The following is a 267,163-nucleotide window of genomic DNA, read 5'->3' as shown; positions in this document are numbered from 1 at the left end:
GCTGAAGCCACGGACTGAGACCTTTATGCAAGGATTAAAGACTTAAAAACTAAGACAATAAGGAATGGATTTTCATCACACTGGTTAATTTCTCTGAACATGAATTCACCATTTGGCATACCATGAGAGCAATTGTCTTTGCTCTGTTTACTGGTGAGTCCCAGACAATCCTGGATTTGCCCAGGAGTCTCTATGTCCATACCTGAGTCCAGTCATTTGAACAGCAGCCAGGGACATGGTGAGTAGTAGAGTTCACTATAGTTTGGTGACAAGACACCTTAGGGATTCAAATCTAACTAGCAGAAATATTGAGTTATTGCTATCTGATTGAGTATTGTTTATTTTTGTGGTATAAAATTATTGTCTTTAAAACTTTTCCAGATCAGAATAAGGAAGATGACTGATTGAGTAGACTGCTTGCTACACAGCAGGGGACCAGAGTTCAGATTCCCAGGGACCGAACACACAAATACAAGCACACACAAGCACACACACATTTTAAAAAATCTGTTCACTTTACATCTCAATATCAGCCCCCCCTTCTCCCAGTACCTCCTCACGTAGATCCTCCCCGCATTCCTCCCTCATTTTCTCCTTTGAGAAGATGGAACCCCCCCCCCCATATCTATCCCCTCCACTATCCTATCCCCAACCTGTCCCATCAAGTCACTACAGGATTAGGCATATCCTTTCCCACTGAGGCCAGACAAGGCAGCCCACAGACAGACAGGCAACAGAGTCAGGGACAGCCTTTCCCCTGCTCTAGTTGTTGGGGGACCCACATGAAGACCAAGCTGCACATCTGCTATATATGTCTGTGTGTTTGGAGCGGGGGCGGGGGGAGTAGGTCCAGCCAATGCTTGCTCTTTGGTTGGTGCTTCAGTCTCTGGGAGCCCCCAAGAGTCCAGGTTACTTGACTCCGTTGTCTTCCTGTGGAGTCCCTGTCCTCTTCCTATTCCCCAATCCTTCTCCCAACTCTTCCATAAGACACCCTGAGCTCTGTCTAATGTCTCGCTGTGGTCTCTGCACATCTTTCCATTGGTTGCTGGGTAGAGCCTCTCAGAGGACAGTTATGTGGTACACTATATATATATATATATATATATATATATATATATATATATATATATATATATATATAAAGGTGAAAAAATTCCTTTGCATGGGAGTCAAATTTCTGAAGGTGTCTATGTGTTGCTGTTACATTGAACACCTCACGGCTACTTTTTACTGGTTAAAGGGGATTAGCTTTAATCATCTTCTGCTGAGAGAAGCGTGGGACCGTTTCTTAGGCAAGTCCAAATTTCTCTAAGACTTACAAACAAAGCTGGGGGGCGTAACTTAGTGGGTGAGCACTTTCCTGGCCTTGCATGAGGCCATCAGTTGAAATCTAGCTTGGGGGAGGGGATCATTTGAAACTAGAAGGTAACATTCTGTCTAAGCATGCATCAAGATGGCTGTGCCTCAAGGAGGAGGGTAGTCATTGGGGGAGGGTGTCTTCTACAAAATGTTCGGTTTGGTGCTCTCGGCATTTCAGTTTGGGTGTTTTTACACAATTGGGTGGAGATGGAGGAAGAAAGGAGGCAATACACTTCTTAGAATCAGTTATAGTCTCATCGAAAGGCAGGCTCACTCAGAGCATGGTCCAAGAACCAGAATCCTGGGGATCTAAACCCTACCAGACTCTTGGGGATCTAATGCTGAAAGTGCAGGGCCTCAGGCCCCAGCCCAGAGCTGCAGGGAAATGACCGCAAGAAAGGACAGGTGACTGCCAGACAGACAGCACCGGTGACCACCCGCACTGCTGGAGTCTGAGAAGAGTGACAGAGCAACCGGTCTCTGCCTCAGCTGCACTTGGGACTTTTTGAAGTTTTGAAAAGTCCCAGGGTGCAGTTCAAGGCCAGACGTTAGATCTGTTTAGCTGGAGCTGGAGCATCGAGGTTCTTGACGGTTTTGCAGATGGTTAGAGTATTTTGGTAAGGCTGAGAGCTGCAGGCTTAGTGCGCTGGCACTTCCAGCTTCTTTGTGCTTCTGGCTGGCACTCAGAAGCCTATGGAGTCCTGGTTAGACTTGAAGCCAATTCCTTATAACAGGTACAGGGTATTTGACAGTGTGCTGAGAAGGAAGCGCTCTGCACTGTGTAGTGGACATTTCCTTCCAAATGTATGTATGTATGCGTTTATATCCCTTTTATGTTGTGCCTTAAATATTTACCATGCACTGTGCAAGACAATCATATCCATTATATCTAAGCATCCCACATGTTCTACTAAGCTGTTTTATCCCTAGGGCCCCACAGCTTGTTACTGGGCATTCTTTTTGGAACTTTATTTGGAAGCTGGAACTGAGAAAAGTTAACGCTGTACTCTCAAGGCAGCCCATCGGAAGGACAGGGTTGCCAGGATGTCGGTCTCATCCTCAGTGCTGGCAATGTGGGCTTGCTCAGCAGGAGTTGACGATCCTTTAACCAGTAACCTTCTGTTACTGAGTTGTTTGATGTAACAGAAGCATGTCTGTTGTCTCCAAAACTAAAGCATCTCCCTGACCTAGCTCGTCTGTGCATGGTAATTGTCCCCGAGAAGAATGCCCAGTAGCCAGCTTTCCTGTCCTTACTTAGCCCACTTCAGAACGGCATCCCCTTTGCCAGCACCGATGCTTCCTTTTGAACAAGTATCACAAGGTGAGCCACAGTGTATGCTTCTGGTACTGTGGTGTGGTGCTTTGCAGTTTAAGACTGCCACCTAGTCCTCAGGTCAACGAGAAGAGGCTGTCTACGGCTCATAAAAACGATGATGAGGGATGAGAATATCAGCCTCCAGACATAGTGGGCAGAACACAAATGCCCAAGCCACTAAAAGAGATACCTTGAAGGCTCTGACAGGTGCCCAATTAACACACACACATCTTGTTCCAAGAACAACAAGCCCGTTCATTCGGCCCTCATGGTAACTCTACACGGACCGTCTTACTGATTTCATTTTACAAATGGGGAAGCTGAGGCTGCTTAAGCTACCTGCAGAAGTTTACTGTTAGTAATTTGTGAACTAAGGATTCTGGGGCCTCAGCCAAATCTAGCCCGACACTGCCACCTATAGGTAAGATGAGGTATCACTGTTTACTAAACCTAACAGGGATACAGACCATTCAAAAGTCAAAGTCCTGACTGGAACCAGATTCTCTGCATTCCCCTCCACGTCACAACACCCGTTTTTCATTTAAGGAAATACCTGTGATTAGTGACCGTGGAGTCGGAGAGTTCTGACCTGTTCTTGTCTCAGGAGGTCAGCGGGCACATTCTCATGTTTTCCCAATAAGTCTTGTCAATTTACTCTGCTCAACCTGAGTCAAGATTTGTGAATATGATTGGAGATTCTAAAGGAGGATACTTTCTAGCTTGGGTGTGCATGAGGAAGCATGTAAGCCAGATGGCCGCAAGGGAAGCATCTTGCGACTGTGATGTCATAGCTAGGGATGAGGACAAGGCCAGAATGAAGGTCTTGCTCAAACTTGTCTGATGTTGAGTCTTCCTTTGGTTTTCGGCTTAGGTACCCCCAAGCCTCCTTTGTTGCTGAATTCCCATTGGGTTTTAAGAAACCAAACTTTCTTAGCCTTTGTGTCTGTTCCACTGTACTGTAAGTCACTTCAGGTGAAGAATTTGTTTTTCAAGCTACGGTGAGTGAAGGTCTCACTGCGGAGCTCTTCCTGCAGAGGAAGAGGCAGAGTTGTCTCTAGGTGAGCACAGTGTTCAGATAACTCTTCCACAGAGCATCCAGATGTCACCATCGGGAGAGGGTAGGTGAGGAAAGATGCTGGTGCTGAGTCAGCCCGGGACCTCTCACCCATTTGCATAACTGCATGAAATCCAGTTTATGTCAAATTCAAGGAAAAACCAGCTTTGTTTCCTGCATGTTTGGTGGAAATGCAGTCATGGCTGGTACTAAGAACAGGAAATCGCATTGAGAAATAAAACATGAGCAAACCGATTGTTCTTACTTTGTGCGAAACCATTCCTCCCATGACTCTTCACAAGAATTCAGGAAATTAGCCGGGCACAGTTGGTACATGCATGCCTGCAATCCCTGTACTTGTGAGCATAAGAATTTGACACCAGCCTAAGCTAGATGGGAAAGCCTGCATTTGTAAGATATAAGATATAAGATAAGATATAAAGACTCAGGAAATCCTGTGTAGTGTGACTCAGTCTTCCATGCTGGCCTTGCTTACCAAGGATGGCAGAATTTGGCTCCCTAGATGTTGGAGTGACACATCCCCCAGAGATAACTATCGTAAGGACCCCCTTTAGGCATGTTTCCTTTTGTGTCCACCAATCCTTCTGCTCACTCCAAGATGCTGGGCTCAAGTCTTCTCACTAGTAGGAAGCCTACAAGTATCAAGTGTCCTTCCATGGGACAGAAAGATGGCTCTGTGGATAAACCCTTTGCCCCACAAATGTGTGGACTGGAGTGCAGGTGCACGTCTTCAGCACCAAGGCAAGTGTAGGTTTCATGTGGTGGCATGCCTGTACTCCAAGGAGACAGAGACATTCCATCTTCTAGCTAGACAAACAAGCAAAATCGGTCTGCTCTGGGTTTAGGAAGAGACCCCATCCCAAGATATAAAGTGAAGAGCAACTGATGGAGACATCTGACGTCACCCTCTGGCTTTTACATGCATGTACATACACCACATGTGAGTTCACATTCCTGCAAGCACATGCCGGAGCATGCACAGCTCAGCTCAGCAGATAAAGGTGGCTGCCACAGAGCCTGATGACCTGAGTTGGAGCTCTGGGACCCATATGGTGAAAGGAGAGAGCTGGCTGGCTCTTCCGAGTTGTTCTTAGACCTCTACAGGTACAGCACATGAGCACACCCCTTCACAGCACACACACAAATATTTAAAAGAAAATATAAGTATTATAGACAAACAGAAACTGGATTATCATATACTTCATGAACAATTCTATTATAATATCACTTATCATGAGAACGAATTTACATATTTGAATATGTATTAGCTATATATTTAGGGAAGAGGAAGGTTGCCAAGTACTTACCAAAACTCTTGCTACCGTGTTTACTGTCTGAAGTATATTGGAAATTAAGAACAGATTTTGTTTAACTTAATAAAGTTAACCTGGAAGAAATAGATTATTTTAAACGACAATTTCCCTTGGTACTTATTTGAGGGAAAAAATTGTTTTGTTCTCCAATTAGTTTATTTGTATCAAGTTGAAATCAATAGTAGACTTGCAGTCAAGGATCTCTGAAGGATCATACCTGAGATTGGATACATAGTGTGCATAAAGAGCAATTAAGAGCATCCCGGGGGAGGGGCCGGTTGTTGAAGCTGGAGTGCTCAGGAGGAGCACGGGAGAGGGACGGGGGGGGGGGGGGGGGGGGGGTAGAGGAAGCTAAGAAAGCAGGATTGCTCCGGATTGGATGTTGTCAGGACGGTGCACTGGTGTTCACAGATCTCTCAATTCTTATCTGAACCAAGGAAGATGAAAGTTTAATGAAACATGTCATCAGAGTCACGGATGAGCAGCCACACTGCCTAATCAGGATGGAGGTGGGCTGTTCATCTCTGTAGCTGAGCACGCACACTTCGCGGGTTCAGACTCGGCTGCGGGTCCTTCCTTGGTCATGATCCATCCTGGTTCTGTCTGATACGAGTGTTTTATGAAACTGTCTGTTTCAGAAGAGAACATGAGCAGCAGCTATCTCTTTCTCAAAATCACATCTTTAAGTGTCCAAACACAGAAAGCAAATGTATTCACTAGGCAAAGATAAGGTCCCCAAAGCCTTAATAGGTATTTAGAAATTAAGGAGTAAGTAAGGAATTGATTTTTACCAAGTCAACAGAGGTTTTCGGTATGCAAGTTGATAAAGTTTCCCAATTTCTTCATTTAAATTTGGATAAAATTTTAGAGGTTTTAAAAATAAGATAACCATTTTTCCCTGCTTTTTAAAAAGCTTACAAATATCTTTCCGGCATATTGGTAGATACCTGTGATCTCAGCACTCAGAAAGCAGAGGCTAAGAAGATTCCTGTAAGTTCAGAGCCAGCCGAAGCTACATAAGGAGACTCTGTCTTAACAAACTAACAATACATTCCCTAATTTTTTTTTCATATATGGAATCAGAAATGTTCACAGAGTTTGGGTACGTGGGTGCATGCGTTCTGGATTATGCCTCAGCCAATCCGCATGGCCCTTTCTAAAAGCGAGCACAGAGGCTGAGCAAAGCGCCTACGCCCGCGCTCCCACGGCATGTAAGATGTGGAGCAGCTGCAATTCCGAGTCGTCCTTGGACATACAGGCAACACGAGGAGCTTGAGGCCAGCCTGAGCTACACGAGATCTTCCTATCTCAAAACAAAACAAAGCATAAGGTCAATTAAATCACTGCTCAGACAATAGCTGGCAGGTCTGGAAGCCGAGTGCCAGAGGTTGGTACTGCTGTACCAGCTGTGCATTGAATGTGACTCTGGCGGCCCAACTCCCAGGGTGCACTGCTCTCTGCTCACATCCCTGCTAAGGTCCGCCTCACTCAGGGAGAGTGGCCCTCACCAGGTTCTAGGACTCTTCCTCCCCAGAGGAAACTTAGGACAGAAGAATAAATAAGAAGAACCCCACCACCACCACAGAAGCTCAAAGGATGGCAGTCAGTATCTCTGTCCTTCGGTGGCATCTGCGGATGTCCCTTCTCTGTGGCTGGCACCTCTGATTCTCTAAGAGGCTTTTCTGGTATTGTGAACCAAAAGGCTGGGCCATAATTTCTGCAGCTGTCTATTCACCCAAACCAGGCAACAGAGCACCAAGAGGCACCAAAATGCATCGTATGAGTTGGGTCTTCTGGCATGGAATCCCAAGTAACATTATGTCCAGCCCAAAGATACACTGGGCATGAGGGAATCTGCACATGGCCGTGAAACCTATCCAGGAGTCACCAGCCTGATAGATATTAGAAAACCCCACTACCACTTAGAGGTAATACTGAGAATTCAGAGCCATTATCAGGTATATAGACACCTTGAAACCTGGCCCTTCATATGAAGCAGTGCCCACATCCAGATGAGTGCACAAATTCAACAGACAAAGGATGATGCATTAATGAGCCTGGTTAAAACTGGCCTGAAGGACACATGTGAAATTGGTGCTTTCTCTCCCACCAACTCTGGACTCTTCATGGTTAGAAATTAGTTCTAGGAGCTGGAAAGATGGTTCAGCAGTTAAGAGCACTGACTGTTCTTCCAGAGGTCCTGAGTTCAATTCCCAGCAACCACCTGGTGGCTCACAATCATCTGTAATGGGATCCGATGCCCCCTTCTGGTGTGTCTGAAAAGAATGAAGGTGTATTTGCATACATAAAATAAGTTAATAATCTCCCCATGGCCCAGCCAGCAAGAACAAGTCACCGTCATGAGCCAGACCATCTGACGTCAGAGGAAGCAGAGATACAGGGTGTTCAGTAGGGAATGTGTGTGTTGGCACAGCTGGACTAAATCCATACAATTCAATCCCGACCCGTGGAGCACTCGTGTCTTGACACACCCAACGTGCCTAATAGTTCTTGCTCGAGTGACTTAGAGTGTAGTCACTGACAAAGCAGATCAATGTGACAATCATGGACATCAGTTTAGGTTATAGTACCCCAGGAGGCAGAGGAGACTCTTGAAAAAGTCATGATTGTATATAAATTGCTCAATCCATTTGAGAGGGAATTCTTCTTTGACGAGACTGGGAATGAGCGCTCTCACCAGATCAGTAGTTCCATATGGGTGAATTAAGGTCAGGCTTATTCGCTCTAGCAAGCGCAGTGATTATAATGGGCAAAATTATCCCCTGGTTGCATTTGTAAAATGCAACCATCCGCCAGTCTCATTTGCTTGCTTCAGGAGCCAAGCCATGAAATATAAGCAGTACCATTTTCTTGATCTATGAGACTGGTGCTAATTGTCACTGCCTATCCGTCAGGATACTGTGTGCTTCTGTACAGTGATTGAGCCTAGATAGGTAGCTGGCGAGGATGGTGTATATGCATCCACTGATAGCCTCCACTAGCACAGCTGTTACTCCATGCCAGAAAATGCATCTGCGACAGCCCTCAAGTACACGTATTCCAGTTATAAATCTGGAAACAAAGAAATGACTTCCAGGAGGGTCAGTCCGTGGGTTCACCAAACCAGGAAAAGTACTAAGACTTCCCATGGGATGCGCTCATCTGGCAAGGATCTCGGTCCCCCACTGGTGTGTTCTCAGCATTCCCGACTCCCTTTATAAACGTCAGAGAAGCTGAAGGGTAATTCACACATGACAAAAATCATCAAAACTGTGAGTGCCATTTGACAATATTTGACAAATAGTCACTAGAAATGCAGTTTGTGCCATTCATTCCCAGAGTTCTCTGGTGCTCCAGTCGACCCGTCCCCCTCCCCATCCTGAGCCTCTAGGAAGCATTTTTCTAATTCCCGTTGCTCCAGTTTTATGAATATAAGGATTCTTTGTGATTGAAATCTCGAATCATCAGTTGTCCCCGGTCTGGCTCCTTGAGCACAGAGTGACATTTTTGAAATGCATTCATGTTGACGCGTGAATGAATCGTCTCATAGAGCTCCTCGGTGTTCCGCCAGACCACACAGCTTACTCGGGTCTTCAGAGATGTCTGTGTGTTTGAATTGTTTCCATCTGGGCTCATTTACTGTGAATGAAGCTGCTGTGCGTGTTTTTTGCTAAAGTGCGTAAACAAGTTTGCATTTCCCTTTTTACAAGAAGAAAACTCAGCAGATTGGAATCTGAAATCCTCCTAGACTGGAAGCTCCTTGGACCCTTGAGGCCAAAGAGCTCCTATTTCATTCATTCACTCACTCCTTTGTGTTTGTTTGTTTGTTTGTTTGCTTGCTTGCTTTTTGACAGGATTTCTCTGTGAACCCCTGGATGTCCTGGAACTCACCACAAAGACCAGGCTGGACACAAACTCACGGAGATCCACCTGCCTCTGCCTCTTGAGTGAAGTGGTGGAATTAAAGGCCACTACTGCCTAGCCTAGAGCTACTCTTTCTGAGCCCCCTACAAAGGTCATATTGGGGTAACTAGGTATGTGGTTTGTTCTGTATGGCTTTTGTTTATACTATGGGGTAGTATAATCATTACCACTTCCCCTTTACTGTCAACAGTGTGGAGGAAGATGGAGCCATGGGAGGCTTTATAACTTCATAGGAGTTTGGAAGAGCCTCTTCTGCATGGCTGTAGCTTGAGAAGCCCTGATGTGTTATTTCTCTTGCCCCAAACAAGCTCTCTCCTACCATCCTCTTCTCTTTTTCTTCCTTCTTGTTATCATGGGGCAGTCAGCCATCTTGGTCTCTGAGTCTTGGGGGTGTTGCCAAGCCTGGACACCCCGTATCTAGAAGCTCTACATACCTAACACCTCTCTGCCTTGCTGTCAGGGAACCCTCCAGGGTGCCCTCAGGGAAGGAGCTGAAGCAGCTGTTCAGGGGCTCCGGGATTCACTGACCTTCCTGTTCCAGTGTAGACAGATGTCCTCTCTCATCTCTCAACACACCCGAAGCTCTGCTCTCTTTTTCTCCCCCTCCCACCTGATTCTTCTCAATACATTTATCTTTAGAGAAGCAGAAATCAGAATGACTGTACCTCTAATGACTTCTTCTTTCTAGATTTCCTGGGACAAAGGAGCACAAGAAATAGGAACCAATGAAGGGGAAGTCCAAAGAGGAGCTAAGTATCTCGATAAATTACACCATTGTCTTCGTACCTGGGAGACAACTTATCATGGTCATTTCAGAACTGCTGTCGGTGAAGACTAGAAGGGGGAGAGTGGGGTGAGGGGAGTTTGACAGAGGGAAAGAGGAATGGTGAATCATTGGCTAAATTCTCGGGGTGAAGCTGCAATGGTGAAGGCTCCTTCGAACAGTCATAAAATCCCGAAGGCTGGTAGATTCGAATCAAACTTAATGCCAACCTATGACCTTTGACCTCCACTTAACTCTTCTCATTTCCTAAAATAGCAACCGTGCCCCTGAACAGTGAAGGAGCCATGGCGGCAAGATGGCACCACCTCTGAGGGGACTGAGTTTTCTGTTTCCACTGAACTTGACGTGTCCTGGGTTTCTTTGTATAATACTTCCCTTCTGCATTGGTCCTTACACCCCTGCGTCAGCTTCCCCAGTCTCCCGTGTACAGGGCGTGTACCAACCTGATCACTGGCCCCTCCTTTACGTGTCAAGACAAAAGTGTGCATTGAGACCTTTCTGGGGACCGGCCACACTGATCCCACAGGGGGCTGTAGGTTTGTACTCCCTCCCCCAGCCCCTGCCCCAGCAATGGATAGTGTTCCCCTCTCCCTACCTCCTCAGCAGCATAAGCAGCCATTTGTTTTACTGATCTTGGCCATTGTGACTAAGGTAAGATGAAGTCTCAGAGTAGTTTTAGTTTGTATTTCCCTGCTACCTCAGGCTGTGGGACATTTCTTCACTTGTTTCTTCAACATTTATGTTTCATCGTTTGGGAAATCTCTGTTTAGTTGTATACTGCATGGTTAACTGGGTCGTTTGTTTTTGTGATCATGGGGATATATATATATATATATGTGTGTGTGTGTGTGTGTGTGTGTGTGTGTGTATACACGTATATACATATATATATACATATATGTGTGTGTATATGTATATGTGTGTATACACGTATATACATATATATACACGTATATGTGTGTGTGTGTGTATGTATATGTGTGTGTGTGTGTGTGTGTGTGTGGTGCTGGGGTTGGGTGTATACATATATATATCCTAGTACTAATCCTCTATCAGACGTGTAGTTGGTAATGGTTTTTTCCCATTTTAGAGTCTGCCGCTGTGCTCAAATGATGTTGTGCTTTGCAGCCTCGTGAGGTCCTATTTATTAGCTGTTAGTCTTAGTGTGCTCTCCATGTCCTGTGCAGAAATTCCTTTCCTGTGCCAATGAGTTCAACCTGTTTCCCACTTTCTTATAAAAGAGATTTGAGGGATCTGATCTTAAGTTGAGGTCCTTGATCCACTTGGAGTTGAGTTTTGTATAGGGTGATAGATATGGATCTATCTTCATCTTCTACATGGGGATATCCAGTCTGAAAAGCACCATTTGTTGAAGTTCCTGTCTTCTATCCAGTGTGTATCTTTGGCTTCTTTGTCAAAACCCAGATGGAATTATTTCTTCATTTCAGTTTCACCGAAACATGTGTCTGCTTTTCTGCTAACCCTATGCTGCTTTTTCCCCTATAGCTCTGCAGGAATCTCTGCTTGAATCTGTGCTGGCCAGAGCTCCAGTTCTTTTTCTACGTGGCATTTCTTTTTTAGATATCCTGAAATTTCTGTGTTTCCATATGACGTTAAAAATTGCATTTTCTTTTTATTTTTTCTCAATTTCTGTAAAGAATGGGGCTGGAATTTTGATAGGTGTTACAATGGGTCTGTAGATTGCTTTTGATGGGATGATCATTTTTGCAATATTAATACTACAGATCTCCAAACGTGAGGGACCTCTTCACCTTCTGGTATCGTCCTCAATTTTCTCAATATCTTAAAGCTTTTAGTACACAAATCTTCACCACCAGTCGTGTGAACAGTATTAACTGTGTCACCACAGCCTCGTGTGGGTCTCTTAGCCCAGCACCTCAGCTGTGCTATAGAACTGTTAGCTTGACTGAGTTCCTTTCCTGTCTAAGAGGGCACAGTTCTCAGGCAGTCAAAATGCCCAGGGAGCCTGCAAAAGAAGGGAGAAAAGAAATTTGGGTTGCCACTAGAGGGAGCTACAGTCTACGCCCTAAAATGTGACTGCCTGAGGCTGAGGCATCATATGGTATAAACTTATGTGGTAATGCTTGAATTTCATTAGAAAAAATATTTTTATTAGCTATTCTAATATGTCTATATATTTAATAATAATGCCTACAATTAAATGTATCAATTAAATAGTCAATACATGCTGTAATACATCAATAAAAGAAATGGCAGAGCATGCTGAAATAACAAGAGATGAAATTGGAGCAAAACCAAGCCTAAGCCACTCCAAGCAGAACCCAGGCTCGTTTTCAGTGACAGCATGTCACAGTTATAAGGTCACAGTGACCTGTCCATCTTGTCTCCTCAGAACCTAGAACCTTGCTTGCACGTAGTAGTCACCAAGGAGAATATCTGAAAGGATGAGACAGGATTCTTTTGCACATATGCTCTTATCTGGTTGAACAAGCAAATTCATCAACTATCCCTAATGTCAAACACCAGGAACTTTGATTACCCATAGCCCTTAGGGGTTTCCTGAATGAGCAACTTGAAAATCGGAATTCTGTGGTGCATCGGTGGGAACAGCACCTTCTTTTTTTTTTTAATTTATTTATTTTTAGTTATGTGTATATGTGTGCCTGCTTTTCTGCACATGCATCAAACACAGATACCCTGGAACTAGGGTTACAGATGGCTGTGGGCCACCAAGCTGCTCTTAGGAATGAGACCAAGGTCCTCTGGGAGAATAGCAAGTGCTATTAACAGCCAGGCTGGCCACCTCTCCAGCTATCAGCCCTGCATGTGTTGTAAGCGCCCTCGGTGTAGATCTAAGTCCCAGGAATACACATTCATCTCATGCCCGGCTCAGTCTTCTTCATTTTTGTCATATAGGAATTCCTAAATTAACAAAAATTCCTTCTTCCATGCAAATGTTGCATTGGTGTTACCACTGTGGAAGACTGAAGCTGCCGAAGCAAGGGCCTGGGATAGTGAGACCCTCTCCTTTCACACAGTTCCTCATGCTGTGGTGACCTCCCCCTAACCATAACATTATTTTTGTTGTTACTTCATAATGTTATTTTGATATTGTGTCATAATGTAAATGTGTTTTTTAAGAGGAGGAAGAGAAGGAATATGTTTGTGGGTATGTAGTTAGGTATGAGGAAAGGGGATGCCTCCGCTGGCCCATGCTGAGACATCCCTTCCCCCTGAGGGACCAGCCACATGATTGTATAATATAGAATAGAGTTTATTTGGGACATGGGGAGGGGAGCTAAGAGGGTAGTAGAGACAGAGAAAGGCAGAGACAGAGCAGAGAAATAGAGAGGTAGAGACTGGCCATGAGCACGTGGAGAGAGGGGGAAGAGGTGAGAGGACAGAGCAGTAGCAAGAAGGCAAGAGCAAGAGAGAGCAGAGGGGGCAAACAGCCCCTTTTATAGTGAGCCTGGCATACCTGGCTGTTGCCAGGCAACCGTGGGGCTCAGAGCTTAGACAAAATGCTAACAGTAAATATCTGTGGGTTTTGATCGTCTTAAGAGAGACCCTGTGGAAGGATCGTCCGACCTTCCCCAAAGAGGGACTCTTGTTGAGAGAACAGCTGGTAATCTTTAGGTTTGGCCAGTAGTAGGGTCCCTGGATTTGAGGACCAGCACCTGGACAAGGGGCCAGCAGTGAGGGTGAGGAGTGTTTTGTGTCAAGATATAGAAAAGAAGAGAGAGCATAAACAATCAGTCCCCATTCCAAATTCTAGTCCTATTCAGTGGGGACACCTGTGACTGTGTCAGCAACGTGAGCTCTCCAGTTCACTCTGGGCTTTCTGCTTCAGAAACTCTAGATGGAAGCCCGGTTCTCCATATTTTAGGACATCCTTGTCACACCGGCAACCTCTAAGTTTGAGAACCGTATGCAGTGCCCAAAGCCAGCTGAACCAGGAGAACTTGAAATTCCTGATCCTAAGTTCCTTTGTAGGTTACTGGTTGTACAGTCCCCATAAAGGTAGACCTCTCTTTCACAAATCAAGCAGGATCTTTGGCAAGAAGTCCCTCTTGGGAAATCCCAGAGACCATTAAACAGTTATTTAAATACTTTCTTGATTGCTTAGCAAGCTTCTTTTTCTGCTAAGAAAAAAAAAAAAAAACTCTAAGGAATTACAAGTTAGACATTGGAATTCTCCTGTGGCAGAATAGTAACTACTTAACTTGCTAAATGAGGGGCCTTTACTGGAAAGGGCTATTCATTATAACAGGGGTAGGGTCATGGGTTCACACACAGGACCAAACAGGGAGGGGCAAGTTATAGAAGCCGCCTCTTGCAGAAGGTTGGAGAATCATTCTGAGAATATATGGTGTGTGTTTCCTTTCTTGAAGCTGCTAGGGTTCCTCCATCACCCCTTCCCTTGCTGTACAGTAAAAGCTATAAATTCCAACCTGCCAACCTCCACCTATAAAACACCACCCCATGTTAGTAGTCAGGAACACGATAATGTAGAATTTCTGATTGTAACAACATGGCAGTGGAATGACGTGCAATATATCGAGTATATGCTGACTCTAAAGCCAATTCAAAACTTTCTGTGTAAGGCAAAGGTAAGTTTAAAATGTCCAATAGAAGCCATTTTTAAAGTAGGATTTCAAGCTTAGTTTTATATTGAAAATAAGCTTCAAATTTCCACAGTGCAAAAAGCAGCACTTTTCAAATTAAATTTTTAAAAATAAGGGGAAAAAAACACCTCATATTAAATAGCAACAGAAGCAACCACAAACCAAATAAAACTTCTTAATAAGTATAATGTAAAATCTGGATGTAGCTCTAGTATGGCTTCTGTATTATCAATAGGCAGCCCACCTTGATTGTTCTCTCAGTAAACTTCGATCTGACACGGTACCTGCCATGCCATTTAAAGTGTAACCCATAGCAAATTAAGAATTTTTTAAATGACAAACACCACGATCACCACACAGAAGTTTAGAGGACACCATGAGCCTACCTAACAGCAGCACCCTATTGGTTGCATAGTCTCAAAGGTATGGGAAATTCTTACCATACCTTTAAAATAACACAATTATCACTCAAATATGCACTTCTGTGCACAATGAGGAAAGTTGAGATTGATAGGAAATATTTTTATTATTCATGTAGCAAACTGGAGCTACAGGGAGCTGGGTTTGGGGTTTCATCTTTCCTTGGGTCAGTTTGGATGAAACTCGTGCAGGTTTGGCTTTGGAAAAATGGGTTCTCTTGAGATCAGGGCCTTTAAAGGATACCAGAACAGGCTGGTCTATTTCAAATCGTTACTTTCCTCTCCCCCCTTGAGCATGAGAGGACACGCGAGCGCGCGAGCGCGCGCGCGCGCGCGCGCACACACACACACACACACACACACACACACGTTTACTATAACAACATAGTGGAACCCTGGAGGCAAACTCACAAAAGTTTATGGGTTCCCTAGGACTGGCCCCTCCACTGGGTTTCACCCTCTGCCTTGTCCACACCAAGCCTTCAGAAGTTTATCAGTGGGGGCAGTTCTAGCCTTCCTCCCCCAGCACTGGCTCTCATGGTGGTTTTTGTCCATGTGATTCAACCCAGTTAAGTTGTGACACAGAGTCACAAATGGGGGAACAATGGTCTTCCTTGTAACCTCTCTTCTATCGGTGAGGTTGACTCTTCTGTTTGTTCAGCTACGTGTCGGTGATTGTGTGCCCAAAGGAAACAGTATGCAGAAACCAGAAGCCCAGGAACCAGTCTTGAGTTCTGGTCCAGGAAGGCTCAGCCGAGCACAGACTCCGGGATAGTGGCAGGGCGGTACCCAGGACACAGGCAACTGAACCTCCCAGCTCCGTGACCGTACTCCTTCAGCTCCCATGCTACAGTCTTCTTCACTCACCATAAGCTTTGCTCTCCCTGATGAGGTGCAGTAAATCGGCGTTCACACATGAAATCCAGAAAGAAGAGATGTTTCAAAGTCATCTTCCCCTTGCCCTTTTTATCTTACACACCACTATAAAACAGCAGGAGCCCGCTTTGAGGACACTGGAGAAAGTAAGATGGCGTTCTTCTTGTTGTTAGTTTGCCCTTAATAACTACAATACTTGAGAAGTTGCTGAATCCAAAGTCCTTTAATTGCATGCAACATCCAAAAAATATTCACATCCCGATAGCACCATGATAAAAAAAAAATAAAATAAATGTGTTGTGTGTGTGCATGAGTATGTGGGTAAGTAGCTGACTATTGTCATATTTTTTTTCCAGCTAACATACAAGTTCTCTGTGGGAGGACTGGTTTTGAGATGACTGGTTTTATCTTGACTTGACACAGTTGGAGTCATTTTGGGAGGAGGGAGTCTCAATTGAGAAAATGTATCCGAAAGCCTGTAGGGTATTTTCTTAATTAGCGATTGATGGGGAAGGGCTCAGCTCATGAGCAACAATAAAGCAGGCTGAACAAGCCAGAAGGAACAAGCCAGTAAGAAGGACTCTATGGCCTCGGCTGCAGTTTCTGTCTTCAGGTTCCTGTCCTGTTTGAGCTCCTGCCCTGACTTCCCTCGGTGATGGACTGTAAGTTGAAACTGTAGGTTGAAATAAACCCCCTCTTCCCCACCTTGCTTTTGAACACAAGGTTTCATCAGAGCGATAGAAACTCAGTGACACTCTGTGACCCACTGAAGGTGCCACAGGGCCTCAGACTGGAAAACGAAGACACTGAGATATCAGGCTAGAGATGGGATTTCTGTTGAGGAGATGTGTGGTTTGATCCCTGGGCCACTGGGTGCTCCCTGGAGTCCATTTAAAAGGCACCAGACAGGCGAGTCTATCTGGCTGAGCCACTCAATTCAACTCCACTGATGCAGCTGAGATTCCTCTACAGTAGCGTCCTTGTTCAGCCCTCTGTTTGCGGCAAAACGCGCAGAGCAGTAGGAACTTCTGCCTGCAGGATACAAACAAGCTAGGAGGAAGAAATGTCACATTTCCAGACATGTCTCCAGAGGACTTAGAACATCGAGTTTCTTTAACCTTTTCTTCCCCCACCGCACTGCACCTGACCTATGTACATTTTTCTCTGAACTTCGGTGTAACCGAGAACAACAAACCACGCCCCCTTTCCACACTAAACTGCAGGGCTCCTGGTCACTGGAGAGACTGTCTGCCGGTGTGTTTTTGAAGGGACAGTGTGTAGGGCACCTGGACCATGCCACCAGAGAAACTGGCATGCAACTAGCAAGGTAGAGCAAGTTCAAACCTGGGAACTCTCAGAACTTGAGACTGGCAGGAGTAGAGCTAGGTCCTTCCCAGTTTCCCTGCCTCAGGGCACGCACCCAAGTTGATTGCCAACCAGGTTGTCAAGGGCAGTCAGCCATGCAACCAGCACCTGGACCACCTCTCCATGATAATGAGGCATCTCAGTAACTTTAACCTTCAGCCAATGACCTTCCCTCCCTGGATATTCTCACACCCTTCCACAAAAACTGTACAACCCTTGGTTCACCCAGAATAAAGGGTTTGCCTTTAAACCCACTCGAAATAAAGAAATACGAACAAGCTAATATCATCGCAGAGAGTTGCTTCATTAAAGATCGTCGGAGAAGGACCACATCCCACCTTCACCTGCAATCTTCAGACTCTGCTTCACCTGCTCCTGGCCTAGTGCGCAATGGCATCCGATGGGAGCTGGCGGGGGGGGGGGGGTGTAGAAGTGGACTGTGCACCTGGCCTGAACTAGAACCATTTAGCCCTGTCTTCTCTGAGCCTATGTACTGGTGGTGCCCAGACACCCCAAGAGGAGAGGCAGAACCGGAATAACAACGGTATACTTGAAATATAAAGAGAATGTAAAGCTGACGTCATGTAGCTCAATAAACCATCTTTAAGGCTGTAGTAATTGCCTAATACCAACTGTAGTCACCATTTAATGAGCAGTCACTGTTGCTAGGGCTGGCTGGATCATGTCTGCTTGCTAACCTATAAATAACCAGGGGTAGTATTAGGCTCATTCTATACCCAGGATAGTTCTTTCCCTTTCATTGTCTTCACTCCAGCTACACTTGCTATATCCTCATCTTTGGGTTTTCTGTCCCTTTTCTGCCACTACTGTTTGCATATACCGATTCAGGCCACTCTACCTGGAAGACAGTTTAGAACCGTTTCATGGTATAATTGAACATTGATTGAAATCATTTTCAAATAACATCTGCCTCCAAACTGACACTCTTGAGTTTCGTAAGAACAAGATCTATAAAACATCTTTTTGCTGACTGCTGTATCATGAGGAGCTAGTGCGATACCAGGGACAGGGTAAGAAATCAATAATATAGAGTCCACATATTGGCAGAACTGTGGGCCAGACTCAATTCTGTCTAAGCCCAAAGCCCAGTCCTTTCATGCTGTGGCTTACTGCCTCCAACACAGTCATATTAACTTAGGAAATGAAATATTAAAAAGCTATAAAACCATGCAAAAAATGGAGCACGGCAGTTAATAGCACCATTGTAATTGCAAAGCAGCGGGTTGGATGACATTGCAAAGTCCTTAGCAGCTGGGACTTGTGGAGAATCCCTGTCCTTGTCTATCATGGAGCACAGAACAATCTCTCTCCCTCTCTCTCCCTCTCTCTCCCTCTCTCTCCCTCTCTCTCTCTCTCTCTCTCTCTCTCTCTCTCTCTCTCTCTCTCTCTCTCTCTCTCTCTCTCTCCTCCCTGAGAAATATGTGCGGAGTATTTTGTCTCCTTAGCAGCCTAGCACAGTCTAATTTCTCAGTCAATGTGTAAGCCACTTTCTTCCTGGCACACACATTGTTGGAAAATATTCTATGGTAAAAATAAGAAGTTATGTGTTTCAAAATGGAAGTCACTTTATACTCTTCAATACAGTGGCTTTCTGTTGTTGAAGCTGCAGAGGCATCTGGGTGGTACTTACTCTCTAAGGCAAATCATCTAGCCCTACTCTGTATTCGCCAGAGGACAAAGCTCCTAAAATATTCAGCTACCTGGAAGTTCACGATGACTTGAACATCAATAAAAGTACTGCCTTAATTAAAGCTGTGGGGGATTCTGAAAGGAACTCTCTCCTCATTTATCTCTTTGGTTTTGCCCACAAAGACTTTTTTGAAGCAAAGTTCTAAAATCTGTTTCCACAGAAAAGCTGTCCCACGGTCCTTAAAAAGAAACCGGAAGTGATGTTTATTCTTCAAGTTCTGCATAAATGTCCAGAATTTTCCCATGAGAATTAATCTGTTGTAGTTATTGTAATGTATTACAATATTATGGCAAGATTTCCCAATTATAAACTGTATTTTAAACTTTCACATTGGAAAAATAACATCTGCTGGTCCATTGTAAAGGCAGCTTCCTAAGCAAGGTGGTTTCCAGTTGGGTTTTTGTGGGAATCCCCTCTTTATCAAGGGCTACCCTGCTTCTGCTGGAACTCTAGTTAGTTAGCTGAGTGAAGCCTCAGGGAGGAAATAAATGTGTAAGGCCATGAACCAAACTGACAGGTCAGCTCTGTCCTCCAGTTCACAGAGTTGAAATGGACAATTATTTGTCTCTAAATATTTTCTCTATGTTATAGAGACTTCTAATTATTTTTTAGAAGTCATTTCATCATGGCTTGCAGAAATTACTCAGTCTAATGATGACCCAAATCTCTTTTCTCTTTCTTTTCTGCTTCCTTTTTATATGTGGTCGGAGTGCATTGCAACCCAAGGTTTTTTCTTACTTGCTAATTACTTATATATTGATGAGCATGTAGATATATATGTGAAAAGCACATCCCAAATTTAGTGGATTAAAATATCAGCTTTGGTGTGGCTCAAATTTCTGATTAATTGGCAATGTATATTGCGCTCAGTGGGGCAATTTTCTTGTATCTGCAGTCCTTTGTGAGTTTTTAATCAGCTGTGGGTTGGCTCAGAGCTCTGGGTCTAGGCTGTGGTGGGGGGTAACCAGGCAACTGAGCCAAGAGTCCCTGTCAACCATATACTGACCCAGGCTTGTTTATGTCATCATTGTGAATTTTAAGACCCAAAGCAGGAAGTCCCAGTGAAAAAATAAAATTATTTAAGCCCTGTTTGGTACTCATCCATAGATCAAAACAAATATCAAGACCAAGCTCAGAATTAGTGTAGGTAAATCCATTCAAAGGAGACGTGGTGGCAGTGGGCGTGAGGATAACCAAATCAGATCCATTACTGTAGTTCTTAGTCAGTAGTCACACTGTCCTATTCCAACACTCACACCAGTAACCTAAGTCAAAATCAAAAAACAAACTCAACACCCAAGGAATGCTCTAGAAGCCTTTCTCTCTTCAACCTGAAATTATCAATTGCCAATGTTCATATATCAGGCCTAGAAGATTTTGATAAAGCTTTACAGTAAATAGAGTAAATATGTAGTTAACTCTTAGTATTCCATAGGGAGCCATTATTCGTGCTATTACAAGGCAAAAATAATCAAGGAATGTTTAGAAGTGACAGTCAGGTTGAGTTGTTCTTCCAGCCAATGGTATGGAACTGGTGACACTGCATGTATACGGGACATAAAGGCAGATGTAAATTCGAGTTCCACCTTATATTTGTTTATTGTATCAAGTGCCATTTCAAGTGAGGAAACACTATGATGTACATTTGCTTATTCCAAACATATTTCCCGTCACCATTATTCATTTATGAGTCGATGTAAGACTTCTTGAGCCTCCACATGTGTCTGACATTACTCTGGACACCCAAGACAGCTACTCCTCTGTGTCTGTGATAAAGCACCATGATAAGGGCAACTTCTAGGAGGAAGGGTTTCTTTGGGCTCATGGTTCCAGAGATGAGAGTCCACAGTGGTTGGGAACCATGGCAGCAAACAACGGGCATGGCGGAAGGAGAGGGTGGCCCACCTTCACTGATTCATTTCTGCATCAGGGCTCTCCCACCTAAACTTCCTCAAACAGCACCACCCACTGAGACCAAGTGTTCAAATGCCTGAGACTCTGGGGACATGTCACTCACACCACCGCAGCATCAGCTCTGTCTTGGAGCTTACGTTTTAATGAGAAAATATACAAGATAAAGAAATTACCTGAAATGTAAGATGTGTTTAGGCAATGAGCACCTCCATGCACACAACAACAAAAAAAAAAAGGGTGCTGTGGTAGGGATAGAATGGAGACTTTCTTCAAAAGAGTGTCATCGGGAAGGCCTCCCTGAGAAGTTAGCATTTGAGGGAAAATAGAAACAGTGAGAAGACGCTGTGACCAGAGCAAAGATTTCTTGACAGATGCAGTACCAAGAACTAAGGCAGTAAAGCCGGAACAAGGCTGGTCTGTTCCAGGAGAAAAGCTAAACCTGAAGAAGACTGTACAGGAAACACCAGGAAAGCAGAGAGTCAACAAGGCTGAAAGGGGTGAGCGAGACCTTCTATGTCTTAGTAAGGAGGTCAGATTTAGAGTTCATTCCACAGGTATGGGGCAACCACTAGAAAGGCTTTTAGCAAAGGAAGTTGGTCTGATGCGATGAGAATAGTTTATAGAAGATCCTGCTGGCTGAATGGTACATGAGCAACCGAAGGAAACAGTGAAGGCCGTCGGAGGCCATTGTAGTGTCCAATCCAGGACCGTGCTGTCCTGAAGTAGGGAGAGAGCAGTGGAGATATTGTATCAGGTCTCACCAATTTGCTGGGTATGGGAGGAGAAAAAGAAGGACGGCACCAAGGGCTGACAGAGGCTGGGCCTGCTGAGCCCTGTTCTAGGCTTAGGGGATGAACTAGAGACATACAGGATTCCCGTCTTGATGTGGAGCCAATCAATACTTTGTATGATTTGATAAGTATGACTTATTTAAAAGTTGAGGAGCTTAGAAAAATGAAGTATGATTTAAATGTTATCTTTTTTTTCTTTTTTTTATTAGGTATTTTCCTCATTTACATTTCCAATGCTATCCCAAAAGTCCCCCATACCCACCCCCCCACTCCCCTACCCACCCACTCCCCCTTTTTGGCCCTGGCATTCCAATGTTATCTTTTTAATGTAAGATATCCAGATGGGTAGAATTTAATGAGTAAATAAATATCTGAAGAAAACCCTAGAAGAAAATGCATAAATGGATCATCAGAAAAGCTGTTTATGAAACTCAATTTCAAAATAACAAAGAAAATAGATTTGATTACTTTTTTGAAACTTTCTTATGTCAAGAATATCACAGACAAGACTAGGCTATAAATGAAAAGCCTGGGAAGTCAAGCCACGGCGTATCCAAGGTAGAGTTGTAAGTCTCCTCTGTAAAGACACATTTTAAAGAAGAGGAAGATGGGCAAAGAGAAAATTTCAAAAACAAAAAAAGCGAATATGCAAGGTTAATGTAAGAAAGACTTCGACTTTACTAGTAACTAATTCTGTACACATTTACAGCATTTATCAGCTGAGGATGGTATAAACCTGAATCCCAGCACTAAGGAAATGAACCAAAAGGTCGAGAGTTGGAGACTGGAATAGCTATCAAGTGAGCCCTGTCTCAAAAAATAAAATAAAATAAAATAAAATATGAATTCTAAACTTTCAAACTGGTAATAATTGGAAAGAAGTACAATAACTCATGAACACATATTACCCTAGGATTATGAAATCAATAAATTATTCTTTGGATTAGAAAACTTTTAGAATCTAGAGGCATGGCTAAGGACTTAGCACCTGCTGCTCTTGCAGAGAACCCAGGTTCGGTTCCCAGCACCCACATGGTGACTCGCTACTGTCTGTGACTCCATTGCTGGGGGATCCAATACCCTCTTCTAGCCCCAGCAGGCACAGAAAGCAGATGGTGTCCACACACACAGGCAAAACACCCATGCTCATAAGATAAAAGTAAAATAAATTTTAATATAATTTAAAGTATATACCCTTTTTCATCCTGTTACTTCACTTTGAAGGTTGTAAGGTCGTAACCACAGTTCAGAGCAATTACATGTAAAAATTCGCTGTAGTGTTGTTTAGAAATAAAACTCCCTCTCAATAAGGAACTGCTTAAATAAATAATGCTCTATGCATATGGCATATTACAGTGCCGCTAGTTAAAATACATTGTAAGAAAAAAATTAACCCACCCTGACATATGGTAAATTGTTCACAATATCTTTTATGAGATAAAGATAAGTTATAGAAGAGCAAACTATGCAGCCACCTTCAGATATGTTCCCAGAGTAAATATGTCAGCCATGACAGTCAGCCCGCTGCTTACAATAATTTTATTCCAGAGATAGATTTGTAAATATTTTTGTTTCATTTCTGTGTTTTTGAAATTTTTCACATTGTGCATGCTATATGGCTTTACAGTCTACAGAAAAACTATACATCTACACGAGGATAAAGTATTTAAAGGGAAGGCTGCAGATAAAGGCAGAAACCCAGTGTTGCCCAGACACTGAAAACAAACAGGAGATCCGTTTGAGCACGGGCGACTGGGTGCAGCCAGGATCTGAGCAAGACATTGTAGAAGCAGAGCTGTAAACACTGCAGGTCCTGTTCTTTATCATCCAAAGGTCAGTCCACGCCAGCAACCACACACCAGTATACTGTGAGCCAACGTGGCCAAGCTAGTACAAGTGATGGCCGATACCTCTTTTGACCAATGCCTGTTAAATCTCAAAGCCCCTCACCTTTTTCAATGGCCACAGGCTAACTCGACTGTCTGACCCTTTCTGCGTGAGTTTAGAATCCTATGGAAGGCACCGTATAGACACATCAAACAAGCACTGGGGCTCTAGCGTCATTGTCAGACCTTCAGTTCAGTCAGCATTCCACCTCAGAGAACACAAGTCAAGCCTGCCTCACCTTCTCTTAAAATAATAATACGGCTACCCAAGACCCAATTTAAGTCAGGTGGTCAGGCCAGGCACATGAGCCCTGATGTTGCAAGCTGCCTGGAAGGTTCTGGCACACCCTAAGGGTGTGAGGAAAAAAAAAAAAAGTCTTGGGTGCAAAGGTGCTGGCAGAAAGCCAAGACTAAGGAAAAGAAAATTAAGAAATCACAAGCTGAAAGACAACTTAACTTTTCAAAGACAAAACGCAGAGTCCTAGCTGGAGCCGTTTATCTGCAGCACAGTTGGCTAGCAAAGATCCTGCAGCCTGTCACTGACAAAGGTCCCCACCATCAGTCCACTACTGCAGAGAGCAGGGTACCTGCTGGCCGCAAGGACAGAGTAAACACTCCCAACATGCACTGAGGCACTGGGCGTGGCTCAGGTTGCTCACACCCCCTGCGATGGGCAACCTTGTAATAATTAACTGCCGCTGGGGCTGCGAAACTCTGCCTGGAGCAGCACTGTGGGGCCAGCCATGTGTCCTCCACCCTGACTGCCTGCCTCGGCTCGGAGCAGGTGAGTGATCAGGTGAGTGACAAGGACGCCTTGTCACCCGCAGGCAGCTCCGCCTTCCCACTACTGTAAGGGACAGCTCGCCACCTCAGGCTCCGCGCTGCTTGGTCACAAGAGTCTCCTTTGCCCGGCACAAAAGCAGGTGAACTTGGAGGTTGAAGCGAAGAGCCCCGCTCAGTCCACACACAGGCACACCAGGTAGGGGTGCGGGGAGCATTTGAGAGCGGTCTAGAGAAACTGAAATCCATAGTCAGGAAGCGTAAACCCGTGCGTGCATCAGCGCAACCTGAGCCCTAGTGTGAGTTGGCCTTAAATCAGAATTTTTTTTTCAGAATACTCTCCTGGAGAAGGTAAGCGCGTGAGGGGGTTAGGACACAGTAGTGGGGAGGGGCGTTTGGAGCAGCAAGACCACCCTGCCTTCCCCTTTCCCAAAGAGCCAGCTCGTTGACTTTTACCTTAGCTGCTTCTTGTGTTTCAAGTTTGTCATACATGACTACATCGTAAAGGAAAGACCCTTTAACTTGAGGGGTCAGTTAAATGTTCCTTTCTTCAAGGTAAATCAGCTTCACTGAGAAGGGATTGAGATATAATGAAGACCTCACCAAACAATGTTAGGATGACCGTAATCACAAGGGCATCTGTGAGTTAGCATCCAGATTCTGAAGCTGGAGAGTCATAGGATCAAGCCTTGTGTCTGCTACTTACTAGTTTGTCACTTTGAACGTTACTTCCCATATCTAAGCCTCATAAGTCTGGCATCTATAAAACAAACATGATACCATGTGTCTCAGGGCACTTTAGTGGGGATTAAACAGGTGGCAGTTCTTCCACAAACGGCATCGCATCGTATGTCACCGCCCACAAATCTACAGATCTGTAAAATGGGTGTGACGGGGAGGACAAACTGACCTGAGCTGGACAGACAACACCAGACCCTGAGGATGCTGGAAGAGGAACAGTGCTTGTGAGACTGACCTGGTGACCATGGGCGAGCAGCAGCAGCTCTGTAGTGGTAAAACTGCCTGGCTTCTCCTCACTTCCAAGTGTTTAGCCTACCTGAAGGCCAGTTTAAACTTAAATGTTATCCACTTTTATTTTGTGAAAGTGGTGTTTATTTCTGAGGAAATAAAAAGCATCTGTAGTGAGAAAATTACTATCTATTTTATGCTGTAAAGCCCTGGCCTTTATGCTTCACATGAAAGACTGCATTTGAATGACTTTCATCAAATTAGACTATCTGGGCTAAGCCCTTCTGTTGTAACACATATTGAATGGTTTACAGTCAAATGATGGTGACTTTCTTTATATGCTAACAGTCTGGTGCTCATGCTTTGTCGGGCTCTAACTCTTCAGCTTAAATGACAAGGAAGTGGCTTTTTATTATACGGTGTTGTGTAAAGGACACTTTTGTGACTCTTGCTATGAGTTTTATGAATGTTGCTAAATGGTTTACAATGCAAATCATCATTGTCTTAAATGTTCATTTTTCCACTATAGAATTTGAATTTCCTAATCCACATCTAATGAGATACTGACTGAAGAATTTTGGGTAGATTTCTAATGCCAAGTCAACTGACATTTGTTGTGCTATTGGCTTATAGGATCTAGCAATAACAGTGCAGTTTGGCTTATAAAATAATCTCATTTATTTAGACTACCTCAGAGTAATAACTAAACATTTTTCATCTATTATACTGAATATAAACTGTTGAATACAATTTAAAGTATTTGATTTTATATTCCCTAGTGATATATCAATATAAAAAACAGTGCCCCAAGTAAGATAAATCTGTTTGACTATATTTAATATTTTAATATTGAGATGAATCTCCTTAACCTCATAAAAAACTATCTTCCTAGTTAGCTTATATGCTATACGTATATGTTTATCTGTTGTTCCTAAAATATATAACCCTATATTGCAAATTATAGAATGTTCTAATCAACAACACAGAAAAATAACGAGGGTTGTATGAAATAATAAACTTTTCTAATTATATTTAAAATAGTGCAGATAACATAGCATTAAATGTTGTACACTTAATGTTGACTCCTATTTTAGTTTCCTGAAATGAGTAGCTTATAATTATAATTAAACTAGATGTTTTATGCTAAATCTCCAGTTACTTGTATAAATTCAGGGATTCTGGGGCTTCAGAAACACGGATTTAGGCTTCATGTAAAAAATTTAATTTTTTAAAAAATATTCAAGTCATCCATTCATCTGTTGAAGGACATCCATCAGCCGGTTGGCTTCCTTTCCCTGGCTAGAGTGAACACAGCTGAGCAAGTGTCTCTGGGATGGATGTGGAGTCCTTGGGCATAGGACAGGGACTAGTGGGGCTGGGTCAGGTAGTAATCTAACTTTCAGCTTCTTGAGAATTCTCCATGCCGGATTCCACAGTGGCGACATCGGTTTGCATCCTATCCAACAGTGAATGTGGGGGATCCCTGTCTCCCACATCTTTACCAGCATCTGTTGTCGGTTGTTTTCTTGATCTTGGCCATTTTGACTGGAATACAACACCACCTCTAAATAACTTTAATTTGCATCTCTCTAATTGCTACGAATGTTGAACCCTTTTGAAGATGTATTTTAGCCATTTGCATTTCTTCTTTTGAGAGCTCTCGCTGAGGACTTGTGTGGTTAGTTTTCCTCAACTTAACACAAACCTAGACATGTCTTGGAAGAGGAATTGAGGAATATCAGTTGAGGAATTGCCTTTATCAGATGGGCCTGTAGGCAAGAGTGGGGGCATTTTTTTGATTAATGATTGATGTGGAAAGGCCCATGCTACTGTGGAGATATATATATGGATGTATATATATATACACACACATATATACATGTATAATTTATACATATATACATGTATACATATATACATATATACATATATACATATATAATGTATTATATATCTATATTATAAATTATATGTAATTATTTAATAAAGGATATATAATTATTTAATAAAGGATATATAATTATTTAATACACATATATGTATACATATATAATAATATACACTTATAATTATTTATATGCATACATACATATATACATACATACATCAGGCTGAGCAAACCATAGGGAGCAAGCAAGTAGGCACCATTTCTTCTTGGTCTCAGCTTCAATTCCTGTCTACAGGGTCCTGCCATGAGTTCCTACCCTGACTTCCGTTCATGGTGGATTAGAAACTTTAAGTGTAAATAAAGCCTTTCCTGTCCACATGGTTTTTAGTAATGGTGTTCATCATAGCAATAGAGAGAAAACTAGGACAAATCTGTGTCCTGTTTTTAGCTGGCTCGTTTGTTTTCTTGACTCCTTGGGTTTTTAAATAGTTCTCTATATTCTGGGTATTAACCCTCTAGCAAATGAGTAGCTGGCAAATGCATGTGACCCTGAATGGATTCAGAGGTCAGATTTATAGTTACGGCTCTGTCCATGTACATGGATAATGATAATTTAAGAAGGACAAATTGTGAATTTGAGAGGGGGTAGCATGAGAAGAGTTAGTCAGGGGAGAGAGTAGGTAGAAATGATATAAATGCAATCCGTACTCATGTATAAAAAAAGAAGAATGTGTTTTAGCAAAATAAAAATGAAATATTCAAGTATTGATAACACTGCTTGTGAAAAGCACTTCTCAGTACTCTCTCTGGCATTAGAAATCTATGACAGAGAGCTATTCTTTTGCAAAACTAAACCCATGTCTTTCAAAATAGTGCTCCTCCAACCGCCGGTACCCTGATTCCAGCTGATGGTCTTAGGGATGACTCCTTGTGAGAGGCCAGGACTGTGTGGAAGGCAATGTTCATTGTTACTCAGGGCCCAGTCAGTTTGAGACTTGAAAATGTGTTGGTGATTTTACAGCCAGTAAGTGAATAGGAAAAGTGAGCCATGCCCCTCAGGACATCAGCTTTTAGAATTTCCTTTTGGAACCTCAGAGGCAGCAGAGAATCCTTGAACCTGGCCACCGCAGCTGCAGTTGCTGTCTGAGGGGAAGAAGATGCCTGCAGTCCCCAGTTGATGATCAGCTTGCCTATTCTTCTAATCCTGTTCTCCTCATGTCCCCAAGGCACTCTGAGAGGAATACAGTGCACTGCACGAATGCCATGGAGCCATGCAGTAGAATTTAGGGACATTCGTATGAACGGAGAGCACCAGCCTACTCGAATGGAGTCCAGCCTTTGGACCCATACCATCTTTAGTACTGCCTTAAATTCACGAGTTAAGATTTAAAAAATGTTTAAAACCAGGTATGGTTACACATACCTGTAGTCACAGCACTTTGGAGGTGGAGGAAGGAAGATCAGGAATTCAAGGCCGCTCTTAAATTCTGAGACAACTGACAATCACCTCTACAGCCAAGCCATTGTAGAAGAGAAAAATATAGAGCCAAGCATTTCCTGGAAACCATATTTCTATAAGTCCTTTTCCGTCTTTCAGAAACCGGATGGTGCATGGAGTTACAGACAGTTTAGAGCTACGTCTCGTTTCCCCTAAGAGGTAACTGCTTGCAGCTATGCTCTTCCGTCCTCCAAGTTTTGGAGAAAACATCTTTATTTTAGAGCAAAGTACATATTTGTACACTCCCAATGCTTCTTCAAACTAGAACAACTTTCTCTTAAAAAAAAAATGCCATTTTTATAGACCTTAGTATAATCTCACCTCACAATTAAAATGCATAGCTCTACTTCCCATGTGATACTTCTGGGATTATTTTTGTTTCTTAGTTACTTTCATTGTAGGGAAGTACACGGTAAGATAAGTTTCTTACATATGTTTTAAAAGCGTATGTATGAAATCAAGAGAAAATCATCCTCTTAGAGAGCTTAATTTTTGTTATTAACACTTATTGTTCCCCTATAGGTTTAGTATACTTAATATTTTATGAATTTTTATATGTATGCCTCATAGACTGACTCTAATGATGAAAATGTCATAACAGTCCTGCTGAGAAGAATCTGGTAGTTGACTTAAGGAAAATAACGTCTGGGAAAATGAGGAAAGAGAGCCGTTAAGTGATTAGCAAGCTGTGGGTGATCTATTATAAAAGCCCAGAAGCCAGCAAAATCCTGGGGGCTCAGCAATGTTATTTTGTTTTGGTTTTCTATTTAGCTCTTTTTCAAAGAACCTGACCCACGGGCTAAAAATTCAGCCATAGGCTACATTTCTATGCCCAGCATGGTAGCAACCTCAGAGAAGACACTCAAGAAACAGTTTGTTGGATATTCGGATGAGTGGACCGAAATGTCCACTGTTAAATAAGTAACCACTGAAGGCATCCATGGTTGGGCATGGGACGGCATCTTGACTTGTCTGTTTGCGTTCATTGGGACTTGGTTTCCCTTCCTCCTCCCTGTACCTCTGGCCTCCTCTGGTGACCGGCAAATCCAGGCATGCCTATCTGTAAGCAGGAACACAGAGCTGGAGGAAGTGAACTCCAAATCCCTCTTCATTATTTTCCCAATTCCCGGGGCAGCCCACACACTGGTGCTGTCTGTCACCGTCTCTGAAGGCTCCAGATCTGTCTGCCAGCTAAAAATGATCCTACTTCCCTGGGCATCTCCCATCCCGGCTCCCCTTCATTAAACCTGCCTGTCGTCCCCAGGGCTCTGTCTCTTGAAATCCATCCTATAGGGCAAATTGGAAAGGTAAATAACCAAGCTTATTAAACCAGTGCTCTTATTTTGCATGTGATCTAAGTCAGTCAATTTTCGCCCCTGGGCCTGGTAGTGACAATGACTCACTGTCCAAGCAAAGCGAGTGTTTGTAAAAACCATCCTCCTTCTCAGGCCATAGCCCATTGTGTTCCACCAAAGAACTGGATGCCCGAAGTAGGACCTCAGAAAGTTCTAGACTTACAGTTCTTCTTCCTTGTTTTCCTTCATCCTCTTAAGCTGTGCTTCTTCTTCCTGGGTTTTTGTAATAACTGATTCAAACCTTTAACCTCTCAAGTCTTACTAATTTAGAAGATTTTCATTAGAATGCCCTAAGGCTTCGTTTGCTGAGTCATGGTGACCGGGACTAAGATCCAGAAGGAAAACAATCTGAATTTACAGATCCATGCTTCCCTCTGAGTAAACTAAGTGACTGAGATATTACCATTCTCTTCCTTTTTAGTTATTGGGACTCTCTGAACATTTTATTAAGCAGTTTGGGGATCATACATGTTCAATATTATTTTTGTTCAATTTTCATACCCTACCTACATACACAGTTTTTTAAAATTCTTGTCTACAATTTCTCTTCTTAGCCTTCTTTACCAAGGCTCTATCTTCCGGAGTCTATCTGCTGTGCTTTACTTTAGCACAGATCACAGTCTGACGGTCTGCTTGAACAATGGTTGTTTGGCCTCCATAATGGTATTTCGGACTTTCTATGAACACACAGAGATGGGACTGACAGAAAGCTGATGCAATGAATCTTTGGCCCATCACTTTTTTTTCACTGCGCCGTCACATGGCACTTCCACTGACAGCCTTCACTTCTAAATGTCCTCAGTGCATGATGAGAATTTGCCCTCTGGCTCCTAAATGATGGCTTCTGGGTCATCCTAACAGTGGGAAAGAAAGCTCTCCAGGTCTTGAATTCAGGTTATATTAAAAGTACAGTCAGAGAAAACTTAACGTGCGCTGATGATAAAAGGAAGCCTAATTGGACAGAGGAGAAGAATTGTGGAGCAGGAAGTAGTACAGTTGAGAGGAAGCTGATGCGTCTATTACATCCATGTGGCTCGAAAGGCTGTTAGACGTCTTAGTAGAAACTTGGTGGTAGCATGAGTCTAGAACTCATGTCCTAGCAGGAACTGAGTGGCTTGGTCCACAGAATTGTTTGCTTGGAATTATAGCTAGAGAAGTTAAGCTGGAGTTGACTCTCGAAGCTGCTGGTATTTAAACAGTACATAAGGACGTCAGCAGAACAGACTAAGATGCTGAGAGCCCCAAGGTAACAGGAAAACAGAGCAAAGTCACCATGGCTGTTTCATCTCAGAAGCCTAAGAAGAAAGTATACGGGGGGGGGGGGGGGAATCAGTCTCATCCAATGCTTCTTTGAGACAGACAAAATGGAGAATTTAACAAAGTACAGATGATTCTAGTGTGGAAGGAGAGGCCCTGGATGGGGTAAACTAAACAAATAGATGACAAATAACACCCAAGTAGATCCAGGAGAAAGAAGGTAGTGTTTGGACCACATCACCATCACTGGAGGACCTTGGTATGAGATACCTCCAGTGTTTTGTTGTAGGTTCTAAGAATGAAAAAATATAAAATAATACTCAAGGTTTAGAAGCTAGAACAAAGGTCTGTGTAGCCAGACATTCAGATCCATGAAATCCTGTGGATGTGTGATTGCAATTTGTTAGGCTCCAGGACAAATTGTGTCTTCATTGGAAGACAAAGTAGCATGGAAATGATTGTAGCTAGAATTTGTCCCTTCTGGTTTGAGTCCTCCATGACACAGGCTTTGGCTGGTGGTGTGCCATCGAAGAGTATTCTTAAGTAGAACACCAACCGTGATTTGAACAAGGGAAGCATAAAGAGACATAAGACATAAGTCAGTAATGTCAAGTTTGGAAGCAGAAAGCCAGAATCAGAGCTGTACAGACAACGCAGAAGTAGGGAGATGTAAAAAGGGTCCCCATATGGCTGAGAGGCATCTGGACCCACAGTGAAGATTGCTTTGTGGTCAAGCTGAATAGATGAGGGGAGATTTGATGGTATGAAATTTCCTTGCACAAGACCTGTCACTGAAGAAGTGCTTCAGGGCTGAGTTTGTAAAGATAGGTTTGAGAACAAGTAAAGAAAACGTAAATACCAGGTTAAGAGACTTAGGCTATGTGTACTAAGCAGTAAATCCTGGAAGGCTGGCACTAAGAGAATAATGTAATGGTCAGAACTGTAGAAGAGTCTTAAAAAAAAAACAACACAGTAAACTACTGAGCTTAGATTGTGATGCAAGATGCCTGTGTATAGCAAGGATTTTATAAGACTAGAGGAATAACCATTTAACTATTAGTCTCCTTTCCTTCCTTTCCCTTCCCCTTCTCCCTCTTCTTCTCCTTCTCCCTCCTCTTCTTCTTCTTCTTCTTCTTCTTCTTCTTCTTCTTCTTCTTCTTCTTCTTCTTCTTCTTCTTCTTCTTCTTCTTCTCCTTCTTCCCCTCTTCCTCCTCCTTTTTTTCTTCTTCTTCTTCTCCTCCTTCTTCTTCTTTCTTCTCCTCCTTTCTTCTTCTATGTCTTCTCTTCTTCCTCCTCTTCCTCCTTCTTCTCCCTCTCCTTCTCCTCCTTCCTTCCTCCCTTCTCCTCCTCCTAATCTCGTTGTTCTTGTCCTTCCTCCTCCTCCTCCTCCTCCTCCCCTTCCTCTTCCTCCCCTCCTCTTTTCTTCCTTTCCTCCTTGTATCCCAGGGAACTAGGATATGTAATGTCTTCCATTCTTCTTACCCTACCCAAACAGTCTGCTATGAAAGTAAAAAATATCCCATCTAGGTTCCATTTGTTAAGAAAATTGAAATTTTCTTTCCAGCCAAGCTTTTGATTCTGAATATAGTGCCTATGATTCTTCAGGCTCAAAGCAATGATAGCTGCATATGTATCTATGCAAAACAGACTAAGCAGAAAATATGCTTAATACTTGCTGCTCATACCCTAGTGCCATATATTTGATCTCATAACAGAGATGATTGATGATATCTGATCTCGGGTTCCAGTGCCTGCAGGAGAGTTGGAGCCTGTTGCATCATATGAAGACAGCTCTCTAGCTAGAACTTGACTTCAGGGCCTGGAATCTTGTCCATTTCCAGGGTCCAGCCACTTCTCGTTAGGTTGCTGCAGTATAACGACTGTAATTCCTCACACAGATGTAAAGCCTTCTCATATACATTAAAGATATAAGCAAATACTCAATTTAAGTAAGAAACTAACCTAAGGGTGTCTCCCGGCAGCAAAGCAGTAATACTGTTTTAATGTTTCAGGGCACCCTCAGATCATCTTGGGAAGGGAGAAAGGATGACAGCAATGGATCACCAGTTCCCTTCTTGGATCGTTGTCAATGAGAGCACATCCATAAGCAGGTAACCATACACCATACGCCTGTGTGATATGTGATATGTGATATGTGATATGTGATACATAAGCAGGTAACCATACACCATATGCCTGTGTGATATGTTAGTCTTCCTTAGCCACTGGTAGGCTATGACATTCAGAGCTTCTTAGAATGACCTATGACCAACAAGATCAGTGCTGTGGATCACTAGGTAAGATACTAGCTAAGACTGCTAAGCCATACCCCGTCATAGAATGGCCACTCAGACTTCATAGACTTTTATCTGATTTCACTTAAAATTACATGTCAGGTTTAATAATTCAAACACTCATGAAGACTGATTAAGTTCCTCATAAGTGGTATCACTTCACTCAGAGTTTATTCTGAGGCCATTAATTGCATGTTTAGTCCTTATCTCTTTCGAGTTCTCTGTCTTTGTCTCTGTCTCTGTCTGTCTCTGTCTGTCTGTCTGTCTGTCTGTCTCTCTCTCTCTCTTTCTGTGTGTGTGTGTGTGTGTCTTTCCATTTCTTGCACATTCCATTTTCCTCCTGACGTGAGATTGCATAAGATATGGGCAACATCCTTACCTAATTTCCTATAAACAATAAATAGCGTATTCTATTGCTTTAGGAACAGAAGTTTAAAAACTAGAAAGATGAGAGTTGAACCTGGCTGAGCCAGGGCAGATGCTGAGAAAGAGAAAGTGGTAACACAGACTCAAATGGTACCCAAATGTGCCCAAGTCACAGTGGGTGGGGGGCTGAGGTGAGGGCTGGCTGCCACTGAGGAATGCCAAGGTTGTAAAACAGAGTAGCAAAGCGAATGGGACACAGATGTGGTCAAAAGCCACCGCGAGAGGATAAAGACGAAATGTAAGAGTGGAAAGGAACGTAAAGGGGGACGTTTCCTTCGTTCAGTGCTCAGATGCTTGCTGGCTGCTTGCTGTAGAAGGACTGGACTGAGCACCGAGCATCCACAATAAATCAAACAAAACCCTTACTTTCAAAGGGCAGAGGGTACTGTCAGTGTGAAGATAGACGCTTAGATAAAGGCAACACAAAATAAAGCAGCAACAGTGAATGAAGAATCTGGAGGCGGACAGACAGGGAGGCTCTAATCCAAGGAGGTACTCAAGGAAGGCCGGAGTAAAGACACAGGAGTGGAAGGAAAAGCTTCAGGTAACGGTCATGGACATCCCTCCCTCTGAAACAGATGTATGCTCACAGTACTCATTTACCTGGCCAGCATAGATGAATTAAAGTAGAAAGATGTATGCTCACAGTACTCATTTACCTGGCCAGCATAGATGAATTAAAGTAGAAAGATGTATGCTCACAGTACTCATTTACCTGGCCAGCATAGATGAATTAAAGTAGAAAGATGTATGCTCACAGTACTCATTTACCTGGCCAGCATAGATGAATTAAAGTAGAAAGCGAGTAAGCAAAGCTGAGGGCAGAGACACAGAGGGTCCAGGACAAGAAGACGAGAAGCTTGTCACTGATTTGGAATACGCCAATGAGGAACTGGAGAAACGGCTCCGGGGTTAAGAGCACCGACTGTTCTTCCAGAGCCGGGTCCAATTCCCAGCAACCAGATGGTGGCAGATTTGTAAATTAACTATTTCTAGCCCCACCTAGCTTCCAAATGAGTGAGACTCGGGCTATGATTTATTTCTTTAGCTTTGCACGATTACTGGTTGATTGCCCCTGATCTACTTCTCTAATGCTAGACTGGCTACTTCTCCAGCTGTGTCCCCCAAGTACTTGCTGTGTGTGCTTCTCCCGGGCTATTCCTGCTCCAGCAGGCTGTCCGCAGGCTGCGCTTCACCAGCACAGCCTCTCACTCCGGCTCAGGCATGTGCTCCTGATCCACCATATCGGATGGAGACCTCCTGCTCTCTTTGTCTTCCTACTCCTTCAAGCCCCTTCTCCATTCTCTCTTCTATTCCTCATGGCCCCTGCCTGCGACTGAAATTCCACCTGCTTCTATTCTTTCCAGTAATTGGCTGTAGCCACTTTTATTTAACCAGTAGTTTTAAATGGGGGAGCAAGGTCTACACAGCAAGGACTGGTGGACATGGGAACCAGATCTTGGGGTGCAGAATTCAGCATTCATAAAGCAGCACCAGACCACCCCCAAACACAGATTCTATTTTACAAAGCTGAGGCCACACTGTATCTTTTTTACAGGCCCATCATTAGATTATAAATATTCTCCTGTACCACTGGAGGAAATCCTCCTAAAATGCCTGGAATGATATGGCAGCATTCAGTGACAGAAACACCATCCTTACTTCTGTCTTCACGATGGCTGTAGTTCTGTTTTGACACCTCAAGCTGGTTGGCAGAAATCGCTCTCAATCAATATTTGCAAATAATGTAAGGTTACTTCTACAAATGCCATCAGCTGAAGGTCTCACAGCCTCTTTTATTTTTAACAGGAGTGTTTGGCTCTACTAGTTACAATGTAAATCACTTGAGGTGGGAGCTCCTGATTTTTTTGCATATGTTTTATGACAGTTGCCAGGTGGATGAACCTGGCGTAGGAAGTGATTATTAAATGTGACATAGATGCTCATCCTTAACACTTATGGGTAGTATTAAGAAAATATAAGTATACATGATCTTTGCTTTCACAAATATTACTTAGAGAAAAATAACAAAGGGGAGCAAAATCAATTATAAAATTACTGGCAATGGATAACACTTTAAATTGACCTAAATTATTAAAACAGTAATGCATAATTAGCTCCACAGTACTGCCACAGCCCTCCACCAGACTGTATTTACATTCCTATTTTCTTTCTTTTTGTGGGGGAGGGGAAGGAAGGGTTTATTTTGGCTTGCCAGTGCATCTGTTTTCTTACACATTAGCCTTAACGCCTAATATCTTAACTTAGCATTTCCCCTCTCTGAAAATATTTTGACAAGAGTTTTCAAATACCCAGCTGTAATATAGAGAAAAATGAATGCATTACAAAACCTATGCATATCTATCCCCACAGTGTTACTTATTGGCAATTAAATATGTCACGTGAAACCACACATGGTGGGGGGTGTTCCCAAATATGCTATGATTGAAGTGAGCTTTATTTCTTTTAATCTTTGAATCGGTCAATTGCAGAACTTAGAGTTTTAGCTTCCATAGCATGGATGTCCTTTAGGCCATGGGCTCTATGTGTGCTCACTGGAGCCCTGTATGACTGAGCATCAGCAGGAAGCAGCACCATGCCACAGACACTGTGCATCAAGACATCAAGTGCATCTATGCATCAAGACAGACCTTTTCAGTATGCAGTCTGCGGAGCACTGGATGCTGACTCGGAATTCACCAACAGTGTAGATGCTGGGCTCTGTCCCAGCCCTGGTCAGGTGACTCTCCCGCATGCTGAACTCAGTGAGCTGACCAGAGGAGGAAAAGATGGAGGTCTGGGTGTTTCTAACTTCCTGTCACAAAATTCTCAAAACCATAAAAAGTCTCTGAAAAACTGTCATTGAAAATTATACCAACACTGCTAGCTAATTATGGTATCTGTTATACACACAACTGGCAAACAGCCCCCACTTGTTTACTCTCTCAAAGAGTTTTCAGCTCCCCATCTGCATTTGGCATCGTAGTAAGCAAAACCAGAATTGTCAACATATTAAGGGTTTTTCGTTTGCCTGAACTGAAATACAGGAAAGTGTTAGACGTTGATATTAAAATAGATTTTTAAAATATGAAAAAAGTAGTAGCAACCTAATTGAAAAATTTGGTTTTAGCACATTCGATGAGAATTAACATATGATCAATAAAGCAAGAGGCCCTGTGGGTCATGGCACCACAGCCAGAAAAGCGCTTGTATCTTAGGACTGGGTGACAGTTTGTTTCCAGACCTCCTGACTTAAGGGTGTGGGCACCAGTTCCCTTCATACTCCAGTGACTATGGTTCCAGTTGACGCTTCATTGCCTGGAGTCACCACTGTGCTGGGTGCCCATGCAAATATTCCAAATTAAATATGGTTCCATTTGGTTGCTTTCAAAGAGCCTTCATTCTACCTTTTTAAAATTAGGACACTTGAGAAGTGCGTAAATACCAGCCCTGTATTTAAGACAAACAAAACCAAAAAGTCCACTCCAGTTTCAAATGCCGGTCGGATTTCAGAACCTGTTAGGTTTTTCTGTGCTTCTTAGAAACTGGTATCAACCCCTCACAGGCCAAGAGGCACATGTGTATTCTTGTCCTTAATAAAAAGCTTAATTAGCATGATGTCATAAGTCTGCGTAAAAAGTACATAATTCCTCATAGGTTCTTGTTCCAAGCATGCTAGCTAGCACCCTTTGCTGAAACAAAAGAATCAGCCACCTACATTACAGTTCTAAGCACAAATTATACACAAAGCGACCATGTTCCTGAGGCTGCCTCCTACCTGTTTCAGAGAGCCAGAAGGCATTGTTAAGATGGGAGCCCAGAGTCTCCTGCTCAAAGGAGAGAGCACAGGTCCAGCCAGCCCTGAAAACATATCTATAAATAGACAATATTACTCTCAGGAAGACAGCTTCTAGGTTTAATGAGAATGTGGTACACCTCTCTAAGGTTTTTGGTTTTTGGTTTGTTTTCTTGTTTTTTAAATAAAGAATCAAGAGTTTAAAATGAGCCAGAGACAAAGGGGTTTGAAATGTGCTTAGGACCTCCCCCCCCACCCCTTCCCCTTGCTTTAAAGCATGGACATTTTTCCATGTAGAGACCACTTTTAAATTTTCACAGTATTACTACTGATGGTCTGGTGAAAACAAGAGATTATTTTTAAAAACTGAATGACACACATGGCACTGCATCATAGAAAGTTTAGCAGTGTCACCAGATATGCAGAAAGATGGTGCTTGTTAAAAAAAATTTTATAGCCAATATTTCCCAAGGAGCATATGGATTTTCAGTAGTCATTGGGTATATCAACGGCAGTCCCCGCTACCACCAGTAAAGTTTATCTGCTCTGTAGTCTCTCATTCTATCACTTCAGTGGATTAAAAAACCAAGGTCTTTCCAAGATTTACAGAAACTTGCCCAGAGTCTGAAAGTCAAACTTAAACCCCACCTCAACCCAACCCCCACCCCCGTTTTATGACCTGTATAGAATTTACTTGAATTTCTGATGTCTTCGTTGCACTGGTAAAAAGATATCCACTTTCCTACCCCCAACAGTAGACTGGGATTCAACTTTCCATATTTCAGTCCCTAAACAAATGAGGTCTGAGAGTGTGCTGTGAGCCAGAAGCTGTTGCCTAAATAAAAGCTAGGGTGTTGGAATAAAGCAGGACCCTTCTAGAAGGAGCTTGCTGGCTGACGTTGCAGCTCTCAACTTGCCCAGAAAATTCCCTGGAGGCCAGGCCCTTCCTTGAAGTTCCTGGGTCTGCATTCTGGACTGGGGTGGGGATCTGCATGGCTAAGTTCCCAGATAGTACGGCTGCTGTGCTCTTTGGGAAGTCCCAGTCTTAAGGTGACAAAACAAAGTGAGGTAAACACTCTGGAGGGACAGGATCCCACCTTACTGAGTTCAGGGAGAGACTGGACGGACCAGAGAGAGAGCTAACCACAGGATGAAGAGGCATGTGGTACAGGAAGTCTCCAAATCCTGTAGCCAGTGAGTTACAGCAAGCAACATGTTCCAGGCTAGCTGAGGTACAGGACACATTAAAAATACTTATTTTATTTAAATGGATGTCCTGTCTACATGTATGCAGACCTGGTGCCTACAGAGGCCAGGAGAAGGCTTCTCCTTCTCTGGGAATGGAGTTGTGAGCTTCCCTGTGGATGCTGGGAATCATACTCGTGACCTCTGGAAAAGCAGAAGTTGCTCTTAACCTCCGAGCCATCTCTCCAGATCCAAAAACATCTCTTAAAAGAACACTAAGAAAGAAAACCAGAAGAGGGACCAGGCAAGATCATTCAGTGCCACGATAAGGATCAGAGGATTTTACTCAAAGAGCAAGAGAAAGACATTTAAGGACATTAAACAAAGCCGATGATACCATTGGACGTGTTCTATGCTCAGAGGAGATCCTGTGAGCCATAGATAGGCGTTACTCAGTTGGTTAGTGTATTTCTTTTAAAATGAGAAGTATCAGTAGTCAGAGTCATGAGGGCAAAGCAGGTTATAGTGGCTGCGAGGCTGTTTGCTGTAAAGCTCCCGCCTGGAGCGCCTCCGCTTGCTCAGTGGCCCTGAGAATCATGGGTCAACTTCCAGCAACAATCTCACAGGCCTGGTGAGGCTAGATGGCTTACAGGAAACTAGTGGACTACTTCTCTCAGTAGAATAGCCCAATCGATTCCCACTCCAGAAGGAGCAGGGAGGGCCATCGGAATGAGAAGCACTGTTGCCCTTCATTCTTTACAGGCACAGAGCACTGTTCACACGCAAACCACAATGTTTCACGGCAACACTTGCGCCTGTCCAAACAGTGACCAGTGATGTGTGGCACAGTCCTGTTTACTTTCCAAGCGACTTTTTTTCTTCTTCTTCAAAAATTTCCATTAAACTTTGTTTTAGAAGAGGTGGAAAATTTGAAAGGAGAGTGTCCAGCAGGGGTGAGTGAGGAGCAGGCATTTGGAACCATTCGCCCCGCCCACTACCCGCCCAACTCAGCCAATCCCTCCACTTCTGTAGCACCCTCAGCCTTTCACCCTTGAAGCTGATAGATCCCTGGCTGAACCGACTACAACAGCCGCCTCCTGGGGCTTCCCTTCTGAGATCCATCCTCTTCGAGCTATCAGACGTTCCTCTCTTAACGTGTTTCCATTATCTTGGCTAAACCCTCCAAAGATTTCTTGCTGTGCACATTCCTCAGAAAACCTTCAGAGGCTGGCAGGATCTCTAGAACCTCATTTTGAGCCGCGACCTTTCCTTCAGAAGTGCCCGAGTAGCCCTACACTCAAATCACACATTTGTTTCTGCCTGGAATCTCTTCCTCGCTCTTCCTCTGGCTGGAGGGTCCAGTTACTGAAGTCTCGGCTTACTATCTCAGACCTCCTGAGCCCCGTCTCTCACAAGTCTTCTTCCTAAGCTCGGAGAATCGTGTTTTCTTCTCAGAGATCTTACCCTCTAACAGATTATGGTGTTTCTCGTTCTCTCTCTCTCTCTCTCTCTCTCTCTTTTTCTTCCTTGCTCTCTGCCACAAAGTTATTCTCATCTCAGAAGCCTCCACACTTTGTTCAAGGCTGTACCCTGCTTCTACTACACCTGACACACTTCAGTCCCTCACCAGAGTCCCACTACATAGAACTAAGTATGTAACCAGCCCCAAAGACCTTGCTCGAGCTTCATTATGACTTCACGTGCGTTGTCCTCGGGTCCTGCGTTCTCATCAAGGGGTGAAATGACGGTCCACTTGGTAAAAATCTATTTTGACGCACATACGAATTTAGAGTCATCAGAAGCAATCAGTGCAGTTCTAGTCAGAATGACTACACATCTGAACTGACACTCTCCCCATAGAGAGCCTCCCCCCTCTTTTAACATGAGTTAAACCTGGGTTCTCAGTGCTGTAGATGTAAAAAGAGGGGGGACCCCAAAGTGGGAATCCCCCAGCTGCACTGGCTTCACTGAGGACCTGTTAGGCATGCAGATTCTTACCCATAAGCCTGAGGAGGATTCAACAAAAGAGGTTCCTTAGTTCTAGGCCAACCTGGGCTACATAGTGTGACCCTACTCAAAAAGAAGGCCAAAAAGACTTAGCATTCGAAGCACTAGAAGAGGAAATGTTCCATCTTTCTATCCTGTCCACACCTTGTATGGTTTAGTAGCATCTCTCCAAGTAGCAAGAGCTCTCTCTCCTGGGGTAGAGTTTGCACAGTTGAAACATCTGTCTGAGACTTTCTTGTATTTACCACCTAGTTCTCCACCTCCCAGGCCCTGTGCAGGGGCAACTCTTCATCCTCTAGCATAGATTTTTCTAGAGAAGCAAGGAGTTCCACCTCTTTGAAAAGGACAGAAGCCTCGGGGCATGTGCGCCTGTGCAGGACTCTGATGTCAAGGGAGGCAACATTTACTGCAGTTAAGAGGGCCCTCTGCCCCCCAGCCTCCCAGCTTCCTGACTTTGGAACCCAATCCCTTCATTTGCAATGGAAATGGGCTAACCTACTTTGCTAGTAAAGGAAGGTCTGTGTGCCAGGAGGTAAGGCACTCTTTCTTCCATGTCCCAGCCAGAAAAAGAGGCCCACAGCAAAGAGACCTGGCACCCAGAGTCCCTTCTGGGAGAGGCCCTGATGAAGTGTGTGATTTCAGTTCCAGGATTCCAGGAGGTAGTGAGGGTAAAGTGGGTTCTGAGCCAATGCTTACAGACACCAGTTCCTTAAAATGACAGCGTTAGCTGCCTTACTGATCCGGATTTATTTTCTGGAGTAAATCATATCTCCTGATTCTACCTTTCCAGAGGCAGGCAACCATTTATACTATGAATTGTGGATGTCAATTGTGGAAAATCACGAATATATTGTATACTTAATGCACAGTTTGTAAAGTGTGCAGCTCTACAACCCACAAAATAACACAAACTTAATACCAGCAGTAGCTGATTCTAATAGACTTATATGTTTAACTCTTAGGGGGTTTTTAAGATTTATTTTATTTGTACATGTGCATTTTGTGTGTGTGTGTGTGTGTGTGTGTGTGTGTGTGTGTGTGTGTGTGTGTGTATGCTTGCAAACAAGGACCAGAAGTTTGAGAGCCCCTGAAACCTCAGTTATAGGCAGCTGTGAGCCCACCTGATATGAATGCTGGGAATTAAACTTCAGCCTCTGGTACAGCTCTTAACCTCTAAGCCATCTCTCCAATTCATAGTTGTTTTATAAAACAAAATACAAAATGTTTTAAATTAAGCATTTTGAACTGACCATAGGAAATTGTTAAATAATCTCATTGCTAAAATGTAATATTATGAACACAGTCCACAAAGTAAAGAAAACTAAATGTGAAAATCAAAAAGGTGGGGGTGTTCATATTCGACTCTGGATGAAACAGTCCTGCTCTATAACATGGAAAGATCCACAAAGAATGTCACCCAATGTCAACTTCAAGCTACAGTTCAGTGATCGACTTAACCACCAACATTTTCCAACAAGTCCTTCAGAGAGTGCCACAGATGTAGGGGACATAGCCATGCGTGGCCATGGACCTTACTTGGTACATGATAGTCTCAGAGGTTCACGTTGGGTTATAGCATGTGACAATATCTGTACTTTGTTCATGTTGAATCCAATTTATAAGGATCAAGAATGGAAGAGGGCTCCTTGGTTTCCAGGGAAAGCATAGAAGAACCACCTTATAGGTGCTTTGAACAACTGGAAAAACAAGAGGGGTTGCTATGTTACAACTCAAGTTTGACATCTGTGCATCTCTGGATATGAGGTATAGCTCTCTTCTTCCCATGGTCCTGCCTCATGTTCATGTTTGTTGCATTTGACAAAACTGTGTAAGTGCTTCTTCTAGACAGCTGAATTGTACCGCAAGAAGAGGAATTCATTTCTTGCTAAGTGGCACACGTCATGTTGTGGGTAGCTCCCATCTGCTGAGTGGCTGCAGCTCCAGCCGCAAGGTACAAAGTGCATGTTAGCATCTACAGTTCAGCTGCAGATGCTATTAGTCACTGAAGCCAAGCAGGACTTGAGGGACAGACACCTTGAGTGAAACACACCCTTGGGGCCCCTCCTTCCTGTGCCAGTTCCTCCAGAGCTTGCTAGAGTTATGGCTTGCTTTCCTCCAGAACCCATGCTAGAGAATTCTAGGCCCCCTCAGCACCTCCCGTAATCCCCGCCTCGAAGTGCCAGTGTCAGGGTGCCAATTTCTATGGTGGAAGCTACTGGGCCCATGAGTTCCTTCAGATAGAAGTTGAGTTTGTATAGAAGCTTGACATTTCTCAGTTTAGTAAAAGCATCTTTCCCTTGATGCAGAGTGTGAAGATGCCCTTAAAAACACATGGTATGTACTGTGAGGTAATATTTTACATTCCAAAAGAAATCTCAGATTTCCCCAGAAAGTCAAGATTTGATGACTCATTCAGATGAGTTTCAATCTTATTTTTGTTTCTTTGCCATCTCTGTGGGCTTCTAGACATTCCCAGGTTTATTAAAAGATAAAAATAAAAAATGTTAAAAAGACCAGATGTGTAACTGTTCTGTAAGCAACCATTTTAGAGATTTATCAAAGTATTTGAATGGCCGTGGTCTGTGTTAGGCGAGGACCTATTTGAAAGCTGAGGCAGAAAGAGGCACAACTTCTTTTTATTTGTTAAGAATGGGTCCATTTAAGGGGGCTCTTAAAATCCTGCTTTAAAAAAAAAAACAAAACAAACAAACCAACAACAAAAAAAACCTTGATAGCACTTTTTATGTCCTAGCCATTAGTGTGCTTATTGCAGTTATTTGAAACTCCCTCTAGATTCCAGGTCATCCATATATATGGGACATTCACTCATCTTCCTAGCCTTGATCCTGAGCCTCATTGTTATGATGGCCTCAATCTACCCTGCTGCCTCCACGTTGCCTTGGACTAAAATCTGCCTGCACTGCTGTACCTACTAGCTTTAGTATTGGCCTGTCTTCCTCTCGACTAGAACTTCACCAGTTTCCCATTGCCCAGAGGATGAATCTAAGTTTCTTAAAGCGCCCATTCTTATAAATCCCTGGGACATCCTCAGAGCTGCTCATATAGACTGCAGAAATGATAATATGCTTTGGTAATGTTCCCCTGACCTGATTGGCTTTTCTGGTTGAGTTATTGCCCACCCAGGTTCACCACAGGGACCATCTTGTGCTCACCTTCAACACATGACTTGGGTTTTTGGACTGTGCTCACATAGTGATTCTACTATGTATAATTAAATGGCATTGGGTCAGGTGTTCTGTTACTATGCTTCATTTGAATTTGCAGACACGGAGGACTAAGTCCTGACCCTCTTATAACCCTAGTTTCAACTAATCAACCTGGTATATTAGTGTAATCATAAGCTAACATTTCTTCCCAATGTTATGTCCACCCATCCTTCATTGGGTCCGTAAACTGAAATTGCCTTTCTGGTGAGATGCACAGAGTTAAAAAGGCCTTTGTAGAATGCATTAACCTCTGCTCAGGGACAGAGCATTTCCACTGCATGGTCCTGAGTGATGCTTCAAAGACTTGCACCATTCCACACATGGGGTTTTGCCAGAAGCTGAGGGGTGAGATTACATAAAGCTCCGTGTGCTTTCATAACGATGCTCTGAGCTCAGCATATCTGGACCTGCATCCCTAGTGAACCTGAACTTCTTTGTGCTGCTCTGGCACAAAAGCTTAAAAAGGACAAGCATGCATTTTAGTGGTAGTACAATTTCAAAGGAAGTATCTCACAGTAAGGACCCTAAAGGATCAGAGTAGCCGGTGAGATTTAGAACAGAAATCTTCTTTAACATAAAAAAAATTGAAGTAAGCCATTTGGGAAGGGAAACCCTGGAGGCCTTCACTGGAATTCTTTCTAGGGTCATTGCCCGGAATGTGTGGACCCCTGGAAATGTGCATGCTGGAAATGGCAAGTGAGGAAAAGTGAGTCTGAAAAGCATGTTGTTCTGATTCCAACGTGTAGAAACAGCGTGCATAGAGCCTGTTGTTCAGTGTTCAGTCCGTGTTTGTTGAATAGCAGCTTCTAATAAGCAAGCATCCATTCTGATCAGCAGGAAAGGTCAGCAAGTGAAACCAAGCTGATAGCTCTCGTGGCCCATATGAGAATGGCAAAGGTGTCTGAGGATCAAGGAGATAGAATGGTTTTCAATAAAGAGGTCTGCACAAAATAAGCTTTTTCTCCTTTATCTTGTTACTATTGCTTTTTGTCTTTTGTTTGGTTGGTTTTTAGAAGAGGCTATTCTGATAAGTTTACTTAACCAGTGTTGACTGGTTGTCTACCATGCACTAAACACTCTACTACCGGGGACTGAAAATCTGAACAAAACTTCCAAACATGCCAGCCTCAAGGTGCTTTGTTCTTGTGGGGAAGACAGTACACACAACTAATAAGTTTACAGCCAGACATGGTGGCTCATGCCTTTAATGCTGGCACTTTGGAGGCAGAAGCAGGTGGATCAATAGAAATTCAAGGCTGGCCTGGTCTACACAGTGAATTACAGGCCATCCAAGGCTGCAATAGTAAGACTTGTCTAGGGCTGGAGAGATGGCTCAGAAGTTGAGAGCACTGGCTGCGCTTCCAGAGGTCCTTAGTTCGATTCCCAGCAACTACATGGTGGTTCACAACCATCTGTAGTGTGATCTTGGCACCCTCTTCTGGTGTGCAGGCATATTTGCAAGCAGAACACTGTGCATGATAAATAAATAAATACATACATACATATATAAATACATAAATACATAAATATATCTTTAAAGACTTGTCTCAAAAGAAAAAAAGAAAAGAACAGGAAAGAGAAATAGGAGAGGGAAGGAAGTCAGGAAGTCACATTTATGGATCATTAGAGGATACCTTGGGGGCAAAGGTGAAGGAAGAAAGCAAGAGATGAAATATTGGAAGAGGCAAAGATTTGGAGTAGACGGTCAAGATAGACATTTTTATTAATGGGGAGGGGTAGTTTTATTTTACTTAGTTTTATGTGTATGTGCATGTCATTTTGCTTGCATATATGTTGTTTGTGTTCCATGTACATATAAGGCCCCAGAAGAAAGTATTGGATCCTCTGGATCTGGTGTTATGAACAGTTGTGAGCCAACAAGCAGATGTTGAGAGTAGAACCCAGGTCCTATGGAAGAGCAGCTATTGCTCTCAACCACTGAGCCACCTCTCCAGCCCCGTAGTTGGATTTTGATTAAGTAATTAAAGAAAATGGGTGAATGAGATAGCAATGTGACAGTGGAGAGGGGTTATTCCAGAGGAGCAATCAGCAAATCCAAAGGCCCGAGGACCTGCTGTGTCCAAGAGACATGAAGAAAGTTGAGAGTAGTGACTAAAGGAAAGAATGATGGAACAAGGTCGATAAGGTGACAGACAAGTAGATCAAAACCAGTCTCTCAAGTCACCATAGCAACAGGATGTTGGATTCTATTCTGAGAAGACATTGAAGAGTTTTGAGCAAAGGAGAAAGATGGCTGAGTTCACATTAAAATGGTACCTGTGCTCCCCACAGGATCCAGGATCCACCTCTGCCCCCCACAGGACATACCTATCACCTGTGCCCCTCACAGGGTCCACCTGTCACCTGTGTCCCCAATAAGATCCACCTATCACCTGTGCCCCCCACATGGTCCACCTGTCACCTGTGCCCCCACAAGGTCCACCTGTCATCTGTGCCCCCACAGGGTCCACCTGTCACCTGTGCTCCCCACAAAGTCCACCTGTCACCTGTGCCTCCCACAGGGTCTGCCTGTCACTTGACTGAGATTCCTCTGCAGCAGCAGACATTAGTTAAGCTGACCGCTGTTTTAACATCAAAGAGAACTGTGATGTCATACGTATGTCAGGTGTTTAGTGTCTGGGTGGTTAACTGTTGCGAAACAGGTAGTTAAAATGTTATGAAACAGAACAAAGCAAAATGTAAACCACATTTGCTTCATAGCTGCCTCCTTTGACCAAGATCTTCCACCAGTTCTGCCCTCAGTCACCCCCATGCATTTTAATTACTAATTAGCATATATAATGTGTTAATGTTCTAAGGATGCAAATGTGCTATATTAACTATTCTAAGGCTGAAGATTGATTGTGACTTGTAAATGTTCTTTTTTTTTTTTTTAAGGGAACAACTCAATTATTTACTGGAGACTTATAATGTTTTCTATGAAAACCAGAAAAATCTGCATATACTGTATGGGCAGGTAAGCCCATTAAAGAAAGCAATAGCTTGATTCACAGAGAACAGATTTATATTTATATTCTATAACCATATAGATGTATCAGGGTAGGCTCAAGTCTAGAACCTAATTATACGTGTGGTCCAAAGAAGCTGATAAATCTTTAATTTATGATATTTAATAATGAAAATTTATTCATTTTTTATAGGCTATGTCACAAAATAGTAGGCCTGGGGTGTCTGCAAGTTTCTAAGCATTTTTCGACACAGAAAAGCATACAAGTAATTTTAAGGACGCGTTTGCTTTCTGTCTTAAACATGGAGAATTTCTCAAATATGGATAAGGCTATGAACAGTAAATCCCCTGCTCCCTTGCATTCGTGGCAATGTGTGTGGAGAGGTGTGCACCGTGACACCGTTTGCAGAGAAACACGTGGCCACCTGGGTGGGATTATTACAAGTCATGCTGTAGCTATAAAGCCAAGTTTGAGTTGTTTGTTAAAACGTGTACGTTAAGTTCGAATGGCTGCGTGCTGCCATACAATGACAAAAGTTTAGAAATGTTGGAGAAATACTGTAGTCGTTTATAGTGCCTAACGACTGGTGTCTCACAGTAGCCGTAGTCAATGATTTTTATTATAACTTTTCAGTTTCTATAGTCTCAAAGTTTCTAAAACAATAATAGATTTTAATTAAAAGATTCTTAATATAAAAGAGGTTATATAGATGCTATAAAAGATAAGTTTGAAAAGAAATATGAGAATTGCTTTGTTCTGAATAGTTCATGTATTTGTAAAATACATTACATATACATATATATGTGTTTGCTAATTTTTCTTCATTTACACACTTACTCCTTTTGCTATACTATTTTTATTGTGAATGAGCTCTTCAAAAACTATTTATTTTTCACAAATGCATCTCAATGTTGTGCGTGTGTGTGACATGCATATGAGGCTGCAAGCACACATGCCACACACGCGAGCAGGACGTCTCTGCAATCTCTCCTCTCTTGCTTTGAACCAAGATCTCTCGCTGAACTGGAAGCTTGCAGCTTTGGGCTAAACTGGCTGTTCAGAAAACTCTTGAGCTCAGACTGTCTGCAAACCCCAGCGCTGAGATTATAGACATGCCCGGCTTTTTACACAGGTGTTGGGGCTTTAAACCCAGGTTCCCAGCTCTGTTTTGTATTATAGAGTATGTTTTCATATGCATTCTCTTTCTTTTATTGAGATGGAATCTCAGTATACAGCCCTGGCTGGCCTGGAACTCACAGAGACCCACGGGCCTCTTCTGAGTGCCGATATTAAAGGCATGTGCCACCACCGTTCCTTCATGAACATTCTTTCTTTTTGAACTACATAACGTTATGAGTTGAACTATTCCTGTTTATTCAAATAACTGTTAAATCTCTCAGCAACTATTTATTCTAATTTCTAGTACAGTATACTTTTTAAAGCTGACACATTTTTTTTAATTAAATGGAACTAAAGCAATATAACTCCATCTAATCCAAGAGCCAGAGCTGAGAAAGTGTTTTAATGCGGTATGCCCGTTGGTGCACATGCAAAACACACCATGACTTATTTTGCCAGATATTCTGTTTTAAAAATAAGACTATATCAAAATTAGAATTGGTTTGCAGATAGGCTGAGAAGCTGAATAACCCATCCTGGGAGATGATTAAACTAGAACTAGCTCCGAGAGGCTGACTTTCTACTTCTTCAGTTACAGCGCTTAACTTTCTATAGGCAACGCAAAAACAATGACTATGGGTGATGGCTTCTTCCTTAGACCGAAGACGGACAGCTGATTGTTGAAGGGATGCTGGACATTTTCTGGGGAGTCAAACGACCCATACAGCTGAAAATACAAGATGAGAAGCAAATCTCTTCCTTTGATCTGTTGAACACACCGGAAACCTTTTCCAGCAAAGGGTAAGCTGTCTTCCCTTGTACGTCCTCAAATCGTCTTGTTCTCTGCTTTTGTTGTGTTCTTAGCATGGGTTTCATATACCTGTGCGTGCATGATTATAGACAATCTCACACCAACGCCAACATCAACAATCTCACGCCAATCTCAACATGTCCATCGATTGGTTGTTTGAAAACCATGTCTCTGAGGTTAGGTGACTGTGTAGGATCCCTAGTTACCACCTGGCAGGACCAAAGAAACCTTTGTTCCATGGGCTCTGGAGACCCCTACTGGTGCCCCTTTTGCCCCTTTGGATCCCCCAGGAGACTGCACTAGAAGAGACTAGACAGAACGGCAAGATTTGGATAGTCCCAACGGGACCTCCAAAAACAGAGAAGAAAACTTCAATCTGTCCAGTCCTTGGAACAAAGAACTCGTCTTGCTTTCTGGACAGGAGATTGAATTATGCTCTCATTCAGAACGAGCAGAGCTGTTTAGCAAAGCACAGCAAAGCACATCTGAAGTTCCTTGCACAGGAAAGCTCCCACCCTGCATGGGTGGATGCAACTATAACTTGAATGTTCGGCTTGAGTGGGGTTTTGTTCTTACAATTTGTAGGTTTTTTTTTTTTAATTATCATCATTCAAAATTATACTCTTAAAAGAGCTGGCTTACTTTCTTCTCCATCTTTCACTCCTATCTCATCTTCTGCCACCAAAGTTGTCTTCACAACTCCCACCTTCCCATCCATTACTGGAAGACTTGAGGTTCTCCGAGAGGAGAAAATGGGTGACAGCAGCTAGGATGGTGCATTTGTATAGTCTGATATTTGGCCACAATTAAGGAAAGTTACATACTACCTTGTCACACACACACATACACACACATACCCATGTCCCACCGTGTTTACCTACTCAACAAGTCTCAAATATAATCCTTGAACAGAGCTGAGCACTGTGCAATATTGTAAACATGCCATGCAGTTTCTTATTTTCCTCCGTCCGTCTGTCTGCCCACCTAACAGCCAGCCTGCTGCTTATCCGCAGCCAGTTGTCTAACTCTCCTCCAACAAATTCAAAACATTCCCCTGAAAGCCTTCCAGGATCCCTCGGTCCATACTGAGCAGACTGATATAGCTTCTCTCTCATCTCCAGGGCATACAGTTTGTTGAACTTTTATACATCCTGTCCCCAGCTACAATGGGAGTCTCTAGGTAGCAGGGGACATATCTTACATTGTTTTTGCATCCCAGGGCCCAACTCAAAGAAGTAAGGAAAGAGAGAGGTCAGAGAGAGGGAGAGACAGAGGGGTAAAGAAAGAGACAAAGAGAGATCTATAAGATGATAGACAGAGAAAGAAAGTGTGAGTAGTGGAAGGGAATAAGATCAGATGAAACCTGTAAAGATATGTCACCTGTTTTGTGTGACAAGCTTCTCACCCTCTTCTCACCAGTCTCCCATCCAAGCTATGGGCTGCTGGTGGGCACAGGACATATGCTTGTGAGCACAAATGGAACCACAATCTCGGGCAGCTTGTGAAGTCCAGCATCCCTCAGGTACAAAATAACTGACAAGACCCATCATTCAAATCAGTAGACGCAGTATATAAAAGTGATTGAGCCTTGCTTTAAAATAAAAGAACTATACAAGATATGAACGAAAAATTGTGATCATATTTCGCATCTACCTAAGAACTCATGGCAAATTCCTTCGAGGGGCAGACCCCTTCTGCTATATTCTTTTTGTTTGTTTGTTTGTTTTGTTTTGTTTTGTTTCTTGAGACAGGGTTTCTCTGTATAGCCCTGGATGTCCTGGAACTCACTTTGTAGACCAGGCTGGCCTCGAACTCAGAAATCCACCTGCCTCTGCCTCCCAAATGCTGGGATTAAAGGTGTGAGCCACCACACCCGTTTTTGTTTTTGTTTTTGTTTTTGTTTTTTCCTGCTAAATTCTGATTCCTTCCAGTTCATTAAAACTTCATAAGTGTGCAGTGTTACAGCGATACGTCGAGGAGGTTGGCACTTCTACAGTTGTGATAAGCCACTGTTGTTTTAATAGTTATTCAAAGATATGTTTTAATCTCACCAATTCAACATACTAGCTTTGAATGAAAGACATGGAAATTGCCGGTGAGTTTTAGGAGCCAAGGGTGGGGACAGATCATATGGGTGGTGTTCTTGCCTATGCCACAGCAGATTATAAACTATCACCTTCTCTTGCCTTCTGCAGAGCCCATTTCCCTTAGAACAGTGCTGGTATGCTAGTAACTTTTGGGGGGGGGGGGCGGAAGGGGGTTCGATGCAGGGTTTCTCTGTAACTCTTCTCATCAGCATAGCCAAGCATGACAGAGCAATGGACGGAGGAGAGGATTGTTTGGCCTCACATTTTCTGATGTCCAGACCACCACGGTAGAGAAGGCATGGGAGCTGAAGGGACTCCAGCCAAACAGTAGGAGCTTGAGCCATCATGGCATGCTCATATCTTAGCAAGTTAGGAAGCAGGGAGCTCTGATCCAGGTATCTTCAAGGTCTGACCCCAGGGACTTACTTCTGCAAGCTAGGCCATGGTCTCAAAGACTCCACACAGCACTACCAGTTGAAGGGTCCAAGTGCTCAAACCCACGAACCTGTGGAGTACATCCCAAGTTCAAGCTATAACAGCTTTGGAAGCAAGCAGAAGTTATTTCTCATGATTTAAACTTGAGAAAATACACCTAGACAATTTCATAAGCCTGTGATTCAACAGAATAACCAGACATGTACTAGAACACTGGAGGTATCAGCCTGTCCTTTAGCACAGTAACAAGACTCACTAGAGCATTGTAATTATGCGTCTGCCATGAAACTTCTCATTCTAGTAAGAATTAGCAGGAAGAGACCACACCCCTTATGCATACAGTGCAGACTGACTGATTCATTCTCTCTCTCTCTCTCTCTCTCTCTCTCTCTCTCTCTCTCTCTCTGTCTCTCTTTCACACACACACACACACATACACACACACACACACACACACACACATACACACACACATACACACATGCACACACATACACACACACACATACACACACATACACACACACATACACACACACACATACACACACACACACACACACACACACACACACACACAAGCATGATAGCATTATTTAGTTGGTGCAGTCAGCTTGCTCTTCAGACATGAAGGCACACTGCAGAGAGAATGGCTCTCCCTGGCCTCTCTGTGGTGGCATATAGAGACACCAGAGGCACTGTTCTCTGTGTCCATTCAGTCTTAGGTACTCTCCCTCCCTTGATCACTTCCTCTTAGGTGACTCACTCAAATTCCGGGCCCCATTAAATTGTGTAACGAATTTGACCATTCCCCTCTTTCAAAGCTTCTCTCATTCTTTGTCCGTTTTGGGCATCTATGGTCAGGACTTAACACTGCTGCTCAGACTTACTGTCTCCTGTTGGTGGGTTAGTAGACAACGAAGGACATGGACAGTGTGTGCTCAGCTGCAAGGACTCCAGTTGAGCATCTTTCTATTCCTTGGAGAAAATATTCACTACTGTTATCTTGCTTTAGTCATGTTGGCAGTGAGTCACACTGAGGAAGTATTACCCTAATGGGGATGGTGAAGGTTTAAAAGTACAGCGGTGTGTTTGAGCTCTGACCACTTGCAAGTATGGAAATGACTCTGTAGGAGGGACTTTGATCTCTATCGTATCAGGGCCAAATGTTTTCTTATAGAAATTTTGTGTGTTAAAAGCCAAAATAGACAAGAAGAACCTCACTGGAGTTATTTTTGTTCTCACTGGTTTCCATTTCTATTTTAATATCTCTTTAAAGTCAGTGTTTGCATATTTTAGGCAAGCCATGGCAGAATGAAATAAAGAGCAGGAAGTGAACAGGTGCATATATTTTGTATCAGTAATGTCTTTTTTTTCTTTTGTCATGAATAGGGAAGTAGCAGCATTTTATTTGTCTATCAAATTTCTACCTCCGTTTTATTTTGAAGCCCATACAATCCCTCCCCAGCATTTAGACCCAGTACACTTCCTGGTGTTTAGCCAGAGCAACACAAGCTGTTCCATGTTTGCACATGTTCAATTGTTTGATGTTAAAGTTCTAACCAGTTCTTGCTTGAGAAGTACAGAGAGCCACCCTTAAGCTTAGTCATGTGCACAGTGTATGGAATGCTTCTTGAATTACACACTCCCAAACTGTAAGGAAGTTGTTGTCCACTTCAGCAAGGAGGGGAACACAGGAAAGAGGCCAAAAATGAATCTATTGAGTCATGTCTCAGCCCCGGGGTTTGTGGCACCACACCACTGCACGAAGCGAAGGAAACTGACAGGGTGGCTGTCACATTTGCAGGTCACTGATCAGCTGTGGTGACTATAAGTCATCATGTATAGGAACTTCTGGTCCCCACCCCATAGGAAACAGCATCTGGTTGCTTTGCCTTTTAGTTTTAGGTTCTCATTGGTATCCAGTGCCCTTTGCTCCCCCCTTTCAATGGTTTTTAAACATGACTACTTTTGATTCCTAATATATTGCAAATTGGAGGAAATGTTCAGTTTTCTTCATGCGTATTCTATGGGTCTATGGATCTCATCGTATTCTATGGATTGGATGTGAGTAGAGACTTGTGCTACTAGCAATATAGTTCCTCTACTTCTTGACATGTATTTTGACTGACAATATTTCCAGCTAGTAGAGTTTGCTCGAAGTTTTATTAGCAAATATATTAGGATCATATTATCTACATCTTATAGCTGCTGTAGATCAAATAAGACAAGAGTTACAAAAGGCATCAGGAGAATTCCAAGGTCAGGAGGAAAACAGTAGCTTTGCTTTGTCAACGCCTGCCATTGTTGCTTAAGGCGTTGACTATCCCTGTGCTGTCATTTTCTGTTGCTGTAATAAAGCACCATGGCCAGAAGCATCACAAGGGAGGAATTGTTTCGGCTTTGGTTCCATAAGGATAGAGTCTGTCTTCCAGAGGGACAGGGTCTGTCTTCCAGAGGGACAGGGTCTGTCTTCCAGAGGGACAGGGTCTGTCTTCCAGAGGGACAGGGTCTGTCTTCCAGAGGGACAGGGTCTGTCTTCCAGAGGGATAGGCTCTGTCTTGGCAAGGACAGCCTGGCATGGCTTCAGGAGCAGAAAGCTGGCTGATCACATTGTCATGGACACACAAGGATCAGAGAGAGAGAGAGAGAGACAGAGAGAGATACAGAGATACAGAGAGAGACAAAGAGAGAGGCAGAGAGAGATAGACAGACAGACAGACAGACACAGACACCGAAAGGCTACCAACAACTCTATTCTACCTCATAGTATGATTATTCCCATTTCATAAATGAGGACAGTCAGGCCAAGAGAGGGCGGATATACAACTAACTTGTTTAAGGCCACATATAAAATTAACATAAATGATAACCGCTATAAAGTAAACAGTTGTCATGCTCCTTGTATTCTGGACAGTAAAATGTTTGTAAATTTACTAATACTTTACATGAGATAATCCTAGTGAAGAATATTTTCATACATTTCTATTTTATGAACTGTATTTTTCAAAGCAGTTCAGTCCTTAAAGATAAGTACCATATGTTATCAGGTTAGAGTCACTTTATGTAATTATTTTCATACTGTGGATACTAGATTCATAAGTGTAAATGACAGTTTTCTCGGTTCCCCCAAAACCTTATGAAATATTCATGCATTCATGACTCACATTGGTTTCTACCCTTCCCTCTCTGAACATTACAATTTACAGAACCTATGTAACGCTGCATTTCAGGATATAGCTGAATTATTTTGCCCAAAAACATACAGGGTGTGTTTGAAATGTATGCTTTATCATTCTAGTATGACTGTGATCTTTGTAACACGATAAACTTGTTTGAAATTTGGGTAATGCATCTACCTACAGAGGCCCTCGGCCACAGTGTCACCATTGTAAAGCTGCGACCTAATACGTAGAACTAGTCTCATTTACAAGATTTGTTTCTTCGCAGGAGGATGACTCGCTGGGGAGAATTTGATGACCTTTACCGTATCAGCGAGCTGGACAGGACCCATGTTCTAGCATCTGAAGCCAGGCATTCCCCGGAAGGTTAGTAGCAAAGTCTTATCAGTGTGGTGCATTTTTTAACAACCTAAAACACATAACCATTTGCCTTTTATACAACACTGCTTGATGAGCTCACGCACATGTGCTTCTTAGCGTCGCCGAGAAGCCTGGTAGTGTACGTGTCTCCGTTGCTTTGGTGGCACCCAACAGGCAGCCGCTAGACTAGAGATACTTTGCTTTTATGAAACAGGGGCAAATTCTCTTAAGTCTCTGTATTCCATGAGAGTCATTTCTCAGGAAGAGGAGCTAAGGCCCAGAGTCTGTTATCTTAGGACAGGTCTGATAAGCTTGGCATCAGGACAAAACAGAGATGCAGGCCTGGTCTCATCATTTAGAAGTATTAAATTCATGTAGAAGATACTTGGCTTACCATATCCAGACTGACAGAAAAACAGGTTTATCCAGCTCTTGCAGGCTAAAATTTGGTATACTTTACAACCCCAATAAAGTAAGATTAAAAGACTGGAAATGCCGGTCACGTGGCCACACGAATCCTGAGACACAGCTCACTAGCAGCATTTGCTGCCTGCCAGGCTCACACAGCAAGCACCTAATAAGTCAATGTAAGCCAAGCCAAGCAGTGAACGGCTTGGAACAGCCAGGAAATAGCAGTCATTCTTGTTAATAAAAGCACGCCAGCGTCCCTACGTTGCAAGAAGATAGGCAGCTCAATGATGCGGGCTTGTGGTCTTTATTCTTCCCAGACTATTTATCTTACCACAGCACTCTGACACCATACGCAGACGAAGAGCCGGAATCCCCATTGCTCTACAGGACCATGAGTGAGGCAGCTTTGGTGAGAAAAAGGATGAGGGCCCCAGAGATGTACAGAAAAGATAGAATGGGGGTGCTAAGTAACCACAGAGCCTCTATCAACGGACACGTCTATGACCATGAGGTGAGTTGCAGTTCTACTCAAGAGGAACAATGTCACTCACACTGACAATACTCTTTACTTCAACTTAGCATTCAAGTTAGTAATAACAGCGGTAGCAGATGCCTAACACTCACCCAGGTTTTCTCCGTAGTAACTAATAAGCTAACTTTAAATACAGCCTTATTCGCTTCTTTCTTTGCTACGCACAGATTTAAATTAGGTAGCATGCATAGGCCCAGCTGGTTCAAGCCCGCTGGGCTCCCTGTACCGAGATGGGAGGAAGTAAAGAAAAGGTCCCACTCGTAACTGAGATGCTGTCTGCAATTGATAGCTGCTGGCAAAGGGAAATCCATTTCCTCCAGTGGAATGTCACTGGTGTATCAATCACACTTCAGGGCAGGCCTCACGCCCAGGGATAGCTGGACAACACAAAATTAACTTCATTTTTTTTTTTTTAATGAGAATTGTTGTCTTGCCTGTGTGGAACTGGAGTTTCAAGCAGTTGTGAGCCGCCATGTATGTGCTGGGGATTGAACACTGGTCCTCTGAAAGAGCAGTCAATGCTCTTAACTGCTGAGCCAGCTCTCCAGTCCCGCATTTCAGGGAAGGGTGCTTTTCGTCTCGTTTTGATTTGTTTGGACATTTTTTAGTCTTGTTGATTTTTTTTTTTTTTTTTGGTCTTGAGTTGTTTGTTTTGGGTTTTGTTTTGGGTTTTGTTTGTTTGTTTTTCTTTGTTATTTGAGAGAAAAGGAAGAGAGAACACGAAGCTCAGTGGCTAGGGACGCGAGGAGGATCTGGGAGGAATGGGATGGAAAAACCATGATCGAAATATATTGTGTGAAATTTTTTAAATTAAAAATAAATAAATGAATGAAGAAGCACATACTTGCCAGGCATTGTTACAGAGCTCAGGCTGGTCTCTAGCGCTAAGATTACAGACATGTGCTACCAAACCTAACTTTGAACATATTTTTAATAAACCATCTCATTAATCATAAAACCTCTTCCATGAGGGTGGATATCATTTTCTTCTTTATATATAATCAAAGTTCATAGGCATCAAGCAATTTCTTTTGGGTCACACTGCTGTTAATAGTATTTCTGAACTTGACCCCGCCATATTTGTGTCACGCCAGAACTCAAGTTATTAACCAGTGTGACAGATGAGTTCCATCAGGTGCTGGGTGCTGAATGCATAGATAAGCTTCCTGAGGTGTGGGTACAAAGCGTAAAGAGGAAAGCCAGCACTCCAACAAACAATCAGAGTCACATAAAGGCCCCCACAGAGACGGTATAAAGGCATTCTGAAGCTGCTGGTTTCACCCAGATGTACATCACATTCTGCAATCTGCCCTTTAGGTCTCAAACTTACACACAAGTTGTTTATACAAGTGTGGCCACGGTTTAGATAAAATTTCTGTTCTGACTTGTCTTTTGCTACGATGTGTAAAATGTACACACATCTTTCTATAACACATATAAGACATTTCACATGCCGGAGGTCAGAAACATGTCATCGTTTCTCCCAGAATTCAGAGCTTTTTCATGCCGCAGGGTCTAGCAGTCACTTGTGTCTTCATTCATTTGACAAATACTTATGAGTTCTCTGCCAGAGCTGCAAGTACTCTCAGCACTGACTCTCAGCCCCTAAACATGTGATGTTTATATCCTATAACTTAAAATTCACTCTTAGTACTTGTTATAAGAATTAAGTCAATATTTATGAAGAGCTTAGAACATTTCATATAGTGCTTAGCATTATCATTCATACAATAATAATCATTAAATCTGTGTTTATTTGTGAACACTGTGACATCACAAGGAGTTGCATCATCACTTCTTAGAATTACATCCCCCACCACCACCACTTCAGGTTCAAGATACTGATGTTAGTTAGTTGATAGAGTCTTGAGGTCTCATGTGATTTATTATTGTCTTTTAGACATCCATCTTCACCCCAACTTTCGGATCAGAGACTAAGGTCAGAGCCAATAGTATCATGAGAACTGAAGAAGTAATAAAGCAACTTCTCCAGAAATTTAAGGTAATCCTGACCACTAACCCGAGCTTTACCATGTGCGTAAGTAAAAGCTAATGGCAACACATAAATGCAGTTTTTGGGAAAAGAGCTGAGGGCTGTGAACCAACATCATCTGTTCAACTTTGATGGACGAGAACTTCCTCCAATTTCCTTGGGGTAGCTGTAGCCCAGAAATTCACATTATCCCCCCAGGAGCTGGGAAGATGTCATGCTGACAGTGAAGGGGCAATGGGACACCCCCCCCCAATACTTTGGGTCTAATAACATCATCTGAAACAATTACATTTATTCCATTTTTTTTTCTATTGACAGATTGAGAATAGCCCTCGGGATTTCGCTCTTTACATTATTTTTGGGACAGGAGGTAAGAAAAATTGACCACTGCAGAATGTTAGTTTTCTCTCCATAAGGAAGGCAGAAGAGCCACCTGCATCTGTCAACAAAGGAAAGAAACAGAATCACAAAAGAGAGGAGAGACGGGAAAGGGTTTGTTATCATGGTTGTTGGTTACAGTTTGGGTGTAAGCCTAACACACAGTCTACCACTGAGCTACACTCCCAACCTGGAGAGATGGTTCTTGAGTATCATACATATATCTTCTCCAACTCCAGGGAGAGATAACTTAGGATAAATACCTTCCAGGAGGTTATGATACACGGACTTTGCTTGTATGCCAGACGTTGAGTTGTCTGAGTAGAGGTCAGAATCTCAGGAAGCTGCCCAGGAGGTGTTGGACTCCCTGTGAGTCACCTCTGCACCTAGCTCTTGTCCCTCCTTACCCTCGTGTGTTGGTCATCACAACATGCCACCTCTCTGACCCTGCCACCGAGTCTGACACATCATAAGACTATGAGCTCTCCTTTGGGAAGGAATGCGAACAGAACTCAGGGCTGGGGGCAGCGGGGGATGTGTTTTCAGTAATGGTTCCAGGTCACCAAGAAGCAAGACACTTGGGAATGTCAGCTATGGACGCAGCTGAGGGTGTGAAGCCAGGTGAGCATGAGACTTTAAGATAGAGAGAGGATTCTGCAGCGCTGAGGAGAGGAACAGAACCTGAGGGCTTCCTGTTGCCCCAGACATGGCAGGGGGCAGAAATCAGTGCATGGTGAACGGGAATGGAAACAAGAATAAATCTAATCCAGAGATGAGAAACAGATTTGCTCATCTCGAGGAAGGAGGTGAGAAAAGAAGAGAAGCTGGGGGGCTGGGGGCTTTTCTCTGTGCTTCCCTTTTGTTAAAGTGAAATCCCACACGGGAGGTCGCTTGGAGGAAGTATGAGAGGTACTTTTGTGGTAGGGCATTTATTCTAACATTTTACATTTGAAATTCTGAAACTCTATCCGTTTTCTTTTGTCTCCTTTCCATGGCTGAAGAGATGAAACCCACAGATAATGAAAAAACTAACCTCACTAATTCTACATTCTTATTTTAGTTCTTGGAAAACCCAAGAACTGAATGAGAGATAGGAACAAAAGGAGTTGAGAACAACTATCAAATAGAATTACAGTAGCTGAACTTGGAAATAAGTGTTTGTTGAATCAATGCATGAACAAATGTGAATGAATGAATGAATGAATGAATGAATGAATGAAGCCATGTAGCTCCCTCAGTAGGACCAGAGCTTTGTCTAAATAACTGAAATTAAGGTCAACTTATTTGAACTAGTAAAGTCAGACCCTATATTGAGAGGAAGAAGTTCATTTGGAGTTTATGTAAAGGTTTTTCTTTTTAATTTCAATGGATACAAATGTTTTCTTATCTAAAATGTAAGGTTACTGTTAGCCAGTGTCAAACATAGTCCAAGAATATTGAATGAATGTTTCCAGAAATAACAATTCATAAGCTTTAAAATGTGTACCATCAGCTAGTGATGAACGCTTGTTCTGTTCTTCACTGCCGCTTCTGGGATGATTTATCCACACGTAGATCCAACCTGCCCATTAGTCACTTAGTATCGGCTTAGTTAGCAGGTCCACCATGGAGGCTCCATAGTGTTAGTCTTCAGGTAATACTTCAGCAGGGGATGTAAATGCTCTCAAAGAAGTATAAAAGCAATAGCGCTGACAGTTTTATTAAATTATATTGTGGTTGCTCTATCTTGTTACTAGTGATGCTTACCTCTTACTCTGACTAATTTATAAATTAAACTTGATTATAGATATGTATGTATATGTATGTATAGGACAGATAGATGAACATATGGCATTATATACCATTAGAGTGTCACATGTTCCTTGGGGTCTGGGAATGTATTCACCATGGGTAATGGGGCATGGCTCTCCTTTTTGCAGGATGGGAGTTCTTGGACTCTATTGCCTCTAAAACAAGTCAAGGGAAGACCAAAAGACAAAATTGCCTTCTTTTCTTTGTCTAGGATTAACATTTACTGTGGTCCATTCCTTATACATTTGCAGAGCAGAGAAAGCTAAAGAAGACCGATGTCCCACTGCTGCAGAGGTTACTACAAGGACCATCCAAAAGCAATGCTCGGATCTTCCTCATGGATAAAGATGCAGAAGAAATCAGCAGAGATGTATGGGCGCCCGTGGTCTCTGCATGTTTGCGTTTGCGTTTGCGCTTGCGCGTCTCCCACTGACAGGGTGCTTCTTAACCTAAAACCTCCTGTTTTCCTTTCCAGGTGGCTCCGTACATTAATTTTCACTTTTCTTTCTTGGAATCCATCCTTCAAAGATTAGATGAAGAAGAGAAAATGGAGATTGAGAGAATTATGGCAAAGTGAGTCCAGAGTGGACCCCTGGATATTTCGTCCTTCCGTAGGTTTCATGCCCTCCCGGTACCCAGTTTTTTATATTCTTGCTCTCCTTTCCAGATTCAATACCGAAAGGGCCTTTATCCTGAAGTGTCTACAGAGTAAACAGGCAGCTAAAACGGAGACCACAGTCTAGAAGCCCTGCTCAGCGGAGTTAGAGGGAGCACTGCAGAATCCGTGTGTGGTCTGCTCTGCATCCTAATATGCATGGCTCTGAAGCTTTGGACGAACGAATGCCGAGCAGCCTGCTTCCTCTTTGAAATGCAGAGGTTGGCTGCGGTTCAGAGTTGGACTAAGGCAAGATGGGACTTCATTTCAGTAACTGAAGGGAAGCCTGCACACTGCCCATTCCAAATGTCCTCGATAGCAAGTTCTCGGGTGAGCTCAGACTCAAGTGGACTCTGCTCTTATCACCTGGTTTAAGCTTGTTTTATCTTGCGCTCTTAAAAGAGCCGAGATACTTGATGACTCATAAATGACGGGAAGTAAACATTTCCAGTTCCTGATGTCAACAAGAAACACATTCTCAAGCCATCAGCGATCTGAACTGACCCTGTTTCACAGCTGTGTAAACATCTGAGCATTTTCATAAGATTTAGGAATAGATCTACAAGGGCTGATGATTTTAAACTCTGAAGTATCAGAGTACCCGACCTTTTAAAATAAAGTGGTTTTGGATTTTTGTAAAGAAACCTAAACTCGAGGCTGGAGTGATGGCTACGTGGTTAAGAGCATTGACTACGCTTCCAGAAATCCCCAGTTCAGTTCCCAGCATCTACAGGGCAACTGGCAATTATCTGCAACCCCCGTCCTAGAGGATCTGGTACCCACCTATGTGGGCATTGCAAGCACGGGGCACACAGACACAGAGGGAGGCAAAACAGCTATATATGTTATAAATAAACAAATATTATTAAAAAAAACCTAAACTCTGATTGTTCATGCCCTTCATTTGTCCCCACACCCTTCTGTGCAACTAACTGATAACATCCAAGCTGTTTTAAATGTCTTTAAAAAGGGATTATAGTCATTATCTTTCTTTACCCTTGTAAACAAATATATACCACAAACATAAAGTATACTGTGTTTGCTAGGAGAGGACTTACCGCAAATGCATCTTACCGCAAATGTGTCACTGTTGCAGAAGATTCCTGCAGATAAAGCCATGCTACTATAGCTGAGCCAGGCAGGACATCACAGCATCCTTGCTGTTGTATAAGACCCTCTTCAGGGTCTCACAGGTCTGCTAATCCCACCTGGAAAAGCAAAAATACTATGGGGTTTTATTTGTAAACTTATATCAACAAGGAGGTTTAATCAATATTCTTCTATCCCCAAATGACTTCCATTTGAATTTCGTCTGACATTGTTCAGTCGGGTTACCTGTACTACGGTGAGGTTGTATTATCAACATTAAATTGTGGAACAGTTCTAACAGTGAGTTAATCATGGTCAGCATCGCCAGAACTCGGAGTCGGAATCTGGCTGACAGGATAGCAACAGTGTGGCCTTTGTGTCCAGGGAAGCCTACCTCACTGGTTGAAATGAAATCTTACATTTCTAATGTTTTGCCTATTGATCAAGAAAGGAATGGTTTCATCTCACTAAGAATGGACCAAAAGATCGTAATATATTGGAAAACCTACCCAGGTATGATGGCATATCCTTGAAATCTTACCCTCAGGAGGTGAAGGAAGGAATATTTCTATAAATCCAGGCCAGTGCAGACTGCTTAGTAAGCTCCAAGCCAACCTGTGCCTTAAATAAGGCCCTATCTCAAAATGAGATATATGTATACATACAAATTATGTACAAAGCCCAGCAAGCCTTACAGAGGAAAGGGAAGATGGTATGAAAACTCATAGGAGAGAAATGCAAATAACTACTAAGTGTATTCCAAGTATCATATTCAACAATGACCAACTGCATCATCAGTTCAAATCACTAGAGAGAAACCGTGCAGTCACATAAAGTGAGTTTAGCATGAAGAATTATTTAACTATGATAGGACGGCAACAGAAAAGATAGAAATAGAGCTCTAATGGGTACCTGGCAAAGCCAGCCTCACACAGCCCTGTTTTGAGTGTTCGTAGAGATGAGGACTAAATATAGACACGAGGATTCTGGCTAGTGATCTGACCTACACTGGGTTCTAGTTATACCACCACTGCCTGAATCAAAAACTGGATAAATGGACCAGGTAAACAGAACCGCAGAGCTCTGCACCTCACAGGCTGCTAGCACTGGGGAAAACACGGGATAAAGGGTGAAGAAGGAAAAATCTGGTCTCCAGGAGCCATGGAAGCCTCAAAGACCTCCAACGGCTATGTTTTTACAGTACGCCCTCTGCTGGCAACATATGATATTGTGTAAGCTGCAAAGGAAACTTCTGAACCCCCACCACCCAGGGCCGATTTCAAACTGAATTTGGGCAGAGAAAATAAAAGCTACCATATCAGTGCAACAAGATCCCTAGCAAAGATTAAACTATTCGGCAGATAGTGACAATGTTTGCTGCAGCAAATGTTTTTCCCCCTTTAAGCACGAGTTAGATGTTAAATTTATCCTATAATTTATTTATAATTCTATTTATAAGATGTTATATGGGCATCAGAGATACAAAGGCTTTCTTCAAAGTTGTTTACTGTGCTGATGCTGCAGTCATTAAAATTATATTTTAATAGTAGAGCTAAATTTTCTTTATAAATATAAGAATATATAATCATATCATAAAATACTCATCCATTAGGTTATTATTTGTGTATTTGCACACTAATGCTGTGTATCCACTCACAAACTCAAAACAAGTTATGTATAGATTATAGAATTATTTGTGATTCGTGTTTCTCCAACTTTTTATATTTGTTGAAAATTATACAATAATGCATTTCAATCAGGAAAGAAAGTAAGCTGCATGAAAGTTATCCACAAAGAGTAAGAAGTCCATGCAAGAATAGATTCCCACTAGATATTTTTAATTAGTCAGACCTTAGCTTTGTGAGATTTAACAAGTCTTTCCCATCTCCCAAAATCCTTCTGCAAATCAGCTAAACATAATGATTGCCTTTTATTTTTAATTGAGAGACAATTGGAAAAGTGTGTCATCTAATGTGATGCTGTCGGGGAGGATGTGGAATGATTGATCCGGCAAGCTAATCACATCACGTGCTTATCACATGCTTTCAGCATCTAGGAGTGCTAAGGGACAGAGCAAAGCAGAAGGGAGAGCGTGTGCCTCAGAGTTGCTAAGGCTCCCTGAATGCTCTGCTGGGTCTCTTCCTCAGGCATGTGATGGCCTGAGCCCACCGGGAAAGCCTGTTTGATGGGGCTCTGCTGCACCTGTTTATGGAAAGCCAGCAGTCGCTCCTCTGGAGAGCTCTGGAACATCGGTTCTCTCAGACGTGAATATCTGGACTTCAAAGGCCAGAACTTATCTTCCTAACACCTTCGGTGCAACTTCCTAAGCAACTCTGAGCCAGAAAACCATTCCCTGGGGTCCTGGTCTTCAGAAACCGTGAGATCAGAAACCTTAGCTGTGCTGTGTGGCTAACTGCTAAGATGGCTGCACGGACCTGGATAACTAATGCGGTTTCTAAGGCCAAATCTATTTCAGCTGGTTTTGCATGGTGCAAGACCATAGATGTTTTGTCAAAAGAAAAAAAAAGTTATTTCCTTGTTTTAGGCGATCCAAATATGTCTTTGTCAGTTACATATGAACTAAAATTAAACCCCAGATATCATACCATAGTTATTAATCATAGAGTCTGTTGCATTTTACAGTTGTACTTTTTGTATTTCATACTATGTATTATATATAGGATATGCTCAATAAAATGGATAATCAGTTCTTGAGTTAACTATCTAAAACACTCATAAACTCAACTGTGCATTCTTCTCTTTATTCACAAGTCTGATCCAGTAGCTAGAAATTTTGCTAGGTTTTTCACTTAACATCAACTGCCCCCACAAAAATATAAAAGCCACCCCAAATATATTTTATTACCTCAGGACTCTGAAGTATTCAGTTAGCCGGCATTACTGTGGAAAGTAGTTGCAGGCTGTGATTGGTGTGAGAAGCTGAAGGGGAGGCATGCCCTGAGCGAGGCGGCTGATGAAGGGGAGAATTGGCAGGTTTAACTACTATGTTTAAGTATGAACATGGGAAACATGTGATAGGATAGAGTAGTTAGAAAGGAAACCTTCAGCTCCATCCATTTGTACGCTCACTGGTATTTAATACGTTAGGGTTGAGTCACTGATATCAATATTTGAGGGAAAGAAAAAAAAAAAACCCTGAGATTTCATATAGCTGTTATACCATTTGCCTTCTGCCTTTCAGTCTCATGAAGAAATTACTCTTTGAATCATATGTTATATCTGAGGAATGTAATCCTTGAAAGGCTACGAGATTGACTGAGACATTAATTAGAAGAAACAGATAGGATTTGAACCCATGGGTGGTTGTTAAGGGTTGAATTCCAGGAGACTGGTTCCAGGACTCTGCTCAGACATTAAGGATGCTAAAGTACTTCCCTAAAAGTGGACAAGCTGCTTGTAGCCTGCCACCTCCCACTTACTCCGTCATCTCCAGCTTACTTTGAACAAGGACAAGGTAAGTGATGTGTGACTACTGTTATACTGAATTGATCAGGGGTGAAAGACAAGGAAAACTCTATTTGGCACAGTAATGGTTAAGTATCTTTTCTCCACAGTCAACTGACTGAGTGGGAGCTGCCTCCACAGAGGAGCTGTGCCTGTAGTTTCACTGAACAGTTGTGAGAGCAGTGTGAATATCACATGTAAATGTTGGTGCTCTGCATATTAAAGCTTTGAGACACAGAGAGAGTTTCGGTTACATTTAAATCAGCATATGTCACACACACCCCGCCCCCTGCCATTGCAGCCTTCTCTTCCAGTGAGCCTCATAGCCCACAACCACTTTGTTTTTGTCTTACAGCCCAGACATATTGGACTGGGGAGCCATATTGGGCTGAGGAAATGGCTCGGAGGGTAAAGTCCTCGCTGTGAAAGCACGAGGATCAGTGCTCAGATTCCCAGAATGCACGTAACGCCAGATGTGATAACACACATCTGTGATCCCGGGGCTCCTAGGGCAAGGCAGGAAGACCAGAGACTCCTGAGAAGTTCGTCGTCCAGTTGGCCCAGTGTACCCAGTGGCAAACGAGGCAGAAGGTGGTGGTCAACACCTAGTTTGTCCAGCTACTGCCAGACATCTACCATGGCATTCATGTGCCCACAAACACAAAACACATACACACATAATTCAAAAACACAATACAAAAACCACAGGCAAATGGGTCACTCTCCGAATCCCCTTCACCTCTTGTCCAGCTGTGGAAGCCATTCTTGCTGTCTAGTTCTGAGCAAGGCTTTATTATAATGCCTTAAATTGATTGTGTCTTATATCAGCTCATCAGTGGCTTAGGCTCCCTGTATTTACCTTTATTTTATCCTTTTATGTTTTCAAGTGTGTGTGTGTGTGTGTGTGCGCGTGTGTGTGTGTGTGTGTGTGTGTGTGTGTGTGTACAAGTGCATATGTGAGAACAGGTCCCAGTAGAGGCCAGAAGAGGGATCCTCCAAACAGGAGCCATAAGCAACAATGAACTGTACATATGGGTGTGAGGAAGCAAATTTGGGCCCTCTAAAAGAGCTGATGTGCTCTTAACAGCTGAGCTGTCTCTCTGGTCTCCACCACAGTATCTTGCACAGTGTATTGGACGCATGGAATGGTCAACAAATGTGAATGTTGCTAATGTACATAAACATATTAGTAACTCTGGAGTAGGAAAAAAGATCGAATATAGAGCAGCATTAAAAGTTTTCTGTTTCTCAAGTCAAAATAATTCACTTACTCAGTAAGTACTAAACTATTACTGCTGATGTTATTAATATTAGTACATTGTTATTATTAATTTACATAATTAAATTAATATTTAAAATCAGAAAAAAATTAAAGTCCCAATTATAAATCCGTTGTGTCATTTTCAGTACAATTTACTGCTCAAATTCATATAAATGTGTTGGGTGCCATTGCTGGCAAAGTCAGCTTTGAATACACCCAGGAGAGCCAGGAGCCAGAGCCCAGGCATGAAGATAACTTTATTTGTGCCTTTCCCTCTTAGAAGTGGTACAGACTGCTCCATGTCAACCTTGAAGCCTCCACTGTGGGGCCCAGCAGCAGTTCCCAGAGAAGTGTGGCCGCACATTAAACTGTCTGGAGGCCTTGAATGTTCTTTAGGTTCTTGTCTCTGCCCTTGAGAGGCAGGCCGTGAGGTGGGAGAGCTCTGAGCGGGGCTGATCTGGGAGTCCGTATGGCATCTGCTGAGGGGAAAGGGAAGGTGGTGTGGACCGGCCAGTGTTCTGCAACAGCGCTGAGCCAATGCGAAGGCTCTCTGTCAGCTGCCCCCTTCCACAGCGCTGATCTCAGCCATGATCCTACATCAACCCGCTCTGGGATGAGCTGGCCTCTAAGAGGGACTGGCACTTCGTGATCAGTTGAGGTCCCTAGGGAAAAGGACAGACATACCTGTGAGAGGGAAGAAGTCAAAACTATGATGGTCCAGGCCCCTAAACAGAAACGACTTGGGCTTCCATGATGGATCCTGAGACGGCTCCATGATGCCCCTTCCTCTCAGTGTCAGCCGTCCCCACAGGCCTGGTGACTTAAAGACTCAGTTAATTGCAAGTCCTTTCTCCCTTTCAGGTCATCGGAACTAAAATAGTTTGATCTCTTCTCAAGGTGGCCAGGCTCTTTCGCTGCAGGGTAACACATAGGTACATGTGCATACATACAAACAGATAGACTCATGTACATCCACACACAGCTGCACAAATACACATGGCACACACATACATACATGCATACATACATGTGTGCACATGTGAGCTGGCTTGCCTTCCTAAGCACCGATAGCATTCCTGGGAGAAGGCTGAGTATATTCATTTAGCCCCTCCCCTTGGGCTCTGACATCATCACAGTCCATCCTTTAGGCAGAGCAGACTTTTCAGGCTTGCTTTGAGTTATAAGCTTCTGGACTTTAAGAAATCCCTCCTCCTTCAATAACCTGTAAGTCTTAAAGTCAACTTTCTTTCTTTTTTGAGAAAAAGTATTTACCTTTATCTTACGTGCACTGGTGTTTTGCCAGCATGTATGAGTACATGAGAGTGTCAGAACTTGCAGTTATAGACAGTTGTAAGCTGCCACAGCGGGTGCTGGGATTTGAACCAGGGTCCTCTGGAAGAGCAGTCAGTGCCCTTAACCATCGAGCTATCTCTCCAGCCCCCTTTTAAGTAAATATTTCATGAGAAGTCACTGTATTAGCTTAACCAAAGACCCAATTTGTTCATTTCTCTGAAGTTAATAGTAACCGCAGTGTGTTCTGTATCTGTCTTTTCTGACATCATGTATCCCATAGTTCCTTGGTAACTTGTAATTGTTACAATAACCAGTAACGTGCAAATATGTTTTTGGCTCAGGTAAGATAGGGGAAAGGCATCCAGGAAAACCAATTTATTTATTCTCTTATGCTGTTGTGGATTAAAATTAGGGCCATGTGCTAAGCAAAGGCTCCATCAGGAAGCTATGTAGCTGTCTCCTGAGCCTAGAAAAGCAGGAAGCAATCTAATCATGTAGGCGGCCCAGAATAAAAGGGGACCTACACAGTCCGACATGCAGTCCACACAAGACTGCCAGCGAAAAATGGGTGTAGGCTAGGTGGGCATGCTCACAAATACTTTTAACCCCAGTTTGCCCAGGGCTGCATAAAGAAGATACCCTACGAGGTCAGCCAACAATTCGTCTAAAGATAACTCTGTCTAAATTGAAAGATAATGCAACATTTTATTGCAGAAACTATATAAGTAAAACCCAGAGTTATTCTAATTTTGTGAGAAGAGTACCTGCTTGTGCTTGGTTTGGGAGCATGGAAAAGGGGCAGTTAGGTACTCTCAGAGAGGAAGGAGAGATCAGGAAACCACACACACACACACACACACACACACACACACACACACACACACACACACACGGCATCATTTCATGATGTCAATGGTAGCCTACAAAAGAGACACAACTTCACTAACAAGGTGGCTGCTGTAATGTCTCTTTTGAGAGATAACAGGAAGTCTCTGACCTTTAGCAGACCCATCTGCTATTGTAAATAATATTTCCAGTAAATCTGCCATTGAATAGACTACCAGTTTCTAACTTCAGTAGCAACCTGTTAACAGAGAACATACATGTTCCAGTTTGAAGCGGGTGCTTTAACCAGGCAGTGTGACACAGTACGCTATACTATACAATACTCTGTAGTACATAATGCACTACATTAATTAAATGATGACAATGCTTCTTTAAATTATTCCAAGACTCATAAGAGGATGAAAAAACTTAAAATTGTCTCTTAGAAATAGAGAATGTTCCCTGTTCATCTTTATTTGTGTTATAAGCCACATTGTGTATTACTTGGTTTTCAACTTATGGAGTATATCAAAATACAAAACATTGGTGGTCAGTGGCTCAGTGCGACCTGATCCATATGTATTTAGCTAATCATCCTACTTAACCTCGCCATCATTCTTTTCTTCGTAGTTGTATTGTACAATTGCACTAACTTTGAGAGTAGACTCATTAAGCTGGGCCGACTCATCGTGTGTAGAGTCTGGCCTATTAAAATCATAGGTAGATTCGTTCTCTGTTAACCTGTGTGGATCCGCATCTCAGAGAAAAATTAACCTTTCGTTCTCCTTTCACGTTGATTAGCAAGCACACTTCACCACACCCGACTTCTGCTGACTCACGATAGCTTTGTTCCGTTCTCACATCCTGTGAGGTGACGAATAGGTCTGGTGCGGTTATCCTTCCTCACAGAAGATTTTGCACGATTAGACTACAGAGTTTCTGTGAACAGAACGCTTTCCTTGTACCTGCTGAGACTCTCTTGTTTCCTGAACTGTGGAGTCTCCTTCCTTGGTCTGTCCAGATTCAGCCTGGTGCTACACACCAGCGCCTCTCTTCTTCAGGAAAAAAATGGACTGGGTGCCAGGTTGTTTCGTCTCCATGTTTTGGTTTATTCTGGCCGGTGGCAGCCTTCACGGGTGGCCAGCCAGCCAGCTGAGCCCTCTTCTGGAATCTCAGCTCCAGGAAGACTCTTGGCACATTACAACATACTACTGAAAACCATGGCTACTGAAACCCAGAATCAGTCGGCCAACAGAGAAACCAGAGGCACAAACTTTTGAAGAAAAGACTCCAAAATATTTTCTTCATTGGTTCCTTCATTTTAGGCTAACTTCTTTATGCAATGCACAGTTTGTTTTAACACATACTCTAGCCTTAAATACTGATATTTAATATCCCCCATTTTTCTTCCATATTGGTGTTGTTTCCAGCAGTTTCTTTATTTCTACTACCATCCTTTCTTCTGGCTTCTCACCCCAAACTAGACCTAAGGACATGCCGGGAAGGGTAGAGAGTAATCTGTCCACCTTCACAATGAGAAGGGGCTCCTGGGATGTTCTCCTCAGCACACCACACCACCAGCAGCAGCAGTGCCTGGAGCTTGCTAGAAACATGGAGTCACTCCACACAGACCTACTGAATCAGCAGCCCTGGGGGCAGAGTATGCTCACTATGTTTTAGCTGCTGTCCAGATTATACACACTAAAATCTGACCAGCCTGGCCTGAAGCAAACAAGAAAACACGACCCACTGAGAAAGAATCCAGTGGAATGATGCGTTAACATACATAAGTCCTAGGCCTTTTGACTTGTATAACATAGCATTCTGGTAACTTCTACAGCTTTCTCAAATGAGAAAGAACCTCAGAAGGAACAAGGTAAGGAAAAAAATCTTTAAAACTAAGTAAAAATACGCTACAACTTGCCAACCCTTACACAGACTGTCTAGATAGCCCCCAATTTATGAAGGCTCAACTTAGAATTTTTTTTTTAACTTTATGTGAACGCTATGCACAGTGGCAGTTGACTTTTACTGGAAGCATAAAGTTCAGAGAAGCAGCAGAGAGGAGCAAGTAGTTAAAGCAATAATGAAGGTTATTATCTTTAAAAATATTCCTGAGAGCCACTGCTAAACAGAGCTCTGACCAGCCCCAGCCTGCCTTACCAAAGGTAGAGGAGCCTGTGGACTCAACCACACAGTCACATGCCCTGCCCAATCAGGTTGTCAGACAAGCCGTCCCTCCGGTGACTCTCCTGCATCCCTTCCTCATTGAGATGGTCCAGGGGTTTGCCGAGACACATTCTATGGCACCATCGACAACTTTACAATCCTGTGATTTACAATCATTTAATCTTAACTGCATACAACAGCATGAATTATAGAAAATTGGCTTCCTGGTGGTTAGTTGTGTGTGTGCATGTGTGTGAGTGTATAAGTGTGTGTACACAGGTGTGTATATCTGCATTCGCGCGCGCGCGTGTGTGTGTGTGTGTGTGTGTGTGTGTGTGTGTGTGTGTGTGCTTTCTGAGTTCCTGAGCCCCTCTGTTCATGAAGTTCTGCCCAATAAGGGAATAAAATGCTTTTTTACCTGATCCCTAGCTTCTGCCCTCAAAGAGCAACAATTCCTGATCATGCCCTAGAAATTTCTAGAAAAAAAGAAAATCTCACAATTTTCTCCAACAGAGGTTTAAACTGTCAATTTTTTTTTAATTTTTAATTTTTAAATGACTGTTTCTCTGCTCTTAGAACAGGCCTTCAATTCAACCACCCGCTCCTGCTTCTTAGTTTCCCCTCCCATCTGGCACCAGAGTTATTGTGTCTAACTCTTCTATTTGTGTCTGAGTCTTCCAGTTTCTCCAAACATACATAAATGTTATGATACCCAAAGCCCAGGAACGTACTGTACGGCCCGTCACTCCCACCCATTCATTCTGTCTGCGATCTTTCTTCTGATCTCACGGTTGCAATAGGGGAAGGATAACACCCCAACACTCCTCTGTGTGTTTGCTTGAATAGCACAGATACCTCTTCTTGAAAACACACGTCTCTCCTCTGTGCACCGCAGCACTTCTCCACCAGTTGCACAAAATTCTCGCCAATGGAATGGAACACATCCTCTGCTGCATGGGGCTTCTGCTTCACCAGGGTGCTGAGGAGCCTAAAGCAGAAGTGGGGGAGGGGTATTAGCTCCTGAGTTTGCAAGGCCACCGTACTGACTTAGATTCACAGAGCATCCTTGACTTCTCCACACCGAGACACTCTTCAGGTTAAGGATACTGAAAAGTGACCCCGTGGCCTCAGAGCGCACACAGTGTTCATCTCTCCCTTCATTTCATATGAGCACTCCATCAATTCTTCCTGCTTAGTGTGATGAGCACACTACTTTAGTTATCACTGTATAACTCCTGCTAAGGTGAGCAACTTCGTTTCCTGCCATTTTCTTGCACACGGATGAAATACAGTAGCTTCTTTTCCCCCTCGTTTATTTTACAGTTTGGGCAGCTAGCCAACTTCCATGAGAACACCACTAGTCCTACATGGTGGAAACTGAGAGCTTCCTACATGTTAAGTACATGTAGGAAGCTCAACATGGGGAGCTGGCCTGAAACAAGACAGGTCATGGGGAACTCTGTTTCCAAGGCTGAAATGCTTCCTGCCCTCTTCTGTCTCCTGGCCACTACCACTCGCAAATCCCAAACATGTGTGATACAGAACAGGCCCCGGGCAACTGTCAGCATGGTCACCAGCTGGGCAGATTGGGCTCTAGAAACAAGGTAAGGAGAACACAGCCCTCCAGCTCACCAACTCAAATGGTGTCCACAGGTCCTACAAACTCTGGGTGGGTGTCGACTATGAACTTGACACGAGGCATTAAAAGCAGATGTCCATCTTGGCATGGTGCCTGGCTAGCACACTTCCTTAAAAGTCCTGTTTCTGTCAAACATGATGGCGCATACCATGAATCCCGGCATTTGGGAGGCAGAGCCAAGAGGATCTCTATGCATTCAAAGACATCCTGGTCTCAGGTTTAATGGTGCATACCTTTAATCCCAGCACTTGGAAGGCAGGGCCAAATAGATCTCTCTGAGTTCGAAGCTAGCCTGGTTTACATATGGAGTTCCAAGTCAGCGGAGCCATGTAGTGTGACCCTGAATCAGAACACAAAAATTCCTATCTTCTCTACCCCCAAAGCCACACCTTCACCTCACCTGAGGACACAGACTGTTGAGGCAGTGTGACTATCATTAGTGAGACAGCACTAAACTTCCAGAAGACTGACACGGCCTACTTCTAAGAAGTTCCGTGGCAGAGCCAAGGGAATTCAGGCCATGTCATCTAAGCTGACGTTTCCCTAGCTCTGGGTCCTAGGAATTTAGGTAAAAGCAGATATGGTGACAGAGAGTACAAATTAAAATTTCTTCATAGTAATTTATAATAGAAAGTGAAGATAATGTCCAAGTGCAACAATAGTAAAAGGTTAGAGTCATATAACAGAACATTACAGGATCATTAAAATGCCATTGTGAAGAATAACTAGTGACAGAATGTATATAAAATATACAGTGTAATGTTTTAAAGAAAAAATGTAAAATGATGGGGGTAGCAGGCAGCTTTTGGCGTATGTTACTCTTTGCTGTATCTCAGCCTTTGTACCTATAATTTTATTTATAATTTCAGTGTTACGATTTCTGTCTTCACCTGAAAGTGTCCTTCATTTTGCTTTTGTAACAGGGGTTTCAGATTCCTTGGCTATAACTCACAAATCGGTGGGGTGAGCTTCCATCGTAAAAGCTGAGTGAGAAGTCTACCTAATGAGAGATGCTTGGTCTTGGGAAGCCGGGAGACAGCTCTGTAGTTGCCTGCTAGGTCTCCTTTCATTAGACTCAGTTCTGAATCATGGGGGGGGGGGGGGGGGCAGCAAACTCGTTGAAAAAGTATCGAGAAAGTGTTTTCTCGAAAGTCCTGCAAATCATTAAGGCCCATCAGCTCGGCCATGGCGGACCCCGCAAGCGCAAGCACGTCACCCTGGGAGGGGGGAGGGACGCCAGCCTTGTGGGTGGTGGCAGGGGCTGCAGGCCAGGACTTCTCCCTGTGAGTCTGGAGTAGTGCCAGGGTGGCATGCCTAGAGAGCCTCTGGGGGCTGTGAGGAGGTGGAGTGCTTCACAAACTCCCCCACTGAGAGACAAAGGTGATGGCTGGCAGGGAAATGCTACAACAAGCAGGCTGTAGCAAGAGCCGGCAGGACCTGCATTACTAACCATAGTGAACCCAAAGACGGGTGAGCAGGAAGCAGTTGAAAGTGTGCGCCCACCATACAAGTATGGCATCATAGACTTCTGTGTTACACATGCATTTATGATGTGTGTCTCCACACTGTTGGGCTTAAATGATATTTTTTTTCTCTATTTGTCTATATTTTACAAATGATCATAGTTACCTTTATCATAAAAAGAATCAATTTTTTTGCCGGGGGGTGGTGGCGCACACCTTTAATCCCAGCGCTTGGGAAGCAGAGGCCGAAGAGTCAATTTTTTGTTTTGTTTTGTTTTTTGTTTTTTCGAGACAGGGTTTCTCTGTGTAGCCCTGGCTGTCCTGAAACTCGCTCTGTAGACCAGGCTGGCCTCGAACTCAGAAATCTGCCTGTCTCTGCCTCCCAAGTGCTGGGATTAAAGGTATGCACCACCACTGCCCGGCTCTCAATATTTTTTTTAAATCAGAATATAATATAACATAATCTTTCTTGCCAACTGTTCTGTCCATATTCAGCCTTCATTCTTAAGTAGACCTAACCGGAGTCCGTCTCCAATGAAGACAGCGTGTTTGTGTCTCTGTGCCATTTAATCTACATAATGTGGGTATATAATCCAACCAGTTTATACCACCTTTGAATGATAACTATCAGATTCTAACAAATTGACTATTCGGAGTAAGGAGCACAGAATTCTTCCCATTGCAGTTGGGTCAGCACACACACACACACACACACACACACACACACACACTCCTACTAAAGCAATTGCTTGTGGCACTGAAGTATCTGGGCCACGTACCAGGAGATGAGTCTAACCTGAGTCCCAGGCCACAGAAACAGACATACATGTGAGTGTATTTGTCAGAGAATCTGAAGCTCGTGGGAGCAGCAGGACTAGCCTGTCAGGCAGGTCCAGAGAGCCTCCTGTCTCTGCCTCTGTTGTTGCAGGTGTTTGAAGCTTCACTTAGGTTCTGTAGGTGTGCTGAAGGTGAAACTCGGGTCTCATGCTTCTACCGTAAGCACGTTAGCCCCACCCCCAGCCGTCTCTCCAGACCTAGAACTGGCTCGTCCTATAGTTGGAAATGTATACACGTTGACAAGCATTTCCTTATTTCTCTTACTCTAGTGTTACTTGGAAAACTTCAGATCATGAACCCTGGCAACCTACACCACAGGACTTCTCTGTTTCTAAGCATGATGGAGGTGGTGATGGCGATGATGGCGATGATGGGGATGATGGGGATGGTGGCGATGATGGTGATGGTGGTGGTGGTGATGGTTGTGGTGTTGATAATGGTGACGGTGGTGATGGTAGGTCCACCTGCACCCATTTTTAACTATGTTCTTCCATCAGAATCCCCTTCCCTCCTGACACCCACACGAAAAGGGTACCTCACCCCAGCTCTCTTACATATACAGGGACGGTCTTGACTATCCTAATGAAGTCTTCAGTTATAATGAAGCTTCCTCACGTACACTCCCCTCTCTCTTCTGACTCACAACTGCGAGTTCCCAAACACCTCCTCACACCTCTCAAGGGCTCTAGTCTCATCTCTGGAAATAGCTTTTTCTCCTCGCTCCAGGCTTGCTTTCCGCCGGCCCGGCAGCTAGTTCATGGATGCAGTTCTCAGAATGGCCAATAGAGGGAGGAAGAGCACAAGAGCTGAGGATGGAAGTTCACCCCGAAACAAGAAGAAATGGCCTTCCCTATGGATGATGGGCGAGAATGGGTCTCCCATCGCCCGAATTCAGGACATCTGGAAATGAGGTTCAGAACGAGAACCTCGGGGAGTCGTTACTTCTGACCACTCCGAACACAAAAGCTGCCGTTTCTGTAAGGGCGATGGGCGTGGGAGGGCTCTACTGGCTCGAAGCAGAGCTCACCCCCACTGAGGTCACACCCAGGGGTTCCTTTCGAAGCTGTTTACCTCTTCTGTCCTCTCTGCTCCTCAACCCCAGTCTCTCCCAGGCAGCCTCTGCTCCACTTGTATTCTCAATATTTCAGTTTTTTAGTTTACCTTTACATTTTTTATGTCCAATTTTGACCCTAATTACTACCAATTTGTTTCCAGGTTTTTGTTTCCACAGTTTTCAATTTTCACTAAATTATCTATCATTTCCTTTAAAGCAAATCCTTCTATTTATATGCTATTTAAAATTAACTTTCACATTAGTTTTCATACTTGCTTTCAAATAGTTTCTTCGACGGTCTAGTATCTAGTTTCTTTTTCTTTTACTAAGTACTAGGGAGTAAAGACAAGCCTTACTCGTGCTTGGGATGAACATATACTGTATACTGCGCATATACACTGAGCTATATCCCCAGACCTTTTAAAAATAATTTTTCAGATTTAGAGACAGCCTCACTACATATGTAAGTCAGACTGGCCTCACTCACTGTGTAGCCCAGGCTTGCCCAGAACTCTGCAGTCCCTCTGAATAGTTAGGACTCCAGGTTCCTTCCAGCAGGCCCAGCTTCTATTTCCTGTTAACCTGTTACTCTTCAGTTTTCCTATGCCCTCAGCTTCTGCTTCCTGCCCCTGTTTCGTGGTCTCAGAGTGAGACCTGCTTTCTCATCCCCTCGTTTCTTCATAACTAGAACGGTGCAATGATGTTACCTGCCTCGGAGACTTGCAGTGAGGATTTGATGAAGTAATAACACAGTGCTACCTAGCTGTGTCTCTTCTTCAAGGAGCAGCAAACCTTGCTTTCTAGAGTAGAAATTAACTTCTTTCTTGTATTCTCACATGGAGCCTGGGCTAATTGTCACTAAGTTACAGTAGCCTTTAGCAGAAAGATACAGTATTTAGCTTATGCTGTTTAGTGTAAATGCTATAGGCATAGATACATTTCTGTGGTCATATGCAAGTCTGCAAAGTGTTGCTCATCTCCGTTCTCTACTTTCCCTGGACTTTCAACTACAAACTAAGAATGTAACTAACAGCTTTACCTGATCGTCACATAACCATCAAGTAGAAAGAATGTGTCCATTCTTATTATAAGAGGAAGAAAAGGGAGGAGGAATGGATATATATATGCACATATTATATATTATATGCTATATTATATATTATATGTTGTGTTAATATTCTATATTATATATGCTATGTGTTGTGTTATAGGTTATAACATGCTATATATTACATATCATATGTTGTATATTATATATTATGTGTTATATACACACATATATGTTGGGGATTGGTCTGGTGCTATGTATGTAAATGTATGAATGCTAAATACTGACTCCCAAGATCTACTTGCCCTCACATGAGTCAATTCCCACATACACCAGCCTTTGTTGTATAAAGCTTGCTCTCCAATTTAAAGCTATTGGTCAAATAAAAGTGGCTATAGCTAATTACTAGGGAGAACAGAGGGAGTGGGAATTTCAGTTACTGGGCTGGACTAGGGGTAGCAGGCAGGGACCATAAGGAGAAAAGGAAAGAGGAGGAGGAGGGGGAGGAGGAGGAGGAGGAGGAGGAGGAGGAGGAGGAGGAGGAGGAGGAGGAAAGGAGGACAAGAGAGGAGGAGGCTGCCAGGAAGCTGAGGGGATCATGAGCACAGGGCACATGGGATCATGAGAAGTGGACCCTGAACAGGCTGATGGAGCAAAGCTAACCTGGAGACACACAGTCAGCAAGTCCTTGGGAAGCACAGCTGGGAACTAACAATCTTGGGTGAGAAAATTTAAATTATGTTGTAAAAATTATTTAATCCCGGCCTGAGGTTTCTATCTTGCATTAGACATCCCCGACTTGGGATTGGAGGAGAACCAATATGTTATAGTAATTATTTAAATCCAGGCCCAAGGATTCTACTCTGCCTTTATGATTCAAGTTCCCAGATGAAAGACACACACATAACCTTCATATGTATAAGCCTTAAACAACACAAGAGCTGGGCAAATATCTACCCTCTATGTTGTTAGAATCTACCTTCCTATCGATAACCCTGAGTTATTACTTACTGTGTTTCATCTTGGCTGTTCTTAACTCCAATTGTGCAGCCTACAGGGCCATTTTCTTTACTCCTAACCCTTGGCAGCTTCCCCTTCCTCCTCCTCCACTCTCTTCTGGTGAACCACAAGCCTACAAAGCCTAAACCCCGCCCATGTTTCTTCTGCCCCGCTATTGGCTGTTGGCACCTCTATTTACCAATCAGAAATAACTTGCGGGCGGGGTCACATAGCTTCATTTATTATGTGCCAACTCCAGATCTTGGGGGCTGCACACTTAGCATTACAATACACAGCAAGATCAAACCTCAACAAGATTAGGGGTAATTTTCCCAGTAATTGTACTAGAGCTGATTTTTAAAAATCCATAGGACTCTGCCTTGATTGTTGGGGGGCTGGCAGGGCCATATCAATAACTAATAATTTATTAAAATCCATATATATATATATATATATAAAATCAGTGGCTGTAACTGGAAATGTTTATGAAGAAATTATGCAGTGCATTTTGGATTGGTTTTCTAAATTTGGTGTTGGAAGGACTTAAAATTTCTCCTGTTTTCATGGTGTTATGTCTTCACAGAAAATAACTGAAATGCTTATTTACAGTACTGTTACTATCTAGGGGTATCTTACTTTCTCGTGTTATAGTAAATCACTACAAAGTCTTATCTGGTGCATAGAATCACATCTCAAGAGAAACAGGAAAGACTTCAGATGTAGCTCAGCTGGTTCGTGTTTTCTTAGCAATCATGAGGTTCAGAGTTGGATCGCCACTGCTGCATAAAATGAGCATGTGTCTGTAATCAGCACTCTAGAGGTAGAGAAAGACCAGTAGTTCAAGGTCATCCTTTGCTAGCCAGTGAGTTGAGACCAGCCTGGACTACATGGACCCTGACTCATAAAAGAATGGAAATCACGGATTTCAAGACTTGTGTTCACTGGTAATGCACTGCAATGCAGCTGTCACCCTCTACTATCACACAAACAAACAAATGAATAAAGTCGTTTCAAACAATGCTCCTAATAGTAGTTGAAGATGCTATTAGTGAATATAACACATTATAAGGTAATATCCCCAGTTCTGATGGGGCACCTACCTCAAAAGACTTCTTCAACATACAAGTCCTGCAAAGTCCTATTAAATTCTGATATCTAAATTATTCATTTTAACTTTTAACCAATTAATGAGTGTGTGTGTAAAATTAGGTGCACATGAGAACAGAAGAGGACATCAGATCCCTTGTAGTTGTAATTACAGGTGTCTGTGACCGACATCCTTCTGACAGGAACACTGGGAACAAGGCCCAGGTCTTCATCAAGTCCGGTGTATGCTTTAAACCACTGAGCTACCTCTCAAGCCCCATAACTGATTCTTAATAAGACCAACTAGATTTCTTAATTCCAAGATTTCTCTGACTTCCTTGTTTAGTGTTGTTACTGTCTCTCCTAGGAAAGTAACATTTCCAGAGTTCTCTAACAGATTTTTTTTAATAGAACACCTTCTTAGATGAATGTCTGGGCTGTAAAATTTTGGAAACATTATATTAAATTATAAATTCTTATAAATTTTTATTATAAATTTGCTCTGCCTATATTTTCTTAGAAATTTGCTTCATTCTCTGATTCATTAACTGACCAAGCAGGGGGGTCACAACATGGTAGCTATACCACATAATCTACTTAATAAAATTAATTCCACTTGATTTCCAACAGAGCATTTAGTTGCTGTGCTCTTTATGCAGGAGTTGCATCAGTAGCTGGCTTAAAGTTCTCCACACAAGCCACCTTGTGCCTAACAAAACCCAAAGGGAACCCAGGCTTACTTCTGCTTTTCCATTTGCAGTTCCTCGTCCTGAGCTTGGCACAAGTCCTCTTTAAGACTAATGGCTTGGTCACAAGATAAAGGTGGAGAGATGTAAGTGCCATCGACTCGCAGGTCATCAAAGCACGGCTTTCTGAAGGCATAGGAGTCGTCGCAGCAGTGGCCCACTCCTGCATTGACAGGCTTCCCACCGTGTCTTCTGCACAGCTCTCCAAGAATCAGCTTTGTCTTGTCCGGAAGAGAATTAAAGGAAGAGGGGTAAGGTTATGTTTGTTGTCTTTTTATCCCTGTGAATGGTCACACCCAGGTACTAACACAATCACTTGTGCGATCCACCAGCATTAGGCAAACATCTGCGGAATCTTTGCAAAAGCTTACCAACATCAGTTTTGTCAACTTTAAAGCCCTTGTATGTAACCCAGGGGATGTGAACCTAACCAGACATGTTTGAGAGGAGACAGTCCTCCCTTGCGGCTAAGTAAAGACAGTTGGCATGAGATGCCTGGAAATATCCTCCTCTGAGAATTTTTAATTCCAATGGTAAGTCATAGATATAACCAAGAAATGAGGTTGATTCCGGGGGACCAGAGAGAGATGGCAGACATGTCATGCGTGTGCTTACCTGGTCCTCCACGCAAGCGGACTGCAGCTCATCCCTTAATGGGCAACATCTCCTGGCAACCGCTGCCATCTTCTTCACGAACACCACCAGCTCCTGGGCAGACAGCTGCGGAGCTTTCTTAGTATAAAGCACCGTGAGCCTAAAAGAATAAGTTCTTATTCCTGGTAACGGGTACACACACAAACAAGCATCTTCGGTTTCCCATGATAGCCAACATTATCGCTAATGTAGGAGGAACCAGGCAGGCATTAAGCAGATCTCTTCTGCCTTGTCCTGATGGCTCCGTAATTGGACATAATTGCCGAAGCACCACACTCGCGCCCTGCTCCAACCTATCCTTCTTTATTGGACTTATCGGGGATACTGTCAAAGCTAAAATCAGACAGCTCCTCTGAACAGAGCCTAGATAAAGCTCCTGGGGACCATTTGCCAGGTGTGAAGTAGGAGCATAGTGGCTCCCAGGAACTGTCCCTGTTCTCCAGGTACTCACACCCCAGCGAGCAGGGGCAGACAAGAACAGTGTGTGGACAGAGTGCTGTGGAGGCTATGAGCTAGGGGTCAAGTCTCTTCCTGAAAATGCGGGAAGAAGTTGCCTCAGTCTCCATCTTTCTTTGTGAGTTCACATCAGAAACTCTTGTAATAATTTCAACTAAGTGCGTGCATATAGTACGTATTGAAAAACACATCTAGCTTTTCACCCACTTTATGAGCCAGCAATGTCTTTTTCGGGGACCCAAGAATCCATTGACATAAACAGCTCCCCTTTCTCTCAGCTTGGGGAATTTGGGGGGAGCTTAGCTGTTGCCAGTTGCAAAACTATCCCCTTGCTTAAAGATATAAGAAGGGCTTTGGGGGCGAGGCAGGGGGTGGGGATGGGGGCTGTTGATCTCTATAGACTAAGTTAACATAAATTAGGTAAACTGGCAGGTAAAGCTAGGGCAAACTTCATTTGGCAAGCGGAACTGTCAGATCATCTTGAGGACTAGTAACTATTCATAATGAGTTCACTAATTACTGTGCAAATCGTGCTGTGACCAGGGAGTGTGACTTCTTTCTGCTTTTAGTGGACAGACAGCCTGTGGTGCACATCACATTCTGGTTTAACGCTTATTCAAATTTAAAAAAAAAAAAAACAACTGGTCTATTTCCTTGGCAACTTTAATTCAGAGTATAAAAGAGGATGGAAGTGCCCATTTCAGGAGGCCTGGAAAGGTGTCTGGAGGAAAAGTCTTTAGAATTGAGAAATCTCAAAGCCTTTGAATAAGCCGGGTGAAGGGCGGGGCTTAGGTAGGATAGGAGGATTTGGGAAGTCATTGACTGTGGGGTATTATTGTTAAAGTAAAGGAGAATGGCCTGAACTGGGAAGTAGTGATGAGGGTGGAAAGAGAGGACATGGTTTAAAGAGAAAGACCATAGAGCCTCGTGTTGAAGACCACAGACAACTAGCACTAACTGCTGCCTTGCCAGTAGAAATGCGTGTGGAGAAGGAGGCAGTTTCCAGAGCAGCTAGGTGGACAGGCGACCTTAAGGGGGTTAACCAGCTATGGCAGTTTCGGCCTCCTGAGGTACTTGTTAGAAATCCAGGACTTTCCGCTGACTTCCTGAGTTGGAAACGCTGAATTCGGGGCCTGGGTCGTAATGTCTTCTGGAAGGTTCTGTCACACTAAAGTTTGAGAGCCACAAATCTAATCCTTACAGTGAGCACTGCACACTACATAAAAGGAAAGAAAGCACTAAGCTGAAAGCCCTCGCCTGAAAGACTCAGGGCACTCTGTGACCCATTACTTTGGACTTTTAATTTAAACTCGATATTATGAGATGCTATGTCAAACTCAACTTTCCTCTAATGCCATGCGTATAAATAGACCATTCTAGAAGACCCCAGCGATTCCTAAAGTGGCCTTTACTTTTGGATTATGCAATCCTTGATAAATAGGATTCACTGAGCTCTCTGGAACCACTGTGTTTGCATTCCCTTGACAAATAACTAAGCCATCCATCAAGCTCTTGGTGGTCAAAATATTAACCTCGCCTGAAAAAACAGACAGGTAAGTGGACCCTGGATTCTAATCTCAACCGCAGCTTTGATTCCAAGTCACAGCTCCAGGTCACAGGGATGAAGGTCATGGTGGCCCTGCAGGGCCAGCCTGCTTTTCTCTCTTACCTCAGGGGCATCTCAAGACTGCGTTGGGGGCAGGATAGAAACTGCCAAACTTACCTAAATATCTGTTGAATCAGCACAGAGGGCTGGTTAATACTCAATTAATGGGTGGATGAACACTCTGAGCCAATCTTAGCATCAGGGACTAACCAACAGTCTCTGATGAGGATGAGTCTGGGGTGTCTGGCGAGCACACCTGTCCTGGAAGCTGCTACTGCCCAGCTGCTTCTGTAAGTCACAGTAAGTTTTAACTTGGTCACGGCTTTCAAGTATCACTTTTTGGAACATCTCTTTCTAAAAAAAAAAAAAAAAGATGATGTTGTTAGTGTTTATCCAGGGTCACAGCAATATGCCAGGGTCATGGGCAAGATTAAGAATTCATTTTATCATGACGTAAACTCATCTTTGGGCCTAAATGTTGTATTCTATAACCACAAGGCAAATCATTCATCAAGCCAGAAAGAGAAAGGGTATAGACCTAGTTAGCTGGTATATGTGTGTCTGTTCATTGGTTCATTTAATAATTAGGCTTTTTATATTAGCAGTGTGCACACATACACCTAAGCACAAATATGCAGGTATACAGATAGTATGTGTGCTAAGGAGTCACATATATATATATATATATATATATATATATATATATATATACACACACACACACACACACACACACACACACACACATATACATATATCAGTCATGGTTATAAAGCCACAAAGTACACTGAGAGGAACCAAATGGGATTTTCAGAGCTCAAAGTAAATCAAAGTGTTCTCCCACCATGAACCAGGCTCCAGTAAGAAGAAGGCATTAGTAACCTTGCAAGCTCAGCTCTTAGACAGGAGCACACACCCCTTAGCAAGCCAGCACAGTGTACCTTAACCTAATAAGCAGTGTTTGGCACAGAGAAAATTCCCTCAGATTTGCAAGCTGTTGGCCTGGATTTTATTCTTATCCCTGTCTTTACTGCCGGTGTAACATGAGGCAAATCGCCTACCCACCCGAACTGCTATCTTCTTACCCGCAGAACGCATGCAGGAGCTGCAGTGTTGCCTGTCTTACCAGGCTACCGAGAGAGTCAACTGGATGCCACGGTAAGGCCTTCCATGCAGTCTCTGCCCACCCATGCCTCTGCATGGGGCCGTAGTTGTAGATCACTGTGGAAGCTGTCTTAGGACCATGACCAAAGCAACACGAGGAGGAAAAGGGTTTATTTGGTTTCTGCTTCCACTATTTATCATCAGGGAAAGCAGGAACTGATTTAGAGGCCATGGAGGGGTGCTGCTTACTGGCTTGCTCCCCTTGTCTTGCTCAGCCTCCTTCCTTGCAGAACTCTGAACCAACAGCTCTCAGTGGGACCAAGGCCCCACCCACAACGGCCCTGGCCCTCACATCAATCACTAACTGTCTGCAGCCTAATCTCATGGAGACAATTTCTCAATTGAGGTCCCGCCTCTCTGATGACGCTAGCTTGTGTCAAGTTACTGTAAAACTGTCCAGCACAGAAGCCTCACAGTGATATTTTGAGAAGGTGCACAGTAGCGTAGCCTTCTCTCTAGAAACAGAAACACCAGCTGCAGCTGCTTGAACCCAGACACAGATTTTCCTCTTCATCCCTGCTTTGATCTCCACTCTTTTTTTTAAATATATATTTTAATTAGGTATTATCTTCATTTACATTCCCAATGCTATCCCAAAAGTCCCCCATACCCCCCACTCCCCTATTCACCCACTCCCCCTTTTTGGCCCTGGCGTTCCCCTGTACTGGGGCATATACAGTTTTCAAGACCAAGGGGCCTCTCTTTCCAGTGATGGCCGACTAGGCCATCTTCTGCTACATTTGCAGCTAGAGACACGAGCTCTGGGGGTACTGGTTAGTTCATATTGTTGTTCCACCTATAGGGTTGCAGACCCCTTTAGCTCCTTGGGTACTTTCTCTAGCTTCTCCATTGGGGGCCCTGTGTTCCATCCAATAGCTGACTTCCACTCTTGACACAATCTTCTATGTGTAAGTCATCATTTTATATAACCAAAGTCAGAACTACCTAGGCCATGGTAAATCCATGGATAACTCCCAAAGCTGGAGCTTGTGTGCACTCTAGCGTCTCCTTAAAAGTGCACATCAAGAGTTGCTACCTGCAGTCAGGCAGATTGCTCACCTGAAATAGAAGCATCTTCCACACAACATGGCACCCAACCAGGCTCTACTACCCTACTACTGTGTCAAACCGCCTTCCGCATTCACTTCAAACAGACACTACAAGTGTCTCCAGAAACAGTCTATAAGACAGACAAGTCTCTATGCTGTGATGATCCAGCTTTGGATAAGGAAGGAATCTTGCTTCTGGCCTAATGCTATAATTAACCAAAAACATGGAAAACTCGTTTTACAAAAGGAAGTGGTTCTAACAGCACTAGAGCGTTCACTGTTTGCAAGCACTCGTGAGGAACGTGTTTTTTAAAAGTAGGTAAGAAAGGAATTCACCCCAGGCTGGTGGCATTCCAAGGAGTTTTCTAGCTTGCAACATTTCTCCAATACACGTTTGTATGTTTCAAAGACTCTTAAGATCACGGGAACCGCCAACTCCAGGTGTCTTCTTGAGTATTCATAAAGAAACCTGTATTGTACGAGACACACGAGGAGACAAAAGTTAGAACTCGGAGGCCATGAGTTTGTGGTTGTGTGTGTGTGTGTGTGTGTGTGTGTGTGTGTGTGTGTGTTTTGTTATTTTCAAAAAGCCATGAAGACCATGAAGTTGAAGTGACCCCACTTAGAAACCTTGGGAAGCTGTCAGGAGCTTCATTATCATACACTGAGATAAAAAAAAAACAAATCAATAAGATCAGGTGATTTTCCAAAGCCATGTGGTACCAGATGGCAGATTCAGAACCTGAACCTGAAACACACTGGCTGACTAGAAGGTTCTGGCTCAGACTCTAGAAACTTCCATGTGAGATCAGTGTCAAGTATTTGTATGGAAAATATATATTTTCCAATTACCTTTGGGACTAATTTTTTTTCTTAAAAAAAAAAAAAAGACTTCCTAGGACTGTACTTTTGAGGTATTAAATCACCATCCCCCCCTTCAAATAAGCCACTAAGTGCGAGTGGTCTAGTCATAATCTGTACACTCATCTGGCTCACCAAAAGAAATAAAATGGGGGCAGCAGAGATGGCCCAGTGGTTAAGAGCACACATCGCCCTTCCAGAGGACCAGAGTTTAGTTCCCAGCTCCCATATACAGGAGCGCACAACTGCTTGTAACCCCAATTCCAGGGGATCTGGCACTGTTAGCCTTAGAATGCACAGAAACGCACATATACATAATTAATAATAATGATAATAGTAATAAATCAATAATTTTAGAAGGCAAATACAGTGGATTCTAGAATGTTTTCAAAACACAGAATGAAGTTGAAACCTTTGATGCGTCCTCACAGCCTGCCTCGGTTTACAGCCCGGAGATGAAGCCGCTGCAGAGTGAGATTGGACAGGCACCACAATGATCGGCTTCATACGCCTTTTGCTACTGATCTAGTCAGCACAAGTCTGTTGGCTTTTCAATACCAAATGCAAGTCTAGGAATTTATGTGAGTGGGGTTCAGATAGTAGTAGAATTGGATTTTATTAGCTAGGATCAGACATAATTTGTAAAATATAAGTGAGGTCTTTTAACTTTGAGGAAAACTCAATTCTCATGGCTGCACATGTGACTCTGGAAGCAATTTAATTGCACAGTGTTATTGTCTTAATATTATGTTTTGAAATCACTTTGCTTTGATGCACAAACTAGCATCTACTTCTGAATGGCCACCAATGATGCTAATGTCCCAACTCCTCAATGGTTAAACACTACGTGTATTTGATAGTGTATATTAAGTTAACTAGAATAGAAGTGCTAGCTAAGAATACTAATCTGGTCCTCTTATTTGTCTCTAACTCCCTCATCCCAATGCCTGTAGCACTGAACTACCAACACACTCTTTTTTAAAAAGCCTTTTTTCAACATTTGAGAATAAAGGACCCTCTAGCTTCCCTTTCACGCACTGTTCCCAAGCACCTTAACCCATGGTCCCACACGGCATCCTGAGTGACCCTGAACAACTTCAGACTCTGATTGGCCAGATGGTGCATCACAGCAACCGTTTACATTCAAGTTTGCAACATCTCCCAAGTGAAGCCATAAGTCACTGGAAGGAAAGCTGCCTTACTCCTGTAGAAAGCTGTCCTGGTTGCCGCTGAATTGTTGGCACACAGACCAGTCTTCTGTAAACCTTGTGAGCGGCAGGGGTGAAAGGTCAGGCTTGTCGTCATTTTCTGAGTTGACGATGCACTCCCCGCGGAATGGTTCTGGCTGTTCACAGCACTCAGCAAACTTGCTGGATAAGATGGCCTGGTTAGAGCAGGTGTAATTCATAAGCTGGCGCTGGGGACAGGAGGGAAGTCATTCTTTGATTACTTTATCCTCAACTTAGTTTGCTGTCATTAGAATAGCAGAGGAACACTTGATACCACACACACACATACACACACCCACACACACACACACACACACCGCTTTGCCCGAGGCAAGTTGAATCCCAAAGGGACATTCATCATTAATTCCTTTTGGAAAGAAATACTTGTCTATTTGACCTTATGTAGTATCTCAAACTCTATCGAAAATATAGGAGGAGATGGATTGTGTCAATGGTTCCATGTTTAGCTCCAAAACTATAAGCCGAGGTTCTCTTGTCTTCCTGCTGTGCTTACTGAAGGGTCCCACTCTGAGAAGCACTTGTCTTGGAAAATATCACACTCTCTCTGCTACTCAGTGTACTCTGTTGCTGTCCTAATGCCAGATCTGCTTAAATGCACAGATAATCGCTTATATGTGAGGATTAGCTAGTCTCTACGCTTAACAAATTCATGACCTACTCAAGGAGTCAAATAACTAAACCCAAAAATCATAATATTTAGGAGCTCAATATGATTCTTCAGAATAAATCAGAGAAGCTTACAGGCAGGGTGGACCGTCACAGTGAAGGTCTTCAATGATTCAAGTCACGAAGGACAGATAGAAGTTAATTTGAAACAAGTGAAAGCATCTAAAAGTCTAGAATTATTTTTTCTCATGAGTATATAAAATCTTAGAGGTAAGAAAGCCATGGTTGGGAAAGGGTCATTTGAAAGTTGTTGAGAAAATTAGTTAAGGCTTGGTTGGGCTTCTGTTTGGTAGAACTAAAAAAAAAAAAAAATTAACAAAAAGAAGCAAAGGGCTGGGATTGCTTGAGAAAGAGGGAAGTAGAATTCACTGAAGTTAATGTTCATGGGCAAGACAAGATGAAGATTGCCGCTGAAGAGTAAAACTGAAGAATTTCCTGTGGCCATTGACTTCATAAGGGCTTCAAGCATCAGTAAGGCTTTTACAGGGAGATTTGCCCCAGCCATGGCCACTACTGATAAAAATCTAGGAATGATCAACCCAAAAGTTGAAGACTGAGAGTGGTGAGTGGAAGCAAATTGCGAGTTAGTTTGAGACTCCCAAAGGACGCATGCGTGCTGGTTCACTGGGAAGCAGGGGTGCTCTCTGCTCGCACAAGCGCTTTCTATCTCCCTCCTGTCGGGGAGGAGAGCTGAGTCTCCTCCAGGCAGCAGATCCAGGAATGAAGCACAGCCTTTTTACCGTCTACTTGTGGCTTCTGGCATTGCCTTTAGCATTAAAAGTTACTGGGTTGAGTGTGATAGGAGAGTATATATTAGAGACCAAAACATTGAGATTGTCATAAAAGAAACCCGTTTTTGAAGACAAATAGGAAGTCTTTCTTCATCTGGACTTCATCTAATGAACAGAGCACGCTAAGGAAAAGTCTGTACAATACGAAAGTGTGAGGGGTGGTGCTGTGGAAATGTCTGAGTAAGGGTCATGTTGTGGAGGCCTGATGCTTTTGGGTAAGGGTAGGAGTAGGGGTGGGGATGGGATAGGGGTGGGATGCAGATAGGGGTAGAGGGTGGGAGCAGGAAGTGGGGTGGGGGTAGAGGTAGGGGTGGAAGATACTTTTCCCCCTAGCTAAGTACTGTCCTTGATTGCCACCTCCAGACTGTAATTTGGGGAACTTTCTTACATCCTTGTGCCTCAACTTTCTAGTCTGCAAAATGAGTAACCAAAATGCTCCTTGCTAAGACAGTGGGAAATAAATGAATGATTTGTCAAGAGTACAGTAGATGCTCTCGGTGTCTTGAGATAGTCAGACTCAGGTCTGGGCTCTAGCATTTGAAAAGTTAGTCCTGTAAGTGATGACCACATCGTCTTAGATTATTGTCCCTACAGGGCTGCCGAGTCAGAGAGAAGCTGAGAGGACCTTACTGAGTTCTAGTGCTTGACCAAGACTATTAAATTATAACAATGTCAAAGATTAATGTTGGGAGTAAACCCATTCCTTTTGGTCCGTATGTAGCTGTGAATCAAGACGGTGTGATAGGATGTGATAAGGGCTGGGAGCAGTAGGCCAAGCTTGGAGGCATGCAGCAAGCACTGCTGGGTGAAGTACGAAGCTCCTTCCTCAGAGTGGTAGGAGAAACAGTCTACTCAGGAGAGAAATGGATTGAGATGACAGGAACGGTGGAAGACAGTATATGAAAGAAGAGATTGGCTTTGGAAGTTTTGATCGGTGGTGTAGCGCCAGCTTAGGGTACACAAGGCCTTAAGTTCAATCCCCCTGCACCCGAAAGGAGAAAATAAGAGTAACGTATTTTTCAGATTGAATAGTTATTAACACTGTTATTTTTAACAGACTGGGAACACCACCAAGCCTACAGCCAAAACGTCTGCAGTAGAAGCAGCAGACAAAGCTAAGAAGTGAATCAACATAATTCAAAGCACAAACCCTGTGAGTCGGTCCAAGAATTTGTTTGAAAGGAGACCAAGAAATTAAACCATCGCTTTTTCTCAGAGCCAATTAACTAAAAGGAAGATCAAACACATAAGAAAAAGGACATACAATTACATAATTGATGGCGTTTTTATTTCAAGCAAGAGTATCATCTATGGCTCTATCTCCCTTAATGAAAAAATGCTAACAAGCGAGATCTTCTGAAGAAGAATCCCTTTAAACACACGAGACAACGTAAACAGCCAATCCCCAGTCTAAACACTGAATTAGTGCATACTGAATCAGTGATGCTCCAGGAAAAATTCAGGGCTCCCCTGAGCCTCTGGCCACACCATTAACCAATCAACTAACCAACCAACCGAGACAAAGCTTTGCTTAGAACATGTTTCTGGGTGAGGGGCTGTTGCTTTCTCAATGTTGGACTCATAGCCAATAGCAAGACAACACTGTGTAGGGCAGAAACTCTCTACCTAATCTGCATATTTTCCATATAAGATGATATGCATCTTGTACTTAAGACAGCATTGCATCGCTGCACCTGGAACAACCTTGAGCATCAGAATTACCAACAAAAAGGTTGCCATTAAGTAAGAAAAAGAACATTTGATTCATTTACAGTGTGAGAGCTGAAAAGAATCCAGAACAGAGCCTTGTTGGACCTCGCGGGGCTCAAAGTACATGCATCAAGTGGTTCAAATTTTTGGCTGCTCTGAGCATGTGTTAGCCGGGGAACAACACTGGGAGTGCTGCGAATGTTGGTTTTGCATCTGGAAAAGCAGATGAGTTCAGAACTAAAGACTCCACGAGCAATGAGGATTTGCTGGGAAAACATTAAGACTGGCAGATGTGGAATGGAAAAGCATTCTGTATTTTCTGTCCCCACCTCAACCTGAGGTTTAATGAACAAGCTCAAATACCTCAAATAACACATAGCCTCAATCCTATCTGGAAATGTCAAAGGGGCTGGAGAGATGTTTAAGGGCACTGGCTTCTCCTCTAGAGGCCCAGGATTCGATTCTCAGTACCCACTTGGCAGCTAACAATCATCTGTAACTCCAGTCCCAGGGGATCCGACCCCTCTCTGGCCCTCTTGGGTGCGGTACATACATGGGCACAGACACAAACAGGAAAAACACGCACACACACACAATATAAAAATAAATCTATTTTTAAAATGTTAGACATTTTAAAGAGAAAAATAAAATTCATTTTAGAAATTAAGATAAACAAATACCCAAACTATATGCATTCAGATATACATACATGTATATGTGTGTGGTGTGTGTGTGTGTATTAAAACAGTTATAGCCTAAATAAGAAAATTTTAGTATAAACACATAAACATCACAAGTCCCAAAATACACCAAAATGAGATTCACAAAGGTGTTTAAAATGTATAAACTATTTTTTCACTATGTCTTTTTGATGTGTGTGTGTGTGTGTGTGTATGAATGTGTGAGTGCAGATGCATGAGTGCCACAGTGCACAGGTGCACAGATCAGAGGTCAACCGTGACTTTCGGTCCTAGCCTTCCATCTTCTTTGGAGCAGGTTCTCTGGTTGCTTGCCACCATATTGTCCAGACTAACTGACCTGAGAGCTTTTGGGCAGTCTCCTGCCTCTGGGGTCCCCTTTACACTGTGGCCACACTAGGATTACAGATGTGTACCACCACATCCAGCGTCTCATGAGCTCTGCAGATCAGAATAGCCGTCCTTATACGTGTGTGACAAGTACTTTCATTTATAAGATCCGTGGGTGCGGGGCTGGAGAGATGGCTCAGCAGCTAAGAGCACTGACTGCTCTTCCAGAGGTCCTGAGTTCAAATCCCAGGCTCACAACCATCTGTTATGGAGTCTGATACCCTCTTCTGGTATGTCTGAAGAGAGCTACAGTGTACTCACATACATAAAATAAATAAATCTTTTAAAAAATACAATAAAGATCCATTGGTGACCGAGGCAAGATAGAAATCAAACGATCATGCAAAGATAAGGAGACAGTGCATCCCATTTTGTACTGTGCATATCAATGTTCCAATTCCTTCTAAGTGAGGATGGAAGAGCAAAGGCCCCTAACGCAGAATGGGAGCCCCTCAGACATGAAAGCATGGGCTTTGGCGAGCCACTTGCCTATTTCCACTACAACCTGGAAATCCAGAACAATTTATAGTTACTTTAAGCTTGTTTGTGACAACAAGACAATTCATGCCTGCTACAGCCCAGCCCCTGGCAGTCCTGCACCGCTGGTTGGGCATAGGTGCTGTTTATGTGTGGAGGAAGGGCTTTCTGAGATTTTGTTGTCTATCTACTGACAGAAAGAAGCAAGAAGCAATCATTACTTCTCTGACTTCATTATTTGCAAGTGTATCATTGCTTGAGAATTCTAGTCCTTTTAAAGGTTAATATGTGAGAGGATGGTAGCAATCAGTATGTGTTTTATGGGTATGAAATTGTCAAAGAACAGACTTAACTAATTAAAAAAATAATTATGAAGAAAAAAGAGCTGTCTTACCCTGCCCAGGGCACACACTAATGTGTTCCCCTCACAACAGGTCTCATGCAGATTTTTAACATCCATGGTCAATTTGGCGATTTCAGAAAAATTAGCTTTAGGTTGCTTTTTGGTGAGTAGAATCAACTCTCTGTAAAGAAAATTAAGTACATCAAAACATTATATTATTTTTAGAATAAGCATAGCATTCTGTTTTTAGTAATTATTTTCTTTTTGAAATTATAATATAATTAGAACATTTTCTCTCTCCCTTTCTTCCATATTTTGAATTTCTACTTCAAGGAACCAAAAGTATCTAAATGCATTAGCAAGTATTAGGAAGTGTTTTCAACTGCTTTGGTGATGATGTGCAGACCCACACAAAGATCAAGTCTCAATAATGTGAAATCCGGACATCTTCGTCATTTAAAGAAGCTGAGGCATTGAAACGTACACCTTGATAGCCTTAGAAATATGCGCAGTCTCATCACCAAGAAAAATGGGTGAGTCACAGGACTCCTTAGTGCCCATTGTCAAGTCTCTGGAGTTTCTCTGGAAACAAAATATCCCTGCCCTTCAGGAACTCCAGTGCTGTCACTCACTGGGGGTGATGGTGATAAGAAAAAATACATGAATTCAAGGTGGAGACGCTGCATTAAGGCCTCCTCCATTCCTTAGTTCCTAGAGAAAAGAGGATATTTATTTCTCTGTTCTTTATTATAAAGGGAGATTCAGCTAATCTCTGCATCATCGTCATCATCATCATCATCATCATCACACCCCCGTAGCCCAAGCTAGCAATGAACAAACTGTGTAGCCCAGGATGACCTTGAACTCCTGATCCTCCTGTCTATACATCTTAAATGATGGAATTATAGCCAACATGCTGCCATGCCCAGCCTTTATAAGAGTTGCCTAGGTTATAGTGTTTCTTCATAGCAATGGAAACCCAAACTACGGCAAAAGGGTTCCAGGCTTATATTGACAAACAGTGTCCAAATGACTTTTCAAAGTAGTTTAGCCAAAACAGATGACATAGCAGCAACAGAACACACGGATCCATGCGGGAAACTTACACTGCACTTGCTACTTTCTCGTTGAATTTGGTGCCAATTTCACATAAGTGATGATGTCTTGCAGATATTCCTCTAATGTATTTTCTGATGGGTTCTAGCTGCAAATGGAAAAACAACTCATTAAAGAAATGTGTTAGTAACGGATAACGTTAACAACATCATTGGGAAAAGATAGAAGATTAAAAATCATCAATGTGTCCTCACCATTTAAAAGTCTTCAACCCACTGACATAGGAGGGGATAACTATAAAGAAATAACATGACAAGGCTTTTGCAAAAATAGCACCTCACACTCCCCAAAGATCATTTGTCTAAAAGCTTCATAAACAAAGTAATTTCTACAGAGCAGCCAAAGAGACTCAAAACTGCCCTACAGCTGCACTTTCTTTTATCCAAGTCATTAACCATTTTATCCTGGGCGTGACTCCAACCGCTCAGCTGAAAGAGATGATTCGACTCTGTAATGCCTGTTAACTTCTTCACCTCCAAATGTTTGTTTTCTTTAACCCTAGATTTCCACTTGAAAGGATGGTGCACAAGCCACCATGTTTTCTTCACGTTCGGTTTCTTCACTGAGGGATTTTCCTAAGTGTGCAGCTGTGGTGTTAAAAATAAGCAGACATAAGTGAGCCAGGCAAGAGGTCTTCCCGCTGGGATGCTCACCGTGTTGCTGCTCTTGGGGCTCTGCTGTTCTAAGGGGCTCTTGTTCTGTCCTTGGAGAAAGTTACATAATCAATTATATCGCATGTTAATTGTGCCTGTGATCAGAGCTTGATGAAGCCTCAGAGACCCTCATGAAAATGGGCAAACTTATTTGTATTTTATTTTGAAATGCTAGACAATGAGACAGGGCATCAGTGTGTAACCATTGGCTTTCAGGCTTTAATTAAAGTGAAACCAAGAGGAAAGAAATATGACCACCTGCTCAGGAACTGAGAATCGGCTTCCGAAGGAACCAGAATCCCCCAGGATAATAATGGGGATGTCAGAAATATAAACAAATAACTTTAATGAAAAATAATGCAATCATGGAGTTCTTAGCCTGTGGCAAAATCTCTTCAGATACCCCCTTTGTTTTTTAATACACAAGGAAGAACTAGGTAGGAGAAAGAGATAAAGTTATATGAATTTCAGAGGAAATGAGGTGGTTTCTTACTCAGAAAAATAACGACATCAAGACAAAACCAGTCATACTTAGCCTTGAGTTTTTCACCATAATGATTATCAAATTACCATTAGTTTTCAGCATGGCACGTAGAAAATCTGTTTGGTGGCACCTCAAACATGGCCGTTAGTGTTTAGAGTTTCTCTGTTTAGAACCTTTAATGAGCACAACACACACAAATACAAATGCCTATTTGTACACACACACAAATGCTTTTATCTTAAAATTAACCACTGGTTTGCATCTATCTATCCAATGATGATCAAAAGACTAAAACATCTATCCCGTGTTTTCCTGAAAAGGAATTGATCATTGTTATCCCAGTAAGAAGTAAAGTCTACATACAGGCCCTCTCCAACTGGTGAGGTCTTGCGGTGCTTTAAACAGGAGAACCTGATAGAAATGAATTAAGAGGCTAGATTACAAATGGCAACACAGCCTCATCCTTGTCTACTACAAGATTCCTTCCAGAAGCTTTTGGCTATGCGTAAGCAATCCAGTTGCCCTCTGGCCACCATGCTGTGAAACAGCCCAAAGTAGCGAGGCAAGAATACTGCATACACATACTTGAGATTGAACACTAAGAGAAGAGACGGTGTACGAATGCCCAGGACCCCAGCTCCTCCTGAATCCCAGATCCAGATGTTTTCTAATTACAATTACATGAAAGTTTTTGGCCCAGAAAGCCCCAGGTGCGTTACTTCCTGAGTTCCTGATTCACAGACACTAATGGTAATAAAATAATTATCATTGCTTTACATCTCTGAATTTTGGGTTGTTTGGTTACCTAGCAACAGTGCCTGGAATGCTTAAATGTTTATTTTCAAAACTGTCCTGCTTCTCACATTGCAAGACTGACTACATAGCTTTCTTTTCTAAAACGGACTCTATTTACTAGGTCCAGAGAAGAGCTTGAGATTCTGCATCTCTGGCATGATGTGGGGCCATGTCATGCTGTTTCTCTACAATCCACAATTTCCATCGCAAAGCCCTAACAACCGTGCTACATACACAATACCTTTGTCCGCAGGCACTCTGTTTCATTCTCTTCTTGACAACATGACTGAACAGCTGTATCATAGCAAGCAGACATGCTCAAGATAGTGGGTCCGTATAAGAATGGGTGTCTTCTAGATATTTCATAGCTGAACCTGTAATTTGACAATTGCAAAGTTGTGAGCTCTGCCGTTGAGGCCCACCTGACAATGTCCTTTCAAACGCACAGCATTTGTTCATTCTGTGTCTGTCTGAAACTTCTGGAAATCCCAGTGATTGAGATTTGGTAGAACTTGGCCTAAAATCATCAAATGTTCACTATGAACAAATCACCAGAGTCACTCTCCAGGTGCAAATGAAGTGACTGCGTCAGGTGGGTTGAACATAATGAGAAACTACATCTCTCCACTTCCTTAGAGAGACAGGCAGGTAGGAAGTTTAATAGTCTAAGCTGCAGTGATATGCAGGATTGTTCATGTGGGCCAGGAACGGACTTTACAAGCATTGATGGTGGTCAGAAGTCTCTCCAGGTCATCCAGAAGTTCTTTCTAGACTATCACAGTCAATACCATTGCCCTGAGTCCTGCCATTCAGTATGTTTGCTTGTTACTAAATTCTCTGAAATTATGTTTCCTCATACTTGCCTGTGGAACACGTTCAAAAACGGACTCATGTACAGGATGAGTATAACAGTCAGCACAAGTAGACACTGTAGGCCAAAACTTGTGTGTTCACACAAACCCATGTCCTTTTCCTGTGTATTTAGGGATGCTATTTTCCCAGCCTGTGTAGTGAAGTTAGCAGCTTTGATCAATAAAAGATGAATGGGCATGCTACGCCTTGCTTCTAGGCTTGACCATTTATTTCTTTTCAAAATTCTCAGTCCTCTTTCTTTTATAAACACAAGTTCCTGATGCTGTAACCCAAGGCATAGAGAGACATCTGAGATCCACTTAGTCTTTAGATAAGAATTGTCAGTATTTGAACTGAGCTGGGGGGGAAAAAAACTGAGCTGCCAGATGTCAAAGTAGCCAAAGTATGGCTGGAAGCCAAGATAAAAGTCACAGTTGCACTGTAGTTAACTATTTACTAGGGTGATGAAAAGAAGAGCTAACAGAAGAATGCCAGGTCTTCTAATCAGGCCAGTTGAGGGTCAGAGAAATCAACCTAGAGGTTAACAAGGTGGCTCAGTGGTAAAGCTTGCCTTGCTAGCTGGTGACCAGTTTGATAGCTGATTCACATGTCAAGGGAAGAGGAAAGAAATGATGAAATGATCCCACAAAGTTATCCTTTCACACACACACACACACACACACACACACAAACACACACACACACACACACACACACACACACGCATGCACGCGCGCGCGTTTGCACACAGTAACTTTTTATTCAAAAAGGAATTAGCATAGATATTGTTAAATCTTCCCCTTCAGGAGGGAGCCCTAGGAAAAGCTACTGATTCATGGACCCTGGAACAAGGGCTAAGAGCTAAGCAGGTTTGGGTCATTCAGCTCAGCGCTTTCTAGTCTCCTCAATAGTCCCTGGCTTGGACTAACGTTGGTAAAATCCATAATCAGGTCACCACCAGGCTCCCAGACTCCAGATCTAGCAATTGGATTTCTGCCTTAGTCCTCACGCCCATGTCTGACTCGAGTCATGTGGACACTGCCACATTCCATGAGAGCCACAGTCTCGTGTTCCTCTTGTCCTTGCCTGGCTCTAAACCCTAACCACCTGTTAGCACCTGACTCTCAACAGAGGCAACTTCATGCTAATTAGGGTTCCAGACTTGATCTTGATAATACCATAGTCCTACCACTTACCCCAGGATTACACGGTCCATTTTTTTTTTTTACCTGGAAATTCACCTCTGTTTAATCTACAATCATTGCTGTTTCTTGGCTCAAATGACAGACGGTATGCCACACCTCTCAGAAGCTCTGCCTGCTATCTATGGATGCATCTCACTAGGACTGGGGCCTGTTACTGGCCTCTATCCCCAGTGTGCTCTGCTTTTTGTGGATTTCCTAGGTTAGCCTAGTCAACTGGAGCCTTTGTTGTACATGGAGAGATACATATGGCGCCTTCTGAATCCCCTCATATCCCAAGCTCTGAAGCAATCTCTATTCTTATGCTCCCAAAGTAGAACTCACATAGTGGCTCTGGAACAGTAACTCATCAGACATGGTTACGTTAGCAGGTAAGGATAAAGAAACACAAGCATCCCTCCACAGGACAGGAGGACCAAGCCAAGAAGCACGGGTAAAGGACAGCCCTGGAATCTGGATTGACATCTTAGTCCACCATTTCTCCTCCCTTGAGTCATCCCTGGGATAGCCTGGGATGGCCTCCTTCCTGAAGCAGGTAGCAGCCTGTTTGGAAGCCATTGCCTCCAGTTTAAACCTTTTACAATCTGATGCTTTAGAAACAAAACACGTACAAAGTGCATCTATCTATGGTGCTGGGATGTTCACAAGGGGTAAGGACAGGGGCCTTCCCTGCTTGTGTTCCTCACAGGGGACAGGTGGGCTTCCTGAGAGTCAGCTGGAGCCTGCCTCGAGTGGCTTTGCCAACTTCCCAGAGCCTTGTCGGTCCTCTTATTTGATACGCAGCCACAAGCCCTCTGTTTTATTCTCCTAGGTGTTACGATGCTGTTTTAACCTCAGCATTTGTTTAGCACTAACATTGTTTCTCACTACAACACTGAATATTGTTTCCTGCTGCCCTTTATAATCAAAGAGGCAAGCCCTTTGCAGGGTTTACTCCTTTTAATCATCCACAGCAGACACTTCCAGGCCCTATAGGATATCAACTGGCATCCTTTCTAGAAGGATCAAAAAAGAATCATAGCTCAAGTTTCCATTTTAATTCCATACAAGAAAACATTGCTTTCAGAGAATTGTATATGCGAAAGGGGCTGTCTTAAAAATTGGAACATATTCTTTGTAAAAGACCATGGCAAAGAGAAGAAGGCTTACCTCTCCTTCAGGGACACATTATTCTCTGCAGCCACCTCACAGGTCAGTTCAGGCCTTGGAATCAGGGGTGTATCATGGCTGTCTGCGTCGTCTTTCTTGTAGGAGAGGAAGCACCTGAGTCTTGCTGCAGTTTTCATCTTACAACAGTCAGTGAACACGTGACTATCCACCAGGCCTTGGTTGTTGCAAATGTGTATAAGGAAGGCAGCCACCTATTGGAGGGAAGGGGGGCATACAGGGGAAGTGTGGGAGACGACATTCCTCACTATAGGTGAGTTAAACTAGGTACATCATATGCTGAGCTTTGGATCCAATAATATCTGGACGCAGAGACTTCAATTTTATATGTTTATTTATTTCATGTGTACATGTGCATTTTAAATTAATTTTCTATTTTATTTTTGTTTTTTTTTAGTCTGTGTACATGTGTGTGCATACATGTAATTGTGAGCACAAGTGTGCACACACGCATGTGCACAGGCAGAGGCCCATGCTGAGTATCTTTCTCAATCACTGTCCATCTTAGTTCTAAGACAAGGTCCTTCATTGAACCTGCAACTAGGATTGTACTGGCTGATTAGCAAGCTCTGGGATCTATCTACCTGTCTCTGCTTATGGATATGCATGGCTGTGCCTGGCTTGACATACCTACTCGGACCTGCACTTAGCTCTTCATACATGTACAAGTATTGCACAGACTGAACTACATGTCAGCACCCAGGCATACATTTTAGATACTCTTAAGAAAAAAAAAGAAAGCATCTATTTCCCTATTGTGTATGGTGAGCATGTGTGCCTAGTAGCACATGTAGAGGGCAGAGAACCATTTTAGAAGGACAATTTTCTCCTTCTGCTGTACAGGTTCCTGGCATCAAACTCAGGCTGTCAGGGTTAGCAGCAAGCGCCTTTACTGAGTCACCTCTCCAGCCAGCCCCTCTTGGGTCTTAAAATCTAAATTCACACCTCCTCGTTGTCGACCACAGAGAATCCACCATTTCCCCTTCCCTATGATGTTGCTTCATTCGCAAGCGATCGAAAGGCTTTTGAAAAAAAATAACTAGATATCATTCAGAATACCCAGGGCAGCAGGATATTTCTAAGGAGAACTATCCAAAAAAAAAAAAAAAAAGCTGCTAATTTAGTTTATTTCCTACTCGTTTTTAGTTTTGTTTCCATGGGAACATATTTTAAGAATTGAACTTTGAGTCAGTGTGTGCTCACTGTCAGCTTTACAGCTGGAGATGTAACAATTCCCGTGTTTTCAAATGTTTTTAGGTGGCAGTCAACGTGTGGTGTTTGGTAAACCTCAGCTGGCAAGTGAGTTTTATATTTGAGAATAAATACAGAAAAAAAGGTCATCTTCTGCAATGGAAAAAAAAAGAGAGAGAGATTGTTCTATAAACTAACATAGCCACTGGCAGAACCTTCATTTAAAATGTGGACTGATGGCACCCCTTCCCTATTCAGAATCTAGCACATGGTACACACACACAGACAAGAGATGGAGCAGGAAACTCCACAAATAAAGGAGGAAAGCTACTCCTTATGTGTATGTTACATTATTTAGCATGAAAATAACTGATCCCGAAACTCCGCATTCTAAGAGAATGATAGTGTTAATCAAGAGCTTCCCAGGGAGGGGTTATGAGATGGCCCAATGGCTGAAGGCACTTGCTGCCAAGTCTGACAACCTGAGTTCAATCTCTGGGTCCCACACAGTCAGAGGAGAGAATTAATTTCCACGAGTTGACCTCTGACACACACACACACACACACACACACACACACACACACACACACACAGTTTAAAAACTAAAAATATTTCTACTGAAATTGCTGAGCACAAGACACATACAGTTTTATAATGAAGCGATAATAATACCCCTAATATTCTAGTGACAGAGAAAGGGATCTGTAAAAATATGTCTCTTTGGCATATCCTTAAAGAAATTCTTTTTAATTAATTTAAATCTCAATTTAGTCTCTTGGCGTGAAGATGCCAGACACCAGCATTTTGGTGGCTCTGGCAGAGAGACCAACATAAATAAGCTCGTTGCTCTTCAGGGCTGTGATTCATTGATTCATTCTCTCGAGTGCTTGGCCCTCAGAACCTGGGCTCTCAGAGAAAATTTGGTTAAATATAGATTTAGAAGCCTACAAAGATTATATCTGGAGTGTGATTCATATGTATACTCTTGCTTTGCAATGTTCTGCCTACTTATTCAACCATCTTTTGTTTACCCTCTAGCTCAGACAGGAAAACAAAGCAGCGCACGAAACACATGATCCACCTACCAGTTGATGAGCACACTCTGAGGGTGACTCAGGTTTGAGACGCTTACACTTTTCAGCAAGCTTCAGCAGCTCTTTAGCTATGGTTTGGACTTGGTCATAAGCTGCATCCTGAAGAAACTGAGCCACCATAATGCTGACACTGAAACATAAGTTGTGTGTGTTGAGCATGCAACAATGTTGCGTTGCCCCCTTTCTTCTTTGTTGTATCATCACCACCACCACCATCATCACCCTTCTCCCCAAAATATTTTCCTTTCAAATTAAAAACAAAAACAAAGAATATGGATAAACAAACTCACCTGACTCCTAAGTTCTCCTCCAGGTGATCCTGCCCACTGACATGCTGCCTGGCTGGGAAAAGGGTTTGTTTAGCTCTGTGATTTCAATGCTTTTATGTGCCTAACTTTCACGTGTTGAAATTCTAACCTAAGGTAGAAACGTGTAATAGTCATGAGCCCCCATTCATGGGATTAGTGCCCTTTTGAAAGAGGCTGATGGGAGCTCATTCATCCTTTGTAACACATGCAAGCATAGGAAAACTTCATCATTTATTGGCCAGACGAATGCACCAAATACAAGACCCTTTACCAGATACTGAATCTGCTGGCGTCTTGGTCTTGGACTTTCCAGCCTCAGGTGCCACGAGAACTAAACTTCTGATGTTTATAATCCTCCCACCTTGCAGAATTTTGGCACAGCAGCTAAGATGGACTAGGACATTTGTATAATGGGAAATTTTCCAGCTTGAAAGCTCCCTTTAAATTCTATAACCTACACTTACTCAATCACAGATTCCGGATTTATTTTCATTAGCGGTAATGATAGGAACAATTTAGCGGTATATATCTTCTTCTGAGTTTAAACTGTTCTCTGTGAATGATTTCTTTAATATTCGAACATTGCTGAACTCTATCACTGGTTACAAGAAAATTGCATGTGGTTGAATTTAAAGTTCTGATGAGACCCTGGGGAAATGGTTCGGTCGGTAAAGTTCTTGTCTTTTAAGTGCAAAGACTAGAGTTCAACCATCATACACACTTTAAAAAGAGCTGGGTGTGGTGGTGCAAGCTCGTTATCCCGGTGCTGACAAGGCAGAGGTAAGCGGGCTCACAAGCTATCTGATCTACCCTACAAGGCAAGCTCCAAGCCAAGCAAAACCCAAATGAAACAACAGGGCATCTAGACATTTTATCAGGAGAAGGGACTCATGAGGCCTCAGCCCGAGATAAAGAACTAAGCAGCTTGGCAATGCAGAGAGCAGGAGAAACAGTCTGACCCAGGGAAGAGCACATTGACTGGTTACCCAGTACCAAATGGACAGCCCTGAAAGCATATGCATACAAGTAACATTATGCCAGCTGAGCAGTATGCACACACACACACACACACAAACACAGACACACACACACACACCAATTAAAGAAAAAGAGGCCATGGATTTGAGGTCGAGTGAATGGGGTCACACGGGAGAGTCTGAAGGGAAGTAAGGGAAGCAGGAAATGATGTAATTGAATTATAATCTCAAAAATAAAGGACAACGTTTTTTTTTAAAAAATCAAGATGAATGGAGTCTGAAGTTCACACAGATTGCCCTCTGTTCACAGTCACACAACGGACTCTGAATTCTTTAAAGTTAGTGATTTGGTTAAACTCTTTGATTATTTCATTATAAGCTATTAGCACAATCGAAAGTAAATGTCAGGGCTAGGGAACAAAATCCCAGAGATTAATAGTCTAACGTTCTTGATTTGGCAAAGAACGAGTCTTCCACACTCTGTGAGGGAGATTGCATCTCCACCAGCCACTCACTATACACACACACACACTCATACACAGACACACACATTCACACACACACAAACATACTCTCACACACACACACTCACAGAGACACACACATTCACACACACAAACATACTCTCTCTCACAACACACATACTCACACACACACATACACACACACACACACACACACACACACACACACACACACACATACACCTCGATGGAGCTGTGTCTTTCTTCTTACACTAACGGTTTCCAAAGAACCAAGCAGCTTTCTTTTACGTAAGCAACCATTAGCAATTACCATTGCTGCACAAAAGTAAAGGTTTTAAAGGCAACTCTTTAGATTTCAACTTCTATTTATAAAACGCATTTGCATGTACGTGTGAAGTTTTAGCGCTTTGTGTGGGTACGAAGAGCGAATGAGGGGCTGGGAAAATGACTCAGTCAGTAGAGCACTCGCTGTACAATCATAAAACTGTGAGCCTGGATGCCAGGAACCTACTTTCGAGACCCAGCAAGTACCTTGAGTCTCTTATCCCATTATTGCTGCAGGAGGATCCCTGGAGCTCACTGGCCAGACATTCTAGCCAATCAGTAATCTCCAGGCTCAGTAATCGCCAGACATTCTAGCCAATCAGTAATCTCCAGGCTCAGTAATCTCCAGACATTCTAGCCAATCAGTAATCTCCAGGCTCAGTAAGAACCTATCTCAGAAAATTAAGGTTGAAGAGCAACTGAGGAAGACACCCTATGCCAACCTCCAACCTATACATACATGTGCACATACGCGTATGTACAGAACACACACATGTAAAAGATTATTAAATGAAAACACGTGTCAAGGGGTAAGCATATTGCCTTGTAATAACAGGTAATAATGTAGCTTCCAGGATTATTCCCGAGTCGTTCCCATTTTTTGCTCTATTTGAATTCACTTTAGCCAGTTTCAAACATTGGCTTAAACGAAGCAGTCTCTCATCTAGACTGGGGACAAAGAAGGGAAGCTTAAAGTGGGGTAGTCCCAGAGGAGTGGCCTCAACGTACAGGCCTGTTTCTCAGGCCATTCCACTCACAGGTGTCTAGCAAGTGTCAATGACTGTTTTTTGACAGCGATGACCACTGAGAAAGATAAGGCTCTCCACACACGTGTTAGTGACTGTCATGGTTCCTCATATAATCCTTACACATAGGCCACACAGGCAGCAGATGGGATTTCCTACCTGCATGTAGTAAACTTGTTTGGAGAGACTCACATTTACTGTAGCTGAAGAAAACAATGAAGGGTAGAGCTTTAAGAACCTCCATTGTTTCAGATGAAGTTCCGCCGTTTGAGAGGAATGATGGTGTTTATATTCTTTTCCAGCAATTATCATTAACCGTTAGCTTTTCTAGTGAATATTAGTTTTTCTTAAGGCTCCCATGGACTGTCATGAAACCGGACAAACTCAGGACAGTGAAGAAATGTCCGTGTTTGTTAATGAATACAGGAATTTAAAGCAGATCATGTCGACCTATGATATGTTTGAGATTGCAACACACAGGCCTCGTGCTAGCAAACGATGCACCTGTTTGGTAAATGCCAGTCTACAGTATCTCGTTTCATAGAAATGCCTGTTTACATGTGCAAAGTTCTAAAGAGGCAAAGAGAAAGCAAACATGAACTGCCTTTGACTGGGCAAGTGGACTGGACTCAGGTGTCAATGCCAACACTGGCATTGCCAAGACCCTGGAGAGGGGAGAGGTGGAGGGCACAGCCAAGCCAGCAAACACAAAGGACTCCTATCCCTGAGTGCTGGTTGTCAATCAGGACCATCATGTGACTTTCACTCACACACGTCACCACTGCCTAAATGGAAAATTAAGACCAATTCTTTTTTTTTCCTTGAAAATCTCAAATAAAAAGTTTAATTTTAGAATCCAAGCTCATCATTTATATAAATACACTAAAGCATAGTCCTTGCAAACTCAGAAATTCAAAAAAAAACATTTTTTTTCTAAAAGGTCAGAGGCAAATGAGTGATTTGTTTCACCCATATTTAATTGATTTGAAATGAGGAAATGAAAAACCTTTTAGAGTTATAAGCAGAAACTTTAGAGTCCGGTAAAGAATCTGATAGCTGATACTTCATGTTGATATCTTTGGGATTCTATAAAGTCCCAATGATGGTTGGGGCTTCCCTATCATAGGAAAAACAAATCAAAATGCCTAAGGCTTTTCTCATGACTGCAATAAACAAGCACTTTCCCTGTCAACAGGCGACCCCTTCAAAGTAGAATCTGAGCTATATCTGGTCAAACTGTGAGGGGTCAGTGCGTACTTCTTATGAGATGGCTTTATTGTATAGAGACACAAAAGTAAATCAGAGGCATGGAGGTTTGATCAACAGGCCATCTGTTGTCAACGTGTCATACCATGCACTGGCGAAGTCCTAAGCATGATGCTAAGACCCAGATCCAATTTCAAGGAGCTCATGAAAAACGGGGTATCTCTGAGTTAACTGGCCGTGGAAAACCTGAATGCATCATCTGACGCGGGAACCTTCTCATGACCCACACTCCGTGATATGCCCAAGTTCAGTTTTGCTTTCAGATGCCTGGTTCTGTAACGTGCACAGCTTCCAGAATATTCTCTCTTCGGCATACTGTGGAGCCTGTGGTTAAGAACTGTTCAGTCAGGATGGCTTAGCCGCCACCGCCTATTTGCAGGTTTCGTTTATCAGACACAGAAACTGTTTTGTTGCAATTGAAATATTTAATTAAAATACAGCACCTGATTTGTGGTTTTTACACAACTGAATAAAAAAAAACCCTACACAATAAAGTTGTTTATATCTTCCTTCCATTCTAGTAAAACAGATTGCTATCCCCTCTTAAAACAAAACAAAACTTTATAGTTTTATACCTGATCATCCTATTCCAATAATTGCCAAGAGTTTGTTTCTAGTGGTCTTCTGGCCCAAAGGAGGAGTAAGGCCCATGTGGATATTACAGTGAGAACTTGCAGGTAGCCCCAGATGCTTGCTCTGGTGTCCTGCATGGCCCCGCCAGGCAGTGTCGGCTCTGGTACAACAGCACTGAAGCACATTTCCAGTCTGGTGGCTCCATCTCTGAGTTCCATACTGAAAGCCTACTAAGGGGAGATTTACGTTTAAAAAGATGAGCTTTTCAAAATGCTCCATCATGAGCCTGGGTTGGCCAAAGCTGCCAGAATCCATGGGTATGCTCAGCAGCTTTTCTGAGGGGACTGTACTTGGGGGACAGCCCAGAAATCGGACTGCTAAGGTAGACAGCCCAGGTCAAGATGACTACTTCAGCTTCCAGTAGGTAAGTGGGTCACAGCTGTGTTCCAGCATCTCTTCCTCCAAAGATGCAAGCACCATGTTTTCAGATAGCTTCTCTCTCTCTGATCTCTCTATTGGTGCAAGTGACCACAGGCTCTTCTCTGTGCCAGTGTCTTTAAGTGGAGACCCTGAGTCACAGCCGTTGGAGGTGGCCGTGTCCTCTGAGGTAGAATTCAGTATTTCTAGTTCCCTGATGAAGTCTTGCCTGTAGTGCTCTGCCTCTTCCTCTGTGAACAAGGAAGCTTTGTAGTGAGGGTCCAGCAGTGTGGCAAAGATGTGCCTGGGATCATGGAGGGTAGCAGACAGGCAGCTTGCCATGGCTTCCTTCAGGGACTTAAGCATGGTGTCCATGCAAGTGAACAGGTAACCCATGAGAGAAGAGTAAGTGTTGGCCACCAGAACATTGGAAACAGGAGGCTGCTGGTTATGACTTAAGCGTTTCCCACCCCCAGTTCCCTCATTTCTAAAGGGTGACTTTGGTTAAATGAAAAGGTAGTTTCCTTGGAGAAAGTCTCTCTGGGAAAGCAAGCTACTCTTAGGAGTAGGCTGTAAGCCCAGCAGTACGTGGCCAACATAAAATGAACTCAATGACATCTTTGGAAGGTTTTTATCTCATAACATCATATTTAAACCTTTTAAATTTTATATTATTCTTATTTTATTTGTGAATATTTTTTTCTCTTTTTACCCTACAGGTACTTTAGGTATATATGATGGCTTCAAGTTTAGTAGTTTTAATGGAATTTCTAGGTGTGTAAACTAGTAGGTCTTTTTGGGGGCCTTTTTTTCGGGGGGACTCTTTTTCTTTGCTTTGCTTTTGTTCTATTATCCTATGTTAGTTTTTATCTTTTTTTTCTTTTCTTTTATTATTATCCTTTAGAAGCCCCTTTCCCCCCCTACTGAGAGACAGAAAGGAAGTGGCTCCAGAGGAGGAGGTGGGGGGAAACAGGGAGAAGTAGAGTGAGGGAAAACTATGACCAGGGTATATTCTGAGAGAGAAAAAAAATCTATGTTCAATAAAAATAAAAGAGTTTCAAAGGAGTACAGTCTATTAGCTGATTCTGCTACCCACAGGCTCCCTCCTCTGGCTTCCTGAAGAGGAACCTGCCCATGTGGATGCACACACACTTGTCTCAAGGGAGAGAAACAGAACCTGACTGGTTTTCACTTAGATCTGGGCTACACCAGTTTCAGAATATGAATGACCATGTGAAATAGAAAGCCATGGTTAACAAGGGAAAGGTACCTTGACCTTTGACCAGTTGTCACCATCTTTTGGGGCCTTCTGAATGTTCTTAATGTTCATTGTCTCCTTTTTATTTATTTGACTGGTTGGTTGGTTTCAATTTTGGCTTTTGAAGCAGTAACTTTTTGAAACATAGTACACTGACTATATATCCACCACAGCCTCCCAAGTACTGGGATGATAGGTATGCAGCATCATTCCAAGCTAGGTAGGTCTCCTGAGGTGCACCCTCAGCAGCATTCCCTTGAGATCTTATTCTACAGCTCCTGAGTTGGCCAGAAAATGAGCTGTTACACTTGTGCCAATGCCCTGAATAAAAGTACCAGACTGTCAGCAAGCACTTGTTGGCATCCCCAATAGTGTCTGAGTTTGGTGACTGTATATGGGATGGAGCCCCAGGAGGGGCAATCTCTGGATGGCCTTTCCTTCCATTTCTGCTCCACATTTTGTCTCAAATATCTTCTCCCATGGGTATTTTGTTCCCCCTTCTAAGAAGGACAAAAGCACCCACACGTTGGTCTTCCTTCTTCTTGAGCTTCATATGGTCTGTGAATTATATCTTGGGTATTCAGAGCTTCTGGGCTAATATCCACTTATCAGTGAGTGCGTATCATGTGTGTTCTTTTGTGATTGGGTTACCTCACTTAGGATGATATTTTCTAGTTCCACCATTTGCCTAAGGATTTCATAAATTCAGGAGGGGATAGGGGGTTTTCAGAGGGGAAACCAGGAAAGGGGATAACATTTGAAATGTAAATAAAGAAAATATCTAATAGAAAAATATACAAGACTGCCACCCCATGCAGACGTCACCAACTAATTCTGTGCTCTGCCCCTCAGCTCAGCCTTAGATTTACTCATAGTGCAGCCACATCAATAGATTGGGGGGAAGGGACCAGGACTAAACTAATCCTGCCTTTTAAAAAACACCCAAATTTTAGTCTCCAGAGGAGTTCTCCTCTCATAGATATTTGAATATTATAAGAGATTTTTGTAAACACAAGAAGAATCTATGTGTTTAATCAATGGCTAACGGTAGAATTCAGTCAACAAGAAATACAGGTGGTGAGGATTTTTTAAACAGTGGCCAATGAATGGGATTTGTGATGTCATTCATTCTGTATAATTTTCTATGAAACCAACCACTTAAAAAACACTTTTATGCTGGCCTCTGAGATTAAGAAAAAGAAAGGCACCCAAATATAAAACAAACTAATGATTTGGGATTTTGTTTGCTTGCTCACTGGAGACAGGGACTCAGGCTATCTAACAGGCTGTCTTGAGACTCAATCTTCTTGCCTCAGACCCTGAATGAGTGCTGGCATTGTAGGCATCTCTACCATGCCCACCAGTCACAACTTCTCAATAAATACTGTCTTCACAGCAAATGGGACCACCTAATTCTTGCTCACATTGTAGAGACAAAGTTCAAAAGGACAAAGACCAGGGCTGGATGCCATAACACCACTGCCCATTCCTGGTGAGCATGATTCACTGTGATGTACTTACAAGCTGTACAGGGCTTGTGCATCAAGCCCAAGTGTGCTCTACTCATTGATACAAGTCCTATGTGACACATACACAGTAAACTTGAAGCTCACTCACTCCAAATCCTCTGTCTGTCCTCCGAGCAAAGGGAAACTACAGTTCTAGAATAAACCACTTCCTACCTCCTCTGGTCAGGTGATTTTTTTAGTGTGTCCTCTGGCATGGCAGTGCACTCCATTGGTGTGGCAACATCCTTTGTGACCACAGTCTGCAAGGTGGCTGCAGCTTCCAGAGCTCGAGTTTTATATGTGCTGCCCACAGCAGAGTCTTGAGCTCAAAGCAATTCAAATATTAGGTGTAGGGTCAGACTAGCCAATCGTGTCTGCTCCACTCCTGTTCATAATTGTTTAAATAAACCATTTCATCATGGCATTAATAAATAATCAAAGAACAAAAAAGCTTTATGAATGCATTTATAAATTCAGTGCTATAATCCAGAGGCCAATGTACTTGGCAAGCTAATATATTAATGCAGCTCTTTGTGGTAGTATATCGTATGAACACCACACCAGAAAAAACCCAAAATACATGAAAACACAGACACACAGACACATAGACACACACACACACACAGAGAGAGAGAGAGAGAGAGACAGAGAGAGAGAGAGAGAGAGAGGCAGAGAGAGACAGAGACAGAGAGACAGAGAGACAGAGTCTGAGGCCCTACATCAAGTTCTTCAGTAGAAACCTGAAGCACCTCCAACCACCACACACTCATCCCCAGCCGTCACAATGCTCTGGAAAACGGTGAGGGGAGGGTCTTTTTTCACCCCCCCCCCCTGTCTATTATAGCCCTACCTCCTGCTTACCTGTTATCTCCTCCCCACTTCAGAAAGACACAGGGGCTGATACATCTGGCTCACATTCACATCCACTATGTCTGACACACACTGAGAATCTAAGAGCTATTGTGAATAGATGAGTAAGATTCAGAAAGTCTATGTCCAAAGCTCTGTGCCAGAATAACTTTGTGAAGACCATCCTGGTTTACCCACAAAATGGTCATCACCATTGAGTGCGGGCAATGGTCGTCACCTCTGAGTGCAGACATGACATTTTCAAGTTAGAAAAGTCAGGACAATCGGGCTCAGAACCTGACTTTGTTTCCTGATGTTTCTGCTGAGCATTGACAGGTCTGGCAGAGCAGGAGGAACACAGGTCAAACCCTCCCACTACTGCTGACATAAACGCTCTTTGAACTTCTGCATAAAAAGATGACCACAAAATGTTTGATGTGCATTTTGTTTACTCTGTGTGTCTCTTTGTATAGGCACGTTTGTGTGGAGGTCAGAGAACAACTTACAGGAGTTGATTCTCTTCCTCCAGCATCTGGGCCCCAGGGTTGAACTCAGCTCATAGGGTTTTAGCCACTGAGTCATCTTGCCATCCCTGAATAGATGTTTACTGTCCACCGCATGGATGAGCTATAGTGGTATTCACAGTATTATCCTGCAGTACAAAGGCCCCGGTTCTTTCTCCAGTGACTAGTGGTATACCATTGAGCAGAACTAGTCCCTCTCCTCAAACCTTGTGTCTCTGTAAAGCGGAAATAAGAGTATATACTCAGGGAATTGTTAGAACTAACTGGGGCAATTCGTATAAAGCACTGGAAGCAGGGTTTGATGCAACCCATAGAAGTTGGCTGTGAGTACTGCCCACGGTGCGCTAACATAGGTTCATGCCCTCACCTCCCCGGGTCCTTCTCTCAGTGACAAAAAGGAGATTCCGAAACATTCTTTCCTCACAGAAATATACAGAGTCCTGACTTCCAGAGAGTAGGGCAAGTTCAACAGCATAAAAAAAAAAAAAAAAATTCTGACAAGATAACTGAATCATGATTGTTTAGTCGTGTGTGTGTGTGTGTGTGTGTGTGCGTGTGCGTGTGCGTGTGCGTGTGTGCACACACATATGTATGTAAGCATTGCTCCACCTGTGTGCTTAAGCATGTGGAGGCTAGAAGTCAATCCCGTCGGGTACCATTCCTCAGAATCTGTCCACATTGTCCTTTAAGACAGGTTGACTAAGCCGGGTGGTGGTGGCAGCGGTGCACACCTTTAATCCCAGCACTTGGGAGGCAGAGGCAGGCAGATTTCTGAGTTCAAGGCCATCCTGGTCTTCAAAGTGAGTTCCAGGATAGCCAGGGCTATACAGAGAAACCCTGTCTCCAAAAAAACCAAAAAAACTCAAAAACCCAAAAAACCAACCCCCCCCAAAAAAAAACAAACAAAAAACAACAACAAAAATCCAGGTTGACTAACCAGGGAGCTCAAGGGAGCCTGTCTCTGTCACCTCCCCAGGAATGGGATTAAAAGCACAGACCAACATGCCTGACTTTTTAATGTGGGTGGTGGGGATCAAACTTAGGTCCCTGTGACTGCACAGTGTGATGGCTAATCTTGGTTGTCAAGCTGACACAGCTGAGAAGAGGAACTCTCAGTGGAGAAACTGCCCTCATCTGACTGGCCTTTGGGCATGCTCGTTAGGCACTTTCTCCAAGGTGATTGATGTGGGAGGAGCCAGCACATTGCCGGTGCTACCATCCTTGGACAACTAGACCTGGGCTCTATTAGAGAGGAAGCTGGATGTGAGCCTGGAGCAAGACGATAAAGACCAATCCTGCGTGGTCTCTGCCTTCCTGCTTCCAGGTCCCTGTCTTTAGTTCTTGCCTTGACTTCCCTCAATGAAGGAAGGACTATAACCATAAGGTAAAATAAGCCTTTTCTTTCCCAAGTCATTTTGGCCATGATGTCTGTCACAGCCACAGAAGCCAAACTAGGGCATGCAGCGAGAACTTCACCAACTGCACCTCAGTTGATTAATTTTGTGATCATGTTGGTAGGTGGAATTAGTCTGCGAAATAACTTTATCCTTTCATTTTATTGCCTTTTGTAGGAACATGATTCAAGAAAGGGTTACGGAAAAACCTTCTATTCCATTCTTCTCAAAAGCTGAATTTCACCACACCACAGGGCGGAGGACGGTCCTGCAAACTGGCACTGGCTGAAAAGAAAAAGGAAATTTTCCTGCAGTGAAAGAATCTGAACTCGGGGAATCTGAACTCATATATTTAAAAGATGTCACTAGTGTGGCCTGCGACTTGTACATGGACTTACAAACAAGCCCTCTCCTGGGTCCAGGTCTATCTCTCCTGACCCTGGGCATCCTTTATGAATATTTTTGAAATTATAAATATATTTTTGTGTACAAGGCTCTTTATTTTTATGTCGGCCATGCCTCAATACAGTGATGTTCAATGACAGTCTCAAATGAGACTTTTAGAAGAACACTAAGGTAGTATGTCTGTCTAGTCCTCCCTGAGAACTTAACACTTCTTTTCCCCTCCCCGACCTTAGCTCTTTGAGGTACTGTCTCACTCTATAGTCTTGGCTGGCCTGGAACTCAATATTTAGCCCAGGCTTGCCTTGAACTTGCTCCCATCTTCCTGGTCCAGCACCCTAAGGGCTGTGGTTCCAGAAATATACTACCCCAGGTTTACCTCTCTAGAGAGAAAATATCTCTCTTTACTGATTCAGACAAAAGAACACAGAAGGGCAGAGAGATGTGGGTCCCTTTGTGTTACTGAGAAATTAGACAGTCCTGACACAAATGCAGCATTCCTGCCCTGCATATAATGACTGGCATCCAGAGGAACACACAAGGGTCTGAGCTGGGAACTCTGAGCTCCTAGGTGAATGGCTAAATCAGAAACAGACATCTGACACACAAGAAGGAAAAGGCCACGGAGACCAAGCATTCGCATGAAGTTTGGACATTTGATTGAGACAGAGATGTTTATTCACCTTTGGTCGGTTATCTTTGTTTCTCTGTAGCTTGACTTTCGTCACCAGTTTTTGAACTCTGGAAGAGAAAAAAAAATCACAGGAAGGAAAGTTTGAGATGATCATGTTTAAGTTTAGGGAAGCATATTCATCTGAATATTGAATGAAGATATAAATGAAGAGAGGGAGAGGGAGGGAGGGAGAGAGAGAGAACCTTGAGAAAAAAATACGTCTTTTTATGAACTACAAATAAATTCATCTCTCCTTTTTTACAGATCTTAAGGACACACTCGAACAAGTGGGAGATGGAGGTTAATGTCTTCTAATTAAAGAAAATATATATTTTAGCAAACTAATAAATTTATCATAGCATTTCCAAAGCTAAGTCACTCATCAAAGTAGAGAATTTCCAGCTAAAGGAAATCCTGTGAGTTGTGTGTGTGTGTGTGTGTGCAAATGTGCACGAGTGTGTATGAGCAGTAAAGGAGTTGGGAAGGACATCTTGAGCTACTGGGAGAGAAAGAATGAAAGCAAGCTGGAGTCTTCTTCACGACCTCCATCCCAGCCATCCACTGAGGCTGACACTCAAAGTTCCAGGGTCACACCCAGCAAGTTACTACAGATGCCACAGGAATAAGGGGAGCAGAGAGAGCTCTCCCCACACCTCGCTCCCTTACCCTCATCTCCGTCTTGTTCTGTCAACTGAGTGACCTTGGGAAGATCCAGAAGGAGGAAAGAGCCACCTTGAATGACTTCCTTCCTAGTACCTGTCCTGCCCTTCTCCCCGTCAGCTATGATTTCCTTGGCAAGTCACCTTGACGCCCTTTCATTAAGGTGACAAGAGAGTCAGAGCCAAGGAGTTAGGAGCAATGACGTAATTCCATAGTTATTTCCGTCATTTGCTATGGATACAACTTTGTTTAAATGACACAGACAAGACAGCAAGGTTGGAAAGCTTTTGCTTTGCTTGACAGTTTTCCTTACATGGGAAAGCTTCTATTGTGGACATCTATCGTCTAGCTTTGTGCTCTGACACACAGAACGACTGGACATGTAGAAAAGAGGAAGATCCCACAGCGATTTCTATTGTGTTCTTATTTCCAGAGACAACAGTAGAATTTCCATGGGAAAGCAAGAAATAACTACCTCTGGACTGAAACAGGACTCAGGCTCCTGCACTTCGCTGCACTCCTCCCTGGCAGCAGTGAACTTTGTGAACAAGCACAGCCACTCCTCATCCGTGATCCCTGGCATCCACTTCACCAAGTTGACCAGAAACCTGTACTCAAAGACACCCAACAGAATCGCTGAATGATCCTCCCTACAGCGCCCCTTCTTCCACGTGTTTGTCACAGACACACATGCTAGGTTTCAAACTTGGTGAGTGTAAAATTTTAAATGTTCCACTTCTGCAAGGGTCTTACGAAACTTTCTAATTCACTAAGTGGACTTTTTGAGGACTATATAATCACAAACCAAAGTGGATCCTATTGAACATAGTAGGTCTTCTAAATGATTTGTTTCCCAAATCAATTCCCTTTCCTCAGTGGTTAAATGCTGTTTCTGTTACACTTGGTACAGACAAGGGTCTAAATCCATGACCGTGGGTTCTTATTCTTGACATTTGAAACGTCACATGAGAGAATAAAAGCAAAGTTCCTGCCCCTTTGTGTCTCTCCTGTTTTAAAACACTGAAAGTCTCAAGGCAAAAATCTGTATCATTGGAGATAGTGAGACAGCTCAGCGGGTGAAGGTGCTTGCCACCATGCCTGATGACCCGAGTTCCATCCCTGGGACCCACATGATGGAAGAAAAAATAAACAACTGCCAAAAGTTATCCTCTGACCTCTCAACTCACATACATGGTGAGTGCTATGGCACACACACACACACACACACACACACAGACACACAGACACACAAACACACAGACAAATAAATAAAATATAATAATATTTTACATATCCATATTATTCTCCCAGCTCATTTGCACCTCTCCAGCAGCACTCTGGCTAACTGCCTGACCCATCCTTCCAAACCACAGACCAGTGAATAGACTCTACCAATAAGGAAAAGGATAAACTAGATGTTTGGTTATAAACAACAGCAATACATAAGCAATGTTGTTTTGTGCCTAGGAGAGTAGACCATCTGTTGAACTAAATGAATTGTATCAGCCGAAGTACCTAGCTACCATGGTGTGTTTTCTGAGACAGATGTGTCTCTGGGCTTCATACCTGTGTTTCTTATTCTGAAGGTCCTCCTTACGAGGCTGACACCAGTCTGTATGCAAAGCAGATACAAGTGCGGAGACTGATGGGAGCTCATACGTTGTATCAGCTTTCAGATGCTCAAAGCAGTGTCTTCTGAAGGCGAAGTCTGTTTTGCAGCAGTGATCCACAGCAGGATTGATAGTTCGATTTGTATTTACCCCACATAACTCTCCAAGAACTAAATCTGCCTATACCAATGAGAAGTGGGACACTGGTATGATTTTAAAATTCTAAGGGCACTTTAAATGTGTGTGTGTGTGTGTGTGTGTGTGTGTGTGTGTGTGTGTGTAAAATTAGATGAATAGCTAGTTGTGAGATCACCAACAACCTTACTTAGGAAAATACAGGTATCCAGGATACTGTACTGTGTAGCAAGAATTGTAAAGGCTAACCAGCAGTATTGCAAAAATTCAATCTACAGCAATTAAGTGCCTATGAATTAATTTTTCATGTTATATACACAAAGTTTCTATTGTGTGCAGAGACTTGTGACCTCAAAGTGACAATTGAACATGGGTTTCTGGGTGTACCCCAGACGCTCCACCCCATTCCTAAAAGACTAGGCAGAAAGTAGCATTTCTCTTCTGAACTCTCCCTTTGGAGACAAAAAGCAAAATTGGTAACACTATTTAAAATGGTAGGGTTTACAATCTGAGATGTAGTACAGTAGAAGCCTTCCTACGATGTGTAAGAACTACAAAACAAATGGATAAGGCTTCCTAGGCTATTCTGGAACAATACTGTGATTCTTAAATCATTTGCCCTAACCAATCACCTCTGACGTTTAAAAAGAAGAGAACTTGAGAAATCCTTGAACATGACTGCACATTCTCCTCTGATTCTCAAGGGCTTATTGATGAGCCAAAAATAAAATAATATTTCTGGCTTGGACAATGTTGAAACAACAGAGAAAAGTAGATAATTAGTATAAATTAACAGTGGAAGGGAGGGCATAAGGAAAGTCAAATATCAGGTCTGTAATCATAGCATCGCAGAGGCAGAGGCAGGGGGATCACCACATCTTGGAACCAGTCTGACTTACAGAGTCAGTTCCAGGCCAGCTAGGACTGTACAAGGAGACTGTCTCAAATTGCAGGAGCAACAGATGACAGAGAGAACACTGCCAGACAATGTGGAACGGGGAGCTCTCTCATCGGCCCCACCTCACAAGCTACAGACAATTGACAACTACTGAGAAAGGATGCATTATTCTTCCCCAGGGATGAGCCCCCTAATTAGTTATCTAATACCAAATGGCCAGGCCTGAAAGCATTGCACACTAGAAACACTGAATTGACTCATGAGGTTTTATTTATATATTTATCTATATATGTCTGTGTTCAACAATAATGAACACAGAAAAGGAGGTCATGAATTTAAGAGGGAGTGAGGGGCAATGATATAATTGTATCTCACTTTTAAGAACCGCAGATTAGAATAAACAACAGCATAGTCTGGTACATAGACCATACTCACCAAGTTGTCAACGCAGGCGAACTCGTCACTGAGAGTGCAACAGGTTGTCAGAGCTGCCACCATTTCCTTACTAAGGGAGACCAGTTCTTCCATGGGGAGCTGAGGGGCTGCCTTGGTGAACTTGACAAGGAAACTGAGAGAACACACATCTATTTGAACAACTACTACCAAACCCACGAGTGAGAGGACTAATAGCCAGTGCCCAGTGTGACCCTCATGACATGATAGAAAATCCTTGGCAGAAATGACCTTGGCCAGTAAGTTTTGAGATACGTTGTGTTGATGCTAAATTGTTTAAAAGGACCATTTGACAGCCATGCTAGGAATAAGATGAAGAAAAGTAGGGTCCTTAGGCGGGCTGAGGTTGGCACTGCAGCTCACAGCAACACTGCAGGAATGATGAAGTCACATTGTAAACTGTGTTGTGTTTGAATCGAGGATGTTAAGCTTCAATAAACTCAGCTCTAGGATGGTCACTGTTTACAAACTTAAATTAACTGCACAGTATTCTAGAGTTCTCATAAAATCACGGAAGAGTAAATACTACAATGAGAAGCAGGCCCATTGACAATTCTGTAATTATTACTGGCTTCACTCCTGAGCTACCCATTGGTTTCCCAGGAAACAGTCGACACCTGAAGTTCTTTCCATTCTCCTTACTCAGGACAGAATGCAAGAGTCCTGCTTTGGAGGCCAGAAACTCAAGTTCACAGACACTTAAACCTTACAGTAACAGTGCCTCGAATCCCATCTTTCTTTCCGTTTGTGACCTCATTTCTTGTCAAAGAGTCCTGAGAAGGCTCAGTGGGAATTCTTGACTTTTATGTCTTTGTTCTTTCCCAGAGTTGAATTGGCATGACTGAAAGACCAGCCTACAATAATACAATGATAGTCTACATCTGAGAGATTATTTGAGCCAAGTTTTAGCCCAAGTTACGCAGATGACCTACTGGCGCTGCAGAGTGTCCTTCCCCAGCTCCTGGAACTGTTTGCACTCCTGCTGCACCATTGCAAGGCTTCGCTGAGTTGTCTCATTGAATTTATCCTCCTGAAAATTAAAAGCAATCATGGGGCCGTGCAGAGAACCCACACGGCACCACATAGGCGCAAGGGGGCATCGATGTGTGTCTCCGTGAAAAATGAGAATTTTCTAGCGCTCTTATTCATCCACAGATGAGAACCACAGTAGCTTATTCAGGACAGTAACAACATAACTGTAAGCCATGTTCCCAGGGCCACCCAGCTAATAAGCATTGCTGTAGAACATTGAAGACATATTTATCTCTATTTGTATCTTTTCCAATCATGTTGGTTTGCAACTTAAAACCTCCCAGAGTTGTCTTCAATTATTTGATGGACTTTTTTTTTTTTTAACAGCATAAACTGAACATTTTCCTAGAGCTATGAGAGAGAACCACTCTGCAACACATGGGCATGGGGAGACAAATGTGCCTCCAAGAAAACAGAGAATTCCCTAGCACCATCTTTCATCCAAGGATGAGGGACACAGTGGCTTGTTAAGGACAGCACAAGAGCAGAAATGGGAAATAACAGTTTTCTTATTGCATTACTTAAATTTGCATGACTATAAACAAATTTTTATAATATTTAAAAGAAAAAGGTTAAACAAAGCAAAGGTAGCACATATAACAAAGGAGTTATGAAAAAATTGTCAAATACTCCATAATCCATGAAGTCATATCTTATAAGGAGATAGAGAAAAAAACTATTAATTAGAACATGAAAACAAGAAACAAACATGAACACACTTTTTATAGAAAATTTAAAATAATATATCAGGACTTGGGGGAGAATTTTGCATTAGTTTTTAGAGAATTTCATACAATTTCATTTCATATCCACCCTTTTGAACAGAGAATTTTTTCTTTTTTTAAAATTAGGTATTTTCTTCATTTACATTTCCAATGCTATCCCAAAAGTCCCCCATACCCTCCCCCACCCACTCCCCTACCCACCCACTCCCACTTCTTGGCCCTGGTGTTTCCCCTGTACTGGGGCATATAAAATTTGCAAGAGCAATGGGCCTCTCTTTCCAATGATGGCCGACTAGGCCATCTTCTGATACATATGCAGCTAGAGGCATGAGCTCTGGGGGGTGGGGGGGGTGGGTGTACTGATTAGTTCATATTGTTGTTCCACCTATAGGTTTGCAGACCCCTTTAGCTCCTTGGGTACTTTCTCTAGCTTCTCCATTGGGGGCCCTGTGATCCATCCAATAGCTGACTGTGAGCATCCACTTCTGTGTTTCCTAGGCCCTGGCATAGCCTCACAAGAGCCAGCTATATCTGGGTCCTTTCAGCAAAATCTTGCTAGTGTATGCAATGGTGTCAGTGTTTGGAGGCTGACTATGGAATGGATCCCCAGGTATGGCAGTCTCTAAATGGTCCATCCTTTCATCTCAGCTCCAAACTTTGTCTCGAACAGAGAATTTTTAATGTAATTTTAGAAACCAAGCCCATACTTAAAACACAGACACATTTTTACATTTTACATTTACATCTGTTAGACCTAATTTGTATGTGAAGTGTCAGCAATGGAAACATTGAAACAAGCATATGGCTCTGGCAAAAAAAAAAAAAAAAAAAAAAAAAAAAAAAAAAATTTCCAGAAGTTAACTTAGCAGTTTGGGTCAAATGTTTTTAAAAGTCTGTATATTCTGACCCCATCATCCCCCAGTGATCCATCATGAGAAAAACACTATAAATATTAAAGAAAAATGTGGAGAATAAGATTCTCATCAATGAATAACATACAAAATTATAAACACATAACCATCACACTCGGTGTCCATACATAGTAGGAGAGTAAATAAGTCAATTATTCCACATTCTGAGAGGATACCAAGCTCATGAATGGGAAAGCTTTCTATGTTAGAAGCCAGCAGTCACATGTTCCCTGGAGCCTGTAGGGGGAATACAGCCTTATTTCCACTCAGAGTTGAGCCCTGTATGGTTCATTTTATACACTGATTTGAAATATGGGGAGAATAAATTTCTGTTCTTTTAAGTCAGTAATTTTGTGGTTGTAATAGGAAACAAATATAGCATCATTTAACACAAAACTAAGCTTCCTATTATACTAAATAATAAAAGGTCCAAACATTTCCTAAGGAATGAACTTCTTCAATCTTATTTTTTAAGATATATGCAAATATAGAGAAAGAAATATAAAAGAAAGTATTTAATATATTATAATTATATATTGCATATAATATACTATATGTAATTGTATATCATGGTATTTTATTATTGTATCATTATATTATAATCAGAAAGCTTTAATAAAAACTGATTATTGATTTTCAGTTTTCTGAATCTATGTTTATGGGACCTACCACATGGCGGTAACAACCTGCTGGGTTTTCTCTGCTGCAGCAGTCTTCTAAGAAGTCCATATACACTTTAGTAATTCTTAGGAGCTCTGGTGTAGACAGGTCAGGATGTCTCCTGGAGTATTCATAAATAAACCTGAGGTGTGCCAAACATTTATGCTGTTAGAACACATACAAAGAAGAAAACACCCAACCCCACTTTCATTGACTCTAGTAAGATCTAACACTATGTCTTTTGTCAAAGCTAAATGCGGAATTTAGTCTGTTCAGAGAACACTTTACACCACTTTATTTTTAACCCCTTTCCTGTATCATATTTCAGGCTAACGGTCTTTCTTCATCAAAGAGGGCAGAATTGTTCGAATTATTTAGAAACAATTCTTAGAATAATTGACATGCGACGTGTCATAGGCACTGCATGCCTTGGGAGAACACCTCCAGACTTCTGACTTGGAGTGGTGAGAATGTCGGCTCTTGTTCCCAGAGCGTGCCTGGTGAGACACAGGGTCGCTTTGCCGATTGCTCCCTCCTGTCACTTGTGAAATATGGGAGTTACACTTCCCTTAACTCCAAATCATAGGCTGCGGTTGGTTTCCACTGCCTAAGAGAAAGGTTCCAAGGGTACAGGTGTGCAGAATAGGAGGAGTGCAGGGATGTTAATGAAGCCATAGTAGGCGTGTGCACCGGATCAAATGTCAATCATAAAGACTTCCTGGACACACTTTCTCAGTCAGCTCCCTTGGTCCTTAAGATAAACACTACCTTGAATCTGAAGGCACTAAGCCCTAGGTTGGGTATGCGCAATGCTACAGGTTACATTTTCCTATTTCTGGAATCTGAATGCCAAAATGCCTCAGAACCCAAAACTATTTCAATGCCAATATGATACTATAAGTGAAGTTCTCTATATCTAAACTCACTTGACAGGCTATGGCCAAAATGTAGGTGTGCTAAAAATCAAGTATACATTTTTATTTAATTTAGTTTATACACATAAGATATATATGGAAGATAAATGAGTTTAATGTTTAAACTAGGGTCCCCATCCTCAACATATCTCATTATGTAAATGTAAATATCTCAGATTTTGTTTCAATCTGAAATTTAAAAAGAAAAAAAAAAGTACTCAAGAGACTTTTGCGCAAGATGGTGAGGTAGACATTGTCTTTATATGAGCTGATGAAGGAGTCAGAATGCTAGAGAATCACGGTGTTCCAAAGACAGAACATGAGCTAGAGCATCAGAAATCTACAAAGGAAATGAATAATCACCCAGACCAGAGAAAACGGTGGATGAACTGCCAATAAGACATACGTGGCTGGAAAGATGGCTCCGTGGTTAAGAGCATGTACGTCTCTTGCCTTAGTTAAATTCCCAGCACCCATCCTGGCTGGCTCACAGCTGCCTGTAGTCATCAGGCCTCTGGTGACCTCTGGCCTCTATGGACACCTGACTTCACATGGGCACATACCCACACACAGATACACACGTACGCACATAACTTCAAAATAAACGTAAGCACAGCCACCGAGCTGCCTGACAGGTGATACTACTGAGGAGATGCAGAAGTCACCTCCAGAAGCAGCGTCTTCCTCCTTGCTGAGTGCTATCAGGGCTCAAGCCTTTACGAGTCTGTATATCCAAACCAACGGAGGCACAAATCGCAACCCAGATACAGAAGGACATGAGAAGCAAAGCAATGTGATCCCTCCAAAGGATCATAGCCTCTCGACTAATGAACCCAAAGACACCGGCTTACAAAATGCCAGATGCAGGTATGGAAAGTTTTCTGGTAAGATCATTCGATGGCTCGAAAAAAAGAAAAAGAGAGGCACAAACAGATGACTTTTTGCCCAGGACCTGAAAGGGACAGTAGAAAAAGATATAGAAAACTCAGCAAAGCAGATAAGACAATTAGCAACATGGGTGGAAGAGAATAGAGAAGCATTCAGCAAGGAAACAAATGAGTAAAAAGTGTTGGAAATTAAAAAAAAAAATCTGTCAATCAAGTTTTTTAATAAAACAGAGTGGAAAGCACCACCAACAGAGTTGATAAAACAGATGAAAGTATATTTGCAGTGGGGGACAAGGTTGACAAAATATAACACTCCAAAATCAGAATGCACACAAGACAAACAAAAAACAACCACAATGTCCAAGTACTTGGGTAAATAATCAAGAAACCAAGAGGTACAAGAAAGAGCTTTGACAACCTCTCAATTCTCAAATCTAGAGAAAGAAACAGACATTCAAGAACAAGAGGCATTTAGAACCTCGGATAGACATGATTGGAGAAGAACCTTGATAATGTAATATAGTCAAGATGTCAAAAATACAAAGAAAAGGGGCCACTGATGAATACAAACTCATTGTAATGTCAGGGCTCTCATTAGAAATCTTAAAAGCCAGGAGATCATGAGATGATCTACTCCAAGTCCTGAAAATAAGTAACTGACAAACAAGACTGATATGGGGAAGGACATTTCAGGACAAATTCAGTTTGTATCTAAAGGAACATTACGCATATAGGAAGAGGAAAGGCACCCTCGAGCATGAAAGGACAGGCAGGAGTAAACGCATGAGACTAGATAAACAAAGAGCCAGGAAGGAATCTGTCAAGTCCAACACTGTGAAGAGGACAAATTAAAATCCAAACAACGAGCAGCAGCAGTCGCCATCTTGGTTCCGGGACTCAGCAGAACTTAGGAAATTAGTCTGAACAGGTTAGAGGGTGCACCAGAGAACCGGACAGCTTCTGGGACGGGCGGAAGCACAGAGCCGCTGAGGCAGCAGCCTGGGCGGGCCGCAGATAACCGGCCACCATCCGGACCAGAGGACAGGTGTCCGCCTGGCTTGGGAGGCGACCTCAGCCTCAGCAGCAGCGGTCGCCATCTGGGTTCCGGGACTCCGCGGGACCTAGGAAATTAGTCTGAACAGGTTAGAGGGTGCACCAGAGAACCGGACAGCTTCTGGGACGGGCGGAAGCACAGAGCCGCTGAGGCAGCAGCCTGGGCGGGCCGCAGATAACCGGCCACCATCCGGACCAGAGGACAGGTGTCCGCCTGGCTTGGGAGGCGACCTCAGCCTCAGCAGCAGCGGTCGCCATCTGGGTTCCGGGACTCCGCGGGACCTAGGAAATTAGTCTGAACAGGTTAGAGGGTGCACCAGAGAACCGGACAGCTTCTGGGACGGGCGGAAGCACAGAGCCGCTGAGGCAGCAGCCTGGGCGGGCCGCAGACAACCGGCCACCATCCGGACCAGAGGACAGGTGTCCGCCTGGCTTGGGAGGCGACCTCAGCCTCAGCAGCAGCGGTCGCCATCTGGGTTCCGGGACTCCGCGGGACCTAGGAAATTAGTCTGAACAGGTTAGAGGGTGCACCAGAGAACCGGACAGCTTCTGGGACGGGCGGAAGCACAGAGCCGCTGAGGCAGCAGCCTGGGCGGGCCGCAGATAACCGGCCACCATCCGGACCAGAGGACAGGTGTCCGCCTGGCTTGGGAGGCGACCTCAGCCTCAGCAGCAGCGGTCGCCATCTGGGTTCCGGGACTCCGCGGGACCTAGGAAATTAGTCTGAACAGGTTAGAGGGTGCACCAGAGAACTGGACAGCTTCTGGGACGGGCGGAAGCACAGAGCCGCTGAGGCAGCAGCCTGGGCGGGCCGCAGATAACCGGCCACCATCCGGACCAGAGGACAGGTGTCCGCCTGGCTTGGGAGGCGACCTCAGCCTCAGCAGCAGCGGTCGCCATCTGGGTTCCGGGACTCCGCGGGACCTAGGAAATTAGTCTGAACAGGTTAGAGGGTGCACCAGAGAACCGGACAGCTTCTGGGACGGGCGGAAGCACAGAGCCGCTGAGGCAGCAGCCTGGGCGGGCCGCAGATAACCGGCCACCATCCGGACCAGAGGACAGGTGTCCGCCTGGCTTGGGAGGCGGCCTCAGCCTCAGCAGCAGCAGTCGCCATCTTGGTTCCGGGACTCAGCAGAACTTAGGAAATTAGTCTGAACAGGTTAGAGGGTGCGCCAGAGAACCTGACAGCTTCTGGGACGGGCAGAAGCACAGAGCCGCTGAGGCAGCAGCCTGGGCGGGCCGCAGACAACCGGCCACCATCCGGACCAGAGGACAGGTGTCCGCCTGGCTTGGGAGGCGACCTCAGCCTCAGCAGCAGCGGTCGCCATCTGGGTTCCGGGACTCCGCGGGACCTAGGAAATTAGTCTGAACAGGTTAGAGGGTGCACCAGAGAACCGGACAGCTTCTGGGACGGGCGGAAGCACAGAGCCGCTGAGGCAGCAGCCTGGGCGGGCCGCAGATAACCGGCCACCATCCGGACCAGAGGACAGGTGTCCGCCTGGCTCGGGAGACGGCCTCGGCCTCAGGAGCAGCGGTCACCATCTTGGTTCCAGGACTCCCTGGAACTTAGGATTTTAGTCTGCACAGGTGAGAGTCTGCACCACAGAAGCTGACAGCTTCTGGGAACTGCCAAAGCAACACAGCTTCTGAGAGAGGCCCTGTTTTGGGCCTTCTTCTTCGACCAGGAGGAGGTCCAAAAACAAGATATCTGCACACCTTCCCTGTAAGAGAGCTTGCCAGCAGAGAGTGCTCTGAGCACTGAAACTCAGAGGAGAGAATCTGTCTCCCAGGTCTGCTGAGAGACGGTAACAGAATCACCAGAAGAACAATCTCTAAACAGAGTCAACTATAACTACTAACTCCAGAGATTACCAGATGGCGAAAGGTAAACGGAGGAATCCTACTAACAGGAACCAAGACCACTCACCATCATCAGAACCCAGTACTCCCACTTCGCCCAGTCCAGGGCACCCCAACACACCCGAAAACCTAGACCTAGATTTAAAAGCATATCTCATGATGATGGTAGAGGACATCAAGAAGGACTTTAATAAATCACTTAAAGAAATACAGGAGAACACTGCTAAAGAGTTACAAGTCCTTAAAGAAAAACAGGAAAACACAATCAAACAGGTAGAAGTCCTTACAGAAAAAGAGGAAAAAACATACAAACAGGTGATGGAAATGAACAAAACCATACTAGACCTAAAAAGGGAAGTAGAAACAATAAAGAAAACTCAAAGTGAGGCAACACTGGAGATAGAAACCCTAGGAAAGAAATCTGGAACCATAGATTTGAGCATCAGCAACAGAATACAAGAGATGGAAGAGAGAATCTCAGGTGCAGAAGATTCCATAGAGAACATCGGCACAACAATCAAAGAAAATGGAAAATGCAAAAAGATCCTAACTCAAAATATCCAGGAAATCCAGGACACAATGAGAAGACCAAACCTACGGATAATAGGAGTGGATGAGAATGAAGATTTTCAACTTAAAGGGCCAGCAAACATCTTCAACAAAATTATTGAAGAAAACTTCCCAAATATAAAGAAAGAGATACCTATGAACATACAAGAAGCCTACAGAACTCCAAATAGACTGGACCAGAAAAGAAATTCCTCCCGACACATAATAATCAGAACAACAAATGCACTAAATAAAGATAGAATACTAAAAGCGGTAAGGGAAAAAGGTCAAGTAACATACAAAGGCAAGCCTATCAGAATTACACCAGATTTTTCACCAGAGACTATGAAAGCCAGAAGAGCCTGGACAGATGTTATACAGACACTAAAAGAACACAAATTCCAGCCCAGGCTACTATACCCTGCCAAACTCTCAATTACCATAGATGGAGAAACCAAAGTATTCCACGACAAAACCAAATTCTCACATTATCTCTCCACGAATCCAGCCCTTCAAAGGGTAATAACAGAAAAAAACCAATACAAGAACGGGAACAATGCCCTAGAAAAAACAAGAAGGTAATCCCTCAACAAACCTAAAAGAAGACAGCCACAAGAACAGAATGCCAACTTTAACAACTAAAATAACAGGAAGCAACAATTACTTTTCCTTAATATCTCTTAACATCAATGGTCTCAACTCCCCAATAAAAAGACATAGACTAACAAACTGGCTACACAAACAAGACCCAACATTTTGCTGCTTACAGGAGACTCATCTCAGAGAAAAAGATAGACACTACCTCAGAATGAAAGGCTGGAAAACAATTTTCCAAGCAAATGGTATGAAGAAACAAGCTGGAGTAGCCATCCTAATATCTGATAAGATTGACTTCCAACCCAAAGTCATCAAAAAAGACAAGGAGGGACACTTCGTTCTCATCAAAGGTAAAATCCTCCAAGAGGAACTCTCAATTCTGAATATCTATGCTCCAAATACAAGGGCAGCCACATTCATTAAAGAAACTTTAGTAAAGCTCAAAGCACACATTGCACCTCACACAATAATAGTGGGAGACTTCAACACACCACTTTCACCAATGGACAGATCATGGAAACAGAAACTAAACAGGGACACACTGAAACTAACAGAAGTGATGAAACAAATGGATCTGACAGATATCTACAGAACATTTTATCCTAAAACAAAAGGATATACCTTCTTCTCAGCACCTCATGGTACCTTCTCCAAAATTGACCACATAATAGGCCACAAAACAGGCCTCAACAGATTCAAAAATATTGAAATTGTCCCATGTATCCTATCAGATCACCATGCACTAAGGCTGATCTTCAATAACAAAAAAAATAACAGAAAGCCAACACTCACGTGGAAACTGAACAACACTCTTCTCAATGATACCTTGGTCAAGGAAGGAATAAAGAAAGAAATTAAAGACTTTTTAGAGTTTAATGAAAATGAAGCCACAACGTACCCAAACCTTTGGGACACAATGAAAGCATTTCTAAGAGGGAAACTCATAGCTCTGAGTGCCTCCATGAAGAAACGGGAGAGAGCACATACTAGCAGCTTGACAACACATCTAAAAGCTCTAGAAAAAAAGGAAGCAAATTCACCCAAGAGGAGTAGACGGCAGGAAATAATCAAACTCAGGGGTGAAATCAACCAAGTGGAAACAAGAAGAACTATTCAAAGAATTAACCAAACGAGGAGTTGGTTCTTTGAGAAAATCAACAAGATAGATAAACCCTTAGCTAGACTCACTAGAGGGCACAGAGACAAAATCCTAATTAACAAAATCAGAACTGAAAAGGGAGACATAACAACAGATCCTGAAGAAATCCAAAACACCATCAGATCCTTCTACAAAAGGCTATACTCAACAAAACTGGAAAACCTGGACGAAATGGACAAATTTCTGGACAGATACCAGGTACCAAAGTTGAATCAGGATCAAGTTGACCTTCTAAACAGTCCCATATCCCCTAAAGAAATAGAAGCAGTTATAAATAGTCTCCCAGCCAAAAAAAGCCCAGGACCAGACGGGTTTAGTGCAGAGTTCTATCAGACCTTCAAAGAAGATCTAATTCCAGTTCTGCACAAACTTTTTCACAAGATAGAAGTAGAAAGTACTCTACCCAACTCATTTTATGAAGCCACTATTACTCTGATACCTAAACCACAGAAAGATCCAACAAAGATAGAGAACTTCAGACCAATTTCTCTTATGAATATCGATGCAAAAATCCTCAATAAAATTCTCGCTAACCGAATCCAAGATCACATTAAAGCAATCATCCATCCTGACCAAGTAGGTTTTATTCCAGGAATGCAGGGATGGTTTAATATACGAAAATCCATCAATGTAATCCACTATATAAACAAACTCAAAGACAAAAACCACATGATCATCTCGTTGGATGCAGAAAAAGCATTTGACAAGATCCAACACCCATTCATGATAAAAGTTCTGGAAAGATCAGGAATTCAAGGCCCATACCTAAACATGATAAAAGCAATCTACAGCAAACCAGTAGCCAACATCAAAGTAAATGGAGAGAAGCTGGAAGCAATCCCACTAAAATCAGGGACTAGACAAGGCTGCCCACTTTCTCCCTACCTTTTCAACATAGTACTTGAAGTATTAGCCAGAGCAATTCGACAACAAAAGGAGATCAAGGGGATACAAATTGGAAAAGAGGAAGTCAAAATATCACTTTTTGCAGATGATATGATAGTATATATAAGTGACCCTAAAAATTCCACCAGAGAACTCCTAAACCTGATAAACAGCTTCGGTGAAGTAGCTGGATATAAAATTAACTCAAACAAGTCAATGGCCTTTCTCTACACAAAGAATAAACAGGCTGAGAAAGAAATTAGGGAAACAACACCCTTCTCAATAGTCACAAATAATATAAAATATCTCGGCGTGACTCTAACTAAGGAAGTGAAAGATCTGTATGATAAAAACTTCAAGTCTCTGAAGAAAGAAATTAAAGAAGATCTCAGAAGATGGAAAGATCTCCCATGCTCATGGATTGGCAGGATCAATATTGTAAAAATGGCTATCTTGCCAAAAGCAATCTACAGATTCAATGCAATCCCCATCAAAATTCCAACTCAATTCTTCAATGAATTAGAAGGAGCAATTTGCAAATTCATCTGGAATAACAAAAAACCTAGGATAGCAAAAACTCTTCTCAAGGATAAAAGAACCTCTGGTGGAATCACCATGCCGGACCTAAAGCTTTACTACAGAGCAATTGTGGTAAAAACTGCATGGTACTGGTATAGAGACAGACAAGTAGACCAATGGAATAGAATTGAAGACCCAGAAATGAACCCACACACCTATGGTCACTTGATCTTCGACAAGGGAGCTAAAACCATCCAGTGGAAGAAAGACAGCATTTTCAACAAATGGTGCTGGCACAACTGGTTGTTATCATGTAGAAGAATGCGAATCGATCCATACTTATCTCCTTGTACTAAGGTCAAATCTAAATGGATCAAAGAACTTCACATAAAACCAGAGACACTGAAACTTATAGAGGAGAAAGTGGGGAAAAGCCTTGAAGATATGGGCACAGGGGAAAAATTCCTGAACAGAACAGCAATGGCTTGTGCTGTAAGATCGAGAATTGACAAATGGGACCTAATGAAACTCCAAAGTTTCTGCAAGGCAAAAGACACCGTCAATAAGACAAAGAGACCACCAACAGATTGGGAAAGGATCTTTACCTATCCTAAATCAGATAGGGGACTAATATCCAACATATATAAAGAACTCAAGAAGGTGGACTTCAGAAAATCAAACAACCCCATTAAAAAATGGGGCTCAGAACTGAACAAAGAATTCTCACCTGAGGAATACAGAATGGCAGAGAAGCACCTGAAAAAATGTTCAACATCCTTAATCATCAGGGAAATGCAAATCAAAACAACCCTGAGATTCCACCTCACACCAGTCAGAATGTCTAAGATCAAAAATTCAGGTGACAGCAGATGCTGGCGTGGATGTGGAGAAAGAGGAACACTCCTCCATTGTTGGTGGGATTGCAGGCTTGTACAACCACTCTGGAAATCCGTCTGGCGGTTCCTCAGAAAATTGGACATAGTACTACCGGAGGATCCAGCAATACCTCTCTTGGGCATATATCCAGAAGATGCCCCAACTGGTAAGAAGGACACATGCTCCACTATGTTCATAGCAGCATTATTTATAATAGCCAGAAGCTGGAAAGAACCCAGATGCCCCTCAACAGAGGAATGGATACAGAAAATGTGGTACATCTACACAATGGAGTACTACTCAGCTATTAAAAAGAATGAATTTATGAAATTCCTAGCCAAATGGATGGACCTGGAGGGCATCATCCTGAGTGAGGTAACACATTCACAAAGGAACTCACACAATATGTACTCACTGATAAGTGGATATTAGCCCAAAACCTAGGATACCCAAGATATAAGATACAATTTCCTAAACACATGAAACTCAAGAAAAATGAAGACTGAAGTGTAGACACTATGCCCCTCCTTAGAAGTGGGAACAAAACACCCTTGGAAGGAGTTACAGAGACAAAGTTTGGAGCTGAGATTAAAGGGTGGACCATGTAGAGACTGCCTTATCCAGGGATCCACCCCATAATCAGCATCCAAACGCTGACACCATTGCATACACTAGCAAGATTTTATCGAAAGGACCCAGATGTAGCTGTCTCTTGTGAGACTATGCCGGGGCCTAGCAAACACAGAAGTGGATGCCCACAGTCAGCTAATGGACGGATCACAGGGCTCCCAATGGAGGAGCTAGAGAAAGTACCCAAGGAGCTAAAGGGATCTGCAACCCTATAGGTGGATCAACATTATGAACTAACCAGTACCCCGGAGCTCTTGACTCTAGCTGCATATGTATCAAAAGATGACCTAGTCGGCCATCACTGGAAAGAGAGGCCCATTGGACACACAAACTTTATATGCCCCAGAACAGGGGAACGCCAGGGCCAAAAAGGGGGAGTGGGCGGGTAGGGGAGTGGGGGTGGGTGGGTATGGGGGGGACTTTTGGTATAGCATTGGAAATGTAAATGAGCTAAATACCTAATAAAAAATGGAAAGAAAAAAAAAAAAAAAAAAGAAGTTGAATAAGATCTCAGAAGATGGGAAGATCTCCCATGCTCATGGATTGGCAGGATTAATTTACTAAAAATGTCTATCCTGACGAAAGCAATCTACAAATTCAATGCAATCCCCACCAAAATCCCAACTCAATTCTTCACCGAGTTAGAAAGGGCAATTTGCAAATTCATCTAGAATAACAAAAAACCTAGGATTGCAAAAACCATCCTCAACAATAAAAGAACCTCTGGTGGAATCACCATGCCTGACCTCAACCTGTACTACAGAGCAATTGTGATAAAAACTGCATGGTACTGGTACAGCGACAGACAGGTAGATCAATAGAATAGAATTGAAGACCCAGAAATGAACCCACACACTTATGCTCACTTGATCTTTGACAAGGGAGCTAAAACCACCCAGTGGAAAAAAGACAGCACTTTCAACAAATGGTGCTGACAAAACTGGCGGTTGTCATGTAGAATGCAAATTGATCTATTCCTATCTCCTTGCACAAAGCTCAAGTCTAATTAGATCAAGGAACTCCACATAAAACCAGAGACACTAAAACTTATAGAGGAGAAACTGGGGAAAAGCCTTGAAGATATGGGCACAAGGGAAAAATTCCTGAACAGAACAGCAATGGGTTGTGCTGTAAGATCAAGAATCGACAAATGGGACCTCATAAAATTGCAAAGCTTCTGTAAGGCAAAAGACACTGCCAATAAGACAAAAAGGCCACCAACAGATTGGGAAAGGATTTTTACCAATCCTAAATCTGATAATATCCAATATATAAAAAGAACTCAAGAAGCTAGACTCCAGAAAACCAAATAACCCTATTAAAAAATGGAGTGCAGAGCTGAACAAAGAATTCTTAACTGAGGAATACCGAATGACTGAGAAGGGCCTGAAAAAATGTTCAATATCCTTAATCATCAGGAAAATGCAAATCAAAACAACACTGAGATTCCACCTCACACCAGTCAAAATGGCTAAGATCAAAAAATTTATGTGACAGGAAATACTGGCGAGGATGTGGAGAAAGAGGAACACTCCTCCATTGCTGGTGGGATTGCAAGCTGGTACAACCACTTTGGCAATCAGTTTGGCAGTTTCTCAGAAAATTGGACATAGTACTACCCAAAGATCCAGCAAAACCTCTCCTAGGCATATACCCAGAAGATGTTCCAACTTGTAATAAGGACACATGCTCCACTATGTTCATAGCAGCCTTATTTGTAATAGCCAGAAACTGTAAAGAAACCAGATGTCCCTCAACAGAAGAATGGATTCAGAAAATGTGGTACATTTACACAATGAATTTATAAAATTCTTAGGCAAATGGATGGATCTGGAGGATATCATCCTGAGTGAGATAACCCAATCACAAAAGAACACACATGATATTCACTCACTGATAAGTAGATATAAGCCCAGAAACTTAGAATACCCAAGATACAACTTGCAAAATACATGAAACTCAAGAAGAAGGAAGACCAAAGTGTGGATACTTCATTCCTTCTTAGAATGGGGAATGAAATACCCATAGAAGGAATTACAGAGACAAAGTTCATAGCAGAGCCTGAAGGAAAGACCATCCAGAGACTGCCCCACTTGGAGATCCACCCCATAAACAACCTCCAAACCCAGTCACTAGGCAGATGCCAACAAGAGCCTGCTGACAGGAGCCTGATATAACTGTCTCCTGGGAGGCTCTGCCAGTGCCTGGCAAATACAGAAGTGGATGCTCTCATTCATCTATTGAATGGAACACAGGGCCCCTAATGAAGGAGCTAGAGAAAGTACCCAAGGAGCTAAATGGGTCTGCAACCCTATAGGAGGAACAACAATATGAACTAACCAGTACCCCCCAGAGCTATGTCTCTAGTTGCATATGTAGCAGAGGATGGCCTAGTCGGTCATCAATGGGAGGAGAGGTCCTAGGTCCTGTGAAGGCTCTATGCCCCAGTATAGGGGAATGCCAGGACCAGGAATGGGAATGAGTGGGTTGGGGAGCACGGGAAGAGGGGTGGAGGTAGGAGGTAGGGGATTTTCATAGGGAAAACTAGGAAAGGGAGTAACATTTGAAATGTAAATAAAGAAAATATCTAATAAAATAAATAAAAAATAAAAAAAAAAAAAAAAAAAAAAAAAAAAAAAAAAAAAAAAAAAAAAAAAAAAAAAAAATAAAATCCAAACAACTAGCAAAACAGCCTACAAAATTACAAGAATTGGGGAAAAACCCCATCAATTATAAGCCTAACTGTAAGCTCACCTATAAAGACACACAGACAGGTTGACTGGATTAAACATCTAAATCCAAGTATTTTTGTGTATGTGTATGTGTATGTGCATGTGTGTGTGCATGCATGTGTACATGTGTGTGTGTGTGTGTGTGTGTGTGTGTGTGTGTGTGTGTGTGTGTGTGTGTGTGATAAAACCAGAAGTGGTCATGGGAGATCTTAAGAGAAGGGGAGGTGAGAAGAAAGGGCAGTGAGAGTCACATGACTTAAAATCAGATGGAGAGTCACCACCCGACTGGGTTAGTCAATAGAACATGAGACTCTTAATCTCAGGGTTGTGGGTTTGAGCCCCACCTTGGGTGGGTACTGGTGCCTAAAGAAAGTGGACATAAGTCTGGAGATTGGAAAGGATTAAGAAGTTGACAGATATCTGGAGGCTAGAGAGGATTAGCTCTAGTGCCAAGAGAACATTTCATACACTGGGCAAAAAAGTCAGAATCCTATAAAATCGGATGGAGAAGAATTGTAGGGGAAAGCTGTGTGAAAACGGAGAGCAGACAGAATAGGGGAAGGCAATGGGACAGTAGGGTGAGAAAGAACAAAATTCAGAGGTGTGTAAATATTAAAATGTCATAACAAGCCCCATCACTTTGCACTGTTAAAAATAATAAAGCTGATAGTTCAACTTGACCCAGTGACGAGGATTCAGTTTTAGTCGTGTGGCTTCCAGTCCACTAATCTTTGCCTTGGGACACAGCTGGGCAGCCAAGCCTGTGACTTCTTAAGAGCAGAAACCCCAGAATCTGTCCCTTCCTCTGTCATTTTACCTGTGAATCTTGAACAAATCACATAACTTCTATATTTCTCAAAGTGCTCAGTCAAAGTATTGGGAAAATGGCACTTATTCTACATTTGGTTTTAGAATTAAAATGGACAATCTGAATAACATATTCAGCCTATTGCCTGGCACATATTTGGTGTTCAGTTAATGTAGCCATCATTATAACCAATCAATGTTTTTACTTAAAGGTGTACAGAATAGCTCAGGTACACGCCAGGATCTTTATAGCTGGTGAATTACAGTGCCTTATCCTTCCACCTGAGTTAGCCAGCATAAGAATGTCTTATTTTTTTATTTGCCTTCTAAACTTTTAATAAAGAGTTATAGTACTCAGCAAAGAACTTGTCCGGGTCAGAATCTCGTTCTTGACACACATTTTCGCTCTCAGTGAATTTGGCTTCTCTGAGAGATAAGCCCTCCGGTCTGTCGTCTTTATTTGCATTAATTATACAGGCTTCACGTTCTAGGGTCTTCTTTTCGCAGCACACTTTGATTTTACTTGAGATGGAATCTTGTTTTGAACAAATATGGTTCACAACCTGGCTCTGCATCAAATAAGAACAAGAGAAGTTGTGACTTTTTAGATTTTTGTCAGGAGTGCTCTTTCCATCCAAAAAGAACAGCTGCTCACAAAGCCAATCCTGTCCTGAAAGCAACATCAGCACTCACCCATCAACTCACTAGATAGATAATGGTCATTTAAATTTCACACTGACTTAATATTCAAGAAGTTTCACATTAGTGCAGCCGTTCCTCTCCCCCTTAGGATTTTAGGTCATATAGCTGTGAGAAAAAAAAAGTTCTATCATAAACTTACACCTGTTGTTAAATATTAGGTTATTAAGTACTTTCCCCTCACTCTTCTGGTACATTGATGTCTTTACTTTTTAAAAATTACTGTATTAATCTATTGAGTTTTAGGGGAGGGGACATACATGCCTGCCATGGCACATATGTAGAAGTTAGAAGACTACTTCTTTCCACCATAAGAGTCCTGAGGACCAAACCCAGGTCCTCAGCCTTGAAAGCATATGTCTTTACCCACCGAGCCATCCCTCTGATGTCACTGTCACCTTATTTTTTATTGTTGTTGCACCCCATGAGAGCTGTCTCTGCCTTCTGTGGTGGCTACTAAAGGTATAGCAACGCATCTCTGCTAGCCTAGATCTCCTGTGAACTAAATCTATCTTTCCAAGGACACAGCAAAACCGCTAACATTTGATGAGTGAATGAAAAATTGGTTAGGGGGCTAGAAAGATGACTCAAAGCTTGTAAGCACTGACTGATCTTGCAAAGGACCAGATTCTGTTCCCAGAACCCACATAGTAGATCATGACTGCCAGTAGCTCTTGTTCCAGAGGATCCGAAGCCACTGTCTTCTGTGAGCACTCATACAGATGTGGTGCACAAATACATATATGTGTACACAAATAGAAATTTTAAAAATCTCTTTTATAAAGGAAGGAAGGGACCGTCAAAGGAAGGGGAGCTAGACTATAGTGTTCTAAAGGGACAAAGGAGAAACTAGAATTGGAAGCTTAAGTGAGGAGGCAGGTGAGAGGGCAGAACAAAGAAAAGGATGTGGGGAGGGACAACTCCCTCAAGGGCCCTTGAAAAACCATGTGAGACCTACTGCTGCAGAATCTCCCTAAATACACATACATGTAGATATGCATACATGTAAATATGCATACATGTAAATGTACATGATTGTAAATATAGATACATGTGAATTTACATGCATTTAGATATACATACATGTAAATATACATATACATGAAAGGAATTTAAATGGAGTTACCATGTAATGAGAAAGAAAAATGCCCCAACTAGAAATCTTAGGCTAACAAGTTAAACCCCTAGTAATATGAATGGGTTACATCTTGTTGAGTTGTTGGCCAGTGGTGTCCCAACAGCCTCCCCCAAACAAAGGCTATTGCTGTGGGTTACCCCTCCACAGTCTGTTTGTAAGGCCCTACTGCTGAAGACACTACTTATTTATGTCATTGAACATGGAGAACTCTAGAAAGTGCCCAACTAGAAGTTTTACCCCTACTGACTGGCATATATGGTGCTGGAAGGTACTGTGTATTATCAAAGGAGGAAAGCAGTCATCAATATCACCTCAGTTACAAACCCTCTGCTCTATGGAACCAACCTGTCTGCAAGATATACTAATCTAATAGTGGCACAATTATTATGGAAGCAGTCACTTTTTTTGTTTTGTTTTGTTTTTTTTTTTGTTTGTTTGTTTGTTTTTGTTTTTCGAGACAGGGTTTCCCTGTGTAGCCCTGGCTGTCCTGGAACTCACTCTGTAGACCAGGCTGGCCTCGAACTCAGAAATCTGCCTGCCTCTGCCTCCTGAGTGCTGGGATTAAAGGCCTGCCCCACCACCGCCCGGCGGAAGCAGTCGCTTTTGATTTATTTATTTTTAATTGGATTTAAGTCCCACTCCAGGAGATGGGACACATACATGACACTACTAAAGAAGCTAAGGATGGAGACTAAGTAGGTCATGGGCCTAGGGGAAAACCTTCAACTATGGTTCCAGTAAACATGAATATAGCAATAAAATGACTCCTAATGACATATTGTTATAACTATAAATTAGTGCATCACTGAACCCTCATCAGAGAACCCTCTTCTTGCAGTAAATAACACAGAGACCCAGAACTGGAGCATGGGTAGAGAGTGTGAGCTTTATAATATGCTGGGTCGATGTAGCTGTCTCTTTTGAGACTATGCCAGGGCCTAGCAAACACAGAAGTGGATGCTCACAGTCAGCTAATGGATGGATCACAGGGCTCCCAATGGAGGAGCTAGAGAAAGTACCCAAGGAGCTAAAGGGATCTTCAACCCTATAGGTGGAACAACATTATGAACTAACCAGTACCCCTGAGCTCTTGACTCTAGCTGCATATGTATCAAAAGATGGCCTAGTCGGCCATCACTGGAAAGAGAGGCCCATTGGACACGCAGACTTTGTGTGCCCCGGTACAGGGGAACGCCAGGGCCAAAGGGGGGGAGTGGGTGGGTAGGGGAGTGGGGGTGGGTGGGTAAGGGGGACTTTTGGTATAGCATTGGAAATGTAAATGAGCTAAATACCTAATAAAAAATGGAAAAAAAAAATAATATGCTGGGTCCTGAATGGGATGTCTTTATCAAACCCTTCCCCTCAAAGATCCTGGATCTATGTGCAAGAGGAGGTAGAAAGACTTTAAGAGCCAGAGGTGGTATTTCTGAGAAAATAGCATCTTTCAGATACAGCAGAGGAAAGTGGACACACAGCTCCATCCCTAACCAAGAAGCTGTTTACAGATGACACCTGCTGGGAGAGAGAAAAATCATTTTTCTCCAGTGGAGGGATACTGGCTATATCAATCATACTGCAGAGCATGCTCCATGCTCAGGAGCAGCTGTTAGTCAACGTGTGTGTGTGTGTGTGTGTGTGTGTGTGTGTGTGTGTGTGTCCATGTCCTTTCTGCTTGTTTTGTTATTGCATTTGGATTTGTTTGGTTTGTTTATTTTTACTTTTATTTTCTGAGAGAAATAAAGGACACAAAGTTAAACAGGTAGGGAGAGGGGGAGGATGTGGTTGGTTGGGGGAGGGGAAAGAACGGGATCAAAGTATATTGTAAGGGGGAAAATGTCAATAACAAAGGAACCAAAGGCTGAATAGGAAATTAACTATTACAGAAACTACCAGCAAAGACTTCCCAGAAGAAGAAACTTTCTTTTTCATATAATTATTTCCATGTGGCTACTATAAAACTGAGGCTATTCAAATGATCAAACGTATGCCCTGTATAAGAGAGAAAGCCCTGCCTTGCCCCCATTCTCACCATTTATCGCTGCTCTTACCTCTACATAAAGCTTGGGGACAAGGCAACAAGGGTTACCTTAGCCACACAGGATGAATTTTGAAATCAGACCCAGCTCTTGGTCCCCTCTCCAGCTTCTCCTACACCTTCACCCTACCCCGTCCCACACTCTCTGGGTACTTCAAGCCTCCCTAACTTGACCCAATGTATTCCACTATCTGGAATCTTCTGGTAGACTCTGAGGGTGAAGGATGGGATGAGTCCGAGGCTAAGGTGAGAAATGGGATATAAATTGGTACCACATTTCCAGCATTCATAGCTCATCTGAAGCCAGCATCGTTTGAGGCCCAGCACTTTCTAATTTCCCAAGAATTCATTCCTATTTTCAGTTAATGACGATTGGATTTCTTGCATTTCACCATAAAGACATTAAAGGGAGGAAATCTGAAATACAATATGATCCCTTAGTTTCAGCTTCAAGCCATAGAAAATTTAAATTATTATGCTAGTTTAGTAAATTTGATTTAACATTATTAAACCCATATTCCCATAAACAACCAAATATTACAAAATAAATTATGAGTGGCATCCCTTTAACTGGGTTACAGTTGAGAATAAAATAATTTAGGAGGACATCTTCTGTCCACTGCTTAATTTGAAGCAGATATTTCCCAATACCTAAAATTCAAGTCATTTAAGTAATATACTGTCCTTACTGTAAGTAAAACAAATTTAAAACCATCACCATAAAGCTTAATTTTAATTAAGAAGAAAGCTGTGTATTTTTAATGAAATTGTATTGACTTTAAAGTGCCTGAACAATTTCAACTCTACAATATGTTTACCGGTATATTCCTTTAAAAATTCACTCTAAGGGTTATGAGATGCTGGGGTAGGAGCAAGAAGTGGGAAGATGTTGGTCAAGGACAAAATTTCAGATCTATAAGAGAAATCATTTCAGGAATTCTACTATAAATCATGATGACTATAGTTAATAATGCATGTCATATAATTTGAAAATTGTTAGGTAGATAAATTGAAAGTACTCTTACCACGAAAATATAAGTATGTGAGAATAACGTAGAAATCCGTATTAAGTCATTTGATTTAGTCATACTACAATGCACACATATTAAAATATTATACTTCATGCCATCAAAAATACACACACACATAGATGGATAGAAACATACATACATACATACATACATACATACATACATACATACATACATAGATTTGTCAGTTAGAAAGAAAGAAAGAGGGAGAGAGGGGGAAACTTCGAGGGGGAGAGAAGAAGGATCATTTGAAATTATTTGAAAAGACCTTAAGAAATCAAAGAAAGCAATTTTTAAAAATGTAACAGTAATGTCATTTTCTGTGGGTTCCTGGGGGCTTCTGATGTAAAGGAGAATAATTACTAATGACAGGAAGAGATGGGGGATGCTTGATAACAGGAGTTCTAGTCCAGTAAGGTCTCTGTTCACAGTTAGCTATTACATACTGTATGAAGAGCCAGAAGAGAGGAGCCTTGAAGTATCTAAACATACGGAAACAACAAACGGACAATGCCCAAGCTGATCACTATGCATTGTGCACATAAAGGTATCACAATATTATACCGAATCTCCTAACTATGAGAAATTTTATGTGGTAATTAGAATGTAAAAAATAAATATTAAAAATTATTGGATTTTGCTTTTTTTCAGAGGGTTAAGGTAAATCTTTTAAAGAAAATGTACCTGGCTTCGGATGCAGTGCACAACATCTCCTTCACAGCATCCTTCATACATGGAAGAAACATCTTCTAAGAGGGTGGTAAGGTCCTTAAATCCAATCTTGGGGAATTTTTTACTGAATACAGCAACGTTTCTGGAAAGATCATTGATAGAGCACTAAAATAATTTAAATAGACAATAAATAAAGAAGGCCTTTAATTAAGTTACACGCATTGTAGAAGGAGCAAGGGCAATTCATACCATGAGTTTTACACAGAATTCCTATCAAATAGCTGATAGTGCTGTTACAAGATCTATATCAGTGGCTCTCATCTTCTTTAATACAGTTCTTCAGGTTGTGATAAACCCAAATTATTTTCATTCCTACTTCATAACTGTGCATATCTGCTACTGCCATGAATCATAATATAAATACAGATATTTACTAATGGGTTACCCTTCGGTGACGCATTTGAAAGGATCATTCAACTCCCAGAGGGGTCACGATCCACAGGTTGAGAACTACTGGTCTATATGCTCTCTTGGGAAATCACAGGGTGTTATTTGGCTGTTACTACCCCCAATTCTGGATTCCAACTAGAAATGGCAAGAGAGGGGCTCTGTCTGCCATAATTACTACAGCCAAACATACCATGTGAGCTGACTGCAGTTATAGAAAACCCATCACATACACTTTCGAAATGTATTTCAGAACAGCCTCTTTTCCCTTGGCATCCTCCCATCCCTATGTCCTTAAGAATCAGAAAGACTACAAATAAAGTCATCAGCTACTTAACAGAAACAACAACAACCAAAAAAATAATAATATAATAATAATATGTGTCACAAGCAAAAACAAAAAAACAAAAAAACAAGAAACAATACAAAACTCACATAGAGTTTAAGACCTTGGGTCCAAACTTTATAAGGGCTCCACAAACATTTCTTTGATAAGAAGATGATGCTTTTAAATATTGTGTGATGGGAGCTGCCTGAAAGCAAAGAAAAATTCTGGTGAAACAAGACCAACATCTCACTGTTTTCTTAGTTTTTAATTACGTGTGTATCAACTATTCTGAAGATTTCCAGCTGCAGAAAGTACATGGGGAATTTTTATCTCAGTAAATGTGCATGTTGAGAAAAATATGCATCCTTGCCACATTACAAGGGTTGAGCTAGTATGTGTCATGACAGCATTGCATTTAGTAGAAGGTTTGTTGCAGCATGTCCCCTGAACATGGCTGTCACTACCGGCATGATTCTACCTTACTATTAATGGCAAAAGAAAGTTTGCCACAGACAGAAAGCATCCCATCAGCGTTTACCCTGAATATTTGTACACTTGGGCTTTCTTGCAATTTATAAGGGGAAACAAAACCAAGAGTGAGAACCTGGTAATTAGTGACTCTCTTTCAAGGTTTCCTGGTACACAGTACATTCCTATCAGTGAGTGCACTAATATAATATTGAATGTGGCAGACACGCTTTTTGTAATGCTGAATTTTAAGTCAAGATCCAGAACCCATGGCATAGGGCGATTCCTCATCCCCTTGATGAAATAAGTGTGGTACCCACCTTGGCTTGAAAGCAGGTGGCTTTCTGTTGCTGTTCACAACATGTGGTCGCTGCCTCCTCAAACCAAGCAGCCACGGCTAGAAGAACGGGGGCGAAGACAAAGGGGTTCCTTCTGGCAACCTCATACATATAGCTATAAAACATTAAGTTGTTTTTAAGGGGGAAGATGGGAAAGGGAGATGGAGAAGGTTGAATGATGACAAGGGAAAATGGGGGAGGGCATGAAAAGCAAATGAAGGGAAGGGTAAGAGAGAATTTTCTACTGCAGCAGTGTTCATTGAGAAGCTGAACCGGTCATTTCCAGCCCTTAAAGTTAGAGATGCTAACTCCAAATTAAGGATGGCATGGGCAGTTCTCATCCTGAACATCACTGTATGTATCCTTCTTCCTTCCCTTCCTGGGATGTAAGAAGCCTGTCTCGCTCTCCCCACCACATCAAAGAAAAAGTCATCTGAACACTGCATATCCAAGATTCAAGAACATCCTTAAGTTCAAACAAACTTGTGATTGTTTCAAAGCACAGTAGTCTTCCAGAGGGGTGGAGAAACAGCTTTCTTTCAGCATTCACTACACTATTGCAAAAAAATGGGCACTATATATTCAATAATGTAAGTCTTCCCATGGCAAAACTAGCAACTTCTCTTGCGAAGAAAATACTCCCATCCCATGTAGCCTAGCCATTCAGTGTTGGGCAAATACCTCTGCCCTGAGGATTATCACATGAAAAGACACTCAGCACCAATGTTGGAGTCTTAAAAGCAAGGTCCATAGCTACAGCCTCACTGAGCACAGGTACTGACCCAATAAACATGGAGTGAGTTTATGAATCAGCCAATTCACCAATAAACCCCAAACAAGCAGAAATAAGGAAAGGCTGAAGCTGTTTGGAAAATAAAACTATGGAGCTCAAAAAAGAAGAATAGATTTTAGCCCAACAAGAACAATACCTCAAATCCTTTTGATACCAAAATTAAACTTACAGGTGTAGAAAAGATTCACTGTTATTTTTATAAGCTTGGCATTTCTCTTCTGGATCCAGAGTGGGGAAAGGGGGCAAGAATCCTACATTAGCTTTCTTGTTGTAGAAGAAACAGAGTCTTCTTGGAAAGCCGGCTTTCCCGCAGCAATGAGAAAAGTTGTGCTTCTGCGGCAGTCCCTCCATGTCACATAACATGTCCTGGATAGCGTCATTCTGAACAATAAAGAAGACAATGTTCTGTCAGGGTCAGACTCTTTCTATCCACGGAGAAGGTGCAGTGGACACACAAAGGACAGTACCACCTTTGAGGAAAAGGTTCCAGCTATCTACAGGATGTCTTTACCTAAAGTCTTTGGAGAGCATCCCCCATATGGAGAAACATCATCCAACAACAAGCCTCCTTCACCTGGTACTATTTCTGCAATGTCTCCTTTGCAGTTCCGTAATAGACATTGTACCAGCAAGTTGTCACGTGCTCTTTAAGCTCGTTGGAAATGGATTCTGGGAACAAGGAGGCTCTCCCTTGTCTCAGACTCAAGGATGTTTATTTCAAGTGTCTTCTAAAAATCCCTGGCTGGGGCAAGCTGGCCATCTATTCCATGACAGGGAGAGAGGAGACCAGCAAACAGCTAAGAGCAGTAACGACACCATGCTCTTTCTAACAGAGGTTATTATTAAGGTTTGTCCCATGATACAAAAATGTCTGCAGTGGGACGAGAAGCTACATCCTCAGTCCTTGAGAGAGCTGAGGTCCTGGAAAACTCCAACTGGGAACACCAACAAAGCTTTTTCTTCCTAAAACACCTCCCCAGCCGTTTCTATTGAGTAGTGTAAGTGTCCAGTGGTGTTGAGTAGTTAAGGTGTCTGATGCTACCTTTGTTTGTTCTCTTTGGCTGGGTGGTTCCAGTCACTTCTACGAGATGCTGTAAGTGCCTGGTTTGATGATGTTTTTCTATCTATATGCTGCTCCTCTTTGCTCCTTTGTTTGTTTGTTTGTATTTTTGCTTGCTATATGCTTAGGAAAGTCTCCCCCTTTGAAACTGAAAGTGGCCATTATCGATTAGTCCAAGTACCAAACAACTTCCTCTGTGGATTTTCTTCTTATCTCCCAAAATCGAAAACTCAATGTGACTTTGGTCATGGTGTTCAACATTTTTTATTGGGATTCCATCTGGAATCAGTCCAGAAGAGAGAATGTGGGAGCAGAGCATGAGACAGTAAGAGGAGCAACTAAGAGCCCTGACCCTGTGCACGTATCTCAGAAGATCGCCCCTTCCTTTGAGGATGTGACTGTCAATAAGTCATAGGCATAGAGATCGAAAGTGCATAACTCAGTCTTCCCATGTACCGTAAGACAGAACTGTATTTCCCTTGAGAAAAGCACCTTATCCCAAATACTGAAAACAGCAAAATAACAATTATATGGCCAGGCTGGAGAGATGGCTCAACTCTTTGGGGTGCAGAGTGTTCTTGTAGAGAACCCACATGTGCTTCCCAGAACCCACGCTGTCAGCTCACAACTGCCTGTAACTAAGGCTTCGGAGAGTGGATGGCCTCTTCTGCCACTCACACACAATTAAACACAAAACCCTATGTGTCTAGAGCACCATTCTTAGACCTTGTTCAGATGAGACTCACAAGCAGTTACTTACAGCTGTCTTTGAACACTCTGGAAGTGTGTTGTCAGCCCAGCACCTATCCCTGTAATCCAGCATGACTTTCACCAGCGTTTCCACCTCATCAAAGGATGCTTCCTGGACATACTGGGAAAACGCGATGATGGCCCTGCAAGGGTTCATGAAGGGTACACAGTGATCTTCTGCAGAATTTCTACTTATGTCTAAAAATAACTCATAGAGACAGTGAATGGGTTTAATCTCTACACAACTGATATTTAACTAAATTATCTATGAGGAGCACTTGCCTTCCTGGAACATATCAGACAACAATACAATAAGTGTTATCATCAAAGGGAATCCAGAACAACTCACAGGTATGTCGTGTTCTCATCTATGAATTTCTGGGTAGCATTGAAATGATCTGAAAATCAAGGATATTTGGGTTATTACTTATCTTTATATTTTTACATTTTCCTAATAAGTAACTTTTCACGACATTCAAGTGTGAAACTATAAAAGGCTTATGGTGAAAATATTTTAACACATTTAATAAGGAAGGTGGATATCTCACTCTCTCATACACACACACATACACACACACAAATATGAGCCTTAATCACAGATGAGTATGTATTCAGAAGTTAGAATTTAATTTATTTGAATTTGTCTAAAACAGAGCAGAGTTTAGATTTTCCAGTGACTGTGTGTCATTTCTATGCAGCGTGTATGTCATTTATGACAAGAGAAGCCACGTGAAGATTAACTGATAGGTAATCTCCTCAAGACAAGGCTTGGTGACAGATATCATGCATCCATGGGTGGTGGCAGTCAGCACAGCTTTTAATGCTAGCCATGTGAGGTCCATCCAAAACCACAGATCCTTTCTCAGGGTATAGATTTGTTTGTCCACATAGACTACATTTTTGGAGTACTTATTTCTTTTTGAAATATTGATCTGGGCACTATGAAACCATCGTGAGTTATCAACTCAGCCACCTTCCTTGAACCTTGGCTTCCTGAGCACTCTCAGAGTAGGAGTAGCTTGTGCGCATGCACATAGAAGGAGTAGTTTGTGCACAGGGCTATGATCCAGTTTAGAATCAAGTTAGATATTCATCATGAATGAATGCTTTGTAATCCCTAAGTAAAGAATCAGAAAAGATTTCATGGGAGTTCCCTGTGAATTAATACAGAAGAAGAAGAAGAAGAAGAAGAAGAAGAAGAAGAAGAAGAAGAAGAAGAAGAAGAAGAAGAAGAAGAAGAAGAGGAAGAAGAGGAAGAAGAGGAAGAAGAGGAAGAAGAGGAAGAAGAGGAAGAAGAGGAAGAAGAGGAAGAAGAGGAGGAAGAAGAGGAAGAAGAGGAAGAAGAGGAAGAAGAAGAGGAAGAAGAGGAAGAAGAGGAAGAAGAGGAAGAAGAGGAAGAAGAGGAAGAAGAGGAAGAAGAGGAAGAAGAGGAAGAAGAAGAAGAAGAAGAAGAAGAAGAAGAAGAAGAAGAAGAAGAAGAAGAAGAAGAAGAAGAAGAAGAAGAAGAAGAAAAGAGAAGGAGGAGGAGGAGGAGAAGGAGAAGGAGAGGAAGAAGAAGAAGAAGAGGAGGAAGAGGAGGAGGAAGAGGAGAAGGAGAGGAGGAGAAGGAGAGGAGGAGGAGGAGGAGAAGAAGAAGAAGAAGAAGAAGAAGAAGAAGAAGAAGAAGAAGAAGAAGAAGAAGAAGAAGAAGAAGAAGAAGAAGAATGATATTTCAAAAATTAGCAAGAGAGTTAGGTGCCCAGTTTTATGTGTAGAGAAAATACATAAGAAAAACAAATATGTAAGGCAAGAAACCTTGAGACAAATTCTGGAGGCACAATCCATTTCATAAGAAGAATGAGGCCTCTTCTAGAGTTTGAGTTATGAGGATCTTGCATGTAAAACCAAGAAGTGTGGGCCTCAATTAGAAGCCATTGAGTTCTTCACATGGGAAAGGAACATGTTTACACAACAAGAAACACCGGGCACTGAAGCATACTATGTGCTGGGCCTTCCATTGGTGCCTAACAAATGGAAAGCGATAGGAACTACATGTCAAGTAGAAAGAAGGATAATCAGATGGGATAGAGTTGGAAGAGCATTGGGGGACTGTAGCGATTGTTCTATTGCAAAAAAACAAAAAACAGTAGGATCTGAATTTTGCTGGGAGTAATGCAAAGGAAAGTAAGCACAGACGCAAAACACGTTAAACAGACAAAGAGCATCAGGATCTGAAATGGGATGTTACATGAGGAGAGCAGAGGAGAACCTTAGGCGTTGCCATCTCATCGAGCCTGAGTCTGCTCTCACTGGCAGGTACCTCGCGGTCAGGACCACTGTGATATGCTGGATATGCTTGTGCAAATTATAATCATTTATTAATTTATTTTTAGGATTATATTATCATTACATCACTCTTCATTCTCCCGCCTGTGCTCCGGTTTACCCCTCCTTGCTCTTTTTCAAATGCATGGCCTCTTTTTCATTAATTGATCAATTGTTGTTATATACATTATATATATTTATGTATTCTTTAATACATAGATACAACCTTATCAGTCTGTATAATGCCACTTAAGTATATGTTTTCTGGGCTGACATTAAGCCAATTACATTCATGTGCAGAAGATGTGGCTTTCTGGCCAGAAGGATTTAAAAGGACCTTCCTCTGGATAGGAAAATTTTAAAGTTTCTCCATTTGGTAAAATGTAAAAATTGTTCTTTCCTCCAGGTTGACACTCCTTACGTAGTCTGTTGCTGTGGGTATGTAACAAACAGCTGAAGGAGAAATCAAGGTCTCATATACCCCGAGGGCATTTATTATCTACTTGGGAGACATACTGGACAACCAAAAATAGTTTATAAAGATTGTATATAAATGTTTATGCATGTGTATGTATGTGAGTGTGTACATATGTATGCATATATACTGTATTTATGTTATTCTGTTAGACTAAAAATATCCACCATAAAAAATTCTAACAGTTTGAAGTCCAAATTACATCTCAAGACAATACTATTCAGACCGTTGGCCGTTTCTAACTGCTAACATCCTGTAGAATAGATAATATGACAACCAAAATGTAAATCTATAGTGGGTTGTTTGCAATTACTGAAGAGTATACATACACTAAGAAATGAGAGGAAAAATAAATTAAACCACAGGAATAATTAAAGTTTTAAAAGCTAAAGAAAAGTAATTCCCCTAACTTAGCATTCCTGGTAATACACAAGTAAACTTACCTACGTCCTGAGGCTTTGTGGGTAGGGCTAGGGATTCAGTCAAAGGCAACAGGAAAAAAATAAAACCTGTAAGTTTTAAGTGTCTCATGTTTGAATTTTAGAAAAAGGTCATGCATTTAAAGGAGCAATGTGACTGGGGAAAAGAGGCACAACTTTTTATAGTATTCTTTGACCTAACATTTGTTAAAAAGTAACTTAGTTAATCTATTTCTGAAATACATAGGCTTTTTTTTTTCGGTCCTGGTGCAAATTTCTAGGTAATTATTAACTAGGGGAAAAATTATGCTGTGTTTCACTGAGGAAAAAAAAATCTGCTGAATTGGAATAAAAAACCAAACCAGCCCACAGGGTAAGAATAATCCTCCTTCCAAAAGTTGTAACATACTCCAAATGTTAAAGAAGAAAAGACTAGCTAACACATCAAAACATTAAGTTAAGTTTCTGGGGCCTGAGAGGTAGCTCAGTCCAAAAGTGCTTGCCTGACAGGTAGGAAGACCGGAGCCTAGTCTCCAAAGCTGTGTAAAGGCATTCCAATGCACGCGTCTCACCCCAGTCCTGAGAAATACAGCCAGGCAGTTCCCTGTGACTCTCAGGCCAGCCTGTCTACACCATTTTATGATGTTCAGGCCACTGAGAGACCTAAGGCATACACGCACACACACACACACACACACACACACACACACACACACACACACACACAGTGGACAACTGAGAAACAGAGCTAGAAGTTGTCCTCTGGCTTCCACAGAAATACACGTATGTGCAGGTTTACACACATGCACACAAACTCGCCAACATAAAATAGTACTTTCACTTGTAATCAAAGAAAATTAAAATAAGTTTTCTAAGTCTGTAGAAACAGGACAAAGATAACAGCAAAAATATTGAATTCTGGAAATATGTAGAAAAAATAAGTGCTCATATACCCAAAGCTTTTAGAAAAGAAGTTTTTAGTGACGGTTGATAATCTTAAAATATTAATGCCAATTGAACCAATCCCTTGAATTCTGGGGCTATACTGAGATCTTGACTCTGTATGTTGAATCTTTTTTCAGTCCATAGAATTATCTGTGGTCCTGCCATGCCTGGCCTTCAGTATGTTGAGCTGTATCCTTTTCGCAGTTGATTTGAATTATTTGGTCAGGAATGGATGTTTAAACTCACCAAGCCATTTCCTGGGTCTTTCGAGATGCTCACAAGGGTTGTGTTCTTTTTCTGTATTGCAGTGTGCCATCTTTATTACTGTGTGTGTGCTCAGACATTTTTCATCGCTAAAGAAAACCTCGCTGGATCACAGTGACTGATGCTTTTGACGTGCTGCTGAAATCCACTTCCTCAGGAACCTTGCTAAGGGTTTTTTTTTCTCACAGGATTACCAGACCATAATTTTTTTCAGTGTACTTCAGTGGCTTTGGTACCAGGTTAATGTGGGGTCCTTATAAAAAATAAAAAACAGCCAGGCATGGTGGTGGCACAAACCTTTAATCACAGCACTTGGAGGCAGAGGTAGGTTCTCTGCGGGCTCCAGAGAACAAGGTGTGTGTGTGTGTGTGTGTGTGTGTGTGTGTGTGTGTGTGTGTGTGTGTAAAACCAGAGCTATATGTTGATAGATAATACATACACACACACACACACACACATATATGTATATATATCCAGCCAAAGCTATACATTGGGACTCTGTCTTTTTTTTTTTTTTTTTTTTTGGTTTTTCGAGACAGGGTTTCTCTGTATAGCCCTGGCTGTCCTGGAACTCACTTTATAGACCAGGCTGGCCTCGAACCCAGAAATCTGCCTGTCTCTGCCTCCCGAGTGCTGGGATTAAAGGTGTGCACCACCACGCCCGGTGACTCTGTCTTAGCAAAACAAAATAAAATGAGTTTGTAAGTTTTCACACACACAAATGAGTTAATAGAAAGAAAGAGAGAGAAGGGAGGGAGGGAGGGAGGAAGGAAGGGAGGGAGGGAGGGAGGGAGGCAGGAAGGCAGGAAGGCAGGAAGGCAGGAAGGCAGGAAGGCAGGAAGGCAGGAAGGCAGGAAGGCAGGAAGGCAGGAAGGCAGGAAGGAAGGAAGGAAGGAAGGAAGGAAGGAAGGAAGGAAGGAAGGAAGGAAGGAAGGAAGGAAAGACAGATGATACAATAGCTTCCGTCCCAAAGGGAATCAGAGAGAGTTGATTCCAGACCTAATGAGTGGAAATGGCCTGGGTGCACGGATTTGTGTCACCCCAAACACCACATTCCGATGTAATAGAGACTTTATGAAGTTTTCATTGCAGCAGAACAAAGAAAGTCATAAATCGAGGATAAATCAAGGGTTTGTATTTTGTTTCTTTGTTTGTTTGTTGGCTTTTTTTTTTTTTTTTAGATTTATGATGAAAACAGCAAGCAGCAGGCACGTTACAGTAAAATGTCAAAGTCTCTTTGAGGAGCCTCAGATGTTACCTGATGAGACACTTTAGCTTTTGAGGTGGTAGAGAGGAGGGTTCTGTTTGCCCGTTTTACCCCGACAATCCCAGTGATGTTAGGTCGGATGCAGGTGGACCTTAAAGCCTAGTTTAACAACAGAGTGATTTTGCTGTGGACCTGCACCATCCCAGCTCTCCACAGTCATCAATCAGCCTTGCAGTGTCCTTAACTCAGGTGATTTCTTTTGCTGGAAGCTTCACTTTATAAATGTTTTCACCATGTTTGGATTTTGTGGGTGTTTGATCATGATTGGCACTCGTTTGTAGTAGAATCCAGCTGTGCAGACACCCAACAGCTGTCCTGGCACTGTTAAATAGAATGCTCTGTGTACTCCTCTTAAGTTTGTTTAGTCTGAACTGTAATTTAAATGTAAAATTTTCTGTCTGGAGGTGGGAAATCGAATCCATCTCTCCTCTCAGGCCCATTGATATGCTATGATATATTTATAATTTGCACATCTTCCTGTTATATTTAATATGGCCTTTCCTCTGGGGATTCATAATAACCGCAGGGTCATTTTTGAGTCGAGGTTAAGTTGGTCAAGAGGCCATTGCAATGAAATAAGAGAACAATAGAACGATAGTAGGCTGATGGTAATGATGGCAGAACTGTTGATCAATGCTGAGCAGGAGGAAGGGAGGATCGCAGGACTCTCACCTGTGATCCGGAAGTCTCTCTTTTCTGCTTCTTCCCAGTTGCAAGAGCTCTCTGGAGGTGGTCCGCTACAGAGAAAGTGGAATGATAGCTGCAAAGAGGACTCTCAGGGAGGACTCTGTGATGGGCCATCATCCAAACCGGTGGATCTGTGGTGATGCAGCTTTTGGGATCTGCCAATTGCAGTAAGTAAACTTTGACCCATGCCCTGTAAGCCTAGACACTGAGATTTGTCACAGGTGTCCTCGATGGGGTGAGACCTTGTTCCTGTCTCCCCAGAAGAGTGAACACAACACTGGCTGCTTTGCTCTTTGCTGGTTGTATGGTTGCCTTCTCATCTCTTCATACCGCTTTTGAGGTAAAGCCTTTTTGTCCCCGTATTCTGTGCCTGAGCTCTCTTGGTTCCATTGTGTGGAATATCTGTTCTCATCCCTTCGTTCTCTGGCTATGTGTGCTCTCAAACGGGAAGTAAATCTCACAAACAGCATACAGTTAGCTCTTTTTGAAATCCAGGCAGCCAGTCTGTATTTTTTAAATTGAATTTAATCCATTTACATTCAGGGTAATGATTCAAAGATAAGCACACACTACTGCAGTTTTATTCATTGTTTTCTGGTGGGGTTGTAAGTACTTTCTTCCTTATTTGCTTGTCTTCGTTTGCAGATTTATAACTTTCCGAAACACTATTTTTTTAAAAAAAAATCTGTTTTAGCTTTTATGACTACATGAAAGATTCTGGTTTTATGATCTCCTTCTCTTTAAAGATATACAATAGCAATTGAGTCTCTCTGTCTTTGGTGGTGTGTTTCAGGATATTTGATCACACTGTGAACACCTGGATTGTTATTTACTGAGGAGAAAAAAAAATTGTTTCTAGTTGTGTGGCTCACCCCTTAAGCATGTACCTTTCTTTAATCCCTCTGGCTGGAATACAGACATGCCCCCAGTACACACCTTCAATCCCAAACAATGAAGGTGAAGTTAGTATGTAGAAGGAAGCACCCATGTTTGAAAGTGACATCTAATTGAGTAGCAGAGAAAGTGACAAATCAGAGAAATATTTGACAGAAGATCTGCCCAAGTATCATAAGAAGAGAGGGGCAAAGGAAGCTACCCGAGAGGCAGTGCAGAGAGCAGGGGAGAAGAGGAAGAGAGAAGAGGGTAGAGAGTGGTAGGAGAAGGAGGAGAGGGGAGAGGAAAGGAAGGAGGCAGTTTAACTGGGATAGTTTTATAGAGACAGGCTGAAGAGAGAACAAGCTAGACACAGGTGAAGACAGAATGAGCCAGAGAGTGAGAAGGAACGAGAAGATTATAACAGATTGACAAAGTTAGTATGAGGTCAAGCAGAGCAGGTCAGGAAAGGCTGAGAGAGAGAGAAGTCAGTTTGAATCAGTAAGTCTAGAGAGGAGTTTGAGCCAGAACAGCTGAGTTTAAATAACCAGAGAGAGCTCAGAAAGAACTAGAAAGGGTAAACTTTTTCAGCAGTAAGTCTCAGAGCCTAAAAACATTCTAGACCTAGATTAGATAGTACGAAGGCTAGAAGCTTCCAGGAGGATGCCTAGATTAGCAGTCTGAGGCAGTAAGCCTGCCTTAGAGACAATCACTTTGGGAGTATAAAAGTGACTTTTACAGTGATGTAAACATTCCTTCTTCTGAACTGTTACTGTGCATTCAAGGAAGAAGCCACCATCCTAGACTCTTGAGTATCCTTGGACATGAATAGAGCTTCAGTTTTGATGTTAGCCTGGAAGTATCAGGGCTGGGGGTGAGGCATCTGCCAACTTCTTCAGCTCTCAGTGTTTGCTGTCAGGTTCTCTAGTGAGGCTGGCCTACTACCTCTGTTGTAAAAACAGGTAGGGCTGCTGGCTGAGCCCCACTATTTAGTGAGATCACTGGTGGGCTCTGAAATCAAACAGATATGCTGCTGTCTGGCTACTGCAATCTCTCTACTCTAGCAGGCTGCAGGCTATACTCCCCAGAGGCTCAGAGGTTTGAACAGTTGGTCTCTAGCTCTTAGCATTAGAGTGTGTGTGTGTGTGTGTGTGTGTGTGTGTGTGTGTGTGTGTGTGTGTTGTAAAGCCTCTTGAAAACATATCATTAAGAATGTAGGCCATACTCGATGACAGGGAACCTATACTTGACACTGCCAACATGGCCAAGAGCCTGAGATTAGACAGGTCATGGGCTTAGGGGAAAGCTGGAACTACTAAAGGAACATAGCAATAAAATGACCCACCCATGACATAATTCCATATCTGTAGGTCAGTGCCCCACTCAGCCTACAGCAGAGAAGCTCCTTCTGAAAGTAAGTGGGGATTAACAAAGAGATTCACAATTGGACAAGGTGTGGAGAATGAGGGACAACTTTAGAGAACTCAGTTCTAGATGGCTCCATCACCTCAAGGGTCAGGGAACTGTGTGGAGAGGAAGCAAAGTGCTAAGAGCCAGAGATGATGGCTGACTAAAGGGAAACTGCATCTTCCAGACACAGCAAGATTGTTGCACATATGAGAGATCACAGACTGTGGCAGTATACATAAGGCCTGCACAGGTTCAAGCATGATGGAGTCCTAACACTGAGAGGGAGAAGCAGACACGGGGTCCTACTCCTGACCAAGAAGCTATCTGCAATTGATACCCACTAGCAAGGAGAACATCACTTTTCTTCAGTGGACTCTGAGTGTATCAAGTACTACACTCCAAGGTATTCTCCATGCCCAAGACTGGTCAGCCAACACAAAACTCATGCAATGGTTTTTTTTGTGGACTTTGCTGGTTTCATTTTGCTTTGTTGTGGCAATGGTCTTTTGCTTGTTTGTTTTGATTATCATTTGTGTATGTGTGTTTTTTTAAAGACAGGAGAAAATAGAACATAAAGTTAGATGGTTAGGGAGGCAGAGGATCAGGGAAGAATTCAGAGAGGGGAAAAACCTGATCAAAATATGTAGCATAAATTTTTCCAATAAAATAATAAAATCAGATTATCACTATTTTTAAAAAAAAAAGAATATAGGCCACTAGAGAATATCTCTTGGAGGTTATAGCTTGATCACTCTTCTGGATTTTTATGTTTGATTCCTGGTCAACTTCATGCAACAAGAAGCTGTAACTGCTCCTGCCCCACAGAGTGAACCTTTGGCCATGCCTTCTCCACCAGGATAAACTCTGAGCCCTTGTTACATGAGCCAAAACAAAATCTCCCTCCCATTGCTTCTGTCGGGTGTTGTGCCCCAGAGCTGTGACTCGGATGCCCAGCCATGTGCACTCTGCACTTAAGGAGGGTTGAAGTCTGGCTTCCGTATCAGACAGAGTTGCTGCTTAAGTCAGACAAGAACAGAAACTGCTGTCTATAAAAGTCGCATCCGTAGCTCACTTCCATGCCCTGGGCTGGCCTGTGAGGCTGGGTTAAGTTGGTATTTCTATTTCTAGATTGGGTATGGTAATACCCCACCCTCTGTAGCAATTCACATAGAGGACACCAGGGTACGACCTAGAGCCAGATGTTGGAGATGACTCAGCCAGGTTGGGATTCTCTCTTTTAGTAATATAATGTTCAGTCTATAGGGGGTAATAAATATGCAATTTTAAGTCTGCAAAATTTTGAGTGGATTTAGTGAGTCAGAATCATTGAAGTACAGTTGATACATACTTAAACTGCACATATTTAAAGTGACAAGGATTTATGTAGAACTATTATCACAATCAAGATGTGAAACTGTATCCAGCACCTCCAAAAGCACCCAGGGCCTTTTGTAATCTCTCACCCCAGCCTCACCATTCCTTGCTCCCCCAGACAAACCATGGTCTGCATCGTATGGTTATACAATGATCTATATTCTATATTTTTGTATGAATAGAGTAATAAAATGTGCACTCTATCATCTTACTCTTCATTAGTAGTTCTAGAGAGTTGTAGTCATGCTATCTGATATGTCAGTTACCCTTCTTTCCTAAGTAGTATTTCGTTGGGTAAATATGAATATCCCATGGTCAGCTCACCCATTGTACAATATTGTTGCTGTCAATTTTAAGTCATTTCAGGTAAAGCTTGAACACCTATGTGCATTTCTTTGTATAAACATAGACACCTCCTGTGGGGTGCATATCTAAGAACAGAATGTCTGTATATAGTGTATATGTGTTTATAAGAAAGAACCAAATTGTCTCACAAATAGGTGGACTATTTTACATCCTCATAGGCAATGTGTGAATTCTAACCCTTTTGACAATTGATATAGATGGTGTTTTAATTACAACCATTCTAATAACTACGTGATTGCGTTTCATTTTACTTTTAATTAGTGATATTTGGCATATTTTGTGTTTTTTTTTGTTTGAGGCTTTTGTTTGCTTATTTGGTTGGTTTTACCATTATTCTCTCTTGGTAAACCTTAGATAAGGGGGTTGGTTAGTTACTGTTTCTATTTTATTGCAATGCTTCCTTGCTCGTTGTTTGGTCTTGAGAGTTGGTCAATATCACCTGGGTATGAGTAAGCTCTTGTCACACATGTGTTGACTACCTATGCTTTACAAAAGTACTGCGCGCTATCTTGGATTCATCTTTTTCATTCTGTTAGTGATGCCTTCTAGAGTTGAATAACACTTTCAATTTATTTCTTTATGGATTATACTTTAGATCTTATATTTAAGGATGTGACTACTTCTCAAACCAAAGTATTTTCTCTGAAAGTTTTGTAATTTTGGATTTCACATTATGATTCACTTTGGCTTGTTATGTGTGGTACAAAGCAGAGCTCTCCGTTCTCCAGGCACTCAGAGTTCCAATTTTTTCAGAACCATTTGTTAGAAAAGCTCTTCCCTTGCCTGAGGTTTTCCCTGTCATGTTTCCCAAAGATCAGTTCTCCATATTTGAGCGAGTTCTTTTCTGACCACTTAATTCTGTTATGATGACCAGTTCATCTATATTTAGACAAATGTTCTATCTTTGTTTCTGTAGGTTTATAAAAATCCTTAAAATATAAAGTCATATTGGCCCTGATATTTCCTTCCTTTTGAGGGGTTATTTTAGTCATGGTCCATCGCTTCCATTTCTGTCTGAATTGTGCAATCAAATTGTCAATTTCTAAAATACAATACAATAAAATAAATTCTTGGATTCTGACTGGGATTTCACTAAATCAAACTTCAAAGGATTGGTTTTTCATCTTCCAGCCTCCTGACAACGTTCTCTTTAATCATTCTCGAAACTGTTTGTTGTTTTTGTAGACAGCCTATTCATACATTTTGTAGTTCCTGCTTCTAAGTGTAACAGACGCACGCCCAGGAGCTGTCTGTGTTGCACTGGTAGGCCCAGTCCTTTTGCTGGGCTTCCCTCTCCCTGGATCGGAACTGAGGAACACAGGCTCATCTCCTAGAGCCTTCCTCAATGATGGTGGCAATTTCTTCCACCAAACTGATCTCACCCGCAGCACTCTGGTTCTCTCAGAAATTTATTATCACCTCTGTAAGGTCACAGCCTGGGGACACTGTTGATTCTCTTTTTGATTCTCTTTCTCACTCTCTGCCAAGGCAACTGGGAGTCAGTGACCATTGATTGACTATTCCCAGGACAGGGCCTGCCAACCAGAGAGTGCAATTCTTGTAGGATTTTCATGTATCCTATGAAAACATGGCCAGTCTATGCCTCGTTATGTTACATTTCTCACTAGTACACTTAAAGTAGGTGTATACGGAGCGGGATCAAGAGGACCAGGCAGAACCTAACAGCGAATATCCTGAGAATGCTTTTTCCAGTCTCCCAGGCATCCAACTTCTACTGTGGTAGATCCATTGTGGGTGGCTTTCATCTTCTACATTGACTGCTACTCATGACTTTTAAAAGAATCTGTTTAGGCAATGGTTCAGGATGCAGGGGTGGAGGTGGGGGTGGGGTGTGATCCCTAGGATACACCAGAGTCCTTGGATGAGGGATGATCCAGGAAGTCTATGAGGGTGACTCTAGCTGAGACTCCTAGCAGTGGGAGATATGGAAACTGAAGTGGACACCTCCTGTAGCCAGACAGGACTCCTAGTGGAGGAATAAGGACACTAACCACCCCCCCAAAACCTTCAACCCAAAATTTGTCCTGCCTACAAGTAGTGCAGAGACAAAGATAGAGCAGAGACTGAGGGAATGACCAAATAATGACTGGCCCAACTTGAGACCCATTCCTTGAGTAAGGACCAATGATCCTTCCTTCCTTCCTTCCTCTCTTCCTTCCTTCCTTCCTTCCTTCCTTCCTTTCTTCCTTTTTTCTTCCTTCCTTCCTTCCTTTCTTCCTTTCTTTCTTCCTTCCTTCCTTTCTTCCTTTTTTCTTCCTTCCTTCCTTCCTTCCTTCCTTCCTTCTTTCTTTCTTTCTTTCTTTCTTTCTTTCTTTCTTTCTTTCTTTCTTTCCTTCCTTCCTTCCTTCCTTCCTTCCTTCTTTCTTTCTTTCTTTCTTTCTTTCTTTCTTTCTTTCTTTCTTTCTTTCTTTCTAAACAGACAGGAGCAACGCAGAACTGTCCTCTGGGAAGTTCCACCCAGCAGCTAATAAAAACAGATGCAGAGACCCACAGCCAAAATTTAGACAGAGCTCAGGGAGTCTTGTGAAAGAGTTTGGGGGAAGGAATGAGGACCCTGAAAGGAATCGGAATTCCACAGGAAGACCAACAGGGCAACTAACATGGACCCTTGGGGGCTCCCCAGAGACTGAACCAGCAACCAAAGAGCATACATGGGCTGGACCTAGGCCCCCTACACATATGTAGCAGATATGCAGCTTGGTCTTCATGCAGGTCTCCCAACAACTGGAGTAGGGACTGTCCCTGACTCTGTTGCCTGCCTGTGGATCTTGTTCCCCTACCTGGGCTCTTTGTCTGGCCTCTGTGAGAAGGATGTACCCAGACATGCAGGGACATGATGTGCTAGGGTGAGTTGGTACCTGACACAGGGATGGGGGAGAGGCTTCTCATTCTCAGAGGAGAAGTGGAATGGTGAGTGGGGAGAGGGACTGCATAAAGTAGGGACTGGCAGGGACTTCGATCCAGACGTAAAGTGAATAAAAAAATAAATAAATGGAAAAAAGTATTTTTTAATAAAAAAAAAGCAGACTAGGAGAAGAGAAATAGTTGAAAAGTTTTTATTCCTAAGGTATAGAAATCTCACATGGACATCTTCACCATGTGGTTAAAGTACTAGCAGTTACAGTTAAGCCAAAAGGCTCACACCAAAGAGTCAACACATTTTTTTGTCCACTCTTCCTTCTGCAATATAAAAAGAAAATAGTTTATATTACTAATTAAGTAGAAAACCTTCTGATGGCATTTTCTGAAGCTTCTTAAATCTCCCCAAAATTTTTAGTGACTTAAAAATAAACCTTCTTCTTTATTACATTATATTCATTTTAAGGAATATTGATGATACTTCTTAGAATCATCACTATATTGATTGATCGAGAGAATCAACATTTGAGCCTGGGCTGCATTTTTTTCTTACCTGGAGATGTTTAAACGCCCAAAGCATCACGAGTTTTGGAAATCAACTTTGGACCCTGGAAGTGAAGAACATACACAGATGCTGAGATAAAGAGACAGAGGACTGTGCCAGTCAGACAGCAACTCAGACATTTTCTTATCCCCACTGTCAGTGTGCTCGCTCTTAAGTGAGGTCAGGAGTATTTCCTACAAATATTCTTCAAATATCTTGATCATTTAATCAATACACACTAACTAGTGAATTCCTTTAATCCACTTCATGAAAATCAATTAACTTTAGCTCAGAAACAGTCTATGTTACCATTAATTCCTTATATATTTAATTATCCTATTAGGAAATAAATAAAAATTACTGATTCTCTTAATATAGAATAAATTTTTAATTCTCTCTAGTACTTAGAAAAATATTAGTTTTTAAACCCCATAAGATTTTCAAATAAATAAATAAATAAATTGGTCATTATTTTAAGTTTCGGATTTGTAGGACCGTATTTCTGTTCTTTACTGCAGGATGCACCACACCGAGACTTTAGGGAATGAGATGTTCATACACACCTCTTCTGTGAAACAGACTTCCTGGTCCTGGGCTTTGCAGCACTTCTCCAAAAGGCCCGAGAAATCTGCAGTGACAGCCGCCAGCTGCTCCTCTGTCAGTTCAGGCTTTTGCTTCACCAGGTTAATGAGAAGCCTGGGGTTTAGAACAAAAGAAAATACAGGCGAGTCTGCCATGCAAAGAAAGCCGCACCTTCCCAGAACGTTTAGTAGAGCGTTTTCAGAACCCTAGCAGCCATCCTCAGCTGCCTCTCCTTCCGCTCCGTGCCAAGGTTAGCCCTTACACTTCTCAGCCTGAAGCACACCACGCCGCTGGCCTGCCCTGGTGCAGGTTACAGAGGAATCACTATGTCAGGACTCTGTGTGCCTTTATGGAGAGGGAACTGTGCTCTCTGTCTTGATTACCTACATTATCCTTGCCTCTTGGCTCCTCTGCAGTGCGGTTAGGCATACCCACAAGCCCAGATGTCAAGATGCTGACACCCGCCAGCATCATAGCTTAACCGAAGGAGCACTGGCTGCCTGTAATACTCTCTTAGCGGTGATCGGTGATCATGTGTTGGGTTTAAATTTGGCAAGGCCATAAGCAAGCTTGGGAAAGGAAGTACCATTCTTATTATCTCTTGAAACTCGCCTCTGCCTGGGGTGAAGAAAACTGGGAGAATAGATCTCCCAATGCAGGAAGCTCATGTACAAAGCCAGTGAGCATTTCATTTAAATTAAAATACATGGATATTTAAGAATATAAGTTCCCCTGGCTTCACCCCATTACCATTACAGAATGTCTCCCCTCGCGAATGTGTGTTTATTTCCTTTTTTTAAAACAACAACATAGTTGAGTCAGGTATAATTATACTGCTTATAGATGCAATCACTCATTTCCTATCATTAGAAGTATCCTGACTCACTACAAAGATCTTTTCTAATTTTTCTAAATATATTGTCCATTTTCCTCCTACTCACAAATATATTGCAATTGTTATGACAGAGAGAATTTTTCATAACCAGAAAATTGTCTGCCTCCGTGGATTTTTTTCAAACTAACTTCCCACATAAGGCTGTGTAAAAACTGAAACAGAACTAATTTTAAAGATAGTGTTGAGTATTTCAAGGGCAGCAATGTTCTACTGAACCCAGAAGTTCTCAACATGTAAGGCAGGAGTCTCAGCTCAAAATAACAATGTCTTACTCTTGTTTCATGGTCTGTAGGGCTTTGCCCTGAGCTTGGCACAGATCCTTGTGGAAGATGAATTTATCCTCAGAGAATGGGGGAGGGGCATAGGTTTCATCCCTCAGAAAACTGGTGATGCATAGCCTCCTGTTGGAATACGAAGAGTTGCAGCAGTGGCTGATACCAGAGTTCACAGGGCTTGCTTCATTCCTTATACACAAATGTCCAATGAAAATGTCGGCCTGGTTAAAAAGAATGAAAAAGAAGGAAGCAGGCAGACAAAATTAGCCACCGAAGTTGGCTCACGTTTTCAGAAATTTCATGCGGTGGCTCCCAAAGTCTAGGAGCTTATCACTAATGCTACGGGAAACTTTTCTATGCTGTACTATCACCTTAGTAACGATTTGTTAAGGACTGTGCTGTTTACCCATTTGCTTGGGATAAAACTTAGTGTGTAATGATAGATGTTGGCAGATGTGGTGTTGTGAAAAGACCTTTAGCTTTTTGAAATATGCTTCTGATTGTAGACAGACTTTCAAAAGGGAAAAACCATTTCCATCTTTATGAGTAGAAATCAATTTTTTGAGCTCATTTTCTGTGTGTATCTGGTTGAGTTTTGCTTTTGTTTAAATATCTATGTTATTTTAAATTATGTATAACTAGGGGCTGGTATGTACAGATGAGAGTTGGGTACCTGTGGAAGCCAGAGACATCACCTCTCTATGGAACTGGAGTAATAGGTGTTTGAGAGACATTTTCAGTGGGTGCGAAGGTCCAAACTCCGGTCCTCAACAAGAGCAGGACATTCTTTTAACTGCCTAAGCCATCCCTTCAACCCCTGCATTTGCATTTTGATACAGAGAACTCCTTTCTGAAAGCTAGAATAGGGAAAATCTACCTTTGCAACTTTCTATATATACACGTATACACACACACAAAACTAGTAGAAAATAAATGTGTGTGTGCTTAAAGCTTTCATATAGATCCTTTTCATATAGATCCTCCCAATCCCCCATACTTCAAAGATAACCAAGTTATAAACACCAAGTTATAAATCTTAATGATTGTTGTGGTGCTTGTGAGCTTACGACTCTCGAGCTATGACTGGGTGCATCCTTGGATTCCCTAATCTAAGACAAGTCACTCTACAAATTGGTATTTTTTTTTTTATTCTCAAATGTCAAATGCAAACAGTTCAAGCTTAGTGGCAGAAGCTCCCCTCTCAGTGTGACGTGAAGATTAAGGGGGTGACTATCCAGAGCACGAATCTTACTCCTGTACTTTGCTTGGGAACAAACTACCCCAAATAGCACTATAATGATTCGACTGGTCTGCAAAATGCAGAACTCTTAAGTGTGGCTAAAATAAGATGACTAATTGCAATCTCTTAGAAGTGAATTTTTCTTTTTTTTTTCTTTTACTTTCCAATATAAGAGTGAGAATTTAGAGAATAAGAAGCAATAAGTTGGATAATATGTTGGGTGTTATTCTTCCTATGTATAAAGTTTGCCTTTACATTGTTGAATAATCCCTCTGTGTTTGCCCCTAACCATTTGAGAAGGACAGAACGCCTGGCCAAAGGCAAACCACTGAGAGACAGGTCTCCCACACACCCTCCACCTGAACTTACTGAAGAAACCAAGGAACACCACCTCCACACAGTTCTCCACTCACCATTCCCTCACCACAGCCGGACCATTTCTCCTCGCTGAGCTGGCAGCACGTGGAGGCAATGCTCACCATCTTCCCGGTGAGGTCGATCAGCTCTGCTGAGGTCAGCTGAGGGGCTTTCCTCGTGTAACCAATAAGGAACCTTGAAGAAACATTTTTACCTCGTCATCGTGAGTGTTCACCCCTTCCTCCTTCTCTAGGACCTACTTCCGGTGTCAGAAGGCATGAGTCATGTGGCCCCACAATGAGAAGTGTTTATTCTGCCAATCACTCCACATACCCCACCTCCATCTCTCTCACGTGTCACTACGTGGGAAGAAGACTGCTTTCCTCCCAACCTTAGCTCTTCCTTGATTTCAACCGTGTACTTTGGGTGTTGGAACCTTGACAGATCAAGAGCAGAATGGATAGCTCTTCTGCAAAAATCTACAGGGTTTGGGGAACCCGAAGTCAATTTAAAACATCAGACTTCATGGGCTGTTCTTGTTAATATTTAATGGGGGATAACTTTGGAGAAATCACGTAGTCACATTTATACTGACTTTGATCCAATTGGGAATAGAAGAAAGAGTAGCAGTGCCTGGTGCCTTGAGACTTTAAATTTATGCTTCCTTCACCTATTAATAATTTTAATTTACTGAAAACATTTCAAAAAAAACATACAGATTTTGTAATTTGTAGTCTCCTAAGGTCTGGTAGAGAGCGCAGCTTTGCTTGGACAGTGCCTGGCTCTCCTCGATGTGTTTCTGCAATTCTTCTTCCTAAAAATACCGACATTATTACATGCATTATTCTTTCGTCTCAGACACACAATTTTCTATATGCCAGGATCTTATTATATTATAAAACCAATCTTAGAAGCCTTTATGAAATATTGAAGATGATAATGCGTGACTTTTAAGAATGAAAACAAATGAACTCTTGAGGATATAGCCACTGGACAGGAGATTTTGCCTTCCTGAAGCTGGCAAAGGTGAATAGCATCTCTATTCTATTCACCATAATGCTTTTAACTAACATTTTTATTTCTTACATAAGCCATTGGTTGCTAGTTAGGATAACTCATTAATTTTGAGACTACTAGTTTATAACTAGCTAAGTATAACTAGCTAATTACTACTTAACTAGTATGTTTAATTTTTTTTCATTATCCAGTGGGGAGCACTGCCAAAGGGCATGTGTGGGTCCTACTCCAACTCTGTGGAGTGCAGTTCTTTTTCTTCTCCCTTTACATGGTACCCAAGGATCCGGCTCAGGTCCCCAGGCTCGCACAACAGGCGCCTTTACCTACTGAGCCTTCTCACTCACTGGCCTACAAACTGTATTTCCAAAGACTACTATCAATGCAGTTTACAGATTATCCCCCAAATTCTAGTACCACCTACCAGATTGTCCTGACATCCAGGTAGATTTCCAGACTGGGAACACTTCTCCAATATTTCCTGGTACGTTTTAGCAATTCTTAGAATGACTGAGACAGGAAGGTTGGGGTGAGTTCTTGAGTATTCATGAAGAAAGCTTAAATATGTAGGAAAAATATCATGTTGTTAGAACTAAGACAACGTTACACTATTAACTAACTCCCTAAGCATTCCTATATAGCAGTCAGAGCATACAGACATTAAAAGTCAAACAGTAAGTGAAGCAGAAAAGCAAACATAATTTGAATTCTGTGAACAGCAAAACTATTAAGGCAGTCCCTCAAATCACCCAGTAAAATGTCCTTTCCTGAAATCATGACATTTGCCAGAAAATACATGGAACTGGAAGTCATTAAGTGAATAAGCCAGGCTCAGACAAACTGCATGTTTTCTCTCATATACAGAACCTAGGTATAAACTTATGTATGCATGCATGCATGTGAAATTATTTTTAATTAAAGAAGAACAATACAAATATACCCCTTTGTTTTGTGTCTCGCTATGGCTTTTCAGTGGCAAGATTTCCATTCATTTATCCAACAAATATGCTTTCAGAGTGTACGGTATGCTTTAAACAGTGAAGAGCTAATGCCATGTAAGAGAAAAGACCTCCCCTCCCCTCTCTTAAGGAGACAGACGCAAGCTTAAATGGGTCATCTCTCTTTGATAGTGATAAATCAATGAAGAAAAATAAGAAAGACGAGGGCAGGAAAAGAGGCGACACCCAAAGACGAAGGGACACTAATTCAGCTTGCGGTCAAGAACAGCTCCTTTGACTGAGGGCTAGGGCAGCAGACTTGTGAGTAACAGAGGGGGATACAGGCTTGGTGGAAGCCTGTTCTCAGCTGAGAAAATGTCTCCTGCAAACATTCTCTCCACTGAAGGCCTGTTGCTATGAAGCCAACTGTTAGCTCTTTTATATGTGTATGCATATGTAAGTGTAGAGATCACTCTTTAAGATGAATTGTGCTCTAAGTTTGTAGATGTAGGTAGTCTTGACTTCTACCACCAACAAAACACCTAGATGTTCCTCCTAAATCTAGTCTTTGTTTTAGTTTGCCTAACTTTATTTAGCAGTACAAATGACATGTGAATACCTGATTTTAGTGCAGCCAAAGAGCCACAGCTTTTGGGAATACTGGCGAGAAGATTGAGCCATTACTTTGATTGCTGCATTAGCATCAGGCGCTTAGCTTAGGAAAAGCCCTCGGAACCCATTAGGCATGAGGTCCTAAGAGCTGCACAAATCTCTCTTCTAATAGAGTGCATAGAAACATCCAAGAAAGGGGAAGGTGTTAACTTGACTGTTGGCTTCCCTTAAAGGCCAATAGAATGAATACATGCCTGCTGACTATAGTACAGAAAACTTCTTTTGTACAAATGTCTCTAAACAGGTTTTCATTTCTTAAAAATTCTATACATATCAAGCAATCTGTTTCAGTGAAAGAACTGTTATCTGGCACTATCTATTGAGCTATATTTAGGGGAATGTTTATTTTTTTCTGAAGTGTGTATTATAGTGTGTATCATTATATTCATGAGCTTGAGCACTTCTTATTTTTAAATTTAATTTTATTTATCTATTACTACTAGAGGGGGCATGTTTGCCACAGCACGCACGTGTTGTCAAGGACCACTTTTAGAAATTGGCTCAATCACTCCACATCAGTTTCCTTGAGTTGAACTTAGGTAGTCGAGTTTGTGTGGTGCTTACCCACTGACTGAGCCAACTTGGCAGCCTATGCCCTCCTTATTACAAAATATACAAATTATCTTTGAAAGTTCGTGGTGGTTTTCATATGAGATATTGAAACAGAATGGCATAAAACAAAATATAGATTCATAAGCCAGCCAATTAATAGTGGTAATTGTGGGAACTTCATCACGTTACAGTAGATCTCATTCCTAGCTACAAGTTCTATGCTTACATCTCCTGGGTGTCACGGCATCTAGACAGCCAGCCTCAGTTGAGCTAAAAAACTATAGCCCCCACCCCCCATCACTTCATGGTCTTTATCATTGCAAATATACATTTACAGGGCATGTTACCTTGCCATGAACATGATTTTTTCCTCTGAAGAAAATTGGGCAAAATTTCTGTCTCCCAAAAACTGGCTTGGATTTAGAGATAAGCCTTCAGGTTTGACGCCATTCTCTGCGTGAATTATGCAGAAGCCTAGTTGGATCATGGGTAATTTGCAGCACTCTGCTATTTTGCTTGACAGAATATTTTGTTGAGAACATATATATGTCATGACTTTTTCCTGCAATGGGTAAAGTAAATAATATAATATATAATATAATACAATATAATAATATGTAATATAAATCTCAAAGGTTTATCCTCTAAGGTAGGAACTTAGAGCCCGGAAAGGAAGTGGGAGAAGAAATCAATGGCGAGATGAAAAGGAGGATCAGGGTCAATGAGATATCTCGCCTCATCACTCTTCTGTTTTTACCTATCTTTCCCTTTTTATTTTGCTCATTTTTGCTCTTCCTCATTGCTTTCCGACTTGTTCGAGTCCTCTTCGCACAGCTTTCATCTAAGTCCTGCCTTCTATTTTAGTAAACGTCTTCAAGATGAGAAGGAAATGTGTTGTTTAAACAAGACAGCAGCTTTTTACTGTTATTGAAACGTTCCAATGTGCAATATTCACCTCTGACATTCTAACCTTGCTAGCTTTCCCTTCCTTCCATCTTGATCAGAGGGATCTGCAGTGACCCACTCTGCCCGCCAGAGGGCACTCTAGAAGACGAACTGGCTGTGCAAAATCCTGTACACCACGTTGTCTCTGCTCAGGGATGTGCATTCTTACAGTGACCCTTGAAAGCTATTATTCAGTTGTTAAAGCCTTCCTGTAAAGCACTGAAATTATTTTTCCACTCTCAATGAAAAAATAGCGACAAGCTCCAAAAGTTAAAAGCTATTTTTTTAACTAGAAAAATAAAATCAATAAAATTGTCAATTACAAACCAAGAAAACTGACCTCAAAGAAAAACAAAATCGTTTTTTGCCAGTACTCCTAAGGGGCTGATGAATTCCTAATGTGCATGAGGGAAAAAGTAATCAAGTCCGTGCTTCAGGATTCACCACTCCTCACAGCAGGGGTGCCATCTGTCCTGGAGGATCCAGTCTGCCCCCTGGGAGCCCTGTCACCTGCTGACTTCCCTGACTACCTCTACAAAGAACGAATGACACTGAGTATATTGAAGTGAGTCTTTTCTGTCCCTTTTTCCAACATCATTTGAGCCTTTAACAAGAGAGATTTAAAAAAAAAAAAAAAAGGTAGTCCTTGGTGTCACAGGGATGAAAGGAGGAGTAATTTGGTATATACAGGCCTCTCATTCAATATCTAGAAAGCTCAGAGTTAACCCAAATTAGCCACATCATCTATATCACCAGTTCTTATATAATCTGTTAAATAAAGGAATTTAATTCTTTTAGATCCCTTTATTTATACCTCTGCTTAGTAATAAATAGACATTTTCTCTCTTGCAACAGTTTCTTGCATTATTTTTACTTATAAGTCTGTCATTAAACTATGACAGAACCCTTCAATGTGCCACACATTGCCCTGTAGAGACAATGGTAAACAAAAGACAGTCTATAACTTCAAGAAGGCCAATTGTTTTATCTCTCCAGTTAAACTATACATTCTTTGATGTCAGTTTATAAGTTTTCCCGGCAAGTGGCCCTCACTGTAAACCAGCAGCTAGCTAGCTAGTGGGAGAGACTCAGTCTCTCAGTCAAATAAGAACTGAATGTCTCGTAGTCTCATGAAAGGGATCAGATATTGCTAATGCCTGAGGTGAGACCCCAAAGCAATCATGACGTAGCTCAAATTTTACTCTTCGAAAGTCTGTAAGTTCACTGCACCCCAGCCAAGCCAGGCATAGTGAAACATTAATTGAGACAAAAAGGGAGAGAGGGAGACTCCTACCCCATCCTGCAGACACTCCAGCGAGTTTCCTTGGCAACACTCCTCGTGGATGTGAGCCACATCCAGGGCCAGCTTCTGAATCTCAGTAAAATTTGCTTCAGTTAACTTTTGACTTAGCTTAATAATGGTTCTGGAAGAGGATCATTTAAAAAAAAATTATCTTGTTTATCAGGATGAAATCGCATTGTCTGTAGAGGATCTGGGGAGTTACCTCCAGCGGGAAAGAACAGAAATGTGTTCTTTTAAAAGAGACGGAAACACATCTTAGGTCTCGTCAGCTTCTGCTCCACCAGGCACAAGCTCTGTAGACTGGGGGACTGGGTGCTCAAGTAATTTGGAAGTCATTTGTAGCTTCCTGAAGACTTTCTAGGAACTCAAGCTAAATGTCGCCCTTTCTTGTTGAGCCCTGATCCTGAGCGTTTGTTGCAGACACAGAAGCACTCGGCTACAATTCCAGCAAACCAGAAGTGGAGGCAGGAGAATCGGGAGCTCAAGTCCAGCCTGAACTACCAGATTCTGCTTCAAGGCATCAGACCACAGCAGAAGGAAGTATAAAACAAAGCTGCCAGAATTCATGGGAAGAGGTGCCTGTGCAAAGACCCTGCTTCCTTGAATAAAGGATTGAGTCTTTGTTACTGATAACTTGGGAATCATTGTGGCGTGTGTGGCTTTTCTTGCTAACAGATACATGATGCCATTGCTGTCATTGTGTCCTCCCATTTCTATTTTACTATTAAGACAAATATTTAAGGCGCCATATGAATTGATGACTAAGTTTCTAATAGAATTGGGAGGTAATTGTAGCATAAGTCTGACCTCTTCCAGAAGAAAGGTGAAACCAGTCTTTGGAAGAAACTACAGGGCTGAAATGTGCATTGGATCTTGGCTGTGCACAATACCTAGGCTTCCAGGCACTAAGGACCTCTGCCCACCTGTCACTGACTTCTAAAGTTGTTGCCTCAGGGGAATATTTTACCGAGAAACAACAATTGACACAATGGGGTTGATTGGGAAGCCTGGTTAACAAGAAGGATTTCTTATTAGGCTGCAAGTCGGAGATGCCTCTCCATAAAGCTTGATCTACTTTGTAGAAGAGCTGGGGAAATATGGTCTAATGGGGCAGTATAATTTGAGTGTGGACAGAAACTGAAGTGTCTAGAACAAACAATAAAAACTTACTTAAAAACTCTTCCTTGAATACCATGCCAGTGAGACTTTCATAAATAGCAGGCTGATCTGCTAGTTCTGTTCTGATCCTTAGATCTCATGATTCTAATCAGAGTCTGCCTCCCAAAGGAGGCTTTACTCTGGAGGAGTGACATTGACATTGAGCACATCACATTGCCTCCTTAGACGCTTATACTTACGTTGCCTGGAGGTTTCGGGATCCAAATTTTCTTATCACTGAACATACATGCTCATTTAACATGCTTCCTTCTCTTAATTCCTTTGCAATGGATGCTCTCTAGATGCAGAAGAAGTGAGGTGTTTAGAAAACCCATTCATTCTCTCTTCAGATCTAAGAACTAGAAACGCTCAGTACAGATGACACAGGAAAGTATAAAATAGCTTCTACTAAACTTAGAGCTCAGGACGTTTAGGCATGTCATTCTATTTTCATGACTTTTAGATTAATTCTTATGTATGCATGCCTGAGATCTCTTAAACATCTTCAAACCAATACGTCATCATTTTGATACTGGGACCACATGGACAGCTGCACCTGTCCAGTCTCCAGGTGGGGTAAAGCCTGTTGGCTCCTGCTCAGTTAAAAAGAAAGGAAAAGACAAGAAAAAAAAAAAAAAAGAATTGCACTACCGTCATAATTCTTAGGAGTTTGGGCCCAGTTGGGGCTATATAACAAGAGTCTGCCTCAAAAGGCAAAATAAAACAAGCCAGAAGTGGGGAATATGCTCCATTTTGCGGACACATTAGCAACCCCACTAATTTCCAGCTTCCTTGGCTCTGGTTGAACTTGTAGTATGTTTTCCACTTGTCAATTACCGAAAGGCTGGTTACTCTGTATCAACATTGTTTTCTGCTCTGAAGGAGAGAGGGACAATCCTATCACTCTAATGGGCTTATAAGCACTAAATCACCTCCTCTGGGTACATGCATTGCTGTTATCTCTGCTCTCTTTAAAGATTCAGTAAATGCTGATCCAAATACATTTTTACTTCGGCCTAAAGTTATACCTTACTATTATGGAGTATTGTTTCTAACTATAAATAGAAAATGAAATTTCATCGATAATTGAAAAGATCAAGTAAAAATGACTTTCATCTAGGATGAGAAAGAAGATGGTATTTCCCACAGGAGGCACATTTCTGCCTTTAATTCTGTTTTCCCAAGCCATGGCTAAACCCCATTTAGCTTCAGATAGCTTCACAAAGATACCACCTTTGTCTGGAAGCACTCCTCCTTGTTGTCAGCTTTGCAGCATGCCAGAACGACCTTGTCGTACTGAGCAGCCAAGGACAGAATGGCTGGGGCATACATGAAGGGGTTCCTCCTTGACACTTCATAGATGAACCTGTGGAATGGACAACACTTGGAGATTTGCAAACATGTAACAGATGAAGGGACTGCCACCTCCCTGAACTAAGCTCTGGAATTTATTTAATGAATGGGGTAACCAACCACAAAGGCAACAGGGTCCAATGGACTTTTTCTCTACTGTGCTGTTACGGGAAAATGTGCAGGCTTTTTTCAAAAGCTGTCAAAACGTTCCTACATGTCAGCCTCAGGAGAAAAAAAAGATCCAATCCGTTAATCCAGAGTCTTTTATGAAAACAAACAATGACGCTATGATTCCTTCTGAGATGTCTTTTTCAGTAAGCCTGTCAGACATATCAGGGAATCAGCCAGGCTAGCTTCTACGTAAGACAGCTCAAATCTTTATCAGTGAAGAGTTCGATGACTACCCTAAGGTGTCCTCTCTGTCTCTGTCTCTCAGTATGTCTATCAGTATAGACAGATAGACATGTAAATATATGTTGTATGTATGCATGTATGTATATGCCTGTCCCCTTGGCACCTGTAAGGTAGAGACAGGAGGATAAGAAGCTCAAACCCACCCTTAATGCATACTTAGTTCAAGACCAACCTGGTCCTCTAGGACCTTGTTTCAAAAATAAAATGAACTATTTTAAAGGTGAAAGGAAGGGTAGAGGGTGATATCAAAGCCCGCAAGCATTTGTGACAAGCACATTTATCCCAGAAGCTGACTGCATGGTCTTAATTATCAGTTTCGTGGGTGTACATGAACACTTGGCTCTCAGGAGTCATTCTTTGCGATCCTGATGCACTTTTGTGCATAGCAAAAATCAAAACATTAAAGGTGAGAAAGAGCTATGTTTCCGGAGGCTGACGGATCAGAGGCTGAGTCTGCATGCGGTGTGTTCTGCATCTCACAGTGTGTGTCTAACAAAAGCCCCTGCACAGACCTCAGCAGACATACTCTGGCTATATTCCCTACTTGTATACACTTTGGAGTGCACATGTGGACTGCAGAAACACTGGCTGCCCACTGGATGCCCAAGGATGGTCCTTACCTGTTCATGAACACTGCCCTGTTTTCTTCATGTGCTTTGCAACTCTCGGCAGGTTCTGGAAACTGGAAGGGTGGGACAGAGGCCGGAGCAGTCTTCTTGCGTGCCAGCAGACACTGATGTCTTTCCACTCCACTTTGGCTGCAGCAGCCTGAGAGTCCATACTTGTTAGAGAGTTCCGTCTCATGACAAATTTCATCCAGAAACACAGATAGCTGAGAAAAGAAAATCTTTTATTGTTAATGAAAGGCGACTATCTAACTCCACGGGAACTAGTGTGTAAAGGTTCCTAGTGTCCAAAATGAGACCAGTAAATTAGGACAGATCCCCATACGCGTTCAGTGTATTTCCTCTCAGTCTGATGGGAGGAGTTTCTTTGGTAGCTTTTAGGGTGAAGGGCTTTAAACTTATATCTGTTGGTAGCACACATTCTGTGTGGGAGATATAATTATTTTAAAAGTAAAAAGGTTATGCACTGATTTATCTTTCCTATCTTGTTTTAGGTTAAGTGAATTTCACTCTTTTATTTCATGAAAAGTTTGGCCCCAAGATAATAGAAATTTTCCTCTTTTTATATAATCATTGTTTTATAGATACACATTCCTTTTGGCCTTCTAACAACATGACAATAGTAAAATAAATGAATATTATTTTTAGTTAAAAATAAGAGGAACTTCAAATATAGAACCACCCTTCATTAGTCATAATTACAGATTTAGCTACGGTATTTTAAAATGCTTTCTTCCTTAGCACCTAAATTCACTGAGATTTGGACAGGACCAGTATTTTGAAGGAAGTCACCCACCTTAGGAATCGCTTTATTTAACTATTACAACAGGCTTACTGAAGACTCATTCTCTATATTCATTTTTGGTTTGTGATATTCTCTACGAGGATGAGATAGGGTTTCTTCCTGATGAAGTCACGGCTAGCCTGAAACTCACGATGGAAACAAGACTCGCCCCAAACTCAGATCCACTTACCTCAGCCTCCCAAGCCCTGAGACCATAGTGGTGCACCGCCATGTTTGTTTCACGCAACCTTTTTTTATTTGGTTGGTTGGTTGGGTTTTGTTTGTTTGTTTGTTTTATTATTGTCTTTTTTAAAATTAGGTATTTTCTTCATTTACATTTCAAATGCTATCCCAAAAGTTCCCCATACCCTCCCCCCCCCACTCCCCTACCCACACACTCCCACTTCTTGGCCCTGGCGGTCCCCTGTACTGAGGCTATAAAGTTTGCAAAACCAAGGGGCCTGTCTTCCCAATGATGGCCGACTAGGCCATCTTCTGGCTACAGAATCAGTCAACCTTTTAAAAGAAACCTTTTGAACTTGTAGTGACGAGCCACCCCATTTGCAACATTACCCTGAACACTAACTGAATACGAAAGGCGCAATAAGAAGTGCTTTGGGCATAATTTATACACGCCTTTTTAACTGACTAACAAAGAGTGACTGAAACTAACATACAAACCGGAGATTCTTATTAACCCATAAATTCTAGAGCCAGAAGCGTCTGAGGTTGCCTTCTTACTGGCTAGATTTCATAATTCCAGAAGGGCATGTGCAAACCGCTAGGGGGAGAAAAGTCATGTGATGTCATCTACGGGGTTACCCCAGCTGTAAACCCTAAGAGCTACAGTCAGCCTGGCTAAGGTATAGCCATTGATACAACAGTGACATAGATTCCTGAGAGTGACAAACAGTACTCTCTGACAGGGTGGCACTCAGGCCTGGCACTGCAAGCTGGGCCAAGAACCCATGGCTGAGTATGGTATAGGCCCTAAGAGTGAACCTATCTCTATTTGTTTTACTGAATGGGCATAATACTAGAGTGCCTTCTAAACACAGAGTGGCAGAACTTTGTGCAGCCCCAGTCTTCATCCCAGGAGGCTCTATTTGCAGGGGATGGTAATGGATGCAGAGGTTCAAAACTGGCCAAAATACAGAGGATAAGTAGCCATGATGTGCTCAGCCCCAAATGGGATGTCTACAGAAAGGAAAGGCTCTCTCTCTCCCCTCAAGAATCAGGGTCCATTGGAGAAGAAGGGAGAAAGGATTTTAAGGGCCAGAGACTGCAGGAAGATTGAAGCAAAAACTTTTCATACATAACAAGGCAATTGTACACAAAACGCCTGTGTGGATGGAGAAGGGCTCACAAACCCTGGGTCCTTGCCGAGGAGTGACGGGCAGTTGCTGGCTGCTGGAAGGTAAAGAGTGGCTTTCTTTAGGGTGCGGCCCTTGGCATATGCACCGTCGGAAGGCCCTGTGCCCATGCTCTGCTGTATGTATTCCATACTTAAATCCCTCCAACAAGTATAAAGCACATTTCCATACAGGAGTAAACTACAGAATGGTAGCTATTTTGTTTCTATACCAGGGCAACTGGGTGTGTAAACGTGCTTGTTTTTCTCAAGTTCTGACTTACTTGGATATCAGACACTGATGTTCCTGTCTGCGTACGTGCTATATCCAGCAACTCGAATAACCTGCTGCAGGCCTCACACTCACCGTGCTGTTCTGAACAGTGTGAGCACCTTGCTAAGGACCTAATTCTGGAGCCAGAAGACTTCATTTAATCCTCAGGTCTACCAAACTATAATTCTCCAAAGGAGTGATTTCCCTGTTCCTAAGTTTCCTCCATGAGAAAATTGTCCTCAACTTTCCAGGATTATCATAGAGATTTAATTAATCTGTCAATTAATTAAATTATTATTGTATAATGTGATATAACACTATATAAAATTATAACTACATGACAAATATGGATTGTTCATATATAATATAATATGTAATATATAATATACAATATAATATGTACTATGTCTCCATATATAATATAACATAGTATGTAAACTGTAATATATGTATAAAATATAAATATTATAATTTAATAAATTAACATTTATAAATAAGATAGGAATTCTGATGATACGCTGCAGCCAATTTCTCTTAGTTGACTGGACAGATTTTCTGCGGGTGTCACCTTCCATGCAGCGTTTTGATTATCAGTGTGTTTGCAGTGATCCCTAGAATGCTGTCAGCCACAATGTCTGCATAAGAGGCAATATACTGCCACTCGTCATCAACATAAACCTCCGTGACAGCTCTGAGTGGATCTAATGTCACTCCATAATTGCAGGTATGGAAGCTCAAAGAAGAGAATGTGTTTGTGGTTGCTCAGATAGCGTTACTCCGGAGCCTTAGCTCTGAGTCTCGTATTAATCTCAGCTCCTTTAAGCAGCCGCTTGCTCTGCTTCAACAGTGCTGTTCGGCGGGATTCCAGAACTAATCGAACCCTACTTCCAGAAAACAGTTTTCAGATAATTAAACCCACAACTTCCTGACATCTTTCTGCAGCCTAAATTTTGGTTAAGTGTCAATGTGGCTTTCTCTCTAATCACTCACCTGGCTTTCTAAACACCCATCGCCAGAGTTTTTCTTCATTGCAGCCAACACATCGCTAGTCATTTTGTTCACTTCCTCCTCGGTGGCTTCCGGAACAAACTGGGTAAAGGTGATGGTAGCTCTGCAAGGAGACCACATGCAGAGCGGCTTGAGGCTGAGACCCAGTCACGCGTGCCTTTCAAGTACAGCTTCCTCTGCTCTGATCTGTTTAGAAGGAGCCCTTTGCTAAAGATCTACGGGAAACTGGGTTCGAGTCACTCAGAGGGAAATGCTAGCCTTCTTTCTGTCATCTTCACCCATAAATACAGGTGCAAGTCTTAAAAGTCAAAATAAATAGATTTCCCCCAAATATACTTCCTCTTTTGGGGTCACTGCTCACTGAGCATCTATACCTGGGAAGGCCCACATTTTTCACACTATTTTTCTTACTTAATTTAAGCAAAGATGAAGGTCACTGGACCTTCAGTTATATTTGCTCCCAGCGTGACTGAGCCCCAATCCTAGATTGCACTAGTGTCCGATTGACTCAAAGTGATCCGTGTCCAGCTTTCTACATGCAGACATTACCAGTGACACACGTTTAAATTCCTTACTATAAATGTCAAAGAAGTAGAACAGAGACAATATTTAAAGGAATAAAATATTCTCCACAATAACTAAACTAAGAATATTTTACTTCCTATGACTTGATATTAAAGAGCTTACAAAATAGAGGATATCGCAATATCTTCCTATTGGTTCTGACAAGACACGCTCCTGAGCCCATACAAAGCTGCAGAGAAATTAATTCTTCAGTTTTGAAAATCTGATTTGGCTTGCTTTCTGGAACTCCAGTCAATGTCAAGGCTAAGATCTAAAGCGTTGACCGAAGTTAAACATGTTGCTTATCAGTGTGATATTCAGCACAAGCAAAGCCTTAAAGCTGCCCAATTTGCTCCTGTAATTTCAAACCTCACATTCGGTTGCCTAGACTTATCTCTGCACGCCATTTCTGCAGCACATTGATGGAAGCGAAACTTACATGCTAAGCACATTCTTCTCCGTCACGCACTGGGAGGAATCTAACGTGGAAGCTGAAAGGAAAACAGACTTGGACAAGTGAGGATTTTAACCGGGAAAGCAATCGTTGTGGAATTTAAACCCAAGCCATGAAGTCTTAGAACTGCCAAGTTGTTAGGAACCACCTGTCCAGACATCTTAATTTTACACTTGGGGACACTGAAAAATTAAGGAACAAAGTTAACCAGAATGATCAGTTGCAGACTTAGTACTAATACTCATCTTTCAGGTCCCCTTACTACTTGGCTCCCTCACAGTATAATATTCAAAATGGCTTCATTTAGTAGCTTTGGACATAATTATGCTACAGTCGGCCTGTTCACATTAGGCTTTCCAGAGAGTCGAACAATTAGCACTTTTAAAAAGATTGAGAGTGAAAATGTTATTTCTGTCAACCCGAAGGAACTAGACATGAGACCCTACTAAATAATTAATATCAAAAAAAAATTGAGCATGGAACACATCCAAAATTGATTGTGTTGAACACTGCTGTTATTTTATAAGCCTCTTACATAAAATTACATTACATCTAAATCTATCTACCACTTAGATCTATACCTGGTCTTCAACAGTATATAGAATGCTTAAGTCAAGATACCTGGAGAGCCGGGTGTGGTGGCGCACACCTTTAATCCCAGCACTCGGGAGGCAGAGGCAGGCGGATTTCTGAGTTCGAGGCCAGCCTGGTCTACAAAGTGAGCTCCAGGACAGCCAGGGCTACACAGAGAAACCCTGTCTCAAAAAAAAAAAAAAAAAAAAAAAAAAAAGATACCTGGAGATGCAAATATGGGAATTTTTAAGAATTTTGTTATAGGAAAATAGCTCCCAAGTCACAAAGCATCTTACCTATCCCAAACTCATTTTCGTGCAATGCTTTGGACGCAGCGAAATGTAGCAGGAGGATGAGGGAAGCGGGTGTGATCCACTTCATGGCTGCTGGTTCCTTCACCGCAGGCAGTGCTGGAAGTGGGATGTTTCGAGCAGTCCTGCTGAAGTCCTTTTATATCCTGTTTAAGGGATGCCTGTTAACTAGTAACCTTCAGTGAGCAAACATATGACTCTATTTCCTTACGTTGAAGTTAGGCAATTTGCCAATAATTAACAGAGCAGGGGTCACTTGTATCCTATGTTCAAGGACAAAGACCACTTCAGAGTGGAAAAAAATCTTGCAAATGCTGCAAATGTTCTTCACCATCTAAACTGTTCAAATAGATTATTTCCCCTGAAGAATAATTCATTCATCTCAACATAAGACATAGATATAGCCATAAAGAAAAGGTAGCAGACTTACTATGTAACTCCAAATACATTCTTTTTGAAAGAAATAATAAAATGCACACCATATGCTAGGCACTGAACAAATTGTTTCAGTAGTTCAGGCTATTCATTAGTGGATATATTTCTTGATTATCCAGTTATTATTTCGCTCAAAACCATCGGTCAAGTATATTTTATTTTATTTAGTGTATCGCATCTGGTTTAACATAGAAAACTTACAGCACAAAACCTGATGAGCCAGCTCCCATTCTAATTTTATGTGCCAAAGAATAATTCCATATGTATGTCACAGGTGCATGGGTCAGCTGCAACATCCTCTCAAGCCCTAAGATGATGATGCTAACAGCAACAAATGGGCACTGACATACTTCTGACCCTAAGAGTGCTTCACTCATACCTTCACCCTCAATGCCGTAGAGTCTATGATAGTTTCCATTTCTCTACACATTAGAGTTGATGGAAAACTTTTAAAACTTCCCAGTGCGTATCGAAACTAGAACTCAGACGTTGGCGTGTCAGAGTCTGTGTGTCTAGAGGTCCAGACATGTTTGCTAAGGCTTCATATGTAGTTGAGTTTATTTTTTATTTTTTTAAATTCATTCTTTAAACATTTCTTTTATGTGTTTCAGTGTTTTGGTTGAACATATGCCTGTGTGCTATGTGCATAGCTGTTTCCTGAAGAGGTCTGAAGAGGATATTGGATCCCCTGGAACTAGAGTTACAGATGGTTGTGAGCTGCCATGTGGGCACTGAAAATTGAACCCAGGTCCTCTGGAAGAGCAGAAAGGTGCCCTTAACTACTGAGCCATCGCAGAGCCTAGGAGCGGTTATGTTAAAGATGTGATTATAAAAACAAATAACTTACACTAGAAAATATAGTGTACTCATAAAATGGAGGGGAGTACTACGATCAAACCTAGTTCATAGAGTAACATTTAATGCAATGGAAAGATTCCCATAATATATTAGTAATAGAAAATGGGAAAACAAACACGCAGTATGACCATATTTTCAGACTGTACCTGCACTTCTTTCTGTCCTCAAAATAAAGTGTAGATAAGAACACAGCAATGACAGGCCAGAGTTTAACATTAGCTTTCTAAACTCTGACTCTCTCTCTCTCTCTCTCTCTCTCTCTCTCTCTCTCTTTCCCCCTCTCTCCCTCTCTCTCTCTCTCCCCCTCTCCCTTCCACCCCAACTCACTGAATAAAATAACAATAAATGATTTAAACACACTGAGTACATTGTACACTATGCATAGCATATCAAGTGTCGAGACAGGACCCAACACTTGCTAAGTGGATAATGAATGTATTTATCCAATAACAAGGCCTGTTTTAGTTTGGATGTTTGGCTGGTCAGTCATTTGGATGGTTGGTTTGTAAATGGCTGGCTTTGAGTTTCTGATTTTCCTAACTTGGCCTCCTGGGTCCTGGATTACAGGTGTGCTATACCTCTCCTTGACCATTCTGAGATCTTCCTAACTTTACCGATTCTATTTCAAGTTTTATGCTAGTATGCATACAATCTGCAAGGCTAAGTGCCTGGTTTCATCATCTTTTTGGAAAGGCTAGATGAATCATGTGTAAGTATGATAATACTTAAAACTATGAATATATATATGTATATATGCATACATACATACTCCAGATGATATGTACACATCAAGACAGAAGCATGTTATATCAGCTACCAATTCATTGGCATGCTTCTGCACCCAAGCCAGGAGGAGCAGCCCAGATCAGCCAGGTACTTCAGGGTTTGTGTCATCCTTAATTCCCTTCTGCACCCTGCCTTGTGGGGAGATCTCCGCAATTCCAAAGCACGTGATCAGAACGGTACACAGGGACATAGTTAAACATGAACATATGGCGACTGGGTTTGAATTTTGCCCTCTCCGTTATCTGCCACATGACTTTGTGTGAGGTCTCTAATACCAACTGCAAACAACCCTAAGCCCACGTGTGCTGTTGCTCAAAGCTTTGTCGCAAATACTGAGCTCACACCACATACCTCTCATAGCTCTATGTCTGGTTCTGTTTGTCACTTCCTGAGCCCATGAAACCTCTCAGAAGCAATATGGTTAAACAAACTGGACTTTAGTCTATGAAAGGCTCTACCCTTGACTATTCAAACTGTCAGCCAGATGACAAAAACTCAAACCAGCTTTATTCTCAATATATTTATCTATAAAATTATGAAAAATTAGTATCTTTCTATTAAATGAAGGTTGGATAAACTAGTAAGAATTAATCACTCAGAATAGAACCCGCCACAGAGTAGAACTCAACAGATGAGGGTTTGATTTATTCATTCAAGGAAAATGTGAACTCTGCATTGAGATGATATTCGCTGAAGGGAAGAGTCAGCAGTAAGAATTAGGCAGGATTACTGACTGAGACCATGTCTCATAGGGTGGACAAGTGACTGCATCCACTATATCTAAGTTCTATAGTGGATGTTGTGTTATATGGAAGGAAAAGAGCTCCTAGCATCTTTGTACGGGTGAGGTATTTTGGGAGAAAGTCACGTTTCAAAGAGACCGAAAGAAATGGTGGTAAGTAGGCTAAATAAGGAGGCTTACCTCTGAACTTGAGGGATGTAAAAGGCAATGGAAGGCCCACTGAGGGAGAGAAGAGCATATTTCAGGAATGAGAAGAAAGGCAGTGTCTGTGAAACACTGAGTTCAGAAATGGCAGAACTCAGCGGATTGTAGCTCACCGAGTTTGTGCGAGACCCTGGGTTCAACTCCCTGTGACACGAAACATTGGCACGTACTCATGGCAGTCAGAAGACGACCCTGTAGACTCTGTTCTTTCTTTCCACTCCTCCGTGAGCTCCAGGATGGAACTCAGGCTGTTGAGCTTATGAAGCTAAGTGCTTTACCCATCACCAACCTAACAGGGGGAGTGTTTTTGATGAGGCTGGCAGAGGCTGTATCTTAAGGATCTCACCGTGCTCCCACTTCCTCTGAGGACAATGGGGAGAACCACAAAGGGGAGCTGATAAAAAAAAAATCATCATTGTCCTTTGAAAATGAAGATGTCCCAACCAGTAAGAAGGACACATGCTCCACTATGTTCATAGCAGCCTTATTGATAATAGCCAGAAGCTGGAAAGAACCCAGATGCCCCTCAACAGAGGAATGGATACAGAAAATGTGGTACATTTACACAATGGAGTACTACTCAGCTATTAAAAAAATGAATTTATGAAATTCCTAAGCAAATGGATGGACCTGGAGGGCATCATCCTGAGTGAGGTAACCCAATCACAAAGGAACTCGCACAATATGTACTCACTGATAAGTGGATATTAGCCCAGAAACTTAGGATACCCAAGATATAAGATACAATTTGCTAAATGCATGAAATTCAAGAAGAACGAAGACCAAAGTGTGGACACTTTACCCCTTCTTAGAAATGGGAACAAAACACCCATGGAAGGAGTTACAGAGACAAAATTTGGAGCTGTGACGAAAGGATGGACCATCTAGTGATTGCCATATCCAGGGATCCATCCCATAATCAGCTTCCAAACGCTGACACCATTGCATACACTAGCAAGATTTTGCTGAAAGGACCCAGATATAGCTGTCTCTTGTGAGACTATGCAGGGGCCTAGCAAACACAGAAGTGGATGCTCACAGTCAGCTATTGGATGGGTCACACGGCCCCCAATGGAGGAGCTAGAGAAATTACCCAAGGAGCTAAAGGGAACTGCAACCCTATAGGTGGAACAACAATATGAACTAACCAGTACCCCGGGGCTCTTGTCTCTAGCTGCCTATGTATCAAAAGATGGCCTAGTCGGCCATCACTGCAAAGAGAGGCCCATTGGACTTGCAAACTTTATATGCCCCAGTACAGAGGAACGCCAGGGCCAAAAATGGGGAATGGGTGGGTAGGGGATTGGGGGGGTGGGTATGGGGGACTTTTGGGATAGCATTGAAAATGTAAATGAGGAAAATACCAAATAAATAAATAAATAAATAAATAAAAGAAAATGTCTCTGCCACTGGCAAAGGAGAGCAGACCAATAAAGAACCTGCTGCAAGGTGTAGTCTAATAAGCCACACGGGTGAAAGCATTGCTGATAGGGAATGAGAAATACACATAGAGGTCAGTAATGTGAATGAAGTAAAATAGAAAGAATTAGATTTAAAAGCTAAGTTCACACATACTAAGTCCTAGATTGTGAAGGAGGAAGGGAGGTTGAGAGACCGAGAGACGGAGGCAGAGGCTGGTTTACCCTAATGGTTCTGGTTAGTATGTAGTGACTTAATGGAACCCAATCTTGCTTTTTATTCCCAGGAATGTTGTGGGCACAACACCCTGATTTGTAGGTTGAGGAAGTTGACAGGCATTGGCTTATCGCTTCCTATCTCCAGAACTACACAGAAGGGATGGATACTGGAAAATCTCCAGCTTACCGGGGGTTAGTATGGCCATGGGAGTGAATGAGAAGCTGTGCGATAGAGCAGAATCAGAGACAGCGACTGCCACAAGAAGAGATAAAGTGGAGCTTTGAACCACAGTTTGTGTGCTGACTGCAAACAGGGTTAAAGCTTGCTGTGCCATTGCTCAAAGCGCAGTCCTAAGTACAGAGTCCATGCTTTTCCGGCTGCTCTGACTCCTGTTGTTGACTTTTTCCATAAATCCTTGAATCTTCCCAGGTACAATGTGACCCGGTAAACTGAACTCTGCCATCAAAAAGATGCTAATCTTGCTTGTGCCCGTTGCTTGCCATACGACATTCAGCAAATAATGTAATATGACTGAATCTGGATTTTATCATTTGTATCACAGAAACAATACCTCTCCTCAAGTGTACATTCGTGTGGAGGTGGAATGATGTATCCTAAGTGCTGGGTGGCTACAAATATTTCTAAAAAGATGAGAGTAAATATCACCATTCTTAGGACTGGTATATTTAAAATGTACAGTTAAACTGCACATGTGAGTTAGCAGAAAATGACTTTCACTCTTTCAGGATCCTTTGTGTGTGTGTGTGTGTGTGTGTGTGTGTGTGTGTGTGTGTGCAAATATGTGTCCCTGAAAGCACAGTTCTTACATTTCTAGTGCCTTACCCATCAATGCTTATCAAATCTTACCACTACTCTTCAAGGTACAGATCATATAATTGTCTGTGTGTGTACCCAAGTGCTCACTGGAGAACGTCCCTCTCTGACAACGTCTAACGCTCTTTAGATCGTTTCCTCACGGTGCTTCCCATGCGCCCTCACATCCTAGTATGCTGTGAGCCACCTGAATTCACTTCTTGAATTTCCCATGGTGGTTAGCACCTATGAAACACAGCACAATCTTTACAAACAGAAATTAAGTGTCATCGAATCAAATGGGAGTAAGACTTTATGCCCTCAAATGAATGACGCATGTCTCATGCTCTTCTGGTAACAGAATGTTTGTGAAATATTCATGCATTCTCTTATCTAAGGCTGGGATTCCACAGGCACAGGAGCCTATGTGAGAATGGGATGGAATCTGGCATCTTGTGAGGAAGCCAATGCTTGTCATCTTCAGACTTTAAAAGGAACCCTGCAAAGCAGACAGACTCCAACTACAAGGAGTGTTTCAGACCACTAGGACCCTCCTGACTCTGAAGATTTTGTTACACCTACCCTTTTCTCTTGTTATCTGTGGGTAGAAAACAGACTCATGGCTATTATAGTCTCCATATCGCTGGGACCTCAAGGATTTAAGAAAGCAGCACACACTTTGCCTTGACATTTTCTTCCCCATTCCCTGATGCTGTTAAGTTCTCTTTACTTATCCTATACATGTTTCTTGAGTCCATATGTGAAGACCCTCCCCACTCTTTCTCAGGGAACCCCTAACATATGATTACATCAAAGAACTAGAAGTCAAACATAGAAAGATGTTTCTGCTGTGTGTGAAGATGTGTAAGGAGCATCACACTGCTCATGTTGAACCTAACCAATGTCTTCTCTGCTGCTTTCTTCCTCAGTCTCTTCACATCTAGCCCCAGATGTCACGTAACTGTCCCCTTGGTTGGTTTCTGTCAACTCTCCCTCTTTTGTTTAGTTTAATCTGATCTAGGGGGAAATGCCTTCCACACTTGCTGTGACCATGTTTTGCTCAAAGGAAAATCAAAATGGGAAAAAAAAAGGACTGTTTTCCTTCATCAAAGGAATTTTATCTTTGGATCTTTGGTGTTTAGGGGAGAAAATATTTTTTTTTCCCCCACACAGGAACAAACTAAAAGAGATCAGAGACAAATTGGGCAACCGAGCTGCCTGTCGAACTTAAAAGGACAGAAATATGTCAAAGTCAATAAAGGTGCACCCAGACATCGATATAGGTCAAGCAGAGCTACAGCAATGTCAGTGGAGTGTCAACTGAAAACCAGGTTCACAAAAATGTACATTCTACATGCAGTGTTTGCCCCTCTTTGGGTTAGCCTCTTTGGACAGGCTGGGTAGGGGTAGGGGCCCTTAAAATAGAAAATTGGTCCACACAGTCAAACTATAAACCACTTTGGGGAAACACCACATCTGGAACAATGACACATACAGAAAAATTCCTCCCTAAATACTTGTCTGGTGGTGATCTCTTCAAATGGAGCCCTCTTCCCAGCTGCTAGAGCAATGGGCAGATGTAGGAAATATCAAATGAATGCTAAGCCTTCTGCCAGACTCCCTGCTGGACACTCCTTTGCTGATGAGTTTTTCTTTGCGCTGCTCTCACAAAATGCTAGGGATGAAGAAATTTACAGATAATATAAATGTATTTTTCTATTCTGAAGCCTTGGGGGTTCAAGGTCACAAGGTCCCCATAGACTCAATGTCTAACATAGGTCATTCTTCAAATATAGTGCCATAAATGGCATAAGGGACAGAAACACCAGCAACACTAGTAACATCCCTCAACCTCTTTCTTGAGAATAACCAACTGGCTGTGACAGCAGATGCCTGTGATCCCAGAACTCAGTAGGCTGAGGTAGGAGGATTGCCACGAGTTTGAGGCCAACCTGAGCTATATATCGAGATCAGTTCTCAAAACAAAATTACTAATCTATCCATAAGAACAGAACCCCTACTGACAAACTGGACCTCATGAAACTGAAAAGTTTCTGTAAGGCAAAGAACACTATTAATAGGACAAAACAGCAACCTACTGGTTTGGAAAAGACCTTTATTAACTCTACATCCGATAGAGGGATAATATCAAAAATATATAAAGAACTCAAGAAGTTAGACTCCAAAAAAAAAATCCAATTAAAAAATGGGGTACTGAGCTAAACAGAGAATTCTCAGCAGAGGGATTCTGAATGGCTGAGAAACACAAAAAGAAATGTTCAACATCCTTAGTCATCAGGGAAATGTAAATATCATAGACCCTGAGATTCCACCTCACACCAATCAGAATGGCTAAGATCAAAAACTCAGGTGAAAGCAGATGCTGGTGAGGATGTGGAGAAAGAGGAACACTCCTCCATTGCTGCTGGGATTGCAAGCTTGTACAACCACTCTGCAAATCAATCTGGCTGTTCCTCAGAAAATTGGAAATTGTCCTACCTGAAGAACCAGCTATACCAATTCTGAATATATACCCAAAAGATGCTCCACCATACCACAAAGATACATGCCCCACTGTGTTCATAGCAGCCTTATTCATAATAGCCAGAATCTGGAAACAACCCAGATCTTCCACAACAGAAGAATAGAAACAGAAATTATGGTTCATTTGCACAATGGAATACTATTCAGCTATTAAAAACAAGGACATCATAAATTTTGCAAGGAAATGGATGGAACTAGAAAATATCATTCCTGAGTGAAGTAGCTCAGACCCAAAAGGACATGCATGGTATGTACTCCTTTAAGTGGATATTAGCCAAAAATTACAGATTATCCATGATACAACCTACAGACCATAAGAAGTTTAATAAGAAGAAAGACCCAAGTGAGGATGCTTCAATCCCACTTAGAAGGGGGAACAAAATCACAGGAGGCACAAGGAGGGAGGCACCTGGGTGGGAGAGGGGAGGGGGGAAAGGGGAACAGGATCAGGAATGGGGGAGGGGGTCAGGGTAAACATGAGAGAAGCCCAGAGGGTCAGGAGAATGAATGGAAATATGCAGCTGCAAGGGTGGAGGGGGTGGGGAGGGGGCGGGGGAACCTCTAGAAAGTCCCAGAGAAGTAGGGGTGAGAGGCTTCCAGGACTCAATGGGGATGAACATAGTCAAAATGTCCAACAGTAGGGGGATGGAACCTGAAGAGACCACCTCCAGAAGGTAGACAGGGCACCCACTGGAAGGATAGAGTCATCAACCCACCTTCAAATTGTTTGACCCAGAATTGTTCCTATCTAAAAATTATATAGGGACAAAAATGGAGCAGAGACTGAGGGAATAGCTGACCAGGGACTGGCCCATCTGGGGATCCATCCCATGGGCTGGTACCAAGCCCTGACACTATTACTGATGCTATGTTGTGCTTGCAGAAAAGAGACTAACATGGCCGTCCTCTGAGAGGCTCTACCAGCAGCTGATTGAGACAGATGCAGATACTTTTAGTCAACCATTAGACTAAGGTCAGGGACCCCCATGGAAGAATTAGTGGAAGGATTAAAGGAACTGAAGGGGATGGCAAGCCCATAGGAAGACCAACAATATCAACTAACCCAAACCCCTAGGAGTTCCCAGAGATAGCATATATATAGCGGAGGACTGCTTTGTCTGGCCTCAGTGGGAGAGGATGTGCCTAATCCTTTAGAGACTTCATGCCACAGGGAAGGGGGATGCCCTGTGGGGGTAACTTCTCAAAGGCAAAGGGGAGGGAGTATGGGGTGAAAGGAAGGGCAATGTTTGGAATGAAAATAAATAAAATGATAAATTAATTTAAAAAAAAGAACAGAGTCCCAGTGGTTTAATAACTTGCTAAATGCCTTTAGCAATTACTGTCACCTTGGAAATTAGGTCTCCACATAAGAATTTAGAAAGGACATGAATGCTTAAACTGTAGCATATAGCAAAGCTGGTGATGGCTTACAGGTGATTCAGAAACACCCCCCCCCCCGCAGCCCATAATATGCCTTCATAAGAAGAGACTTCTGAGCAGTTGCTTGTTCTCTGTGGTGTTTGAGGACAACCTAAGAAGCAATCATATTTGCCACAGTGCAGAAGCATCTTAATTTGGGAAAATATTCTGTTGCAGCCAAACTCTGAGCTTTATTTTTTATAGTTTTCCAAAGACCGGGACTAATCTTAACCCCCACAGCTTTGTCTTGTGTTGCTTCAATCACTAGAAGGTTTGGGACCTTCATAAATCACAAGCCCATTACTCTGGTTGCAATGAATGAGAGCTTCACCCTCCTCAAACAGAATGTACTCTTCTCCATCTTTATGACACCCAGGCCATCCACCCTTGCTCACCAGTGATACTGCTCCTCAACTCAGCTCCCCTCTTGAGGTTCTTTCATTCTCTATTCTCTCATATGTTATATCCTGACTGCAATTCCCTTCCATCCCCACCTCCCCTTCCCCAGATCCACTTCTGCCTCCCCTTAGAAGAGAGCAAGTCTCACAGGAACATCAATCAAACATGGCAAAACAAGCTACAATAACACCAGGTACACACCATTGCATCAAGGCTGGACAAAGCCCTGTAGGAGGAAAAGGGCCCCACAAGCAAGCAAAAGAGGGAGGGACAGCCCCTGTGCCCGCTGTTAGGAATCCCACAAGAACACCAAGCTATACAACTATAACATATATGCAGAGGACCCAGGTCAGACCCCTACAGGCTTCCTGATCTCTCTGAGCCCCTGTGAGTTTCAGGTAGATGTTTGTGTGGTCCATGTTCTTATAGTGTCCCTGACCCCTTTGGTTCCTCCAACCCTTCCTCCCCCTCCTCCACAAGATTCACCAAGTTCTGCCTAATGTTTGGCTGTGGTACTCTATCTATCCCCATCAGTTGGTGGCTAAAGCCACTCTGGTCTCTCTGATGACCATTCTACTAGGCTCCTATACCAGAACACTCTGCAGGCAGAATGAACTATAGGTCAAAGGTTTTCTGGCTGCTTTAGTGTCCTAATCCCTCCACTTGCCTGGTTACAGACACAGCTCAGCCTCTGTGTCCCCCATTGCTAGGAGTCTCTGCTAGAGATTCTTGAGATCAAATTTTTAAGGAATCAGTCAAACATATTTAGAGAAACTGAAGTAACCTGAGTTAATATATAGAACAAATACAAATAAATGGTAATCACTTGCATATAATATTTTAAATTATTGGCTAGTCTAAAGTTTACAGTCTACAGTTGAAGAAATTAAACAAGGTTTCTGTGAATGAAATAACTTGAACAAATCATTTATTACTCTACTTATCCATCAACCATGAAATATAATATTAAGGTAAATCTTCCATTAGTCAAAGGATAATTCTTCCTTTCCCCACTTATCTCAAAATATTAATGTTCTTTTTTAGCGTCACACAAGAATATTCACCTATTTGCTAATCAGTTGGTCACATAACAAATGCAAGCTGGATGAACCTGGATGAAATAAATCGAGGCACAAGTGGCTCAACCATATGAAAGAGTAATTAGATTTATCATTATTGAATATAACATTTTTGATGTACCTAATTTGGGGAGTTATTTCACATTTTAAAATAAAATGAATTATTATTACCATAAAGGGCAAGATTGCATGACTCAGATCCATGTAGGTTCACAATTTACTCTATTCACCATTTTGGGAGTGCAGGGTGAATCAGGATTCTGTGATGTTAGCTTGTGTGATTATATCATGACACTATGACAGCTACATTGCTAGGTGAAAGGAATTTTTCAGTGCTGTTTTTATCTTGTGAGACCACTATATTCACACCCTGTCCTTAACTCCAGAATCCGTGAGTAACACATGACTGTTCTGTCTTCTTCCGTGTCAAGTGCATCGTATTCTTGCTAACTTTTGTACCTTCAACCTCATGAAAACCATGGTAATGTCATGTCTCATGACTCATTTGCTCTGAGGAATCAATATTGATGCAAACAAATCATCTTGCCACCATATTTTCTTTCTCATTAAGCATTTAATTTAATGTCGTAACATCATTATCTCTACTATAGCACTGATGATGTCACTATGGATTCTGGCCTCGGTTAACTCACTTAGATGTTATTGTGATGTGGCTTTGATGAAAACCATAGGGCAAGCCTCTGGTCATGTGAGGGTTCTATTTAGTTTTCTTTAGCATAAACATCTAGTAATGCACCTTCTATACCATTTCTACCCTGTGTTCAGTGACGTTGGTCACTACACCTATGTCTTATAGTCACAAAAAAAGAGTAGTTACACAGCTGACTATAAGAAAAGGGAAGTGGTTATATTCCTGGAAAGGCAATACCAACTTGAGGAAACACAGTGTGAACACACTGAAGAAAGCAAGATAGGATGCACTAAAAAGGCCCAAGAGAGTGACAGACAAATAGTCTTCAAATACCTGGGATGAAGTAGGCATGCCACTCCTGGTGACTGAGAGAGAATTGAGATGGAGTTTGTGGAGAGATGGGAATGAACGCCCTAGATAACATTAGCAGAGAGTGCACTGGGAGAAGAATGCTTGCTACCCTCTCTGCTACCTTTTTATACTATCAACGGAGGCTTCTCTACTGAAATATAGGAAAGACACAATGGACCGATCTGTGCAGTATAAACCAAAGAATCATTCAAAAGACAGCCTAAATTTGTCTTGTATCCTATGTAAATGTGATTCAAACTAAACTATACCATAACCTCACTGAAGAATATAAAGAAAAAAATAGAATTGACCTAAGTAACTTTGGAAAACAATATTTTGCCTAAAAACTATAAGGTTAAAGACAAAAGAAATTCCATGTAAGTACTATATCCTAGTTGTTGATGGTTCTTATGGAAGTATGAGGTCAATAATTCTGAAGCTCCTTAACATATATCCTGGGCTTAAACAAATATATAATATAAATATATATCTGAGGGCAGATAGTGGGTGACAAGTCCTCACAATCAAAAGGACACTTATAGATCAGCAAGAGGAAAGTTGGACTGAGCCTTGTGGCTCTGAAAGAGAGTCAGAATTATCAGTTGAAACTCTTATGTGCATAGATAGATGAGAGAGAGAGAGAGAGAGAGAGAGGGGGGGGGAGGGAGAGGGAGAGGGAGAGGGAGAGAGAGAGAGATATGATGGTGATGATGTGTGTGCATATGTCTTCATACTTTATGTTTCTTAGTTCTACTCTACAAAGTTGTATAAACAGTGAGCCCTCACTAACGAGGGGCAGAGCCAGTAAACAGATCTTTGCAATACCATTCTCTAATGAAAGGAACCAGGACTGTTCCCCTTCCAGAAGCTTAGTACCTTTCATGTCTCACTTTGGTGAGAGAGCTGTAGTTAACGGTTTGCTCCCCCAGAAAGACTCTGCAAGGGGAAAGTAATAACTGCACAGTGAGGAAACTTGGCAAACACCGCCTTTAAGGAAATAAATGATCAGCCTAACATCCTGTGTCAAGTCACGCTGACAACATAACCTGTTCCCAGTGTTCTATGAGACCATCTCTAACACACACACACACACACACACACACACACACACACACACACACACACACACACAGGCCTGGAATATTCTAGCAACCCAGCCTTCTGGATCATGAGGCAAAATACAAGAAAAACAGATAGATGGCAGACAGATAGGAATTATTTCCCCATGGATGCCCTCTCAAAAACAGAGCTCACTGGGCTCTTTAGTTTCATGTGTTGACTCTGTGGAAAGCAGAAGTGGCTCAGGAAATAGTGCTTGAAAGGCATAATTCTCTTAAAGTTTTAAGCTCCCCTTTGGTATGTCGGAGTGGGTACTGAACCAGTGCCCTTCAGATAGTGCTTCCACACCTGGCTCGTTATTAGCCCAGTTGATAGCAACACCTTACTCGAATTGTCTGGCTAAACTTAATGGTTTCCATCAGGCCAGGGCCCAATCTCCATTCTACCCTCCCAGTCTTTTTCTCTTTGATACTTTCACCAGGAGGCCAAAGCTCAGGTTGAAGGAGAAGAGAGTGTGGGGCACGAGGGGAGTGAAAAGGACCTTTCTTTAATATGGCCTCATCATCACTTCAAGTACTATGCTTAAAGTAAAGCTATAAAGGATAAGTAAGAGCTGGTTGAAGAATAATGTGCACAATCTGAAGCCAGGTCTGTAATAAAAATGTCATATGGCTATAAATGACTGTGTATGTAAACTCATACACAGCACTTGGACAAGTCTATAAAATTCATAGACCAAAGTGTATATGAACAACTGGCTCCTGGAATAGAGAGAAGAACCCAGCAGTGAAGGCAGCATCTAAATTTTAACATGACCCTTTGACCACGCAACTCTTTAGATTCATCAATCCAGCACCCCTCCCGATCACCCAGTTTCCTCTTCCAGCAGGACTTCTCAAGGTTTTAGCCTGTCATCTTGAGTGATATTTTTTTTCCTCAGTTCATTTACTTTATCAGTTCAACTAGTCACCTTTAAAGCCATTCCTATCTCTTTTGTCCCCAACTCATTCTTAGAGTCCCACTGACAAAGGAAAGCCACAGTTCATAAGCTTTTAGTCTCTCATTCAGAATTCTCGTAATGTTGAAGTATTGGTTTCTAGGGTCACCACCCATAAGATGGGAGAGTATTAACGTTTATTTTCATTGTGTTGCCCATGTGGAACTACATTCTCTGCTGAGATGAAGGGAGGAAAGGCAGGGATTCCTCTGAGCCAAAGAGGCTGCTAGGGTGAAGCGCGCCTTTGGAAGATAGAGTTCTGAACCACAGAGTAGATTCTTTCCATTTTTTATTAATTGCAGCACAGAGACAAGAAGTCAAATGTTTAAAGAAATTTGTGTTCCTTAGGGTGTTGATTTTACACCAACAGAAAAGATGAGTCCTGAGTCTTCATGTCTTTTTTTCTCAGGGTAGCCTGGAAAACAAAAAGAGAAATGTAAGTGTCCTTTGTAAAATGGAATACGGTTTCCAAACCTATTTTCTAGAAATGTGGAATTTCTTAGATTCTTTTTGCGATTTTCACTGGTGTAGACAGCCTACACATGACCTAGTCTTAGCTGACATCTGTTACTTGGTGGGCAGATGACACACTGATAGATGTTGTGACACCCTCTCACCCCAACTCGTGCATGTGTGATATAAGTTGTGCCCTCTTCATCACTGGTCCCTCAGAGTCCCCAAGTGTCAAAGTCAGGGGTCTCACCATTTCTGAGGACCTACATATTACCTATGATTACAAATGAAAGCTGTCTTCTCAGAATGCTACAAAACTTTCAATTCTTTCTAAAACTGAAATAATTTTGAAATAGCCTTATGTCTATAGGTTCTTTGCTTGAATAAAAAAATAAGTTTTTTGTTTTCATATGGAGAAACAATTTTTTTGCCAAAGCCTTCCATTATTGCCCTATTTTAAAAAATTCTCTTCTGCAAGATTATAAACAAAATTGATCAACATAGCTGTGTGCAGTTGGCTATATTTTCAAAGGAGGCTGCTTTGTCATAAGAAGATAAATTCTGTTAAAGCTTAGCATGGGGCACATCAGAAATTTGGAAGTGGATCACTTATTATGAAACAGAACCCGTTGTATCTTCTGTTGAAATGGATTCACAGAATGATTGGGTCAAACCACATGGAATCATTGATACACAACTGTTTTGACCCACCCCCCAAATATTCCTTCATATGGTTTCAACTTCATCCAGAGGATAAGCTTGACTAGGCTAACATGGAGGACTCCACATAGTGGTTCATGTAAGTCAGAGCAAAACCAGGGCTAACTCCTTTGCTCTGGTTTGAATTTTTAATTTTGGTTCCTTCTCTCCCTGGTTTGGTCTCCTTTTGTGTAAATTGCATTAACCTAGACCTTTATATGTTCAGTTTCTTATCTACAAATGGAACCCAAACTGATGACCATACGTGAAGACCTAAGAGTGCCAGCTGGTGCTTGTCTGTATGGCTCTTGTCAAATGGTTATCAGTCTTGATCGTTTTAGGAAAAATGATTATGATTATGTTTTTTAAGTCCCAAGTATAGTTACCTGAGAAGGTTGTGGTTGTGATGTGTTTAGGCTAAGGCGTCTTTGCATCTAGTGACAAGGTTTGGACCCTGAAAACAAAGAAATGATGGATGTTAGAAAAGTATTAGCAGGACTGTTAGGATTTGCACTTCATAGCCATAGGCAATGACATAGTAAACGTACGTGCCTTGCATTGCTTAATTACAGTTCTACTTAGAATTCCTAAAGCAGGCTCTCTGACATCTGTTGTGCCCAAAATAAGAAGATAAACTGTTGTTAGGCCATGGGAGGGAATGTGAAATGATTCAGATATATAATGGTAACTGTCCATTCATGTGTAAAATAACTCAATTCAAAAAGAAACATTTCAGGGCAAGGTTTAAATGAGTTCATGATTCTAGGCTTTGCAAGTATTTCTAACTATGCTCTTCTGTGTCACAAATTTGAAACCAAATAGTGATAATAGGTATTTAATAGGCAGCAGTGTGGCAGAAAATAAAAATTAAAAGCTACGTAAGTCAGTTTCTATTACAGTTACGTAGAGAACAACATCTAGATTGGTGGAGTTATTCAGTGTGTGAGTTCCAGAGAGCTACACCTGACCACGTGCACAGAAAATGGAAACTGAACATCGTCAAAATGCAAAAACGTTTCTGACCTCAGTCGAGAAGCAGGTGTCCTTGTCAGCAGCCTTGCAACATGTATCCAGGAACTGTGCAAAGTCATCCATGACAGTCTTCAGTTGCTCCGCTGTAGCCTTGGGCTTGTGCTTCACCAGCTCAGCAAGAGCCCTGCAGTAGGACAGAAAGCAAGAAGAGCAAGGAGACATTTACCCCAGTGCAGGAAAGTAAGATAGGAAGGAATGTGAGGCCACAGTTTAAGGCTATAAATCTTGGAGCCAAGTAACTTTGGCTTTGAGGATTAAGCATGCCACTGCCAACTTAGGAATCTTGGCTGTGTAGGAGGGGAGTAGCAGTTGTCACTTTGCTAGGACTAGCTAGATCAAATAGAATAATCGATGCCAGTCACACGGGTTTTGTCTAGTTTCAGGAAATCTCCTGAAAGGCTTTGCACTTAATATGTGGATTTTTGCCCTCCTAACACCTGCCCCATTTGAAATTAATAATGGGGAGGCTAGAAAGACTGACAAGCCAAGCAATAGGAGATGGCTGGGCCTCTGTTGTTGACATCTGTAGAACAAACAGTACCAGAGACATAGTGCTGTGTAGGGGATGAGTTTTGTAACTCTGTCTGGGGACCATGATGACATGTCCCCAAAGGTGATGACAATATCCCGCTACATTTTGTAGTATTGGAACCTCTCCCTTCAGCAGGGTTCGAACCTCCTATGTACACTTCCAGCTGTTTCTTACTCCATTCTCAAAAGTCACACCCATGACGTTGCCTTGCCCCTGCATGGCTTCTTCGTGGAACATTTTCTTTTTTTTTTTTTTTTTTTTTTTTTTTTTTTTTTTTTTTCCATTTTTTATTAGGTATTTAACTCATTTACATTTCCAATGCTATACCAAAAGTCCCCCATATCCACCCACCCCCACTCCCCTGCCCACCCACTCCCCCTTTTTGGCCCTGGTATTCCCCTGTACTGGGGCATATAAAGTTTGCAAGTCCAATGGGCCTCTCTTTCCAGTGATGGCCGACTAGGCCATCTTTTGATATATATGCAGCTAGAGTCAAGAGCTCCGGGGTACTGGTTAGCTCATAATGTTGTTCCACCTATAGGGTTGCAGGTCCCTTTAGCTCCTTGGCTACTTTCTCTAGCTCCTCCATTGGGAGCCCTATGATCCATCCATTAGCTGACTGTGAGCATCCACTTCTGTGTTTGCTGGGCCCCGGCATAGTCTCACAAGAGACAGCTACATCTGCGTCCTTTCAATAAAATCTTGCTAGTGTATGCAATGGTGTCAGCGTTTGGATGCTGATTATGGGGTGGATCCCTGGCTATGGCAGTCTCTACATGGTCCATCCTTTCATCTCAGCTCCAAACTCCGTCTCTGTAACTCCTTCCATGGGTGTTTTGTTCCCAAATCTAAGGAGGGGCATAGTGTCCACACTTCAGTCTTCATTCTCCTTGAGTTTCATGTGTTTAGCAAATTATATCTTATATCTTGGGTATCCTAGGTTTGGGGCTAATATCCACTTATCAGTGAATACATATTGTGTGAGTTTCTTTGTGAATGTGTTACCTCACTCAGGATGATGCCCTCCAGGTCCATCCATTTGGCTAGGAATTTCATAAATTCATTCTTTTTAATAGCTGAGTAGTACTCCATTGTGTAGATGTACGTGGAACATTTTCAATCAACTATTCCTACCTTGCAATAAATACTTGTATGATTTCCATGACCAGTTCTTCTATCTATATCCACTAACTGGTATTTAGTGTCTTCTATTGGGCCTCCACTAGAATTTTATTCTACTGTGGTTTTTGCCCACAGTAATAAAGATAAGTTGAATGAAAGATTTTAATAGAAAATTTTTTCACAGAGACAAAAAATTTTGACACTCTTTCAACTCAGTGATGCCAACATCTAAACACTTCTCTCTAAGGAATATATAATCACTGCATCAAAACAAAAAAATGTCCAGTTGTCAGTTCTCACTATCAATACATATGCAGTATGAAAATAGATGCAATAAAAAAATATTGCTCACGTTTGTTTCTTAATCTGCTTCTCCTTCTCTGGAAGTGTGCAGATATCAGAGTGGAAGGTGAAGGTCTCAGCTTTAAACTCTTTGGGGACATATGTTTCATCAACTGTCAGAGCAGAGAAGCATGGCCGCCTTTCCACCAGGGATCCACTACAGCACTTGGTAACATGCTCACTCACTGGGGTCTTCTCATGCAGCAGACACACACGGTTCAGGATTGCAGACAGCTAAAGAAGAGAGAGTAGAAAGGTCACAAGTATTTCACAAACATCCACTTTCTGGTACACTAAAAACTGTCATATGGAGTTAGCCATTAGAAATCCAGCCTTGATTGGCATGGCAATTTATCTATCTTTGAAACTACACATGTGAGACTTATTAAAAACTGTTTCTTTCTCAGTTAGATATGGGGGGCCATGACCCAGATACCACACACATACATATGCATGTATTAGGACCCCCCTTGCTCCTGAAAGTTAGATTTATCAGGGTCTAAAGATAACAACCCAGCCCTGTTAACTTTGTTGGTGTTTAAAAGACTCACATAGTCTTCCACACAAGGCAGTCTCTGATCTTCAGGAAGTGTACAACACTTGGTGCCCACTCTTCCTAGGTTTCTTGCAGCCTCCACGAGAGTTGGGGTTGACACCTGAGGTGCTTTCTGGGTGTAGCGAACTAGAATGCTGAGTAGCAAAAAATAAGTTACATGGTTTAATCCAGGCAGAAAACTGGCCAGATGTAATAGATTTCAAGAAGAGACGATTCACCCAACCCAACTAAGACTTTTTCCCCACTAATCAAAGTTATCTTTACTACTAGGGTGGCATAGTACTGGAAGAAGACCTTGTCCTGAGAAACCAAGTATCTGTTAAAAAAAAAAAAAAAAACCTACTGGGAGCATAAGACCTTAAGTTTAAATCTGTAGTAAAATCATAAGGAAGTGACATTTCTCTAACCCAATGGCATTAATGTACTCAGTGCTGCTTTAAATAAATTCTAACACAAACTTACTCATATCAACTTTGTGACGGACTCAAAAGATAGAGGTGAAAAGAGAAATGGTTTACTGGAAACCATGCATGGATTAAAGGAAAGGAAAAAAATGTCTGCCTGACACATTATCTAGCAATTAATAGCATCTGGTGTTTAATAATGTACCATAACCAATAAAAGTCAATTTATTTCGGTGAAGAAGTGCCCACTCCAAACTCTAGAGTTGCAAGAGTGCTAAAATTGTATATGAAATAAACAAGGAATAATGTGTCTCTTCCAGTATGCTCCCTTTACTTCCATAGATAAAGTTCTATGAAATGACTCTAGAAGACCATTCAGTCTCTATCTCTGAGATTGAAATTCCATAGGAAGACAAGGTTACAACTACCAAAGTTTATCTGTAACTCCCAAATTCCAATGTTTTCCCCAAGTGAACTCCTATTCATGTAACGTTTCCATTTTATCTAAATCTTTTGTTATATTTTTGTGTTCAGCATTTCTATCGGTTCTTGAGTTTCTGCTGCCCAAAGCATGCTACTTCTTTTTCTACTAAATATTATTCTATTGTTTGCTCATAAACTCCACCTAACCCTTGAAGGACACTCTGAATTCTAATGTATCAAGATTTGCTGAGTCCTCAAAACTTCTTCTCCCAAGAGATCAGTGTTTATATTATGCAGGGTTACAGTTCTCTTCGTCCCTCTAACTAAGCTGTCTCCTTGCCAGAATTTCTTGATAGATCTGTATTATAAATAATGTTTTCATTGTGAAAGCCATATGCTGGATAGCCTGTATGCTGTTTTAAATAATCACAAACTGATCAAGAAAAAAAAAACTAGCTGATAAAACTACTCACGCATTTTGGAATCCATATTCTCCAAGCTTCTCGTAAAGATCACAGTTGGTTTTGACCAAGTTCTTAGGCTCTTCTACAAGAGGCTGAAATTCAGCAAGCTGCAAAATAAAAGAATTGTGTTTACAGCCCCCCTTCCTGAAAGCCCAAAGTAGGCCACTTCACACTACTGCCATCCCTCTGTCCAAAGACAAGTAAAAGACAAGTCAGGAGATCTTTTGTGCCACATCTGTCACCTTGCGTTTAAATTGTTCCTTGTATTTGCAAGGTCATTTGGCACAAGTCAAATGAGAATCTTCAGGCTCTGGGATTCAATGGCTGTACTTGAAGCAGGCCACCTGATGTGCTTTCTTGTTGTGAGACTGTTCTTTCCACACCCAAGCTTCAGATGGATCATGTCTGCACTGTACTGGGCTACGTGTCCTCAGCACCAGAACTGGTCTCTTAACCCACTAAGTGGATGAGATTAACATCAACTGGTGCACAGCAGAAGTTCACTAGATAGTGGCCATCACTTTTAGCAATCTCTCTAAGGTCTCTCTTGAAGTCTCTGAGATGAGTGTATCCACCCTGAGGCTCAACCACTGAGTGGTATCTGGTATTCAGCAGTTTCTTTGTAAAGTACGATTCTCTTCTGGTCCCAAGTGGTTCAGAATCTAGTATGAGCTGAGAGGAGTCCTGATTCCCTCTACAACAAACTTGCAAGTAAAACTTCTCAAAAAAAAAAAAAACAAAACAAAAAAACAAAAAACAAAAAACTTCACCAAAACCTCCAAAATAGTAAAGAAATAGAGTTTACAGACTCCTTTGAGATATTAATTCTAATAGTTGATAGTGTGGTGGGACAGGTTAATAGTCCTTAAATCTAAGTTGAATAAATGAATTTTAGTTGGCATTGGACTTTATTCTCTAATTTTATCCTTGGGAGTATGAAAAAGGGAAAGCTACAATAAAGATTTTGTGCAAGAAAAGATTCCTCCCTCTCTTTGAACCTTTCTTTTCTAGAGCGGTTGTTCTAGGTTTCCTTATATTTTATCCAAAGAGTTTATCCTATGATGCTGAAGAACTTAAAGAGCTAGAACTTGCCTCCATCTCAAGAAAACATCTGTATTGACCTACATATCGATTATCGTGACTTCATCTCTTCCCTCGTCCTTATAGAAAGTGCCATCCACACTGTAGGTGTTCTTGGCTCATGGAAACCTACCACTGTGCCGTAGCATGCGGGAGGATTGGCTTCAGCGCAGCACTTTTCCAGAGTGGCTTCATATTTCTTAGCAAGTCTCAGCAACAGGGATACAGAGTAATCAGGGTGTCTTCTTGAATATTCATACAAGAACCTAATTGAGATGAACATAGGCTGAGTTAAGTAAATGAATATGTAATAGAGCCCCATAACCAACCTCAGTAGTGATTCTCAGCCCAGTCATCCTGCATTGGAGCGAGCTCCATGCAGAAAACTAAACAACAAGAATGTGGGACCCAGAGAGAACTCTTCCCACGTTCAGCTTTGCCACTGAAACCTGTTTTAATATTCTGGGTGGGCAACTATCAATCAATCAATCAATCAATCAATCAATGCATTAACTCCCTCCATTGTACAATGGAAATAATTGCTGTACTTTTTGAAAATATTTTGTCATTTGTTATTAGTTGCATCATGTCTTGCTATATTGTGATATTCTGGTCTTTTCAACCAAGGATGAAACAACTAGTGTCATGTTGCTTATATACATAGAAATAGATATCCTTGATATCATCACAGAGCTAGCTAGATAGAGCTGAGTATGTAAGTAGATAGATAGGTGATATATTTATATACACTATGTATTTAAGATATATGCTCATAAAAATGATTAAGTGGTACATATGACTTACATATTCATAGAATATTTCTAAAGATTTCCAGAAATATTCCTATGAAGTAAGGAACATTGAGTTTATGCTGAATGCATGTATGTTTCATAAAAAAATATTTTAAATTACTTAAAATACTTTTCAAGGAAATTTTAAAGGCTGAAAATGGCAAGGATGAATAATTTTTCTGAGAACCATAGAAGTCCTGCTAACACCAAAGGAAAGCCTGGTGTAGAGTCCTAAACCATGCAGCTCTGACAAAGCTATGAAAGGAAAGGCATCTACTCACGTGCCCAGGAAGACATCCTTGGCCTCAGCATAGTTCTTGCACACTTCCTGGTCCTCAACAAAATCAGCAGCAATGGCAGGCAGATCAGCAGGCATGGTGTCATGCTCCACCTCACTAAGACAGTGGGCTTTCTTCAACAGTGGTTTATCGCAGCAAGTCTGCAGTTTGCTGGAGATAGTCGCCTGGTTTTCACACATGTACTTGGCAAGTTCCGCCTGTGAGAATGAAAAACAAAGGTTTCAGAGGAATTATCTTAGCTACATTTTGTCCCTGCACCTCTGTCATGTGAGGAAAGTGTCTTCATCCTGCCCTAAACCAGACACAACCAAAGTGGTTTCTGTAAACTCGTTCTCAGCCCTGCAGTGCTGCAGAACCTGTGGACTAGGATACTATGATCAAAACATTCCATTTAGATCCGAGAAAGACCGTTCTGAAGCAAGCTATGTATCTATTTAAATTAGTTTGTTTTAATTATTAAATCTATGTCTTTCTGACTTTGATAATTCAAGTTACTTTTTCTATAAAAGTTAGTGCTTGAAAAAAAATTTTCTCCCAAGTTAAGGGTAGGCATTTTGAAACTAAATAACCCATTAGAATATGAAGTATTATTAAATAATCAGTAATGAGCACAATTACAGGTCTTGCTGACATATACAAAATATCTGTCTTGAGTTTTCCGGAAGGTACTATGGTAGAAGAGGATTCTGGTATTTGGTTATATTTTTAGTCTTTGGAGCAGGGAGGGGAGGGAGATAATAGGACAATGTTGGAGAAAATGAGATCACAGTGAATCTGTATGTACTTAACGCAGACAGTAGATTAGGGGAAAGACCACCAAGGGATAGACACATTTTTAAAAGCCTCTCTGCTCTGTGGGATGTCTAGCCCCTGCTTCTCTCCCCAAAACCTCTTAGAAATCTACATTTTATGGCTTGTTCTCTTCCATTAATGCCTTCTCAAAGTGTGACTGAAGAAAGGAGTTTCGGGTCATTGAATAATTCCGAAAACATTTTGAGTTGGTGGTTTTGTTTTTTGGATTTTTGGGGGGAGTTTTTTGTTTGTTTGTTTGTTTGTTTGTTTGTTTGTTTTGGTCTTTTTTTCTGGAAAGTGGCAGCAACCAAGGAGAGCTTGGTAGAATACCGGCCACACCACCCGCCCTTGGTGTTCTCCGATGAAGCCAAACACAGGCGCTCAACTGAGCATGTAATGACTCCTTCCTTACCCTGTCATCTGCGCATTCCAGCAGGTCACCATGGCAGCACTCCTTGTTGACTTTGGTCAGGTCTGTTGCCAATTTGGTGATTTCTGCAAAGTCAGCATTGGGGAATGTCTGGCTCAGACGAGCTACTGCCCTGAAAAGGAAAAACAAACAAACAGATTTTCCATCAATGAATTATCATATTGTATTTGTATGAAAGCAATAACAAAAGACACTATTTTTAACAAGTTCAAAACCTATTATAAACTGTTTTGAAGTTCAAAACCAAATTAACTGAACAAATTATAAAAATTCATTAGTTCTTGTAATGCTAATCTGGCATGATAGTTATGTTTTTCTTTGGCAGAATTATCTACTAAATGAATGGCGGTGGTGTGTGGAAAGCTAAGACCTCATTAAATTAAAATCATAGAAGATTTTCCCCAAAGGGGCAGCAGTAAAGCTTTAAGTCCTTATCTGACTTCTGTTTTCAGTTTGATCCCATCTTAGCACTGTGACCACCAGCAGGCGTTAGCTTTTAGAGTGTTACAACATGCAGAATCTGGGAGATTAAATTACGTAATGGCATGAAAGCATTCTCATCTGGAAATGAAGATTCGTCATCTTTTACCATAAGACATATTTCTCTGAGTCCTAAAGTTGGGGGGTTGTGGGTGTTCTTAAGTTCTAGAGAACTGGAGAGTTCTAAACACGCATCCTCCTGCCTAGAAGCTGTTCCAGCAGACAGCCTCTGAGCCCTATGGCAAAACCCAAGATTCTCATTCTAAAATAACTTTCAGTTCCTTTACTCCAGTAAAAGACTCCTTTGCAGGAGCCAGTCACAGCCCGTGTAACAGTTTCATATTGAAGCTGCTTCTTTGGTTGATCTGGCTGTAATCATTTGGAGAGTGGGAATGACTTAGTGAGGAAAGTTGTGCAGACAGTTTCTAGAGAACACACACAAAGTCATCTCAACCTTCTCTCCTATTGTGTTGGTTAGGTGAGGTACCAGAAGAGCAAGCATATCTTTCTTGGCTGCCATATTAAAGGGTGCACCCAGACTCAGCTACAGCTATAAAAGCAAAGAGAGGGTCAAACAAAAGCATGAGATTAAGAACACAATTGGAGTTGTAATAAAATTCGAAGTAGTAACTCCAGCTGGCTTGATGGCTAAATTCAATTATCAAGACATAAAACAGTCAGTTTTAGACTGAGGGAACATAAATTAAGTAAATTCATCACCCTGACTAGGACTGCATTTTGTAAGCTTTGAAAATGAGTCCCAGTCTTTATAAACAAATGAGATTTTAAATACCTATCTTCTCTTAGGAAAAAAAAAAAAAAGTCTTCTAAATTCCTTGATAATTTAAAACAAAACGATGAGACAAAAATGTCAAATTATTACTGCTATTCTGACTTCACCTCTATTGTCTTTTCATAAAGTGCCTTATAAAGGCACAGCTTTTTTGATTAGACAGCTATCAACAGAAAGATGCGAACTGTGATGTTAAAGAAAAGTCATGTACCATGCTTTAAAAGCTCTCTCTCCAAACTTCTGCATACTGGAGCACTTCATTCTCTGACGGACAGATGAGACCAATGCTTTCTCCTTCACACCATCAAGCTAAAAACAGACAAACAAAAAAGAAAACCCAAGTGGAAAAAAATTGGAAAAGATTATTTTTATACACACACACCTCCCAAAGTTTCAGTTGGCCCTATGCCTAAATAATTGGTTTGGTTGGGGAGGAGTTGAAATCGGGACCTTTTGCATGTTAGGTATGAACTCTGCCATTTAGTTGGACCTTCGATCCAAATGAAAACTTAAAAAAGATAATTTATGCCTCCATTCCCAAGCACTCCCTTCTGGCAAATAATTATTTTGATATCTAAGGGAAAAGAAAATCTGTCCGGTCTTAGCATCTAGCTACTTAAAGCACCTTGGAGACATTGCTGAGGGAAGGGTCCGGAAAGGAGATGTCCCAGCACATATACCTGTACTGACTTTTTTTATTTTGTGACTAATCCATTTCAGTCCTTCCTCCATTAACTTTCATAAAATCAGTAAGTGCCTCCAAAAAATGAATGCTGCATGTAACAAATATTTATGGAAGGAAGGAATGAACTCGAACTTCTAGCCTCAGTAAAAATTCTCTCCTTCGAATTTAAGAAAGCTCCAGTAAAATGCCTCAGAGAAGGTCAAAAAATAAAAGCAAAAACAAAGAAAAAAAACCTAGCCATTTCTGCACAGTTTGACAAAGAGTCTTCTACTGTAGACAGCATTACCATGAAGAATGAGAAGACAAGGAACGCAAGTACAAGAATTCCCTCTCTCAGACCACTGCTAAAGTTTAGAAGGAAGAAAGGCATAAGAACAAAAATCTGTTGGTAAGTTAAGAAGAAAGAGATGTTTCATGCAGAAAGCCAAGCCTCCTGAATCTGGCCATAAGATGATCAAAATCTTAGGCTGGAATTCAAAGCAGGTGTTGTGTGTGTCTTTCCAGGAGTTTACCTTCGGGGTCAGGCAGCTTTCCTTGTCAGCCTCTGCACAACACTGGGTCAGAATCTCATTGTACTGCTCAGCATAGTAAAGAAGTTCTGGGGCATAGAAATAAGGATGTCTTCTGGCAACTTCATGCAAATAGCTGAGTTATGGGAAAGAAGAAGAAGAAAACAGGCAGTTATTCCCCACAGAACAATACTACAGAAATGATTAGAATCAACCCACACCCTTGGATACACATGGGATTTGTAATTGACCGGTTTCACTCAGTGTGGTCACCCATGAGTGATGGACTTTGTCTGTTGTTAAGTGAGCAAAGAGAGATATGTAGATATGTGTGTGTGTGTGTGTGTGTGTGTGTGTGTGTGTGTGTGTGTGTGTGTGTGCGCGTGTGTGTTTGTAAATGTTCACACATCATGTGTACATTTTTGGTAAGTAAATTTTGGTGATGTAATGTTGATGACTAAAATGAAATTGATCCAGAGAACATGAACACCACACACATACTCATACTCACACACATATACACGCACATGCACACAAATGCCTTCAGAATATTTTGCAACTTCTCAGTCTCAGATATTTCACACAGGTCCTGTTTTCAATATCAAAACATCATTGATCTTTTTACTGTCATTGTATAGTCTGTGGTATCAAGTATTATGTTTTTAAACACCATCTCAACACATTCCCAGACTTGGTGTTGGATGCTTGGGGTTTTCATGACTATCAGCATAAGTGTTACTAACGGAGCTATTGCCCAGTTTTTAGCATAAAGTGTAGATGTCTGGGTACTCACTGTCCCATAAAGGTGGTTGGGTTTTCCTTAAAGGAGGTGCACATGGCCTCAGCCTCTGGCCTTTCAAATGGTGGCAGGCTGGGGTTGTCATCTTTGTGTTGCAGGAAACATTCGTTTCTTTCGGGCTCTTGTTTTGTACAGCAGTCAGCCAGTTCACCATAGTTTTCACGGAGGTTTGGAATGGCACACAACTTATCTCCAAAAAGAGTGTGCTAAGAGGAAGAGAGAAAAGTCAAATTCCTGCCGGTACCCCAACTTTCTTCATAGCCAAAGAGCAGCATCAAAACCAAATGTGCTGATAAAAATTGGTGAAGAAAACATGTACCTTGTATGTATGTGCATAGATGATATGTATATTGATAACACCTTGAGCTATATATTATTTTTTTGGTTCTACATACCACTTAAAATAAATTTAAGTATAAAAAAATTGTTAATGAAGTAAGTTACGTTTTTAAACTGCGAGGCAAACGAAGATCATGTAGAAACCCCCTACCACTTACTTTCCTTGGACTTGTCAATTTCTGTGTAATTTTCATGATAGTCAAGTGCCACAATATTGTGTATGATGGATAACACAGAGAAGCAAAGAGCTAATGGCCTTGAGGAATGTCACCTTCCATGTTTTCTATCTGACACTAAAAGCTAGGAGTAAAGTCATTATAATAAAAACAAATCAAGGGAATTTGAGGAGCAGGTAAAATCAAGCTGGGGAACCTTGCACAGCTCCTCATGGGCTCTGCTCCTTTGGGAGAAGCCTATGTTTTTACTACGTTCCCTGTAAAACTAAAGAATAATACCTCCCTCCCTCCAACCCCTCCCTCCAAACCCTCTCATGTAAGCCCCCTTGCTCTCTTTCAGATCCATGACCTCAGTTTTCATTCATTGTTGTTACATGCATATACATTTATGTAAATACATGTATATTCCTAAATGTAGCCTGCTTAGTCTGCATGTTATTCATACGTATGTTTTAGGGATGACCATTGGTATTGGAGAGGCAGTTGGTATGCTCTTCCAAGGCAACTTCTTCTCTCTGCATTCCTTAGTTGCCTACAGTTCTTTTTACAGGGTTTAGCTCTTGTGGTCTTTCCCTCATCCACTTTGGCATATCTACTGTCACTGTCACTGTCAAGCTCCCATTTGGGCAGTCATGTGGTGAGACTTTTTGAGTGTATTGTAGCTTCTGCAATTACTATGAAATGGAGTCCCACAGAAAATTCCCATCACCCTGGCTTTATCAATCTCTCTGCTGCCCTCTGCCACAGTGTTCCCGGGGCCTTAAGTGATGGAGTCATGATTGGCTTTGAAACAGAGTTCCAGAAAGCAGGAAAGTAGATCCACAAAATCAGAAGGTACTCACAAGGGATTTGTCACAGTTGGCGGCAGACTCATCGGCAACACACGTCTTTGCAAAGTCTGTTACTTCCTGCACTAATTTGGCATGCTCATCGTATGAGCATTTCTGGAGATACTGGGAAAAGGCAATCAGGACTCTGAAAAGCAGACACAAAAACCTCAGTATGAGGCAAGTGGCTCTCCCAACCAGCAAATCATGCCTGTGTATACCTGCGAGATTTTGTATATCTTTCATACAACTATCTAGAAAGCCTCTTCCCGTCAGCTATTCTCTGAGGCGTAATGGGAACACCTGCCTTTCCAAGCAAAGGAATATGGACTTCTACCATGCTGAAGTGCAGATGCACATATGTGTCAATAGATTTATGAACATGAGGCAAACAGGCAAACTACTCTCTAAATTTATTCATTGTCAAGGCTAGATATTATATAAGTCCTTTGAATTGTTTCTTTTCTAACCATATACCTCTGTTATTTGGAATACATGATACTATTGACCTTCTAAAAATAAATTAATTACTCATTTTTTTACTACATTAAAACATTACTAAGGTTGGAGATGTGACTTAAGTATAGACCCCTTACTTCACATGTATAAGGTTTCAGTACTACAAAGAGACAAAATAATGTTCTCAAGATACCATGAGATCTTATTGCATTAAAAGTTAGTAAGTGAGCTGCCCCCAAAACTATAGTTCATAGACCTTTCCAGAAATAAAAAATAAGATTCCAGACTTAACAAGTTAGATGTGGGCTCCAGATTCTCTCTCCAGGAAAGGAGCTACTAGCCACACATGGCTAGATACATTCAATTAAAATTAACTATTATTTGAATGTGTGCTTCTCAGTTACACTTGCCATGTGCAAAGTGCTTGATAGCCTTGTGATCTCTGGCTGCCACATTGCTCAGCACAGATCCACAGTCTTTCTGTCAATGCACACATTTCTACTGGACAGCACTGCTCTACAATTCTCACACTCAAGGTGGAAAAAGGTGTTTTAAAACTTTAACTAATACTACCAGAAATATTAAGTGGGCTTTCAGCATTATAACTTACAGGCCTTTGAAATGTTGTTCTCCCAAATCATTATACCGATGGGCGATCTCACTCTTGTCTGTGGAAACAGGGAGAGAAAAACCACACAACATATTTAAAGATTGATGAAGACAACTAACTGTAATATGCTGCTTTTTGTTCTTCTCTTCACTGACCTAAGCTACTCCCTGAAGATGCCAGTTCCCGATCGTTACAGGAAAATCTGAAGGTGGCAATGGTTCCTCTCTGCTACACTCAAAGTTATATTTTTTCACCAACATTATTATTTTTAAAACCCGTTAAGTGTTTATATCTGTGCATTCAAACTCAAGATTTAGTGTTTCTGTCATGTTTGTAAATATCTACTAAGACAATGGTAAATAAGAAATAAAGGTAAATATAAATGGAAACTCCATTTATAAAATTAGTAACACACACTTTTAATTTTTAGTATAGCATGGTCGAGCAGGCAGGCCCTATGAGACCGTAATAAATTCAACTGTATCCAACGTAATTTGAGTCATTCTGCCTAGCATTTTTTTTTAATTAAAAGAAATTTAAAGCTAAGCTTTCAAAATCCCCCATTATTGTCATCAAAGATACCAAAAATATATCAATAATATAACCACCTAAGGGTTCTCAGATGCAAATAATGACAATAATAACAACAACAACAGTAATAATAATCTAGAAATCAGCACTAAAGGAAAATTTAACTATTTTAAAATACCAGGCTTCCATTACTAGAAAAATACAAGCAGAGATGAAAAAACATAAAACTCTTACGTGCTTCTCGGCGAAACACACCCCTGGAAAAAGCAGAGCCGGAGACGAAGAGGAGGAGGAGAAAGGTTACCCACTTCATTTTGCCAGAGGCTAGTGGGGTTGATAGGAAAGGTGATCTGTGTGCAGAAAGACTCGCTCTAATATACTTCTTTAACCAATAACTGTAGATCATTAACCATACTTACCTCGCATTTCATTGGTTCCTACCCCATTACAAAATCATACCATCTTTGCCAAAAAGTTGTTTGACTAAATCCCTTGCGTATGTTTGCCATCTGGAGCTGTTCCCCTCTAACCCCACCCCCACCCCCATGCACAAGACTTTGTCCATTCATTAAAGTTATGTAAAACAGCAAATTTTACATAAGAGCTTAATCTCTTTGTCTCCCATTTGAGCATTTCAGTGTGGGCCTTGGCATGGAAGCATGCCACATTTAAAAGCTAAGAACTGAATTGCATAGGTTGTTCATCCCAAATATGCTTTTATGTACAGGTAATGAAGAATGTGTATGAGGGAGGGGTGGGTCTCATTATAGGGCTTCCAAGTCTTTCTCATCTTTTTAAAGTTAGAATCTTCCATAAAGCACACAGTGTCTCAAATGTGAACTGAGAAGAAGCCAGAGCAATAAAAAACAAGTGCAGAGGACTTTCAGAAGTCTTGTGTCCCCACCCCATGCTCAGGCTATGTGTGAAACGGGTCTGGAGTAGAATGTTTTCATCTAACATGAACCTCTTTCTCGGGGTGCTTTAGAGGAGACACTAGAACAGGCACTCCAATGACAGTGATGATGGTCTTTGCCATCGTAACATACTTCCTCTAACACCACAGGATAATAATTAGTAGCAGACCAGTTATCTCACTTATGAGTCAGTCAAGACTACATCCAAATCAACCCCATGGTTCCTAAATATACAGGGACTATTCAGTGACAAGAAGGAGAAGAGGAAGGAGGAGAAGAAGGAAAAGGAGGAAGAGAGGAGGAGGAGGAAGAGGAGGAGGAGGAGAAGCATTCTTCTTTATATCTGGTTATACAATGAAAGAAATCTATGTCTTATGACCTCATCTTGTGTCCTCATCTTCAGAAAGGTGTACAAATTCTGTAATCAACCACAGGAGTCAAGGCAAAATGAAGGAGAAGGGAAAAGTGTTTCCTTGCTTGTTTTATCACTCAAAAGAGTCCTGAAATGGAATAACAGACTAGCCTCTACACAGATGAACAGAATGATAGATAGATAGATAGATGATAGATAGATAGATAGATAGATAGATAGATAGATAGATAGATAGATAGATGATAGATGGATAGGGAGGTAGGTAGGTAGATAGATAGATAGATAGATAGATAGATAGATAGATAGATAGATAGATAGATAGATAGATAAAGTCTGCCCATGGAATAACTTCTACTGAGGGTGAGGGTGGGTGGCAGAATTAAGCCAAAACCCCATCCTGGAAAAGAAAAAAAGAAACTAAACAGAAGAGATAATTCTTTCTTGGATCAATTCCTCTTTAAACTTCCTAGAAAGAGTAGTCACTATTTATTTGAAGACAGTAGTCATGCCTAGTCCTGTCCTGGTGTGGGTCTTGATAAACATAAACAAGTATGTAATGCTTAAGTCATTGAATGTATTTGTATTATTAACTCACAAGTACTATATAGTTATATGTAATATTGTGTTTAAGTATAATATTGTGTTATTAACTCAGGCTTTTAGCACTCTCACATGTACTATGTATACTATATATACTTTTGTTTGACAATTAAGTAAAAAAAAAAAAAAAAATCATCTATGCAGCCAAAGCCTGGAGAGAAAAGCATCAGAATGAAGTAGGCGCTTGAGCTGGTTTAGTGACTGATGAAGCTCCAATACTTTTAAGACATAAATTAATAACAACTGAGCCTCTCCTTAGCAGTACTAACTCAATGCCTTACTCGGGCATGTTCTAATTAATCTTTAGCAGCCGAGAATTAAAGTGCTTAATTCTTGACACAGTCTCCGTGCTCACAGATCATTTCAACTGAAGAGAAACACTTGAGCAGTTGCATCTGGTGAGTAAGAATTTATACTCTTCCTTCTGAAACTCCTGGCACTCGTCCTATATGTAGACTCTATACTGAGAGGAATGAAGCCACATAATTATTAGTTACTTCTAGACATCCTGTTTTTCAAGCTTTTAAACTCGATGGTTAGTCAGTCATCAAAAGAGTTTGGCAGGAGCATAAATGCAAAAGTTAAACTAAAGGTTTAGTTTCTGAATAAAGAGAAAATAGCTCAAGTGATCTTTGAGTGTTTTCTCGTGCTTGTGGGAGGACTTTAAAAATGAAGAGTAGCTGAGATGATTTGTTGTTTGGAAAGTATGGTCCTGTGCTCGTCATCTAGAAGGGAACAACAACAACACACACACTCACACACACACACACACACACACTCAAACACACATACATACTCACACACACTCTCACACATACACTCCTGCTGAATACAAATGTGACTGGGAATTAAACCTGAGCTTCAATTTTTTCAATCCCTTGTTTTCTCCTTATACTATCACCTCTTTGTTGTTTCCTTCTGTTTTGCTTTTCTTATTTCTTTTGCATTCGTTTTTGATAGGATGGTTTTCCCAGTTTTCCCAGCTCTCTCTCTCCTTCCTATTTCTGGAACGTCTCTAACTTCTTTCAAGCCATCCTGGCCATGTGACAACCTTGGTCCAGCCTGCATGCTTCTTCCCCCATGATCCTACAGTACTTCTGGATCTCCTCTTAAAAGTAAAATCAGAAGCCAGGCGTGGTGGCGCACGCCTTTAGTCCCAGCACTGGGGAGGCAGAGGCAGGTGGATTTCTGAGTTCGAGGCCAACCTGGTCTACAAAGTGAGTTCCAGGACAGCCAGGGCTATACAGAGAAACCCTGTCTCAAAAAATAGAAAAAAAAAGGAAAACCGGTCCAGAAAAATAAACAGCTGTATCTAATAATGTCTTCAAAATTTCACCACAGATTTTCTAGAAATAGTGACTTCACCTCTATCCACTGTAAAATGTAGAAAATTTGGTTTAATTTTGAAGAAAAATGGGGACACGAAGTCTTTTCTCCACACTTTTCCTATTGTTGAGTGGGCATATGCAGCTCCCTCCTATTCTGCGGGGCCAGAAATGCTTTATAAAAAATGGGAAGTGGAAGACCACTAAGCATCAAACTCAACAACTGAAACATAATAAGCAATTTGATTTCTCATTCAATATAAAAATATATTTTCCAACAAAAGTAAAAAAATGTCCAAAGTTTTCTCATGCAAATAAACACTGTAATTCAAACATTAATTGTTCCTTGTCATCCCCATATGTGAAGCCTTCCATGCTCCCAAACTATATCCACTTAAAATATTGAGAATATTGATTGTGCTAGAGGTTTCCTTGTAGATAAGAGTTTATATCACAAAAACTTACACAGTTCAGTACTAAGTATTTTTTCAATGGGCCAGCAGTTGGCCAGCTGATAGAAGTAATGCTATGAAAGATGTTCAAATAACAACCAACTCAGTTGATGAATCCAGAAACTCCTGGCTCTTAGATTGCTCAATCTTCCCAAACAGGTTCATAGAAAACCAGTGGTAGAAAGGTCTGAGTTCACAATTGATGGGTCTGGGATAGAACATTGATCCCCATAAACAGTCTATTCCTAAACACCTGGTGCCTCAAAGACGATTTCAAAACAGCCCAAATATAAGCATCAACTGCTGAGAATCTTCATCTCTGTGTAGGTCTGGGTATCAAACCCAGGGCCTCATGCCATGGCAGGCAAAGGCTCTATCACTGGGTTATGACTTTAGCCCCTTAAGTGTTGAGGCTCTGAGGAGGGTGTCCTTCAGGCCTTATGGTGACAAACACATTTAACAATGGTATATTGATACTATATACAGCAGAAATTGTTTTAAGATAATGACCCACTATATGGACAAGCAGAATGAACAGTATTAACGTGAATGTGGCTTGAACAGGTGGTTTACAATTAAAATGACAACAGGGTTTCACCTTTTGGAGAGAGGCTTAAACATTTAGAGATGGTTTGTAAAGGGGATGCATAGAATGGGTCGTGGGCCTGCCTGAACTAGAGCAATCAAAGGAAAAAATTCTGGATGAATTGAATAATGTAACACCAAACTCTATCACCCCCTTGATGCCGGTCAAAAGCAGACAAAGAATTTTTAACATGGACAAACTTAGTAACATGCTTTGCTGTGGTCAGATTCAATCAGTTAAATAAAGACACTGGCTATTCTATCTGGGATGCTGTGGAGGTAGAGAGCCCAGCATTGTTTGGAGATAAAAAACATTGCATGTCACTTATGTGCAGAAACTCAAAAAAAAAATGACTCAGGGCCTTCTGAGTGAGAATCTTGATAGGGAGGGATGCAGGAGTGGAGAGAATGGGCCTGAGGAAAGAGCACGTCATGCTGGAAAAGGACGCCAAGCTTTGCTACCTGAGAAGATTACTGTACCATGCCTGCTGACATCTCTGTAATCCCAGCACTAATGAGGCAAGATGTGGTATCACAGACTTATGGCCAACCTGGGCTAGATGGTTACAGGAATTCTATCTCAAGAAGAGAACAAGGGAAATGCCGGAATGTAGACATAGATGCAAACGAGTGTACAGAGGCTGGTCTCCGAGGACAGGGCCGGTGAGAAAAATGTCTTCTGAAACTAAGCAGACTCAGCAGGTTTTCTTATACCCTTGTTCATTCAAGTATGTGTGTGTGTGTGTGTGTGTGTGTGTGTGTGTGTGTGTGTGTTTGTGAACAATAGTAACTGAAGAAATAAAGCATGAATTTAGAAGGAGTGGGGGTGAGAACAAAGAGGTAGTTGGGGGTAAGAAAGGAAAGGAACAAAAATTTGTAAATACAGTACATTTATATGAAAGTAAAAAAAAATAATGGCTAATGGAGCTGTTGGTGTGTGTGTGTGTGTGCACATGTGTGCATGTTTCTTGACACATTTTCACTGTACATTATTCTGACTTGTATAAGGGCATCTTTGTATCAGTACATAGTAAACTGTGAGTTTATTCCTCTTAACGCATCACCTCCCTTTCATTATCTCTCCCATTAGTCTCCTTTATTCCTTGAGACCACTTTGCTTCCGGGTCATATATGTTGTATTCATGATTTTATATATTTTACTTCTGCTTCCCGGTTGTATATACATGCATGATTTTATATATCTGCCCCAAACCTAGGAACCACAAATGAGAGAAAATACAGAATATTTGTCTTTGTAAGGCTGACTTAATTTACTTAATGTGATCACTTCCAGTCATAGTCAAGATCTTAATGTGGACATAGTTTTGTTCTTTAGAGCTGAAAAATATCCACTGTGTGAGTATCCCTCATTTTCCTTCTCCATTTCCTCTGCTGACAGACACTGAAGCCAGTCTGGACACTCAGCTAATGTAAATGGTATGCACGTATCTCTGTGTGGTGTTGATTTGGAGTCTCTGTACTCAGTTTCATGGAGATTGGACCACTTCATACTGGCAGTGTATGAGGGCTCCCTGGTGTCCACATCCACACCAGCATGTCTTGTTTTCTTTATGGCTGCCATTCAGGTTTTATAGCAAGATCTTTGGATCCGTGTGTAGTTGGTTCTTTTAAAGAAAAGAATCTAGTTCATTCTTTTGCAAGTTAATAACTAGTTTTCCCAACACCATTTGTTGAAGAGATTCGCGAGCATGCATAAATTGTGTGTGTGTATGTGTGTGTGTATTAGTCAAAAACCAAGTGGCTGTATATGTAAGGGTTTACAACTAGCTCTTCACCTGTTGTATTGATCTACGTTTCTAATTTTATTCTGGTACTAGGCTGGGAGTTTGGGGAGGGGATCATTTGCTTAATTTTACTATGGCTCAGTATTATAACTTTAAATCAGCTGTGAAATTTCTTACAGCCCTATTCAATTTATGATATTGGAGTTCTGATGAGGATTACATCATTGCTTTTGGTAGTAAAGACATTTTCACTATATTAATTCTTCCAATCCATAAGCATGGGGGAGGGGCGCTTTCTTCTTCTAGTGTCTTTTTTTTTTTCACTGTTTTAAAATTTTCTTTGTAAAAGTATCTCATCTCTTTGGTTAGATTTATTATTCCAAGGTAATTTTTTAAGGCAACTGAGAATGGAGTTGTTCTCCTGGCTTTATTTGCATCTTATTTGCACACAGGCTGGCTACTGGTGGTGGTAGATTAATTATCTATTCGGCTCCTTGCTGAGAGTTTCAAATGTAGTCTTCAGGGTCTTCTATATCTAGGATCGCATCCGCACACACACACAGGGACAGTTTATCATCTTTTCATACCCATGTCCTCCCCCACCCTTTTATTTTTTTGTTTTATGGCTTTGGCTGAGATTTCAAGCGCTATACTAAATATGAGTGAAGGTAGTGGCCACTTTTGTCAAGCTTCTTACTTTAGTAGGAATGCTTTACGCTTTCCCCCTATTTCAGTGTGTGTTTCCCTGATATTGTTAAAGAGTGTCCATCACATTTTGAAGCTGAGTTTGATAGTTTTAAAAAAATGTTGAAATTAGTGTGTGGGGTTGTGAGCATTTTTGGGTATGAAGGGCTCTGAACATTTGTATTTCATTATTGTGCTGTACTTGATGCTTTGTGAAATGAACTTCGACCGAAATTTATCGTTATGCACAGATAATGCTGAGTTTCTTCGAGTTAGCTAAGTAATAAGTATACTAGTGAATGCTCTAATTTTTCATCCAGAACATTGAGGCTTGACTAGAATGTTCATATATGGTAGGTACCTAGCAGTATGAAAAGCTGTGCTGACTTGATGTAAAACTATTTATATATCAACGTGTACAACATGAAGGATATTGCCTTTCCTGATTTGATGTTTGTCTGTACCTGTAAAGCCAAAATTTTACTGCTATACTTCAGTCTCTTTAATTTGCTGCATATGTCTGTTAACCAGATGCAACAGAACACAATTATCTAATAGGATAAATGCTGAGATTTAAATAGTTTTATATATTATTCTTTGATCATGTTAAATATACATGTGTATATGCGTATGTGTGTTTGTGTATGTATGTGTAGATGTGTGTATGTGTGCAGGTATGTATATGTATGTATGTATGTGTATATATGTGTATGTGTATGTATGTGTGAATATGTACATATGTGTGTATGTTTGTGTGTATGTGTATGTGTGTGTGTGTATGTGTGTATGTGTGTATGTGTGTATGTGTGTGTGTGTGTGTGTGTGTGCGCACACCCACGTTTGTCACCACCTAGTACCCTCTCACATGCCTCCCCTCTCTCCTAGTGAAAACATAGACTTGGAGATAAAATTATGGAAGATTTTTTTTATGCTAGATCATCTTAAAAACCAGTGTGCAGAGACCTCAAAAGATAATTACTACAGTGTTCTCCACCCATTCAAGTTTGACTGTGCCTCAGAGAAAATTGAAGTAGCTATAAGCACCAGTTTTCATGTAACAACTAAGTCCTTCACTATATCACAATAGTTTATAAACCGTTTTTTCAACTAGATACATTTTTTTCTTAAAAAAATAAAACTGGAAGCTGGCCTGTTTTGCAACCTCCTTTTATATCTCTTTATTTGTTTCAGAGTAGCCTCTGACTTCAGGAAGGAAAGATCCACCCATCAGGGGAAATTAGGGTTCTTTGGAGCTAGCATCCCTGGAAACAAGACTTGTCATGGCTGTGGTGAATCTCAAATGCTGACTACACTTCTCTGGTTTGGGTCTTCCTAAAAGATCCCTTTTAAAAGAACTCTCTGATGGGAGTAAAAATAACAGCAGTTATGTTGAAACAATAATGCAGGCTGTCTCGTCTGTCCTGGATTGCCAGTTCCTTCATTTTATAGGACAGGAGTGTCTCCATATGTAGTTAAGGATGAAGACAGCACTTCCGGTCTCCAGTGTAGGCTGGCTAACAAGTGTCAGGGTCCTGCCAGCATCTCATCTGCCTTCTAACTGCTGTGGCTCTGTCCCTTGGGTTCCCCTCCCTTCATTGTTTCTCTGTGGTTACACGTCAACACGTTTTTTATGATTTCTACTAAGATTAGAAAATGTGAGCAGAGAAATGGTTGTGTGGGAGGAGACAGCGGCTGTGAGAGACACAGGAAGTGCTATAGCAAATCACTAAGGCTGAGTTGTTCTCATTTTGATGTCATAGGAATAGTTAAGGTGATGGAAATGCTTAATTCAGCAATGACACAAGAATATTTAATTTTTGGCCAGAAAAAAAATATAAAATAAAATGAGATTGCCAAATAGTATTCATTGTAGAGTTCTAGCTTAGAGAATAACCTGGGGTTCTCAATGACTGTGCCTTGACATGGTTGCGTACTTGAGAATGGTCAAAGGCTGTGTGTTTACCCTCAAAGTATGAGGGTTTCTACCAAGCCAAGCACTCCATGACTTTAAAGGGCATCATTACCCAGTTATTTGGGTAATTTTGACATTATTAACGTTACAAGAAAAATTTTATTTAAAGAAAAAAAAGAAATATGTTTAGGTGGACAGGGGCTACATTTTTAAAGTTATCAATCAAAGCAGTGCATCTATGGTAGAGTGCAGTACTAGTCAGACTGAGCAGTCGTCCAAGGATGGACATGTCGGGTAGAGGCAGCCTAGGCTAACACACCCCCAAACCCCCTTTATTTTGCTATTCAACTCCATACAAGCACCTTTGCTGGTAGATATTATCTTTACACAAGATCTTCTGTACCTGTGGAGTGTCATATTTTGAAATGTTAGATTTAGTGGTGCAGGCTTATAATCTTGACACTTGGCCAGCCTGGGCTACATGAGACCCTGCTGTAAACAAACAGTGACTTTAAAACGAGGAGGAAAATGGAAGGGAAAATTGAGAGAGAACGCATTTTGAAAACAGCTATTTTATACAATGGGTTTGTATCTGTTTAAACCACACTTCTTTCATGAAAGCATTGTCGAGTATATAGTAAATAAATGCACACAAAATCACTATTTTCGGTTTGTTTGATCTGTTCAACCTCTTTTACCATAGTTCCAATGACAAAAATGTACTTTTCTGTCCTTCCTTCTTGCTAGATCGAGCCCCTGGAATTTATGCCTGTACTACTCAAATTTCCCATTATCCTCCCAGCTTCTTAGTTGTTGACTGAAGCTTAATTCAGCTCAATTTCTTGCCACTGCCTTGGACCTGCAGATCTGTTATTGTCTCCATGCCATGTAAATCAACTGGGATAAAATTATCCCTGGGGTCCTTCCTCCTTGAAATGCTGCGATTGTGTGCTTCCCGTGTGGCGTGTGACAGTCTTACGGCATGAGAAGGTGTCCTCAAAGGTAGGAGAGGATACATGGGGTTAAGGATCCCAAGCTGGAGAACGAGTTCAAGCCAAGCTGCACCACTGCTTTTCACACACTCTTCACTCTGCATCAGCTTAGTATTTCTTAAGAAATTAAAAGATGGCAAAACACATCTAAACTGTATTAATAAAGTGCTTCTTTCATATTTAATGTTTTTCCAGATAAAGAAAACTATGATGAATGCCTGCATGCTTATCTATGTTTCATAGATCAGCAAGTAGAATGTATAAAATGGAAGTGTCAGTAATTCTGCTCATAATTATTGCTGCAGATTGAATTCACCCCTAAGCAAATATACCTCTGAACATCTGCTCACAGTCTGTATGTTCTCCAGACACAATCCAAAAGACTTATTATCTGAAAGATTAATGTCACAAAGCCAGAGCTTTATAATCTCTTATAAAACATAGATTGTAGCCAGGCAGTGGTGGCACATGCTTTTAATCCTAGCACTTGCAAGGCAGAGGCAAGCAGATCTCTGAGTTCAAGACCAACCTGGTCTACAGAGCAAGGTCCAGGACAGCCAAAGCTAGACAGAAAAAACTGTATCTCAAAAGAAAATAGACAACAAATTACATTGTTACAGCTAAAATTATCTTATGTTGAAATTTCTGTAGCTCAACTTTGGAATATTTTCATTAGAGGGTAATATTTGATTATGATCACTTCTAAAACTTTAGAATTTATTGTTTTATAATCTCTTGGTTTCAGTACTTACCTAAAATTTTCCAACCAGTCACCCAGCTAAAACTTAAAATATTTAAGTCCTAGAATTCCAGTTAGTTTTGCAAGTAACTATAAATGGTATTACAGTGAGAAATGGAGCATCTGATGTCTACTCACATGTAAACTTTACACATATCAAATAGATGATTGTCTATGGTCTTTCTTCTTTTTTAGAGTATATAGAGTATATAGAGATAGATTCATCCATAATAAGCTCAATAAACAAATGTTTAAAAATGATTGTTAGATATTATTGGGTATATAAGTACCTAATTATTAAAATTGACTTTTTTATAACATTGAGATAAATTAAAATTCATTTATTAAAATAATATATATGAATTTGAAGGGGTTTTTTTTGCAAAACAATTTCAGCAAGCAATACCATGACAAAAGTGTGTATTCAAATGGAATGGGAAACGAATGTCAGTAACTTATGGTCCCCGTGTACTCATTCCCAGACATGCCTGATTGGTAGCTGTGACAGCTCCAGCGTACTTAACACCAAGACTTTAAATAAGCTGCCAAAAATGTGTAAGACTGCCATTTCATTAGTTTTAATTTTTATATCTATACCCTTTCTACAGCCACATACTAAACGTAGACAAGTTGGCCTTTTCCTATTGCTTTAAAGGCAGAGGACTGTATTGATCAGTCCAAACTTCTTTCTGCATGTACATGGAAAACTGGCCAAGGCAAACACGTCCGGAATGATGGTATTTAAGAACAAACATTCCCTGGTATCAGCAAGTACAGTGCCCTGCTGACAGAGCAGGAGACACAAAGTACCATCTCGTCCCTATGTTAAGTAGTGTCACCTCATGCTCAAGGGATACTGAGTGGATGCTGTAACGCAGGTTATTTTCTAGGCTGTGAGGATACAAGAAAATGAAAGTAATTAAAGTAGAACATTGCTCTGTGCTATGCTTGCAGAATGTGTAGTGTAGTCTAGGAACAGAGAGGGGAAGGTTCTAAATCAAAAAAAATCAAGCTCATGCCTAAGGATGTGTGGGTTGCCACCTCTTTAGCTACCTATGCGATCCAAACAACTATAAAACTTAGAATTTATTTTCTCTGGATGAATTTGTGCTTGTGGAGCAATGTTGGTAGGGGGCAGGGTCAGCTGGAAAAGTGGAATGAGCAAGCAGAAAACTGAGAGAAGCAGAAGCTTAGGAAGATGGGTAATTTCCAAAAGTTTCACAAAAGATCAAATCAAAGAAGTAAGCTCCACCTTAGAAAAAAGTGGAACGTCATGCTAAGGAAGCTAGCCGGCAGAAAAGAAAATGCAGAATTTTCAAGTATTTGGGCTTCTAAGCTAAGTTTGGGGATAGGGTTATTTTAATAGTACAGACTCCTTCAAAAAATAATATCCCCGAAGAAAGGAACAGATCATCTTCGGGAAATTGTTTATCTAAGATGACTGATACACTAGTTCATACAGATAACTAAAGACAAAATAATATTCCTGATTTAACCATTACTTCGGAACACCATTGGCCTGGGAGCTTGAGAGACGCTACTGAGGGTAATGCATATAAGCTGAAAAGCACTCAGTGGGCATGAATAGTGAAGGAAAAAAAAAGACTTTAAGATAAAAGAAATATCATGAGACAATGCTTAAGGCAGAACAAGAATTTAAAAATTAAACACACATACACACACACACCAAGCTAGGAAAGATTAACCAAAGGTTATAGAGAAGCCTGGTACGAGATGAGATGGGGTGTATTGAAGATGGCATTGTAGCTCATATTAGCTGTAGTTAAACATTTAAGCTTGTAGTCCACAGCTATTGAATGGCTTCCTTAGTTCAATGAGCTAATCTGATTATGCACAGGACTACCGCCGCTCTAATTTGGGGGAGAGGTTAGAAAAGACAAGAGGAAAGCAGGTAAGAAAACTAGTCAGAGAATTAACGCTATAACCCCAGCAATAGAAGACAAGACCTTGAATTCTATCAATGGTTTAGAATCGGACAGCCATGGAGATATGGGGGGCACGGGACCATGAATAGTATTGGCCTTTGACCTAACAAGAAAACCCCTTTCTCTACAACATGTTAGAAAATCTCCTTTGTCCTTCAGCTATATTGTTCCCCTGATGTCAATAAAACCAATAACATGTGCCCACCCAGTCTGTCTTCCTTTTCTGCTAGACCACAGCTCAGGGACTCTGACTATGGAATTCCCTATCCAAACGGCCTTGAGAATCTTCTGGGGCCTGAAATGTCTTCTTAACATCAGTATATCCTATCGCTCGGTGGTTGAAAAGCATTGGCCAAAGACCAGAGTGATGTAGCAAGGTGGGACCTGCACATGCTCAGTTTCAGGCATATTTGAATCTTCTAAAAGCAGATATCTTTTAGATGATTATATATTAAATAGAGGTCTCAGGCAAGGCCTAACCTAGGAACACCATGCATAATGAAGAAGGTAGAAATTGCCAAGTATGGTAGCACACATCTGTAATTACAGGAGTCTGAAGCTGAAGGGTCACAAGTTCTAAGGCAACCTAGGCTATATAGTAAGAGTATTTTTTTCAAAAAATAAAAATTACATTATCTTGGGGCGGGGGAGTAAAAGTATCCATGAAGAAGAAAGCCACAATGGAATCTTAAGAAAGATTCAAGATTCAAGAGCAGGTGACCAGGGGCATGGGAGAAAAATCAAGACCGTGTTATCACAAGCAACAAACAGGAAGAGACCAGGTAAAGAGTGAAGAAAGCTGCTCTGTCCTGCTCCCCTCCCTCCCTAGCCTCTCACTGGACTCATCATAACCCCTGGGTTCCCCTCTGCCAGCTACACCCTCAAACAGCTGTCTCGGACTCTCCACCGGATGTGTTCCAATCCTCCCCTAGGAACCAGCCTCTAATTCCCGTGTTCCTTAGCTCTTATATATGACCATATCAATTTCTGTTTCTTCACTTTCTGGCAAATGCAGTGGTCTGATGACTGCAAACTATACCTAACTTTCCCTAAAATATAGATACTTAGAAGGGCAGTTACTCTGCCTCTTACCACATAATGAGTGAACTCTGACTCACGATGGAACGTGCCTGAAGCAGTGGTTCCATGGGTCCCCAAATGTCACCACATAGGTCCTGTCCACTAGGACAGAAGGTTAGCTGTCCTGTGCAAACACTGGCTAAGGCATGAACTTTGGCCAGTAAACTTTGGAGTCTCTCGTGGGCTGTTCAAAAACTGCTTGTTCTGTCTTTCCTTTAATGGCAAGCAGCCATTAGCAACTTCACATCATATGTTCCCTACACACACACACACACACACACACACACACACACACACACACACACTTTTCTCATTAGAATATAATGAGCATTTGCATGGTTAGAGGGGTAGGATAGAGGCTGGCAGAGCTATCTTACTTCAACCCTGACATACCAAAGAGGCTAAAAACATTTTGGCCATTAGGCAAGCTGAGGTCTCTTTAAATAGGCCTGTTCCATTCATCACCCAAATGCTGGTGCCCACAATGTGCCTTCTTTGCCTATCCACCCAAATGTAAGTCTCAAAGCAATATATTTTACACACACAGTCTCTGGTATTCTGCTTAGGTTCATAAGGAAAGGGGACCCTCTAGAAGTTCGAGTAGCAATATAGTCCCAGTGGTCTTGGCCACCTGCAAATAAAACCATTTGTGGTAGAGAAATATATTTGTGGCCCCTCACCAGATAGGTGCATGCAGTAGCTCCTTCATCAATCAAATCAAAGGACAGTTATGGTACTCCACACCAGCACAGAGATGACTCTTTGGCTGGTACCCCACACCAGCACAGAGATGACTCTGGCTGGTACCCCACACCAGCACAGAGATGACTCTTTGGCTCATGCTCAGTGTCACTTAACACTGTAATCATGGGAAGCTCACATGTGATGTGTGCCTACAAGAAGGGGACTGCTGACTTCTTTATTAAATAGGGAAACTCGCTAAGTCATATCTTCACGTGTTTACATGTTTTTAAATCACAGTGAACAGACTTCAGAGTAGATATTTTTAATGTCCTTTGATATCCATACAATAATAAATGGCTCTCAAACTTCCTCTTGTACTGGAGGATGCTCTGCTTATAACGTAAAGATTTGGGCTTCAGTTGTGTGTCCTCTTAACTCAAACATATTTCTTAATTATGATTCTAAAATATCTATCCACCTTGACTTTTTTTCTATGAGATCCTTACCACCAGAAATACTTACAATACTATAATAATTGCAATTCCCAGCTACCTTTCAGCAGCTTTCACACAATCACCAAGTGAACCATGTGTTTTGAAAGCAGGTTTGAGTGGCATAAATGGATCAGACTGGAATTGAATTGATCAACAAAACGTTGAGGGTAAGTCACAGTCATAGAGTACATACAGAGCCCTGAGATCAAATCCCAGCATCACAAAGAACAGAAATTTCATCAAATCCACTGCAGAGTGTCAGTTCCATCTGCAAAAGCTTTATTCCACTTGTGTATATTTGCTCATCATGTAAACCTTTCCCTCCTCTAGTCACTGTTGAAAATAAAACGGAGATCCATCCCCTTCTCAGGAGACCCACTTGGCGTGAGCACAGAACAGCAATATGTTCAAAACCAGTTGCTTACCATACCCGGACACTCATCTAAGTTTTCTCCAAATTTAATTTTTAAAATCTGTTATGTAATATTCATACATATACAGTGTGTTTTAATTCCCCCTTTTTCTCCCTGACATATCTCCTTCTCATCCCACGTCTCTCCCTGAACTTCATGTGTTCTCTGTTCTCTGTCTGTCTTGCTCTGTCTCTCTCTCTCACACACACACCTTCCTTTCTTTCATCCCTTGCCCTCTCTCTCTTAAATGCCCACTGAGTCCATTTAGTATTTCCTGTATGTTCATGGGTACCACTTCTGGAGCATTCTAGCCTTTCAGCACCTGCATGTCCAAGTCTCACTCCCTCAGAAGCTATCAACTGTCAATAGCTCTTCAGGTCAGGGTGGGACTTCCTGGTCCCTCCCGACACATGTTGCTTTGATGCTGCACAAGTCTTCCCATGCAGTTCCAGCTTCTTTGAGGTCATGTGTGCAACTTTAGTCAAGTCTAGAAAATACTGTTTTAATGCAGAAGAAGTCTATTCCCTCTGGCTCTTACCATCTTTCTGGCCCAAGTTTCAAAATTATCTATTTGGTTTATGATACCAACATTCTCCATGTTACCCATCTTTGTAGCTTTGGAGTAACTTAACATAAATATTTTGATCCATCAATTAGTTTTACTTAGCTAAATGGTTTTGACCCAACCTTATATTTATCCTTACACCCAGGACACTGGCCCTGCTCTGGTGTAAGATCTCACTTCTATGTTCTTCCCATCTGGTCAGAAGCAATGCCCACACCTCTATCCCTATCTACTACAATAAGCCCCAAAATTTATATATATACATATGCTTTGATGACTTCCCATTAGCCTTTAAGCCATCTGGGCTCTTTCCTTGGTATTCACAATGTCTACAATTTGATTCCACTAGTTTATAAAGTCCCAGTTCCCTCTGACTTTGGTCATTGCTGCAGCAACTCTGGTGGCAAAGCACACAGCTGACACATCAGGCATGCTCAAAATGCTTTTGAATTGATGAGCATATGGACAACAAAAGAAAATAAGAAATTATCTTCATGGTATAATCCTCTATTTCTCTTTCACATATAAATTCTGTCATTAATCATATTGTAACCATTATATTTTGGTAAATCAACAAAATATAAAATACCATAGTAGGTAAGCAATATATAAAATGCTTGGAGGTCATCTCCACTCTCCCCAGTCGGCATGTTCGTTTCCAGACCACAGTCTGTGCTTATAGGACCACCTCCCCCAGCCTATGTAAACCCTCCCATCTCTGAAGCATCGTTATCCCCCCCCAGCCCCGTGTTGTCGCAATTATATAGTTACATATATTACTCTGTTTTCATTTTTAGTTGCAGCTTTTCAATATAAGTGGCTGATTAAATTGTGAGTATTTTATACTTGTAGGTATTGTACTACTTGTTATTTTAGTTTTGCATTTGGAAGAATGCAAATGTGAACACCTCAAGCGCCTTCGAGTTCCTTTGGATGCTCAATAACCCCACTGAGCATTGGCTATGTATGGAGGGAAGAGATGCCTGGGACTGTGGCAGCGTGTTCAACAAAAATTAGTAAAATGCCTGAATGTGTCAACTCTTAGCAATACTTATGCACATTAGTGCATTTGTCCCCCTGAAAACCTTATTTCAGAATATCACTACTGTCTTGTTTCATAAAACCAAAGTTGAGATAGAATGGTATAGATTAAGACACGTGTCTAAGTCCAAAACCAAGGAACATATCCAATTATAAATTAGGGATGAGGGATGTAGATCAGTGGTAGAACACTTGCCTGGCATGCTTGATGCCCTGCGTTCACTTCCTAAAAATCAACAGTATGGCTGTTCTCCGATAGTCTCTCAAAACTATAGTGTTGGCCAAGTTAAGTCCCTGGTTATTGATGGTGAAAATTTCAGAGTGCAGGAGATGTATTTCTTGTTCCCAAGTGGTATGAAGACGAACCTTCTGTCTGGTGGTGTTTATTCTTCGTTCTTAGAGTCTCTGAATGTCATAGATGCTTTGTGGCTTCTCTGTAAAATCCCCAGCAATAAGTCAGGCAGCTGGTAGAAGACACAACACAATCAACCAAAAGAAGAGGAAGAGGAGGAAAAAGAGGAGGGAGAAGGGAGGAGGAAGAGGAAGAGGAAGAGGAGGAAGGGGAAGAGGGAGGGGAGGAGAGGAGAGGAGCGAGAAAAGGAGGAGGGAGAAGAGGAGGAGGAGAAGGAGGAGGAGGAGGAGAAAGAGGAGGAGGACGAGGAGGAGGGAAAACACTGGCTGCAGCCCAGGAAGTGAAGCACTAGTGTAGTGTATCTGTGACTCCGTGGAACATTTTTCAACCAAAGAATGAAACCTGCCTTTTGAGACACCTTGGGAGGAACTAGGGGTTATAATGTTAAGAGAAATAAACCAGGTACAGACAGATACATGTTCCATGACCTGCTTGTGTGTGGATTCTGGAAAAGTTGATCCCATAGAGTAGAACGGTGTTTACAGGAGACGGGAAGAGTTGCAGAAAGGCAAGAATCAGGCACAATAGGGCAATGGATGTACGTTAAAGTTCCATAGCGGCAAGACATCTGCCATGCTATCATACAGCACATTGACATTAAAGAACTACACAGATAGACCTTTATACTCAATTAAAATATAATTATAGCATCTCTTTACTCTGTCTCCTACCCTTCCATGCCCTCCCGACCATTCCAAAGTCACAGTCTCCTCTTCTTTAACTATTGTTATTTATACATATAAAGAAAAATGTATGACTACAACATGCTTTGGAAAAATTTTTTAAAGATAAAAGAAAGTGTTTTTTTAAGTTTTCACCATAATAAAATGAAAAATGTTTGAAGAGATAGATATATTTTTAACTCAACATAAACATTATGTATTTATGTACAGTGTGTTGGGCTGGAGAGACAGCTCAGCAGTTAAGAGCACAAACAGCTCTTGCTGAGGGACCAATTTTGGTCCCTAGCACCCATATGAGGCAGCTTACATAACTCCATCTCTAACTCGATTCAAACTTTTGGCCTTCATGGGCACCTGTCCTCACAGCCCAAACCCATGCATAAAAAATTCAAATAAATAAATATAATTTTAAAATTATACAATGTATACTCATATCAAGATATCAGATGTTATCAAATTGTGTTCTACAACTGTGCTATACTTTTAGTACAATTTTTATATTTTTGTGTGTCAGTCAATGGTGAATTATTTAATTTTTTTAAAGTTGCCAAAGCTATTTCAAATAGTATGCAGTCTCATTGTAGATCTGAAATGGAATCTACTACTCTATTTTATGCTAGTATTCCCAGAACAGTCATAGAGAAAGTGGGATGGCTCTGTGGGTAAAGGCACTTGCTGCCAAGCCCAACAACACCAGTTCAATCCTTGAGATCACATGATGGAAGGGGAGAACTGATACCTCAGGTTGTCCTCTGACAGCCCACCATACAAATACATACATATGTGCACATGAAGTGCTGTTTTATAAAAAACAGTCGTCAGATACTTTGCTATAAATATTTAGTATATCCCTTTCATTTGTCACATTGCCATTGCTAATAGATACAGAAAGGACATGCTTTCAAAACTCTGACCCCGGATGTCTAGCCCACACAGATTTGCGCCTGTAAGGAGATTCTATATGAGTTTGTTTTCGCTCTGTCTGTGTTGATGATAACCTTTCAAAGCAAGCAAGTTAAGGGAAACATCTGTGGAATGTTTGAAGATGGGTGGTTGCTCAGATAAAAAAACTGCTGTCTAAAGCAAGAGCAGAGGAGTGTCTGACTGTAAACACAACCTGAGCCCAGTGAGAGGGGAAGCAAGGAGCTGGTTTGGGGGTGGGAGGCTTCCTTTCAGCAGTGATGGACAGACTTTTTGGAGAGGGAGCAGGGCACCTCATAGAGCTTCTGTACTCTTTCTGTTTTCATTCACCTGATGATGAGGTACCCACTATACCTCTCGTATATTTCCACTTTCTGTGGTCAACTCTGCCTGAGAACTCTCACTCATTTGTCACACACAGACCTGGGAAAGGACCTCACACTTCAAATGCCAGCTCCACCACTCACTTGCTATGTGGAAACCAGTAAAGGTCCCTTATCACCACGCCTTGTCTCCCTCCAGATTATTAGGGACAGTATTCGTAGAAGGCCTACAAAGATTCAACGAGTTAATAATGCACATTGAGTGAGAACAACGTCAGAGAATGTTGACATGAAATGAATTTTAAAAACAAAAAAGAAATCTTGTATATACATGTGTATATGTGTATTTTAGGTGTGTGGTATATGCACACAGGTGTGTGTAGTTATGTGTATGCGCTGCAGAGACCCAGGAAGATATCAGATGTCCTGCTCTACCATTGTCAGCTTTGTTCCCTTGAGATAGGGACTCTCATTGAAACTGGCTCTTTGTCAGCGCTTGTAAGGCCCAGTGATCACTCTTTCCACCCCATCTCCGGAGCCAGGATTTGAACTCAGGTTTTCCTTCTTACACAGCAAGTACTGTTACCTATTATGCCATCTCACCAGATCAAACACTTGAACATTTTTAACTAACAGCATCATTACTGCCATTTTTAAAAGCAGGTTAGGGCTAGCATAGAATCTTATTTCAAATGTTCCAAGGAAATATCAGTTGTATACCTGTGACAAGGCAAAGTGCTATCCAGCTGGACACGAGGCCACAAGAGAAGAGGACATTCTGTATAGCTAAGGTAAGTGAACAGAGACATGCTTTATTGAGGTCTGAGAAACTGAGCATCATTCTGACATTGTTATGTTTCTCATTATTCAGACCAATCCACATTTAAGTGAATGGAATTTTCCATTAGAAAAGTCATTAGAGATGATTGGTTCAAGTCCTTTGTTCTTGCAAATAAGTTACAAAAAGTCAGCCAAAGTTTCAACAAATATTTGTTGAAGATGAAGACAATAAAAATCAGCTTTTGTGATGTGAAGGACTGCTCTTTTGGTTTCAAAGGCTTGTCCGAGAAAGGGACACTATAGCTGAGATCCTCAGAGACACGGTGAGGTTAACAGGAAGTCAAGGCCGGACCCTTACAGATTAAGAGGAAGTCAGGGCAGCCATAGTGGAGTGGAGTGCACAATGGGAGAACAGAGAGCTGAGGTCCAAAGAGAGGCAGAAGATGAGCTATATCGGCCGCAGCAAGGAGGCCTAACCTTATCCTGGTGTTTCCGGGACTAGCTCTAGGAAGTCACTGTCTGAATGTGGAGGACCGCAGTGGGCTACGTGGAAGCTGGGAAGCTGTGGCCCTGTCCTAGGCAGAAGACAATAATGCATTAGGCTGGGATGCCAGCAAGGGAAAAGGTTACTCGTGGTCAGGTTCTGACTATACTTAGGGAATAGAGCTGTCATCTGTTACTAACAAACTAGATATAAGACATAAGCAAAACTGGACTCAATAGTGATGGCGAGGTACTGACCCATAGAACTAAGTGGGGGGAAGGGTGGACAGGGTGGGGTAGGGGTAGGATATGACCTATTGAGGGGAGGTAATTAATAATTTTCTTGGCCTTGTTATAAGAATATAACAATCTAGGATTCAGAGACGTCCTCGTTGTGGGTGAATTAGTGCTTAAAGTCATGGACTTAAGTGAGATCACGTGATCACTCAAAAAAAAAAAATACACGCACTAAAGGGCTGATGCTGACAATGGAACTCAATACTACAAGTTAGAGGAACTGGGGTGGAGGAAAGGCCAGAGGAAGCCAGAGAAAAGCAGCAGAAGTGAGGTGATGAACAGGAAGAGTGTGGACTGAAGAGGGCAGGCAGGGAAGATTGGATGCATGTGTCACGAGCTTGCTGTGCAAAACAGACTAGGGTTCCTCTCATTCTCCTGAGTGAACCTTGAGGACAGTAGAGGTCCTAAAGTCTTAGTTATTTTATTTGTCTATCACATATAGTATCCACTAGAAGCAACTGTATTGAAACACTGTGAGAACTCACTAAGGTATAGTTGATTAATTAATACCTACTGGCCAAACAATGAAAGCCAAATTAATCCAGACAGGAAAGCTTGTAGGTCTTATGAGCTGCTAGAAGATAAATCTGCATATTATCACTAAATTAACCTAGTTGACAATTACTGGCTAGTCATTTCACACTAACCAATAACATGATGACGCATAGTATTTTTCATGACATGAAATCTATCTTGGTGACTGTGCCTATATAACTTGATCCTAAAAAGTAAATATCCTGTGCAAAGAATAAGATCTATAGATACAGTTGTTGGAGCCAGGCACAGAGTTCGCCCAAAAAAACTTATGTCTCAAGCTTATGTTATATAGAAAGAGTTTTAAGCCTTTATGAGACTATGTATTGGCATTAACCTCTTCAAGGATTTTATAAATTAAAAGAGAAAGGAACACACACATAAACACACACACACACAAACCTTTAATGCAAGACAGGAATACTTAAGTGTCAATTACAAGTAATATGTACCTCCATTTCTTCAAAGTACTTTTCTTTTGTTTTGTTTTGTTTTGTTTTGTTTTTTTGGTTTTTCGAGACAGGGTTTTTCTGTGCAGCCCTGGCTGTCCTGGAACTCACTCTGTAGACCAGGCTGGCCTCGAACTCAGAAATCCACCTGCCTGCCTCTGCCTCCCGAGTGCTGGGATTAAAGGCGTGTGCCACCACGCCCGGCTTCAAAGTACTTTTTTAATCTTGATATTATACACAAATAGTCAATACTTTACACGTTAGAGTCATCTCTACCAGTTGCAAATGCCTTTTCTTGTACAAGAAGTATCCAGTAGAAATCACTGGATGAATTGAAGAATGGATTCATTCAGACGGTTTCAACAACAGCTTATCTACCTCCAAAGGCCACTGACCTGTTATTTGCACTGTAATCCTTTACCACAGAAAATTTGCAAAGTCCAAGCAGACAGCAAATACTACCCCCCAACAGTCACGGACAAAGAGCAAACTATGTCCGTTGAAAAGTATACTCTGGGCAAATGAGTTACAGAAAGTCCACACATACAAATGCCTTCCAAGGACTAGCCTGGATTTGGGAGAAAGAGACCTGCTGAGTCCAGCAGTTGTGTATCAGCTAGGAGACTGCACCTCGAGAGGGTCAATAATGACTCCTGTCATTCTATAATGTGGGTGACAGCTTGTAGGTCTGGAAAGCTGCAGTGGTAATTGCAATAAAAGTCACTCACTAAAATGTGACAGTATCTGGAGAATTAAGTCTCACACTTCTGTATTCAGATGGAGAATTGGCCGAGGCTTGGGGTGCTCGGGGGCCAGGGGGAGCCTTCCTCAACAATGGATGAGGTTTTGCCATTGAACAAGGTCAATTCTTTGTTCCCAGTCTCCTCAGCTATAAATTGAAGATGTAACTTTGTTTCATTACATTTAAGAGCATTGAAAACATACCAGGCATGTTATAAGATGAAATATCCCTACTCCAACAGGTTCAGAATAGAAATGAAATTTACATATTAAAATAAGAATATTTTCAGAAACTAAGCTGTCCCTTTCATTATTGTACTGGAATTCCAGTTCAATACAATAAGAAAAAGAAAAGTGGCATGCAAGTTGCAAAATAAATTATAATATTTATAATTATAGTTTTCTTAGGAAATCCAAAAGAATCAAAAAAATCTCCTCAGATTATAAGCAATTGCAGAACAGTTTCAAGATGTAAGGTTAATATATAAGAATGCATTACTTTCCTATATACTGACAGTTGGCAATAGAATTTAAAATTAAAAGGACAGACCATTTACATTAGCGTCCACTCCAAAAAAAAATATTTGTAAATACAAATCTGTAATAAGAATTTTTTGTCACTGGTCATGGTGGCAAGTCTCTTCAGAGGTAGAGGCAGGCAGCTCTCAATAACCACTGGCCACCTGTAGCTCTTCATCGAGGTGTGGGACCTTGCCGAATTTCTTGGGCTCATATTGTCAGGTCAAGTGGTGTTGTCATTATGTCGTCTCATTCAGCAACTGTATTTTTGAGATGCTATACATGCACACTCCATGTCACCTTATAAGATACTGTCTAGCAACAGGCATCCTGGTCCTCTGGCTCTTACAGTCTTTCCTCCCCCTCTTCTGTGAATTTTTCCTGGGCCTGAAATAAGGATATATTTTAGTTGTGTCAATATAAGAATTTACCAAGAAGTTTCCTACAAGACTTGCATAAGGGAAGTTATAAAACTTTTTAAAGGAATCAAAAATCTAAGCAGACATACAGATATTCCATGTCCATCACAGAACTTGGCATTGTCTTGTTTAGCTCCTTTCAGGATGGTTCATAATGTCATAATAGCAATCCTATATATTTTACCAAGACATTTTGCAACAATTGGCAAGCTGACTCTAAAGTTTATATATGAAGAGGCAAGAGATTCACAATAGCCAAACAATGTTGAACAAACTCAGAGAACTGACAGCACTCAGCTCTAAGGTTGACCAAAAGCTACAGTTACTGGTGCTATGAAGCACTAGCAGAAAAAAAGGCAAGTAGGCAAAAGAAAGAGAACCGAGAGCCTAAAACAGACCCTTAGAAATACAGTCGATGACCTTTGAACAAAAGACTAAAGGCAGCACAATGGAGAAAAGGTAGTATTTTAGACACATTAACAACAGAATAACCACATAGAGGAGGAGGAGGAGGAGGAAGAGGAGGAGGAAGAGGAGGAGGAGGAGGAGGAGGAGGAGGAGGAGGAGAAGGAGAAGGAGAAGAAGAAGAAGAAGAAGAAGAAGAAGAAGAAGAAGAAGAAGAAGAAGAAGAAGAAGAAGAAGAAGAAGAAGAAGAAGAAGAAGAAGAAAGGAGAAGGAGAAGGAAAGGGAGAAGGAGGAGGGAGAGGGAGAAGGAGGAGGAAGAAGGAGAAGGAGAAGGAGAGGGAGAAGAAGAAGGAGAGGGAGAAGAAGAAGGAGAGGAAGAAGAAGAAGGAGAGGAAGAAGAAGAAGGAGAGGAAGAAGAAGAAGAAGAAGAAGAAGAAGAAGAAGAAGAAGAAGAAGAAGAAGAAGAAGAAGATTGTGTCTAGACATAAGCTACAAATTTGATAAAAAATTAACTTTAAGTGTATCCTAAGCATGAATTGAAACACAAAACCACAAGACTCTTGAGGACAATATAAGAAAAAACATAGAGGTGGCTTGGGTTTGGCGATAACATTTTAGACATGACACAAATGGCACAATCTATAAATTAAAGAAATTATAATAAAATAAATAATTTCAATAAGATTAATTTATATGATCTTAGACACTTCCAAGGAAATAAACAGCCACACCACAGACTTGAAGGAAAAAAAAAACATATAGAATTGCTACCAAAACCATGTAATCAACCAGACATGGTGATGCATGCTTTTAATTTCAGCAGGCATTTCCTGGCTTTAATTTCAGCACTCTGGAGACAGAGACAGGTAGATCTCCTTCAGTTTAAGGCCAGCCTGATCTACATATGTCCCTGGATAACCAGAACTACATGGTAAGACCCTTCTCAGTAAAATAAGCAAAACAAAAACTATGTAGCTGAATCTTAAGACTTAACAATAAGGAAATACCTCCCTTATAAAATACTGGACGCAGATCTTAAGATACCTCATAAAAAATGCAGTGATGATAACTAAGCAACCAGGAAGGAAGCTCCACATCACAGGTGACCCAGGGCTAAAAAACATTGTCATAGATTCTACCCTTGCTGATTATCCAAAAGAGATGGAAGTTTAGCTGATGCAAACGCCTTGTACAAATATTATAAAACATTTGGTCCTAAATTTCAAGCCTGGAGACAACTAAAGTTCTGTTTGTTTATTTATACAGTCTTACTTCATAGAGTAAGAGGTTCAAACACATGACAATCTTCCTGGCTCTGCCTCTCGAGTGCGGAGATTATATGTGGGAGCCATCATGCCAGCTCCAAGATGCCTTTTCATAGGTAGATGGAAAAATAACCTACAATATATTCATGTCATGAATATATTATTCAGCACTAGAAACAGATGAGTTGTCATTCTTTGAAAAGACACGGAGGAAAAATAAATATGCATTTATTTTTCCTAAGAAAAATTTACATCCTAAGAAGCCAATATGAAAAGGTTACATACAGCATAACGTTCAGGAAAGGGCAAATGTTACAGAGGCAAAAAGCATCAACATTTACCAAGGGTGAGGGAGAAGAAAGAGAGATAAACAGACAAGACTGAGGATTCTCAGCACAGCATAGCTCCTTCATACCTCACTATCATGGGGGCACATCACAAATCTGCCAAGAGCATAGCATGCACAGTACTGAAGATGAACTCTGCTGGGTGTGGTGTGGAGCCTGTAATTGCAACTACTTGGGAGACTAAGGCAGGAAGATCATGAGGTTCAGGCCTGCCAGGGCTACAGATTTAAAAACCCCAACGTAGGAAACTTAGTAAGACACTTAGTAAGATTCTAACGGTTTTGGGTTTAAATGCAAGTCTGGGGGGGGGGCATTTCAGGAAAATTATAATGAATAAAAATGTAAAGGTGTGAGACTATCACTAAAGTCCTGAACTGATCCCCAGTACTGAATAAAGGGTAATACATGAGGACAGGCTCGGGGAACAGATGGAAATGGAAATCACTATATCTTTGCCCAGTTGTGTGGTGAACTTAAAATTCTCTTGAAAAAAAAAAATGTCCATGGCTGGAAAGGTAGCTAAGTAATAAAATTCTCATCCTTCATGCACAAGACCTTAGGATCAATCTGTGATGCTGCCAAATTTATTCCACACAAATAACCAGAAAATAAGACAAAGTCAAGATACTGTATCATATATAATTGGTTAGGACTAATCAAAACAATCTTATTAGATATGACCTTAAGGATTAATATACACAAAATGATATACAATAAACCTTTTGAAAGTGGCCTTTGTAACTCTCATAATTTAACTCTATTACAGTATTGAGTTAGTAGTTTAGGCTATGAAAAACCAGAAGCTCAAAAATCAAAGCTGAGGTATATCAGAGGCTGAAGACAGCTGCTAAGTGGCAAGCTCCCGGAGAACAAAGGTACAGCAAATATTTGATTAGTGAATGGAAGAATGGGGCATAACTCAAATCACATCCCAATATCCTCAAAATGCCTTACAACCCTTATAAGTCTGCCTATGCAAAAGATCTTTAGAGCTGCCTGCAATTACTTTGCCTTTACGTGTCTTCGTTTCTAAGACAGATCTTCGTCTGCCACCACAAATATGTCACTAAATAGGACAGTGACTTAAAGTACAATTGTTGTCATAAAATGAATAAGGAACTCAACCACAAGACAACAAAAGCCTAAAAGATAACAAGATCTTTATAGAAGAATTTTGAATATATTTAATAATATTTTCCTTAAAGTAACAGTTCTCTTTACAATAGCTATGTATACGTACATATATACATATATATAATATTACTATGTGTCTCCTCTTGAACAGTAAACATGAGGTCAATTTCATCACGGCAAATTCAAATCCAGAGGCTTGAGCTTTGCTTAGATTTTCTTTGTCATCCCCTTTTGTAGATTGGCTAAGTCAAAATTATTGAATCCCAGCTCATCTCCATAAACCTTGTAGTGAATCCAGTGTGGCATTAACAATCAAGAAAGCCCACCACGCAGCCAACAACATTAAGCTAGATTGGACTTACCTGCCCGATACAGGGTTGCTTAAAGTGTTATTAGATGAGCATCTCAATCTCAATTTTTTTTTTTAACAAGCCACTGAGTGATTTGGTTTCTGTACAAAGCATGATAGAGGACTGCTTAGAGGAACACAGAGTACCCACAGAGGATCTGCATAGCACCCTGTCATTACTGACATCGTGGAAGCTGCATCTTAGCGTCTCGGTTTCAGTTAAGTTTCTACTTACTATGCTTTTGTTAGCACATTAATTAGACATAACAATGGGTTCGATTATGACTATTCCATATGTGATCAAAAACACACACAATATATATATATGTGTGTATATATATATACACACACACATATACACACATAAATATATATACACATATGTATACATATATGCATATGTACACACATATACATATATGTATACACACATATATATATGCATATATGTCTACACACACACAGAGCGATGGATATATATATCCATATTTGTGTGTGTGTATGTATAACTTTCTGAGGTCTTAATTTTCCCTTGATCAAAGGAGGATCCAGGGTATGATGATTCATCCAGCCTTTTCTCTTCTTTCTAATTCTATAAAGTATTCTGAGTATTTTCCCTAGCGTCTAAACACTATTCAGTTCCTTAGAAGTGGAACTGAGTCAGATATGGTGAGTAAAAAAACCCATCACTCTCAGAAGAAAAAAAGGTTTACCTATATGGGAAATACTGTGACCTTTTCTAAGCACTATATACATAGGCACGCTTGATCCTTACAATCAAAGTAAGCACTATTATCTTGTTATATACATTTAACCTAGAGGAGCCTCAAGTGCTGGATGAAGTTCTGTAGTTAATTTGAGGGTCATGACTAGCAAGTAGTGGGGTTGGGTATAAATCTTGGCAATAGGGCTTCAAAGTCAGTGCTCCACATCATCCCACGCTGCTGTGTCACACTCTCCACCCTTATGGCAAACACTGATTGTTTCAGCTTCCCTGCATATTAACCAAGCACTAGGGGTCAGGCTGAACATGGTGTCAGAGGTGCATCAGGAAAGGAGACAAACACTTCACATTCAGTTTCATGTGATTAAAAGTAAACTGTTGTTGGAAAATAAGATAACCAAAAAGGCCGCTGAATGCTAAGACTGTATTGTGTTTTAAAAAAATGAAAATCTCAAAAATACTTAAGATTCTTGGACATTATTATTCCAGTCTAAATGTCTGTCCTGCTTGTCAAAGGTCTTCAATGTGCCTAGTTTCTCACTCTTAATACTCAGGTCATCCTTGTGCTAGACTGCAGGGTCTTTACTGTAGGGTTAATACTTTCCTCATAGAGATTCTCACTCTGCCCCAGTGAATAGGGCAGTAGGTATTTAATGGGTATTTGTTAAATGAGTGAGGGTGTTTGCTAAGTTAATATAATTTTTTAAAAGTACATCCTAGAAAAACAATAAAATCTCTTCCTTTTCCTCTCCTTGTAACAAAATAAATACATTTAACAGACAGCCAGGTTACCTAGAATTTTATGGGTCAGTTTACTGAGTTCAAAGCAAAATGGTGTGTGCTCACCCTTGAATTTTCTGACACACATTGGGTTTTATTTAGTTTTACTCTTCAATACTATTTTTAGTTAAAAGTATGTTTAAGGATGAGATATAACTCAGGGGTAGAGCACACGCCTAGTATATAGAAGACTTTGAGTTTCATCCCAAACACATGGGTGGGGGAAGCTTAATTAGACATGACTTAATAGGGGCTAGATGGATGGCTTTGTGGTTAAGAGCACTGGCTGGTCTTCCAGAGGCCATGGGTTCGATTCCCAGCACTTATTTGTTGGCTCATGACAGTCATAACTTCAGTCCCAGGGATCTAACACTTACTTCTGGCCCCCTGGACAAGCATATGGTGCACAGACACACATGCAGACAAAACACCACACAGTTAGATATGACTTAATGTCAAAGCCTCCCCTTGAAGTTCACAAAGGAAAAAGCAATCACGCTTTAATATGAGAATTAATTTTTTGTTCAAAATGTGATATTCATAATTGAATTAAATAGGTATTGGCTAATCTTTACTTCAAGACCTTGTTAGGATTATAATGATATCCTATGACAATATCACAAAATGACCTGATGAACAAAATTCTTTTAATAGCACTAGATGAGAAAAGTTCAAAAAGAAGAAATGTCTCCCAAATTAAAATATTCTGGAGTGGTAGAAGCAGAATGAATGCATGCTTGCTTATGATTTAGGTCTCATGGCCTCCCACTGACCCGGTGTGCATTTAAAATACAGTAGGAGGGAGAGGAGACAGCAGAGGCTAGTGGGAGAGAATATGACTAGTGTTCATGATATTGTGAAATTAAAAAAAAAAAAAAACACCTAGACAGTTCATGGACAAGCATGAAGATCTGTCAACTACTGCCCATATATGCAAAAATGCATAGGCTGAGCAGAGATGTCAAATTAAATTTTATTTTTCTGGTATGTGAAAGGGTGAAATCAGAGATGACAATGACTGGGAGTTGGTCGCACACTATAAAGTGGAGAGGCAAATCAGTCTTTCAGAATCCGTAGAAGAAAGGTAAAGGCTCATCGCTGGGGGCTGAAGACGCTTCTTGGGTGTGTTCTTGCCCAGCAGACAGCTGTTGAATGAGCTGCGATAGGGTCAGCCTCAGCTCACTGTCTTTGGAGCTTTCTTAGAAACTAATTCTTCGACAGCTAATTAATAATGAAGCATCTACTTTACACGACAGCACTAAGGTCTTTTTCTATCCCAGCAACGAAGAAATTAGCCAAGAGGAGGGCTAAGCTCACGTTAAGCAATCAAGTCACAAACCTACACCTGCCATTTAAAAGACCACTGACGATCCCGACCAACTGTTTTAAGCTATGTTACATCGAGTCGAATACATGGAATAAAAGTAGGCTCTAAGAAGAAAAACTTTTAGTGAAGCAGCAAGAAAAGCAGACACAAGACAATGCACCCAGCGCCGGGCTGTGGTGGCTCACGCCTTTAATCCCAGCACTCGGGAGGCAGAGGCAGGTAGATTTCTGAGTTCGAGGCTAGCCTGGTCTACAAAGTGAGTTCCAGGACAGCCAGGGCCACACAGAGAAACCCTGTCTAGAAAAAAAAAACAAAAAAACAAAAAAACAAAAACAAAACAAACAAGCAAACAAAAAGACAACGCACCCAGCTTTACGAACCAGAGTAACCTGAGGTGGAATTTCATTACCTAAACTTCCAAGTAAACACTGCTGATTAAACGTGGAATGTGGGTCTGGGACGAATACATTTGTGCTCCTGTTAAAGGTTATCGTTGCTGCCCTAAGCAAACCCTCAAGCCCACGCATAGTGACACTTTAACAGAGCACCACCGGACCTGGGCTGATTGCTTCAGTTTACATGCCATTGGTCACAGAACTTTGAACCAGCCATTTTTGTTTAGAAACCTTGTAAGATGTTGTTATCTCTTTAAGTTAAACAAACCCTTGGACATACACACCTGCTGTTTAATGGATGGTGTGTTCCGAAATGGAAGATTTCACAAGTGAGGGACTGAGTGGAAGAACCCAGACAGGTCGTAAAAATCTGCTGTCTCCACTCTTCTCTGTCACTCCATTACATACAAAAGACACCTCAACCTTTCTGTTTTAGTCTCCAGGAGAGTGATCCTATATGATCCTGAGTTAGAACTTTTTAAAATTAATGTTAAGACATGAAATTAAATAGCACACATTTCTGTTTCTTTGTTTGATGAGACCCTTATTGAAATCCAGAAATTTTCCTAAACAGTTTTCTCGTACCATAATTTTGTTCTCTATTGAATTATATTAACATACCAAAGGTTTATTTTTATTTTTTAAGATATTACAGGGTTTTTTTGTTTCATTGTTTGAGACAGGTCTTCACAGCCAGGAAGCCCGGGCTGGCCTCTAACTCTCTAGGCAGACCAGGTTGACCTCAAACCCTCAAGGGTCTTCCTTCCTTTGCCTTCTTAATGGCAGGATTAAAGGCATGTACCATCCTGTTCAGCAAAAATAAATTTCTTCTTCTTTTTAAATTTTTTTGATTGTTTTATTTTTTGTCTTTTGAGACATGGTTTCTCTGTGTGGCCTTCCTTGCTTGTGTTAGAACTCACTTCATAGACCAGGCTAGCCTTGAACTCGCAGCGATCCACTTGCCTCTGCTTCTCGAGTGCTGCAGTTAAAGGCATGTGCCGCCACCACCCAGCAAAAATCAACTTATAAGTTAAAGTGACATGATTTTGTAGTAAGGAAAGTTTAAATCACTTAGTTGAATGAATTAAATTAAAAAATGGTGGTCTTCAAAATAATAAAACATCACCAGGCTGTGGACATATCACAGAGGAAACCAGCAGCCATATTAAATTCTAACTGTGTTTAGTGGGTTCTTCCTTTATTGAACATTGAAATGCACCGATTTACATTTTGTTCTAGGTTATTTTCCTGCTTCAGACTAGGCTACAATTCTCACAAGAGACTTACAATAAAGCAATAGTAACTATGTGAAAATTGCCTTTTTCAAAGTACTGGGGGAGCAGTGTAGCCAGTAATAGTGACAATTCCGGTAGACTAATATTGTCACATTTCAGTTTCCTAACCTAACTCAATCACAAACAGATGTGCCATAAAAGATCAGATCTACCCCACCAGAAATAAGAGCTGCTATAAGCCAAACGATCTGATGTAAGACAAGTGGGGAAGGAATTCAGAAGACCCTTCCTGTAACGTCAATATTAAAACACTGCCCAATAGTACATGTAGCCGTGTAAATGTTTTTGAAGAACTTTAATCTGGGGCTGTGCTATGTGACATAAACCCTTAATCCCAGCACCAGAGAAGCAGAGGCAAATGGAGTTCCAGAGAAGGAGAAATAATGGAAGGGGTAGAGGAGGAGGAGGACGAGGAGGACGAGGAGCAAGAGGAAACAGAAGAGTGAGGAAGGTTAATCTACCTGCCGGTCAGTGGACCACGCATGCGCTATCCAGGTCACCACAGACCCTCACTTTCATCGGTCCTGCTGAGTTTCTAACTTCTATATGTTCAACGGCCCTAGAACCTAACAGAGCAATGACAGCTTTAAGGAAATCTTTTTTGTCACATCAACGAAGGGAAAGGTGGAAAATAGGCAGAGCCTTTCAGCAGTGTCATGAATCCCTGCTGTTGTGGTGAGAGATGAGGCGCTGAGGCCTTCTCCCTGCAAGGCACCAGAGGATCAACTTAGAGCTTGGTTCTGAACAAGACCTTCCAGTTCATCTGTACTGAGTCCCTTCCTAAGCAAACGTCTGTTAGACGCACACGTCGGTGGGCACGGCTTCATCAACGACCCTCAGCTGAGGGGGAGCCCAACCATTGCAGAGGAGCCCCATCACAAGACACGGTGCTCAGGCCCAGCAGGAAAGAATTTGCTGCGTTCTACATGCCTATGAATGGACATGATCAATGACATGTGGTTAGCGTCTCCTATGTTGATCTCAGTGAAATGACATGACTCATGTGGCTCATGTTGCCCATCTTCTTCATGAATCAGTTGTTCATTTTCTTACTCGCTGGCAACCCATTTAATTGAAAAATAAAATCTTCATACAATATATTTTGATCATGATTTTTTTTCCCTACCCCAAGTCCTCCCAGATCATTTCCTATCTCGTTTCCTACCCACCCAACTTTATGGCTTTCTCTATCTCTCTTTAAAACAAAATAACAAAACAAAACCAAGAAACAAACACATGTGCATGCACACAAACACACACATAAAACCACAAAAAGAAAAATCGAAATAAACAAGCAGAAGAATAAATAACACTTCTTAGAATTGGGAACAAAACACCCATGGAAGGAGTTACAGAAACAAAGTTTGGAGCTGTGACGAAAGGATGGACCATCTAGAGACTGCCATATCCAGGGATCCACCCCATAATCAGCTTCCAAACGCTGACACCATTGCATATACTAGCAAGATTTTGCTGTAAGGACCCAGATATAGCTGTCTCTTGTGAGACTATGCCAGGGCCTAGCAAACACAGAAGTGGATGCTCACAGTCAGCTATTGGATGGATCACAGGGCCCCCAATGGAGGAGCTTGAGAAAGTACCCAAGGAGCTAAAGGGATCTATAACCCTATAGGTGGAACAACATTATGAACTAACCAGTACCCCAGAGCTCTTGACTCTAGCTGCATATGTATCAAAAGATGGCCTAGTCGGCCATATCTGGAAAGAGAGGCCCATTGGACTTGCAAACTTTATATGCCCCAGTACAGGGGAATTCCACGGCCAAAAAGTGGGAGTGGGTGGGTAGGGGAGTGGGGGGGAGGGTATGGGGGACTTTTGAGATAGCATTGGAAATGTAAATGAGGAAAATACCTAATAAAAATATTTTTAAAAAAGAATAAATAACACAAAACTTGCTTAAGAAAAAATAAGACAAAAAGTCTACAGAAATTGAGTTTGCTTTATGTTAACCAACTATTCCTCGTCATCGGGCCTTCCTGGAAATGTGGTTAATTTACGCAGTGAGACGCCATTGGAGGAAACTGATCCTAATTTTTCTTTCTTTTCTTTTCTTTTCTTTTCTTTTCTTTTCTTTTCTTTTCTTTTCTTTTCTTTTCTTTTCTTTTCTTTTCCTTTCCTTTCCTTTCCCTTCTCTTCTCTTCTCTTCCTTTCCTTTCCTTTCCCTTCTCTTCTCTTCTCTTCCCTTCTCTTTTCTTTTCTTCCCTCCACCCCCACCCCCCTCCCCCCCGTGAGTATCAGTTGCGTGTACTTCTTGGTGAGCGGTGTGTCCACTCTGCTCCAGCTTCTCAGTGCTAGGACCCCATCTGGCCTCAATCCGCGGAGCTCTCTGTGTGCTGCCACATCAGTCCGTTGCTTCCTTGGGCCCCTTCACCCACTCTGGCTCTGACAATCTTCCTGCCTTCCTCTTCACATAGTTCTCTGAACCTTTAGGAGACAGCGTAGTTGTAGACAACACATGTAGGATTAAGTGTTCCAAACTCTCTGCACAATCTTTTTTATCTCCTGACCAAGGATTTCCTTGCTCCTTTAAGTCAGCCATTTTAGTTTCAATTATTTCAATCCCTTTGTGCATTTTTCCCTCACCCTCTTTTTCTCTCTTTCATTTTGTTATAGTAACATATTAAATACACACACATAGTAACATATTAAATACATCAAATGACAAGTACTCTGAATAGTACCCCCAAATTTCTTTCCAGAATACCATATATATTTGTTACTATATATATTTATACTCACTAGGTATATTAACCACACTTCAGGAAAGGCCCCATACCTGGGAGCAGTTGACCAACACAAAGTAAACTCGGTAGTATTTTTGCTTTTTGTCTCATTTTGCTTTGTTATACTTCTTCCACTCAAAAATATATAATGTCAGAGAAATTGCAAGAAGGCCAAGACCAGGGTCTACAGTATGGTCTACACTGCAGGTTTCAGGCCAATCAGGGTTACATCTGAGATCCTTTCTCAAGTAAATAAATAAATAATAATAATACACCATTTCCTGTCAAATAAATTTCAAACTCTTATAATATACTAGGCTCTGTATTCAATTCTTAAAAGAAAGTAGGCAAAAAAAAAAAAAAACCAAACAAGTCCTCAAAATATGAATCGTTCACCCAATGTAGGATGATAAATGAGACCTTTTCTAAATCAGTGAAAAGCCAACAAAGTAGAAACACAAAACGTCAAAAGAAGGAAGTTTACATAATTGGTGTTTAATAAGCAGTCATCATGGCCAAGAGAGCCAAGCTTTTGTTAGGGCAAGAAGATATACAAAGAAGCAGGAATGGGGGAGGGGGGAGAAGGGGAGGAAAAGAAGAAAGAAAGAGAGAGAGAGAAAGTATGAAAAAGAGAGGAAAGAAGAAAGGAAGGAAGGAAGAGGAGGGAGGAGAAGGAGGAAGAGGAGAAGAAGAAGAATCAGCAGAAAGAGGATTAGGCATAGAAAGACCATCCATGCATTGGCAAACAAGAGTAATGATTGATTTAGACTGTCCTCGAGCTAGATGAAGGTAAAGATCTAGACAGCAGGAGACCAGTGAGGACAATAGAATGATCTGCAAAGATCTCGCCCTAAAGGCAGGGACAGAGACCAGGGATGTGGGTTTCAGCAGCAGATGTCCCAGGATCCAGCCAATTTACTGAAGACAGGAAGGGGAAGGAAGAGGCAAAATAAATAGACATAGGCATGAAAATAGACACACATTTATCATCTCTTTATTCAATGCATTAAGGAAATTTTAATTTTTATAGAAGAAATGCAAAAAGATAGAAATGTTAATATCTACCCATCATCATAGAGTGTCCAAGTGGCATTATCATCTTGGCAGTTTGGGCTCAGGAAGACTCTACTGTTTCATTTCATTCACATGCCTAGCAAAAGCAGAAGGAAAATGGTCTCACTCTGGACTGGTCTTTTGTTTGTCTTCTTTTCCAAACCTTAGATGTGAGATTCTGACTATAAATAAGAGACACTACATTCTTTTTGAGAATGAAATGGAAAGCATTTTGAGGAGAAGGAGAGGAAGTCATGAGGAATGAGGATAGGATGAGTGCACTCAGACCTAGCAGTCACTAAAGGGAAATCAAGAGGTAGGGATTCGGATAGACTGAAGGGAAAGCCAAAAGCCGTTGTCACTGCCTCTCACTAGAAACTCTTGAAAATGGTCCCAAAAAGTACCCATCTGGGCCAAAATGGCGAGACCCTCTGTAGAGCAGAAAGGACCATAATTACACGGTATTTAGGAAGCTCTTAAACTAGCAATGTCTCACCATCTTAGTCCTTTACCTTCATCTAGCCCATGTACCCTCTAAATCTATCATTCCCTCATGTTCATCCACGCTATAGCATTGAATCTTCTGTCTCTCTGTGTAGGGGGGAGGCATGTTATATGCATGTTTGCTTGTATGTACAGGTACATGTGAGAGAAAAAGAAATAGAGGAAGACAGTGCAACATAGAGACAGAGAGAGCTCATGTGGAAGCCAGGAGACAACCTTGAGTCCCATCCCTCTGGTAGCATACACCTCTTCATCTTTTCTTTTGAGAGAGTCTCTCACTAGCCTGGAGCTTGCCAAGTAGGTAGGCTAGCCAGCAGCTCTGTCTCCCCAGTTCTGGGACAACAACTGTGAGCCACCACACCGGGTTTTTTTTGTTTGTTTGTTTTTTGTTTTTTGACATGAGTTCTAGGGGGTCAAAGTCAGATCCTTGTGTTTGCGAAAAGCAAGTATTTGCTGACCATCTCCCCAGTCCCGAAACTGAATCTTAACAGTTCAGTCACATCCTAAACAAACAAGTAAGAGGTGTGTACAGTAAGCTCATGGGCCAGCAGATGGGAGTGAAGGAAGAGTTTTAGAACTTTGGTGGATTTGACTCACTTGTTATGAAATGTGACAACATCCAAATGTGGTCCCTGCAAAGCTTCACCCTGGGCTTAAGTGCAGAAGGCACTACGGCATGGGCAGCTACACAGGAATTCAAGTGTCCTCAAAGGATCATTCACACTCCTAGATCAGATAGCCTGTGATAGGATAGGATCCTGAGGAATATGCAATCACATTAAAATAAAGACTAAAAATAGTCTCAAGTGAAAGAATAGGCCCTTCTGTATTTGGCAAGTTTGGTAAGTTAAATCCTAACCATACTTTGTGTTAGCCCCAAATCAGAAGTGAAGTCCTGGCCACTGCCATCACTCTGCACAGCGTTAAGTCATCATGATGATGCTGCCTTGAGATAAGAACATGGTGTTCTGAGCAGATCTCGGGCACAATGGCCCAAACCATGTTAGAAGGTAACAGTCCCTTTGGCAAGAGTTTATCAGAAAGTCCAATGTCACATGGAAAATTCATCTAGAACATTCACAACATGTCTTATCCTGGAGAACCCACCCACGCATGTTTATCTATTCTGTGTTCTTCTACGAACCTCACCAGTTCTCGAAAATTTGTTGACTCTGGCCACAAAAATACTAACCACTTAGAGGTTAGAGGTCACTTAACACCAAATTAAAACTTGCCAATACCACCCCAGGAGAGCAGCAAGGAAGGCACCCTTCTTTCTGCTTTTTGTCCATTCTTGTCAACCTTGTCCATATCGTTTCCCATACACTTTCCATGTTTCTCTCATTTCAAAAAGACCTCTGGCATTTATCACTGGCACAAGGGTTACTGATTGCTCATCTCTGGTATGACTCTCCTTTCCTGGGGAGAATTTCTTAGATCATTACTTTCTTCTAGCTTTTCTCTCCAATGGGATTTGGAAATCTCTTGCTTCTCAGGCAGGGAATGTAAGGGGGAAAATAATCAGAAGTATTTGCCATTCCAAAGTTACTCTGACGAATATGCTCCAAACACATGACATCATTACCTGGAGGAAACCGTCCTAGCCTCCCATGTTCCTCAGGATGTCGGCAGAGTAGCAGAACACGCTTAGTAAAGCACATTCTTCAACAGAATCCCACACTGTGAATGATCCAATCAATTTAAAAATGAACTTCCACTTGCCTAAATGCTCTCCAGAGTGTGCCAACTCAAGAAAATACTTCTCTATATATGGAGAAAAATGCCTTATGTGTCATATGACCTCAATAGACATGAGAGGAGACCACTCTACCACCATTTTACTAAATTAATGTACTTTCGAAGTGAATTCTAAACACTTATCCTTATACCCACAGAGAAGTGTAGCTCTTGCCATTATTAAAGAAGCTTCGACGTACAGCAGATGAAGGCTGCTCCATCTATGGACTGAGGCTTTTCCATAATGTGTGTAAGAGATGCACATCTAGTCAAAATGCAGAGAGTGCAGACTATGGAGTGCCCAGCCTAACTTCAGTGTGACTCTCACACCTACAGCTCAGGAAACATCCTAGAGAATGGGGACAGAAAAGATATAAGAGCCAGAGGACCAGGATGCCTGCCGTGAGACAGTGACTTCTAGGAATGGTAGGGATGCTTCATTCATAAAATCTTTAAAAAAAAAAATTATTGCATAAGACTTTGCAACCAGGTCTTCTGAAGCATTCTGCCGCTGGATTTGGTCCACTCTCTAACCAATCTTGAGTAACACTAGTTATATGGAATGGCTGCAATGAGAAGCCTCTTCACCACCCCAGGGAATTGTTCCCATCTTTGAACCTTTGAAATCCAGCATTAAGCTTCAATCTTTTTGAATGACATTTCTCTTTATTACAGGGACTGAAGGATGATGGTCAACAAAACATTAGCAGAACAAGAGAAACAAAATGGAAATATATTGTTTGCAGAAATAATCATTTTACCAAAGTTATATACTACCCAGTGAGCTTTATGCTTATGCATTCCATTGAACAATTCCTCTAAGATGCTGTGGCTCTCTAGGGCCTACTTCATCCCCCCTAAATCACTGGATCTGGAACAGCATTTCTCAAGTTATATCAATGGAACCTCAGGGTACCCACAAACATTAGCAAATATTTTATTTCTTTTAAATATTCACAGCCTGAGCTCTATGGGTGCCTTATATATGTGCATATACACACATACACACACACATATACACATACATATGTACATATATACACACATACATATACACACATCCACACACACACACATACCTATACACACATACACACACACATACATATACACACATACATATACACACATATATAGACATATTCAATTTACACATATCAGTAACTCTAAAATGTGTACATAGTTAATATAATGTGATGTGCCCAAATAGAAAATTAGAGATATACTAAATAAATTAATTTCTATGGTCAGAATAGTTTATTTTTATTCAGAACTAGGAAATTCTTCTTTGTGTAGACATCTGAAGTTCCTAGAAATACCAATACTTAGGAAAATTAACCTTTTGTATTTGCACCTTTCTAAAATTCAGAACACAGCAACTCTGACTTTGTATAAATCTGTTTAAAAGGCTAGTTCTAATATTCTGTTGTCCCAATTGGGTATGAAACTTCAAAGTAATTGTATCTGCACTGGACATGGAGGCCTGTAACTGTAGTCTAAGCACCTAGGAAGCAAAAGCAAACAGATTTTGGTTTTGAAGCTGGCCTGATCTTCATAGTGAGTTTCAGGATAGCTTGGGCTACCAGTACTATCAGTCTCAAATAATAAATAAATACATACATAAATACATAAATAATAAATTTAAATACTTTTACTTACTTTCCTAATTTCTAATATGCTATGTCATCCTTGCTTCCTCTTGGATCCAGAGTTCCTGATTCAATAGCTACTAAATAAATCTGCAGTCTCCTGCAGAAGTGAGGGAAGGGTAGTTAACTTTGGAGTGTAGAGAGGAAGGAGTATATGAAGAACTAACTGGTGTCTTAACTTCCCTTAATCCTTCAGTTATTCATCTGTTTTTCATCTCTGTCTTCATAGGTACAGATTCCTCCCCTTGATGATGATATCTTAAGTGATAAATGCTATAAAAATGCATTTACTGATTGCATTTTTGTTTCTATGCACTGTGTTCGTTTGCTAGGTGTGAAACAGAAGAACACTGATAACTGGATAATATAACATTGACATCTATTCTTTCCGTTTGGGAAAGTCAGACTCTAAAGTCAATGTGGCAGTATGGCCATTCTGTCTCTGGAGGTGTTCAGGAAAAATACGTTCCATTGGCTTGTAGCCACTGGTGACACTGAATGTTTCTGTACCTGCAGATAGATTACTCAGCCTTTCTTCTCACGTGGTATCCTCCCTGTCCCCTAATCATCTCCCATTGGAGCATGTCTATGTTTATCCTATAAACAAACGAATAAGTGCTCACAAGGTTCCCCAGATTGGCCTCCTCATGCCTTAGCTTCCCAAGTAGCTGAATTATAGGAGTGTGTGTGTGTGTGTGTGTGTGTGTGTGTGTGTGTGTGTGATCTTTTCTTAAGTATATCCAGTCATGAGCTAAGTAACATTGACATTCTGTCAAAGCTGGGTCCCATCCAGCATCTATAAGTGTGAATAGGGCCAAGTAGATAGTTTCGTGGGAAAAGGAGCTTGCCACCCAACAATGTGAACCTGATTATCTGAATTCAACTCCTATAACCCATGTAACATCAAGAGAAGAGAAATAAAGGAACAAAGTTGTCCCCTGACCTCCACACAGGTGTCATGTACAACCACACACACACACACACACACAAATAACATAATTTTTAAACTATAGCATATACCTTTGGATCCCAGACACAAAACTGGACAGAGACACTATACAGTCCTGCTTCTTTGTGCATTTGCTGTACTACAGATTGATCATTAAAAGTCAGGGGGAGGTGGCCTTTTTTGTTTTATTAATGGACACAGAGAAGGGGCTCACCATCAGTCTTACCCAGACCATGATCCAGAAAGTCGTTACATGGGACATCTAACCCCAGAAAGACTGAAAATGCAATCACTGAGAAGAATAGTAGTCTCTGCGTTGTTACGATGTAACTCAAAAGATGCTGGTTACACAACGGCTTACTGATTTCAGGAGCTAATCTGTATTATTTGTTCTAACAGCAGGATACATGCATTGCTGGGGTAACATTAAAAATGTATTCTCACTACCCTCAGATACATGGTTAAGAAAAAGGTCCTTTCCCACCCATAGTTAGTCATGTATCTTCTCCCCATTGAATGGTAAAGAGAAGGATACAAATTAACTTTTGGAATATAACATTTCTTTCTCCTATTGGGGAGCATCTGTTTGAGAACTCCTGTATTTCTGTTTTGTTTTATTTCCTTTGGCGAGCTCCACTCAGTGCTACTGCTGGAACTGCCCACTACATAGCATGCAGCAGTGTGAGAGGACAGGGTTCATGTGCTCTCTGGGTCTAGGGAAAGTGGGAGGAGGACACAGGTGCCTAGTTTTCAGTGTGCACTGATCCTGAGTTTCAACTGGTAAAGAGCCATAGTCATCTGTTACCAGTTATCCTGAAGGATAAGTGGAGGTACAAATGGCTCAGCCCATTCACAGTATGTACCTATTCTGCTACATGCCAGAGCAAGAGCTCTCCATTGAGTGGTTAATGGAGTTGGATAATACCCTCCACACTGAGGGATGTGCCAACCCACCCCTATACATACACCTCTCCCCCGTTCCTCCATTTCTTTCTTCCCAAATGTGCTTACCAGATAGGACCCAAGAGTTCTAGGTCAGAAGATGGCTAACTTATTTGGTAAACCATCTTGTTTGATTGGAATGATTAACATATATGCATATTACTTATTGACATAGCATTAAAATACATTCATTCTCATGTAGCCATGTCTGCTTACTTCTCCCCTCCAAGACTTTAGCTAGAGGGGGCAGTCAGGACAGAGAATAAGTGCCTTCTAGCTCTCTTTTCTTCAGTTTCCTGGAGATACAAGATGTGGATTCAAGATTTCTTTTTTCCTCAAGTCCAACTTATCCTTGAGAAGAGCTGGTAGTGCACTTTAGCCATAAAGCTGTAACATTTCAAAGTTAGAAGGAAACTCACTAATCTAAATTTAATGTCTTGCTTCTTGATACATCTAGGGAAGTTAAATAATTCAGAAAATGTTGTGTGTTGTTGTTGTTTGTTTGTTTGTTTGTTTAATTTCTCTTTGAAGCTTAGATTTCAAGGTTTTGATAACAAATTTTCTTCTGGTGGTACCAGTCTCTTCTTTATTGAAGAATTTCAAGTTTATACATCAGGGGCCGGGCATGGTGATGCATGCCTTTAATCCCAGCACTCAGGAGGCAGAGGCAGGAGGATTTCTGAGTTTGAGGCTAACCTGGTCTACAAAGTGAGTTCCAGGACAGCCAGGGCTATACAGAGAAACCCTGTCTCGAAAAACCAAAAAAAAAGTTTACACATCAGTAGAGCAAGAAATAAAGTATATGTATCAAATTCAGAATTGTCAGCATTTTTGCTATATTGCTTCTTCTATAAACTTCCTCCTGCTTGACCCTCAAAATAAGATTCAGCAATGTGGGATTGTAGCTCTCGGTTAGTAAGCTTATCAAGCACAGAGCCCTAAGAGGAAATCCCAGCACTATAGAAGCAGCCTTGTGACACTCCTCCATCCCCCCAGCACACAAGAAGTAGAGCCAAGAGGATCAGCACTTTAGGGTCATCTAAAGCTACATAGGGAGTTTGAAGCCAGTCTAGAAGATATGTGATCATGTCTCAAAAATAAATGAATAGAGAAATTTCAAATATTCTATTCTCTCTCTTTATATTTCTGCCTGAGTTCTACATAGAAACTCCTCCAAAAGCAATAGCAGTTGGAAGCCTTAAGCTAAATAGGAAAAAAAAGCCTGAACACAGACCTGCATAAGAAAAAACAACTACATAAGAACTACATAAGAACACCAACGGCAATCACTAGATGGTCCATCCTTTCGTCACAGCTCCAAATTTTGTCTCTGTAACACCTTCCATGGGTGTTTTGTCCCCATTTCTAAGAAAGGGTAAAGTGTCCACACTTTGGTCTTCGTTCTTCTTGAATTTCATGCGTTTGGCAAGTTGTATCTTATATTTTGGGTATCCTAAGTTTCTGGGCTAATATTCACTTATCGGTGAGTACATATTGTGCGAGTTCCTTTGTGATTGGGTTACCTCACTCAGGATGATACCCTCCAGGTCCATCCATTTGCTTAGGAATTTCATAAATTCATTTTTTTAATAGCTGAGTAGCATTCCATTGTGTAAATGTACCACATTTTCTGTATCCATTCCTCTTGTCTCTAGCTGCATATGTATCAAAAGATGGCCTAGTTGGCCATCACTGCAAAGTGAGGCCCATTGGACTTGCAAACTTTATATGCCCCAGTACAGGGGAACGCCAGGGCCAAAAAGGGGGAGTGGGTGGGTAGGGGATTGGGGGGGTGGGTATGGGGGACCTTTGGGATAGCATTGAAAATGTAAACGAGGAAAATACCTAATTTAAAAAAAAGATTTAAGAATATTGCAAAAAAAAAAAACTGTATCCTTTAAGTTGCAGTCAAGTGAATACCTTTTCTTTGTATATTTTTAAGTAGTTATCAATTTAGGAGGTACTCAATAAATCTGAAATGAAAAACTTAAAAAAAAAAAAAAAGAACACCAACGGCTTGTGTTACAAGATCAAGAATCGACAAATGGGACCTCATAAAGTTGTAAAGTTTCTGCAAAGCAAAAGACAAAACGGCAACCAACAGATTCGGAAAAGATCTTTACCAATCCTAAATCCGATAGGAGGCTAATGTTCAATATAGACAAAGAGCTCAAGAAGTTGGGTTCCAGAAAACCAAATAACCCTATTAAAAATGGGGTACAGAGCTAAACAAAGAATTCTCAACTGAGGAATACAGAATGGATGAGAAGCACCTAAAAAAATGTTCAACATCCTTAATCATCAGGGAAATGCAAATCAAAACAACCCTGAGATTCCACCTCACACTAGTCAAAATGGCTAAGATCAAAAACTCAGGTGACAGCAGATGCTGGCGAGGATGTGGAGAAAGAGGAACATTCCTCCATTGCTGATGGGATTGAGAGCTGGTACAACCACTCTGTAAATCAGTTTTGTGGTTCCTTAGAAAATTGGACATAGTACTAGTGGAAGATCCAGCAATACCACTCCTGGGCAAATACCCAGAAGATATTCCAACTTGTAATAATGAAACATGCTCCACTATGTTCATAGCAGCCTTATTTATAATAGCCAGAAGCTGGAAACAATTCAGATGTCCCTCAACAGAGGAATGAATATAGCAAATGTGGCGCATTTACACAATGAAGTACTACTCAGCTATTACAAACAATGAATTCATGAAATTCTTAGATAAATGGATGGATCTGGAGGATATCATCCTAAGTGAGGTAACCAATCAAAAAAGAACACACAGGATATGCACTCACTATAAGTAGCCCAGAAGCTCAGAATACCCAAGATACAATTTGCAAAATACATAAAATTCAAGAAGATGAAAGACCAAAGTGTGGATACTTCAATCCATCTTAGAAGGGAGAACAAAATACCCATGGAAGGAGTTACAGAGACAAAGTGTGGAGCAGAGACTGAAGGAATGACCATCCAGAAACTGCCCCAACTGGGGATCCATCCCATAAACAACCACCAAACCCAGACACTATTGCAGATGCCAATAAGAGCTTACTGACAGGAGCCTGATATAGCTGTCTCCTGAGAGGCTCTGCCAGTGCCTGATATAGCTGTCTCCTGAGAGGCTCTGCCAGTGCCTGATATAGCTGTCTCCTGAGAGGCTCTGCCAGTGCCTGACTAATACAGAAGTGGATGCTCACAGTCATCCATTAGATGGAGCTCAGGGTCCCCAATGAAGGGAGCTGAAGGGGTTTGCAGCCCCATAGGAGGAAACAATATGAACTAACCAGTACACCCAGAGCTCCCTGGGACTAAACCACCAATCAAAGGAACACATAGAGGGACTCATGGCTCTAGCTGCATATGGAGCAGAGGATGGCCTAGTTGATCATCAATGGGAGGAGAGGCCCTTGGTCCTGTGAAGGTTCTATGCCCCAGTATAGGGAATGCCAGGGCCAGGAAGCAGGAGTGGGTGGGCTGGTGAGCAGGGGAGGGATGAGGGGATAGGGGATTTTTGCAGGGGAAACTAGGGAAGGGGGTAACATTTGAAATGTAAATAAAGAAAATATTTTTTTAAAAAAAGAAAAGAAAAGAAAAGGAAAGAAAAAGAAAATATTATCCTGAGTGAGGTATCTCAGACCCAAAAGGACATACAAAAAAGAAAAAAGAAAAAGAAAGAAAAAAGAAAAAAACTTCTCTGTCAAACTGGTATAATGTAAAAATTTAAAAATCCATAATAAATTCTATTTTATGTTTTTTACTTTAATCTGACAATTTACACTTTAAAGCCTTTTGTACATAAAACATTGCCATGACTAAGATTTATTGTTGACTCATAATAAAACATTATTTGAGATATAACTGTTCCCTTTTAATTTTCTTACTTGAAAGTTTATTGCCCCTTTTCTTATTACAGTAAATAAAAGAAAGCCAGGATGGAAATTATATATTCGCTGTGAATATAATTACATTTCTAGAACATGGATTTGGGAGAGGAAACATAAGCCATAGGCACACGCTTGTAAAAGATTTGTAGAATTGAACAAGTTCCACCCCCCACTCCCATTAAAGTTTCTAGTTATTCTGTAACTACTTCACTTCTATGGGGGAGAAATTGCATTTTAAAAAGAGAAAAATTACAATTCTCAAAATTTTCTTGATGTGATTTTCTGATCTCTTAGGGGGTTTTTCTGATCTTTTTTTTATTTTTGTTTTGTTTTTTGACCCAAAGTTCTTGTGAAACTGCAAAATATTTCCACCATTTATCCAGTTACACAATATATACCAAGACTTCCAGATGGCTTCTTATAACAAAGTTAGAGCAATCTTGTTTCTATTACATCCGCTCCATGAAAAATTTCCAGAGATAAATGATGCAAATACATTATGGCAGGGAGAGCAAACACTTGAGAATGCTGAAAGGTCCTCTTTCACTCTGGGGTACATGGAAAGCCACTGTGATGCTATTTAAATGCTGGGGGTTCTGCTGCATATACAGAAGACGACGAACACAGAAAAAAGTGAGCCTGAATTCTAATCCCTCTTATGCTCTATTATGCTCTGCTGTTTGGTACCTTCATTTGAGCCTATTATCATATGCAAAACATATCACGAATAGCTCACTCGCTCTCTCCCCTCCCTCCCTCCCCTCTTTCCCTCCCGCACCATAGACAGCATAAGTAAGCATAGTTAAAAGAACACATTATGGTTTTGAATCTGTATCTAATGATCCAGAGAGAACAAGACAATGGTTATAGAAAGCATCTTACTCGTGGCAATATTAAAAAGCCTGACTGACTTCCACAAGCTTAATGGGAAAACCGAAGTTTGGAAGAAAAGCATTATGACCAGAAAGAAAGCAACAAAGAGAAGACTGCAGGGTGAAAAATAAATACCAGAGACTGTGGAAAAGCAAGAGTCTGTGTCTCCAAAACCTTAGCTTTAATAAATAAATTAAAAAAAAACTTGGTAAACTATGTCAATAAATTGTGTGATAAAATAAGCTTGTCTAGATAAACACCCAGTGATTTACAATCTAATTGCTAAAGTTCATGTGTTCAAGAAACTCATATTTTACAAAAATGGTAATAGTAATGCTTCAATTTTTCCTAGAACACCAGGGTGCTATGAAAATTAAAATGTGGTTAAAATTTAACTTGTTGCTTCTATAACCAGATTAGCAACACGTTGTTTTTGGAGCCTAAACAGGCTTATTTATTATATCATAGTTATTTTAATAATGTGGCAGCCCAAATGGTGATTGAAACGAATGTGCTGTGTTATATTTTGAAGTAATACATGAGCATACAATCTCTTTTGTTGATGGAAACCACCCTGTGTGATTGTGGATCGTATATACGGAACTGAATTGAACTAGACAGATTTTTTTTTCTTCCACTGAGCCTTACAGGCTTCCTCAAAGAAAGCTACTCAAGTCTGATAGGGGCCGGGGGCCCCAGAGAAGTCCTGCTGCTTCCTGCAGATGGTTGTTTTAAATACCCAGTGCACTTCAGCTAGTCCATAAAGTGTAAGGTGAGAAACATGCCAGTCAACATACGTATACAAAGGAAAAATCAAACCACTCGACAAAGGTCCTTTCTCCTCTAGAAATCAACAGTACGTCAGAGTGAGTAGAATGTACATGTACTTTATAAATATCTAATTTTCTTGACCCGAAGATGCCTCGGGGGAACTTGGGGATGAAGACACTGCACATACAAAGAGAGACTTCCTCATTACCTTTGTGCACCATTAAGCAATCCAAATTATTCATGTCAAACTGCCAGTATTGCAGACAACTCCGACTTTCCTGGTGTCCATCCAACCCTCTGTTTGTCATGTCATGCTCAGTCCGTGGCCACGAGCACTTTCAAACATTAAGTTCTTCTTCTACCTTTGGACTTCAGACCAATAACAGATGATAGTCATTTCAATGATGTTTTACTTAAGTGGGGAAATATTCAGTGGGTACAAATAATTATAATATCGTAGCATTTGTCAGCCACTTAGTATGTGCCAAGCAGGGGATCTTACAAGGTTTTTTTTCTTCCAGGTTAACTCTCACAGGAAATGAGAAAATTGATTTTCAGAGGTTGGGTAACTTATTCAAGGCCAGAGAGCAAGTTATAAAATAAGCCACGATTCTAACCCAAATTGGACTTAACCACTTAGTATTGATTATGTTGTTAATAGAAAAGCAAATCACTAAACTCTACAGCATCTTTTGTTTACAGATGTTCAGTATCTTAGGAACACAAGCCAGGACACAGTGGCCATGCCTACAATCTCAGAACTATGGAGCCTGAGGCAGGAGAACTGCCATGAATTAGAGACCAGCCTTAGCTAAATACTGAGACCCTGTCTCAAAAACAGAGAGGATGAAACCTTATTAACTTTTCTATATATGAAACCACTAGCTTCTTAACTGTTCTGGAAGCTACAAATTAAGAAGAAAAAAAAAGTGACAAAAATTTTCTTTTAAAATGTTAGTAAAATTGTTTACTGCCAGTGATGGTCTGCTACGCCATCAATAGATCAATGCATAATTCAGCCATCATCAGAGAGGCTTCCTCCTAAAGCAGCTGGGAGCAAAGACGGAGACCCACAGTCAGGCAAAAGTGAGAGACCTGGGAACACTCAGCCCTGAGTGGGATGCTTCCATCAAATCCATCCTCTGAGGTCTCAGGGAACCCCCTCAGAAGAGAAGACAGAAAGCATACAGGAGCCAGAGGGGATGGAGGTCACCAAGAAAACAGATCCTCTAAATCAGCATAGGCAAAGCTCACATGAACTCGCGGAGACTGAGCCGCCTGCATGAGCTCTGCATGGTCTGCCCCAGGACCTCTGTGTGTATATACTTAGCTGCCAGTTTAGTGTTTGTACGGAATTCCTGAGAGTCGAGAGAGTGGGCCTTGGATTCTCGTGCCTTCTAGTGGGCTCCTCTCCTTCTTGTGGTTGGTCTTGTCCAATTTCAGTGTGATCACTTTTGTTTTCTCTGGTGTTTTATTTTGCTGCATTTTATTATCATCCCTTAGAAGCCTTTTCTAAGGAGAGACTGAGAGAGAATGGATCCAGACAGAAGGGGAAATAAGGAGGAACTGAGAGGGGCAGACAGAGGGGAAACTGTAATGAGGAAGTATCCTATGAAAAGGGAGTCTGTTTTCAATAAAAGGGGGAATAGATAAAAATAAATTTGAAAAGATTTTCAGCATTCTAAAGTACATATGCTAAATAAAGCTCATACACACAATAAATATTAGTAATTTTTAAATTTTGGTATGATTGATCAAGAAAAGAGAAAGAAAACACAAAAACTCAAATGGAAAGCCTATGTCATAGAATTACAACAGAGGGGAGGAAAAACAGCAGGTGTTTCTGCTTTTAAGAATGGGAATCGGTATGACCTAGATGACCAACTAACACTTCTCATGTCTGTGGAAAAAAGGACTAAAAACAAAGGAAAAGTGCTATGAACTGTGAAGGTAACCAGGGCCTACATATTGTTTATTCAAAGGAGGATTCGAAGACAAATACCCAAATTTCTTTTCAGAAGGCCACAACGGGCTTACAGTCAACTGAGCACAACTGTGCTGTGTCCTGCACAGCGTCTGTTTCTTTCCCCCCTCTGTGACACTTACCCAAGAGAGGGCCTGATTTATCCAACAGAGCTCTGATATATCATCTGGTGTCTTGAATAAATGCTATTGACCAACACAATGATTATACCATCAAAAAGAATGGGGAAATGTCTTCTTGATCTGCTCACAAAGGAGAAAACTGTGTTTTGACCCTATTGACTCAGAAGAGCCAGATTCAGACCGTATCAGTCTATACCCACATGGTGATTCCAATGCTTTTCTTGTACGGGGACGTTGTTCGAAGTGCCTTGCTGTTTTCAGTAAATGGTCTTAAGCCCAGCAACCACATCGTGTGCACACATATATTGTTCTGAGTCAAGATCATGAATGGGTAGCAAAGAAAAATGGGGCACATGGTAGTGCACGGTGGGAACTCGAAAGCACGAGAGTAACATTGTTTTTCTTAAAGTTCAGTTAATACTGGATAGATTAAGTACACAGTAGGTAAGCAGAATGGGCACATAGATGATCTCAAAGCACTGTTATTAACTTGGTTGCAGGTTTGGGTGAAAGTTTGATTAGTAAAGGTAAACTGTAAGTAGTATTTCTCAGAAAATCCACTTCCTTACCACCCAGTCTTCTTGAGTACTTGAACAAGCGGCCACTTTAAAAAAAAAAAAAAAAAGATTTATTTATTTATTTTATTTATTTATTTATTTATTTATTTATTTATTTATTATATGTAAGTACACTGTAGCTGTCTTCAGACACCCCAGAAGAGGGCATCAGATCCCATTACAGGTGGTTGTGAGCCACCATGTGGTTGCAGGAATTTGAACTCAGGACCTCTAGAAGAGCAGTCAATGCTCTTAACCACTGAGCCATCTCTCCAGCCCCAAGCAGCCATTTTTATAAAGAATACCTTTAGCCCAGATCCTAGATAGTCCACTTCTAGCAACCCAAAAAAAGGCATAATAAGAATTTAAACCATGAAGTTGAAAACACAGAAAAAGAAAATTTAGAGCCATAAAATCAACAGCAGATATATGAAGGGCTAAGTTCATGATGAATCCTTTTGAGAATAAGAAAGAATAGGAATCAACAGGATTGTGTTCCCAGAACACTTCTGAAGCAGGGCTGGCAAGGTAGCTTAGAGGTTATGAGCACTGGCTGATCTTTCAGAGGACCTGAGTTCAACTCCCAACACTCACCTGGTAGCTCACAACCATCCTGTAACTCCAATCCCAGTGGATCTAATGCTCCCCGCTGGCCTCTATTGACGCTGAAGTTAACGTGATAACATGAAATTTTTTATAAAAATTAAAATTTGTTTAAAAGAACCTCTGAAGAATGGAAACCAGTCCATTTCTGAGTGCCCTTGACCTCTGCTCTTCCTATAATTCATCATGATCACAGTACTCCATTATGTGGTAGAGGTTTTGTTCCTCTTACTTCCCACATTTCCATGTGTTGGTGCAGCCTTCAAACAGTGACTCTATGTCCCTAGCATGTACTTAAAGAAGGACTCTGAACTGACCGAGTGAATGAAAGGAGCAAGCAAATAAAAATCTTTTTGCCACAAAAAAAGGAATACAGGGCATTGTCCTGTAGGTACCATAAAAATGCATGGGAATGTGTTCATATCAGCTTATCATACAGAGAGAAGAGCTGCTGGGGTTAAGTTGTGGACAAGTTATCGTCCATGCTAAGCTTTCACACAATCGGCAGAGCCACATCATACATACTTGACCCTAGTCTTTGCCACAGGAAGCTGACCTACGATGTGGACAGGCTCCCAGGCTGAGTCCTGTGCTCTCTATATCTTATGGGCTCTATATTCCTGGACTCCTGTGCAGATGGAGTTGTTGGGATAATGAAGGGAAGGTATTGATACTACCTGCTCCTTCCCTGATCAGGCATCATTCTGTGGGATGCGCCAGATGTGAACAGAGTCATTAAGTATTTGCAAAACTATCTCTGTCTTCTGTTTTCTACCCACTCTCCTTCCATATTTCTTCAAGCCTGAGACTCTTACAGTTTCATCATTATTATGCCCCTTGGGGAGGCTGGTTTTCTATATTTGGCAATACATTTATGAACAATCTTTTTTAAAAAGATTTATTCATTTGTTTCATGTATGTGAGTACACTGTCGCTGTCTTCAGACATACCAGAAGAGGGCATCAGAAAACCCATTACAGATGGATGTGAGCCACCATGTAGGTGCTGGGAATTGAACTCAGGACCTCTGGAAGAGCAGTCAGTGCTCTTAACCTGCTGAGCCATCTCTCCAGCCCCTAGATAAATGATTCTTACGAGGCCATGACTACTTACAATTCTGCATAGCAATCTTTAAAAAGGATAAACTTTCCTGGTTAAGATCAGGGTCCTGGGGCTAGTGAGATGGCTCAGTGGGTAAGAGCACCCGACTGCTCTTCCGAAGGTCCGGAGTTCAAATCCCAGCAACCACATGGTGGCTCACAACCATCCATAATGAGATCTGACTCCCTCTTCTGGAGTGTCTGAAGACAGCTACAGTGTACTTACATATAATAAATAAATAAATCTTTTAAAAAAAAAATCTCTGGACACATGCATTTATGTTTAAAAAAAAAAAAGATCAGGGTCCTGTACTGGTGTTGCTATTTAACCCAAATAAATAAATAATAATAAATATTTAAGAAAAAAACACTAAGTTTGTGTTAATTAGCAGAGAGGTGCTAAAAGTTTTATTGATGGTAAGGATTTATAATTATAGAAATTGTTAGTGTAAACTATAGCTAGAGAAACAGCCAACAACACATACCTATTCCATAGCAGAAAACAAGCTATTATCAGGCAAGTCATTGTTGTGGGTCTCTACAGTGCTGATGATGCTTAATTAATCTTGTAAATTAATATTGTAAAAAACAATAATGTTGCAGGGTATTTGATCACACAGTAAACACCAAGATTGTGTTGTTTACTGAAAAAAAAACGTGCAACTAGTTGTGAGGGTAAAGTTAGTTTGTGAAAGGAAGCGCCCATGTTTGAAAGTGATGTCTAATTATGTGGCAGACAAAGTGACAATTAGAGAAAGATTTGACAGAATAGGATACGCCAGATTCTCATGAGAAGAGAGAAAAGGAAAGACAGGAGCAGGGCGTAGAAGGCAGCTTTTACTTGGCCAGTGGAACACAGACAGGTTGCAGAGAGAGAACAAGCTAGATGAAAGGCAGAATTAGTCATAGAATGGGAAGGAGCCAGAAGGTTAGAACACAGTCCCAAAGTCAGTATGAGGCCAAGCAGAGCAATTCAGGAGAGGCTGAGAGAAGCCAGATTGAATCAGACCATGTGGAGAGGAGTTTTCAGCTAAGTTGAACCAGCCGCCAGCTAGAGTTCAGAAAGAACAAGAAAGGATGAGGTTTTTCAACAGTAAGTCTCAGAGCCTGATAACATCCTAGGCCTAGATAAGATTATACTAGAAGCTTCCAGGACTATACCTAGGTTAGCAGATGGAGGCAGTAACGCCATGCAAGGTCAACTGAGTGAGAAACCTCACTGACCTGGAGCTGAGCTGCGCTAATTCTAATCCCCCATTCAGACATCAATGCTGATTTTCCAAAGACTGAGATCAAAGCCCTGTTATGATTCATCAATCTGCCTGACAAGTTGGAGCAACAGGAAACAGAGGTTTACACACCCATTCAATAAAAAAGAAATAAGATCTCCAAGAAACCTATGAGTGTCCTAAGTCCATATCCATAGATCCAATCATGAATGCACATGTATGGATAACCAAAACGACATGCCCCTGCCAAGAATTATTGCTGCCATGTGATTGTTCACCAAGAGAAGTATCTTAGATGGTATACGGAGCAGTGATTTCAAAATTACAATGATAAATGTGCTCAAAGAACTCAGGGCATATGAGTAAATGCTGGAACGGAGTCTGTGGAAATACAAAGTAACCAGTTAAATGAAATAATGAAAATGATTCAAGCTATAAAATGGAATTTAATAAGGAGAATCCATGAAGAGAAATAAAATAAGACCTGAAGTAAAAAATTCAAACAGAAAATTTAGAGGAAAGAATAAAACCTCAACCAGGAGTTGGGTCAAGTGGAGAGAGATTATAAGGGCTTAAAGACAATTTAGAAGAATTGGATCACTCAAAAAATATATCAAATCAGAAAAATCAGTAATGGAACACACGGGAATTCTGGGACACTATTAAAAAAAGACCATAACTACAAATAATAGGTATAGAAGGAAAATAATAGGTATCTAGGTTAAAGGAACATTAAATGCTTTCAACAAAGTAATAGGAGAAAACTTTCCTAGCCTAAGAAGAGAAATGCCTATTAAGGCCCAAGAGGCATACAGAACATAAAACACACAGGACCAGAAAAGAAACACTCTATAGCCTGCCTATAATAGCAAAAAAAAAACCCAAAACAAAACAATAACAACAACAAAAAACCTTGATATACAAAACAAAGGATACTGGAAAGGGCAAGAGAGAAATATCAAGTTAAATTCAAAGGCAGACCCATGACAAGAGCAGATTTTTCCATGGAGACTATGAAAGCCAGAAAATGTTGGACCAAGGTTCTGTAAGCCATGAAGGACTACAAAAGGCCAGCCCAGACTACCATAACTATAAAAACTATCAATTAAAATTGAAGGAGAACAAAAAAATTTCCATAAAAACAAATTTCAGAAATTTGTGACTACCAAATCCCCTGCAGAGGATACTGGAAGGACTTTAGACTGAAGAGAAGGTAAAAATGCCTTCAATACCAAAAGGAACAAACATTCCCAGAACACTGAATCAAGCACCATAAAAGTGACAAAATGTCAGTAGTTGATATGATTTTTTTTTTCAGTAACAACTCTTAATATCAATGGTCTTAACTCACCAATGAAGAGCCACAGACTGGCAGATTGGATAATGAAATGGGATTCGTTTTCTTTCTGCTTCCAAGAAAAATACCTCACCACCAATGGTAAATGACATCACCTTAGCATAAAGCGATAGAAAAGGTTATTCCAAGGAAATAGAACCAAGAGGCAATTGAGGGGTAACTATTCTAACATTCAACAAAGGAGACTTTAAATCAAAGCTAACCAAAAGAGATAGAGAAGGACTCTCTAAGCTTGTTAAAAGCATCATGCAGTGATGGGATGTCACAACCCTAAGTGTATACTCATCAAACACAGGGAACCCATTTTCATAAAAGAGACACCATTTCCAGAGTTGCCTCCAGTTGTGTTTTCTTTATTGTTTCTACTTCCACTTTTAGGTCTTGGACAGCTTTTTTCAATTCCTTCACCTGTTCAATTGTGTTTTCCTGTATTTCTCTAAGGGATTTATTTGTTTCCTCTCTAAGGGCTTCTACCTGTTTACCTGTGTTTTCCTGTATTTTTTTTCCAGTGAATTGATTTTAGATCAGCTTCCTGCTTTTCAGGAAGTGTTAGTGTATCCAGGACTTGCTCTGGTGGAAGAACTGGGTTCTGATGATGCCCGTGTGTGCTGGCTTCTGTTGCTTATGGTCTTGCATTTGCCTCTCACCATCTGGTTATTCCTGGTGCTTGCTGGTCTGGGTGTCTCTATCTGGAGCCTGCCTTTTATGTTCCTGGGTTGTTTCAGGTCTCCTGGTAGGAGTATACAAAGTTGGGTAGGTAGGGAAGGGGAGTTGGATCTGGAAATATTTGGAGAAGTGAGTATAATCAAAACACCTTCTTGAAAAACTAATAAAAATATCAATGGATCAAGTAAAGCAGATTGTTCTCCCTAATAAGAGCGGGCTTCATACCAGAGAAAATCCCAGATCGGACTAAAGACTGCCCCTCTATTCTATAAGAAGAAATAATGGCTGAGACATCAATTTTATCTTACATTTGGACTCAAACTGAATGAGCAAATCTCAAATCCGGAGCTCATGTCCTTCGGCCTAGAGTGACATCCTTGGCTCTCCTGTGTCTCTAGTTAGCTAGCTACTTACTGATCATGAGTCTTGTCAGCCTCTATAATAACATGATCCAATTACTTATCATTAATCTCTTTTTGTAATTTGTGCATTCTGGTGATCTGTTCTCTGGGTTCCATTGCCTCACATAGGCATCACCCAACATTTGGGGTGTGGTTTTGTAATGCTAGGTGTGGACTAAGGATCTATGGTAATCTAGCAGCTCCCAGAAGGCCCTGCTGTTGCTTTCCATCAGCAGAGGAAGCAAAGCTCAGAGACGCAAGGCTCTTGCCCAAGGCCTCACAAGTGGGAAAGGTATCACTAAAAGATTTTCAGTTGAATCAACAATCAGGGTCATACTGGAGAACAGAAACACTGAGGAAGCACATTTTTTTTTCTTTTCTTTTTTTAAACTGGAAACCGAAGACCACCTACCTAGCTTAGGGTAGCCCAATAGGTTTTCTTATTCATTTAAAAAGATGAGTAATTGACAAAGCCATTTCTTTGGCAAAGCCAGAGGATATTTGCAGCATGTCAGCCTAAATATAGTCAAACAATTTTTAATTTCATGTGAAACTCTTCTTTTATCTCCACAAACTGCGCTGTTTCTCTCTCTCTCTCTCTCTCTCTCTCTCTCTCTCTCTCTCTCTCTCTCTCTCTCTCAGTCTTAACACACATACACACAACATTCATACACTTTATTCTTTCTGCTTATGAAAACATTTTTAATTCATGAAAGGAATTAAAATTTATTTGTCCACATCTCTTTAGTGGACAGATTGCAGATCTTGTAGATTGAATGGAACCAAACCAGGGTTAAAAAATTATCTAAGACTGTCTCACAGTTGTATGGTTATGTGCACTTGAGAGGTGACATGGTGTTAGACTATCTAAGGTCTGGTGCCACGAGATTTAACAAGGGGAGCCAAGTACCTCTGGGCCTACAAGCTATACACAAATGCACTTGTATTTACAGAATTGGAATGCTTACAGACTAAAGTTCCTGAACATGTATGGAAACAATAGATACCATCTGTTAGGTGCCCATATAGAGTATTTTAATGTGATACGATCAAACCTTACATATCTGCTTCTAGAAGTTGTCAACATAAGCTTCTAGAAGGTGACATCTTGTTGAGCCAGAGAAGAGGACTGGGAATCATGCATGACTATAAAAGATTATAACATGCCCATCTGAACAATTACAGAATCAAGAGAAAGGAGACAGTTCAGGAATTGTATACACTTCAGGACTGAATGGAGGCTGAAAGTTTTCTGAAGAAAAAGCAGAATCTTACTGGGGAGACCAAAAAACACCATTTAGACATAAAATTACCACCATATAACATTGTTTTGAGTGTACAATTGACTGAGTTACAAAGGCAAATATGAAGATGACTAATAGTGTACAATAAATCATAATTCAGGCACTGGTTCTCACTGTACCTCACTACTGTGCCGCACTGCCTTCTAAGAAAAGCCACCTATGTCTCCATGCCTTTCTATTGAGGGAGCCTCAGACATGTTCATAGACTATATCTTTGAAACTAAAAGTCCTGTTTTTAATGTTGCACTAGTCTCTACGGTGCTCACTGGGACAAGACTGCCACCTCGTGTTATCTCCGGCTGTTCACAGTCCTAGCTTGCTCTTGTGCTAAAAGTGAACATTTGTTGGGAATGCTTTGCCAGCTGTAACAGAAAAGAATCCCTGAACCTTCTGTCAATGCAGTGTGAGTATTAATTCCTGGGGTTAGCAGGTTTGCTGTGGTGTGCTGGAAGGTATTGGGTCTTTTGAATTCCTGCTAGTGTTGTTATGGATAGATGAACGATAGATAGATAGATAGATAGATAGATAGATAGATAGATAGATAGATAGATAGATAGATAGATAGATAGATGCATACATACATACATACATACATACATACATACATACATCAACTAGAATTGAAATCGAGGAGTTGATGTGGTTAAACATAAACCTCTCCTAATCTTTACTGTAGATGTTCGTGTTTAATAGCAAGTTCTTTAAAAGGCTCCCAGATTTTTTTGAAAGTACATTCCTTGATGTCTGCAAAAGAGGCTGCAAGCCTTTGCAGGCAGACCAACTATTTAAACTATTTCTGAAGCATGGTGAAGAAAGCGATTTCTTTACATTCCTAGAGAGGGCTATACTGGGATACTTCCTGCCTCCTGCTTCCCTGAGCCTCTGCAGGCCATTTTTGTTTTTGTTTTTGTTTCTTTCCACCTTCTTCTGTCTTCATTTCCCCCATCACATATGTTAGGCGGAAAACAAAACAAAACAACAACGAAGAAAGGCCTCCAAAGACATGACTATTTTCATCAAAATAGAAGACAATCTGTCATACTACATATCTAAAAATGCCCCTGGACACTCATAATGAGTTTATAATGCAAACTGACATGTCTGCCCGCCAGTTCCCCTACCCCCAAAGGATACATTTTTTAAACTTTGTGCTAGGTAAAACAGCCATTCACAAAGACCAGATGCATGACTCCATTCATCATTTTTAAGAATGGGAAGAAGAGGGGAAACATTTAGCAGCTGGAGAAAATAAGGTGACTAAGAGTTAGACGTGGGGTTCCTGTGGGGATAATAAAATGTTCCAAAATTGTAGTGATGAGAGCATATGAATATGTCAAAAAGCTCTTGAATTGGACATTTAAATGGTGAATTGTGTGGTGTGTAATTCTAGCTCAGTAAAACCCAGGTTCTGGGCCCAGCACCAAAGTTGTGGCTCACAACCTCAGTGATCCCCATGCCAGGGTATCTGACAGCCACTTCTGGCTTCTATGGGCACCAAGTATGAGGCCCGTGTACGTACATACAGGTAAAACACTCATACATTCCGAGTATAATAAAATAAGTCTTTAAAAGATGTAAAGGGGAAAACTGCAAGTCTTGTGTAGGTGCCCTTTAGAAATGTACTTAAGACATTTTTTTGTTTCAAAAGAATAAACATAAGAAGGAAAGTCCTATAATGGCTGCTTTGAAGATGTTAAAGATGCGGGTTCAGGGGAAAGAGCCACTGTGGCAGACAAGAAGACGTATTGGTACATATCTGATATCCTTGTACCATAAATAAAATATTGATTCACTTAGACACTTTTCAGCTTCTTTAACCAGCCTTAAAATAACAATGGCCAATAGACCGGAAACCACTTTAATTCTGTGCATACTCTATTCCTGAAGTAATCACTGTAAATCAGAAATTGACGAGAAGCCTTGCCACGTAGGATTCACCTGTAATATCTTAAAAGTGAAAACGTGGGGGAGGGGAGGTCCCAGGTAAGAGGTCAGAGGAGACGTGGTCTCTGTGAGAGCTGACCAAGAGTCAGAATAAGGAAAGAATAGACTTTATTCCTAAGAAAGAAACAGCAGAAGAGTTCCAGATTTCAGAATCCCGCAAAGGAAGTGAAAACACACACACACACACACACACAGCTATCAAAAAAAGGCTATCCAGAGAGTCAAGCCTAGGGTGGCGTCAGTTGTGTAGCTCGCAGGCAGAAGAAGGAGAGAAAAGCTACTTCAAGGTAAGGCAGACAGCGGCAGGCAGTCCCACCCTCACTGAGGACAAGCCGCCACCCTCACAGGACTCAAATTCAGCTGCGGGTTTTGGTGAGTCTGTGAATCTTCCAGGAAACCGTTCCAAGAAAGGAATTCCAATTTTGGGAGGCTGTATGGTGTGGCTAGATGACAACGCCTGGACGTCATCCTGAAGGAGAAACTATTTTTAAAATTCGAGTACTCGGGCAGTGGCGGGCAGAGAGGGTAGGCGCTGAAATCAGGAAACATACAGGTTGGGGAACTGCAAATTTGTTTTTTCCGGTTACAGACAAGGGAACACCACAGAGATGCAGCTGTGGAGAGTAAGAAAGATGGAGACTGATAAGCTAAAGCCACCACCTGTCATTTACTGCTTTTGAGTCCGAGGATGACTAAGTTCCAGGAGCATCCCTCTGGCACTCTGGTGACTACAATTGGGAGACTGAGAAAGTATGAAGGCAGGCCTGATGCCTGTACTGATCCCAGTGCTATGGTTGCTTCTCACACAGCCAACACAGTGGGAGACACCCTAGCTAAAAGCATTAGTCACCGCGGGGGTATGTTCTTGGGAAAGTAAGACTTTCCCATAGAATTGCAAAGGTAAGGGCGTAAGGGAGACTCCTAAAGCCAAAGACTGCCCTGGCTCAGCAATAGCAAAGAGACTGAAAGACAAGTGTCCGAATTCACCTGATACCTACCCCATTCCCGTAACTGATAGTCTTCGATTTTTGAGGATCCAGAAAGAAACTGTTAACATTTCTTTTGCACCGTATAATTCCTTTTATCTTTTCCTTTTCTACAGATTTAGCAACATTTTTACTTCATTGTAATTTTATTATTTACTCTCCTTCACGTCCACCAGATTTTTTAAAAAGATTTATTTATTTTATTTATGAGTACACTGTCGTTGTCTTCAGATACACATACCAGAAGAGGGCATCAGAAAACCCATTACAGATGGTTGTGAGCTACCATGTGGTTGCTGGGAATTGAACTCAGGACCTCTGGAAGAGCAGTCAGTGCTCTTAACCGCTGAGCCATCTCTCCAGCCCTCTACCTAATTTTTTTTTAATACATTCTTTTCCATCTGGAACTGGAGTAACAAGTCGTTGTGAGCTGGCACGTGGGTGCTTGGTATCAACTAAAAAACAAAAACAACAAAATACTTCAGCTCCAGGCCTGGAAAGATGGCTCAGCAGCTAGAGCACCTATGTTGATACCTTTTTATATGTTTGTGATACTGTGTCTTAGAGTTTCTATTATTGCAATGAAACATCAGGACCAAAGAGCGAGTTGGGGAGGAAAGGGTTTATTTGGCTTAAGTTTCCACATCACTGTTCATCACTAAAGGAAGTCAGAACAGGAAGTTAAGCTAGGAATCTGGAGGCAAGAACTTATGCAGAGGCCATGGACAGTGCTGTTTACTGGCTTGCTCCCCATGGCTTGCTCTTCCGGCTTTCAGCCCAGAGATAACACTACCCACAATGGGATGGGCCTTCCCCCATCAATACTAATTAAGAAAGAGACTTACAGCTGGATCTTAGGAAGGCATTTTCTCAACTGAGGCTCCCTCCTTGCAGATAACTCTAGTTTGTGTATCAAGTTGACATAAGATTAGAAAAAAAAAAAGAAAAAAGATTAGCCAGCACATACAGATTAGTTATACTTAATGTTTCATAGCCCAAAAAATGTCTTTTTTTTTCTGAGACAAGGTTTCTCTTTGTAGCAAGCTAGCTTCAAACTCATTACCTTCCTACACCCAGTTTACACTGACTTTGAATTAGAAGTTATTGTTTTAAATTTTGAAATATAAATTGATATTCAAATATTGATGTATATACACACACGCATATATACATACATACATATGTATGTATGTATGTATATATATATATATATATATATATATATATATAAATTATTTTCCCTAGCTTATGATACAATAATAAAAAGCCTGTTTCCTGTTCTCTCTGGGGGCCAGGAAGGAGGTTATAACAGCAAACACGTTACTTTAAGGTGGATACTATGTCTGTGTTTTTGCTTTTCCATGCGGAAAGAAACAGTATCTTTGGGGAACTCTGCTACTGTTGCAGAGTCATAAAGGTAAAGGCCCTGCCTGTCCGTGTTTCCAATAGGAATGAGTCAGCTTACTTCTGCTCACACTCCATTGTCCAAAGCAAATCACCTAGGGACACCACTGAACTTGGAAGCACAGCTGTCCCTGAAGGAAGGGCTTGATGGGTTGCGTGGCTTCATGAGCCATATATTCATACTCCATAAGCACGGCATACACATTTTAATTTCTTTTCCACCCATTTGTTGATAATTGTCTATTGGAGAACATCTGGGTTAATGTATTGCCAATCTGAATTTCAACCACTGGCTAATATTTAAGCATGTACAAGGGATAAAAATAAAGTGACAGAGTAGTTGGTGAGACCCAAGGAATCTCCTGAAATATGTAATCATGATAGCCCTAGGGAGACCTGAGGCTTGACTTTCAGGATAACTCAAAGTAGACCTGGATAAATTGATTTTTTTCCTCCTTTTCTTTCTGAAGCTTTGCTTCTTTAATGATCCTATTCGAGCTACAGCTTAGTTCCCAGAACTTCTGAGGATGCTGCACAACACTGGGGAGCCTGCCCTCTCCTAACTCTGGAATATTATTAGAATGATATCCCACGTATATCATTAGAACAATCTCTCAACACTTCTTGTTATTTTTTTGCCAAATTATGAGTGGATCATCTCATTGTCCAGTCCCAATACTTTCTCCCCACATGGCTACTTATTATTTTCTGGCAGGGTTACCTTCAGCAGATGTGGTAGCTTGAAAGAAAATGGCCCCCGTAGGCTTCTAGGGAGGCACAGTGGAGAATTGTTAATGCACTATGAGCTCCTGCTGTGTGCACCAGGCTCACGAAGCCATAAATATGAATGAAATCCTATCATTCACAACAACATGTATAGGATTTAATTGTAGATCATCATGTTAAAGCAGACACAGAAAGAGAAAGGACATATACATTAACTTACTCCATGAAACTAATAAGTTAACCTTATAGAATAGGATAGGATAGTGGTCACTACGGGTTAGGAAGGAAGGCACAAAGAAAGATAAAGCCAGTGTAGCAACCAAACACAGAGGTGACAAAATAAAATGCAGTGTATTTCAAAAGGGTTTCAAGGGTTGAGGATATGGCTCCATTGAGTAATGATGCTGGCAACCAAGTCTGAGAACCTGTGTTAAATCCCCAAGATCTACATGGTGGAAAGAAAGCTCTGGCTCCCACGAGTTTTGGGTTGTTTTTTTTTTTTCCTGACTTCCACTTGTGTGCAGGTACACACACACACACAAAACTGTAATAAGAAATTTTTAAATTTTGTAGCAAGAAATTCTGGATTTTCCAACATATAATAATTAATAGTTAAAGAGCTGGATCTATTTAGTGCCCCGATTTGGTTATATACATCATAAATGAGTCTAATAGCTGTAATGCATCCATAATGATGTGCACATTCTGTTGCAATTTGCAAATAAAATCCGAATGCGCTTTAGATTAAATTTAATCAAATGGCAAATAATTTAAAAGGATTGATTTTCAGATTTTGCAGGACAGTCAGAAAAGAAAGCATGAAGAGACAAGAAGAGAGAGGCCGCGGAGAGAGGTCTAAGGAGAACACAAATCTCAGAACCTCTGCATCTCCAACCTAGAAACACAGTGCGGACTGAGATATTTTGTAAGGTAACTGCCTTGATCACTTAGGATCATAAAGTCTTTGCTGTTATTTCTATTTTGTAGGGTTTTTCTTTTTCTTAAGCCAAGAATGTTTCCTAGAAACGCAATCATGATGCCAAAGTGAATAGATAGGTTTTAATTTTTTTTTGTTGTTTCCAAATGAGAATAAGGTACCTATTACTTTATTTCATAGTGTAGTACATGGAAATAAGATACCACAATATCTAGAGTTTATTGTCTTTAAAAGATTAACTTACAGGAATAATAGAAGTTTTAAACTTCTTAAAATGAGCAATAAGAGTGACCCTGAGAGTTTCAACAAGAAAAAAGTAAAGCATTGTATACTAAAGTCTGTGCATAGACTCAGAAGGGATCATCAGGGAAATTAAAAGCTATCACTGCATTTAAGGGGCATTTAAGGAACAAGGGAAAAGATGAGACATGTCAAGTATACCAATTAAAAAGAGGACAGAGAGCCCAGCTAAGTTACCAGGAAACTGCATCCAGAAAAATAATAACAAGAAAATTATAACAAATCTGAAAGCTGGTCACTAGAGAAGGTTGATAAGATGATCAAGAGGGAAAAAGAGAAAAAGAAGTCATAAAAACAAGCAATATTGCTCTGGGCTCTAGCTCTAAGTGTGTGTGTATATGCATGTGTGTATGAATATGTGTGTGTGTGTGTGTGTGTGTGTGTGTGTGTGTGTACATAAATATGTGTAGGACATGGACACAGCAAGAAAATCTTAGAGGGAGGAAGGACTAGAGGGAGTAATACAGATCAAGAAAGGAGGCAGAAAGGGGTTGGGGGTGGGGTGGCAGAAAAGCAAACAAGAGAGGAATGAAGGAGGATAGTATAGGATGAATAATATCAAAATATAATGATGTATTTTTAAAATGTTACAAGGAAACCAATTTCTTTATATGCTAATCAAAATTTAATTAAAAGAAAATAATACAGGCAAGCATAACAACACATGCCTTTAATGCCAGCATTTGGGTAGCAGATGCAGGCAGATCTCTTGTAAGTTCCAGGTCAGCCAAGGCTACAGGGTGAGATACTGTCTCAAAACAATGACAAAACAATAGAAATTATAAATAGCTACGTAGAACATACTAGCAGTATTGAAAATGAAAAGGGGGAACCAGATATGAATAAAGAGAAAATTCTTTGTTGCTGTTGTTGGGTTTTTGGTTTGGGTTTTGGTACTGAAAGATGAGGATTCTCTGTGTTGCCCTGGCTATCCTAGAACTTGCTCTGTAGACCAGGCTGCCTTAAAATCAGGGATCTGCCTGCCTCTGCCTCCCAAGTGATGAGATTAAAGGTATATGCCACTGCATCTAGTAGAAAACTCTTACAATAACAAAACAGTAGTTTACTTTCTCCCCACATGGCTACTTACTATTTTCTGGCAGGGTTACCTTCAGCAGATGTGGTAGCTTAAAAGAAAATGGCCCCCGTAGGCTTCTAGGGAGGCACAGCGGAGAATTGTTAATGCACTGTGAGCTCCTGCTGTGTGCACCAGACCACACTCATGTTTTCACATATTATAATTTCAAAATTTTAATACATAGAATGTATTTGTGGTTCCAAACTCAAATGCTTCAAGTGTATACTGAAAAAAGTCTCTTCCCACTAATTCCCAAAATTGCCTAATGTCTCTCCAGCCTTGTTATTTACCTGTGACTATTTCCTCAAACATATATTTCCAAGCTAATAAAAACAGGACTTATCTTACACCTTTTGTCACACATGGGGGAAATTAACTGGTACATTTAAAGAAATCACCCCCCCCAAAAAAATTGCAGACATGCTTCATAAAAGCTCTGAGAAGCTGTGCTCAGTCCAACCATAGAGTACACATGGAAGGACTTGTGGCTCTAGCTGCATATGTAGCTGAGGATGGCCTAGTGGGTCATCAATGGGAGGAGAGGCCCTTGGTCCTGTGAAGGTCCCCAGTGTAGGGGAATGCCAGGACCAGCAAGCAGGAGGGGCTGGGTTGGTGAGCAGGGGGAGGGAGGAGGGGATAGGGGGTTTTCAGAAGGGAAACCAGGAAAGGGGATAACATTTGAAATGTAAATACAGAAAATATCTAAAAAAACAAAAACAAAAAACAACTCCAAAAAGTATAATTCTCTTTTTTTGTTTGTTTGT

General features: G+C 41.5%; 5 protein-coding genes, 2 long non-coding RNA genes and 1 pseudogene across 28 annotated transcripts, besides 67 other annotated features; 2 read left to right on the top strand and 6 right to left on the bottom strand.

The window, feature by feature from the left end:
• The first annotated feature begins 23,970 nt into the window (after positions 1–23,970).
• Positions 23,971–61,629, top strand: Rassf6 (Ras association (RalGDS/AF-6) domain family member 6). Of its 12 annotated transcripts, none has more exons than XM_006535244.4 (13): positions 24,230–24,318; positions 24,993–25,132; positions 28,574–28,633; positions 33,099–33,197; positions 46,920–46,998; positions 48,768–48,910; positions 54,893–54,990; positions 55,752–55,906; positions 57,828–57,929; positions 58,239–58,290; positions 60,341–60,459; positions 60,565–60,662; positions 60,757–61,625. In XM_006535244.4, exons 3-13 carry the CDS (start codon positions 28,581–28,583, stop codon positions 60,830–60,832), a joined length of 1,074 nt encoding a protein of 357 aa, XP_006535307.1. In that variant the 5' UTR covers positions 24,230–24,318; positions 24,993–25,132; positions 28,574–28,580; the 3' UTR covers positions 60,833–61,625. The 12 variants fall into 12 exon arrangements, 11 of the variants coding, with proteins under 11 accessions (XP_011247881.1, XP_006535306.1, XP_006535309.1 ...); XM_006535241.3 differs by having other exon boundaries at positions 55,713–55,906; XM_006535243.4 differs by lacking the exons at positions 24,230–24,318; positions 24,993–25,132 and adding an exon at positions 23,979–24,123 and having other exon boundaries at positions 55,713–55,906.
• A 4,948-nt stretch (positions 61,630–66,577) lies between these two features.
• Positions 66,578–104,079, bottom strand: Albfm1 (albumin superfamily member 1). Of its 10 annotated transcripts, none has more exons than XR_389287.4 (14): positions 103,388–104,072; positions 100,679–100,730; positions 100,380–100,518; positions 98,085–98,296; positions 95,123–95,255; positions 92,940–93,037; positions 91,885–92,014; positions 86,711–86,925; positions 84,984–85,116; positions 82,552–82,788; positions 80,334–80,472; positions 79,713–79,939; positions 71,702–71,834; positions 66,578–67,221 (listed from the first exon to the last, which is right to left on the bottom strand). XR_389287.4 is itself a non-coding variant. In XM_006535168.3 (14 exons), the coding sequence occupies exons 1-14, from the start codon at positions 103,470–103,472 to the stop codon at positions 67,153–67,155; spliced, it is 1,830 nt and encodes a 609-aa protein (XP_006535231.1). In that variant the 5' UTR covers positions 103,473–104,061; the 3' UTR covers positions 66,578–67,152. The 10 variants fall into 10 exon arrangements, 8 of the variants coding, with proteins under 8 accessions (XP_006535231.1, XP_006535232.1, NP_001239590.1 ...); XM_006535168.3 differs by having other exon boundaries at positions 82,691–82,788; positions 103,421–104,061; XM_006535169.3 differs by having other exon boundaries at positions 82,691–82,788; positions 100,679–100,726; positions 103,421–104,060.
• Gm42109 lies at positions 79,710–90,560 on the top strand. Its single transcript, XR_880417.2, has 3 exons — positions 79,710–79,969; positions 83,526–83,592; positions 89,273–90,560. It is a non-coding gene; the product is annotated as a predicted gene, 42109 (long non-coding RNA).
• On the bottom strand, positions 105,284–105,859 carry Gm2602 (predicted gene 2602; annotated as a pseudogene).
• On the bottom strand, positions 111,161–145,756 carry Afm (afamin). Its single transcript, NM_145146.2, has 15 exons — positions 145,626–145,756; positions 142,753–142,801; positions 142,414–142,546; positions 140,763–140,974; positions 139,783–139,915; positions 139,102–139,199; positions 138,232–138,361; positions 132,999–133,213; positions 119,186–119,318; positions 116,781–116,878; positions 115,831–115,963; positions 114,319–114,542; positions 113,228–113,360; positions 112,103–112,160; positions 111,161–111,302 (listed from the first exon to the last, which is right to left on the bottom strand). The coding sequence occupies exons 1-14, from the start codon at positions 145,711–145,713 to the stop codon at positions 112,113–112,115; spliced, it is 1,827 nt and encodes a 608-aa protein (NP_660128.2). The 5' UTR covers positions 145,714–145,756; the 3' UTR covers positions 111,161–111,302; positions 112,103–112,112.
• A 10,041-nt stretch (positions 145,757–155,797) lies between these two features.
• Positions 155,798–173,991, bottom strand: Afp (alpha fetoprotein). Its single transcript, NM_007423.4, has 15 exons — positions 173,840–173,991; positions 172,956–173,007; positions 171,935–172,055; positions 168,530–168,741; positions 167,376–167,508; positions 166,343–166,440; positions 164,976–165,105; positions 163,084–163,298; positions 160,999–161,131; positions 160,277–160,374; positions 159,617–159,755; positions 157,961–158,184; positions 156,775–156,907; positions 156,221–156,275; positions 155,798–155,988 (listed from the first exon to the last, which is right to left on the bottom strand). The coding sequence occupies exons 1-14, from the start codon at positions 173,922–173,924 to the stop codon at positions 156,231–156,233; spliced, it is 1,818 nt and encodes a 605-aa protein (NP_031449.3). The 5' UTR covers positions 173,925–173,991; the 3' UTR covers positions 155,798–155,988; positions 156,221–156,230.
• Positions 171,463–172,931: a transcriptional cis regulatory region, noted in NCBI's record as "PstI fragment". NCBI's record gives its function as "negative regulation of transcription" and the evidence as "EXISTENCE:deletion mutation evidence [ECO:0005510][PMID:2471155]".
• Positions 171,463–181,564: a biological region, named in NCBI's record as "alpha fetoprotein (Afp) 5' regulatory region". NCBI's record gives its function as "regulatory_interactions: Afp | Alb".
• Positions 173,580–173,623: an enhancer, noted in NCBI's record as "44 bp element". NCBI's record gives its function as "enhancer when multimerized" and the evidence as "EXISTENCE:reporter gene assay evidence [ECO:0000049][PMID:11000266]".
• Positions 173,580–173,623: a protein binding site, noted in NCBI's record as "YY1 site". NCBI's record gives the evidence for it as "EXISTENCE:protein binding evidence [ECO:0000024][PMID:11000266]".
• Positions 173,592–173,612: a protein binding site, noted in NCBI's record as "BKLF site; +357/+378". NCBI's record gives the evidence for it as "EXISTENCE:protein binding evidence [ECO:0000024][PMID:11000266]".
• Positions 173,697–174,497: a DNAseI hypersensitive site, noted in NCBI's record as "DHP; the nucleotide coordinates are approximate for this feature". NCBI's record gives the evidence for it as "EXISTENCE:in vivo cleavage assay evidence [ECO:0001075][PMID:2458988]".
• Positions 173,935–174,973: a promoter, noted in NCBI's record as "1 kb promoter". NCBI's record gives the evidence for it as "EXISTENCE:reporter gene assay evidence [ECO:0000049][PMID:1373328]".
• Positions 173,935–174,973: an enhancer, noted in NCBI's record as "HAF; NlaIV fragment". NCBI's record gives its function as "enhancer in hepatocellular carcimona cells" and the evidence as "EXISTENCE:reporter gene assay evidence [ECO:0000049][PMID:2471155]".
• Positions 173,935–174,973: a silencer, noted in NCBI's record as "HAF; NlaIV fragment". NCBI's record gives its function as "may be silencer in fibroblasts" and the evidence as "EXISTENCE:reporter gene assay evidence [ECO:0000049][PMID:2471155]".
• Positions 173,992–173,998: a TATA box. NCBI's record gives the evidence for it as "COORDINATES:motif similarity evidence [ECO:0000028][PMID:6193415]".
• Positions 174,006–174,026: a protein binding site, noted in NCBI's record as "-58 to -38 Ku binding site; when adopted structured form". NCBI's record gives the evidence for it as "EXISTENCE:protein binding evidence [ECO:0000024][PMID:16765502]".
• Positions 174,006–174,048: a protein binding site, noted in NCBI's record as "DR4". NCBI's record gives the evidence for it as "EXISTENCE:protein binding evidence [ECO:0000024][PMID:11911950]".
• Positions 174,006–174,048: a protein binding site, noted in NCBI's record as "DR4". NCBI's record gives its function as "negative regulation of promoter activity" and the evidence as "EXISTENCE:protein binding evidence [ECO:0000024][PMID:9484909]".
• Positions 174,021–174,119: a silencer, noted in NCBI's record as "-151 to -53 fragment". NCBI's record gives its function as "mediates repression by ZBTB20" and the evidence as "EXISTENCE:reporter gene assay evidence [ECO:0000049][PMID:26173901]".
• Positions 174,047–174,170: an enhancer, noted in NCBI's record as "-203 to -79 fragment". NCBI's record gives the evidence for it as "EXISTENCE:reporter gene assay evidence [ECO:0000049][PMID:1700853]".
• Positions 174,054–174,072: a protein binding site, noted in NCBI's record as "ZBT20 site". NCBI's record gives its function as "negative regulation of promoter activity" and the evidence as "EXISTENCE:protein binding evidence [ECO:0000024][PMID:26173901]".
• Positions 174,064–174,100: a protein binding site, noted in NCBI's record as "HNF1 -118 site". NCBI's record gives the evidence for it as "EXISTENCE:protein binding evidence [ECO:0000024][PMID:2479822]".
• Positions 174,073–174,113: a protein binding site, noted in NCBI's record as "EP2 C/EBP site". NCBI's record gives the evidence for it as "EXISTENCE:protein binding evidence [ECO:0000024][PMID:1378295]".
• Positions 174,073–174,113: an enhancer, noted in NCBI's record as "EP2". NCBI's record gives the evidence for it as "EXISTENCE:reporter gene assay evidence [ECO:0000049][PMID:1378295]".
• Positions 174,105–174,217: a silencer, noted in NCBI's record as "A fragment; -250/-137". NCBI's record gives its function as "mediates repression by forkhead box A" and the evidence as "EXISTENCE:reporter gene assay evidence [ECO:0000049][PMID:12215259]".
• Positions 174,114–174,146: a protein binding site, noted in NCBI's record as "DR-1; HNF4 site D". NCBI's record gives the evidence for it as "EXISTENCE:protein binding evidence [ECO:0000024][PMID:11549270]".
• Positions 174,127–174,139: a protein binding site, noted in NCBI's record as "HRE or GRE region IV". NCBI's record gives the evidence for it as "EXISTENCE:protein binding evidence [ECO:0000024][PMID:7517187]".
• Positions 174,798–174,856: a protein binding site, noted in NCBI's record as "SBE/p53RE". NCBI's record gives the evidence for it as "EXISTENCE:protein binding evidence [ECO:0000024][PMID:16203738]".
• Positions 174,800–174,828: a protein binding site, noted in NCBI's record as "SBE/p53RE". NCBI's record gives its function as "repression of promoter activity" and the evidence as "EXISTENCE:protein binding evidence [ECO:0000024][PMID:16203738, PMID:18212064]".
• Positions 174,800–174,828: a protein binding site, noted in NCBI's record as "SBE/p53RE". NCBI's record gives the evidence for it as "EXISTENCE:protein binding evidence [ECO:0000024][PMID:18212064]".
• Positions 174,971–177,789: an enhancer, noted in NCBI's record as "element I". NCBI's record gives its function as "enhancer in yolk sac, adult and fetal liver, gut" and the evidence as "EXISTENCE:reporter gene assay evidence [ECO:0000049][PMID:2431269]".
• Positions 175,756–176,756: a DNAseI hypersensitive site, noted in NCBI's record as "DHEI; the nucleotide coordinates are approximate for this feature". NCBI's record gives the evidence for it as "EXISTENCE:in vivo cleavage assay evidence [ECO:0001075][PMID:2458988]".
• Positions 176,142–176,448: an enhancer, noted in NCBI's record as "MERI". NCBI's record gives the evidence for it as "EXISTENCE:reporter gene assay evidence [ECO:0000049][PMID:2452972]".
• Positions 176,238–176,270: a protein binding site, noted in NCBI's record as "MERI C/EBPa footprint". NCBI's record gives the evidence for it as "EXISTENCE:protein binding evidence [ECO:0000024][PMID:1375227]".
• Positions 177,784–179,268: an enhancer, noted in NCBI's record as "element II". NCBI's record gives its function as "enhancer in yolk sac, fetal and adult liver, gut" and the evidence as "EXISTENCE:reporter gene assay evidence [ECO:0000049][PMID:2431269]".
• Positions 178,540–179,140: a DNAseI hypersensitive site, noted in NCBI's record as "DHEII; the nucleotide coordinates are approximate for this feature". NCBI's record gives the evidence for it as "EXISTENCE:in vivo cleavage assay evidence [ECO:0001075][PMID:2458988]".
• Positions 178,772–178,958: an enhancer, noted in NCBI's record as "MERII". NCBI's record gives the evidence for it as "EXISTENCE:reporter gene assay evidence [ECO:0000049][PMID:2452972]".
• Positions 179,263–181,564: an enhancer, noted in NCBI's record as "element III". NCBI's record gives its function as "enhancer in yolk sac, lung, adult liver, gut" and the evidence as "EXISTENCE:reporter gene assay evidence [ECO:0000049][PMID:2431269]".
• Positions 180,313–180,713: a DNAseI hypersensitive site, noted in NCBI's record as "DHEIII; the nucleotide coordinates are approximate for this feature". NCBI's record gives the evidence for it as "EXISTENCE:in vivo cleavage assay evidence [ECO:0001075][PMID:2458988]".
• Positions 180,316–180,609: an enhancer, noted in NCBI's record as "MERIII". NCBI's record gives its function as "enhancer in liver" and the evidence as "EXISTENCE:reporter gene assay evidence [ECO:0000049][PMID:2452972]".
• Positions 180,427–180,453: a protein binding site, noted in NCBI's record as "TCF site". NCBI's record gives the evidence for it as "EXISTENCE:protein binding evidence [ECO:0000024][PMID:22544812]".
• Positions 180,564–180,601: an enhancer, noted in NCBI's record as "FP2". NCBI's record gives its function as "enhancer when multimerized" and the evidence as "EXISTENCE:reporter gene assay evidence [ECO:0000049][PMID:7540720]".
• Positions 180,564–180,601: a protein binding site, noted in NCBI's record as "FP2 HNF3b site". NCBI's record gives the evidence for it as "EXISTENCE:protein binding evidence [ECO:0000024][PMID:7540720]".
• On the bottom strand, positions 188,103–203,835 carry Alb (albumin). The gene is made up of 15 exons (NM_009654.4): positions 203,692–203,835; positions 202,927–202,984; positions 201,873–202,005; positions 200,510–200,721; positions 199,720–199,852; positions 198,734–198,831; positions 197,232–197,361; positions 196,010–196,224; positions 195,071–195,203; positions 193,867–193,964; positions 192,562–192,700; positions 192,021–192,244; positions 190,006–190,138; positions 189,369–189,436; positions 188,103–188,245 (listed from the first exon to the last, which is right to left on the bottom strand). Exons 1-14 carry the CDS (start codon positions 203,768–203,770, stop codon positions 189,395–189,397), a joined length of 1,827 nt encoding a protein of 608 aa, NP_033784.2. The 5' UTR covers positions 203,771–203,835; the 3' UTR covers positions 188,103–188,245; positions 189,369–189,394.
• Positions 203,202–204,002: a DNAseI hypersensitive site, noted in NCBI's record as "HS4 or HS-0.1; the nucleotide coordinates are approximate for this feature". NCBI's record gives the evidence for it as "EXISTENCE:in vivo cleavage assay evidence [ECO:0001075][PMID:3678824, PMID:3384331]".
• Positions 203,202–216,158: a biological region, named in NCBI's record as "albumin (Alb) 5' regulatory region". NCBI's record gives its function as "regulatory_interactions: Alb".
• Positions 203,783–204,010: a promoter, noted in NCBI's record as "-170/+22 promoter". NCBI's record gives the evidence for it as "EXISTENCE:reporter gene assay evidence [ECO:0000049][PMID:3779841]".
• Positions 203,830–203,836: a TATA box. NCBI's record gives the evidence for it as "COORDINATES:motif similarity evidence [ECO:0000028][PMID:3779841]".
• Positions 203,835–203,856: a protein binding site, noted in NCBI's record as "HNF1 site B; binding may be affected by cytosine methylation". NCBI's record gives the evidence for it as "EXISTENCE:protein binding evidence [ECO:0000024][PMID:2736625]".
• Positions 203,836–203,855: an enhancer, noted in NCBI's record as "OS-3". NCBI's record gives its function as "enhancer in BW1J hepatoma cells" and the evidence as "EXISTENCE:reporter gene assay evidence [ECO:0000049][PMID:8443410]".
• Positions 203,849–203,872: a protein binding site, noted in NCBI's record as "site B (HNF1)". NCBI's record gives the evidence for it as "EXISTENCE:protein binding evidence [ECO:0000024][PMID:8114691]".
• Positions 203,849–203,873: an enhancer, noted in NCBI's record as "site B; OS-4". NCBI's record gives its function as "enhancer in liver" and the evidence as "EXISTENCE:reporter gene assay evidence [ECO:0000049][PMID:8443410]".
• Positions 203,876–203,898: a protein binding site, noted in NCBI's record as "CCAAT site C". NCBI's record gives the evidence for it as "EXISTENCE:protein binding evidence [ECO:0000024][PMID:2388272]".
• Positions 203,876–203,898: a protein binding site, noted in NCBI's record as "CCAAT site; site C". NCBI's record gives its function as "positive regulation of promoter activity" and the evidence as "EXISTENCE:protein binding evidence [ECO:0000024][PMID:2388272]".
• Positions 203,876–203,899: an enhancer, noted in NCBI's record as "site C; OS-7". NCBI's record gives its function as "enhancer in spleen and liver" and the evidence as "EXISTENCE:reporter gene assay evidence [ECO:0000049][PMID:8443410]".
• Positions 203,893–203,918: an enhancer, noted in NCBI's record as "site D". NCBI's record gives its function as "enhancer in spleen and liver" and the evidence as "EXISTENCE:transgenic organism evidence [ECO:0001131][PMID:2711183, PMID:2331750]".
• Positions 203,894–203,917: a protein binding site, noted in NCBI's record as "site D (C/EBP)". NCBI's record gives the evidence for it as "EXISTENCE:protein binding evidence [ECO:0000024][PMID:8114691]".
• Positions 203,898–203,918: a protein binding site, noted in NCBI's record as "DBP D site". NCBI's record gives its function as "positive regulation of promoter activity" and the evidence as "EXISTENCE:protein binding evidence [ECO:0000024][PMID:2331750]".
• Positions 203,917–203,936: a protein binding site, noted in NCBI's record as "NF-I fragment E". NCBI's record gives the evidence for it as "EXISTENCE:protein binding evidence [ECO:0000024][PMID:3690666]".
• Positions 203,928–203,947: an enhancer, noted in NCBI's record as "OS-11". NCBI's record gives its function as "enhancer in BW1J hepatoma cells" and the evidence as "EXISTENCE:reporter gene assay evidence [ECO:0000049][PMID:8443410]".
• Positions 206,924–207,724: a DNAseI hypersensitive site, noted in NCBI's record as "HS3 or -3.5HS; the nucleotide coordinates are approximate for this feature". NCBI's record gives the evidence for it as "EXISTENCE:in vivo cleavage assay evidence [ECO:0001075][PMID:3678824, PMID:3384331]".
• Positions 211,206–212,006: a DNAseI hypersensitive site, noted in NCBI's record as "HS2; the nucleotide coordinates are approximate for this feature". NCBI's record gives the evidence for it as "EXISTENCE:in vivo cleavage assay evidence [ECO:0001075][PMID:3678824]".
• Positions 213,074–215,068: an enhancer, noted in NCBI's record as "-10 kb enhancer; NheI/BamHI fragment". NCBI's record gives its function as "enhancer in liver and kidney" and the evidence as "EXISTENCE:transgenic organism evidence [ECO:0001131][PMID:3678824]".
• Positions 213,339–213,551: a silencer, noted in NCBI's record as "-8.9 kb to -8.43 kb negative regulatory region; BglII/PstI fragment". NCBI's record gives the evidence for it as "EXISTENCE:reporter gene assay evidence [ECO:0000049][PMID:2370857]".
• Positions 214,135–214,735: a DNAseI hypersensitive site, noted in NCBI's record as "HS1; the nucleotide coordinates are approximate for this feature". NCBI's record gives the evidence for it as "EXISTENCE:in vivo cleavage assay evidence [ECO:0001075][PMID:3678824, PMID:3384331]".
• Positions 214,399–214,731: an enhancer, noted in NCBI's record as "-9.94 kb to -10.27 kb enhancer fragment". NCBI's record gives the evidence for it as "EXISTENCE:reporter gene assay evidence [ECO:0000049][PMID:1419909, PMID:1990282]".
• Positions 214,500–214,522: a protein binding site, noted in NCBI's record as "Jun3 footprint". NCBI's record gives its function as "negative regulation of promoter activity" and the evidence as "EXISTENCE:protein binding evidence [ECO:0000024][PMID:8114691]".
• Positions 214,512–214,544: a protein binding site, noted in NCBI's record as "eG HNF3 site". NCBI's record gives the evidence for it as "EXISTENCE:protein binding evidence [ECO:0000024][PMID:8114691]".
• Positions 214,557–214,576: a protein binding site, noted in NCBI's record as "Jun2 footprint". NCBI's record gives the evidence for it as "EXISTENCE:protein binding evidence [ECO:0000024][PMID:8114691]".
• Positions 214,598–214,616: a protein binding site, noted in NCBI's record as "EBP20 site B". NCBI's record gives the evidence for it as "EXISTENCE:protein binding evidence [ECO:0000024][PMID:2922398]".
• Positions 214,606–214,628: a protein binding site, noted in NCBI's record as "Jun1 footprint". NCBI's record gives the evidence for it as "EXISTENCE:protein binding evidence [ECO:0000024][PMID:8114691]".
• Positions 214,637–214,656: a protein binding site, noted in NCBI's record as "EBP20 site A". NCBI's record gives the evidence for it as "EXISTENCE:protein binding evidence [ECO:0000024][PMID:2922398]".
• Positions 214,965–216,158: an enhancer, noted in NCBI's record as "-11 kb to -12 kb silencer". NCBI's record gives the evidence for it as "EXISTENCE:reporter gene assay evidence [ECO:0000049][PMID:1419909]".
• On the bottom strand, positions 226,015–250,313 carry Gm35999. Of its 2 annotated transcripts, none has more exons than XR_389325.2 (3): positions 249,910–250,313; positions 238,393–238,477; positions 226,015–226,530 (listed from the first exon to the last, which is right to left on the bottom strand). It is a non-coding gene; the product is annotated as a predicted gene, 35999 (long non-coding RNA). The 2 variants fall into 2 exon arrangements; XR_389326.2 differs by lacking the exon at positions 226,015–226,530 and adding an exon at positions 236,858–237,028.
• Positions 250,314–267,163: the final 16,850 nt, after the last annotated feature.

The sequence above is a fragment of the Mus musculus genome, chromosome 5, assembly GCF_000001635.26.
Source record: "Mus musculus strain C57BL/6J chromosome 5, GRCm38.p6 C57BL/6J".
In the NCBI taxonomy this organism is placed as follows: Eukaryota; Metazoa; Chordata; class Mammalia; order Rodentia; family Muridae; genus Mus; species Mus musculus.
This window is presented reverse-complemented; position numbering and strand designations above follow the sequence as displayed.

Coding starts and splice junctions, on each gene's coding strand:
- Alb (NM_009654.4), bottom strand. CDS start 203,770: ATGAAGTGGGTAACCTTTCTCCTCCTCCTCTTCGTCTCCGGCTCTGCT. Junction 202,985..203,691: donor TGTGTTTCGCCGAGAAGCAC/GTAAGAGTTTTA, acceptor CTGTTTCCACAG/ACAAGAGTGAGATCGCCCAT. Junction 192,245..192,561: donor TGCCTTGTGTGGAAGACTAT/GTGAGTCTTTTA, acceptor TCTCTTCTTTAG/CTGTCTGCAATCCTGAACCG.
- Afp (NM_007423.4), bottom strand. CDS start 173,924: ATGAAGTGGATCACACCCGCTTCCCTCATCCTCCTGCTACATTTCGCT. Junction 158,185..159,616: donor CCGGCTGTGGTGAGGGAATG/GTGAGTGGAGAA, acceptor CTTTTTAACCAG/GCCGACATTTTCATTGGACA. Junction 156,276..156,774: donor AAGTCTGTTTCACAGAAGAG/GTGTGTATGAAC, acceptor CTTCACTTCCAG/GGTCCAAAGTTGATTTCCAA.
- Afm (NM_145146.2), bottom strand. CDS start 145,713: ATGAGACACTTAAAACTTACAGGTTTTATTTTTTTCCTGTTGCCTTTG. Junction 138,362..139,101: donor CCCAAGGTCTTAAACTCTAT/GTGAGTTTTGTA, acceptor TGATCTTTCCAG/AAACGTTGCTGTATTCAGTA. Junction 113,361..114,318: donor CTTCAGAATAAGAAACACAG/GTATGAAGCCCA, acceptor CTTTGAGTACAG/GTTTCTGGTCAACTTGGTGA.
- Rassf6 (XM_006535243.4), top strand. CDS start 28,581: ATGGTGCATGGAGTTACAGACAGTTTAGAGCTACGTCTCGTTTCCCCT. Junction 28,634..33,098: donor CGTCTCGTTTCCCCTAAGAG/GTAACTGCTTGC, acceptor TTAATGTTTCAG/GGCACCCTCAGATCATCTTG. Junction 46,999..48,767: donor TGCATATACTGTATGGGCAG/GTAAGCCCATTA, acceptor CTTCTTCCTTAG/ACCGAAGACGGACAGCTGAT.
- Albfm1 (NM_001252661.1), bottom strand. CDS start 103,472: ATGGAGGTTCTTAAAGCTCTACCCTTCATTGTTTTCTTCAGCTACAGT. Junction 98,297..100,379: donor CAGAGTGTGCTCATCAACTG/GTAGGTGGATCA, acceptor TCCCTCCAATAG/GTGGCTGCCTTCCTTATACA. Junction 93,038..95,122: donor CAGAGTGCCTGCGGACAAAG/GTATTGTGTATG, acceptor TTCCATTTGCAG/CTAGAACCCATCAGAAAATA.